The sequence below is a fragment of the Giraffa tippelskirchi genome, chromosome 1, assembly GCF_054371585.1.
Source record: "Giraffa tippelskirchi isolate mGirTip1 chromosome 1, T2T-mGirTip1v1.2.pri, whole genome shotgun sequence".
Lineage (NCBI taxonomy): Eukaryota > Metazoa > Chordata > Mammalia > Artiodactyla > Giraffidae > Giraffa > Giraffa tippelskirchi.
This window is the reverse complement of record NC_137275.1, coordinates 164233938-164495283: the sequence shown is the minus strand read 5'-3', so window position 1 is coordinate 164495283 and position 261346 is coordinate 164233938. Positions and strand designations below refer to the sequence as shown.

Genomic DNA, 261346 nt, shown 5'->3' with positions numbered 1-261346 from the left:
AAACAGGATTGCTGTTTAACATGTTTTTAATCAGTCTTATCATTTGGGGATTTACCTGAATGTAACAGATGAAAGAAAAGCATTCTTTTATGTGCAGGTACTATAATTTTATATCAAACCAAGAGTGACTTTTAAGACGACTAACACTGATCCCTAATTATTGCCATAACAGAATTACTATAAATGAATTGTTCTGAAACAAAATTCATAATTATGGAAGTCTTCCCCAGTACTCAACAAATTTAAAATAATAATCCCACACAGTTAACTTTCCAGGTACGTAGAGGTATGTTATGCACGTTTACCTTGAATAGTGCTCCTAGAAGTAACATAACTTTAAGAATTTATTCTGTTTTTTAAGTGATCCATGATTTTTAATATATCTGTGTCATGCCTAAAGCAGGCATCTGGTTTTACTGCCTTAAATATATTCAGACTAAAAATATCATACCCATGATATAATAAACAAAACCTGGCACCAAAGGCCACCCTTTTATACCTATGTTAGAGGGGGTCCAAAGCTCTTTGTAAGGAAAAGCTTGACCCTGCCTCTGGTGACCCTCCCTTGCTCATTTCTATCAGGCAGGCAGGGCATTTTATTTACAGCTCTAGAACTTTTTCAGCTCCTTTGTTTCCATAAGATAATATAGGTCTGTCCTCAGTTGAACTGTCTGTTATGGAAGACGTGTTTCTGTTTAGCTGTGAATATAAAATAACAAGTCTAGGAACTCATTACAGAATGCAAATTCATTGTTGCCCAACATTAATAAAATTCCAGCTGAGAAACACAGTATTGATGGAGATTTCAGAAAGCTACAAAGATCCATGTACTTTTAAAACCTGTACTCCAAGCTAGAAGAATATCAGAAAGCCAGGTACTCCTGGAGCAAGTGTGGTAGTAAAGAGCATATGCTTTGACTTTGAACTTTGCTTTATCACTTAATTAGCCATGAGAACATGGGCAAGTCACTTAACCTCTCTCTGGCCTAGCCTATGTATCATTTTCCATTTTGAATTTTTGCTATCCTATTATATTTCACGTACTCTTAAAAGCAGCCTTCAATCTACTGAGATAAAGTGGAGGAAATGATTTCTTATAGATAAACATATATAACTGATAATACATTATAATATAGAAGAGAAGCTTACATATCTTAGGAACTTAAAGTCTGTTTAATATTTTTTAATATATTACTATATAACATTAGTAGCCCAACTAAGGAAGAAAAAAAAAACCTAGATTATTTTAATTGATGCTGAAAGGCACAAAATAAAATTAAGATTAACCATGTTTTTTTAAAAAAATGTTCTTAATAACCCAGGACTTAAAGACTATTATTTTAATGTCTAAAAAATCTACCACCACAATATTGTAAAGTAATTAGCCTCCAATTAAAATAAATTAATTAAAAAAAAAAGACAATGACAACATGCAGTGTTGGTTCAGACACAGTCATTTCCCTTTCCTGCTGGTGGTGGAGCGCACACATCGTTGGGACAGCAATTTAACAAGACTCAGAGACCTTTAAAACTTTGACTCAACATCTCCATTTCAAATAATTTATTCTAATGATGAATGTGGTCAGGTATTCTAACATATGCATGCTGCTGCTGCTGCTGCTGCTAAGTCGCTTCAGTCGTGTCCAACTCTGTGCGACCCCATAGACGGCAGCCCACCAGGCTCCTCCGTCCCTGGGATTCTCCAGGCAAGAACACTGGAGTGGGTTGCCATGTCTTTCTCCAACGCGTTAAAGTGAAAAGTGAAAGTGAAGTCGCTCAGTCGTGTCCGACTCTTTGCGACCCCATGGACTGCAACCTACCAGGCTCCTCCGTCCATGGGATTTTCCAGGCAAGAGTACTGGAGTGGGGTACCATTGCCTTCTCCGAATGTATGCATGAAGCTATTTAAAGAAATGTTTTCCAGCTAAAATTTGTAAACAGTTTAAATATTTAATAGAAGAGAATGTTTAGAAAGCTACGTGATAATTCCTAAGGAGTTGTCACGAATACTGATATCTGGAGACACTCATATTAAATAACATGGAAACATATTAGCTGTATGTTTTTTAAGTCGTAAAACAGGTTATAAACTATGTATACTACATCCTCACTTTTATAAAATGTATATTTGTTTATTTGCATTAGCATGCTCAGAACAAGACCTGAAGAGTGAAATGCCTAAGTGTTAGTGGTGGTTTTGCTGTTAATGATTTCTTTTCATCTTTTTCTTCTTGCTTATTTGTACTTCCAATTTTTTTCCTGATGGACATGTATTATTTTCATAATAAAGAAATATTCTAAGGTTAAAAAAAATAGGTTAATATAATTCACCAAAAAAAAAAATCCATCTGAAACCAAAAGCCACATAATTCTTCACAGAAATATATTCATTAAAATTAGAAACAAAATTCAGGTATATAACTTCTACCATTATTGTTTAATACTGAGTTGGAATTATGCCAGTTGTAAACCATACATGGCACAGAAATGAGATCTAAATTTTGGAAAAGAGGAAACATAATTATCATTACTTATGAATGGTATTATATACTAGAAAAGCCATGATAAAAAATGAAATTTCTAGATTCAAAGCTCAATAAGGTGCTAGATATAAAATAAGTATGCAATTGGTTCCTTGTTATTGGAAGACGTTTTTGCTATTTCTCAACACAGCAGCAGAAATCAGTTATCAAACATAATAAAATATGGAAAAAGATTCTATTCACCATGTATTCTAACAGACTAAGAAATATGAATGACCTATATGAAGAAACTCACAAAACTCCTAAAAGATAAAAAAGGAAAAAAAAAAAAAAAAAGATAAAAAAGGAGAGAGATCACATTCTTTGATGGAGAAAACACATTTTGTAAATTTGTTTATCATATTTTATACATCTAACTGAATGCCAGTTAAACTCACAATTTTATTTATAAAATGACCATAAAGTTTGGAAAAATAAATATGACTGTTCAGTGGAAGAATAGCCATATCTAAAGCTATAGTAATTTAACACATATATAGACATAGGAGTAGGCAGACACACCTATAAAACAGGCTCTATTGTTGATGAGAATTTAATATGTGATCATTGAGCATTGTAAACCAGTAACAACAGGAAAAATTATTCAATAAATTGCTTGGGAAACACTCATTAAATATTTTGGAAAAAATCAATTCATATACTCATATTTTTAGATATACATAAAAACATAAATGTAAAATAAGTCAAACTATTTAAAAGGTCTTGACGTTTGAAAATAGAAGTGAATATTGAATTTTTCAAATGGGGAAAATTATTTATCTTAGAAATGATTAAATAATTTGGATAAAGAACCCAGTAACAAACCCATATGCATATGGTCAATTAATCAAAGGAGTACAGTAGAAATATACAATGGTGAAAAGACTGTCTCTTCAATAACTGGTGTTGGGAAAAATGGATAGCTACATATAAAAGAATAAAATTAGAACATTTTCTGACGCCATATACAAAAATAAACGAAAAATGGATTAAAGACATAAATGCAAAGACCAAAAATCCACAAAACTCCTAGAAGAAAAACTAGGCAGGACATTCTTTGACATAAGTCTCAGCAATATTTTTTTGAATCTATCTCCTCAGGCAAGGGGGAAAAAAGCAAAAATAAACATATGGGACAGAATTCAACTTACAAGCTTTTGACAGCAAAGAAAACCATTAACAAATAAAAAAAATAACCTACTAAATGGAAGAAGATATTTGTAAATTATATGTCTGATAAGGGGTTAATATCCAAAATATATAAAGAGCTCTACAACTCATTATCAAAAGAAATTTTTTAATGGGTAGAAAACCTGAGTAGACATTACCCCAAGAACACATATGGATGACCAACAGACATGTGAAAAGATGTTCAACATTGCTAATCATAAGGGACAAGCAAATCAAAACCACAATGAAATATCACTTCATAATTGTCATAATGGATGTCATCAAAAAGACAAGAAATAGTAAATGTTGGCAAAAATGTGGAGAAAAGGGAACTCAGTACACTGTTGGTAAGAATGTAAATTGGTACAGCCTCTATAGAAAACAGTAGGGACTTCCCTCAAAAACTTACAATTAGAACTACTGTATGATCTAGCAAGTCCACCACTGGGAATATATCTGAAGAAAATGAAAACACTAATTTGAAAAGATATATGTACCCAGTGTTTGTGGCAGCACTATTTATAATAACCAAGATATGTAAGTAGCCTAAGTGTCCATCAACAGAGGGATGGATAAAGATGTGGTACATATCTACAGTGGATTACTACTCAGCCATTAAAAAGAATGAAACTTTGCAACATGCAATAACATGGATGGACCTGGAGGTTATTATGCTTACTGAAATAAGTCAGAGAAAAACAAATACTCTATGTTTTTACCTGTATGTGTAATCTAAAAAATAAAACAAATAAATGAATATAACAGAAACTGACAGAAACAAAGAACAAACTAGTGGTTACCAGTGGGGCGAGGGGAAGGGCAAGATAGGGGAAGTGTATTAAGAGGTACAAACTACTAGATATAAATTAAATAAGATATAAGGATGTAATCGGAGAAGGCAATGGCACCCCACTCCAGTACTCTTGCCTGGAAAATCCCATGGACGGAGAAGCCTGGTAGGCTACAGTCCATGGGGTCGCTAAGAGTCGGACACGACTAAGCAACTTCACTTTCACTTTTCCCTTTCATGCACTGGAGAAGGAAATGGCAACCCACTCCAGTATTCTTGCCTGGAGAATCCTAGGGACGGCAGAGCCTGGTGAGCTGCCATCCATGGGGTCGCACAGAGTCGGACACGACTGAAGCGACTTAGCAGCAGCAGCAGCAAGGATGTAATGTACAGCATAGGGAATATAGTCAATATTTTATAATAATTTTAAATGAAGTATAATCTATAAAAATACCAAATTACTATATTGTACACCTAAAACTAATATTGTAAATTAACTATATTTCAATTAGAAAAAGAATTGACCAATCCCCAAAAATACCCAGTAAATTCAAATTTTAAATCTAAAAACAAAATCCTAACAATGGAAAGATAAACCATGAACTTGAGGTAATACTTGCAAGAATGCCAAAAATGAATTTTGCTCTTTACACTCTATTTGCAACTTTTTTGTAAGCTTAGGATTATTTTAAAAAATTATAAACACCCTTGATATAAGAATTCCTGCAATTTGATAAGAAAAACATTAAAAGTCCAGTAGATGAATGGGTGGAGAAGGCAAAGGCAACCCACTCCAGTACTCTTGCCTGGAAAATCCCATGGACGGAGGAGCCTGGTAGGCTACAGTCCATGGGGTCGCGAAGAGTCGGTCACGACTGAGCGACTTCACTTGCACTTTTCCCTTTCATGCACTGGAGAAGGAAATGGCAGCCCACTCCAGTGTTCTTGCCTGGAGAATCCCAGGGACAGCGGAGCCTGGTGGGCTGCCGTCTATGGGATCGCACAGAGTCGGACACGACTGAAGCGACTTAGCAGCAGCAGCAGCAGCAGCAGATGAATGGGTAAAGAGTATAAACAGACAGTACATACATCCACAAACACACACACACTCACAAAAGACAAAAAGGTAGTTAACAGATAAAGCAGAAAAATAATGTTTTTGTAGCAAAGAAATGCAGATTAAAATAGACTTCAATATCTATCAAATAAGCAAAGTTTTTGGTTTCATTTGTTTTTAGTAATAACATCAGATGTTTGCAAGAGTATAAGAAAAGGTGCATCCTCTCTCTTTACTGCTGGGAGTGTAAATAAGAATAATAAATTTAGTCATTTGTATGAGGAATCTTAACATCCTTGAATACAGATATTCCACTTCTAGGAATCACCCTAAAGAGAAATCGTGAACAAAAGAATAAGCTTTATATATAAAAATGTTCACTAAGAATTATTTATATTAATGAAAATTTGAAAAAAACTTAAATGTCAAGCTGTATAGGGAATTATTAGATAAATAGTAAAATATCATATAGCCATATAAATGTTTACAAAAGAACTTTTAAAATAATGTGACAAAATGTGCTAAGTGAGGAAAGATGCAGAATTGTTTATACGATATGTTCACATACTTGTAAAAAAGAAGACTGGGGAAAAATGATTTTAAAAAGTAGATGCTAACTGTAGTAGCTTTGAGTGGAGAAGCTGTAACGAATTTTGTTCTTTCAATTCTTGTATTTACCACATTCTCTATGAGAAGAATATACTGGGTTTCTCGGGTGGCTCAGATGGTAAAGAATCTGCCTGCCAATGCAGGAGACACAGGAGACAAGGTTTTGATCTCTGGGTTGGGAAGACTCCCTGGAGAAAGGAATGGCTGCCCACTCCAGTATTCTTGCCTGGAGAATTCCATGGACGTAGGAGCCTGGTGGGCTACAGTCCATGGGGTCACATTTTCTATGAGAAGAATATATTAGCTTATATTTTATAATATATAATAGGACTCATAAACAACCACTGTTATGTCTGGGACAGCAGGGAAATCTCAGTATGTGCTTATTATAGATTTCCAGGTTTCTGAGTTTAATGAAATTCAATATGAACTTTTGAGCCAATTGCAATGGTTTTGCCAGTTCCTTCTAGAACTATTAATAAGAGCCATCAGAAGTCGAGTATATAAAAAAAGTTTGGCCAGAAATTCTCTTGCTTGGTGCTTCAGTGCTATAAGACATCTGATGATTAGTTGGGGCTGAGGAGGAAAAAGCATCTTTTGGAAAAACTAAAACTCTATGAAAATTTCCTAATGGTAATTTTTTGCTTGTTTGTTTTCTAAACTACTTGTTCTGAATATAAGAATAATAAATCCTTGTTATAAACATTTCAAGTGTTATAGGTATTTATGATAGAGTAACTAACTCGACTATAGTTTGGTGTATGTTACTCCAGATTTTTATGAATATCTAACACTTAAAAAATAATAATGGGACCATTCTAAACATACTATTTTGCAACTTTGTTAACCATATATTGCAGACAATTCCCCTTGAAAGAATTCATGGGCCCCCTCCTTTTTTTTAATGATTTAAAATGTTCCATTTTTGGTATACTGTAAATTATTTAACCAGTTCCCGTTTGAGAATCATTTTGGTTCAGTTCAGTTCAGTTCAGTCGCTCAGTCGTGTCTGACTCTTTGCGACCCCCTGAATTGCAGCAAGCCAGGCCTCTCTGTCCATCACCAACTCCCGGAGTCTACCCAAACCCATGTCCATCGAGTCGGTGATGCCATCCAACCATCTCATCCTCTGTCGTCCCCTTCTCCTCTTGCCCCCAATCCTACCCAGCATTAGGGTCTCTTCCAATGAGTCAACCCTTCGCATGAGGTGCCCAAAGTATTGGAGTTTCAGCTTCAACATCAGACCTTCCAATGAACACCCAGGATTGATCTCTTTTAGGATGGATTGATTGGATCTCCTTGCAGTCCAAGGTACTCTCAAGAGTCTTCTCCAACACCACACTTCAAAAGCATCAATTCTTCAGCGCTCAGCTTTCTTCACTGTCCAACTCTCACATCCATACATGACCACTGGAAAAACCATAGCCTTGGCTAGACGTACTTTTGTTGGCAAAGTAATGTCTCTGCTTTTAAATATGCTATCTAGGTTGGCCATAACCTTCCTTCCAAGGAGTAAGCGTCTTTTAATTTCATGGCTGCAATCACCATCTGCAGTGATTTTGGAGCCCAAAAAAATAGTCTGACACTGTTTCCACTGTTTCCCCATCTATTTGCCATGAAGTGATGGGACCAGATGCCATGATCTTAGTTTTCTGAACATTGAGCTTTAAGCCAACTTTTTCACTCTCCTCTTTCACCTTCATCAAGAGGCTCTTTAGTTCTTCTTCACTTTCTGCCATAAGGGTGGTGTCATCCTCATATCTGAGGTTATTGATATTTCTCCCGGCAATCTTGATTCCAGCTTGTGTTTCTTCCAGCCCAGCGTATCTCATGATGTACTCTGCATGTAAGTTAAATAAGCAGGGTGACAATATACAGCCTTGACGTACTCCTTTTGGTTACCAAATCATTATTATAAATAATGCTACACTGAATATGTACATGTCTTTGTACACTTGTACAATTAAAAAATATCTGAATTGTATGACTATTTTACAATAAGTATCCATGACAAGTATTTCTGTGTGATAAATTCCCAGGAATGGAATTTAAGGGTCAAAGCTTATTAGCTAAGCAGGCATTTACAAATATTGTTTATACTCATATTATACAGTAATACTGTATAATGAAAATATCTGTTTTCTTACATTTTTAATAATGTAGTTTATTATCAAGTTTTGTTTTAGCCAATCTAATAGGTGTGAAATATTGTCATCTTTTGTATTTCTTTATTACAGAAGTTGAACACCTTTTCACCAATCTGTTGGTCACTTATTTTTCTTCTAAGAATTGGCCATTATTGTCCTTTGTATTTCTATTTGTTTATCTTTTCTTATTGATTTGTGAAAGCTGGTTTTATATCAGGCAAAGTAGACCTTCATTATGTTATTTGCATAATTTTCTAAGGTTTTCTTTTGATGCTTTGTTTTCAATTTTTGGTGCAGAAATTCTTTAATTTTAATGTAGTTATATTTATTGGAATGTTCTAATTCTGGGTTTGTGACATGCTTAGGTCCTTTCCACTCCAAGATTGTAAATAATATCCACCGTGTTTTCTTCAAGTATTTTAATCTTTTCATGTTTATTTTTTAAATATGTAGAATTTATTTTGACATGGGGTTTCCCTGGTGGCTCAGATGGTAAAGCATCTGCTTGCAATGTGGGAGACCTGGGTTCGATCCCTGAGTCAGGAAGATCCCCTGGAGAAGGCAACGGCAACTCATTCCAGTACTCTTGCCTGGAAAATACCATGGACGGAGGAGCCTGGTAGGCTACAGTCCATGGGGTAGCAAAGAGTCAGACACGACTGAGTGAATCATTTTCACTTTATTTTGATACAAAGAGTGGGATAAGGACTTCCCTGCTGGTCCAGTGGTTAAGACTCCACACTTCTACTGCAGGGGAATGCCTTTGGATTCCTGGTCCAGAAACTATGATCCTACAGGCCAAGTGGTGCAAACAGTAGGATGGAGATGCAGTTTATTTTGTCACAAATGGCTATCTGACCTAATAACAGTTATTAAATAATCCATCGTTCTGCATTAACTTGAAATGCCACGTTTATGATGTACTAAATTCTCACATAGACCTTGTGTATCTCTGGGATCCATTTACCTTTGCTCCTGAGCCAGAAAGGGGCAATTTATCTTTGAGTAAACACACTTTTAATAGAAAAACAAAATACTGTTTGTTCTGGAGTTGAACATCTTTAGACTGTATAAAAAATTCCCTCTTACTAATTTATCTTTCAAGATAAATCATCAGTCTTGGGCAATATGGTCAACATGGCTAAAAAGGTCAAATTTGGTATGATGCCCAAGTCACCTTGGGCCTCACCCACAGTTTCTTACCCCTACTTTGTCAAGTAAGGATCAATACAGTTCATTTATCATCTCTAAACAGACAGTTCACTGTGGCTAAATAATAGAACCACAAATTGAAAGCACTGTATATAGTAAAGGTTGGTGATGTAAATTTAAGCTATGGAACTTGAGTATGACCAATGGGGCTGTTTATATTCATATGCATAGGTGAGAAACTAAGAATCTCCTTTTCCAGCTATTGTACCTAACCCTGTGTGGATTTACACTGGAACATATAAAAACAGATACAGTATTTCAGTTTAAGGGAACACTTCTGAATAGGTAGAGTTCACAAAGAATCAATGAGAGAGATTCGCCACAGTCTCGCCATAGTGTGTCTCCTTTTGTTTCTTCAGTTCCCATAACATGAAGGAAAGGAATGACCCTGTGACCCACCATCTTAGTACCTCAGGCTGAATGCCATGTTATGCCTCTCAATTCCATTGTGTGGGTTTTGTGCAGTGATTCACTCCTCCTATGTAGCACCTGTCTCTATTGCCAACTTACCTGTTAGAGCAGGTACAATGCCTAAGGTCCATAATATTTTAAGGAACCCATAAAGTTGTCTTAATTTCTTTTAAAATCGGAGATGAAAAAGAACTTTTAAGTCCAAGAAAATGTTTTGTTATATAATATTAATATACTCATCTTTGTACAAATATAGTTATAAAATGTATCCTTTACTATTTTTTATGAAGGAAGGGGCCAGGGAAAGTCATAAGATAGCCTTGTCTGTCTCTTAAAAGATGTCCTACAAAGGGAATACCAAATATTTTAGATCTTTCATCTCTACTCTCCTGGAAATTCACAATTAAAGGCTTGTAGAAGTCCTGTAATAAACTAAAAAACAAAGCAACAACAAACTGTAAATTTTACTTTAGGTTCTTCAGATTTATGCGATCCTGGAACTTTTTTACTCCCACATAATAACTACTATTTTTCACTTCCACTGTATAATTGTAAGGGATTTGATTTAGGTCATCCCTGAATGGTCTAGTGGTTTTCCCTACTTTCTTCAATTTAAGTCTGAATTTGGCAATAAGGAGTTCATGATCTGAGCCACAGTCAGCTCCCAGTCTTGTTTTTGCTGACTGTATAGAGCTTCTCCATCTTTGGCTGCAAAGAATATAATCAATCTGATTTCAGTGTTGACCATCTGGTGATGTCCATGTGTAGAGTCTTCTCTTGTGTAGTCATGTATAGATGTGAGAGTTGGACCATAAAGAAAGCTGAGCGCCTAAGAATTGATGCTTTTGAACCACGGTGTTGGAGAAGACTCTTGAGAGTCCCTTGAACTGCAAGGAGATCCGACCAGTCCATCCTAAAGGAAATCAATCCTGAATATTCATTGGAAGGACTGATGCTGAAGCTGAAACACCAATACTTTGGCCATCTAATGCGAAGAACTGACTCATTGGAAAAGACCCTGATGCTGAGAAAGATTGAAGGTGGGAGGAGAAGGGGACAACAGAGGATGAGATGGTTGGATGGCATCACCAACTCTATGGACATGAGTAAACTTGGGGAGTTGATGATGGACAGGGAGGCCTGGCATGCTGCAGTCCATGGGGTTGCAAAGAGTTGGACACGACTGAGCGACTGAACTGAACTGAACTGAATAACTCCTATCTTCCGGCAGAATTAGTGATCCATAGAAGAATTTGGGAAATACTTAGCTTTCTATTACATTAAGATTCAACATTGATCAAGACAGTCTGTAAATGAAATCTCTCAACTGTATATATTTAGAAGACTATACAGACACCTAAAGGATTACTCTATATTCTATACAAACAGAATTAAAATGTATACCTGATTCTCTTTGAGAGCATGCTAGCAATACAGCCTACCTATTCACTTGGCAAGAGAATTTTATTGTTGGATGTTTTAGATTTATGCTACACAGCTCACTGAGACCCATTTCAATTCAGTTTTCTTGATAGGCTTGCAGAAGCGTGAGGATGAAAATAATTCCCAAATGGCAAGGAAGGGTGAAAAGCTGCTTTCCTAAATTCCAGAACATGTTATTCCTTAACCCATCAGACCTTATTAAGAGTGACTTAAAATCTGTCAGCTCTCAAAAGGTTTCTCCAGTAACATATTTCTTGGTTCCATCTCAGTTCCTGCAGTTCCCATAACCACAGCCTATTCAATTTAGCAGTGCTCGGCTGCATGAATGCTGAAATTAAAATGTGCTTTCAAAATCCAATCCATAGCAAAACTGACCTAACTTAGAAGCATCTCCACAGTTAGATTTAATAGAAAGATATGAGATTGAGATGGAAGGCAGAAAAAGGATAAATGTCTCTGAGAAATAAAAGTAGAAAGTGGGTTTTTTTTTTTTTTTAATGTTGACTAATGTCCTTTTTTAAGAGTTGGTTTCCTGTTTGACAGAAAAAGTCAGAGACTTTAAGTCGTTTTTTTCAGCTTTCAGAAGGTTTGTTCATTAGGAAGATGATCTCAATTATTTTTCTGGAAGCAGACACATTGGTCTGCCCATAGGTGCTTTAAAAATACATGTATTTCTCATCTTGGAGAGACTCACAAGGCTTCGGGTTTAAAGGATATCAGATACAGGTGATTATAGTATTTTTTTTAAATTAGGAAACAAAATTTCTTTTAAGGAAAAAATGTCCTGCTCATTTAATGACAGACCTGACTTCTAGACAATTTATTTAATTCCCTAAACACATAGTATTTAGCAAACCAAACAGGTAATAACAACAAAAATTTGCCAGGTTTTCCTTTGTACCTCTTTTTATCACAGCCAGTACAACCCCTGAAATGATTTGTTTATAGATCTGTCTACCTTTTTTAAGGTACAAAAGTCCTCAAGGGTAGAGAGATTGTGGTATTTGACTTGGTCTCACAAATGCCTACCACAGTGACTAGCAGAGGCAGCTTGAGGAATGAAAATGCTATATTTAGTGACTTTTTGATAGTATAACCTACTGAAAATTGTCAGTATGGCCACAATTGTTAGTTATAGTGTTATTTGTTGTTTAGTCGCTCAGTTATGTCTGACTATTTTGTCACTCCATGGGCTGTATCCTGTCAGGCTCCTCTGTCCATGAGGTTTTCTGGGCAAGAGATTACTGGAGCGGTTTGCCATTTCCTCCTCCAGGGGATGTTCCTGACCCAGGGATAGCATCTCCTGCATCTCCTACACTGCAGGCAGATTCTTTACCGCTGAGCCACCAGGGAAGCCCTTAAATTGTTAACTACTCATCCTGAATATGAGGGGGAGGAGGGAGTGGGAGGGAGAGAGAAGGGGACAAAACATTACCCCTCTTGGCTGGCAAAGGGCATGAAGTTCTGATAAAATTGCTGACACTGGTTTTGTCTACTATTAAAGCCTTACCTGAGCTCTTTATTTTTGAGTCAATAGAGAGACCTACAGCCACATTTTTAGTAACCTTATTTTTTCAAATTGTTAAGGCCATATGAATTCTAATAAAAATAGTTAACAAAGGAAAAGGAAATTATTTTAAAGGCAAATCAATTCAGTAGTCTTCTTGAACCCAACTGTAGTCACTGGAATAAGAGTGAATCAAGCAACCAGCCAACAAATATTTGATGAGTACTTCCTAGATACTTTATTAATATGCTAAGTGTTTGGTAGAAGGAATACAAAGGGAATATAACTGACATTTAGTCACTAATCTTTAAGTGTTCAGGAACTAATTGGGGAGGTGATACATCAAACCCAGAACAAAATACCTAACAGAAAATAGGACTAGAACGGTGATTTTTAAATTACACTTTTGTTGTCAGTGTTATTGTAAAAGCAGTACTGAGGGGATCTCCTGTCTGAAATGAATAATGGTTGCCTAGTTCTTAAACTGATAAAAGAAAAGAACTGGTTATCAGAATTTTCTCAATCTTATTATTAAAATTAGTAAAGTGGCAAGAAGATATAAATCTATAGCAAACACATATTAAGAGAAAATTTTTCTGAAATTGCTGAGCACTTAATTTCCCAACTTCTTATTTTTAAGTAAATACACTCCTGGTTGCAATGTTATATTTTATCTAGAACACATGGTCATATTTTCTTCCAGTAAAATTGTTCCCAGTGTGTATGATGAATTAAATATATCAATATTTTATGCTGATCCAACCAGATGACCATAATATTCAGCTGTCATACTACTGAAATAACATGGGAAACAACCAAGTGCATAAGCAGATGTTAAACAGAATGAGCAAACAATTTGATCAGTTTTTGTCTACTTACATCCTGACATTTCAAAGATGCTGTAAGGCTCCCAGTGCTTCAAACAAACGCTCAGACAGTAAGGTACATCAATGATAGCAACACAGCCTGAAAACATTTTCTTCAAGTATGTGGTATTTGAAATAAGCCTGAAGGATAAATCAAATTTGGAAAAATGCTTTAGAAATGCAAAGTGACCCAACAGTTATTTGGGGACGTCACTAGGCATCTGGTGGTAATGTTAATTTTTACAAGCACATTTTTCATAACCTTATTTTTTCAAATTGTTAAGGTCATGTGTATAGTGTAAAATTTTTTTAAACTACTACAACATAGAAAGAAGAAAAGAACAGTACTACTCAAGAGGACTACTACCAACATTTTGATGTACCTTTTTTTTTCTGTGCACTTTTTAAAAGTTGTGATCAACTCTCTACCTGTTTTATCCCGATTTTTAAAAACTATGATGACAACATAAGCTTGTATTTCTTCCACATTATTAAAAAATCTATGGATATAACATTTTTAATGGCTCATTATATAACACTGTAAAGACATATTCACCTATGTACTAATTCCCTTATTATTGTACAGTTGGGTTAAATTTTCTCGTTTTTCTCTAGTATAAGCCTGAGATGAACAAGATAGTCGTTTTCCTTTGCCTCTGTCCATTTCTCCCTCTTTGTAGTGGTTATTTAGGTCTTTTTCTATCATTAACCACGTGGTTTGGAGAGAACTGACCCAGCTACAGGGGTGGGATCCTTGCTGCTAGCCATAAACAAGACAATATGATCCCATGACACTCCTCATTCAGAAACTTCATTTTCAGTGGTAAAATTACTATGTGTGGAACCAAATATCTTCCAGTGCGTCAGATACACATAGCTACAGTACAAAATTCTGGTAGGAACCATTAAAGGGCACAGTGGATGTGATTCAAGGAAGAGAGAGAGGGAACCTGACCTATTTGAGGAATAGAGAAGACAAGGATCTGGCTGAAGCCAGGACAGAATGTATACCTAGAGGAAAAGCTGATGAAATAGGAATCGACATGTAAAAGTAGATTCATGGAAGTTTAGGAGGTACACATGTCATAATTGTTTATTTTGTCCATATACTTAAAATTCTGTGACAAAACTAACTATACAGTAGATTGGAAAGGTTGCTAGATTATCAAATGCTAACAAAGCTCAAATCCTTAAGAAAAACTTCACTACCCGAAGGTTGCTGATTATTTGTTCTACGCACAGACTCAGCTCATAAGACTTAAACTCAAGGCCTGAGATAGAATGCAATTGATAAGGACTTGAAATCCAGGAAAAGAATCTACCATTACCAAAGTAAATGTTGCTTGAGTCTTGCAAGAAAAGCTATGACAAACCTAGACAGCATATTAAACAGCGGAGACATCACTTTGCCGACAAGGGTCTGTATGATGAAAGCTATGGTTTTTCCAGTAGCCATATACGGATGTGAGAGCTGGACCATAAAGAAGCCTGAGAGCTGAAGAATTGATGTTTTCAAATTGTAGTGCTAGATAAGACTCTTGAGAGTCCCTAGGACTACAAGGAGATCAAACCAGTCAATCCTAAAGAAAATCAACCCTGGTACTCACTGGAAGGACTGATGCTGAAGCTGAAGCTCCAATACTTTGGCCACCTGATGGGAAGAGCTGACTCTGTAAAAGACCTGATGCTGCGAAAGGGCAGGAGAAAAGGGGGCAACAGAGGATGAGATGGTTGGATGGCATCACCAAGTCAATGGACATGAGTTTGAGCAAACTCTGAGAGATAGTGAAGGACAGGGAAGCCTGGTGTGCTGCAGTCCATGGGGTCACAAAGAGTCGGACAGGACTTAGCGAGTGAACAACAACAACAAATTAGCCAAAGAGACATGTCCAGTTTGGACTGTCCAGAATCATAACAGAGGATGAAAGACATGGTCACACTCTATTAAAATGTGAATGAATTTAGTGAATCCTAGAATCTTCAGGTCTTTGCTGACAAAAAGAAACCTAAATGAGTAACAGTTCATTACTGGATCCCTGCCCTCTTACCAGTGACAAACAGTGTTTGTGCCACTAAGATATACTTGTAAGTACAGAGCAGGGTGATGGAGTTTGGGAACATGGAGATCACACTAAAGAAAATTATGAAATTATCCATAAGCCAGTGGGAGACAAATTTGGCTTGCTTATAACAGGAGGCTCTAGACTGGCATGCACAGAGACTTCATAGCCACATGCAATCCTGGACAAGGCCTAATTTAAACCCAAGTCACTTGGCACAGTGTCTATAGTATTGTACCTGCTACAATGGCTGGCAGGGTGCCAGTGTTTTATATACTGGCTTCTGAAACCTTGAAGTATAGTTCTGACCCTTGTTAAAATTAGGTGGGTACAAACATTTGAAATGGCTTATAAGAATACCTATAAAAAAATAGAAAATACCAATAAAGCAGGCACAGGAAAACTATAGATAGAATAGAAAAACAAGACCAAAGGAAGAGCTATGACATAGATAAGAATGCCATATGAATTTACCCATTTCCTACAATGACCTGCAAATTAGGCTTGAGTTTCCTGTCAGCCAAGGCACAAAAAGTAACTTGAGCACTTCAGACAACGTTTTTGCTCACCAAAAGAAAACAGGCATCTCTGGTTTTTTTTGTGAAAGGTTCACGGGAGGAGGAGGGAGGGAGTTTCCAAGATGTGACTATTTAGTAAGCAGTTAGTTTGGAAGTCTCTAAGCTGCCATTACAACAATGATTACTTTCTTTTATATGGCACTTAATACTTTGCAGAGTCATTTCACACACTTTCGTTAATCTGCACAAAAATCCTGTGATGCAAGATTGAGGAAAAGATATTACATCATTAAAGCAATAATGTATCTCTTATTCATGCATCAAGGAATTTTGCCTCAATGTAAGCACAACAGAAAAGTAGAAAATACGCATAACAAACCAAATGACACCAAGTGTATGCACAGAAAAAGCCTCTTACTCAACCTGAAATTCTAACAAGATTAGTTCATTTCTTTCCTAAAACACAGCAGATTAAAAGTAACAAAGTAGGCACTACTACAGAATGACCCCAAAACTAGTATGAATGGAAGCAGAGGCAATAACTAAAAACAGAAGAACAGTCAGTGTAAAAACTGAAAACCCTAAATCCTTACCAAATATATAGGCATGGATGTCTCGACCTTCCATGAAACACTTCTTCACATAGTTCCCTCACCCATTTTTAAGGAACTAAAATATGACCATGATCACTCACTCCCAACTCTTACAGTCTTGCAGTGACCTTCCAAGGCACACAGAATAAAATCCTTATTCAAAAAAGCCCCCAAGGTTCTGGCTGCAACTGCCCATCTCTCATTCCTTCTCACTTCAGGCGCACCTGGGTGGGCTTCTGCACATTTCCTTCTGTCTATCTGTAAGTGCCTCTCCTGGGCAACCTGAAAGGTCATTTCCCCGTAGAGCCTTACCCAATCTTGTAGTTCATATTAGGTTTCCTTGTAAACCCTTAGCACCTTTGCATTTGAGAACTGATCACAGTTGCACTTATTCATCTGATTGTTTTAATACCTGTTTCCTCCATTGTTCTGTAGGCTCTGGGAGAACAAGGACCTTGTCTGGCATAAATATCCAATAGTTGCTGGGGCAAAAAATAAATATGTAAGATTACAGGACGAATAGATACATCTTCTTGTATGTGCTGTGCAGTGCCAAGTGGCTTCAGTCTTATCCGACTCTGTGAGACTCTATGTGCTGAAGCCTCCCTGGTTCCTCTGTCCATAGGATTCTCCAGGCAAGAATACTGGAGTGGGTTGCCATGCCCTTCTTCCAGGGTTCTTCCCAACCCAGGGATCGAACCCAGGTCTCCTGCATTGCAGGCGGATTCTTCACCACTTAACCACCAGGGAAGCCCCCTTCCTAGTATATAATATTTCAATTTTACTAAAAGATCTTTTTTGGGGGGGAAGAAGCTATTTTTTAATTTTATTAAAGCAAAAAAGAGATTTATGGAATAGAATGGAAACGTGAATTTTAAAGCTAATACACAAGACTTTGATAATGCGTTTCTGGAGGCATTCGGCTTAATATGGAAACACAATGTGATAAAAGAACCCTTCCCCAAGAAATATGGATAACCAAAGCTTATCTTCATTTTACCAGATAAGAACATATGTATGAAGATGGCTTTGCAAAACTATAAGGCTTTGTGCAAATATCATTTCTTATTATTACTGAGTATTCTGTGAAAAAGGAAATGATTTCACTCATATTACACTGCCAATTACAGGTGAGGCCGGCGCCAGAACCCAGGTCTCCTGAGGCCTGTTCATCCCACTGCTTTTCATTAACGCACAGCACCTGCCACCTGGTCCCTGCTGCCAAGGTCCCCGCCTTACTCCTTCCCAGGCATATCTGGGGCTGATGCCCTAAGCCAGGCTCAACTACACTCCCGGCATCATAATCCAGAGGCTTTCTTTTCTTCCCGCAGGACTGGGCAGTTCCCCTCAAAGGTTGCAAACGCCGTCAGCGCCGCTCCGGCCCGAACCCGAGTGGCTCACTCCCTAGCGGCGAAAACGCAGGCCTGCAGCCCGCTCCAGACGTACCGGCAACCCCCTTTTCTTAGGGGGCCTTGTGTGTCTGCCAGGCAGTGCAGTACAGGCATCATTTTAGGGGCCGGAGGAGCGGGAAAGCTCGGCAGTAACTCAGTAAAGGGAACACCCCTCAGGATCCGACGCGGCGGCCGGGATTCAAAGTCCGGCAGCGCAGCCTATTTCTGGGCGCAGACACTGGCCGCAGCTGCTGCTGAGGAAACCGGGGACCATCTGGGCTTCCACCGAAGAGGGTGGAGATCCCTGTCAGTCCCCTCGGGGAGGCAGCCGCATTGCCCACTCCGTGCGGCGACCCAAGAGCCGGAGGGATGTCCCGGGAGCTCCGACGGAGCCCGCGTACGCCAGGACGCGCCTGCCGGAGCTGAGGCGCGACAGGCATCGAAAGGCTGTAGAGTCCCTCACGCCCACCAGCCCTTGGGCTGGGGCACTTCAGAGGCTGCGCGTGGAGGACGCCGCCCGGCTGCTTCTTGCTCGCGCGCGGCGCGTGCGCGCGGGTGGGCGTGGGAGGCAAGGGCGCTTCTAGCTCGCGGCGTGCGCGCGCGCTCCCCCCGGCGCCCTCCCTCGCCAGCCGGCCGGCTCGGCCCCGGCGCGCGTCACGAGGGGCGGGCAGGCGGGAGGGTGGGGAGAAGGGGGTGGGGCCGCAGGACTGGAGGGGCCTGAGCGGCTGCTGCGAAGCCCCAGCCAGAGCTGGGCGAGGGCGGCTGCGGTCGCGGCGGCGGCGGCGGCGGCGGGAGAAGATGGTGGCGCTGGAGGTAGGAGCGGCTGGAGAGGAGCTTTATTCCCAGACTTGGCACCAACGCTGTCGTTAGCTTCGCCTGCTCCTGCGGGCCCGCGGACCCAGCTGTCAGGCAAGGTACCACCTCGAGGGAGGGTTGGGTGAATGGGGTGTCCCCGGCGCTGATGCTGCCCCCGACGGGGCCCCCGTCCTCGCCGAAGGGCGCCCCCGGGCGCCTGCAAGGAACAATAGTGCGGATGAGAGGGGACAGCCGGCGACATCCAGGGAGGCAGTGCCTAGAGCCATCGAGCTAACGGGGCGGGGGAAGGGGGCGTTGAGGATACGGACGCCTGGTGTCCTGTGCGCGCTGACATGCCGTGCTTTCGGGGTAGCGGTGAGTCTGATGACAGTCATGGCAGTGTGTGTGTGTGTGTGTGTGTGTGTGTGTGTGTGTAAAAGGTAGTGTCGAAGGGATGGGGGTGGCGGACCAAAGGTGTTGGGGGATGACATTTCCAGGAATCCCCGCTAGGATCCCTCAGCTCTCGGCTGACTCTCCGGGTGAAAGAGTGTGGTGATGACAACGGTGAAGTGAGCAGGATGCACTTGGTGTGTGAGTGTGGAGGGAGGCAGGGGCGTGGGTGCGGATTTGTAAAATCCCATGTGTGTGAGTCTATGTGTGTATGTGTGTGTGTGTACTCGTGTGACTGCAAACTGCTCTCCAAACCCAGAGATCTGCGGGTGCCCTGACTTGCTGTCACCCGCTGACTGTGGGACAGTGTTATTTCTTCCCTGGAACTCTGTTCACAGTCTCTGTTCTGCTCCTGCCTGGGGACGGCCGGCTGTAGGGGTTCTCACTTCCCTTCGTTTCCCCCCATTTCCCCTTTTTTTTCACATGTCATTTGAGATGGGGATGTGGAAGTGTGCATGTGGCTTTGGGCACATGGCAGGGAAACAGTATAATGGTTACCGTTCCTGGGCTTGCTGGCATTCAGGTTTTGAAGGGAGCTTCCATCCTGTGACACTTCTTTCGTCAGCTCCTAGTCTGTAAGGGTCTTAGATGCCCTGACTCTGCAGTTTCTATTGTTTTTCTCTTGTCTGACCTGAAGGAGAAGGGTCTTTAATGGTCACATCCTTCTCTCTGACCCCACAACTTTGAATGTCAACTAAACCGTCTCCGTCCACATTTAAACACTGGAAATCTTATGGTTGAAGAATATGGTCTTTATGTTGGATCTTGTCGAATGAACTCTGAAGGTGTGTATGAGAGATGAGGGGGTAGTATTTTAAAAGAAAAAAAAGATCATTGAGAAATTGGTCCCCCGCCCACCCCTTGGTCAGCATCACAAGCAGGGCGTTTTCCTTAGGAAAAGGGATACTTTATTTCTAATGCCAGTGGCATCCACTCTTCCAGCTTTCACAATGGCTAGGTGGTACCATGTATTATTGAGGAACTGAAATACCCCAAGGTTCACAGTGATGGGGTCCCAGGTTAGTGAGTCTGCTTTCCTAGCCAATGTAGCCTACAAGTAGAAAATTTGGAAAATGTCAGGCTGGCAATAAGTCACCCAGAGGGAGCCAGGACACGGAATTGCATCCAGGGTCTATAGCTGTTTAATTGTCTCTGCGTGATAAAGATCCGCTTATGTGGGGTTGGGTAGAGCGAGACAGGAAGGGAGATATTGTATTCATATGTGCATCCACTGCAGTTTGACTCCCCAGCTCCTGTTTTTCTCTTGCAGTATTTATAAGAATGATGCACCTTTACACTTTATATCTTGATACTTCTTTATTAAAATGTTGTGGAACTGGATAAACCTGCTTAGAACATATTTGAATCATAACACCTTAAATTCTACTGCATTGCTGTCAGAATCCAAACTGGCTGCCCCAGTCCTCTTGAAAAGCCTATAGCAGTCATAGCTGCACAAGTAAGTATACAACATGTTGGCATCAGATGTTTCTTTCTCTTTTAAAAAATTTTTGTTTTGTTTTGCTGAGGTTGCATTGAAAATAATAGAACCAGGACTGTCCACATATGCTTTTTGTCTTCCCATTTGTCTTCTCTTAATTAATGATGATCTGTAGACCAGGTTTTCTTGGAGCTGTGAACATTAAAATAAATTTCCTCATGTCCTTCAAGTCAAGCCTTCTAAAATTTTAATGTGAGGTTGTTGGATCTCATCCAAAGTTTTATGATAGATTTATAAAAATGAATTTGGAATCTTAGTTCTTAACTCTCTTATTAGTTCTGCCAATTTCTTTCTGAGAAAAATACTTTGGAACATAAAAGGCATTCTAAGAGGTTTTTGCTATTTTTTTAAGGAAAAGTTTACATGTGCAAGTAAAACCCAGAGATATAAATGTCTTACCATAAAGTTTAAGAATATTAGGAATTATCAAGGTAAATAAACTGTTTAGAAAAAGAATAATTACACAACAGGACAATTGATGACTCAGGAATTAGTGATTTCCTTTCTAACCTGTGATAATTTTTAAAATGCAATGCCTGGCTTTCTAATGATTGCACTATTAAGGTTAATGATACAGCTTGAATCCTGTAATTCAGTCTGTAAACAGTTGTACCTTTTGCTGTAGCCTGAAGCAAGTCATTTGTTTTGCATGGATGCGTTTTCTTTCTTAAAGGAGCATTAATTCTTTTCTTTTCCATTATTGGGTCTCTTAAAGAAGTTTGTTTTTTAGAAGATTTGGGAATAAAAGACATCTGAAAATTGACCTGTGGGGACAAAAGGAATAAACTGTGGTACCGTGGCTAAGGTTGGACTTACATCCTATAAAGAAAAAGTAATTGTTGTTAAAATTAAGAGACTTTCAAGCACTAAAATCCAGAGTTAACCCTTTAGGTTACAATCATTAATTTACAAATACTTATTAGTTACCTACAACATCTTAGGCAGTGTATACCTTTGGATAGAGTTTGGGAAATGTTATGACGGCTGGAGATTTGAAAAATAAGGAGACCTAGATCCTGCCCAGAGGAAGTTCATGGTCAGGAAGGAGAGACAGGTCATGCATGTAAGAATGGTGGAAAGTGGTGAAGTGCTGAAAAAGCTATATGCCTGCAGAGCTGTAGGAGTTCATGTGATACAACAATGACTTCAAAAGGAATAATCAAGAAAGATTTGGAAGAATGAGCTTTTGGGCTGAGATTTACGTAGGTGGGTTTTGGGCTGACAGGGAAGGAAGGGCATATTTGGGGGAGGAACAGCATAGCAAAGGCCTGGTGGTGGGAAGTGTATGCCCATTCAGGGAACAGAATGATGTGCTTAAAATTCTTTCTTAATTAAACTAGGGGAAAAAAAAGAATGGCTTGTGCTGGAGCATAGGAGATGCCGAGAGATGAAGTGAGAGATAAGAAAGAGACAGTCATTCAAGGCTGTGGAGCAACTTTTATGTGGATTTTATTCAGTTACTGCCAGGGAGCCTTGGAAGGTTTTTGAGGAGGAAGGTTGACAGAACGATAACTGTGCTTCACGGTGACAGTCTTGAATTGTATTGGATGTAATGAAATGAGGCAAGAACGGCAGTAGGGAGACAAGATAAGCTCTGTTGTTAAATTAAGGGTCAGAGGAAATGAGAGAGGGGGAGTGAAAGGAGAGAGCAAACTCGAGAGACAGGGTACAAGAATAATCTGAACACTGATCAGGGAGATCAAAGGTCATTGTCAGGCTCAGCTGTGAGAATGATTGGGTCATTGTCAAGAAAGCTTCAGAGGAGGATGAGGAAGAGGGGATATAAAGAAGTTTCATTTTGAGCCTGACAGGTTTGTCCAAATGAAGGGACTCCAGTACAGGTATAGGTTTTGGAGAGAGGTTAGAGCGATAAAGAGATTTTTAAGTCATTTATTTAGGAGCAGTTTTAATGTCTCAGGGGGGCTTCCCTGGTGGCTCAGAGGTTAAAATGTCTGTCTGCAATGCGGGAGACCTGGTCTGGATCCCTGGGTCGGGAAGATCCCCTGGAGAAGGAAATGGCAGCCCACTCCAGTACTCTTGCCTGGAGAGTCCCATGGACAGAGGAGCCTGGTAGGCTACAGTCCACGGGGTTGCAAAGAGTCGGGCACGACTGAGCGACTTCACGCACTCACTTAATGTCTCAGGAATGACCGGTAAAGAGAGTGGAGCTGCTGCTGCTGCTAAGTCGCTTCAGTCGCGTCCGACTCTGTGCGACCCCATAGACGGCAGCCCACCAGGCTCCGCCGTCCCTGGGATTCTCCAGGCAAGAATACTGGAGTGGGTTGCCATTTCCTTCTCCAGTGCATGAAAGGGAATAGTGAAAGCGAAGTCGCTCAGTCGTGTCCGACTCTTAGCGACCCCATGGACTGCAGCCTACCAGGCTCCTCCATCCATGGGATTTTCCAGGCAAGAGTACTGGAGTGGGGTGCCATTGCCTTCTCCAAAAGAGAGTGGAGCAAGAAGAGGCAAAGGCTAAGGGTAGGATCCTTGGAGGACCTCTGGGTTGTAGGGGAAAGGAGAAAAAAGAGGTTATGAGCATTAAACAAGGGGCGGTTGGAGGAATGCGGTGGCAGTAGTGTGGTGCCCTGGAAGCTGGGGAAGGTGAGGGAGTACCACCCTTCCTACCTCATGCCCCAAGGGGGTGGAGGTGCGGGAAGGAAGAGCCGTTGGTTTGACTTGTTTTTTCCTTGATTATCCTGAGGCAGGTGGAAGTGCATTGAGGCTGTGAGGGATTGAATAGGGGAGGGTGATGCACATGGAAAGCAGCAAGGACAGACTTCGTTTTTAATAAGTAGGATGAAGGAGAGAGAGAGAGAGTTTGCTACATCAAAGGTAGGGCATGGTATAGGGAAAGAAATGTCTTAGTATAGGGACACCTGAGCCTACTTTATAAGTGGAGGAGAAGAAACCAGTGAAGGATAGAGAGAGATCGAAAATGTAAGGGAGAGGCTAAACTGATGGGAAAATAATCTTTAAGATAGGACTCTTCAAAGGAAGGGCTCTTTTGAGACAGAAGCATGGGAAGTTTGAGACGAAAAGAAAGGAATTTGGCCATGGTCTTCTAAGTCAAGTCAGAGAGCTGGGCAGGGTTGAGGCCATGGGTAGAATAATAAAGACTTGGACCAAGTGTCGTGGGAATGAGGTGGTGAGGTAGTTAGGGGTAAATAAAAGATTATCACCTGACTGTGAGGGCCTCCTGTGTCTGGAGAGCATAAATTTGTGGTAGAACCAATTAGTCCTATATAATTAAAGTTTGACAACCACTTATATAATTTTTGTTATTAAAGTTAGTAACATTAAATGTTGTTAAATACAGTAGTTCCTCCTTCCCGTAAACTCAATGAAAAGAGAAAAATGTTTGCCTTTAAAATTAGCTGAATAAAAGACCCCACCTGAAGTATTTCCTGTGAAGATTTTCTCTCAAGGATTTCTGACTTCAGTAAGTAATGGAGGAAAATATAATTGTTTTTGAAAAGATGAGCTTCCCCTATCTGCAATGCCAACATATGGCAAAAGAAAAATCAAATATAGCTCTTCACCCAACACCATGCCTATTGTAAGTGCTCAGTAATTTTTTTACGTGAATAAATTAATATTTTAGTAAAGATATGTATAGTATCTAAGATCTAAAATTTCAGGATTTCTTTCCTATTTGTATCATGGACATTGAATAAGTTGCATTCCATGGCCTGTTCAAATTCATGACAGCATTAAAACTTTTATTTATTCATACCTGCTACATACATTGAAGCTTTACAAAATTTGTTTTCACAAAATAATTCTGTATGCTTTAGACCCTCAAAGGGAGTCTACAGGGTCATGTGTGATTCCAGACCAATTTATAGAAATCTGACTGTGGTGAGTGGCGATTTTGAGGTTCTAATGTTGAAATCATTTATTCATTCCTTCAACAAATGTTTTCTGAGCGTCTTCTCTCTGCCACTCAGTATTCTTGGTGCAAAGGATAGAACGGGGGCAAGAAGGTCCCTACGACCACCGACCTTTTAGAGGAAGAGATTGAAAAATAAATAAGCACATATATTTCAGGTGGCAGTAAATGCTATGAAGAAGAAAGCAAGGAAGGAATAGAGTGTGGAGTGTAGGGGTGGCTGTTACTTTATACTGGGTGGTCAGGAAATGCCTTGAGCTCAGAGCTTAAAGCGTTGAAATAGTGAGCCATGCAAGTATTTGGTTGACCAAAAAGTTCATTTGAATTTTTCTGACTGATGGGGCAGTAAGACCCGAACAAACTTTTTGGCCAACCCAATATATGAGGGCAGGGCCTTCTAGGTAGAGAATGTCAAACGGCCTGAGACAGGAACATGCTTGGCACAGTCAAGTAAACCTTGCTGGTTTCCTTGCTTCACCTGGCCATATAGTGTCACACATATACATGGAGTAGTCACGTAGGGACCCTGCAATGTTATGCTTTGCCTTTCAGTATTGAATCAGTCACCTGTAAGGCTATATCACACTACCATGTTCGAACTGACCTGTGGGTGAGTCGGTGCTGGGTTTTTACAAAGAGAATATGTCCTGAATCACACATTTGAGTTAGAGAACTTGGAGAGTGGCTGTGTCTGAGTAGTGCTGAAATACTAGTCAGTTGGAAGTGGTCGCTTTCTTGAAACTGCACATCACTCTTCTCTGGCCTGAACCGTCTTCAGCAATAGGGCTCCTTTTCTTCTATATTTCATATCTCATTCTTAGGTCTAAGGTCTTTGAAACTAGAGCTCTGTTTTGTTCATCTGGGCATAGAAAACCCTACAACCCATAAAAAACTCTTTGCCTTAGTAAGGGATCATCAAATACTCATTGCAAGGAATGGATGAGACATTTCAGGTATAAAGAATGGGGCTAAAGCTCTTTGACCTTGATCCCTGCAGACAGCTGTTTTTAAAAGGAGACAAAATTTCCCCTTGGTGCTAAGTAGTTTATGCACTCATGGCCTGAGATGAGGACTTGGGTACAAATAGTCTGTTTGGGAGGTGATCTCAAGAAGCACAAATGAGGAATGGGAAAAAATGAGGCAGAGAAAGAAGGAAAACAGGGAAGTAAGAAAAGAGGCAAGTTAGTGAGCAGATTACATTGTGGGCAGTGGAGGCGCTGTTCTTTATGATTGTCTACCAAGCAGTGGGAAAGGTGGGAATTTTATCCCCCATTTAATCCTGGGGGCATCAAATCCCAAGCACTTTAATGCTGCAAACTTTGTAGGCAGTGGAGAAAGCCCTTGTGGGTAGCTAAGCAGAGAGGCTGAGAGGGTGGAGGTAGGAAGCCGTCAGTGTGTGGGGAGCTGTCCATCAGAGCCACCCGTGACCTCACAGGTGGGCTAAAAAGAGGCGTGGGGGCAGTGCAACAACAACTTCTTATGCACATTGGCACAGGGATAGCACAGGGAATTTTTAATAGTAAGAATTTGTGGGATAGCAGTTACTGCTATTTTATTTTAGGGGTTTTAATATATTGCATCAGCTTCCTACTGTTCAAGTTTACTCACAAGCCAACTGTTGACAATCCTCAGTTATCTGGGATGCACATTACCATGTATGCCCATGTATAAGGTACCCTGGACTATAAGGTAGTCCCCAGTTTTCCAGCGAGGTAGTTTTTAAAAAGTCTTTACATCAGCTTGAATATGCACATTGTAGTGATATAGGTAAAGGCTATTTTTTATACTTAATAAATAATGTTTTATTGTTATACTTAATTTACTATAAATGTTTATACTATATTTAATAATAATCTATATTTATTAATTTACTTGCATATATTTTAAATCAACTTATATAAAATTAGTCATTTTAAAATATGACATTCTTCTGCATTCACATTTTACAAAATCATTTATTCAAATGTTTCACGCGCTGCTTTGACCAGCATCTTTTTCATCATTAAACACCACTTTTGGCATACTCACATCTATCTAACTTGTATGTCATAGAGTACTTTTGAATTTGCATGTGATGCTGCCTTCCATGTGATGCCGCCCTTAATTCTAAGCCCTGTGTGCCTATTCACACAGCGTAAAAACAGTTGTTTTTTTGCTGTCTTCCTATAGGTATATGGGGCTTCCCTGATAGCTCAGGTGGTAAAGAATCCACCTGCAGTGCAGGACACCCTGGTTCGATTCCTGGGTTGGGAAGATCTGCTGGAGAAGGGATAGGCTACCAACTCCAGTATTCTTGGGCTGGGCTTCCCTGGTGGTTGAGACGGTAAAATCGTCTGCTTGCAATGCTGGAGACTGGGGTTCAACCCTTGGGTTAGAAAGATCCCCTGGAGAAGGAAATGGCAACCCACTCCAGTATTCTTGCCTGGGAAATTCCATGGACGGAGGGTCCCCGGGATCACAAAGAGTTGGACACGACTGAGCGACTTCACTCACTTTCTATAGGTATATATTCATGCCCTCCACAACCCAGCACTTCTGCATGATTTGTATAAAGTCATCCAATACAGGCAATTGTGAAGGAGTATATACTTAAATTGGTGTTAAAATCTTGACTCCCTTCATTCATTCACCTATTCTATTTCAATCCTATGACCTCTATAGTCATCCCTATCTAGTTTTGACTGTAGTTGTTTCTGGCTGTCTTCAAACAGTTCTCAGGTGACCTATGAAACCTACATCTCCTTTTCATAAAACCTTCAGTCTTACCAAATAAATTTTTTGACATGGCTTTTCCCTTTAAAATCAGTGGCCATCACATCCATCATTAATAAATTGCTTGATTTTAGTTCCTGTTATCTTGGAGATAATAGGTTTTTTGGCATTCAGAAGAGACTAACTGAGAGAATGGCTCTTAGTAAGGGAGACTTTATATGGAGTTAAACAAAAGATGACTTTCTCTTTTCTGAAATCTCATTTTTTGGGGGGGATTGGGAATCTCATTTTGTATATGCCATGTCATCATCGGAGGTTGTTGAGGTGTGGTGATCCTTGCCTAGTAAGTTTCCTCTCCAACCTTCTCCTCTTCTGCTCCATGGTGGATTAATTAGTGTGAAAAATACGGTAATGATTTCATCTCACTGGGCAAGCGATTAACCGTTGTTCTGAACAATGTGACCATGTACGTTTCTGACTTTTGATAAATTTTGTATCTCACGTTCAATTCCGTATTGATTGACAGATACACTTTATTTTAGAGAAGAGGTGTACTTGACAAGATGTGCATAAATCCTTTTTCTTGTAAATGGTAGCATATCTTAAATTCAGAGGAAGAGCTTTTCATTGAAAGAAATTCCTCTTATCAGCAATAATTACCCTCTTATGTGGCTAGTCAATGAATTAGGATTTTTATACTGGACTTACTATGTGGATCACACTCTATTTCAGTGCCTTTAAATTTGTTCGACCAAGACCCCTCGTGAGAATATAGTTTATATCATAGCATAGCAATATAGATGAGTGTATAGATGTGTGTATAAACACACACACACACACACACACACACACACACACATAAACATATCACTGAAACAAAAATTTCACTTGACAATACTGGTCCTTTATTATGTGTGAAGCACTTGAGTATTTGCTGTTCTATTCCATTCTATTCTATATGATTGTCAATTCACTAAACTTATTTCAGTTCTAATGGTTCCTGACATGCAATTGAAGAAACACTGTTCTATTGCATTACATCCATCAGAAGAGTGCTTGTTTCCTTATAGCATGAAATAATTTCACATCAGAGGATTTTAAAAATTTGTTTCAAATTATTAACATATCTGTATATTTGGTAGTATGAGTGTAGGAGGTCACAAGAATACTAAAGGGAAATTTATTTTTGAGTAGATGTTTTATTTCCAAAAGAAGAAACTATTAGTGTGGAAAGTGGAGTCAGACAAGTGGATTGGTTCTTAGGTCTAGTGGCTTCCCGAGCTGTGTGAACCGTCCCCAGCTCCTGGGTCCTGACTGCATGGCTGCACTGGCCGGCGTTCCCAGTCTGGCTCATCTCTCTTCACAGTTCTTTCCTGCCCCCTCCTTTCCTGCTTCTTTCCCAAGCCACCACCCCCAAACCTCAGGAGTGCTAGATATTCAGTTCAATTACTTCCTTCTCAATTTCAACCTAATATATTTCTTCCTAGATGGGAAACTACTTTTTATACCTACTTCTCTTCCAAATAACTTGAAAGTACAGGAACCTTTTTTTCCTGAGCTCATACCTGACATGTGTTGGGGAGGGGGGCAGCGTGGGGAGGGGGTCCTAAAGAAGCGAGAATTTGTTCCACAGGTGGAATGTTTCCATAGTGTTAGGTGGTATGAAAGTCTAATCTAGTCTGGTGTTGAGGTGTGATTACACTCTTTATGGCTCTCCTGTTGTCTAGTAGAAGGACATGTCAGTTCCTATTTTCAAAGCCTAGTAGGAAGGAATAGAGATGCAGACATAGAGAACAGACTTCTGTACATGGGGAGCAGGAAGGGAAGGGGAGTGTGGGACCAACTGAGAGAGTAGCATTGACATATATACACTACCCCATGTAAAATAGATAGCAGGTGGGAAGCTACTGTACAGCACAGGGAGCTCAGCTCAGTGCTCTGTGAAGACCTAGAGCAGTGGATGGGAGAGTGCGGTGGGAGGGAGGCTTAAGAGGGACAGGATGTATGTATACTTACAGCTGATTCACGTTGTTGTATGGCAGAAACTAACACAACATTATGAAGCATTTTTACTGCAATAATGAAGAAAAAAACCTCAATAGATTCCCCATCCAGTAAATGAAAGCAAGTTAACATCATAGCTACAGAGTGCCAGGTGTTGTGCTGAGCACTATACACAGTTAACTCATTTGATTCTCATACTGACCTCACCTACTCTTCATAACCATATCAGGAGAAGACTTAAATTACAGATGGGACTTGAGGCTCTCAGAGGTTCTATCAGTGACTAAAGGACAGGGCAAGAGGGCCTCACCTTGGGTCCAGGGATGGGAGCAGGCCCTGACGGCTCCTGTCCCCTTTGTCCTGGCGCTCAGCAAAAGCCCCCCACCCCACCTGCTCTGCTGGATGCCCTTGTTTGTGATGCCCTGTCCTACTTGGGATGTCTGTGTGTGGGCAGCTGTTGCACAGCATCTCTCCAGTCTCTACCTGCTGTGATGGAAAGGCTCAAGATGGATGGAGTGTGGTGCCGCCATTCATTAGCTGCCAACATTGATCAAGTCTCTCTCGACTGAGCTGAGCCTCAGCTTCCCTAGCAGTGAAAGGAGGGATGATGAAACCTACCCTTCCCTTCTCTTCCCACACGGGGCCACTGCGCTTTCAAGGGCTCTAGGAAAGTAAGGGAGATGTGTCACGCCCCTCATGATGACCTTGGGCAGAAGTGACATCTCCCCACTCTAAGCCAGGGGTCAGCACATTCTTGCTGCAAAGGGCCACATAGTAAAAAGTTTCCACGGGGCCACACAGTCTCTGTCGCCTGTCACAATTTCGCAGCTCTGCTGTGGTGATACAAATGCCGTGGGCAACATGTAAGGCAGCGAGCAGGGCAGTGCTCCAATAAAACTTTATTTCTGGATGCTGAAATTTGAATTTCGTATCACTTTCACTTGTCACAAAATTTTGATTCCTCCCTTGATTTTTTTCCAGCCATCTAAAAATGTAAAACCATTCCCAACTCCCAGGCACTGGGCCAGATATGTTTCCTGGAACTGAGCTCGCTGACTCCTGGTGTAAATGCTCACAGCCCTGGGTACCACTGGTTAGAGAGCAACTGCAGTTCACTTTGAACTGCAGCACTGTGTGCTTACTTTATTCATCCCTCTCTTGTCCTTCCACAATATATACCCATATACCCACCCACTGACCTTTTTCTCATCTTCTTTAGCACTGGGAGAGCTAACAGCGTGTGGATACTCTGCACACACATATATGCATATATAGTATGTGCTGAATACATATTTGTTGAATATATGGTATATATGATAAGAAAATATGTTGCTTTTCTGTGTGTCTTATTTTTCCATCTTTAAAAGGAATTCTGTCTATTCTCTAGTGAACCTTTAGAAATGGTTGAGTTAACATTTTGTAATTAAATTTAAGGGCTTTAGCAATCGTGTTTCCCCCTCCCCCACTATTAACCAAAAAAGGAAAAGAATGTCAGGGAAGAAAGAAGAGAAAAGCAAACAGACAAAACAAAGCCAACATTTCAACATGAAAAGGGCTTATTAGAGAATAACTGAAGTGGCTAAACGTTTAGCTTTGGTCCCTGAGGCTTTCTGTCACTGTCAGAGCTCTGGAGGCTGACGTGCTTTGAGCCTCAGCTGCCAGCAGCCCGGCTTTTTGCTGTGCTTTACCCAAAATTTAACTCAGGGGTCAGAACTCTGCATTAGGCATAAATAAAGATAGAATAATAGAATGTACTGTGTCTTTTCATCTGTATTTTCTCAACACATATCAAGGAGTCACGTCTCTGTAAGAGCAAAGCCTTGAACACAACTCCCATTTTATTTCTTAGTAGGTATATAGGCTCAGGAGTGGAAGCATTAGGAAATATATAAATCTAGAATTTTCTTCTCAAAATGAGATGGACAAAAACTGGATGGTGAAATTACAGTGTGCATGTGTGTTATTTTTCCAAATAGTCTGTTATTCTGTGTTCTGTCATGAAGAAACTATGTATGTGTGTGTATGTATGTGTTTAAGGGGTGAAAAGAAAGGAATGTGCTAGAAAGTTGTAACGAAAATCATTAATAGTCATATCCCTTATTAAAATTTGTTAAGGAAAAGAACAGTTAGGTTAGCTTTCAAATAAGCCCTTATCTTTTTTAGTCTGCCAAAATGTGTTAACCTGGAGAAAAGATCCATGGCTGGTGTAAAAGAAATTATTAAGTGTGCTTTCAGCTTGGTATAAATTGGTACTGCTCTGGTAGATGCTGTCTAGCCTTGAAGACAGAGTGTTAAGCCAGTGTTAGAAGTGCATATTACATTTAAGTTGTGTGAGGTATTCGAAGTCTGCTTGGGGAAGAATGGAGGCTGAGGGGCTCAGGATGTTGTTTGCTATTATGTCTGAGCTGCTCCTGGTGAGACACAACATACCACTTACTGGCAGTGCAAAGACTGATTTCAAAATTGTTCTCAGTGGATGAAGGCACAGGGGTCGGGGTGGGGGGTGGGCAGGCTTACCTGAGAACTGCAAGGTGTGGAGGGGGTGTAATTAACCATCTGTCTACAGTTTCTTGTATGGAATGAGGCTCCCCTTGACGAAGTAAAGAGACTGTACTTATGAAGGTGGATGATTAAGGTTTTGTTCATTATATTATCTGCACAGTGAGTCTTACTTTTTCTTTTCCTGAGTTTGATTTTTTCCTCTCTTACCACCCCCTCCTCCTTCTTTTTTCCCTTCGGGGAATTACAGTGGGCTTGTTTATATCTCGTGGCTTATTTGGATAGCTCCCTTCCATGCCAGAGGTTTTCAGCTAATGTCTGGTCATCATGGATTGTCCATTCATATTAGGGCTGTGACATGGGAGATGGCCAGGCGTCTGTATTAGTTGGCAGGGTTTGTAAAGGTCTTAGGTTGGGGCCCCCAGAGCAGAAACTAAGAAGAGGGTTGGTATGTTCAGGCACTGCTTTATTAAGGAGATGTTCCAGGAAGAGAAGCAGGGTACGGGGTTGGGGAGGGTGTCAGTCAGACAAGGGCATGATCTCAAAGACTTGAGGGTGGGGAAGCTCTGATATGATGTGGTCTCAGGACTGTCCCTACAAGAGTCAGTGGCTTTGGTGGTACATACTGCATACCTGTAAGTCACTGGGTAAGGGTCTTGGGCATTAAGAGGGGCCTGTGGGGAGGGGAATATACATCCTCAGGTATTTCTGGTTCTCTATATGAAAAGGCAAAGCTGGTCAATGAGTCGTGGATGCTAGCTATTGACCGGGTGAGGATTTGGATGTGATACCAACATTGTCCACCACCAGACCAGTAGCTGCTCTTTACAGTGGTCAACCAAGGAGCCAGTTCAGCGCTTCCCTGGGAATCCCCATATGCCACTCTTTTTCCTGAGAAGTGGCTGCTGGTTTCTGGTGATATGTGTGTGTTACATGGAGCAGAGGTGTGGGATCCAACTGTCTGGTTACAGGGGATCGCCTGTTTCCAGAGCCTTCTATACCTCCATCCCTTGCCAGGATTGTGTGCCTGGCCAGGGATTCTACAGTCCAGTCACTTTCAAAGAAATGTGTTAAAAATCTCTTGTTTGTGGCTATTCTCTCTGTTTCTCTTAATAAAAATGTATGTGGTCAAGTTGCCACCTTTAACCAGAGCTACTCAAAATAAAAGCTAAAGCAGAATTGTGGACTGAAAAAGTGTATCTGTTTTCTCAGTGGATCTATTTTCTCTTCCCCATTGGAATACAATCCTGCACAGGTCCTTTAGATTTCCCTCTCTTGAGTGGTGAAAAGTCAAAACCAGTCTATTAATCACATAATACCGTCCAGTGTAATAATAAAAATTCCAAACTCCTGGCTCGTTCCTGACTTTTAAAAATTGCAGTGGAACCTGAACACAGTACAGAAATCTCAAGTGTGCAGTTTGTTGAATTTTTGTGTATCTGAAAACCCATATAATTAGCACCTAGATGAGATACAGAACACATCCTGCCCCTCCTCCACTTCCCCCAAGCTCCTTCATGGCCCTTTCTAGTTAATATCACCTGCAGCCCAAAGGTAACCACTGCTCTGTCTGACCTCTATCACCATGGAGTATTTTACTTGCTTTTAACTTCATACACATGGAATCCTTGAGTATGTAACCTTTTGTGTCTGACTTTTTTGTTCAATATTTTTTAGAGATTCATCCATGTTGTTGTATGTATCAGTAGTTCATTCCTTTCTGTTGTGGTTTGATAATCCATTGTGTGGGGTTTCCCCAGTTATTCAGCAGTAAAGAATCCTCCTGCAGTATGGGAGATGCAGTTCGATCCCTGGGTTGCAAAGATCCCTTGGAGGAGGGCATGGCAACCCACTCCTGTATCCTTGTCGGGAAAATCGCATGGACCAAGGAGCCTGGTGGGCTGCAGTCCATGGGTCACGAAGAGTCAGACATGACTGAGCATGAGCATGAATCTGTTGTGTGAATATACTTAGTTTATTCTCTGTTCTTCTGTTGGACAGTTAGGTTTGTCTCACTGAAGATTCTTGAACATTTTGGTGCACATAAGCACTCATTTCTGTAGGAGTGAAATGGCTGAGTCATGGAATAGGTATATGTTTTGGTTTTGAGATATGGCCCAAAGGTTTTACAAAGTGGTGGACCAATTAACTCCCCCAACAGCAGCTTATGAGAGCTATGGTTGGTCCCCATCCTTGTCAGCACCTGGTCTCATATCATTCATTTAGCTCTAGCCGTCTGGTAGGTGTGTTGTTGTTGTGGTTGAGTTTCTAAGTCGTGTCTGACTCTTTGCAACCCCATGGATTATAGCATGCCAGGCCTCCCTGTCCCTCACTGTCTCCCAGTTTGCCCAGGTTTCTGTCCCTTGAGTTGGTGATGCTATCCAACCATCTCATCCTCTGCCACCCTCTTCTCCTTTTGCCTTCAATCTTTCCCAGCATCAGGGTCTTTCCCAATGAGTCAGCTCTTCTCATCAGGTGGTCAAAGTATCAGAGCTTCAGCTTCAGCATCTTTTCTGGAATTCCCTTGCTTTCTCTACAATCCAGCAAATGTTGGTTCCTCTGCCTTTTCTAACCCCAGCTTGTACATCTGGAAGTTCTCAATTCAAGTACTGCTGAAGCCTACCTTGAAGGATTTTGAGCTTAACCTTACTAGCATGAGTACAATTGTCTGGTAGTTAGAACATTCTTTAGCACCGCCCTTCTTTGGGATTGGAATGAAAACTGACCTTTCAGGTGTGTAGTGGTGTTAAATAGTGTTAAACTTCTCCAGGTCAAGCAGGCTGCTTCCATGGAGCCCACAGGAAGCACACACCCCTGTTCCAGTGGCAGTTGATGTGCCTTTTGCTGCAAAGAGAGCCCCCTCTCTCTTTGCCCTGCTGGTTTTGACTACCTTCTTGATTTCTCACAGCAAGAATCAGACAACAACATCCTGGGTCCCACAAACTCCAGAGAGCCCATATCAAGCTCCCAGAGTTTTTCTTGAAGCCTCTTTACTTGGTGTGTTAGTCTACTAGGGCTGTCATAACAGACTACGATAGACTGAGTGGCTTGGCCAACAGAAATTCAGTTTCTCACAGTTCTAGAGGCTCAAAGTTGAAGATCAAGGTGTCAGCAGGCCTTTCTCCTCAGCTTGCAGACAGCCACCTAGTTGCCATGTCCTCACATGGATTTTTCTCATGTGGGCACATACTTGATATCACTTCCTCTTCTTAAAAGGACCTCAGTCATGTTCTATTATGTCCCCAGCCTTATGATCATATTTAACTTTAATTACCTCTTTAACGGTCCTACCCAAATACAGTCACGCTGGGGGTTGGAGCATCAACACGTGAAGGGCGAGGGGCACACAATTCACTCTGTAACACTCAGTTTGGTGTGCACGTGGAAAGAGCTGTCTGCAAACTCTGCAACAATGTGTGAAGAACTCAAATGGCGGTCAGTTTTCTTAAATCAGTGTACCATTGGTCATGATTTAAACTATTAGGAAGATTTTTTTTTTTAATAATAGGAGTAAAACACATACAGCGAAGTACATAAAGTACATACATCTTAAGCGTACAGTTTGAGGAATTTTCCATATGTATAAACCTGAGTAACCACCCCCCAAATCAGGATGTAGAACACTGCCAGCACCCCAGATTCCCACCAGTCTATACCTGTTCCCGTCTCCCCAGAGGTAAACACTGTTGTGACTTCTATCATCATTTATCAGATTTGACAACTCTTGAACTTCATCTAAAAAGAATCACTTATGTACTTCTTTTTTGTACAGATTCTTTTACTTGACATAATATCTATGAGATACATGCATGTTATTATGTGTAACAGTGGTCATTCTTCTCATTGCTATATGGTATTCAGTTGTATAAATACATAATGACTTGTTAATCTCTGCCTTCTAATGGACATTTGAGTTTTCAGTTTTTTGACTATATGAACAATGCTACTATGAACATTCTTGTGTATATCTTTCTGCCTTTTTTCCTATTTTTTGAGTATGTATTTAGGAACAGAATTCATTGATCATAAGGAATGTGTGTCTAATTAGAAACATTTTAATCAATTATTTTGGTGAATACCTTTCTGTTTGATGTAATCTTAACATATCCTCTTCACAACTCAAGGATAGATATAGGTATACATACTCTGCTTTAAGGCAGAGATGTGTTCTGTTGATTCTTTTCTGATTAATTTTATTGTCTACCTCAGTTAACAGAATGTGATTTTGTTATTTTATATATCAAAGTTAAATTAAGCATATGCTTGTGAATTCACTGGATACTGAACAGGTTATTCATGCATATTTGAAGAGTGTTTTTGTCACACTCTGTAGAAGTCAACAACTATCCACTAACACATTTTGTTTGCTTTATCTGAATCAAGTTTATATATTCAGAATACTTTCACTAAAAATAGTTTTATGTACAACAGAACAAGCCAGTTCATATTTTAGTTTTAGCATCTTAGCTTTAAACATTAATTGAGCCCCATTCTAATCAAAGTATATTTATTTTCACTAGAATACTGTAAAATAGCTTTAAAAAAACAGTAATAATAAAAGGGAAAACATTTATATATTAAGTCATATAATACTCTGTTAAGTAACCTAAAACACTGCTCAAAGCACTTGATGTATATTAATTCATTTAATTCTCACAACAACACTATGCTATTATTATGTACATTTTATAGATGAGGACTCTGAAGCACAGAGAGGTCAAGTGACTTGTGCAAGATCACACAGCTAGCAGGTAGCCAGGACCCAGAGTATGTACATATATAATCACTATACAACACTGCCTTTTAACTCATTTTTTCATCTTTCTGTTTATACATGGTGGAGGGGGCTGTGGGAGACAGCATTCCTGCTTTCTTAGTTCTTAGAAGTTTTCTCAGTTTGGATTAAAGCTGTTGCAGTTAAAATCTTTATTATTGAACAGATTCCATTAATCAGATGCCTAAAGGATGCCAACCTGCTCTCACTGTCTTGGAAAAAAATCACATTAAAAGAATACTAACAGAAATAGAGTTATGCATGCATGCTCAGTCACTTCAGTCGTGTCCTACTCTTTGTGACCATATGGACTGTAGCCCTTCAGGCTCCTCAGTCCGTGGGATTCTCCAGGCAAGAATACTGGAATGGGTTGCCATGACCTTCTCTAGGGGATCTTCTGACCCAGAGATCAAACCCGAATCTCCTGCATCTCCTACATTGCAGGCAGATTCTTTACCGCTGAGCAACCGGGGAAGCCCAGAAATAGAGTTGCAGGTATAGAAAGCAAACCTATGGTTACTAGGGTATAAGTGGGGGAGGGATAAATTGGGAGACTGGAACTGACACATCCAAACTACTATATTTAAAACAGATAACTAATAAGGACCTATAGCACAGAGAACTCTACTTAGTACTCTGTAATGGTCTATATGAGAAAAGAACCTAAAAAAGAGTGTGGGGGGGAAATATATATATATATATATATATATATATATATATATATATACACACACACATACCTGGAACTGACGTGACACTGTAAATCAACTTTACTCCAATAAAAATTTTAAAAAAAGAATACCTCTCTCCCTCCTTCCCACACTTTAAGCCCTTGGGTTATATTGGGGGAATCTGTTAAGGGAAGAGCCTGAATGTTCCTGCAGATCCTCTGCAGCCCTGAAAAACTGATCTCCATATGGCTGGAGAATGATGCTCAACAAGAGAGGTCTTAAGCCCCGTGATCTGAGCACTAACTCCTTTCTCATGTTCACTCTTCATCACATTCATCCTACACATATTTGGTGGGCACGGACAGTATGCCAACCCTATGCAGTTTCCAGGGGTTTATTGGAGCTCCCTGTTCTTTAGGGAGCTAATTTAAAGTTGAGCACAGGAGACAGGTACTTACACAAACCATAGAAATGTCATTGCTGTTCTTGCACCTGATGTGTGCTGTGAAGGACAGGTAAGAGTGCTTGTGTGTGACAGGGAGCCAGCCCTGCTGGGGTCTCTCATGAAGGGCTTCTCTATGTGCAGAAGTAACTGAGGTGGAGTAGGGGAAGTAATCCCAGGCAGAAGGGAGAGGGTGCACCAGAGTCCTGGGACAGGGAGGGGACAGCTGCCTGGACACTGAGGACAATAGGGAGTCGTCTAAATGTTTCAAATAAAGGAAAGCCATGGTCAGATGTGTGCTTTTCTGAGACAGTAGATTGGGAAGAGGGCTCAAGGGAAAGCCCATTTGTAAACATTTTGCAAAAGGGAAGGTGATTCCCATTAGAGCCCATCACAGACTCTAAAGGGGGAGGTGGTGGTTTGGGAAATGCTGGCAGAAGAGCTGGGAGATGGACAGACAGGAAAGGTATTGAGCAGGTAAAGTCATCAGGACCTGGGGATGGAGGCAAGGGCATCACAGCCTGCTCCTTGGTTCTGTTTTGTGCTTCTAGAGGGATGGGGTCTCTAGTTACTGAAATAAGAGATGGAAAAATGGAAAGTGACTCATTGGGAGAGTGGGCAGGGAGCCATGAGGACACTGACTGTAAGGTGTCTGTGAGGTCTGCAAGGACAGGCGAAAGGTGGGTGCTTGGACGTGGATGTCTAGAACCTAACAAGAGATCCAGACTAGAGATCATGCTAATCAAGCTTTAGAAATGAGATTCTTATCCATAGGGATGCCTTGAGTTTGGGGAGATCAAGTGCTATTTTAAAAAAAAGTGTGGATGAGGGCTAGAGCAGAGAACCAGGAGTTAGGCTAGTTGAATTTCCCTCTCTCAAAGCTTCACTCCTCTAAACTGCATATGGAGTCCTAAAACCATGGCACTCTATCAGAGCATGAGTGGTACAAGCTTTTCAATTGCTCTTCAACTGAAAATTTGTTAAAGTATTTGATTGATTTGTTTTTAAAATAGGTGCATGGTTTGTGTGAATGTTTATAAACATGTTTACATGTAAACTTGCTGATAGTAAAGTTTATAGCATCGATTGCTGATTAATTGGAAAGATTACTTCTACGTCCTGGACTCTAGGTAATTTAGAACTGCTTATTCAAGTGCTCCTTGTAACTTTGTTGTGAAGTTAAACCCATCTATGTTTTCTGATGCAGACTCTGGTGTAGTTTTGTTCCTAATTCTGTTCTCATCTTCAAACTGTGGTGCTGTAGAAGACTCTTGAGAGTCCCTTGGACAGCAAGGAGATCAAACAGGTTAATCCTAAAGAAAATCAACCCTGAATATTCATTGAAAGGACTGATGCTGAAACTGAAGCTCCAATACTTTGGCCACCTGATGCAAAGAACTGACTCATTGGAAAAAACCCTGATACTGGGAAAGATTGAGGGCAGGAGGAGAAGGAAGTGTCAGAGGATGAGATGGTTGGATGGTGTCACCGACTCAATGGACATGAGTTTGTGCAAACTCTGGGAGATGGTAAAGGACAGGGAAGCCTGATGTCCTTCAGTCCATGCAGTCACAAAGAGTCGGACATGGCAGTGACTGAACAACAACAACCCTTTAGACTTGACCCAAGGGCATCACTCCAGGTGAGAAATGGTGAGGCCAAGGGTCTTGTGGCCAGACTGTGGGAAGCCAGCACAGACAACTTTTACCTGTGGTCTGATCTTCCTGTCAGGTTACTAGCCCTTCACCCATCAAGACACTGTAAATAAGGACATCTAAGTGCCTTCGAGCTCTGACCCAGACTCACAGAGGGCTGGGGCAGGATTCAGGCCCAAGCAGTGTGGCCCAGCCTTCAAGCCCTACCTTGGTCATCCCCACGTTCCTACTTCCAGAGAAGCCAGCACCAACACCCTGCTCAACAGTGTGCTCTTGTTATTAAAAATAACCTTATCATGAGCTTCATTGGTCATTTGGCACCTTTTGCTTGATTTCCTAGAAAACAATGCTGTCAGAAACATTTTATCTAAAGATTTTTAGATATTCAGTAGTATTATTTCATTTCTGTGTATTTTTGTGTGTATGAGTCTTAATATGTTAATAGTGTACATTCTGGTGCATTAAGGAAGCAACTTTTAAAGCCTAAGTGTTTTGAGGTTTGTTTTTCTATTTAATGACATGCATATCTTAAACTGTTGCTTTCATGACCTCGAGTTATAACTGAAGAATAAATTTGAGAAAAATATTGTCAGGAAACCTGAGAAAGAAGTTATTGTCTACCCTGAAAGCTGTCAGATAGAGATTACATGTAATATTTGGAATTTGTCTGGCTCCTTTACTGTGGCTTTTAAAGCACTTGCCACATCCAGCTACTTTGCAAAATACTGATAAACTCTTGGGAAGATGGGTGTGTTTTATATGGCTTGATTTTAAGGGTAATGATTTATGAAACTTAGATGTTTTATCTGAGGGAGGAGAGGAACAATAAAATAGCCAGGGTAGAACAGCAGATTTGAGATTCTATAATTTGCTTCCTTTTCATATACTTTGTAAAGGAAAAGGTTAAGATCAATGGATAAGCTTTATAGGCTTGAACAGTGCTTTCTGAACAAAAAGAGCTATAATCCATTTAAAATGTCTGGCTGCTAATGAAACCTCAGGGCCTGGCTTCAGATATTTTGATAGCACAGGTTATGTATTGCTGTAGCTAGGCCTTGAGTCCTATTTGGGAGAGGGTGGTTTCTGAATATTAAGTAATGATATATTTCCCCATGAAGCACCAGGAGAGAGGCTGGCCAGATCGACAGTGCATCTGGGCTGCCTGTCTTCTCCCCAGTGACAGGGGATTCAGTGGAACTGTCCACCACCCTGTGTTCCCTGGGTCCCGGGACTTACGCATGGAGGGCACCAAAAAGCCTAGAGAAATAAACAGTGCTCATCACAGGTCCCTGGGTGCCTGGAACCACTTAATCACATCCCATAATTCCCCTCCTAACTGAAATCAGATAAGAACAAAAGGCCAAAGACAAATGGAGCTCTGTAACTGACAAAGCCAGTTGGAAACTGTGCCTTAGGTGTGCGGCCACCTAGGACTGACTGAAGCCCACATTCATAGCCTCTACCCTGCCACAGCAGGTAAACTCACTAAGGACAGAGAGCAGACAGCAGTGTACCCCACTGTAGGCAGGCAGAGGTGAGACAGAGGAAAAGTTGAAGCTGGGCGCGCTCAAGACTTTCTCCCAACTCTCCCACCTCCCACGGGACACACCCTTTCTTGTGTAGGGGAATGAATGTTGAAGAGTAGGGTGGGGCCAGAGAGGCAGAGGAGGATTACTCCCTCAAAAATCCCTTGTGGGAATATCAGACCACAGGAAGGCAGTTGCTCTTAAAATGAAGAAAAGTCATGATTGGCATACCTGCAGAAAAAAATCAGGCATGTTTCTAGGTGTTCTACAGTGCCCATTTATCATATGAGAGTTACACACACAAGGTAGAAAATGTATAAACTGTGTATAAGCAAAATGAAGGAAATCAGCATCACCCTTTATCCCACTAGCCCAAGGCAATGACTGTTCACATTATGGTGTAATCTCTTCCTGTGTGTGTAACAAAAATACAGCATGTATGCTGTTTTGTATCCTGCCTCTTTGCACTTAACAATATTATAAATTTTAATAAATCTAGAAGATGATGCCTAGGAGCTTATCAAGCTAAAATGTTTCCTATTTTCAGCTTGTTTACATGTTGGAGGAAGTGCTTTAACTGGTTGTAAGATTAGTGAATGAATATATACATGTAGGGTTTATAGCAAAATATGTGACATGTATAGTGTTAATGTTTGTCAGTCAGGGTTCTTAGACATGAGAAATAGACAGTGATTGGCTGATGAAGCAGGAAAGTTACAGCTTGCAAAATTGTTGGGTGACCTACAGGGGTGGGATGAAGGTTGAGTTTCCTGAACAGCCCTCACTATCAAGCCTCAGAACTGGTCTGACGAGAAAATGCTACCACTTCTGAGTTCTTCATGACACATGACTTCTTTGCCAGGACCTTAACTTTGTCTTTTTCTTTTAGTCTTTGGGTTTTTTTTTTTTTTTTCCTTTTTTTCACTATAATTGACCTACAGCACTATGCTAGTTCCAGGTGTATCAGAAAATGATCACGCAGGACTGTAACTTTCTCATGACAACTGGGCCCACAATCACTGAAGCTATCTTTGTGTCAGGTACTCAGCCAAGTGGCCACGACCTCTGTTGCCACCACTGAAGAGAAAATGAGCTCCCTTCTTCCCCTTTTATATCACCAGTTCTGAGTCTGCCTCTGTGCCTGTTTGCCTGGTTGACAGAGCCCGGGTCATATGCCTTTTCTTGAGCTACAAGAGAAACTGGGCAAGCCAGTATCTAGTTTTTTTCTCTCATGTTCTTCGCTTAATCTGGTCTCATAAAGTAGTGAACTCACCAAATACAGAATGAAATCCAGGCAGGGACAGCCCAATGAAAGAAAAATCTTTTACATGAGTCACATTGTTTTGTCCTTACTTAACTGATGTTTTCAAATAACTGACTGAATTTCTCTCTTGATTAGAGAAATTGACTTCAGTTCTTTTGGCTCATGTGGCTTAGACAAGTTAGTCTTTCTTACCTGCCTATCTCAAAAATAAGGTGAAAAATGCTTTGGAAACAGTAAAGAAATAAGTTATAATTATTCAACCCTTCAACCAATTTCTTTATATCTCCTTTGCAATCTAATCTCCATCTGAAACTGTTAACTTTGATGATTACCGTGCATCTCTTAATAGACAATCCAGTGACTTCTGACTTCACTCTTTGGCAGCAGTCTGACACCTCTCCCATCTCACACACACTTCTAGTCACTTTCCAGTCTAGATGTATTCTTCCCCCACTGTTGTTTTCTAGAGTTCCATTTCCACGTCCCTGTTCAGGCCCTACTCGGAATAAAGTCAGCTTCCAAGGGACTTCACCATTAGGACCCGGACTCTCCAGCTAGAATTCTTTCACAGTATAAACAGTATCCCCAACTTCCTCTACTCAGACTGATTACTTGTCATCTCCCAAATATGCCCACCTCCAGGTTTTGCTCACATCACGTCCTACGCCTGGAGTCTCCTCCCTCATCTCCTTCTGTTAAGAAATTCTCCACTCTTTTATTTCTGAACCTCAGTCATGTCTATTCTCATTTCTCCTTTCGTATTCTATTTTATTTGAATCTTCACTCCTTTTTTCTTGGCAGTCTTGGCAGATGTCTATCTTATCAAACCTTTTTAAATAACTATCTTTTGGTATTACTAATTTTTAAATTTTATTTTTGTAGTTTTCTAAGTTATTGATTTCTACCTTAAATATTTCCTTCTTTTTGTTACTTTGGGTTTGCTCTCGGGTTTTTTCCTCCAACTTTTTTTGAGTGCTTAGTTCATTTATATAAAAACTTTCCTTTTTTCCTGATTCTTATATTTAAAACTATAAACTTTCCTCTGAGTACTGTTTTAGCCACAACTCCATATTTTTCACATGTAATGTTTATCTGCCTTTTAATTCAGTTCTAAATATTTCTCTTCTCCATTCTCGAAGGTTTTTTACATGCTTCCTCCTTTCTAACACCTCCCCCATCACACATCCGGAATCTGTTTTACTCTACTCTCCTTGACTTTGAGCTTTTTTCCCCTCTCAGTACCCCCCTTATAATCTACCTTATTAGTTATTTATATGGATGTTTTAATTTCTGCACTGAACAGTCTGTCCCTTGGCAGTGTCTAAGGACTGTGTATTGTTCATTTCTTCTGGCTCCAGCCCCCACTACAATGCAACAATAATATGTGCTCACTATTATTAAATTGTCTAGAACAAAGGTTTTTTATTTTTAGTTCTTGTGTACTGAATGATCAATCAGTAACTCTCAGTCTACGAGCACTTGCTAAGCATATTTTGTTTATAAGTTACTGTGCAAAGTCCTATGGGTAAGTCTAAAAAAGCTTCAGTTCTTGAGGTCCCATCTAAGACATGGCCAAGTTGGAAAGAAGAAAAGGGTTGCTGGACCTATGGAAACAGAACTCCCTAGTGAGAGCATTTGAGTCTTACAGATAAAGCCAAACTGAAGCTGCCAGGATGTGATGAAATGGTAAAGAGGAATTGATTTACACCTCTTATTGAGAACTAACAGCAGGCTTTGGGGGAATGGACAAGAACTAGATCAATATTGAAAGAGTAGAAAATATTGGCATAGACACAGTAGGAAGTACCCCACCCACCATGGGAGATTATCAGTGGGGATAAACGGACTGTGATGGTGGTCACTGAATTAAACTGGGTATGTAAAAATGAATTAATACTTTGTCAAACATATTTATAAAATGTTTACTCTGTGCCTGATGCCAAGAGTTATATTGATACAGCAGGGAACATAACAGTTCTCACTCTTGTGAAGCTTACATTCTAATGGAGAAAAAATAGATTAACGTGTGCGTGTGTGTGTGTGTGGTTTATACAGTGCTCTGAGGACAGATAAATCAGAGTAATGGCGAAGAATTTGGCATACAGGTTATTGTTTTAGATATTAGATGTGGCAGCCAGGGAAAACTTGAACATTTGAGCAGAGAGGTCTGATGAAATGAGAGAGTCACCTTTGGGAATATCTGTGGGAAGAGCCTTCTACACAAAGAGACAGTAAATGCGAAGACACTGAGGCCAGGAGCATGATGGGAGTCCTTGGGAATAACAAGAGGCTAAAGAACAATGGTATGAAAAATGGTGGTCAGCATGAGCTCAAGTAGGACCTCACAAATCAGAAAGTTGACCCCTTTCCGCAAGAGTTGTCTCCTAGGCCAGCTCCTGCTCACTGAACATTGGAACTTGGAATATGAGCTCTGTATCCTTAGCTGAATAGAACTCCAGATGAATCAACTCAGTTCTTTCTCCTGAGAATCTGGATGTGAAACTATGTAAAGTGATAGGAGACCAGAAAGGATCAGGCTGGCCATGTTTGGCTCCTGTTTCTGAAACAAGAAAGAAGAAGAATGAGGTGGATATGACTGGGGAGAAACAGATATGAGAGAACCCTGGGTCTTGAGGAGAGATGTGCCAGTTCCTGGTCTCAAACCTCCCTGTACTTTCTGCATCCAAATTCCATAAAATATCCATGTCCTCATTAGTAAATTCACATATACTTAAGCTAGCTTGAGTCAGATACTATTTCTTTCAACTCAGTGGGCATTAAGGCAGACACCATTCTATGGTGCATGTGAGGTATGGAAAGGGGGCTGTTGACATTGAGGAGGGCAAGGTCATCAGGTCTGGGCAGATGAAGAAAGACCTCATGGACCTCAAAAACTGAAATATTATAGGCACTTTTGGAAGTACTTTCAGTGTTTATGATGCTTACTGCACAGCTGACTTAGGCTTATTATAAAAACTGAGGTATAGTCTGCATACAAATAAAATTCATATTTGTAAAGTGTACAGTTTGATGAGTTTTAACTAGTATATGCAGTTTTATAACCTCCACCACAATCAAGATACAGAACATTTATGCCACCTGAAAAAGTTTTCTTGTACCCCTTTGTAGTCAATCACCTCCCCTCCCTCTCAGCCCCTGGCAACCACAATCTGTTTTCTGTCCCTATTGTTTTGCTATTTTAAAGAATGTCATATAAATGGAATATTATATTAATAGTATATAACCTTTTATGTCTTCTTTCACTTAACATAATACATTTGGGATTAATCAGTGTTGTTGCATGGATTAGTAGTTCTTTTTTGGTCATCTTATTTTTGTCCTATTATTTAGACATATCAATTTGTTTATCAGTTTACCACTTTATGTGCATTTTAGCTTTTTCCCATTTTTTACTATTATGAATAAAACTATTAAGAATATTCACATATAAGGTCTTTGTGTAGATATTTGGGTTTTTTAGAAGGGTAAATCCTTAGGAATAGGATTGCTGGATCATATGTAAGTATATGCGTAATTTGATAAGAAACTTTTATACTAGAGTTCTCCAGAGAAATGGAACCAACAGGATATGTATATATAGAGAGTGACAGAGATTTATTTTAAAGACTTCATTCATATGACTGTGGAGTCTTAGTAAATCTAAAATCTGCAGGGTAGGCAAGCAGTCTGGAGAACTGGGGAAGAGTTTGAGTGAAAAGGCAGTCTGCTGGTAAAACTTTTTCTTGCTCAGGGGAGGTCAGTTTTTGTTCTATTAAAGGCTTTGATTGTTTGGAAAAGGCTCACCCATGTTATGGAGAGTGATCTGCTTTACTTCAAAAAAAAACTGAACACTAATATAAGTGTTAATCTCATCTGAAAAACATCTCTACAGAAACATTGAGAATAATATTTAACCAAATATCTGGATACTGTGGCCTAGCCAGTTTGACACATAAAATTAACCATTATACTGCCAAACTGTTTACCAAAATGGCTATACCATAGTAATTTTTCCATCAGCAACAGATGAGAGTTCCAGTTGCTTTGCATCCTTCCCTGCCAACACTTGGAATTTCAGGCTTTTTTTTTTTGCTACAAATGGCAATATTTCATTTATGGCCAAGTGATATTCCATTATATATATGTATATACACACACACACGTTGTTGTTGAGTTGCTAAGTAGTGTCTAACTTTTTGTGACCCCATGGACTGCAGCACGCCAGACTTCTGTGTCCTCCACTGTCTCCTGGAGTTTGCTCAGATTCATGTCCATTGAGTCAGTGATGCTATCTAACCATCTCATCCTCTGCCGCCCCCTTCTCCTTTTTCTATATATATATATATACACATACATACATATATATATATACAACCACATCTTCTTAAACCAATCATCTGTTGATGGGCATTTGTAAATAGCACTCCTGTGAGCATTCTTGGTCTTGGTTATTGTAAATAGTACAGCTATGAGCATTGGGGTGCATGTATCTTTAGAATTAAGGTTTTTTACCTTTTTAGTTATATGCCTAGGAGTGGTATTGCTGGATCATATGGTAGCTCTGTTTTTAGTTTTTTAAGGAACCTCCCTACTGTTTTCCACAGTGGCTGCACCAATTTACACTCCCACCAACAATGTAGAAAGGCTCCCTTTTTCCATTGTAGACTTATTGATGATAGCCATTTTGATCAATGTGAGGTGATACATCACTGTAGTTTTGACGTGCATTTCTCTAATAGCTACTGATGTGGAGCACCTTTTCATTTGCCTATTGGCTTCCCAGGTGGTGCTAGTGGTAAAGAACCTACCCGGTGGGTAGATGTAAGAGATGTAAGGGACACAAGTTCGATCCCTGGGTCAGAAAAATACCCTGAAGGAGGGCACAGTAACCCACTCCAGTATTCTTGCCTGGAGAATCCCATGGACAGAGGAGCCTGGCAGGCTGCAGTTCATAGGGTCACACAGAGTTGGACATGACTGAAGCAACTTAGCACGCATGCATCTGTATATATTCTTTGGAGAAATGTCTATTCAGGTCTTCTGCCCATTTTTTTATCGGGTTGTTTGATTTTTTTGTTGTTGAGCTGTATGAACTGTTTGTATATTTTGGAAATTAATCCCTGTTGATCACATCATTTGCAAATATTTTCTCCTAGACTGTAGTTTGTCTTTTCATTTTGTTTATGGTTTCCTTTGCTGTACAGAAGATTATAAGTTTGATTAGGTCCCATTTGCTTATTTTTGCTTTTATTTGTTTTGTCTTGGGAGACTGATGAAAGAAAATATTGCTGTTGTTTATGTCAGAGAATGTTTTGCTATGTCCTCTTCTAGGAATTTTATGATGTCATGTCTTATATGTAGGTCTTTAAACCATTTTGAGTTTGTTTTAGTATATAGTATGAAGGAATACCCTAACTTCATTGATTTCCATGAGGCTGTCCAGCTTTCCCAGTACCAGTTGCTAAAGAGACTATCTTTTCTCCATTGTCCTCCTTTGTCAAAGATTAATTGATTGAAAAAAAAGATTAATTGACTATAGATGTCTGAATTTATTTCTAGGCTCTCTGTTCTTTTCCACTGATCTATATGATGTCTGTTTTTGTGCCAATATCATACTTTTTTTTAATCACACAGTTTTGATTACTATAGCTTTGTAGTATTGTCTGAAGTTTGGTTTATAGAGGGCTGTGCCTCCGTCTTTGTACTTTTTCCTCAGGTTTGATTTTAGCAGTTCTGACTTAGAGAGATTGGTCTGCTCAAATTATCTGTTTCTTCTTGACTCAGTTTCAGCAGGCTGTATGTCTAGAAACTTGGATTTTTCTTTTAGGTTGTCCAATTTGTTGTCATATAACTGTTAATAGTCTTTTCTTATGATTTTTTATATTTCTGGTGTATCAGTTGTTATTCTATTGCTCTTTTTAAAGAACCAATGTTTGGTTTAGTGGATTTTTCTGTATTCTGTTAGGCTTTAAGATACTGTTTCCTCATCTCAAATTCTGTGCCGTAATATGATCAATATAAAATCTCATGTTCCCTATGAGATTCCCAGAATGTTTCTGAAGGATTTTTTTCATCCATCAGATACTCTACATCAAATCCTGGTTAAAAGCCACATGTGTTCCACATATATCTAGAATCCAAGATGAGTTGATCCAGCTTTTCTTGAAGCAGAATGGCGAGGTGGTAAAACAAAATCACAAAATTTCTGGAATCATGTACTGGATTCATCACTTACTAGCTATATAGCATTGGGGAAATTACTCCCTTTCTTGTGAGAAATAGAGATAATAATGCTTGTTCCTATGGTTGTTATGGAATATATAAAAAATATTCAGCATAGAACCTGGCATTTGGTAAGAAATCAATAAATGCTGACTCTTCATAATAGTATTATATACATTAAATATTTTTCAATTTTCCAAGTATAAAAATATTTTAATATAATCTGCAAACTTTTGAAAATTATATAACTCCCAACCATCCTAAACTTCCCCTAAAGCGTGCTGTGCCTTATTTGAGGATAAGTGTCATAAGTTTTCCTAATTTTCTTTATTTCCCAAGTGTGAGGGCTCACAGTATGTTCTATGATTTCCCAGTCAAAAATATGATATTCCAAAATTGTAATAACTTTGGGTAATTTTAAAGCAATTTTTGGCTTACGTATGCATATAGGACATCTTTGTTTCTCTGTGTGTGTGTGTGTGTGTGTGTGTGTGTAATGGATTTAAGTTGTACATATACATACTGTGCAACAATAGACTATACATATATGTACTATGTACATATGCATTGTACATATACATATACACACTGTGTTGTACATATACATACTGTGCCAAAGTTGTACGTATATATACTGTGCAACAATAGACTGGTATGAAACCTGAATAAATCTTGTTCTTGTTCACATTTTCTGTTCTCTTTTTTCCCTTTATGATTTATTTGTTGAAAAAACCAACAGGTTGATTCTCCTGTAAGTAGTCCCAGAGTTTGTATTTTGTTGACCATCGCCTGTGATGTCATCTAACATGCTCTCTGGTCTCTGCATTTTATATAAATTGGTAGCTTCATCAGATTTAGTTTTGATTTTGTTTGGAACACCATTTCATAAATGGTTTTTCTACATCTGTTAATTTATTGGGCATTACAAAATGATGACATTCTAATTTTATAATTCTCTCATTAATAGATGCATGTCTTCTATAAAGAGAAATTTTCCCTGTCAGCTATGTGGTTACTATGAAGCACAGTTCACACTGACAAGGCAGGCTAATTGCTTGTTTCTTTTTGTTTATCAGTTTTCAAAGTAAGGAGTTGGTTTGCTTACACCCTCCAGAGGTAGCCAGAGGAGAAATTTGTGTTGCTGTTGTTGATTTTGTGTGGTGCGTGTGTGCTCAGTCATATCCAACTCTTCGCAACCCCATGGACTATAGCCTGCCAAATTCCTCTGTCCATGGAATTTTCCAGGCAAGAATGCTGGAGGGGGTTGTCATTTCATACTCCAGAGGATCTTCCCAACCCAGGGATCAAACCCACATCTCCTGCGTCTTCTGCATTAGCAGGTGGATTCTTTACCACTGTGCCACCTGGGAAGCCCATTGTTGACTTTAGTGCCATGAATTTAAACACATTTGTTGTGTTTTCATTCACTACAGTTTGGCCTGTATTCTTTGGACATAGTCTTACTAGTCTTTGATGGCTCCCTTTCTTCTGTTGTGATAACATATCCAAGATTCATCTCTCTCACATTTCCTGCTCCATACCAGGATTCAACCGTTTCTCCTAAGAACGCTGGTTCCTTTTAGTGAGAAATGCTGAAGACCGCAGTCTTCTGGGGCTACTCATTGCTACTGGGTTGCTCATTATTTCCAGGCCAGTATAATTGGCAGAGTTGGGAAGTGCATATTTTTTTTAAAAGATAAAACATGTCATAAGTTCATGCTGATCTTTCCCATTCAGATTTAACACTACAGGATTATAATACCTTTTAAAAGAGAAAAATTTGCATAGAACCATATAGCTTCTATGAGCTTTGGGCCTCAGTTAAGAATAGATGAAAATAATATTATAAAAATGTCTTTTAATTACAAACTGACCCTACAAACGAGAGAGTGTTTTGGTTTTTTTTTTTGCGTTTATAAATAATAAGATGATTTAGTGCAAGTGGTGGGAGCAGAAGATTGGATTATTATAGAAATGAAAACCTTTGTAAATCTATAGTTCTAGCACAGAGCATGGACTCGCCTGTTTGAGAAGCCCTGTCCTAGGCTAAATCTCTACCTTAGTCTCTTGTGACTTCATTAAAGGTTAAACGTTTTATCTTTTTGTGTGTGTGTGTGAACTTTCTAAACGGGCCCGGATGCATCTGAAGTATAAAAGATTTTCCGTATCTTTGCTTAGACTGACTCTAGCACACGTGTTCTCAGATGCTCAGTCATGTCCGACTCTGTGCAATCCTATGGACTGTAGCCCTCCAGGCTCCTCTATCCATGGGATTCTCCAGGCAGGAATACTGGAGTGGGTTGCCATACCCTCTTCCAGGGGATCTTCCCGATGCAGGGATCCACCCTGTGTCTCTTATGTCTCCTGAATTGGCAGGTGGATTCTTTACCACTAGCACCACCTGGGAAGCCCAAGCTGACTCCAAGATGGTCTTTTTTTAGTAAACATCAGATGTGATTTTTAACCACTTCAGAGTCTTTTGCTGACCTGAACCAGCTATTCTTTACACTGTTTAACCCATATTCACGCATACCCACATGCATCCCCACACAAACCAACTGCTTAATCTCATAAACATAAGTGAAGAGAGGGCTTGGGGCAAGGGCTTTATTATTCTCTTTACAGAGTATTCACTTGAGTGTTTTGTCCATGAAGCTGGATCCCCTAGTGCATTTGAAATATGATTCTCTGTACAAAAATATGATTTGTATGCAGCTCTTCAGTAGCATCTCTCTTGAGTCAATAAAATTATAGCTCATCAGTTGTGCTGTGTTTTGGAAGAAACGACACAATTTTCAGAGGCTGCTAATGCTACTCAGTTGTGGATTTTGCAAAAAGGGATTCGTGGTAACCTGATGATTTGTAAAACATGGGCCAGTCTTGGACATGTTTTTGACAGTGCAGCCAGACTGATTTTCCTGAATTTTCTTTATCTCATGTGTCCTGGCTCTCTTTTTCTTATGTTAAATACTTCTTCTTTAGCTCCATTCTTAGACCCGTTATCCATTTTTCCTAATCAGATGTCATTTCAGTATTATTGTTCATTAATCATAATTTTTAATACAATGTCAATATTGAAGATCTTAATATTTTATATCACCTTTGCTCTTAGGTCTATATTAAATGGATACAAAGTGTTATACACAACAAACAGCTTCTCTGCATGAGAAATTCTCCATGTTAGAACTGCCTTTGCTGCTCCAGGGTATTGAAATGTACTTTACCCATTTTATTTACTTGGGCCAATGGTTTATCACTAAGCAGCCCACAAACTTTTATTGAGTCATTTTCTCCTATAGAGTACGACCTAAAGATGCAACTAATGATTAATTCATATAGTGAAGCTGGTAACTGCTGCTGGTGTCACCTTCTAAAATTAAGCTCCTGGTTATAATTAAGAGCTGTGGCCTCAGGGCATTCAGTATTACTGCTGCCTTGATTGTTAATAGGGAGAGCTCCAGGAAGTATCTTTCAACTCCTGTTTTTCAAGGCCATCATGGAAAAGGTGAGTTGGTGTTAGAGAAACTTGCATTTGAACTTGTTCTTAACGACATGGTAGCAAATGCCTTGGTGGATTGTATGCAGATGGAGAGGAAACTTGAATCATTTGAGAGATGGTGTATCAACAAGTCCTCTTATCCTGCAGCTTGTCAGAGGGAATAACGTTTATGTGATTATAACCCTGTGTTACCTCCTTCCTGGGCTTTTCAGGTGGTGCTAATGGTAAAGAACCCGCCTGCCAGTGCAGGAGACATAAGAGATGTGGGGTTTAATCCCTAGGTCAGGAAGATCCCCTGGAGAAGGGAACAGCTACCCACTCCAATATTCTTGCCTGGAGAATCCCATGGACAGAGGAGCCTGGTGGGCTATAGTCCATAGGTTCGCAAAAGTCGAATATGACTGAAGCGACAGTGTGCACACACCTCCTTCATAGCACATTTCCTCTTCAGGTCTGTTCAGAAGCCATCATCTTATTGGTGCCCACTCTGACTGCCCCAATTAGAATTGTGACCCACTGCCCCTCAACATACACACTTCTAATTACCTTTATCTTATTCTTTCTCTCTCTTTAACATAGCACATATCACCTCTTAACACAGTGCCTAAATTACCTGTGTTTTTCTTTCTCTCCCCTGATAGAGTGTGATCTCCACGAGGGTAGAAATCTATGTTTTGTTCACTGATGCATCTCTAGTGGTGGAGCACTGCCTGGCAAGAAATTGGACCTCCCTAATATATGTTCACTTGAATTAACTTTCCACTGTATGAAATTCGATCAGTTGTTGGCCTGCTTGTTTATTATTTGTCCCACAACTGAAATGCAAGCAGAACCTTGTCAGTCTTACTTTTTCTGTAACCTCAGCACTAGAACTGTGCCAGTATATAGCAGGTGCTCAATAAATATTTGTTGAGTGATTGATGGTTACATTGCCTAAACTGATTGAACTCCTAGACTTGACTTTTGATTTGCCTTAAGTATCTGAATCGAGATTCTCAACCTGGACTCTCATTTGCCATGCTGTGTCCCTCTGGAAATTTCTGGAACTTCAACATCTGCAGTAACACAGAATATAAATTCTGGCTCCATTTAATGGAACTTGTTGTCATCATTATATGGATGATATTATATCTGTTTTTACTTCTTAATACCTATATATGCTGAATAAATATGACTCAGAAAGTAAAATTAATCATGAACTATTAGCACTCGAATTATTCTTAGAAGTTATCTAAATCAATATCATGTATAATGATTAATATCAGGAATTGGGTTGACATTAGCATCAGCTGTCTAATTAAAATGTGTAGTAAAAACTCAACTAAGAATTAAATATTCCAGATGTTATATAACCTTGTCATTAACCAGATACTTGACACTGACATTAAATAAGTGAAGGAGAAAAATCTTGCTAGAATTCTGAACATATAATGGATATATTTAAGAGTTATAATTGGTTTCAATTCAGACTTTAGTTGTCGTTTTTGCATTTATGCTCCGCTTATTACACAGGCTACATATTCTAAAGTTACCTTTTGTATAGTTTCATATAAGCAATCTTATGTGATTAATTTTTAAAGTTGCCATCCTATAAAAAAGGTATAAAAAATTATTGAAAGTTTAAGAAATGTAATTAAGATTTTATATAGATAGAGATTAACACATGATGTTTTACATCCCTGTAAAAACACCTTCAAAGCAGAAGGCCACATTAGGTGTTCTTTTTTTTTGTATATAGAATTCACTTTTATTCCAGAACTATGATGCAAACTCACAGGTATAGAAATTTAATGGAAACTTATTTGCAAAACCTTGAGGTATAGGCAGATGAAGAAAAACCGGTTGTCTCACTGTTGTGCATTTCCAGGAATTTTAAGTAAAGCTACTTAGAAGTTCCCTGTATAGTATAATAAGATTTTAGAACATGTCACTATGCCCATTATTTTTTATTGTCTGCTTAAGAAGCTCCTCTCTGGTTAATAAGCTTTCCACCGTGGGACCCAGAATATCTAAGAAGCTAATAGGCATCCTTTGGAAAGGTTGGCACAGTACTCAGCTGGCTCTGTCCAGCTCTGTCTGAATGTTTCTTCCTGGGATTATCTGTACAGGAGGGGGTTAGCAAACAGCTGTGTAGCCAGACTTAGAACGACCTCAATTCCTTTTCAGGGTGGGCACAGAGGGACTTGTTTCATTTCTTCTCTCAGCGAATTAGATTTCTGTTTCTGCCAAACTGATTACCACAAACTTGGCAGCTTGAAACAACATATATTTCTTATCTCACAGTTTCCATGGGTCAAGAGTTGAGCAAAATTTTGTTCAGTCCTCTGTTCAGAGACTCACAAGACTTCACTCAAGGTGACCACCAGCCTAGGTTTGCATCTGGAGGGTCCACTTCCATGCTCACTCAGGTCATTGGTAGAATTTATATCCTTGGGGCTATATGACTGAGGGCCCAGCCTTTGCTAGCCTTGAACAGGAGTCCACCTACAGCTCTTTACCATGTGGACTTCTCAACATTGGAGCTGACTCCATCAGGCCAGCAAAGAAAATCTCTCACTATATGATGGTCATAGGCGTGACATCCTATCACCCTTGCTGTGTTCTGTTGGTTAGGAGCAAGTCAACAGGTCATGCTTGCATTCATGGGGAGAGGATCACACAAAAGTATGAACAGGAGGAGGCAGCATCACTGGGCTCACGTTAGGATCCGTCTACCATGCTCTGATACCTCATTCCCACACTGATGCTTTTGCCTCAGTGAGTCATGGCTTTTGCTAAAGTCAGTGGTCGCATAAAATGGAGGAATTTGGATCTTAATTTTTTTCTTATTGTTAGGCTAATTCATGTTGTTTCCCAAGCTTCTTTCTGTGTTCTGGAGTCTCTCTTGGTTATTTTGGGGGTCAGAAAGAGTCCTTGAGGGTGAAAGTGAAAGTGGAAGTCACTCAGTCATATCCAACTCTTTGCCACCCCATGGACTGTACAGTTCATGGAATTCTCCAGGCCAGACTACTGCAGTGGATAGCCATTCCCTTTCCAGGGGATCTTCCCAACCCAGGAATTGAACCTGGGTCTCCCACATTGCAGGCAGATTTTTTACCAGCTGAACCACCAGGGAAGCCCCCTTGAGGGTAATGGAAGAAAATCAAGACTTTGTTCTTCAGGAAGGAGCAGTTTGGCTCCAGAGAGTTGGGGTAGCTGTCGTCTGTGTTTCATGTGGCATTAACACAGTTTCCACTGGTTTCTCATTACGTCACTGAGGAAAGAAGTCCTCTGGGTTACGACAGTGAGTTGACACCCAGATGGCACACATACTGTCAAAGGAATTCTGCAGTCTGGGTGAGAGCCAGTTCAAATGAACTCAACGAGCACATCCCACCCACAGATATTCTCCATTTGCCGTAAAATTGGAACGTCTGCCCTCCCATGCAGGCCAGTTAAAGAAGGATATATTCCCCAGAGATCTAGTTAACGGAAGAGCTGTTTTTTCAGACTGACAGAGAGAAGGAAAAATAAAAACCCTAGGGTGACTGTTAACTGCACTGAACTATAATGAAGCTAAAAACAGTGTTATTTGATAACCAAAAAAACCTAAACCAAACCAACACAAAAAGGGACCCTTCACAGTTTAAAAACATAGTAATGAGACATTTTAAAAATTCTGTCACATTGAAAACATTCATATTTGTGGTAAATATGATGAAGTGTATTTGTGTTTACATTCTTACTAATGACTTGCTTTTGGAGTGCTTTAAGAAATGCCTGCAGAGTGCTTTAGCTTTATTCAGAATAAAGAATAGATCAGCTGTGTGCACCATTGTATGGAGGGTTTTGAATAGTGACTGGAAGGCACTTTCAAGCACTGACAACCAGAATTAGTGAGGTAGAAATCTGCAAAAGAAGCCTTATTGAAAATAATACTTCTGAATTTATCCAAGTTTTATTTCTTTTTTTCCCCTCATAAGTGCTGCTTTTCTCCCATTGGCCTCAGGATTATAATCTTTGCAGACTTAATGGCTGGCATTGATAGGTAAATAAATAAGAGAAGAGATGCCATTGGCTTTTATGGATATTGGTGTGCCTTAGGACATAAACAGAAAATCATATTTCTTTCTTTTCTTAGGCTTTGAAAGCTTATGTTCCTATTCCATTCTCTCAAGGAGGTTTGGCTAAGTCTTAAAGAGAATTTATATCAACAGCCAAAGGTCTCAGAAATCAGTTGATAGAGCAGCACATCTCATTTTTCCTATTCCATGTTTGAGGAGATGCTGATTTATCCAGTGTAGCTTACAGCACTTTCTTACTTTCTTGTGCATTATCATAAAATTTGTGATTCCTAGTCCTTAATGGGAAGCATGATAACATATTAATATAGAGAAATATGGATTTGAATTTGATTCATTGGATTACCACTGTTGGCTTTTATATTATCCTTTTAAAGTACTAACAGCTCCTAATATATGTTTGTCAAAAAAGAGTTTATTCCTGTGCAGTAGGAAGACCCCTGTGGCCAAGATCTGAGCCAGTACAGATGCTCTTCACGTTTTGGTAGATGCTTATGGCTGAAGCTCAGTTTGTCATCAGCATAGCTGCACAATCACTAATATGTGTGTTGCCCTTTACTGACCTTATAATCTTGTGAACAACATTTACAATCTACCAATTGGTCCTGGAAAAATAGCAACTTCATTTAAAGGCTTGAATGGAAATTTGACATAACCTGTACTTGACAAATTGCTTTTTCTAGACCTAGAATGATATTTAAATGGTAGTTAATGTTTGAGTTTCCCCCAGTATCCAAGTTAATCCCCTTACCAAATAACTCAGATAAAACCTTTTCAGATGATCAGGGTAGCACTGGATATACTGCCCATATAATGTGCTTAAGAATTAAGCTGCTGAATTTATTCCGAGAGTAATTTAGGCAGTGATGAAACTCAAGCCCAGTAACATATGTTGCTCTCTTATATATTCAACTTCATGGCCGTGCATTGAGTCAGAACCTCTTATAGTTGTTGGGTATGTTTCAGACTTTAGTAGCACTTCTCTAATAATGATATGCTTAATGTTAAATTTTACAAAGAACAAACAAAAAGTTCGAATTATGTTTTAACTAAATTAGCCCCAGCAGAGGACAGCAATTTAAACTGATTGGTCTATGGGTGACATATCTCTTAAGTCCAGTTAATATAGCCTCCTTGTTTCCCCCATTCCCATGTCCAGTAAATATTGGTGGGTCGACTGTGCCAAGGATGGTTCCAGGTACCCGGCGTACTGCAATGGTCAATTGAGAAAAGATCCCTGGTCTTATGGAGATTACATTCCCTCTGAGGAAGAAGACAACAAGCAAAAATAGAAATGTTCAAGAGAAGTATCAGCCAGAGTTAAGTCCTATGCAGAGAATTAAATAAGGCCTCATGATAAAGAGTAATCAGGCAGCTACTTCAGATAGGGTGGAAAGGGAAGGTCTCAGTGAGAAATACAGACTTTAAATGGAGAGCTCAGTGTCACAAAGGAGCAGTCCTGGGAAAGATGAGGGGAGAAAGCATTCCAGGTGGGAGGGACAGCTAGTGCAAGCCCAGGGTGTTTAAGGCCGGGGAGAAGGCCTTTGTGGGCTGTATGCACTAGGAAGGGAAAGGTGGCCCAGAGTCAGGGCCAGATTGTACAGAGCCGTGTGTGGTAGGGGAAGGAGCTTGCATTTATATTAAACACAGAGAGAGCCCAAAGATCCCTGGAATGGAAGCTCCATGAAGGCAGTGTGGAGGCAAGGGACCTCCATGCTCCTCCTCAGACTATTGCTGTGCTTTGGTTGTCAGCAATTATATATTTCTAACAAAGGCTGGCCATGACCTATTTTTTGCTTTGCAAGACAAAAAGAAAAACCTGGAAAAACACGCCCTGCTTTGACAATGGAGAAAGAATTTAAGACATTTTAAATTTATTGTTGACATCTACTTAAACTCAATTTCACATCTGGATTTCTCTGCATTTATGAAATCTTAAACTGTAAACCATGCTTTGTTTTAAAACCCTCGCTCATGAACAGAGTTGTAGGCACACCCTTTTAATTTTGTTGTGAAGACTGATGTAATTTCTTGGAAATTTGACTTCGGTGGGTTGTCTTCTAGAATTAAGAACATGTTTCACCTTCCACTGAAGGAGGAAGGTCTGGCTTAGGCGAGAGTACAAACCAGGTCTTTAACCTGCTAGTCACCTCACCTGAGCTCTGCAGGTCGGAATGGGGTGGTCCTATTCAACTTCCAAGAGGCCAGCAGCAGGAACTGAACATGGACCCTCCTATTCTCAAAGAAGAATACCATTTTGTGGGTACTGTCATTAACAGTTAATCAGAGAAGAGAATTAAAGAAATTATTAGAACTATTAAAATTGTTTCAAAATTCAGTGTTTTCATTTGGGTTCTTCCTCAGTCTGAGAACATTGTTTGGTACAGTAAGAATAAGCATTATTTGTCTGTAAGTGTGTAGGATGTTTTCATCTGAAGTGTACCTCATCCATCTTTATGTTGATCTTACGCAGTATGGTTACTCTTTTAAAATTCACTTCATCATAAATTCATGTTGCTCTTTATTAAATTTAGAAGCTGTTTGATTTTCACCAGAAACTGGCTCAGACTATACAGTATCCTAGTTTGGGCTCCCAGAACTTTATGTTTCAGATCCACAATCCCTCAGAAGCAGTTTGCCAGCATGTTCTAAATACAGGTTACAAATGAGTAAATGAAAAAAAAAAAGTATTATGATAATTTATGTTTTACATTTTATGTTGCTTTACATTCCTAAAACTACATTCACACCTACTTTATATAATTCTCAAGATACCCACATGAGAGGGGTATTAGAAGGGAGACGCAGACGCGTTAAGGTGATCTGCTCAAGGTCACAAAGCCCAAAACAACAGAACTGCCCACAAGTTATGTTTCTCACATTGTGAAGGGAGTTGGGCTATGTTCCCCAGTGTCAGGGTCAACCACGTGCATTCAGATGGACATGGAGCCTGTCAGAATGCAGGTTTGGGGCCCCACATCAAACCTGAATCACTTTCTCTAGTGATTGGGGTTTGGAGCTAGAATCTGTATTTTTCAAGAACCATGGCCCAGCTCACTTTTGTATGTGGTGAAATTGAGAACAGTTAACAGGTCTAGTCAGTCAGCCCTTGGCAAAATCATGAACTTGGGGATGATTTTCTGTGACCCATCCACTTCCTACTCCAAATGTTGTACTTCCCTTTGAGCCATTAATCTTACTCACCACTTTCTCTTATCAGACCCCATCTGAGAGGAGGATGTGCAAGAGCTAAAAGTACCACTCCTCCGTAGGATTTCTGCCTTGTAACACAGAAACCTTGACCTAAGTTTAAAAAAAAAAGGAAAAGAAAGAAAGAAGAAAATCTTTTGGAGAAGTGGAGAAAGCATGTAGAAATAAAGGAGAATGAGGTCCTCCCTGAACCTCTAGCATCACCCTCATGTCACCTATTCCATTGCCATCTCCAGTCAGTTCTGGGTGCAGCACTCACCCACAAGATGCACATTTCCAAACAACAGCAGATTGATAATGTAGGTTTTGGGGATAGGGTGCCTATGAGCCTATCTTGAACTTGCTGGTTCCCAGACTTTTCAAGTGGACTTCCCTGGTGGCACAGATGATAAAGAATCTGCCTGCAATGCAGGAGACCTGGGTTTGATCCCTGAGTTGGGAAGATGCCCTGGAAAAGGGAATGGCTACCCACTCCAGTATTCTTGCCTAGAAACTTCCATGAAATTCTAATTTGACTTTGCAAATAAAGCTTGGCTGATTGAGCCAAAGATCATGTCAGACACTGGCCCTTTCATAACAAAGCCTGATTCTTCTCTTTCTAGTGGGACCCCCTTAGAAACCCCCTTTGGGACTCTCCAAAGACTTAGAGAGTCTTTGGAGATGACCCCTGGCTATGCCATGGGTGTGGACACTTGAGTCATGAGATCATTGTTGCAGATTCTGTAGCTGCCTGTGTTAATCACAAAGACAATACATGCTGTTTCTGTGGGCTGTGATTGCCAAAACCACAGCTGACCATGAACTGCTCTGCAAACATTAGAGGAGTTTGTCGTGAGTGGTTGGAAAATTGTATTCCCCATCGTTACTGACACCTCCAGGGAGATATCTTTAGCATGAGCAGGAATTAAGTTCCTGAGCTCCGAATAGGCTGTTGTAGGACATACAGAAGAATATGTAATTGCAAGAAGATCCCCAAAGGCTGCTTGGTATGAAGAGGTATAAAAACAGGCCTTGGTTTCATCACACTGGTCTTAAATGCTATTGGTACTGAATGACTTCACAGGCCAGAAACATTTGTCAACGGCACTTCTCTATGCAAATGAAAGAACCCACGAAACCTAGCCAGAACCTCCCTCTTCTTGTAATGAACTTGACACAGATGTACTCGTGTCTAATCACCTTTGGAGATTAAGCCTCCAGTGTATGATTCATTTCTTTGTTTCACTTTCTAGAGATGAGTTTGTTGGAGGAGACATCTGTGACATGTGTGAGCCTTGGTCTGTCTTTTACTGACTCTAAATCTTGGGGGAGGTGGACTAATTCTGCTCAGTCTTAGTTTCATCATCTTTGACAGAAAGAGAATGGAGTGAATCAGCAGATCCCAAACATGGAAGATACCCCAGATTCCGGGAACCCATCCCAGACCTCCTGAAACAGAATTGCAGAGTCTGGGCCCTGGGAATTCACACTCTGTGGGTGTTTTGGGTGCTCTTCAGGCTGGGTGGTCACTGCATCAGGTGATCTTTCAGAACGCTCTGGCTCAGATGGACTAGGCAACACCTATCCTGTTTATTGGGTTGCCATTTGGGACAGGAGGACATGGTTTGTTGCTTATCACAGCCAACATAGGGTTCCAATTAATTGCTTTGTTTCTGCCAAATGCTGTGGTTTATTTGCTAGTAGAAATCTGGTTAAAGATCACAAAACATTTGCCTACAAAGCGTGCTGAGCCTGACTCACTCCTATTTTCCTATCATATTCATAAAGCATAATTGTAGTGACGGCCAGTACCCAGTGTTAGGGGCCGGGTGTTCTTCTAAGAATTTGAGATACATACAAATACTTGAGATACTACAAGTACTCATTTGATCCTCATAACCACTCTATGTTGTTGTTCAGTTGCCTAATCTTATCCAATGCTTTGCAACCCCACGAACTGCAGCATGCCAGGCCTCCCTGTCCCTGACCATCTCCCAGAGTTTGATGAACTCATGTCATCGGTGCATCAGTATTTCTCATGATGTGCTCAGTGTGTAAGTTAAACAAACAGGGTGACAACAGACAGCCCTGTTGTACCGCTTTCTCAATCCTAAACCAATCAGTTGTTCCATGCAGGGTTCTAACTGTTGTTTCTTGATCTGCATACAGGTTTCTCAGGAGGCAGGTAAGATAGTCTGGTATTCCCATCTCTTTAAGTGCTTTCCACAGTTGTTATGATCCTCACAGTCAAAGGCTTTAGTGTAGTCAATGAAACAGAGGTAGATGTTTTTCTGGAATTCCCTTGCTTTCTCTATGATCCAGTGAATGTTGGCAATTTGATCTCTGATTCCTCTGCCTTTTCTAAATGCAGCTTAGACATCTGGAAGTTCTTGGTTCACATAATGCTGAAGCCTAGCGTGCAAGATTTTGAGCATAACCTTACTAGCATGGGAGATGAGTGCAATTGTCTGATTCTTTAGTACTGCTCCTTGGGAATTGGGATGAAGATTGACCTTTTCCAGTCCTGTGGCCACTGCTGGGTCTTCCAGATTTGCTAACATAGAGTGTCACACATCTTTTATTGTTTTGGATAGCTCTACTGGAATTCCATCGCATCCACTAGCTTTATTGAAAACAGTGCTTCCTAAGGCCCACCTGACTTCACACACCATAATGTCTGGCTCTGAGTGACTGATTATGCCATCATGGTTATCCAGTTCACTAAGACCTTTTTTGTACAGTTCTTCTGTGTATTCTTTCCGTCTCCTCTTGATCTCTTCAGTTTCTACTAGGTCTCTACCATTTCTGTCCTTTCTGTGCCCATCTTTGGGAAAAATGTCCCCTTGATATTTCCAATTTCCCTGAAGAGATCTCTAGTCTTTCCTCTTCTGTGGTTTTCCTCTATTTTTAAATTCTTCATCTTCATTGAAGAAGGCCCTCTTGTCTCTCCTTGCTATTCTTTGGAACTCTGAATTTAGTTAGGTGTACCTTTCCCTTTCTCCCTTTCTTTTCACTTCTTTCTTCATCTATTTGTAATGCCTCCTCAGATAACCACTTTGCCTTCTTGCTTTTCTTTCTCTTTGGGCTGGTTTTGTTCATAGCCTCCTGTACAGTATTATGGACCTTCATCCCTAGTTCTTCAGGCACTCTGTTTACTAGATCTAATCCCTTGAGTCTATTTGTCACCTCCACTGTATATTCATATTCCACTCTATATTGTGGGACTTATTATGGTACCTATTTTACAGATGTGGAAACTGAGACACAGAATATATAACTTCCTCTAGCTAATTAGTAGTGATGCCTGGAGTTGCACATCCCCTGGAGAAGGGAACGGCTACCCACTCCAGTATTCTGGCTTGGAGAATTTCATGGACTGTATAGTCCATGGTGTCGCAAAGAGTCGGACACGACTGAGCGACTTTCACTTGAACTTGAACTTGCACCTGAGCAGCCTACTTAAGAGTGATACACGGAGCTGCTGTGCTGGTACAGTTTCTCTGTGGGTAAGGGTTCGTCTCTGGCTTGTCTGCTTTTACTGCAGACTACCAGGCTGGCTAAGTAGAATAGAAGGATGCTCAGGTACAACTCAAGACAAGGCGGTGGAGGGGCCATGGGTTTGCCAGGTAAAGATCCACTTGGCAAGTAGAGTTTGGGATGTATCATGGAACCTGGGAAAAGTTGACTGAAGTGAAGCCATGGGTAGAAGAACAGAATGGGGGCCATACTAGAACGGACATGGGTGATGGGGGTGAGGAGAAGGAGACAGAGTGCTGGGAGAACCAAAGAGAACCACCACCATGAGGATTGCCTCCCTTCTGTCCCTGATGGACAAGGAGCTGGCCAAGGGCAAAGGAACAAAGACGAAACAGGAGAACCATGGGGCTGCAGATTGAGAAAACCAAGAGAACACAGATTTTCTCAAATTAAGGAGAGAGAAACAGTGTCGGATGGAGCAGTGTCAAACAAATAGAAAACTAGGACTTCACTGGTAACTTTTTAGAAGGGAATTTAGGGTGTTGAAGTACCAGACAGCAAGGAACCATGTTGATATGCTGTGTTTAACTTAATTACTCTACAAAGTAATACCTTCAGAGTTAGTACTTGAAGAAAATCCCACCTGCATCATGATGACCAGCTCATCGGGCAGACAGCACCTTTTGTTTCAGCATCTGTAGTTAAGCTCGCCTCGTTTGTGATAATAACTGTCATTTGGTGAATGCTTACCCCAAGCCAAGCACTGATCTTAGCAAAAATCCTACCCATCCCCATTTTACAGGTCAGGAGATTTTACATAACTTGCCCTGCATCTCAGTTAGAAGATGGCAGGGCTCAGACTCAAGCCCAGCTCACACGTTCACCTCCAGCACCACCACCTCCTTCTGCTGCCTTTGCCTTGTGCTGGTCCAGCTGCCTCCTCCTTTCTGGAGCACTGTTGTTCACCTGTGCACAACACAGGTGTGGCCAGACTGGCCTGGCCTTCACCCTCTCACCTGGGCCTTTCCATGCAGAGATGGAGTGAGTGGGTGTAAAGAACGAGGGCAGGGCTCTGCAGCCACTCTCTGACCTGTGGGGTTTCTCCTGATGTGTCACAGGATGAAGAGGTAGTGTATCACCTCCCAACAGTCTAGGGACAGACTCATCGTCTCACCCATTTCCTCAGCTTAGCATGTCCCCTACAGCCTCTCCTGTCCTTCCTGAGGACTTTGCAGGGGAAAAGGGGACTAGCATTTATGCCAGGCTTTGCCCTGGCTTATAGAATAATTTTTTTAGACGCCCTAGACTATCCTCAGGAGAAGTTGCAAGACACCATACTAACTGCCAGATCTAATTCGGGCAGAGAGAGGAAGAGGCAATGCTGGTCACTGGGACCTAGTTTTCCAGAAGACAGACAGAGATTTGAGACCAAGACATCAAGGGAAGACTGTTTTCAGTTCAGTATTTAATTGCCTGTTTTTGAGTGTGTTGGGAAACTTTTTATTTTTCCCAGTGTTTGAGAGATTTCAGGCAACTTTTTGCAGAGAAAGCCAGAATAAGAATTTATATTTTTACCAGGGAATTTTGTTGGCCCTTCAAACAAGGAATGGAAAATTTGCTGTTTATGTCATCAAGCATATGTCATTAGGTCAGGACACATCTATTAAAACCCCGAATTTAAGATATGAGTGTGCGTCAGACTCAAGCTTCCTCATAAAGCAGGTTTTATTTTGCCAGCAGGTAAAATTTCATCTTGGCTTTTCTGTTTGTCCTAATCTAAGCACAGGGAGGGGCCTGTATTTTAATAACTGAGAGATTTTGGTGTGCCCCTCAAGGTGATGGTAATAATGATGATGATGACTTGTCTTTATATGCTCTTGGCTGTTGGCAGGGCCTGTCCCCACACATTATTTTGAGTCTCACAACACCGATGTGAGATAGGAGAGAATGCAATCTGCTTTCCTGTCCCCACACATTATTTTGAATCTCACAACACCGATGTGAGATAGGAGAGAATGCAATTTGCTTTTCATGGTTGAAGGAGGAGAGCTTCAGAGAGGTTAAGCAATTTATGTAAGGTCACACAGCTAGTAAACAGAGGGACTATTCCCTCTGTTTACTAGCTGTGAAATAGTGAATATGTTTGTGGTATTTATGACTGTCCTGTTATGAGTCTCATATTTCCTTCCCTGATCTCGAGAGATTTTTCCTTCCCTGATCTATAAAGATTTTCCTTCCCTAATCTACAGAGATCTCTCCAGTTGCTTCACTGGTCCTCTCAGCCTTCACAAATGACTATTGGGCAATCACTCAGAGAGTATGTTTCTAAAGTAATGTTCATATTATGAGTTGCTTTCCATGAATGTAATTTCTTTTCTGATGGTTCTTGAAGATATATATTTCTTTTTCTGCACCACTGGATGAATTCCTTGAGAGTGGGACCTAAGACTTCAATCCCTTTTGAATTGCCTCAGAGCAACAAATCCTGTGCTTATTTCAATAAATGTTGACTCATGTAGTGCTGTGATCCAGTGCAGGCCTCAGAAGTCCCTTGGATAAAGGGGAACTGAAGTGTTTATTAAGTACTTGCCATGTGCTGAATACTTCGCTAGCTGCTGTACAAATTGCATCATCTCAATTAACTTTCACACAGCCCATCAAGGTAGACATTATTGTCCCTTTGTAGGTCTGACATTCAGAGAAGTTGGGAGACTTACCTGAGGTCCCCCAAGTAAGTCTAATAGGTGGCAGCTTAGGATTTGAACCCAGATTTTTCTGGGTCCAACATATTTGTACCTTTCCTCTATATATCTTTAAAAACAGCGTGTACATGTACACATAGCTATATTTGAAATGGATAACCAACAAAAACGTATTGTATAGTGCATGGAATTCAATTCAATGTTATATACCAGCCCGGATGAGAAGAGGGTTTAGGGCAGAATGGATACATGTATATGTATGGGTGAGTCCCTTCGCTGTTCATCTGAAACTGTCACAACATTGTTAATTGGCTATAGCCCAATACAAAATGTTTTTGGTGTTAAGATATAAATAAATAAAAATAAAATTTAAGAAAATAAAAACAAAGGCTAAAAATATTTGCTAAGAATTTCTTGTGACACTTGAGCCCTCACCTCTCTCTGTTAGTGAATCTGACTTCAGCCTAAGCCCTGAGATCATACTTCTCTTTCTACCTGGGTCCACCCCACCTCTCACCTTTGCCTGATCCTCCCAAGGTTACAACCCTCTGATTTTGTTTAGCCCAAATTGATCTCAGTTGAATGTAACAGGTGATATTGACTTGCTTTATACCTCCATTTTTTGTTTGTCTCTTTCCATAGAAAGTCCCATATCTTTCCAAACATAATAGTTATCCTAGTACTTGCCTTAACCTCCCTCCACTTTGTAATCTTTAGGGGACTAGAACTTATCCTGCTTTTCATTGCAGCATCTGGAGCAGTGTCTCTTGCACAGAGCAAGAATACACTAAATGTTGGGCAAATTAAATTGAATCAAAAGAAGCTGAGTGATTCCTAGAAAAGAATTGGTGCCATCACAGCTGCTTATATCTGCAGTCATCGAGGAGGCTGAGAAGTGGTGGGGGTGCTGCACAAAGCTATTGTCTGTGGCTGTGTGCTTGTCAGAGACTGAGCTCTGTTCCATTTTTCTGAACCTGTATTAAAATGACTAGTCCAAGGATGACAAATACAGAGCATCCATGCTGCCATTCCACCTCCCACACAGCATTCCAGCAAGTATTACCAAGCAATTAAAGTTGACATTTAAGAAAATGTAGTTGCTGCCCCTGTTTTGGTCTACCTAGGGTGTGTATGTGTGTGTCTGAATTTTATAGTAAAACATTGAGAGGCTAGAACTTTAACATGCCTGTTTTAAGTATGTCAGTAAACACTCAGATTTGATCTTCTCATTGACAAGAAAGCAGGATTTAAAAGGAAATATTTGTTGTTGTTGTTTAGTCACTAACCCATGTCTGACTCTTTTGTGACCCATGGATGTAGCCCGCCAGGCTCCTCTGTCCATGGGATTTCCCAGGCAAGAATACTGGAGTAGGTTGCTATTTCCTTCTCCAAAAGAAACTATAGTTTCACAATACTGTGAATGTACTTAATGCTACTGAATTCTAAACACCCAAAATGGTTAAAATGATAAATTGTATGTTGTGTCTATTTTACCACAGTTCAAAAAAAGAGGTACAAGTTCCAGATATTTAGTGTTGACAGTTGCATGTCTGAGCTCCAGGGGTGAATAAAGTTTAGGGGGGCATAGGGGGTATAATCCCTATTTCTTCTCGATCAGACTCCCAGTTCTCAACAGTTTTCTAAGCCTACAACAGACATCATGATCTGGGGTACATTCATTATTAAACCATATATCTGGCTCTTAAAGTGGGGTTGTGTGTATATAGAATAGTTAATAAATATTAAGTATAATAATAAATAATAAATATTAACTATATTAAAACGATAATGACCACATGTAGGTGGAATACATGCATACTCACTAGACTAGATTCTGTCACTGGTTATCCAGTATGAATACAATTGCTCAGTCAGTTTCTGCACTGTGCTGTCTTGGTACTATGTAAGTCTTCTCCATCTGGCTTTAGGTTCTCTGCAGATGGGAAATAAGTCAACCACTGGAAGATGAACCTTCCAAGAACTGAATTGTCATTACTGTTATTTAATATCATTTCTCTTTCCCACTCCCCAGGATAGTACTCAGAAGGAAATAAGTGTGAGCGTTTAAAAAAATGTTGAATGAAGGAATTGAATTGACATCTGTATGACATCTGGTTTGTTTTTATGTTCATTTCAATGCCTAGCATAGTCTGTCACACATGCAGCATTTTACTTGTGTTATAGGTTAAACTGCTATTTTAAATGGAAAGCCGATCCCATACCACAGTGGGTATCACCTACTAGCACATAAGAAGGGCTAACTAAATATTAGTGGTTGTTATTAGATTATGTCTAGAAAATATTAAAGCTAACAAAGTGGCACAGGATGGAAAAAGTCATATCTTTAGAGGAGGAACAGAGGATGATGGAAACATCACATAATTAGGAATCAAAGGTGGTATACTTGATGGGAGTATCACCAAAACCTAGGTTCTCAACATGGTGGTGGTGGTTTAGTTGCTAAGTTGTGTCTGACTCTTGCTACTCAATGGACTAGGTTCTCAGCATGGATACTCTTTAATTCTGTTTGCTTTAAGTAATTGCAGGCAATTACTACTGGGTCTGTATCACTGCTTTTAAGGAGGAGAAAAATCAAAGAGGACCTCTTGAAGATAATGGTATTTGAACTTTACTTTGTGACCTCTTTTCCCCACGTATGTTGAAGTAGTATGTTGGAAACACTGTCTCTATGAGGGCCAGTGCCTTAAAGAAGACCTGTGCATGTAATGGTCTGTCTTCCCTTCCCAAAGTGTCACTATTCTTTACCTGTGAGGTTTTTTTTTAGCCCTTTTGATATTTTGAAGTTAACTGTGAGTATTGTTTATAATTCCACTCTCTGATCCACCTACCTTCCCCCACTTCCTTTTGAGTAATTGGATGATGGTGTAGAGATTTTATAAAAATCCTTTCAGTTAAAAAATAAAAGAGGAAATAGGATGGATTAAGATGTACCTGATCTTGTGTGTGGGTGCGTTAATTCATCACTGTAGCAGTTTCCACCTTGGTAAAAACATTTCTATTTTTTACTACTGAGTTTGCAGCCAACAGTTTTCATCATTATAATTAAAAAGATTTTGTGATTTCTTTTCCAAATATGATACTAAGTGTTCTTCAGGGACTACCACTGCATATAAAAAGGGTGAATTGTAGGGTAGTTTACAGTATGATGTACTTCCAATTAAGCGATGATCTGTGGTCAGAGGAATCTGAAAATAGATGTGACTTGTTTCTACCCTGTGCTACCTTGTTAGCACTAATATTTTCCAGGCATAATCTAATAATAATAACTGATATTTATTTAGCTGTTATTATGTTGGGCTTCCCTGGTGGCTCAGACGATAAAGAATTTGCCTGCAATGCGGGTTCGATCCCTGGGTTGGGAAGATCCCCTGGAAAAGGGAATGGCTACCCACTCCAGTATTCTGGCCTGGAGAATTCCATGGACTGTACATTCCATGGAGTCGCAAAGAGTCAGACACGACTGAGCAACTTTCACTTTTCTTATGTTACATGCAAGGCTTCTTGCAAGACTTATGTTACATGCATGGCTTTATGTTATAATGTTACATGCACGACTTCACAAAGATCTTATGAAAGAGCCAATAGTAATATCTCCATTTTACAGATAGAGAAATTAAGGACTAACCGACTTAAAAATATTTATTCAAGGTCAGTCAATAAGAGACAGCACCGAAATTCTAACCCACTCAGTCTGAATCTGGAGGCACAGGTCTCATCACTGGTTAGTACTGCCTTTCATGCTCCATTGGTTGGCACAACCTGACCAGTTTTGGTCCGATTAATGCTTTATTTAATAAGTCAAAAGTTAACACAGAATACTTTGGGGAAACATACGAAAAATATGTGCTTTTATTAGAGATAAGTACTACAGTGTATTATTCAAAGTACAAATGATAAAGCTTAGCTTTGAAGGTCAGAGGAAGCTTGAAGTAAAAACTAAAAATGTACCCATTCACTGGTTCTAGAGGTAAGTGTGGATGCTGCTGCTGCTGCTTTCCTTTTTTCACTCCAAGGGAGGTGATCACAGAGTCAACTAAAGGCAGAACTCCTCATTTTTGAAGCAAATTAAATTCTGGTTGAGACTGTGAGGGTTTCTTTTAAAGAGCTTCTACTGTCTTTCTTAGAAATAATTGTGGCAGTATCATTTTATTTTTAATCTATTCATTTGCCTTCATCCACATTTTTTACCTCTTGCTTTCTTGCCCCATTATTGCCATGAATCATTTCTTTTTTTAAAGATTTTTTTTAATATGGACTATTTAAAAAAATTTTTTAATTGAATTTGTTACAATATTGCTTCTGTTTTAAGTTTTAGGTTTTTGACCCCAAAGCATGTGGGACCTAGCTTCTGACCAGGTATCGAACCCACACCCTCTGTGTTGGGAGGTGAAGTCTTAACCCCTGGACCACCAGGGAAGTTCCCATGTGTCACTTCTTTTAGGAAGCAACGTGGCCTGAAAATAGAGAAAGGACCATAACTGGACAGACTTGGATTCAAAACCAACTTCCCACTCACTTGCTGTGTGAACTTTGTTTGACTTCTGTGATAACAAAGCCTAACGGGTAGAGTTCTTATGAAGTTTATAGTAAGTGAAGGATAGTAAGTGCCTATTACAGGGCCTGCTGGCCTGTAGTGGGTACTGATATAGCACACTTCAGGTCCTGCCTCTCCCTCTTCTCTCCCTGCTCCTTTGCACCACCATTTGCCAGTGCTGGGCTTTGTTAACCAAAAGCAATATCTGCTAATGGATAGAGGGCAAGGAGCTCTCTTTGCTGCACTAATGCTCTAGAGGAAGACCAATCCATTTGCTTGCACACCAGTGCTTTTTATCAAGGTGTAGCTATAAACTCTAGTACATATATGTGTGAATTCTTCTGTGTATATTTACAGTTGTGAAGTCTGTTGGTGGGACCCTTTGCCTGTATTCTTCCTTCAGATTCCAGGAGACTGAGGACCATGGATATTTCCTATGGTTATATGAGTTCTTTTTGAGAATTTTCCATTCATTCACTCAATCATTCATTGAATAAGTATATATTGAGTGCTAGCTATGTACTAGAGTATTCTTCTTTTTAATTTTTTAAAAATTGAATTATAGTTGATTTACAATGTTAAGTTCTGCTGTACAGCCATGCGATTCACTTGTACATATCTAAACACTCTTTTTAAAAATATTATTTTCCATCATGGTTTATCACAGGATACTGAATACAGTTCCCTCTGATTTACAGTAGGACCTTATTTGTTGCATCTGATAACCCCAAACTCCCACTTCATCTCTCCCTCAACACCCTCCTTTGCAATCACAATTCTCTTCTCTATGTCTATGAGTCTGTTTCTGTTTCAAAGATAAGTTCGTTTGTGTTGTATTTTAGATTCCACGTGTCAGTGATATCATATGGTATTTATTTTTCTCTTTCTGACTTCATTTAGTATGATAATCTCTAGTTGTAACCATGTTGCTGCAAATGGCATTATTTCATTCTTTTTATGGCTGAGGAGTATTCCACTGTGTATTGTATCACATCTTTATCCGTTCCTCTGTCCGTGGTCTTTTAGATTGTTTCCATGTCTTGGCTATTCTGAATAGTGCTTCTGTGAATATCGTGGGCATGTGTCTTTCTGAATTATTGTTTTGCCTGGATATATGCCCAGGAGTGGAACTGCTGGGTCATATGGCAACTCTGTTTTTAGCTTTTTAAGGAACCTCCATACTGTTTGTCATAGTGGCTGTACCAAGTCACATTCCCACCAACAGTGTAGGAGAGTCCTCTTTTCTTCACATCCTTTCTAGCATTTGTAATTTGTAGACCTTTTTAATGATGGTCATTCTGACTTGTGTGAAGTGACACCCCATTGTTGTTTTGATTTGCATTTCTCTAATAGTTTGTGCTAGGCATTCTACTAAGTGCTAGAACACCCACAGTCAATAAAGCAGACCCAAATCCCTGAGCTCATGGAGCTTATGAGGATAATGAAATTCATTTTGATGATAATTTAAAAACACATTTAATGGCAGCGTGTCCCAGACTCAGTGGATAACCACCTTGAAACTAAATGCTGCTGCAAGATCTCAGTGTTCACAGTGATGTATGGTCCTAATGCTCTGGCATCAAGTGGTTTTTCTTTAATAGTGGCTCAAGGGGCAGAGGTGAATATGATCACAAATGATGCCTTCCAACTAAGGCGAGGCCAGATGACAATATGAGGCAGTGTTTGTGACAATGGAAGCTGCACATGGAGCCTCAACAGGAGAAAGTGGTTGGCGCATTGAGTTATCACATCATATACAATAGAAAAAGAGGTCAAACTTGAAAGAATCAGGCCACAGTGTGGAAATCTAATTTCAACAGTATTTTACATATCAGATTAATTAATGTGATTCATTTGGATTTTATTGGCCTTGTGGGTTTGTTTGTACTATCAGTTATAAATTTTTTCTGATTGTATAGCTATATAAGGACTTAAAACATAAGGAATTTACAGCTTTATAATTTTTTTAGTTAGCCCAAGGATGGGGGTTGCTGAGATATTGTAAAGGAAGCCAGTACCATTATTTAAGTGTAGAAATGTTCCAGAGAAAGTGTCTCTCCAGGTAAAAGTCTTTGGAAATATGGACAGTTTAGCAAGAACTAGTTATATCCTTGCGTTCGCAGAAAAGTAAGAAAAGGGCCATGTGGAAAGGTTGTGCCTATTGTTTGTACCCCCATACCCTGCAGGCTATTGTTTTTATGTTAGTCATGACTGAGTTGTCATGATTGTAAGTATTTCTCATTAATTCTTTTAGAAGAGAAAATATTTACAACAACTTCTTTCTTTCTTGCCATGCCTGTCCACTTATTCACATGTGTACACGTGTTTGTACTCGCGTGAATACACACTCACATGAATGTCAACCTTCTGACTGAATTAAACTCATCACTTGTTTATTCTGGACCTGTCCTCATTATGAACTCCTTGTGCAAGGCTATAAGACTTGTTTCCAAAGTATTGGTATTCAGGATGACTTGAGCCTGTCCAAGAAGCATTGAAGAGCAATCATGAGATTATATTCATAGTAATTAGCATTTTCTGCTATGTAATATAGAGTATCTGATCTCCCCTTCCAGGTTCTAGGCTCCAGGGTAGGACTGGGAGGTAGTTCTGCTATGATTTGGTGTGATGCCCATACACAGGGTGATGTGTCCCCCCATTTGTCTGCCACTGTCCAGACTTATGTCTGCTGTCTCAGCTTATTAAAGGTGTCCGCTTTCACTCTCAGAAATATCTTATTTGGATAATAAACTGCAAGGTATTCAAGTTACACAAGACAATTTGGCTTTATGGTCTTACTATATCCAAATAAAGAAACTGCCTCACAGACTCAATTTAATCACTAATTCTCTTTCTTCACTTGCTCCTAAATATAGATCTACGTTTGGGTTTTCACAGTTGGGAAGTGTTTATGAAGAAAGATATGGCGATATACGTGTACTGGTTGGTAGCAAATCTCTTAAGGATAACAAGTTTTTCATAGAAATGGCGGGGGTTGTTAAGTTTGGAATAGTGATTGTCTGAGCTTCAGCAAAACTTTGTGAAATGTGAACTGATCAGGACTTTTCACATGCAGGAAGTCAAATCCTGCAAATCCTATTATAGTGAACTTCTAAGATCTAAACACACTCCTCAAAAATTAAAAGTGAAATTGTTTCATTATGTCCTGCCTTTAAAAAAGCATCTCATTGCCTGGATCGGGCTCAGAAATTAAGGTTGGAACCTGCTATTTTGGATGATAATCTTACCTTTGTCAGAAGGTTTTAAGGTCTGAAGCCGGTTTGGGGGTTCAGTTGGTGGTTTGTGGTGTAGGGCACATGGACACAAGATGAGGGAAGACCTCTGGGTGTTCTGGAGCCAACTGTCCCATCTGACCATGGTTCAGAATGTGCTTCACCTCCTGCTTCTTGCTCTTGAGCTGTTTAGTTTGATTCTTGCAACCCTCTCAGAGGACCAGGAGGAACAAAGAAGGGGAAATTTCTACACATAGTTTTCTCAAAAAGGTCATTGATAGAAAAAATGTTTGAATCTGTTTTGCATATTTTCATGGTATGCATGTGTGTATATGTGTGTTTGGGTTCTCTTTTTTATCAAACTGAGAATATACTATTTTCTTGCCTGTATTTCCTTCTCACTAATATATATTGCTTTTAATTTGGTGAAATGCATGTAGTCACTAAAAGAAAAGCTCCGTTTAGAGGAAGCCTGTGGCCTGTTTTATTCACCAGTCTGTCCCCCTTTGCCTAAAACAGCACCAAGTACTGAGAAAGTGCTCAAAAATAGTAACAAATAACCAACACAATACTTTAAAGCGAGTATCCTTCAATTAAAAATAAATAAAATTTCACAAATAGTAATGAATGAACGAATGAATCATAGACAGAAGTTAGATTAACTTGTGTCAGGGGCTGAGGTAGGGAGAGAGAAATGAGAATGATTGCTAATGAATATATGGTTTTTTTGGAGAGTGATAAAAAATTGCTGGAATTAGATAGTGGTGATGGTTATACAACCTTGTGAATGTACTAAAAACCACTGAATTGTGCATTTTTTAGAGATTTAATTTATGGAATGTTAACTATATTTCAGGGCTTCCCTGGTGGCTCAGTGGTAAAGAATCCACCTGCCAATGCAGGAGATGCAGATTTGATCCCTGGGTTGGGAAGATCCCCTGGAGAAGGAAATGGCAACCCACTCAAGTATTCTTGTATGGGAAAGCCCATGGACAGAGGAACCTGGTAGGCTACAATCCATGCGGTCACAAAAGAGTTTGACATGACTTAGTGACTAAACAGCAATTATATCTAAGTTTTTTTAATTTCAAAGAAAAGAGTGAATGAATGTATGAATTGTATGCTTTACTCATAGCTGGTACTTAATAAATGTATGTTTTGGATGAATGAATGGCTGCTTTTCTCTACCAACATAGGCTATGTAAATGTTTCTCTCTAAGCATAGTGTGTGTCACTTGTCACGTGGCTTGGTAGTTATCTGGCTAAAAACATTTGGGTTTAGGGCTTACTCTGGTGCCTGAGCATCATCTGGGATTAGAGGGAGTTTGGAAAATGTAGGAGAGTCTCTATGGGAAAGTGGTTTTGTTTGTGAGTCTGAGATAAGAGAACTGCCTGTCTGCAGAGACTCTTTGATTCTAGCACTACCAAAGAGCACTTCAGTGTGATGCTTTCTGAATATTTTTTAATATTGGAGGAGAGAGACTTCTGTCTGAGGCAGTTGCAGTTCAAATCTTTCCAACTCTTTTATTCTATGCTCTTGTTAAGTCAGTTTAAAGTGCCTATGAATCTGTTACTCTTCAGAGAGCAAAATCTGTCAAAACAGATTAATGTCATCACCCAAAACATTTGGCTATATGGTGACAACTAACCTGGAAGGATTTATCAGAATTCATGTAATTTAGCCACTTACTGGAGAAGGCAATGGCACCCCACTCCAGTACTCTTGCCTGGAAAATCCCATGAACGGAGGAGCCTGGTGGGCTGCAGTCCATGGGGTCACTGAGTCGGACACGACTGAGCGACTCCACTTTCACTTTTCACTTTCATGCCCTGGAGAAGGAAATGGCAACCCACTCCAGTACTCTTGCCTGGAGAATCCCAGGGACGGGGGAGCCTGGTGGGCTGCCGTCTATGGGGTCGCACAGAGTCGGACACGACTGACGCGACTTAGCAGTTGCCAACAGGTAGTTATATAGTCATCAAGTCAGCAGATGCAGTTTGTAGAGATGAGAATGGTTTTATATCTTCTTTAGCACAACGTCATGTAGAATTCTTTAAAAAAAAGAAAAAACACTTTCCTGTACTTCAGCTGATTTTCTTGTATTATCTTTTCTCTGAGATATTAGATATGAAATTGTTTAAGAGAGTGTTTACTGGTATAAGAATATTAAATAGTATCATTTTTATTCTGTCTAAAGAGCAATGTTCAGAGAAACTGACCTGCTGATAAAAACAGGAGTTTAAGACTCTTTGGGTTTGGAATATATTAACTTTTGTGTTTAAAAATTTTTATGCAAGGTAAATATTCTATCTCGTTCATATTAAATCAATGAGCGTAATAGCTTGCATCTCTTCCATTGTTAAAATACCTGACTCTGTTGTACATATTGTTATGTTATCAATTTTTCTTTTCTCTTTTTATGCTCTGAAATTATACTAAGGATACCTATACACTATAAGCTTTACTCCTACTGCTACTATTACTCTTACTAAACATTTATCATTTTTTACCATGTCTAGGAAGTGTGCTATGCCCTTTATTTATACTACCTCATTTAATCCTCACAACAACACTCTGAGATGGAAGATGGATTTATATCCCTATTTTTTTCATTTATTAAAAAATTGTTTTCTGTTTAGGTTCTGTACTTTGTTATATTTACTTCTAGTTATCAATTTTTATGACTGTTTTATGACTGTTTGTTTACTTATTTGGCTGCACTGTTTGACCCTTGGCAGTGAGAGCATGAAATTCTAACCACTGTAGTCCACTCCAAGGAATTCCTGACACCCCTGTTTTGAAGTCATGCATAGCTGATATGTGGTAGAACTGGGACTGCTTTCTCATAAGGGGCTTTCACTTACATCTTCTTGAACTCCTAAAGAACCCTGCCACAGCCATGTTACAGATGAGAAAGTGAAGGCTCAGGGTCATGTGGTTAGTAAGAGAGAAGCAGACTTAAACTGAGGTCTTCCAGCCCTGAAATCTGGTGCTTTCTGTATGGAATCACCTTAACCATAGTCAATGGAAGCTGTATGTAACCACAGCCTGCCCTCTTCATATCCTTCTCTGAGCTTCTGTGAGGCTTCAGTGGGGGGTTGACAGAGGTCCTGATCTCTGTGATAGCCACAGTGGTGAAATATTCTCTTTTCCTGTTCCTTACCAGAAAGTCAGCAGGGGATCACTCCATTCCTGCTGCTCCCCTGACACAAACAGGAGGATCAGTGTGGAGAGCTTCAGTCTTGTTTCCTGGGGGACATGAGGCTATAATCTGATGAGACGTTTGCAGAAATATAGAGTGAACCTTTGACCTGTATTGGGGCAGTCTTATGAAAAAGCTTCTGAAGCCCCAGAAAAGAAACATGTTGACCTTCTGACTGTGTTCACCCTTCTAGTGACCATGCTGGTTTTCAACACTTTGGAGGTCATAGACCCTTTAAAGCAGTAAGTCTCAAACTTCACCATGCTTCACAATCCTCTAGAGACTTAAGAAAATAGAGACCTAGGTGAACCTTGCTCCTAGTTCTTACAAGAACCTGGTCATCTTGAAGGTCCCAAAGCTGAGCTGAATCTTGGGCCCCCAACCTCATCCATCCATTTATGAATTCGGCAGACACTTATTCAGCACACTCTAAGTGCCAGGCCCTGTTCGAGGTGCAGGGACCTGGAGGGGAGCTGGATTCCCTATACTTCCTTAGGCCTCTCTCTACCCCTAAAGCTTCCATTGAAGCCTGGGACACTCAGAGAGTGAGAAACGCTGCATCAGGTAGATTTACTAGGTACTGGAGCGCTTGACTTTAAATGTCATTCAAAACTTTTAACTATGATGGGAATCTTTCCATAGTATATCTGTCCTTCCACGTTTTAAGCAGAATGTGCCAAACAATTTAACCTTCCCTCTATAACCAGGTCTGTGTTTCACTGTACAGTAATTATTGGTTTGTTCCCCCACTAAATGGCTGTGAGCTGCTACATTTAACTCAGCAGTCACTGCAGTTTCAGCTCTCATTTTTCAAAGTATCTTCATAGCCCCTTCTAATTTGCCAGTTCTAGGAAGACCTAAAGGGAAAATCAGATATTTCAAACTTGAACCATCTAACTGAAAGTAGATTGTGTCAGAAGAGAGATTTTTTTCCCTTCAATCCCTCTTTCAACTGCAGATGTATAGAATTCCCAATATTTAGTTAGACGTGGGACCACTAAGGGCTTCCCAGGTGACTCAGTGGGTAAAGAATCCTCCTGCAATGCAGGAGACCCAGGCAGCCGCGAGTTCAATCCCTGGGTCAGGAAGATCCCCTGGAGGAGGGTATGGCAACCCACTCCAATATTCTTGCCGGGAGAATCCCATGGACAGAGGAGCTGGTGGGCCACAGTTCATAGGGTTGCACAGAGTTGGACACAGCTGAAGCGACTGAGCATGTATTCACGTGGCCACTAAAACAGGGCAGGCCACGTTTTCCAGCCTCACTCATGCAGCCAACATGGCAGTGCTAGCCAACGAGATGGAGACAGAATTCATCTTCTATAGAATGTTGTTAACCAATGGCGTGTAACCTTCTTCTAACATGCTTAGTACGTGGATGTGATGGCTGGAACTCAAGCTTGAGCCATGAGGATCAGGAAAACACATTTGCAAAGTGGCACATGGTCCCACATAACTGGTGCTGTTGTGCCAGCCATAATCTGGATTTTTATGTGAAAGAAATAAACTTATACCTTGTTCCTTCACTATTACTTGGTGCCTCAGCTACTTGTAGCTAAACCTAACTAATACATAGATAAATTTGATGAAAAAATTTAGATGTCTGGAAAATAAAAATTTCTGCATCAATAGTTTAAAAAATGCAGCAGAACCCCAACATGTAAATAGATAAAAAGGAAGCAGTTCTGATTGAGTGGAGGTATCCAGAGTCCCCTTGGCTCCACTTTCTTTCCTCTCTGCTGGGACTCTGAGGCAGTTCCAGTGATGAACTGCTGCGGTGAGACATAGTTTAAAAATGGCATGTGTGACCTTCAGATCTCTTCCTAAGCTTAGAGGTAAATAGAGCCATCCCTCAGACCACTCTAACTGTTGAGCTCACCTTAAGATAGCTCCTTAGGTATCCAGTTTTTATCCAGTTTTTTTTTTTATTAGAGTTTAGTTGCTTTACAATGTTGTGTTAGTTTCTGCTGTATGGCAGATTGAATCATCCACATGTATACATATATCCCTTCTTTGTCACTGCAGAGCATTGAGTAGAGTTACCTATGCTATATAGTAGGTTGGTGTTAATGTAAATTGATACAGCCCTCTGGAGAACAATATGAAAATTTCTTAGAAAACTGAAAATAGAACTGCCATATGAACAAGCAATCCCACTCTTAAGCATAAACCCAAAGAAAACCATAATTACAAAAGCTACATGCACCCCAATGTTCATTGCGGCACTATTTACAACAGCCAGGACATGGAAGCAGCCTAAGTGTCTATCAACAGGAGAATGGCTAAGAAGATGTGACACATATGTGCAATTGAATATTGCTCAGCCATAAAAAAGAACCAAATTGTGTCCTTTGCAGCGATGTGGATGAATCTAGAAACTATCATACAGAAAGAAGTAAGTCAGAAAGGCATCTTGTTATTATCATCATGTAACACCAGCCCAGAGCATCTGGAGTGTCTAACCTCAGTATAAATATGGCTAGATTTAGCCATAAGCTAGTGAACTTTTAGCAATTTAGCCATCTGTAAATAATCTAGGAACCTATGAATAAACAAAACTACACTTGATAATAAAAGGAAATTGTTATCATCCAGCCCATATCCTTTATTGCATGGGAAACATGAGGCTACCTTCAGACTGCCACCAGTGGACATAAAATGGCATATGAGTTAGAGGCCCCCTTATATATTTCCTGAAAGAGTGACATAGCCCCAAGCACCAGAAAACAGGTTGGACTAGGTAATATCAGAGGTTTTTGCCATTCTAACAAACTATGATTCTATTAGTAAGCAGGAAGGCGGAGGTTGGGAACTAAGTGGATTTTCTTTAGTACATAAATACACCCACCAATGCAGGAGACCATGGGTTCAATCCCTGGTCGGGGAGGATTCCACATGCTGAGGGGCAATTAAACCTGTGAGCCACAACTACCGAGCCTGTGTGCTGCAACTGTTGAAGCTCATGTGCCTAGAGTCCATGCTTCCTCATAAGTACAGATTTACATGGAAATCATAGTAGGAGAGAAAAGAAAGGAGATTTGAAATATTAAATATTTAGTTATTTAAGTACTTATTGAAAATATTTAATATGTATTAAAAAATTTAAAAAAGTATTTCTTTGACTTACTGCCTGCATGATATTTAGTATTACAAAGGAAAGTGTTAGTCACTCAGTCGTGTCCAACTGTTAATGACTCCATGGACTGTAGCCCATCAGGCTCCTTTATCCATGGAATTCTCCAGGCAGATTTGATCCCTGGGTCAGGATGATCCCCTGGAGAAGGTAATGGCTACCCACCCCAGTATTCTTGCCTAGAGAATTCCGTGGACAGAGGAGTCTGATGGGCTACAGTCCATGGGGCTGCAAAGAGTTGGACAGGACTGAGCAACTAATACTTTAGTATTAGACTTCAGGCCAAAAGGCAACATCGCAGACATTACCTGGATACTCAGTGGCAGCTTTTGTACAAGGTTTATTTGAGGTTCAGTTTTTTATCTCATTTAGATCATCACCTCAAGGGTGAACTCTAACAATACGTGGTTGTAGAACCTAGATTGTATCATTAATAATGTTTATAATAGTTGTTATGAGTTGAGTACTTATTCTGTGTCAGGCTTTATGTTAAGTATATCATACCACATTTCTCATTTAATTCTTACAGTTAAATTGTAGTTATTAATATCCCTTTTGACAGATGAGAAAATTTATGCCCAGAAAGGTAACTTGTTTAACTAATAAGAACAGAGTGTAATTCTGGCCTCTTGTCAGCCTCTGAAGCAGTGTTCTCTTTCCCCACCAGAAACTATTTTATGATTGTTTTGTATAATGTCTGTTCATTAGAAAAGAGCTAAAAACTGTTAGGTTGGAAAGCATTTCAGATCTCTTTGGGGACTTCCCTGGTGGTCCAGCGGTTAAGAATCCGCCCGCCAATGCAGGAGACCATGGATTCAATCCCTGGTCAGGAAGGATTCCACATGCTGAGGGGCAACTAAACCTGTGAGCCGCAACTACTGAGCCTGCATGCTGCAACTGTTGAAGCTCATGTGCCTAGAGTCCATGCTCCTAAACAAGGGAAGCCACCACAAGGAGAAGCCCTTTGTTGTTTAGTCGCCCAGTCCTGCCCAACTCTTTGTGACCCCATGGACTGCAGCACCCCAGGGCTCCCTGCCCCTCTCCATCTCCCAGATTTTACTCAAGTACACATCCATTGAATTGGTGATGCCATCTAACCATCTCATTCTCTGTTGCCCTCTTCACCTCTGCCTTCAATCTTTCCTGGCATCAGGGTCTTTTCTAATGAGTCAGCTCTTCGAATCAGGTGACCACAGTGTTGAAGCTTCACCTTCAGCATCAGTCCTTCCAATGAATGTTCATGGTTGATTTCCTTTAGGATTGACTGGTTTGATCTTCTTGCAGTCTAAGGGACTCTCCAGAGACTTCTCTTGAGAAGCCTGTACACCACAACGAATCAGTCTTTTAAAGAACACTCCCTACCCACCCCCACTCCTGGTAATTTTAGGCACCTTAAAATGTGAGAGTCACTACTGTTGTCTATTGCTGCAGTCATGACACAGCACAGCTAATCCCAAAAGCTGTTTACAAGCAGAAGGGATGGGCAGAACCAACAGGGAGAAGACCCAGAGCCTGTGACCCAGCTCAGGGGAATGATAAACCAAGAGGAGGAGAGACTTCTTCTAAATAAATAAAGAACATTATGGAATCTAACAGCAAAAGAAACAACACCTCTATTTTGCACAAATACAGTTAAAACACAGTCAGCCCAAGTTAAGAACTACAGAGAGTTAGATAAGAGTTGGGCAATCAAGGGCATGAAAGTCATTTAAGGGAATTCATTTAAAAGAGCTTCACTAAACAAAATCTCTTTTCATAAGTAGTGAATCCTTCAGGGATGAAAAGAGCCAATGAAACAAAAAGTTTCCCTTTTTCAACAGTAGATTTTTATTTTGTTTATTTGCTAAATATCATGGTTTTTTTTTAAGTCCTAACCCTCTTTTCTACTTTGGCTTTCATTGAGGCCAATAGGAGTGTGAAGGAATTGACCTCATTTGAAATTTCCTTTCAGCAAATGGTCAAACCTTTGTTTTCTGCTCCATTGTTTTCTAAACTGGTTTATAAAAATAATGCTTCTGCTTCAGGCATGTGCTTGCTATGTTAACCTCACATAATTCCCTGAAACACATATTATATCTATTCTTTGATTACACATGAAACTCTGCTTCTCCCTCTCTTAGGGTCTCCTTTGTGTGCTTTCTCTTCTCCCACTAATGATTGATAATCCCTTGAAATTTTTTTTTTATGGTAATTGGATGAGATCTGAGCAAGTGAGATACCACACACTGCATTTTTCCTACCAAAGCAACCTTATACCATATATGCATGATAGTGTGGTTGCTGATTTAAAAACCAGCTCTAGAAGAAGAAATATCGTGCTTCCCAGAGATTATAAATGACTAGACAAAGGTAAGTAAAGGTAAAACTATAGTTTGCTATCTGACTTCAATGAATAATTTTTTAAAATGTAATAGAAATGCAGACTCTTGGCTTTGTATTTTAAATGCATTATCTCCAGAAAATACTTTCTTGTGTGAGATAGACACTGCAGTGCCAACAGTTAGGGTCTTATAACAGTGATCATAAATGCAGTATTTGAATGACTAGTAAATTTCTTATATGGCTTTGTATAACCCTTCTTCATTGCAGAAGCCTTTATCATTTTACTTAATTCAATATGGTAAACTGATCTACCATTCCTATGTATGTAGAAGACTTCAGGCCCTAGTAATGGACTGTAGTCATATTTGCAGTTCAGTTTCAGGACAGTGTTAGTCTTGACAAATGAAGAAAAACTTATATGAGAAACCATGTTCTTTGGCACAAAAATGATATATGCTTTGTGGATCCATAAGAATGAAGCTATCATGAAATATTGTGACTATAGGATGTGGAGGAACTTTAGTTTTTTGTTCAGCATTCTAAAAGGGGTAATTTGGGTAAGTGGCTTTGTAATTATTGAAAATGATAAATGTATCTACAGAAAAGGAAACCAAGCAAAAAGATGTAACTTAGTCAGAACACAGTCTGTGAAATTTCTATCAGCAATGGAAATTAAGGTGAGGACTGGTCATTATCATTAAAAACACCTATCCCATCAAAGACAGTCAGGAAGCATGAGCATGGCCTGGGGACTGGCTTACTGAAAGCCACGGGTCTTTCTATTGCTGATGGCTTGTGTGTTAGGCATTCAAAGGTGGCATACTCGCCTTTGGCTTTCAGGGGTACACTTAATTGAAGAGACTGGACATTTTATACATTAAGACACTTAAGAATATGTGTCAGCCACCTGTATTTGAAAATATAAAATGTTATTCTGCTGGGAAGTTTTTGTATTAACTGGATTCAGGAATCCATAGGAGGAAAAAATAATTAAAAGACACAGAATTAAGAGAAGGAAAGAAATGATTGGGAATGTAGTATTGGGAAACATCAGGACTTCAAATCTGAAGCTCTGTCTTGAAAGCATTTAGGAAAATGGAGTCGAGTAGGCAGTGCATTCTGTCTGCCCGGAGCCATCCTCGGCCTCACTGAGGAAGCATCACATGCAATTTTTCATCTCTCACAGTTTGGAAGAGGGATCCAGGGGCCCTCCTGGAGTCATGGCAACAGTGGGAAAGGTTTTCTTCTTGGATCTGTTCAGATTTGATCTTGGCCAAAATCTTTCTGCTGAAAGCCCCCAGTGTTCCCTTAGGACTTTGGTCTTAATATTGAGCTTGGAACCAGATCTAGGGATTAAAATATGCAGAATATTCTCCATGCTGTTCAGCTGTGTGCAGTGCATGCCAGAGAGCAGGAGGCTGCTTGCACTGGATATCCGGGCGTGTCTGCTGCCCGTCATCACTCTGGAGAGTCAGGGGGTGTGGCTCTGGGATGGGGAGAAGCCAGGAGAAGTGCCTGAAAGAGACTGACACGATTAATAGACATTAGAACATGACTCTCTGTGTGGAAATTGAGGGTGATTATTTCTCCTTCATTGTGTGCGACATCCTTTAGGGATCATTTGGGGAGGGATTTTGTCAGACTGGAGAACTGTGATTAATGGTGAGAGCCAGCCTGCATGAATGCATTATCCTCAGTTGTTTTCCCATCTGTACACTCAGTTCACTCAGTGCCAGAGCATTGGGGCCTTCAGGGCTGAGCTGGTCCAGCCCCATTATTTTGGCTGATGAACAAACAGGCCCAGAGAGAGTAAGGGGCTTACTCCACAGCACACAGAGAGTTGGCCCAAGGCCAGGACTTGCACCAGAGTCTCCTGTGTTCCCAGATTCCCATTCCCCTGACAATACAATGCCAGACTATGCGCCATTCAGTTCAACAGCTAGTTCCCGAACCTCACTGTATCTCACTGAACTGGGGTTTATAGGATCAGTAAGACGTGGTTCATGAGGAACTTCTAGTCTGGGAGAGAGAGTGAGATTGATAGCATATCTTATCATTTTTCAGGAATTAAAACAAGAATGAGTACACGCATAGGAACACAGTGGGAGAGCCATCCTAGGTGTGCTTCAGGGGATGCCACTAGAGCTGAGGCTGCAGGACTGGCGAGGGTGAGTCTGGTGAGGAAAGGTGAGAGGGCCATCCAGGAGACAGACAGCATCAGCCTGTCTGTAAGGTTTTCCTGCCAGACCGCTCCCTGTGATCCTCTACTGAGAAGCAGTATGGATTTCACTGTGGATTCAGTAACCTCATATCTCTTAAAGTTGTAGGTGGAGGGTATATTAATTGTATTAAATTATTTGTTTCCTATTTCATCAAGTCAAAGATTGACCTAAAGTGTTTGGCCAAGCAGAAATAAAAAAGCAATCCTACTTTGAATTACTTGAATCTGGTTCAGTCAGGATTGCAGATCTTCCTGCTTGTGATTTCAGCTTTTTTGGAAGCTACCTGAGTTTACAGAGCAGTACAGAGTGAGTTTTGGCTTTAATGTACTAAAGACAGCCCCAATAACTTGAGAGGCTTGCTTGAAAACTGTGGGTTGTGTGAGGTACTGAATGGAAGCTGTGTGCTAAGCGACTCCTGCCAGCCCATGTTTGTGGTGACTTCATGCTCCAAATTTCATCATGAAGTACTATACACACCCCTCCATGGAGTGTTCTAAATATTTATGAAAGAGGAAGAGGGCCAGTGGGTCAGAAGCCTGTTACAGGGAGGTCAAGGAGAAGAAAAGAGAGAACTAGAGGGGAAACGTTCTTGTTTGGGCCTTGCCTGATGCCATTCGGTCTTTTCCCATGAGTGATGGAAGTGAGCAACAAGTATTGATTGAGCATCTCGTTAAGGACAAAGTACTTTGGGAAAGTAAAGAATGAAAAAATTGTCCTTCCCCACGCACCTTATATTCTAGTTCAGGAGATACAGCACACTTTGTGACAAGGTCTCAGGCCACCTAAGGTAGAACTCTACTCCTGGTTTAATTGGTAGCCATGTCACTATTGACAAGGTGTCTTACCAAGTCTGAGCTTCAGGTCCCTAAACTGTAAAATGGAAATGTTAGCTTAGAGGGATGTGGTGAGATAATAAGAGATAGTCTATGTATCAGTTCAGTTCAGTTCAGTCGCTCAGTCATGTCCAACTCTTTGCGACCCCATGGACTGCAGCACACCAGGCCTCCCTGTCCATCACCAGCTCCCGGAGTTGACTCAAACTCATGTCCATTGAGTCGGTGATGCCATCCAACCATTTCATCTTCTGTCGTCCCCTTCTCCTCCTGCTTTCAATCTTCCCCAGCATCAGGGTCTTTTCAAATGAGTCAGCTCTTCACATCAGGTGGCCAAAGTATTGGAGTTTCAGCTTCAACATCAGTCCTTCCAATGAACACTCAGGACTGATCTCCTTTAGGATGGACTGGTTGGATCTCCTTGCAGTCCAAGGGACTCTCAAGAGTCTTCTCCAACACCACACTTCAAAAGCATCAATTCTTCGGCACTCAGATTTTTTTATAGTCCAACTCTCACATCCATACATGACTACTGGAAGAACCATAGCCTTGACTAGACAGACCTTTGTTGGCAAAGTAATGACTCTGGTTTTTAACTTGCTGTCTAGATTGGTCATAACTTTCCTTCCAAGGAGTAAGCATCTTTTAATTTCATGGCTGCAATCACCATCTGCAGTGATTTTGGAGCCCAGAAAAATAAAGTCAGCCACTGTTTCCCCATCTATTTCCCATGAAGTGATGGGACTGGATGCCATGATCTTAGTTTTCTGAATGTCAAGTTTTAAGCCAACTTTTTCACTCTCCTCTTTCACTTTCATCAAGAAGCTCTTTAGTTCTTCTTCACTTTCTGCCATAAAGGTGGTGTCATCTGCATATCTGAGGTTATTGATATTTCCCCTGACAATCTTGATTCCAGCTTGTGCTTCTTCCAGCCCAGCGTTTCTCATGATGTACTCTGCATATAAGTTAAATAAGCAGGGTGACAATATACAGCCTTGATGTACTCCTTTTCCTATTTGGAACCAGTCTGTTGTTCCATGTCCAATTCTAACTGTTGCTTCCTGACCTGCATACAAATTTCTCAAGAGGCATGTCAGGTGGTCTGGTATTCCCACCTCTTGAAGACTTTTCCACAGATTGTTGTAGTCCACACAGTCAAAGGCTTTGGCATAGTAAATAAAGCAGAAATAGATGTTTTTCTGGAACTCTCTTGCTTTTTTGATGATCCAGCAGATCTGGGCAATTTGATCTCTGGTTCCTTTGCCTTTTCTAAAACCAGCTTGAACATCTGAAAGTTCACAGTTCATGTACTGTTGAAGCCTTGCTTGGAGAATTTTGAGCATTACTTTACTAGCATGTGAGATGAGTGCAAGTGTGCAGTAGTGTGAGCATTCTTGGAGAAGGAAATGGCAACCCACTCCAGTATTCTTGCCTGAAAAATCCCATGGACAGAGGAGCCTGGCAGGCCATGGTCCATAGGGTCGCAGAGAGTTGGACACGACTGAAGTGACTAAGCACGTTGAGCATTCTTTGGCATTGCCTTTCTTTGGGATAAGAATGAAAACAGACCTTTTCCAGTCCTGTGGCCACTGCTGAGTTTTCCAAATTTGCTGACATATTAAGTGCAGCACTTTCACAGCATCATCTTTTAGGATTTGAAATAGCTCAACTGGAATTCCATCACCTCCACTAGCTTTGTTCATAGCGATGCTTCCTAAGGCCCACTTGACTTCACATTCCAAGATGTCTGGCTCTAGGTGAGTGAGCACACCATCATGATTATCTGGGTTGTGAAGATCTTTTTTGTATAGTTCTTCTATGTATTCTTGCCACCTCTTCTTAATATCTTTTGCTTCTGTTAGGTCCGTAGCATTTCTGTCCTTTATTGAGCCCATCTTTGCTTGAAATGTTTCCTTGGTATCTCTAATTTTCTTGGAGAGATCTCTAGACTTTCCCATTCTAGCGTTTTCCTCTATTTCTTTGCATTGATCGCTGAGGAAGGCTTTCTTATCTCTCCTTGCTATTCTTTGGAACTCTGCATTCAAACGGGTATATCTTTCCTTTTCTCCTTTGCTTTTCACTTCTCTTCTTTTCACAGCTATTTCTAAGGCCTCCTCAGACAGCCATTTTACTTTTTTGCATTTCTTTTTCTTGGGGATGGTCTTGATCCCTGTATCCTGTACAATATCATGAATCTCTGTCCATAGTTCGTCAGGCATTCTGTCTATCAGATCTAGTCCCTTAAATCTTTTTGTTAAATCTTAAGTCTTAAGTCTATGTATAGCACCTCACATAATGTCTGCATGTAAGCATATAGTATATGCTTAGTAAATAGTAGCCATCACCATCATCATCATCAGAAGAGGACAACAGAGGATGAGATGATTGGATGGCATCCCCAACTCAATGGACACGAGTTTGAGGGGAGATGGTGAAGGACAGGGAAGCCTGGCATGCTGCAGTCCATGGGATTACAGAGTCAGACATGACTTTTAGAGACTGAACAACAGCATCAAAGCTCTGACATCTAAGCTCTGATGTCTACATTAGTATCTTTACATGACTCTTTAATAGGAAGGTTAAACTAAGCAGGTCCAAAAATGGAAATCCTAATTACTTATGTCCCAAAATAGTACTTTTCTCATCTTACCATCTGACTAAATGACATCACCATCTAATCAGTTGCACAAATCAAAGACTTAGGAGACCTCCCTTTTTCTGGTCCTTAATTTCCAACTACCCAGAAAGTTTTGTTTATGTTGCTCTCAAAAATTATCACGAATTTGCCCACTTCTTTTATTGTCTCCATTGCTACTGCTCTGGTCCAAGGCCCCATCATCTCTTGCCTCAATCACCAGGTCCTGCCTACCCAACCTAGACTCTTGGACGCTTTCATTCTCCTGCTGTCACTAAGCTCCATAACACTAATCACTTTTCTGTTCCTCCAGTATAGCAAGCCCTTTGTTACCTCAGAGCCTTGGCACTAGCTGTTTTACTGGGAATGTTCTTTCTTCCTCTCTTCTCCCCAATACTAGCTTCATTGCTTGCTTATATTTGCATATCAGGTCTCTGTTCAAATATCATTCCCACAAAGAAGTCTTCCCTGGCCCTGCCTCCCCACTTATTCCTCATCCAGTTTTGTATATCACAGTGCTTTGTTTTGTACTTCCTGGAACATCTCTACTACAGAATGGGAAGAAGTATTGAAGGATCTCATAGGGTTTGGGGGAAAGGGCTTGGAAAAGGCTTATTTCAGTTCTATACATGTTTCTTTAACCAGAATCCAGTCTCATAAACCCAACCTCCCAGTAAGGGAGGCTGAGAAATGTAGCTTTCTTGTGTCCTCAGGAAAGGGAAATAGTATGGGAACACACATGGTTGACAGCCACAGCTCAGCAACTGAGGGTCCAAGTGTGTAGTTTTGTCAAGATACAAGTGACACCAGGATCCTTTTGTCCTGTCTTCATCTCTGAACTCTCTTTTACTTTGCCTTCTTTCTCAGATAGGCTTTCCTCTCACTGAAGTAAGGTGGGTGCAGAAGCTCCACATCTTGCCACCAACAATGATAAAGAGTAAGACCCTTTCCTAGAAACCTCAGCAGAAGTCTCACTGATTCTGAATGAATTACCTTCCCATCACATAACTAATTACTATGACCAAGGGAATGCGATCTTAGATCAATATTATGTTCTCCATCCCTGAATTTGGGAGATGGGAGTGCAGCTGAACCACAGTGGATCAAGATTTGGGAAGAGGTGGAATTGAAACGGTTATTAAGGGTATAAGATAAAGAAATGCCAAAGGCACAAAAAAAATCAAACATTCACTACAGCCACTCATAGCATTTATCAACCTACACAGTGCAATTCTAAATACTTCCCAAATTAACCTATCTCAGGATCAATAGACCACGTCATTAGAAAGGTTTTTCTTCTTAAATTACCTCTGACAGCAGTGTTCTCTACCAGAAGCTATATTGTTCATGGCCACAACTATTTGTGAAAGTATGTGGAAACTCTTAGTTCTTTGATTGGTCTCACTTTAGCCTGAATTTCTCATTGACCAAGGATAAACCTCAGTGGCTTCATTACACTTAAAAAATAAGTATTTTGAGTTGTAGGTTACCATGAGCAGTGAGGATCTGCCTTTATGACCCCACCTCTGCTGAGGTTACAGAGGATGTAGTTATAACTCTTGGTAAGGTTGAGGGTAAGACTGAGTGGCTGAAGGTGAGACTAAGATCATCAGAAGAGAAAAATTGGAGTCATGGTATTAGTAGGATCATTTGCCTGTATACTGAAATCACCGAGGACTGTGATGGCAAGGACATCACAGAATCCAAGGAATGAAGCTCAGGGACTCAGACTTTTGAATGACTGAGTTGTAGTGAGTTGTAGTGACTAATTTATTGATAGGGTGAGTTTCGAAGCTGAGGAAGTTTTAGGAAGTAAGGAGAGAATTATCTGGAAGCAGCAATGATTGAGGAAGATATCAGCTGCTCCTCCTAGCCCAAGAAAACAAGGGTTGTGGTAAAGAAAGCTACCTACCATTTGAGAACCTTAGAGGGGAAGCTGTGCCTTTATAAGATCACCAGGTTGTACTTAGAAAAATAATGTTCAGCAAAAAGATTGACTTTAAGATCCTTTTCCCAGAAGCCAGTTTATCATGATTTCAGCTCACAATAGGCTGAATCAAGGGACAGTGTTGTCTGTCGATCAGAGACCACTTCTCTTGGTGTGCCAAGAGAACTGATAAGTTCAGCAGGTACAGTGTGAGCAAAGCAGATGCAGCCTCTGCCCCCATGGGGTTTGCAGTCGAGTAGAGGAGGTAGGCATTAGTCAGATAATTAGAAAAATATTTAAATTGAAACTTTGATAATAGAGGTGTGTAGACATTCAGAGCCTAATATGGAGAGTTCTGATTCTGGGCTGATTCTATGCAGGAGAGAGCAGGAAGACTCGAGGTGTCAATCTGGATACAACTACATGGTGCTTGGAGTTACTAGTGCGTGGCCAAGTCCAACCACTACACTTGTCTTTGTAGTGGTTATGATGTATGTGTTGGGGGGAGATGAGGGCCGTGTTGCAAGATGGCCCAAAATGCTTGCCCCAGCAGAAATCCTGGTGAGCAGCCACAATAAGGGTTCAGAAGCTCCAAGGGAACAGAGCCAAATTCATGGGCCAATCAGTCACTGTGGCAGGGTTCCATTATAAAGTGACAAGGCAGGCATAGATACCAGTGGATGGTTCAGAAACAGGTCCAACTTGAAAATGCTGGGAAAGCACGCCCCCCCCCCGCCCAGGGCTTTATGAGAGATGTGTGATGAACAGAAGAAGATGCAGAGACTCCAGTCCAAGGAGTTCTGGAGTGCCCCGTAGGTGGCCAGAATGGGCTTTGGTACAAAACCAGCAATCCTGTCACCAGAAGTGAGTCATTGGTTGCGAACCAAGGCTCACGAAGAGGGAGGAAGACCACTTTTCAGAGCATGAGTACAGATCAGAAATGGTCGAGGGGATCTGGATACTGGCCCCTGGATGTCAGACCAGAGCTCCAGCAGTCCCACCACCAGCCAGTCAGGAATAAGATGTGCGGACATGGTTGGGCTGAGCCTGTAGCTGGAGGTAAGATGGTATCCCTAGGACCTGGGGAGAGACGCAGAAGCTGGGAAGCAAAGTCAAGGCTGGCCTAGTCCCTGCAGTACTCCCCTTATCTCCAAGGAGCTTTTACCTTGGCCAGCCTCCCACTCATCTAGGGGTGGAGGAAGCCAGCACACACCCCTTCCCCCAATGGCCCAGGTTCTTCTCTTCATCTCTTTTTCATTCATTCAGAAGATCCCAGCAGAGGTTTGGAGTCAAATAGCTGAGCTAGTGACCTAACAGATTATTATGGTTTAGAAATTATTTTAGTCTTTAAATCTTTCCTCTCTGTTTCAAGTATTTTAAGAGACAGATAATTTTGCAAGTGCAAATGTAATATACTAATTAGACATGATATCATCACTCCTTACATGTTATTATGTGCTTAACCTGTTTGCTGTCTACCTCACCTAAAAGAGTGCCAGCTCCTTGAGGGCAAGGATTTTGTTTTGTTCACTCCTGGGCCCCTCAGTGCCTAGATCAATGTCTGTCACAGTGTAGATGGTCAACATGATTTCTGAGTGAATGAATGAAGAAAGAACATTCCATTCTAATAGGTATGCTGCTGCTGCTGCTGCTGCTAAGTCGCTTCAGTCATGTCCGACTCTGTGCAACCCCATAGACGGCAGCCCACCAGGCCCCCCGTCCCTGGGATTCTCCAAGCGAGAACGATGGAGTGGGTTACCATTTCCTTCTCCAATGCATGAAAGTGAAAAGTGAAAGTGAAGTCACTCAGTCGTGTCCGACTCTTAACGACCCGATGGACTGCAGCCTACCAGGCTCCTCTGTCCATGGGATTCTCCAGGCAAGAGTACTGGAGTGGGGTGCCATTGCCTTCTCCTCTAATAGGTATAGATAGCTCTATTCTCTCCCTAGACACATTATACCTGAAGGAGATAATTTACAGGTTCAAGCTTGTTATCAGAAGGTTCCTCTGGATGTTGTAGGCAAATGATGACTATTTCATCCTGGACAATAAATGAACATTCCTTTGTTTTCTTGACTACTCTGAGCATAATCCCAGTCTTTATGTTAACTCAATCTTTGACCCTTTTTTCTCATTTTCCTGCATGAGAAGAAAGGTGAGCTTTTCTTGTTTGTATTTATAATCATCGAGACGGATATTACTGTATAGGAGGATATTATTTCCTCTTTCGGATGGACCTATGGTAAAGTTTGCTAAAATTTACTGAACGATTACTGTGTGTCTGGCACTAATCTAAGTCCTGTACTTCATTCTTTATCAGCAGATCTTTATAACAGTTGCATGTGTAATTATTACTGTTATTCTTGTTTTATATTAGAGAAATTGAGGTACAGTGAGGTTAAGTAACTTGCCTGAAGTCATACAGCTAGGGGAGCCGGGAGCATTCTTAACTAGTAGACAGTACAGCCTACAGTGGTACATTGGTAACCATCACCTTAGTCTTCATTAACTGAGTGAATAGAGACTGAATAACACATATTGACCACTTCATAGGCTTCTTGTGAAGATCAAATAAGTTAATACATGCAAAGCAATTAAAACAGTGTTTATCCTATGATAAGCACTCAATAAATGTTACTCATTTTCATTCACCATCACCCTGCAAAAGCTTACACTATGTAGAGGTGACAAACATGGATATCTGTGCTTTATAAATATCTATATATGGGTATATATAGATATTTATAAGTATCTACAGATTTTATATTTTTATACACCTATGGATATATATACCTGTATATATTTTATTAGATTTTTATCTGGGCTTGGTCAATATTTCAGTGGCAGAAGGCAGGGGGAAAGAGCCAGTGATATTAAATGAAGTTTATTTAGCAAACACACAGGAAGGGAATGTGAAACACTGCTGGGGAGATTGCAAATCTTAGCCATTCTTCAACTAACCTGATAAAAAGCATTTTACAAGCAGAAAGAAAATGGCTGACATTTATTCAATGTTCACTGTGGGCTGGACACTGTGCTAAGTACTTTACATGGATTATACCCTTGAATCCTCACTACATGCCTTCAGATTAAATACTGTTATCCACATTTGGGAGATGAAGAGATGAATGCCTGGAGAGGCTAAGTACTTGCCTGGGGTTCCCCAGCTGACTAGCATACACGACAGAGCCAGTGCTTTTAGTGATTCTGCAAAACCACCCAATACAGCATTCACTGGGTGAGAGGAGGTTGGGCACGAAAACTGCCACTGTCTGAGACGTTTTATAAAATGTGGAGTGTAGTCAGAATGGAAACCCTGGTTATTTTTTAAAAACTGTGTGATTAGAAATCTCTTTTATGGTGATATTTTCCTTTAAATCCATTCATTTGCTGGATATTTTCTTGAGCTAGCTCTAGCAACACCACTTTAGTGTAATTACTCGAGATATAGAAGCTTAAGATAGGATTCTTAAGAACAGTGTCTGATTGATAACAGGTAATTTTGTAGTAATAGATTTAAAATAAATCCCAGTTGTCAAAACCATTAACAGCCAGGATTTCTATATAGGCTGGTTGTATATGTCTTCATTCATTTGCTTCATTCATTCATTTATCCAGCAAATCTGTATTGTGAGCCTACACAGGATCTGTTCTAAGTGAACATGACAGATTCCAGCTTGCCTGTATCTTAACTCACTTTCATAGCTGAAGGAGCCAGGAAAGTGAGTGAAGGCAGGAAATCAGAGGAATGGAGGCAGGTTAAGTCCCCAATTAGAAGGAGCCCCTTGTGGTGGGGCTAGTGAAGTGAAGCCAAGATAGGAACAGCCTAAATGGGAAGAAAAAGCCAGTAGGGTAGAAGCCGAGAGGATTCTTAAGGAGACAGCAGAATACATCAGTAGTATTTCCCTCATTTTATCAGGGAGGAGAGGAGATTTGAGAGGTGGGATGGGAAGCAACATAAGCCAGAGAGAGTAACAGGCATTGTGCCTAAAATCTGTGAAAATGCCCAGTTTACTTATTCCTTTATCTAAAAGTCTGTGGTTTAGCCTGATGAGCTGTTGTATCACCATCTCTGATTATTGACGGTGGGGAGCAACTGGTCCTGACAGCAGGAGAGCTGTTTGAGCTATACTAGAAGTAGGTTGGAAAATGCAAGATTTCACTTCTATAATGTACACCGATAAACTCATGTTAAATACTCTTACCACACACACACTCACAAAAAGATTTCACTTCTTTGTTTGGACTCCTGCAGTATCTAAAAAGGAGAGCTTAGCTATTAAAGAGCCTTGCACTATTGGTTTATCTGACTTTCTATCTGATCATTTAAATCAGAAAACAGATTGTGCTGTTCTGTGATGGGTTGAGTGCTAGCTTAGATGCCCAGGGGCACTTAGAATAGGCATATCTGGTGGCTAAAAATGTAACTTCTCCTTTCTCTCCTGTGGAAATAAGGAGGTCACTAAAGAAAGGGCCTCAGACCTTTTATAAGAGTCACAGAACAGCAGCACATGTTTTTTTTCTGCTGTGTAAAGCTGTCTCTGTCCCATGAGGACAGTTAACACATTGTCTTCAAGCCAGGACTCCATTTATCCACTCACTAGACCCTACTAAGCACAGTCCCTGTTTCACAGATGACCTTCACTTTTCCCAGCTTGCCCTCGCTTCACTTCTGAGAGAGACGCCAGCCCTGTCCTTATCCTCAAATTACCCTCAAGAAAACTCAGGCTCAGTCAGTGAGGTGACTTGACCCAGTCACGTGTCTGGGAAGTGAGACATAGGACTTCCTCCGATCTGCTGCTCCTCCGGACAGCCGTCACCCTGCACCCTGCTCGTTCCCTCGGCCATTGTCAGAAGGAGTAATCTTGCTGCGGAGGCTTTCTTCCACTCATTAAATATTTGAGTACCTACTGTGTTCTGGGACTGTTCTAGCCTGGTCACGCCTCTGTCTTCTTGTTCTAAAACCAAATTGCAAAAAGCTAAATATGAGAGTCTTTGAAATGTGAAAGTCCTATGCAGTCAAGCCCCGCTCTCTGGTCAAGCACATGTACCTGCAGACTGTATATTTTCTTAACCCCTTATATCAGGGGTCCCCAACCTCCTGGATCTAATGCCTGAAGATCTGAGGTGGAGTTGATGTGATAATAATGGAAATAAAATTCACAATAAATGTAAGGAACTTGAGTCATCCCCAGACCAACCCCTCTCCCAGTCTGTGAGAAAATTATCTTTTATTAAATGGGTCCCTGATGCCAAGGAGGTTGGAGACCACTGCCTTATATCATTGAAGGAGTCAGAATTCTTGTTTTTGTTTTTTTTTCTGACCCCAGAGAACTGTAATGAGTTAAGCTTTTGGATCCTCTAAGGGAAATGTCAGGGATGTTTTCTCAGTGACTCTTACTGGCAGATCTTATTTTTGCTTGCAGCAGGAATAATAACTGTGGCCATGCTAACATATTATCCCAAGGTGAGGAAACTGTGGGCAGGGTGAGGGGAAAATGCATTTTGACACTCTTCCTTTGACTGATACTATTTATGTGGCCTGTTGCAAACCTGAATTTGATTTCGGTCAGATGGCTTAGGAAATTCCAACTCCAGGAAAGGGCACCTGGAGATGACGCCATCTGCAGGGCACTTCAGTGGTGTCTCTGATCGGGGCCATCTTTGATCTCTGTCACCTGCTGCTAGGAAATGAGTAACTATCAATTACATAAGCTATCAGAAGCTCAGAGGCTTGTCAAAGATGGATCCAGGTCAAGATACCCATTAGGAATCTGGAAAAGCAATTCAAGTGTTCAGTTTAGGGACAACTATTCAGCTCCTAATGGGGGCTTCATTTTATTTAACTGCTTGACAACAACCCCATGAAGCTGCCAAGGTGACATGAAGAGAAATCTATGAAGTTTGTGTGGTGGGGAGCCAAAGGTACTTTATATAGCCCACAGGATTCTGTAGGCTCAGCCAGTATGTGTCATGTGGAATACCCATTCAGTGGACTAAAAAGCATTTCATGCTTCTGGTTTTTCAAAGGACTCCTGTCAGCAGGTTTCCTAGGGCAAAAAATAACTATGCCATAGTTGAACTTCACTAAGAGTCCTATCCAATCAGATAATGTCATACCACTAGGAGGAGGAATTTAGGGCTTTTCTGGGATAATAGGATTCTAATCACTGCCAACAGGATTTGTTAACTCAGGCCAGGAGGGTTGTCCATGAACACTGGCATCTGGATTTTTACCCTTCACACAAAGTTCATCTTCCTTTCTCAATGCCTGTTCTCTGTCCTGAAATCAGACTGGGTGCAGAAGAGGTTGTGCTCTGGTGCTCTGGTCAATATGAAGGGCTTAATTTGAAGTAAAAGACACATTATATGTTGAGTATAGCTTCAATGTAGGCATTGTGCTAGAAGCTTCCCCACTACATGCCCTTGGTAGATATTGCTAATTGATGACAATACTCGCCCATTCAGCCTGGATTCAGGCTCATAATCCTTAGCAAATCTCCTGGCTGCCACAATCAATCAATGGGGGTTGGCAGGAAAAATAGCAGCTGGGTGCCATCTGGGTAATTAAAGTGATTTCCTCAAGGATAGAGACCACGGTTTCCTATCTCTTCATTTATGTTTGGCTGCATTCACTGCCCGGTAAAGGTATGATGTTAAATTAGGAAGTGCATTTTAATGGTACCCACGGGCAGGTGTGACTGTTTTTTTTAAGAAAGTGGAGGGGAAAAAAGCCTCCATATGGAGCTACAGATAGCCACAACTCTGGGTCAAAGTCTGGCTGACGCAGTCGAGTGTGCACACTCATAAAAACCACTCTGCAGCTAATTGGCCTTTGAAAATGGGATAGAATGAGCAAGTATCAGATCAGATCTACTCCCAAATTGGCTTTTCTCTGTTCTCTCTCCTTTCCTTCCTCCTCTTCTACCCACTCATTTACCTCTCCCTTTCCCTCTTATTTCATTTATATTTATGGGAATCAGGTAATATCCATTAATTGAAATCTACAACTTTTCTGTGAGCGCCTCAATAGATTTGACAAGATGCTTACAAGCTTTGGGTTAAAAGTCGAACCGTCTCTATTTGCTTCCCTCACCCTCTCCCTTTACTAGCTGTAAGACCTCAGCCAAATTAACTTCTCAAAACCTCAGTATCTCTGTTGGTAGCAGAGCTGACACCAGCATCACTTTATTGTGAGGCCAGTAGATGATTTTACTGTCACAAAGATGAAGATAAAACATCAGTTCAGTTCAGTTCAGTCACTCAGTCGTGTCCGACTCCCTGCGACCTCATGAATCGCAGCACGCCAGGCCTCCCTGTCCATCACCAACTCCCGGAGTTTACCCAAACTCATGTTGGAGAAGGCAATAGCACCCTACTCCAGTACTCTTGCCTGGAAAATCCCATGGATGGAGGAGCCTGGTGGGCTGCAGTCCATGGGGTCGCTAACAGTCGGACACCACTGAGCAACTTCACTTTCACTTTTCACTTTCATGAATTGGAGAAGGAAATGGCAACCCACTCCAGTGTTCTTGCCTGGAGAATCCCAGGGACGGGGAGCCTGGTGGGCTGCTGTCTATGGGGTCGCACAGAGTCGGACATGACTGAAGTGACTTAGCAGCATGCCCGTCGAGTCGGTGATGCCATCCAGCCATCTCATCCTCTGTTGTCCCCTTCTCCTCCTGCCCCCAATCCTTCCCAGCATCAGGGTCTTTTCCAATGAGTCAACTCTTCGCATCAGGTGACTAAAGTATTGGAGTTTCAGCTTCAACATCAGTCCTTCCAATGAACACCCAGGACTGGTCTCCTTTAGGATGGACTGATTGGATCTCCTTGCAGTCCGAGGGACTCTCAAGAGTCTTCTCCAACACCACAGTTCAAAAGCATCAATTCTTCGGTGCTCAGCTTTCTTCACAGTCCAACTCTCACATCCATACATGACTACTGGAAAAACCATAGCCTTGACTAGACGGACCTTTGTTGGCAAAGTAATGTCTCTGTTTTTTAATGTCACAAAGATGAAGATAAAACATAGCCCCTGTTTATGTGCTAGTTGAGGAATTAGATTGGCAAAATATAAATAAAACAAAAATACAGACATTCCTTTTATGGTTGATGTTCCCATAAAGCAAGCTGATACACAAGTGTCCATAATCTGGGGTGCATCATGTCCATCATGTGGCCTTTGTCAATGATGACCTAGTCTTGATCGGGAATTAGTACCATCCCTAGAAGATAAAATAAATGCCACTCCAAGTGCAACCCAGTGGCACTCTTTGTGTAGCTTTGTATATTATCAATCCAGTGTGTAGATAATGCTGTGCTGACTTTGGTCCCATTATGATGGGTGGGTGATAAGGGAAACCCTTAACATTGAGCTGCATATTAACAAACACTGAGTTTTCTTAGTAACGCTTTGTTTTTTTTTTTTGGTTTACCCTTTCATGTACAAAATGCTTATTGAAATTTCTATAGGAAAGAGAGCTCAGTTATTTCTAGAACTCTGGTCACTGATCCCATTTTACCCACTGAAAGAATGATATTCTATAAGGTAGTTTTTGATAGCCCAAGGTTTCTCATTGATTCATCCATCCTCTTCCATCCATGTATCCATTTATGTATTCATCCAAGATTTTAATCATCTTTTGAGGATTCAATTCACAGACCATTCCCTGTCTTCTCACCTTCACTGATTTCTCCTTTCCCTAAATTCTACCCAGAATTTCTGGATGGAAGGGGCTTTGAGGTGACAATCAGGTTGAAAGTAAGTACATTGTTTTACTTAGTTTATATGCTTTAAATTGAAAAAAACCCGAAGGTTTCTAAAAATCCTCTTATTCCTACTTTTAAAGATTGAGAAATCAATTGTCTATAACTGGAAATATAATATTTAAAAATCTTAAAATCTTGACCCTAGTTGCCCTAGGCTTCCATGCACAATCAGCACAGGATCACAGAGAAAGCCGCCGGGTACCCAGGCATGTCCTGGCTTGGAGCAGTATCATCTGTGAGGACCTAGTGGTTGGATTCTGTGTGCCAGGCTATAGGGCTTCCTCTCTGCTTCTCGTGCTGTGTTGGGCCTTGCCAAGGGCTCCCTTGACTCTGCCATTGGATGCTCTAATTTTACTTGGTTGATTTAATTCCTCACTCTAGAGGAAGAAAGTACAATTGATGTTTTCTAATTTGCCTCTAGACTCCTTTAACAGTTACCTTCAGCACAGCAGATCTGAAGCACTTCACTTTAGATCAGCTTAGAGGCTCAGAGGAGAGTATTTACAGAGTCACTTGGGACACAAGGATTTCTCCAGCTGGGCCAGTTCTGGCGGCTGCCTGAGTTGCTGCTATACCAGGGCTATCATAGTGGAGAAGTCCAAAGACATGGATTCCAACTGTGTGAACTGGGTCAAGTCACTGCACCTCTCTAGACAGTATTTTTCTCGTCTGAAATATAAGGAGCCTAAATTAAAATTTCCTCAACTGTGATGAGTCACATCATTTCAAGTTTGGCTAAAGGATAAGCATTTTTTATTAACTAGCCATATATTTTCATGGTCCATTCCACTTATGTTTAGTGATACTAGATTTTCATAATAATGATAATCATTTCTTTAAAATAATTTTATTTATTTTCCTCATGTGATTTCACACACAAGCGGACCACAACTCCTTATTTGCCCTGGGCCTCTGGCCCTGAATTGTAAATCCTCCAATGTCCTTTCCAAAGTCTTCTTCCTGCCCATTCATTTTGTGATGGTTTTGAGAGAAACTGTTTACTTGTGTGTTGAGTGCTGGACGGGCCCTTATTAGAAAGTCAGACAACCACTTGGGTCTCACATGATGTGGGGTTGGTCATCCAGGGCTTCTCAACCACCATTCAGTTCCATCTAACTTTCACAGCTGTTGCCGTGTCTGTGTGCCATATCTACTAACAACGATTTGATATTTTCTTCAGATGGGCCGGATTTACTTCTTACTCAGAATTATTTGTAAGGTTCTTATAGATGTTTTTCACATATACCTGAAATAAGAGTAAAACCAGCATACCAACCCAAAGAATGATCATGACCCTTTATACTTTTAAACTTTAGTTCCCTAGAAATTTCCCTAGTTCCCTAGGATCTCTTTTGCCAGAGTTTCAATATGAGATCAATAAATTCATTTGCTTTGTGGATGGTTATCTATATAGACAGAGGCTTTAAATTTTTTTAAAATTTTGTAAACTGGACCTATTCTCCTGGATCCAAAATTTTCAACTCAACTGAAACAAGTGAAGTTGTCAGTGAAGAAAAGATGCATAGAAGAAAATGGGTTCCTTGAAAATTGAAGAAAGGGAAAGTTTGAGGTTGGGGAGACAGTCACTGTATCATAGTTATAACAAAATAAGCTCCAATGTAATGATTTACACACTTTGGCAAGCTCAGAATTTTTCTATGACTTAGCATAGAAGAAATCCAGTTAAAAATGAGCAAAAGACTTGAATAGACATTTTTCTAAATATATACAGATAGCCAACAAGTACATGAAATTGTATTGAACATCACTAATCATCAGAAAAATGCAACTCAGAACCACAATATCGCCTCCCACCTGGCTATTATTAAAAAACAAAAAAAAAAATAAGAGATGGTGGAGAAAAGGGAATGCATATATACTGTTGATAAGAAATGTAAATTGGTGGCTGCTGCTGCTGCTGCTTAGTCACGTCAGTCTTGTCCGACTCTGTACAATCCCATAGACGGCAGTCCAACAGGCTTTTCTGTCCCTGGAATTCTCCAGGCAAGAGTACTTGAGTGGGTTGCCATTGCCTTCTCCGGTAAATTGGTGGAGCCACTATGAAAACCAGTATGAGGGTCCTCAAAAAATTAAAGATAGAGCTACCATATTATCTCCCAGTCCATATCCAGCAATATATCTGGAGGAAATGAAATCACTTTCTCAGAGATATCTGCACCACCCCCATGTTCATTCAAGCATTATTCACAGTAGCCAAGACATGGAGACAACATAAATGTCTATCAATAAAGACTATGCTGTATATCTATATTTATGCTGGAATATTATTCAGCCATAAAAAAAAAAGGAACTCCTGCCATTTGCAACAACATGGCTGGACCTTGAAGGCATCATACTAAGTGAAATAAATCAAACAGTGAAAAACTACTACTTTATGATCTCACTTTTATTTGAGATCATTAAAAAAAAAGCTGAACTCACAGAAACAGAGTAGAATGTGATTTCCATGGGCTAAAGGGTAAGGGAAATGGGGAGATGTTGCTGAAAGGATACAAACTTCCAGTTACAAGATGAACAAGCTCCAGGAAGCTCATGTTCAGCATGGGGATAGTCGCTGACGTTACTGAATTATGTCCTCGAAACTTGGCATGTGAATAGAGTCCTAATGTTCTCACCATAACAAAAAAATTATAATTATGTGATGTGATGAAATGTAAACATTTTGCAGTAGATACACATATTAAGCCATCAGATTGTATACCTTAAATTTACACATGTTATATAAGTCAGTTATATCCCAATAAAATTGGGAAGGAAAAAGAGCTTTTCTGGGGGCATTTTAAATAAAGATCCCTGTGCCCACTCAACAGGTAGGTGTGGCCCCAGGTGATCCTTACACAGGTCCAGGGCCTGGACCACACTTTAAAGTTCTCTACCTGGGTATAAAAGTTTACCATTTTAAAGATATTTGGTGGGGGAGATTTTTGTTTTTATCAATAAAACATTTATTTGGAGATACATTAAATACACACACACATATATACAGAAATTGCTATTTGTTCAGGATAAAACTGTTTGAAGATCACCAGTTTCATATTGCCTGATGAAATAAAGTTCGAAAGAAAGTGTCATCACTGGGTCAGGGGAGAGGAGATACCACTGAACATGAAGGCAGTGAAATCAAAGTGTTGTTTTCTAAGCCTCTGAACTGAGTTGCAGGAACTCCAGCTTTCGTCACTTCTGTGGCCTCTGCAGGCAGAAAACTGAAGGAAACCAAGCAGCTCCTTCCCCTTACCCAGGCCTGGTGGCTGAGAGTGCCCTTCTGGGTGGAATGTGTGTGTCATCAGGGCCCCAGGTTCTGCATCTGGGAAATCAAGGAAACCCTGAGGTTCTTCAGCAGGAAGGCCAGTTTACAGGGCAAGAAGTCAGTACAAGCAGTTGAGTCGATTCATTGAAAGTTGAGCAGCCATAAATATAGGACGGAGAAACGAAGCATGTGTGCTCAGTCGTGTCCAACTCTTTGGGCCCCACAGACTATCCACAGAATTCTCCAGGCAAGAATACTGGAATGTGTTGTCATTTCCTCCTCCAGGGTCAGGGATTGAACCCGCATCTCTTGTATCTCCTGCATTGCAGGTGGATTCTTTTCCGATGAGCCACGGGGGAGACTTTTAGGATGGACATTGGAATCTAAAGATACAAATCTCTCCATTTTGGCAATGTGTAGTCGAAGACTCACAGTGTTGCAAGTCAACAATTCTTTACCTTAAATCTTACTCTTTTTTAAAGGATAGGATTTATATATTAGGATGTTCCCTGTAATTGTATATTTACGATACGCCCCCATCCTCCCACCTGCCTCCCCGACCAGAAGAGGACTATAATGGAAAGAGAATGGTTAAATAGATTGTAAAGCCTATAGCACAATTAAATATTATGTAACCACTAAAGTCATATTTTTAAAGATGAGTGACATGGCAAAAAGCCATTGAAGCAGTCACCATCTTGTGGATCTGCTGTGTGTCAAACCCTGTGCTAAAGGCTTGGAGTGGAATCCGCAGCTCTGACCTGAAGGAGAGAGAGGAATAAACAGGCAAGCGTAGTGTGCATGCTGTGCTCAGATGGGAGTGCTTGCTAGGGACTCTGGGACACCTCCCCAAAGAGGGGCAACTAACCCAGACAAGGAATCCCAGCAGGATGACAAAAGGATGGATACTCGAACTTGGTGGACATGAGTTAGCCCCAGTAGAGATAAAGTGGAGAAGCTTTCTGGAACACAAGTAATACACACAAAGGCAGCAGAAGCTCAAAAGGGGGTGTTATTCAGGCAAGCTGGAATGATTCATTCTAGCTGGAGCTTCAGGTGACTGAGGAAGGGCTGGGCATGGGGAGAGAGAACCACAGTAGCAGTAACCGTCTCTGAGTACCCTCCATGTTCCAGGAACTATGTATCCATGTAGGGTAACATATTGTTTCATTCCATGAACATGCTATGAAGAAGTGCCAAGGCAAAGTTTGGACCAGCACATTGAACTCCAATGCCTGTGTTCTTAACTCTGCCCTGAGGCTGAGCAGCTGACCAAGGTCAAATTATCGAGGCCTTATTTTCCATGTAAAGCAGCTTGGATGTGGAGTCAGGGAGAAATTCAAAACATGATCTGTAATAGCCTCCGTTTCCCCACAAAGAAGAATTCAGCAAAAAAGTTATGTGCATTCAGTGGAATAGTGTGCAAGCATTAAAATGATAGTTGTCAACACCAGAAATATGGACAATGCTTAATCTAATATTTAGAACTTTTTCTAGTATAAAATTGATAAAGGTTCATTGTAGAAAGTGAAAAATTCAGAAAAACTGTAATAAAAAAGTAAGACTACCTTCCAAAAATAACCACTTTTCTTCTACATGTTTGTGTATATATGTGTGCATACACACAAAACATTAGGTTTGTAAGTTGTATAGTTTTATATCTTGTCCCATTATATTAAAAGCATTTTCCCATGCTTATCATTAAGTATTCTCAGAAAACATACATTTTAATGCATGAATAATCCATTTTATAGACAAATAATTATTTAAATGGATAAAAGACAAGAATTCAAAGTTGTATGACTTTGTGATTGCAGCTATGTAAAATTGGCTTAAGTAACAAATTAATAATGCTGGGGTTATGAATTTCTTCTCCATCTATTTTCTCTAATGTGGTTATTTTCATGACTTAATTTTTAAAAAACTTTCAGCCCTTGGCATTAACTCATTCAACACTGAAAAATTTTTCATCATTTTACAGTTGCCAAAATCACCAATTAATAATAAAATTGTACTTCAGTTTGACATCCCATTCTGGATTTGGGTTTGGAGGAAATGCACTTTGAGAGAGAAAGGAGGGAAGGAGATAGAAAAATTCTCCACAATGCCCTTTCAATGTCGCTGCTGTTGAAAACACAGTGTGACTATGACAGTGTGGCTGCAAAACAGTGGGGAATTATGCTTTCCAGTAGAAATCCCAGTGTGGAGGTGAAAGACTGCCTTACAGCACCCACTCCCACCTGGGAGATGGAGAATTACTTTGTCAATATAAAAAGTGACAAAAACCAGAAGAGACTTGTTTTATTAGGCTGATATTGTTCATGCTGATTTATTGTCTGATTTTTTTTTTTTTCCTTCTGAACATAGTCACAAACAAACCAAAGGGAAAATTGAGGATTCTAATCAGAGGCTTTGGTGATCCATGGCTCTGAGAGTGAAATGTAATTCAGTTTATAGCCTGCTCATTTTGGCATCTACAACATTTCGTAGGGAGAGAAATATAGAATCTGGCCTGTAACAGTGAGGATATAATTTGTTAACTGGGTGAGAGGTGAGGGGAAAACGTGACAGAGAACTACTCTATCGAAACATCTCCAAAAGTTCCTTGAACTACAGAACTGTTAGGAGGTAGGTCTTTTCTATTACAAAGAATTTATTTACCCCTCTTTTAGGAAGGCAGTTCAGTTCAGTTGCTCAGCCGTGTCCAACTCTTTGCGACCTCATGGACTGCAGCACGCCAGGTCTCCCTGTCCATAACAAACTCCTGGACACTATTCAAACTCATGTCCATTGAGTCGATGATGCCATCCAATCATCTCATCCTCTGTCGTCCCTTTCTCCTCCCACCTTCAATCTTTCCCAGCATTAGGGTCTTTTCAAATGAGTCAGTTCTTCCCATCAGGTGGCCAAAGGATTAGAGTTTCTGCTTCAGCATCAGTCCTTCCAATGAATATTCGGGACTGATTTCCTTTAGGATGGATTGGTCGGATCTCCTTGCAGTCCAAGGGACTCTCAAGAGTCTTCTCCAACACCACAGTTCAAAAGCATCAATTCTTTGGCACTCAGCTTTCTTTATAGTCCAACTCTCACATCCATACATGACTACCGGAAAAACCATAGCTTTGACTAGACAGACCTTTGTTGGCAAAGTAATGTCTCTGCTTTTTAATACACTGTCTAGATTGGTCCTAACTTTCCTTCCAAGGAGCAAGCGTCTTTTAATTTCATGGCTGCAGTCACCTTTTGCAGTGATTTTGGAGCCCCCAAAAATAAAGTCTGTCACTGTTTCCACTGTTTCCCCATCTATCTCCCATGAAGTGATGGGACCAGATGCCATGATCTTAGTTTTCTGAATGTTGAGCTCTAAGCCAACTTTTTCACTCTCCTCTTTCACTTTCATCAAGAGGCTCTTGAGTTCCTCTTCACTTTCTGCCAAAAGGGTGGTGTCATCTGCATATCCGAGGCCAGTGATATTTCTCCTGGCAATCTTGATTCCATCTTGTGCTTCACCCAGCCCAGCGTTTCTCATGATGTACTCATGTAAGTTAAATAATCGGGGTGACAATATACAGCCTTGACGTACTCCTTTCCCGATTTGGAACCAGTCTGTTGTTCCATGTCCAGTTCTAACTGTTGCTTCCTGACCCTCATACAGATTTCTCAAGGGACAGGTCAGGTGGTCTGGTATTCCATCTCTTTAAGAATTTTCCACAGTTTGTTGTGGTCCACATAGTCAAAGGCTTTGGCACAGTCAATAAAGCAGAAGTAGATGTTTTTTCTAGAACTCTGTTGCTTTTTTGATGATCCAGTGGATGTTGGCAATTTGATCTCTGGTTCCTCTGCCTTTTCTAAATCCAGCTTGAACATCTGGAAGTTCACTGTTCACGTACTGTTGAAGCCTGGCATGGAGAGTTTTGAGCATTACTTTACTAGTGTGTGAAATGAGTGCAATTGTGTGGCAGCTTGAGCATATATACTTATATATCTCTAAATGTAAAAAACAAAAACGAATGCTTAAAGGGGGCCACAATATCTTTGGGAAGTCACTTTGCATTTAAGATGAAAGATAGATTATAACATTATAAACTCAGTAATCCTATATGACAATGAGAAAACTTAACTTTATACCATCAAAAATGTATTTGTTTGCTGGGCCCCATCCATCTTTCCAAGGAGATCCAACCAGTCAATCTTAAAGGAAATCAGTCCTGAATATTCATTTGAAAGACTGATGCTGAAGCTGAAACTCCAATCCTTTGGCCACCTGATGTGAAGAATCAACTCATTGGAAAAGACCCTGCTGCTGGGAAAGATTGAAGATGGGAGGAGAAGGGGATGACAGAGGATGAGATGGTTGGATGGCATCACCAGCACAATGGACATGAGTTTGAGTAGGCTCCGGGAGTTGATGATGGACAGGGAAGCGTGGTGTGCTGCAGTCCATGGGGTTGCAAAGAGTCAGACATGACTGAGCGACTGAACTGAACTGATCCATCTTTCCAGCTTCATCCCTTGGAGTCTTCTTCCCTCACACCAGGACACTCTTTCAGCTCCAGAAACCCAGTGTATTGAGCTTCCTGAATCTGCTGTGCCATTTGACACCTCAGTGCCTCTTCACAGCCACCCCGCCCCAGTCCATTGAATCCATCTGGAAAATACTCTTCATCCTTCGGAACCCAAGGAAGATATGCCCTGTTCCAGCCTGCCTTCCTTGAACTACCCCCACACCATGACTCCTCTGCATTTTCTCTGGGATCCTGTGAACGTTGAACTCTAGGTGTTGTGATACAACTCCATCGTTGTTTTGTTGTGAGCCTCTCCACCATGAGGTTAGGGGATGGGTCTCACCTCCATTTATGTCCTCACTACCTGTCACACAGTAGGCACTTAATACATTTTATGTTGAATTTAAAGCTTCCATTTCAGAAAACAGGTGACTCATTAAATTGTGCTAAGGAGACTTTAGGTCCTAGAATCTGGGCAAGTTCCCAGATCTGAGTGACACCCACACCAGCCCCCTCTTTGCTAGAAGGAGGGGTAGTGAGTTAAGTACTTTCTCAAGCTTCTCAAAACCCCGATTAATATTTTCTGATTCTCTGTCTTAGAATACACTCGAACTTCTCCCTTAGTTCCAACCTACCTGGCAGGGGAACAAGAATTTATAGCGTCACTCACTCACAGTGAAGATTACATGCTTGGCAATTTGATTTAATTATTTCTGGAGCTTGATTCAAACTGTTCTTGTGTGCTTAGGAAGAAAAATGACTCTAGTAAGTTTCTTGTCCACTTTAGAATTAGTACTATCCCAGAGGAAAGTTGGGATAATTGTTTTTCCTTTTTAAGCCTGGCATTCACCTCCATAGTAGAGTTTTATTTCACATGAAGAATGTTAAGTCTAGTGGACAAACATTTTTTTTTCCTGATAATAGCAATCTCTACTGTTACCCAGGCTTCCCAGCTGGCGCTAGTGGTAAAGAACCTGCCTGCTAATGCAGGAGACGTGGATTTGATCCCTAGGTGAGAAAGACTCCCTGGAGGAGGGCATGGAAACCCACTCCAGTATTCTTGCCTGGAGAATCCCCATGGACAGAGGAGTTGGTGGGCTATAGTCCATAGGGTTGCAAAGAGTTGGACACAACTGAGGCAACTTTGCGTGCACTGTTATCCAGTCATCTTCAATAATAACAGGAATGTATGTGAATATATTTTTTTCAGGCTTTCTCAACCTTGGCATTGTTGTCATGTAAGACTGGCTAATTTTTTGTGGGGGAGATGCTTGTGCATTGTGGGGTATTTAGTAGCACCCCTGGATTCTGCCCACTAGATGCCAGTACCACCTCCCCCGCCTCCTCGCAACACACACACTTGTGACGATCAAAAATGTCTCGAGATACAGACAAACATCACAAGGAGAGGGGCCAGGACAAACTTGTCTCCAGTTGAGACCCGTGGATACACATACACACACACTAATATATAGAAATTTGTACATAAACACACCTGCTCACAATCTCATACAGCCTTGGCACTTGGCAAATCCCATTTGGCTTTCATTTCTTACATAAAAATCACTTCTTTTAGAAATATGTGCCCAGTTTAGGGGTGTGACCTGGTGTGGGGTAGTGTATGTATGTGTCTGTGTGTGTATGAAGCCACACCCGAGTGAAAAACTTAGTCTCCATAGAAAGGTGACCAAATTAACTTTCCTTTCGGGGGAAAGCACCGCAGGAGGTAAATGGACACACTGCAGGATGCCCCTTCCATGACTAAGTGACACAACAAGGGGTTCAGTATTTGCTCTTTCCTGTTTCCCCTCTCTTGGCTTTGAGCATTCTTTTCCATAGCTGGATTTGGGGAATTTACTGGATTGTAGAGATTGAACCTTCCTGAAACATCCAAGTCTTACTCACTGGCTCACATTTACATCTGACGTACTTAGCTGGAAGGTGCAGAGCTGTTTTTGCATTGTTTACTGCATGCCAGACTCTATCCTAAGTGCTTTACCTATATTATTTCTTTCGGTTGTTGTTCAGTCGCTCAATCATGTCCGACTCTTTGTGACCCCATGGACTGCAGCACGCCAGGCTTCCCTGTCCTTCACCATCTCCTAGAGCTTGCTCAAACTCATGTCCATTGAGTTGATGGTGCCATCCAGCCATCTCATCCTCTGTCATCGCCTTCTCCTCCTGCCTTCAGTCTTTCCCAGCATCTGGTCAGTACTTGAACCAAAAACTCCCAGATGTACAGGCTGGATTTAGAAAAGGCAGAGGAACCAGAGATCAAATTGCCAGCATCTGTTGGTTCATAGAAAAAGCCAGAGAATTATTTCTTTTAGTCTTCACAATAGTTTCATAATGTAGGCGCTGTGACTATCCCAGTTAGACATGTGAGGAGACAAGCATAGAACACTGAACACAGCTAACTCTTGACCGCTGCACTGTTACCTTCCAAAAGATCAGTAGATTTGCTGCTCAAGAACCTCAAATGACTACGTCAAAAGCTACTCCAATAGATGGCTTTTACATTTTTGTGTGATCTTTTCTGTTGTTGGTTGAAATAAGAGAAGGCTGGAAGAGGTGAAGATCTACTTAAAATTCTGGTAGAGGAGACCAGAAATGTGGTTGGAGAGGCAGATTCTCTTTCTGTTGGCTACATGTGATATTATACATGCTTTCCAGCTATACTTTTGTATTAATTAAATGAAAGTTATAAATTGAAAGTGTTAGTCGCTCAGTGGTGTACAACTCTGCAAGCCCTTGGCCTATAGCCTGCCAGACTCCTCTGTCCATGGAATTCTCCAGGCAAGAATACTGGAGTGGGTAGCTATTCCCTTCTCCAGTAGATCTTCCTGACCCAGGGATTGAACTTTAGTCTCCTGCGTTGCAGGCAGATTCTTTACCGTCTGAGCCACCAGGAAAAGATGTAAATGGTGGTTATGTTGGTTCAGTCGCTAAGTCGTGTCTGACTCTTGTGATCCCATGGACTGTAGCCCACCAGGCTTCTCTGTCCATGAAATTCTCCAGGCAAGAATACTGGAGTGGTTTGCCATTTCCTTCTCCAGGCGATCTTCCCAACCCAGGGATCGAACCCTGGTATCCTGCATTGCAGGGAGATTCTTTACTGACTGGGCTACCAGGGAAGCCCAAAGATGTAAATAGTTTTCTTCTAAATGAATAACATATTAAAGCCCTAAAATGCAGAGTACAGGCAGAACATTTCTCCCCAAATTTAAATTTTCAAACAAGAGAGTAATTCACCTAAGAACAAAGAGAAAGCTCTGGTTCAACCATAAGGCTTAACCTCCACCTCCATATCCCGCTTTGTTGAAGTGTTATCACCAGCTGACTCTGATTAAGAGCTTTTGAGAAATGAGAACTTTCGCTTAGGGCATGTGAGACCTTCTCAGGAAATCCCAGTGACTTCTGTTGCTCTTCTGTAAGCGGAAAACCTTAGACAGTTTGGTTGCTCATCCAGGGCAGGCCACCCTTACCAGAATTCTCAGCACAAGCCCAAGGTCTCCATTATTTCTCCTGCCTCCTTCTAGCTGGGGCATGCAGCACTCCCCCAACCCAGGGACACAGGTCAGAGAAGCTCAGCATGCAGGGCCCACCAATACACAGGATGTCCAAGACCCTCCTTGTCTAAAGCAACTGTGCTTCCTCTAGCGCCCTCTCATTTTCAGTCAGCAACCTGGGATTCCAAGTTAATGAAAAGTGTTGAACACTCAAAGTTTAACAATTCGAGTTAAGCTGGGTAGGGGTGAGGGTGGCAGGAATATTTTAGTGTTGAAAGAAGCTTTCATACCCCTTGACCTCCCTGTGCAAGTACAATTTTCTCTGTAGCTTTTCCTTCCCTGTCTGGGAGATATCTTCTGTGTGGAAATGGTTGAGCTCTTCTCTATGCTTTACTGCCAGGTGCAGAATCCAGAAATGTTTATCAAGTAAATGGATTCTTCCACACTAGAATCTATACCTTTAAAAAATTTTTTGGAAATATAATTGATTTACAATGTTGTGTTAGTTTCTGCTGTACAATGAAGTGAATCAGCTATATGTATACATATATCCCCTCCTTCTAAGGACTTCCCTCCCCCCACCCATCCCACTCATCAGGTCATCACAGAGCACCAAGCTGACTTCCCTGTACTATGCAGCAGCTTCTCACTAGTGATCTGTTTTTCACACAGTAGTACTATTATAATAAATGATCTTTGTAAAAAATATTCAAGAAGTACTGATGTGTATACACCATTCGGTTTTGAGCATTTATCCATCCACTATTCATTCATCAAATATTTCCTTCACACCTACTGGGTGACAGGCATTGTTCCAACATCTGGGAAAACAGGTGGGAGCAATATGGACAAAATCTCAGCCCCCTCAAACTTGACATTCAAGGACAATGAGGCAGATGGTAAACAAAGCAAATATATGTTAGATAATAATGCCCCATGAAGAAATACAAAGCAGGGCAGGAGAGTCCTGAGTGATGGGGAGTGAGATGGACCTAGTGCTCTTCAAGTCAGACTGGGCAGGGAGACATCTAAGCAGAGGCCTGAATGCAGCCGTGAAGCCAGCCATAGGGATCTGTGTGGAAACATGGTTCCATGTGGAGGGAGCAGCATGTTCGAAGGCCCTGATGAGGGCTTTAGAAGATGAGGTCAGATAAGTAGCCAAGGGCAAATCATGCGGAGCTTGATTGGCCATGAAACGGACATTGAATTTTATTCTAACTGAGATGCAAAGCCATTGAGCAGCAAAGTGTCAGGCAGAGACTTGTATTTGTAAGCATCACTTTCAGAGCATTTTCATGACCTTTCCTTCATCCAGCAATTATCAAGCAGCACTAGTGCCAGGTGCTGCCCAAGATACTAGGCAGTGACAGATAAAAGACACAGTGTGTGCTTTCAAGAAACGTGCAGTCTGGTGTGTAAATCACTAGGCAAATGGACAGCTCCACACTGGGTTATTGTCGTGGTCATCATGGTGGAGGGCTGTGGAGCTAGGTTGAAGAAACCCAGGGCAAGGGCCTAGGAGTAGCTTCTCCAGATGAGGTCATTGTCAATGATGTCCCTAATCTGTGTCAGAAAAGCAGGAGCATCTGTTGCTATGGGGATACGTTGCTATGGGGATACGTAAGAGGATGGCCTACCTCAGTCTGGGGAAGGAAAGGGGAGAATCTTTGAGGAAAGGATTTTTAGGCTTGGTTCTGAAGGATGAGCAGTAGCTGGTCAAGCCAAGAGGGAGAGTTCAGATAAATGCCCAGCACAGGGCAGGGAGACCCGGATGGCAGCAGGAGCAGGAGAGATGTAGCCGGGCTGATTGGGGTGGTCTGAGTATGGAGGCCTTGAGACCATGGTCAGGACTTGAGTCATTACTCAGAGAGCAGTGTGGGGGGGAAGCATTTTAAAGAAAAAAGGGGCATGATTAGAGGTGCATTTCAGAAAGATCAGTCTGGCTGCATGGTAGAGAATGTTCTAGAAAAGAGCAGGGACAGGGAAGAGAACAGTGAGGGACTAACCTGTGGCCTAGATGACAGTGGACATTGTGGGAATGGGGCAGAGTGCTGGATTTGAACAGCGTGTAGGAGATGAAGCTAGAGGACTGGACAAATTATTGGATGCTTAGGGCGAGGAAGAAAGATGAACCATCAAAACTGCCAGGTGCTGCTCTGAAAGTGGTGGGCGTTGGAACTGTTGATTGAGATAAATGATATGATACAGAGAAGAAATGTGATGGGAGATAAAGACAATCAGTTACTCTTTGGTCTTTTTAAGACAGCTGCAGGGATGTTCTGGTAGGAGACTCCACAGAGCATCCTTGGGAGAATTAGCATGCAGGTAGTCAGAGTCATGGGAATGGACCGCTCAGGGAGAGTGTTACAGTGTGTGTGTGTGTGTGTGTGTGTGTGTGTGTGTGTAATTCATGAACACCCATATTTGAGACCACCTAAGGACTCTCATCAGATGACTATTTAAGTCTTAGACCCATCACAGCTCTCACAGTAGCACCGGCGATGGGCACAGCGGAGGCTGTGCAGCAGTGTGCATTCTGAGACTGGGGAGCAGGGCAGGCACCTGGCAATAGGAGGGTCCTGGTAAAGGTTGCCTCAGGATGATAAATGAGCTCAGGTCTCCACCTGACAAGTGCCTCCCATCACCTTTTCATTTCAGCTGTTTGGAGGCTTTTGTGGGCGAATAATCAGTTTTGTTTTCTGTTTCTTACTTCAGGATTAGAAAGAGTATTTTAGAATGTTTTCTTTTCTTGGACACATGCCCATCCTGTATGAGGAATAACAAAGGAAGATGTGCATTTTTTTTCTTTCTTAGAGACTTGAGCTGTGGCTTTTCACTGAATTCACATTAGCAAGATTTCAGGATGGCTGAAGGTGGTCCAAGGATACTGACTTCCAGTTATAAAATGAATAGATTCTGGGGATGTGAGGCACAGCATAGTGACTCTAGTTAACAATAGTGTATATCTGAAAGCTGCTAAAAGAGTAGTTCTTAAAAGTTCCCACCACACACATATACACACACACATACACACAGATTGTAATTTTGTGAGGTGATGGGTATGCTGACCTTATTGTGGTCTAATCATTTCACAATACATGCATTTATCAAATCAGTATGTTGGTACACCTTAAACTTATACAATATTATTTATCTATTATATCCCGATAAAGCTGGAGAAAAATATTTCGTACAACTTCAAAAAGGGTTACTAAGTGTAACAGAGAGTTGAAATTTCAGAGGTATGGCCATGAAAAAGCAAACATCTAGTGAACCATATTTGGCCAAAGCAGAACTGATCATTCTTGGTAAGACTTGATTGTGGGGATATTTTTTATTTTGATTGCTCAGAATGAGAATTGGTTCATTCCTTATTTCCACCCATAATAAAGTCGATGTGGACTTTCATGCTATTTGGTTCCAATACCAGACACATTAATATATAGTAAGTCCTCACAAATCCTCATTCATCATTATTATTGTTGTTTTGTTTATTGTTACATTTCTTTGTGTTGAATGCTTGTCTGTTGCCCCCACACAGGGACTAAGGAAAGGTTCTAGATGATCTTGTTATGCCCTTGGGACTAGCAGAGTCCTTGGCACAGGGTAGAAATAAAGTATTTTATATTGTATGCTGATTACTCATGTTAGTAATATTTTCCCAATTTGAGGATAAGCTCCTTAAAGACAGCAATGATGTCTCCTACTTTTTACTTCCAGAAATTCTATCCTTGTTTTGAATAATATATGGGAGTTACTTACTTGTATCTATCTAAAAACTGACAGATTGAATATTGAGTTGGCTTTTGCCAGTTAAAGAAGAGCATGAAGATTATAGAAACACTTTGTGACCTCTCACCCTAGCAGCAAAAGCAGTGTCAAGTCCACCTTGTTGAAATGCACATCCATTACCTGTAAAAATAAGGGGTACAACTTTTACAACTTAAGAGTTGCAGCAGTCAAAAGTGAGGACATACCTTTTGTTTTTAAATATTCCTCTTTGATCAGGGTATTAATATTCATAAAACTCTCGAAAGGAGATTGTCATTAGGTGTTAGAGCCATTAAGGTCATCACCAGGTTTCGGAGGATTGCCATGGAGATGAAATTGGCCCTGTCCCTTCACTGCTCTTCAGAGTAACTGCATTTGGTTTGAGTTCCTTTGTTCATTTGCAGGCCTGTGCTTCTGGAATTGGGAGGTGTGATTAGAAGTGCAGAAATCAGGAGAGAATACTTGCAAAGAGCGTCTGGAATTTGGTTTGTGGAATTGCATTTTTTGTGTGCATTTTATGGGGATAGTGTCACTGGTAATAGAACACCACCACGAGAAGACTCTTGCTGTCACATGAATGCAGCTGTACATACTTGATTGGGAATCCCCATTGAGGATAGGCTGCACTGTGTGTTTTCAAAGACTGTAGCTTGTATTTCTTGACATTTTATCCTGGTGACTTTTACATTAACAAAAGCCAGCGGGTGCTATGGAAATAATCAGTCTTTGGCAAAGCTAGTGACCTCCTGTTGTCACAGGCATCTTGGAGAAACCTGTCTTTCTGAGGGACAGGAACCCCAGGATCCAAAGCAGGTCATCTATAAGGATCTGGTTTCTTCAGCGTGATCTGAATCTTGATGGCTGGATGGACAGACAGGTCTCTCTAGCAACTTTTTATAAATTAAAACCAAGTAAGCAGTAAACTTAGAATACTATGAGCCAACAAATTCACTATTGCAAGGCAGAAAAGGTTAATTTAGGGAGTTGCTTGGTGGCTTATTTGGTAGCCACACAACCATGTACTAATTGGTATATTTACCTTTGCTGCTTTTGTACTTAAGAATTTTTTTTTTAATTTCAGAAAATACAATGTAGGTCTTTAAGTTGGATCTTGATGAAAATTGTGCTAATCCTGGGACAGCTTTTCCCTTGTAAGCATTTAAGAAGAGAGGTTTTGTTGATATCTCCTTTGCTAGTGGAAGTGGAAGAGAAATTTAACATGTAAGTCTTTTTAATTTCAAAGTCCACTTTTGAGTGGATAGAGAAAACAGTTTAAACTGGAACTTGAAAAGTTGGATAGATATATACTTTCTCTTAAATTTATTAAAAATGATGTATAACCAAAAATATAAGAGTATGTAATTCAGATTTTAAGAATTTTTCCAAATTTCAGTGACATTATGTTATACAGTAAGATAGACTTGAGACTTGTTGGGGGGTGGGATTCAATTTACAGATGGACTGGCCCAGCCCAGAAGATGTCACCCAGAGCAAAGATTAGCTGAAGGCTTTCATATATCATAAGATGACTTTAAACTCTGTCCAAGATTTAGAAAACAATCATCTACAAAGTAAGCAGGTAAATTTTGTGAACCATACTTCTTGGAATTGATAGTGAATTTTTGAATAATTTTCTATGGCATTCAAGTCTACCAAGTATTGTTTTATCAGATTGTCTCTAACTTCATTATTTTAATAAATATTTTAAAAGATCACATATTTTATTTTAAAGCCCATAATTAAAATTTTCTATTTGGCAGATCTAGAATATTCTCTTTACAATAGGCCAGGCACACACAACATGTTGTAGGTTTTGTTTTCTTCTTTTTTAGTCCATAAATTTGATCTTTAAATGTTTTGAGTAAGCAAAAATTCAAATAGAATCAACAAAATCTGCCATACTTTGAGAGTGTCAGTAATACTTACATGATAGGTTTTAATTATCTTGTGTTCTGATTATAAGACTTAAAAATATTGCTTCTGAATTGGATTTCATGTGTGATTTGACTTACAGCAGCGATCCAATACCTTTTGAATGTACATGGAAAATATTATTAGATCTGCTTTGGAAGTACAACAAGTCATTCCAGCTGATGCTTTTTTATTGGAAATTAAAGAAAAATGAGAAAAATTATCACCTTCTACCAAAAAACCCAAAAACTTGTTAGATGGCAAATAGCAGAAATGAGTGCTGTGGTAATCATAGTCCCCTTAAAAGGACCCCTAGACCCACAAGTGATAAATTGTAGGGTTGGCAAATCTGTATAGGTCCCAAAATCAATTCCAGCTAAGACTCCAGTGGACCCCTGGACTCTATAGCAGACATTGATTTGTTTACTAAACACCAAATAGTGAACTTTCTTTGAATACGTAGCATAATTAATTTTGTTCTCCATCTGAGGTTATCGCTTAACTCAGATCCCAAACATCCTTTCCTGAGAAAGGGCACCTTTCTTCCTATATAACAATAATAACACTCTTTACAGTGGTGCTAACGTGGGCTTCCCAGGTGGTAATAGTGGTAAAGAATCCACGTTCTAGTGAAGCAGCTGCAAGAAATGCAGGTTCAGTTCCTGGATCTGGAAGATGCCCTGGAGTAGGAAATGGCAACCCACTCCAGTATTCTTGCCTGGGAAATCCCGTGGGCAGAGGAGCCCAGTGGGCTACAGCCTATAGGGCCCCAAAGAGTCTGACAACTGAGCACACATGTCCCTAAAGCCATGCTGTTCAAAGTGTGATCCTTATACCCAGTCAGTGAACTCCTTGTTACTGCTCTGTAGGGAGTTAAAGGAGCTCACACTCCCATGGAAACGCACTCCATCACTAAGCACACTGGTGAGTTCATCTTGCATTATGGCGACTTCCTCAGTGAAGGAAGCAAGTGCAGTGACTTGCATCCTGGGAAGCAAAGTGCCAGTGTTCTCTCATATAATGTTCTCTCTCTGACTTTCAAGGGTTTTCTCCAAACTTGGAAAGTTCAACTCAGAATGTATAAACTATGAGAACATGAGATTTTTACAGGGCAGTATTTATAAAGAGCAACATTCTGTATCCAACATATACAGAGTCTATATTAGCATGTTTAGTTATTATTCAGTTTATTTCTGTTTCATAAAAGATACATTTCTGTTTCTATATAGCATCAACTTGTACATAACTTGACTCCTAAGTAGACAAATCAATTAATCAAATAATATTATGTGATGTTTCATAATATTAATAGTTATTGAGTGCTTACTAAGGAACTCTGCCAAGTACTTTACATGCGTTAGCGTATTTTATCTCACAACAACTCTTTGCAGTAAGATTTTGATCATCTTCTTTTTGGAGATGAGAAAACTAAGGCTTAGAGAAGTTAAAGAAAGTTACCCAGTGTCAAATAGCTCATCAGTCATTAGAGCAGTGATTCAAAATCAGATCTACTTGGCTTCAGGGCCCTTGCTCTTAGTTACTCAGAAGTCCATATGCGCCAGCTGGATAAATGATAAATGAGTGAATCAGATTCAGATTCTGGCAACGTGGTGGACAAACCTCATGCAAAACAAATGGAAAAGTTGCTTAAGATATACTTTCTAAAATTATTGTAACATTTGAGATTGAAAGAAAGTCACCAGGCTTAAGAAAGGAAGTGAGGCTCAGAGGAGCCCGATGAGAAAGCTGCCGTTAGGGCCCTAGGAGTTGAGGCCCCTTGGATCTGGAAATAGACCCTTGTGTTAACTTCCATGCATGCAGCAACTGGCCCTCTGCAAGCAGGGAGCTACAACTTAAACTCCATGTGAAGATGAACTCCTCAAGGGTCCACCTTTTTTCAAGAAGGGAACTTGAAAAATTCCATCCATCAAACTCATTCCACATACAGATGTGGAGTCCAAATCTACCCCAGTGAGGCATAAATTTGGAGAGATTGTTTATACCTGAAGAGTCATAAACCTTTAGATTTAGGAAGCAGATTGATTTCTGTCCATTCGTCTAGCGTTACCAAAAGCAGATTATCATTCTGACATAATGTGTGGAAATCTCAGAACAACAAGGATGAAAGGGGCTTTTTAAATATGCTGCTGCTGCTAACTCGCTTCAGTCGTGTCCGACTCTGTGCAACCCCACAGACGGTAGTCCACCAGGCTCCCCCATCCCTGGGATTCTCCAGGCAAGAATACTGGAGTGGGTTGCCATTTCCTTCTCCAGTGTATGAAAGGGAAAAGTGAAAGTGAAGTCGCTCAGTTGTGGCTGACTCTAACCGACCCCGTGGACTGTAGCCTACCAGGCTCCTCTGTCCATGGGATTTTCCAGGCAAGAGTACTGGAGTGGGGTGCCATTGCCTTCTCCCTTTTTAAATATAAACATAACCAAAAGAAAGAAAAGCAAATAGGAAAGAAAGATAAAGTTACTATTAGAGGAAAAACAATTCAACTGGCAGTAATACTTCTTTTCAGCAACAATAGAGACTAAAAGACATTGAAATAACATCTAATAAAAAAAAATTGCTATCAACCTGGAATTCTCTTCCTGGAAACTGATCGTTTAAGAGTGATAATGACATGGACTACACAGTGATATGAAAAACTGATAAAAACAATAATCTCACAACCATTATGTTGAATGTTTGTTAGAAGCCAGACACAGAAGAGTACCTACTGGATGATCCCATCTATATGAAATTCAAAAAATAAACTAAATAATCAGTAGGGGAAAATGTCTGGATAGTGGGGACGAGTATTGACAGAGAAGGGCCAGGAGAGTACCCCCTGGTGTGATGAAAATATTATAAATCTTGATCTGGGTGGGATTTGCTTGGGTGTGTACACATGCAAAAATTGAGATAAGCCCTTTACATGCATGTGTATTATGTACCTCACTGTATATATTTTGACCCTCTCCAAAAAGAATATTATCTTTTAAAACAGGGAGGACATCAGTTCAGTTCAGTCGCTCAGTCGTGTCCGATTCTTTGTGACCCCATGAACCGCAGCACGCCAGGCCTCCCTGTCCATCACCAACTGCCAGAGTCCACCCAAACCCATGTTCACTGAGTCAGTGATGCCATCCAACCATCTCATCCTCGGTCGTCCCCTTCTCCTCCTGCCCTCAATCTTTCCCAGCATCAGGGTCTTTTCAAATGAGTCAGCTCTTCGCATCAGGTGGCCAAAGTATTGGAGTTTTAGCTTCAACATCAGTCCTTCCAATGAACACCCAGGACTGATCTCCTTTAGGATGGACTGGTTGGGTCTCCTTGCAGTCCAAGGGACTCTCAAGAGTCTTCTCCAACACCACACTTCAAAAACATCAATTCTTCGATGCTCAGCTTTCTTTATAGTCCAACTCTCACATCCATACATGACCACTGGAAAAACCATAGCTTTGACTAGACGGGCCTTTGTTGACAAAGTAATATCTCTGCTTTTTAATATGCTGTCTAGGTTGGTCATAACTTTCCTTCCAAGGAGTAAGTGTCTTTTAATTTCATGGCTGCAATCACCATCTGCAGTGATTTTGGAGCCCCCAAAAATAAAGTCAGCCACTGTTTCCACTGTTTCCCCATCTATTTACAGGGAGGACATAATAAAGACTTTTTAAGTTTGCTTCTTATAAATGTCACTAGAGAATTGCTAAAGATGTATTTCTGTGAGAATGACATAGAAGCCAGAGGATCAGAGTGGGTTGTAATAATGAAGTAAGAAAAGAAAGTGGTAAATAAGAGGTTTCTTTTAAACAAACATTGACTCACAACAATAATAATGACTTTGAAGAGTGGGGACTAAAAAGCAAGATGGAATTAAACCCTATATAACAACCAGTGAATGTGGTATTTGGCAGTTGGAGTTAAAGCCTTGTAAGATTCTTGCTTTTTTCTGGAGGAGGGTAGAAATGTAATTAACTTTGAGTCAATGTTAGAAGTTTAAGGTAGTAACAAAAATAGTACAGACAGAATATTTAACTCTCATGTTAATTGATTGTAAAATAAGAAGTTATTCAATTGTTAATAGTCACTCCTCAGATAAACCTCATGGCTAAAATATTGACATATATACACTGCTATGTATAAAATAGATAACTGATGAGAACCTACTGTATAGCACAGGGAACTCTGCTCAGGCTCTGTGCTAACAAAGAGGGGATATATGTATACACGTAGCTGATTCTGGCTTCCCAGGTGGCACTAGTGATAAAGAAAAGTGAAAAGTGAAAGTTGCTCAATCGTGTCTGACTCTTTACGACCCCATGGGCTATCCATGGAATTCTCCAGGCCAGAATACTGGAGCCTTTCTCTTCTCCAGGGGATCTTCCCAACCCAGGGATCAAACCCAGGTCTCCTGCATTGCAGGCAGATTCTTTACCAGCTGAGCCACAAGGGAAGCCCAAGAATACTGGAGTGGGTAGCCTATCCCTTCTCCAGCAGATCTTCCTAACCCAGGAATCAAACCGGGGTCTCCTGCATTACAGGCAGATTCTTTTACCAACTGAGCTATCCCACCTGCCAGTGCAGGTGATACAGGAAACTGGGGTTCAGTCCCTGGGTCGGGAAGATCCCCAGGAAGAGGGCATGGCAACTCACTCCAGTATTCTTGCCCGTAGAGCTCAAAGAGTTAGTCATGACTGAAGTGACTTAGCATGCATGCATAGCCGATACTTCGCTGTACGGCAGAAACTAATACAACATTGTAAAGCTGCTATGCTGCTGTTTAGTCACTAAGTCATGTCCAACTCTTTGCAACCCCATGCACCGTAGCCCGCCAGGCTCCTTTGTCCATAGAATTTCCCAGGCAAGAATACCTGAGTGGGTTGCCATTTTCTTCTTCAGGGGATCTTCCCTACTCAAGGGTCAAACCCACATCTCCTGTTTGGCAGGGGGATTCTTTACCACTCAGACCCCTGGGAAGCCCCAATAAAATGTTTTTTAATAAAAAAAGAACTTATTCAATCTAATAGTAAGCAAGAAAAGAGAAAAATAGAGGCAAAGTAAACGCCTAGTAATAGGAAAAAATTATAGAAGAAATAGATCCAATTAAGTTAGTAATTATAAATATAATTTATTAACAGATATAATTTTTTAACATGTGAGAAGATAGAGAATCTACCATAGTATTTATAAGTCAGATTCCCAAACAAAATTATGCAAATCCACAGGGATAGAATGTGATATAAATTGAGAAGACTTTTTTAAATGAAAGTTGATATAGCTACATTAATATCTTGCAAAATAAGCTTTAAGGGAGAATATATCTTTAGGAATAATTCATCAGGAAGATATAAAAATCCTAATCTTGAACCCTGAAAGTAAATCAAGCATTATTTGATAGAATGACAAGGAGAAATAGACAAATTCTTAATCATAGTAGAAGATTTTAACACACATCTCACAGGAAATGACACCTTAAGCAGAGAGAAATGACCAAATATGTGAAAGAGTTGAACAATACTGTTAATATGCTTAATCTTTTGAATATATAAAAATCCCTGCCCCAGGATTTGGGCAATATACATTCCAAGGGACATACATCATTTATAAATCTGGGCATGTATTATTGATACGAAAGAAATATCCATAAAGGTAAATCAGACAAAGTTTAAAACAACAGGGAGTGTTGAGGCTTGTTGCAAACGAAAGTGTGTGCCTTCTTAACAATAAAAAAAAAAAAAAAAAACAAGAATACTCTTCAGAATATAGCCTCGGTTAGACACTTCTAAGTGATTGCACTATTCTGGACTCATCCAAGCACAGACCTTTGCTGCTGCCTTTCCATCTTGTTGCCTATGCTGATCTTTTGACAATTCATACAGCTGTATTCATAAAAGGGAAAGGTGCTATCAGTGAATAAGGCCCCCCTCCCCCACAATCAGTCATCAGAAGTCAACACTTATGATGTGGGGTGACAGGGCATGGGGGCTGAAGAGGCTATTGTCTCAAATTAGGTTTAAAGATTCTGTGATGAATTTTGGATTATTCATTGTCCCTGGTCCTCAGAAGGTCACCTCTATAAGAGGCTGTGTGAAATATTTCTCTGAAGATGTTGAAGAATTATCAAATGATTTTCTTCTTGGATTCAGATAAGACTTTATTTATGTATTGTACACATCAAGTAAGGGCCTGCTCTTTGTCATGGCTGAAAGAATTTTGTGACCCTGAGGAATTCTGGACATAGATTCTCTGTGAGCTGGGTGAGTGCAGAATTTGTCAGAAACTGTGGGACTTCACTTAGACATCTAATTGTCTCACCTCCTCTTCTGTGGTTTATGAATAATGTTCAATATTGTTCCGTATCATGGCTGTAATTCTCTAGAATTGGTGTGTATCCTTTTAATTTGTTAATCTATAGCAGTCTTACTGCTGCTACTGCTGCTAAGTCGCTTTAGTCGTGTCCGACTCTGTGCGACCCCATAGACGGCAGCCCACCAGGCTCTGCCGTCCCTGGGATTCTCCAGGCAAGAATACTGGAGTGGGTTGCCATTTCCTTCTCCAGTACATGAAACGGAAAAGTGACAGTGAAGTCGCTCAGTCGTGTCCGACTCTCAGCGACCCCATGGACTGTAGCCTACCAGGCTCCTCCGTCCATGGGATTTTCCAGGCAAGAGTACTGGAGTGGGGCGCCATTGCCTTCTCCAATAGCAGTCTTAACCTCTTATAAATGATTCATGATAGCTTCTCATTTTGTTAGATTTCTATGTCTCTTTTTGCTGACCTAGAAATTCTACAGGCAGCTCCATTTTTAGGCTGATGAAATGCAGTGATCCCTGAAGCGATCTGAACAGTCTCCCGCAGGTAACCTCCTTCAAGCTTGAAATGATTCCATTTATTACCGTGAATCCCTGCCCTTGAGAACATATTAGCTGAATGTTTGCTAATTTCCTTCTCTGTTCTGCCTTTGCATACTAGATATCAATCTGTTTCCTAAAATCTTTCTTAACTTTTAAAGTTAAGGCTTTGATCACCAAATTATGTTTCCCATGAGTGTTTTTGGTTGACAAAAGAGAAATAAAACAACTCATCATAGTTAATTTTACAGTGTAATTGAAGAGCTAAAGCAACCGTTAACGGTTAGCATCACACCTAGCTCTAAGGAATAAAGAATGCTCAGGTTTGTATGTTTTTCTAAGAGTGCTAACCATTGATCCCTTTGCAAAGAGTAATAAACTACAACTGTACTTGGTCACAAGCTCACATTAGGCATCAGAATTCTTGCCACAGAGGAAGTTGTCGTTGACTGCACCTGTGTAAAATCTAACAGTCTGTCAGCTCAGTTGTGTTCACAAACTTGCAGTCTTGGTGTCTGCATCCAGCATCTTTCCAGTTACCCATAACTACCCCTAAGATTCTAACGAGTGCACCAGAGATGTAAATACTTTGGTTTACCCTTGCTCAACACCAGACCAAAGGAGAGCTGGTGTTGTTGCAGACCTGGATATATTTGAACTGATTCAATATTTTCCACTTGATATAAAGTGGGGGACACTTCAGTGTGATACTGACAGATTTCTCTGGATCATGTTTGTGTAATTGCTGTGCCTTAAGATCTATGAAAGACTTCATTCACCACATGTGAGTCCCTAGTTGACGAATTACTTAAATACTTTTCTGATTTAGGTTCAAATAGCAATTCATGTTGAGCTATAAATATGAAAGTGATTTGGTTTTGATGTTTTCTTTTTTCTCTCTCTCTTTTTTACCACTTAACTGCTTTCCTCATTTCAGGTTCATCAGTTTTAAGCTTAGATTAAAACAGGCACCTGAGTCATAAAATTTAACAGTTAAATGGACAGTATCCTTATTACATAAATAGCTTATATAATTTTTATGAATAACACTAAGGCCACAACAGTTAAGTGAGTGGAGGACATGAACAATTCCCTAAAGTGAAAAACCAGATGGCCAGTATGCATTTGAAAAACTGTTCAACTCACTAATAAGCATAGAAATGTCAGTTAAAACAACCACAAAGTATCCTTTCTCATCTTTAAAATTCTACTTTGGTAGGTTACTCAAGTTTTTCTGAAACTTTTAATTATAATGAGGTATTAAAGATTTTTATGTACCTTGTTGAATTAATAGATTTTAATGTATGTTGCTAAAGTGTTTGCTAAAGTATTGTACCAAGTATACTCCCAAGTATGCCAGTACAGGGAGGACATGCCTGTCTCTACACTCTCGTGTACATTGAGATGATCCATTTTTAAAGTGCTGCTGATGCTTTGCTGTACAGCAAAAACTAACACATTGTAAAGCAATTATACTCCAATTGAAAAATAAGTTAAAAATGCTGCCAATGAGAAAAGAAATTATTGTATAACTATATAATACTTTCATAAATAAATGAGTATTTATGAAGATTTTAAGTAACACAAAGGAGATGCTTACGAAAAGGACAAATGACACTTTGCATAGCCCCATCCACACATCTTACATAGTCAAGTAGGATCTGTTGCTGCTGCTGCTGTTTAACTGCTCAGTCGCGTCTGACTCTTTTGTGACCCCATGGACTGTAGCCCACCAGGCTCCTCTGTCCATGGGATTTCCCAGGCAAGAATACTGGAGAGAGTTTCCACTTCCTTCTCCAGGGGGCCTTCCTTGCCCAGGGATCAAATCCACATCTCCTACTTGGCAGATGGATTCTTTAACCCTGAGCCACCTGGCTGCAAATAGGGTCTAAGGGAGGATAAAAGGTGTGTGGCATCGAGCGCCCGCTAATCACCAGGGCGGTCAACCATCCCTTTTATTCCCACTTCATATAGCCTAAGGAATGTTTAACACCTGGATGAAACGGCCTGGTGGTATAGCCCTCTTCCCCTCATGCACTGGAAAATGGTTGTACAAATACTAAAACTCATTTCCACGGTGAAATCATCATTAACTACTGTTTGGAAGAGACCTAGATTATCTTCAAGCAAAATGAGTTTCTGATGTTGAGACATTCTTGCCTGCACTGCCTCGCTTAGTTTTGAATACTTAAGTTATGGAGATATTTGCACATTTGCAGGACATCAGAGGGCTTCCCAGATGGTGCTAGTGGTAAAGAACTCACCTGCCAATGCAGGAGACATAAGAGACTCAGGTTCGATCCCTGGGTCTGGAAAACCTCTTGGAGGAGGGCATGGAAACCCACTCTAGCATTCTTGCCTGGAGAATCCCATGGACAGAGGAGCCTGGCAGGGTACATTCCATAGGGTCACAAAGAGTCGGATGCAACTGAAGTGACTTAGCATGCACGCACACAAGATATCAGAATCATTAGTCGTTCTTCAGCTCCCTTAGCTTATCTCTGTCCTGTCATCTGTTTATGTCTGTGACAAATTCTTTAGAAACCACCCTGTGAAGACAGCCCACCTTTCTGCAGGTGTCCTTACAGCTAAAACAACATGAATAGAGACAGCTCTCAGAGAAAGGCTTACCTTTGGAATCTGAGATACTGCCATGTGTGTTTCTTTCAACCTAAAAATATCTGCTATTCTTTGCTATTTCTAAAGGGTGTGCCTCATTTGAGAGGCAGCAGCAAAACCTCACAATCAACATAATTTTATTTTTAAGGTAGAAAAAATTTAGAGATGATGAACTGTTTTGACTGGCACGTCACTGAAGCTCCAATGAAAGCTGTTCTCGTAAGCACATCAGATAAGTCTTTGTTGTATAATATTTAAGCTCCCTGTGAGTGTTTGATGCTGATGCAAACTTTGAGCTCTGTTTGCATGCTGACTCTTTGGGCATGGAGATGTTAGAGGTTTGGATTCCTCTTCATCAAAAAGCTGTGAGTGGGTCTCACATGAGCCAGTTGCATCTGTGTCTCACTCCTCAAGGATGGAATTTATGGTGCCCACAGATTTTATAAAGATGTCTTAGAGTAAAGAGGTTGGGTGGACTTTGGACTGTGTCACCCAGGGGTCAAATTCTAGCTCTGCTAGAAACTAGCTACTTAACCTTAATTTCCTTACCACAACCTTGCATCAGGTGAAGTTTGATTCTTCACCTGACATGTGCGGAATAACAACACTCACTTGGCAAAGTTGTGATGATAATGATTATATATGTGATGTGTGAGAATCAACATGTTAATTAATTAATACTTCCTTAGCATTTTATTAATATTGTATGAGGAAGTACATGAATAAGCTGATTTTTTTAATGAGTTTATGATTCACCTAAATTAACCCAATGCATTTTGGGTTCAATTTCTAGTCTAGATGTGGGATTTTTCCAGGTGGCTCACAAGACCCTTTCCACCGGCTTTGTGCCCCACGGCATGCATTGGTGAGATGGTTGGGGGAGGGGGGGTCCCTACTGTTTTCTGAGACCCAGGGGTGGAGCTCTTCTCACCAGAAAAGCCAACAAGCTCATATAGGATACAGTCCACAATTGTGTATTCATTAGCACCATGCTGAACCAAATATATTTAATTGCATGCTTAATAATTCTGATTCAGACACTTTACAGAGTGTGAGAAAGATATATTCTATTTCTGCCAGGAACTTGTAATATAAAGTATCCAGAACAATCTGTTAAAAAAAAAGTCTGTGCTTATAGCTTAGGTCATTTCTTATACCTCTCTAACCCATTCTTAAACTCATGAAGATCTGTCAAAAACAGTGTTCACACTAGAAACAACCCAAATACCCATCAGTAAGTGAATAGATGAACTAATTGTATATTCATATGATGGAATATTACTCAATGGTTAAAAAAATCTGCATTGTGAAGACATGCAGTAACATGGGTGAATCTTAAATACATTACATTGAGTCCAAGAAGCCAGGCACAAAAGAGCATATACTGAAGCTTTCATTTTTATGAAGTTTGTGAAGAGGCAAATCCAGTCTGTGAGGACAGAGGTCAGAATGGCAGTTCTCTGGGGATGAAGCAATTATCTCTGGGACAGTGACTAGGAAGAGGCAAAAAGAGATTTTCTAGGGTGATGGAAATGTTCTGTAGCTTATAGATAACAAGGTATGTATGCACTGCTGCTGCTGCTGCTAAGTCGCGTCAGTCATGTCCGACTCTGTGCGACCCCATAGATGGCAGCCCACCAGGCTCCCCCGTCCGTGGGATTCTCCAGGCAAGAACACTGGAGTGGGTTGCCATTTCCTTCTCCAATGCATGAAAGTGAAAAGTGAAAGTGAAGTCGCTCAGTCGTGTCCGACTCTTCGCGACCCCATGGACTGTAGCCCTCCAGGCTCCTCCATCCATGGGATTTTCCAGGCAAGAGTGCTGGAGTGGGGTGCCATTTCCTTCTCCAGTATGTATGCGCACACACACACATATACATGTTTGTCAAGCTGCGCACTTAAAATCTGTCCATATACAATATGTAAGTTATACTTCCATTAAAACAGATTGTCCAAGATAGAGCGCCATTTTGTTTGGAGAAAGTAAGGTGAGGTAAGAAAGAAATCAACTCTTAAAATAACAAACTTTCTAGGGTTTACATTTTTATAAGCTCTGTCTCTGTAAAAATGAATCTATCCTCGAATTCTGATTTTAAAACTAAATAAAACTTGTCAGGGTAGCTCCCAGTAGATGAATATATTGGATCCCTTTACTTTTCAGGTAAAGTTTTAGCTGAGACTGAATAAACAGTAGCAACAGTACTCAACTTTCCCAGTAAGTTCCAGCCCTAAAATGTCAGAAGTTTGACTTTAGAAGGAATATTGATTTTAAATGTCTCTTTGGATAAATTGACAGTTCAGTTCAAAGAGAAGAGCAAGTGATGTTGTAGATTCATCTTCCCATCTTGGGTGTGTTAAACTCCATGGGAGAAGCAGGAGGATAAATTACTCACAGTTGCATGTGAGAGTTTTTGAACTCAAATTGATTTTCATACAGGACACCTTCATTTTATGCAGAAAGTGAGCCATTAGCTGATTACTCCCCTTTTGCTCTGTAGTGTGCTTTTTTCTGAGGCTGAAGAGAGAAACACATGAATGAATGAATCAAGCAAGGGGTGGTGGGGGGACATATCCAGGTGTCACCTATATAAATACCCAGCTCATGAAGATCATTGGAAGGCAAGCGTCAGCTCGTCACTTCACTTTTTTCCTTAAAGACATTGATTGAAAGATCTGTAAATGACTTCTTCTGTTGTAGTGTTCAAAGGCTTTCATGATCTTTTTCCTCAATCTTTCTAGACATCTCCCCCCACTTTTCTGAAGGAATCCCTACCCCTAGCTTTCTATCCGCAATGAACTACAGTGATATTTCTTTAAAACTCTCCCAACAATTATGTTCTGGCCTCTTCCACATGCTTCCCACCTCTGAATTAATCACAAACACCATGCTTTACACAGAACAGGCATTGAAAGTTTACAGAATTAAGTGGAGAGAAAGCCTTCATCTATCTGAACAGTGAAGATGAAAAGAAACGATGAAATGTTTCAGATTTACCATTTCATGGTACACAGGTTTTGCACTAAAAAGGATTTCACGGAACCTTTCAAAAGCCTTGTCTTTCCCTGACTTCAGAACTTCATAATACCGAGTAATTAAGATTTTTGTTCCAGAAACGTGAAAGATCACCCAGACTTCTTGTAACAAAATAGTTTAACAGTTGCAGGGGGAAAAATAAAAGAGAATGATTCTTAAACTCAGTATGCTAAAATGTAAACAGTAAGCAGATTAAATTTAAAATATTAATTATTATTTTAAAATATTAATGTTAAGTTTTAAAGCCCCACACTCTGTGAGCCACAGTGTGTGGCAGCATTATGAGCTGCTGTGACCTTGTCATCTGTAATCTATCACCAAGGCCTAATAGCTGGTGAGAGAGCCAAAAGATGTCCATTGAATTATTTTTCCAGACATTTTTCTTTTCACAAAAATGTGTGTTTAATGAACATTATTTAAAGGTTGAATATGTCAACACTACTTTTCCTCATAGCCAACGATTTAACATAACTTCTGTTAAAGTTTTGTTATTCATATATGTATTATATATATATGTATGCATGCCTGCTAAGTCACTTCAGTCGGGTCTGACTCTTTACGACCCTTTGAACCAACGCCTGCCAGGCTCCTCTGTCCACGGGATTCTCCAGGCAAGAATACTGGAATGAGTTGCCATGCCCTCTTTCAGGGATCTTCCTGACCCAGGGGTCAAACTTGAGCTTCTTATGTCTCCTGCATTGGCAGGTGGGTTCTTTACCACTAGCACCACCTAAGAAGCCCATTTTACTTATGTACATATATAATATCTGTATTATGTATATTATACGTACTTACATATACACCTAGTGTGTACCTACACATCTGTGAGATGACCAATAAATTACTTACTCATGATGGGGGAGCAGTATAATGCTCATCTTTGCTGCTGCCTCAGGGCCTTTGAACTTGCTGTTGACTCTGTCTGGAATGCTTTCCTCCCAGGTGACTGTGTGCTCCCTCTCTCATCTGTATCTTCATCCTTGTTTGCTCCGTTTACAGTCCTTCTCAGAACTCACAGTATATGTATTTGGTTACTTGTAATCTTCTCAGTGTGGGATCCACAAGGGCTAGGATCTTGTCTGTTCTATTCATTTTGTATCCCTTGTACTTAGCACACACATACAGGTGCTCATTAAATATTTGCAAAATGAATGTTGAATGAATGATTTATAAATCATCAGCCAACCTTCTACCACACACATGAATTCCCTCTGTATCATTCCCAGTAAGAACCTACAATCACATATTAATCAAAATGCACTTAGGAAACAATATGGAAACAGAGTCCAGAGAGGTAAAAATAAAATAAGTAACCATCCAAGTTGCGAAAGAGGAGGAGGAAAATTTCCAGAGCATTTAAAAGGGAGGAAGAAGAAATCAATCTGACCCATTATTTTATCTATATTATATATAGAAAGATGGCTGGTGGATATAAACTGCATCATTTGTCCCAGTGTTTATTATTTTTACTCCTTAATCCCTGAGAAAATAACATCTGTGTATTACAAATACAGTTTATGACATTATTTATAACTGAGTGGCTAAATAAAAGCCAGTCATGTGAGGAGTAATGATGAGAGTATATTATGTGCTGAAGAGCATAAGGTCCAATATAGCAAACAATGCATGATCTCATAACAACCAAATCGATGAGACAGGTATACTTATTATTCCCATTTTTCAGATGTGGAGAGTCAGTCTCAGAGACTTTAAATGACATTCATCTTACATCTAATGCATACCAGATTCCAAATTAGATGCCAGGCTTTTAGAATCTAAGGGCTTCCCAGGTGGCTCAGTGGTTAAGAATCTGCCTGCCAATACAGGAGACTTGGGTTCAATCCCTGGGTCGGGAAGATCCCCTGGAGAAGGAAATGGCTACCCACTCCAGCATTCTTGCCTGGAGAAGTCCATGGACAGAGGAGCCTGGAGGGCTACAGTCCACAGGATCACAAAGAGTCGAACACTGAGCGACTTGCACTTCACTTCACTTCCCAGAGGGTACTTAACTCTGCAATTACTCCCCTTTACCACAAGAGGGAACTTACAGGCCGGTGAGGCCAAGACCACTTGAGGGGTTTATGAGAAGTGGTAAAAGAATTGGAAAACTTAGAGACCATGTCATGACTCCTGGTGTGAAGCTGATGACTCATTGGATCAAGGTGGCAAGAACTGAAATATCGGTGGGTTTTGGATACCCTTGGATGAGAGAGTAGCAGAATGCTGCTGCTGCTAAGTCGCTTCAGTCGTGTCTGACTCTGTGCGACCCCATAGACGGCAGCCCACCAGGCTCCGCCGTCCCTGGGATCCTCCAGGCAAGAACACTGGAGTGGGTTGCCATTTCCTTCTCCAGTGCATGAAAGGGAAAAGTGAAAGTGAAGTCGCTCAGTCGTGTCCAACTCTTAGTGACCCCATGGGCTGTAGCCTACCAGGCTCCTCCGTCCATGGGATTTTCCAGGCAAGAGTACTGGAGTGGGGTGCCATTGCCTTCTCCAGAGTAGCAGAATACAAGAGGACAAATAGTGCAGAGGACTCAGCTGGCAACAATTAACCTTGACATAATTGATGTCTCAAGCAAACACTGCTCTGATCACCTACAGTGTTTCAGGCACTGTGCTGGATGTTTGAACAATGACAGCAAGGACACAGCCCCTTCTTCCCCCAGACTCACTGTCTAGCAAGGTGACTCACAGCCTGTGCCCACTAATCTCTGTGTTTTGCTTTAGAGATGAGATTGCAAGCAGAAAACCTGCAATGGCCTGGCGCTGGCTGTGTCTGGTGTTGGCCCACATGCTGCCCCATACCTGTTATATTTTGCTTTATTATAAATCTAGTTGGTTCCACTCACTTTACATTAACTGCCTGGCTCCTGTAGACATTTGAGTTTTGTCCCTGTGATTTCCCTATCTGTCCTCCTTCACCTCGCCCACTGTGAAGACAAGCCCTGTCTACCTCTAGGCTTTGTGTGTGTGTGTGTGAGTGAGAGAGAGAGAGAGAGAGAGGTTTGGTTACCACTGCCCTGGGCATTTCAGGGCTTCAGCTGCTTTGCTGCCTCAGCAGCTGCTGTAACAAAGGAGGTGTCAGCTACTTCTTCTCCAGATGAGATCTGAGGTTAAATGACCTTGTTTGCCTCAAAGAGAAGAACCAAGGGCTTTGTGGGGAGGAGGGGGCCAATGATGAGCAGGATGATCTAACTGGAGCATCTTGAACGTGGCTAGCCCTGAGGGCACCAGTGGCCAAATATTGGTGGCACCAGGCAGCCTCCAGTAGCATATGTGACCCTGTCCTTTTTCTTCCCAAGTTTTATTTCTTTTTATCTTTTCCTTCTTCTTATTTCTTACCTTATTTCATTATCTTTCCCGTTTTACCTCTTTCATTCCATGTTACCTTCTCATTGCTTTCTGCTCCCTCTGGTGGCTCTAATAGAAACTAATGGGGATACAGGGGTGGTGGCTCAGATGCTAAAGAATCTGCCCGCAATGCAGGAGGCCTGGGTTTGATCCCTGGGTCAGGAAGATCCCCTGGAGAAGGGAATGGCAACCCACTCCAGTATTCTTGCCTAGAGAATTCCATGGGCAAAGGAGCCTGGCAGGCTACAGTCCATGGAGTTGCAAGAGTCAGACACAAATGAGTGACTAACACTAACACAGGGGTTGAATTTGGTGCTTAAGTGGATATTATTTGGCTGGTGGTATGTTTTAACTCAATTGCATTTGAAGGTCTTTGAACGTTGCATGCTGTTCAGTTCATGCCACAGTCCCTACCACTCAGTCACATACCTACAGCTGCATTCATTTAATTTACCTGCCTAGCCCCAGCTCTGATCCCAACTTGTGCTCCAGAGGTTACTTAAGTGAAACAATGCGTGTGATGCCTGTATTACTACTAAGATGGGGCTCTTCTAATACTTGGGAATTCAGGTATCACCACCTCTTTTTACCCTTTAATGCTTTCCATCTGTTAATTTGTCAGGAGCTGTTCCTGTGCAAGTAAGGAGACATTTATAAGCTTGTTCACAAATATGAAAGGTATTATAGACAAGCTTGCAGCCTCTGTCTGAAAGCTGTCAACCCACTTGTGTTACGTTCCTGTTGTGCTGTAACATTATCACAAACTTATCAACTTAAAACAACAAAAATTATCTTGTAGTTCTGTAAATCAGAAACAGACATGAGCCCCACGGAGCTGAAATCAGGGTGTCTTTAGGGCTCTGTTCCTTGCTGGAGGTGCTTGGGGAGGATCTGTTTCCTTGCTCATTCAGACTGTCAGCAGATTCAGTTCTTTGAGGTTGTCGGACTGATGTCTACATTTCCATGCTGGCCAGCAGCTAACAGCCCTTCCAGCTTCTAGAAGCCACTTTCATTCCTTGGCTCAAGCCTGCCCCCCTTCACCATCCTCCAAGTCAGCAATGAGGCTCCAGTCCCTCCAGTTTCCAATCCCTCCTCCTTCTTATATCTCATCTCTGTGACACAGTTGGAAAAGATTCCATGCTTTTAAGAACTCAAGTGATTAGGTTGGGCCCACCCAGATAATCCAGGATGATCTCCCCCATCTCAAGGTCCCTCCCTTTAATCACAACTACAAGTCCTTTTATCACATAAGGTAACATCTGCACAAATTCCAGGGATCAAGGCATGGATGTCTTTGGGAGCTGTTATTCTACTGACCGTTCTGCTGATCCTGGCTCTTACATTGGTAGGAACCTCACCTGGTAATTGTATTTGAAACCAGATGTGGGGTGGACTGCTTAGTAAAGCACTTGACCAGGGATGGGGAAAGCTTAGATTTCATCCCAGTCCTGTGGTCATGACCCCAGCCAAGGCTCTGAAGCTTTGTTTCTTTTAGGATGCTGCCAAGATGACTAGTTTTAAATTGTCTTAGAAATTGAAGATGAATAGAATTAACATTCTAGTAGCCAGAATTTTCTATTATTGGTGTGACAGAGACCTACTGATTCTTCCTTTCTTAATTGCTCAGAGAAACCAGGTTTTATTTGAGGTAGCAAGACGTACAGCCAAAAACCAAACAACAAAATCTGTGACTTAGCACTTTCCTCGCAGCTAGAGGTGGTCAGTGTGACACATTTTTGGTTGAGAAATAAATAGAAATTACTGAATAGGAATTCCAGGAAAGCTCTATAGCAGGAACTAACTTAGCTGGTACACACCCCTTCTTGCCCTGTGCCCTACCCCATCTACCTGCCCGGATGCAGACATGGCAACAAGCACTCAGGCTCCCATCCTGGAAGCTGTGGGTGAGAGACAAGCCCTGAGAACGGCAAACTGGAAAGAGCCAAGTCCCCAACAAGACTGCTGAACTCCCATCCAGCCCTGGACTGCCCACTTCTAGATTTCTTTTCTATGAGAGAAAAAGATGCCAATGACAGAGCTAGAGGAGAGAGGAAGTAAGAGGTCGTTTGTTTCTAAGCAGCTGGATCCAGTTCCTCGCTGTCTCTCACTGTGTTCTCACAATCAGTTATTACTCTAAGAGCTATCACCAGACTGGGAAGCGTCCCCTGCCAATAGGAAATGAGCTATGAAAAATAACCATTTCTTAATATATTTAACTCTATCAAATGATTTCAAAACAAAAGTAAGTATATACGTATGTGTAAATACACAGTTATGTTATGAGAATATTTTTCTCATATTCTTTTCCATTATGGTTTATTACAGGATATTGAATATAGTTCCCTGTGCTGTATAGTAGAACCTTGGTGCTTATCTATTTTATGTATAGAATTTGTATCTGTTATTTCCAAACTCCTAATTTATCCTTCCCCCATGCTCTTCCCCCTTCAGTAATCATAAATTTGTTTTCTATGCCTATGATTCTGTTTCTGTTTTGTAAATTAATTCATTTGTATCATTTTTTTAGATTCCACATGTAAGTGATATATGGTATTTGTCTTTCTCTGACTTCATTCAGTATGAGTCTCAAGGTCCATTCAAGTTGCTACAGATGGTATTATTTCCTTCTTTCTATGTCTGAGTATTCCACTGTGTGTATGTATATGTGTGTGTGTGTATATATATATACATACATATATGTATATATATGCCACATCTTTATACATCTGTCGATGGACATTTAGATTGCCTTTGTGTCTTGACTATTGTAAACAGTGCTTATATGAACATTGTGGTGCATGTATTTTTTTGTATTATTTTCTCTGGATATGTGGTCCAGGAGTAGGTTTGCAGGATCATATGACAACGCCATTTTTAGGTTTTAAAGGGACCTCTGTACTGTTTTCCATAGTGGCTGCACCAATTTACATTCCCACCAACAATGTGGGAAGGTTCCATTTTCTCCACACCCTATCCAGATTTGTTATTTGTAGATTTGTTAATGATGGCCATTTTGACCCGTATGATTCTGACCCATATGAGGTGATACCTCATTTTAGTTTTGATTTGCATTTCTGTGATAATTAGTGATGTTGAACATCTTTTCATATGCTTCTTGGCCATCTGCATGTCAAGAATATGTAGCTTCTTATGGATCCCAATAACAGGTAGCCTGACCGCAGAAGGGACTGGAAAACTAGCAAGAATCCAGGCAGGTGTTTGTTTTGTTTTTTTTTTCTCACTTATCCACCATTTCTCAGTTTCAGTCTGTGACAGTTAATACATCTTTTACCAAGCTCCTTTTGTCCACAATGACTAAGTTGGTTTTTTTTTTTTTCTTCCATTCATGCAACCAGCCCAGAGGAGAACTGAAAACTCTTGGTCCCACTTCTGAGTTTCTACTGAAAGAACTCTAACTTGTCATGGGTAAGGGACTCACCCCTGGTCACTTGGCTAAGTTCCAGTGAAATTAACGAGACTAACCATGGCTAACCCCTAGGAACATGTGGATGATGTAAACGCAGTTCTAGAGAAGGTAGGGTTGTAATAAGCTGTCTTCTAGTTTGACTGAAGAACAAAACATTGGTTTCTAACCAGTGGGCCAAGATCCTGGGTGGGCAATGCAGGTGGGAGTGTAGAGTCTCATATTTATTAATGGATCGTTCCTTGAAACCTGGGCATATGGGTATCAGTTCAGTTCAGTTCAGTTCAGTCGCTCAGTTGTGTCCGACTCTCTGCAACCCCATGAATTGCAGCACGCCAGGCCTCTCTGTCCATCACCAACTGCCGGAGTCTACCTAAACCCATGTTCATCGAGTCGGTGATGCCATCCAACCATCTCATCCTCTGTCGTCCCCTTCTCCTCCCGCCCCCAATCCTACCCAGCATTAGAGTCTTTTCCAATGAGTCAACCCTTCGCATGAGGTGGCCAAAGTATTGGAGCTTCAGCTTCAACATCAGACCTTCCAATGAACACCCAGGATTGATCTCTTTTAGGATGGATTGATTGGATCTCCTTGCAGTCCAAGGGACTCTCAAGAGTCTTCTCCAACACCACAGTTCAAAAGCATCAATTCTTCGGTGCTCAGCTTTCTTCACCGTCCAACTCTCACATCCATACATGACCACTGGAAAAACCATAGCCTTGACTAGACGGACCTTTGTTGGCAAAGTAATGTCTCTGCTTTTAAACATGCTATCTAGGTTGGCCATAACCTTCCTTCCAAGGAGTAAGCGTCTTTTAATTTCATGGCTGCAGTCACCATCAGCAGTGATTCTGGAGCCCAAAAAAGTAAAGTCTGACACTGTTTCCACTGTTTCCCCATCTATTTCCCATGGAGTGATGGGACCAGATGCCATAATCTTAGTTTTCTGAACGTTGAGCTTTAAGCCAACTTTTTCACTCTCCTCCTTCACCTTCATCAAGAGGCTCTTTAGTTCTTCACTTTCTGCCATAAGGGTGGTGTCATCTGCATATCTGAGGTTATTGATATTTCTCCCGGCAATCTTGATTCCAGCTTGTGTTTCTTCCAGCCCAGCGTTTCTCATGATGTACTCTGCATATAAGTTAAATAAGCAGGGTGACAATATACAGCCTTGACGTACTCCTTTTCCTATTTGGAACCAGTCTGTTGTTCCATGTCCAGTTCTAACTGTTGCTTCCTGACCTGCATACAGGTTTCTCAAGAGACAGGTCAGATGGGTATAGTTGGTATTTAATTGTGTGTAGATGCTCTTACAATTAATACAATTTAAATTCTTTTACATGTGTTAGTGAAGTCATCCTGTATCTTTTTCAATCACTGGACACTGGTAGTAAGGCTCTTCTTTGTGAGAGTCCCTTTTAGGGAAAATAGTTGAGGACCCCTGTATATAAGGTTAGGTACAGACTGAGAAAGGTATATACATAGGTACAGACTATGTCCATAATTGTAGGTGTTGGCTGTGATGATCACAGCTTATTTACAGGAAGCTTGACACATGAATTTTATTTTATTCGTCCTTCCTTTATTTCTTGTACTGTCATGAATTTGTCTATAACCACCTTACTGGACAGAAGTGCTTCATATCCATGATATAGTAAGTTGGTAAAAAAGCCCATTCTGATTAATAAGGAATATTTAAATTGACTTTATGTTACTTTCAACTCTGTTTAGTGACAGGAACTTGGCCAACAAAAGGGTTAATAAGAGAGGGCCTTTGTAATGTGCCATGAGCAATATTTAAGCCCGGCATGTAATTGCATGGTGATTGTTGACACAGGAGCAAATGCTTTTAAAGTGTTTTAAAATGTCCCTTATAGGTACCTTAAATACTGAAAGTACGATTTGCAGCATTTTATTAGAAACTCTCTTACTAGATATTGCAAAGGGAAAGTTCCCATTTCAGCCTAAAAATAACCGTAATAATAAAATAATAGTAGAAGCTAATATTACTTTGGCAGTTTCTTGATAAAAGAACTCCACACTTTATAAGCATGTTTTCATCTTATTTTTGCAACAAACGTCAATACTGTATCTACCCCTATTTTATAAGGAAGGAAGTTGAGTTTGAGAAGCCTGCAATTTATGTCAAATTACTTGGATCCAAATGTGCTTTTACTGTTTGTAAAATACTCCCTTGAATGGAAGAAATGTTGACAGAGAGATCCAATTAACCCATTAGATTAACTGGGGAAAATTCAGACATTGCTGGGACCTTGAAGAAACGCATAGCTTCATCATTAAGACTGGATCCTGGAACAAACTAGACTGTGCACATTCAAATCCCAGCCCCACTGCTTACTTGCTTTGGGACCCTGGAAGAGTTACTCGACCTGTCTGTTCCTTGGTTTCCTTTCTTTTAAATGAAGATGACTAGTAACTTTCATTGAGTTGCTATGACAGTTAAATCATATTTAAGTGCATAGAAGAGTTCCTGGAACACAGGAACTACCATCTGGGTGCTTCTGATTGGCCTGGAGGTGCTGTGCTCTTGAGGTGTTAGCATAGCCAAGGGATCTTCCTGGGGCTACTTCTGTCAGCCCAGTAGCCAGATTAATGGGGCCCTCTGGAAAGGCAGTGGGGTACAACAGCAGGTACTTCTTCAGGCTCGTGATTCTCCACGTACTAATGGTTTCCAGACCTCTTTGCACCATCACATTAGTGAGGAGCCCAGGCACGGCGTGGACTGTGGAGGACTGGCCAGGCAGAGCAGTCCCAGGGTGGCCCACAGTCTAGGCTCTGAGACCTGTCAGGGGCCTCCCTCCAATTAGCAGCCACTGCCCCTTTCAGAGCGGCCACACTTCCATTTTGAATCCATCGAGTGCCATCCTTAGAAACTAAGGAACCCTAACTAATTGGACAATAAAAGAAGATTTTGGTCTAGAGACGACAGCGCGCTTAATGGAGTTTGCAGAGATCCTGATTGCACTCCTGCTCTGCAGCCAGCTGGCTGGGGCTGCAAAAGCCTCTTAACCTCATTGTGCTGATTTTCCCTGCAAGGGAAATGAGAGCCCACTCACTTGCCCTCTCTCCTCTCCCCAGTCGTCCACGGATTAATAGCTACTTGGAATTCATTTTGACTTGGCTCAAAAAAATACAGCTATAGAGATACTAGAGTTGGGTGAAATACTATTTTTCTATAATTCATGAGAGATTAGCTGTCTTAAATAGAAATGACCATTCAATTTAAATTGGATAAAACTTGGACACTTGGGAATAAAAGGAGGCACTAAGCATAATTAAAATTATATAGATTTTCTTGGAAGACAATTTAGCAGTTTCTTGATGAAACTAAACACACTCTTACCATATATATGATCCAACAATCATGCTCCTTGGTATTTACTCAAAGGAGTCTAAAACTTATGTCCACAAAAACATGAACATGGATATTTATGGCAGCTTTATTCATAATTGCCCAAACTTAGAAGCAACCAATGGAGAAGGCAATGGCAACACACTCCAGTACTCTTGCCTGGACAATCCCATGGACAGAGGAGCCTGGTAGGCTGCAGTCCATGGAGTCGCTGAGAGTCGGACACGACTGAGCGTCTTCACTTTCACTTTTCACTTTCATGTATTGGAGAAGGAAATGGCAACCCACTCCAGTGTTCTTGCCTGGAGAATCCCAGGGACAGGGGAACCTGGTGGGCTGCCATCTGCGGGGTCGCACAGAGTCGGACACGACTGAAGCGACTTAGCAGCAGCAGCAGCAGCAGCAGAAGCAACCAAGGTGTCCTTCAGTCAGTGAATAGATAAAGAAACTGTGATATATCCAGACAATGGAATATTCAGCATTAAAAAGAAATGAGCTATCAAGCCATGAAAAGATATGGAAGAACCTTAAATGCATATTGCTTAAGTGAAAGACGGAGACGACAATGGCACCCCATTCCAGTACTCTTGCCTGGAAAATCCCACGGATGGAGGAGCCTGGTAGGCTACAGCCCATGGGGTCGCTAAGAGTTGGACACGACTGAGCGACTTCACTTTCACTTTTCCCTTGCATGCACTGGAGAGGGAAATGGCAACCCACTCCAGTATTCTTGCCTGGAGAATCCTAGGGACAGCGGAGCCCGGTGAGCTGCCGTCTGTGGGGTCGCACAGAGTCGGACACGACTGAAGCGACTTAGCAGTAGCAGTAGCAGCAGTAAGTGGAAGAAGCCAATCTGTGGAGGTTACTTACTGAATGTTTCCAATTGTATAATATTATGGAAAAGGCAAAACTATGGAGACAATAAAAAGATCAGTGGTTGCCAGGAGTTAAGGGGAAGGAAAAGATGAGAGGTGGGATACAGGGGATTTTTAGGGCAGTGAAACTATTCTGTTTGATACTATAATGGTGGATGTCATTATACATTTATTGAAACATGTAGTGTGAACAACACAAAAAATAAACCCTAATGTTAACTATGTACGTTGGATAATAATAACATCTCAGTGTGGATTCTTTGGTTGTAACAAATATTCCACACTAATGGGAGATATTAGGCTGGGGCCGATGAGTAGGAGGGAGATATGTAGGAACTCTACAATTTCTGCTCAATTTTGTTTGGAAACTAAAACTCTAAAAAAATAAAGTCTATTATTTGTTAATTATGTAATTTTTGGATATATGTATTAATCAGTTTTATTACAGATAGCTATATTTTTAAACTATTTTCAAATAAAATTATTTTTACAAAAGTAAAATTCTTCTTTAAAAAAAAAAAGATATCAACTGGGATTATCCCAAAGAGCAGAGATGTGTGGTCATCTTTCTCAAGCAACCTTCTCTGATTTGGAACTAAAAAGAAAATAAAAGCATGTTTATTGATAAATTGCTTTTCTATAGTGTATTAACCTTTCTTTTGGAAACATGCTGTCAAACTTTTCTCCTTTTTTCCCAGATTTTCATTACTAATTTATTGAGCAACTCACACTGTGCCCATACTCTATTAAATGCTTTACATACATTACTTTAGTCCTTACTAAAGAGAAGCTTGTTCATTCATTCACTCAAAAATGTACTGGGCACTTGTTAATTATCACCCTCTGTTCCAGAAAATGGGAACAGAGCAGTGGAAGGGAAGAAGGACAATAAACAAACAAATGTGTACTATGTCAGGTGAAAAGTGCTATGAAGAAATGAGAATACAGTAATAAAAGTAAGAAACACAGTATAATATTAAATAATAATAAAGGTAAGAGAAAGAAACAAGAAAGTAAGGTAACATAGTGATGGGGGAACTGCTATTTTAGACAGATAGTTGGGGAGAACTGCTCTTAACAGGTGACATTTGAGCAGGAACATGAGGAAGTGACAGGAATGAGCTATGTAACTATCGGCGGAAGATCCTGCTAGACAGAGGAGACAGAGAGTGCAAAGGAACATGTTGGCATTTCATGAAATATCATGGAAGCTAGGATGGCTGAGCAAACATCTAGCTGAGGGGAGCTTGGAAATGGAGACCAGATTGGCAGTGGGGACCAGATTGGATAAGGTAAGTCATTGTGAAGATTTGAGGGTTTACTTGGTAGAACACAGGAAATCACTGGAGGAGATACACGATCTAGCTTATGTTTCGGCAGGATTCAGGAAGCCTGACACCCATTATGAAGCTGTTGAAATTGTCCGGGTAAGATTGGTGGTGGTGGCAGTGGAGGGATGAAAGTGCTTGGCTGGTTCTTGATATGTTTTGAAGAGAGGGAGGACATGCGTTGCTGACAGATTTGATACAGAATATGAGAAAAAGGATTTAAGGATGATGCCAAGGTTTTACCTGAGCAACTGCAAGAAGGGCATCGAGGAAGACAGTAGAAGGAACAGGTTTAGAAGGAGAAATGGGAAGTTTGTTTATAGACATAATTTTGAGGTGGCTGTCAGAAATCTATGGTGAGTTGTTGAGGAGGTAGATGGTGTCAGGCGGAGTCCAGGGGTGTCAACCTGAGCTGGAAATATCAATTTGAGAATTGTCATTGTATAGATGGTTTATGGCTGTGAGCCTGCATGAGATCCTCTGAGGGGATGGTGTATGTAGATGGTGAAGAACAGGATCCAAGGACTGACCTCTCTAGTGTAGAGAGCCCTGGGAGATGACCCAATCAATGTGATGGTGAAGAACAGTCAGGGAGGGGAACCAGGAGAAAATGGTGCCTGGAAGCCAGGAGAGGAGAGGAGATTGCTTAGAGAGAGAGGGGCCACGATCTGCTTTATCAAGTGCTGCCCAACAGTCAAGCCCAGTGATGGCCAGATTGTGCAGCATGAAGCTTGTAGATGACCTGGACAAAAGCTGATTCAGTGGAGGAGTAGGGAGGAGAGCCTGACTGGAGCTGGCTTACGACAGAATTAAAAAAGAGAAAGAAGAAACCAAGAGATGATCTCAGACGGATTAATAAGTGGCAGAGCCAGGATTCTAACTCACATCTTTCTTACTCCAAAGTCTGGAGACTTTACAGCAGGGGAAGAGAGCCTGAACCAGAAACCAGGGGGGCTTTTACACTTGCTGTGTAATCTTGAGAAACTCATTCAACAAACTTCTTTGAGGTCCTAATATGTGTTAGGCACAGTGTAAGGTACAAGGGCTACAGAGATGAATATCAGACTCCTGACCCAGACTAGGGAATTAGAAACAGCCATTTTAGCTCTTCTTCTCATTGTTTCTTAAACAAATGAGGAGGTTGGCCCAAGAAAGCTTTAAGAGCCTTTCTTATCCTTAAATTTGGGATATAAGCAAATCCTTTCACCTACAAATGAGGAAGGGAAAATCAGTACAAATTTCCCACCCCTTCCAGGGTGTATCACCAAGATATTTTAAAGATATCAACCCTTAATTAGAATTTTAAATTGGGAGAAATGTGTGCAGGCACTTTAGGTGCAATTAGTGCAGTAGATTAAAATCATTTTGAAGTGACCTCATTCACTTCCCAAACTGTTTAAATTGATTTTACAATTTTCTGCCCATGTAAGTGGCCAGATGATATATAGATAGCTGGGGAACTACTAGAATATTTTAATGAGATTACCCTTGTCAATCGAGAAAAAAAAGATAAAAACTATTATAGCTTGTCTTTTTACTGCATCAATAAAAAAAGGAGAAGGGGGCTTCATACTTTTTCAATGGGCTTTTACAGTATTTTCAATAAACCTGGAATGCCGAAATTCTGTTGTATTTCATCACAACAAAGCAGCCCTCATCTCTGCTGAGTGGCACCACTAAATAAAAATTTTGTTTCTCTCTAGAAAGAGAAACTATAAATCCAGTCAAAAGACAAATAATACATTGGGAGAAGATGTTTGTGACAGTATGACAGTCAAAAGGTTAATATTCTTCACTCTTTTTAAAAAATCCTCTTCCAAGTGGGTAAAAAAAGGACTTGATAGAAAAGCAGGCAGTTCACAGAAAAGGAAATGCAATGGCCAATAAGCCTGTGGAAGAAGCCACTCTGTTAGTTGTGAGGGAAACTCAAGGTAAAACAGGACATATCAGATTTGCAAAAGTGAAATATGTTAGTAACAACTGTTGTTGCTTTGTTATTCAGTCACTAAGTCGTGTCCAACCCTTTACAACGCCATGAACTTCAGCATGCCAGTCTCCTCTGTCCTTTACTATCTCTCAGAGTTTGCTCAAACTCATGTCCATTGAGTCAGTGATGCCATCCAACCATCTCATCCTCTTTTGCCCCCTTCTCCTCTAGCCCTCAATCTCTCGAAGCTTCAGGATCCTTTCCAATGAATCAGCTCTTCGCATCAGGTGGCCAAAGTATTGGAGCTTCAGCTTCAGCATCAGTCCTTCCAATGAATATTCAGGACTGATTTCCTTTAGGATGGACTGGTTTGATCTCTTTGCTGTCCAAGGGACTCTCAAGAGTCTTCTCCAGCACCACAACTAGAAAACATCAATTCTTCAGTGCTCAGCCTTCTTTACTCTCCCATCCATACATGACTATTGGAAAAACCATAGCTTTCACTATATGGACCTTTGTTGGCTGTATAAAGTGACGTCTCTGCTTTTAATGTGCTGTCTAGGTTTGTCATAGCTTTTCTTCCAAGGAACAAGTGCCTTTTAATTTCATGGCTGCAATCACCATCTGAAGTGATTTTGGAGCCCAAGAAGAGAACATTTGTCACTGCTTCCACTTTTCCCCCATCTATTTGCTGTGAAATGATGGGACCAGATGCTTTTCCCCCATCTATTTGCTGTGAAATGATGGGACCAGATGCCATGATCTTAGTTTTTTGAATATTGAATTTTAAGCCAGCTTCTTCATTCTTCTCTTTCACATTCATCAAGAGGCTCTTTAGTTCTTTTTCGCTTTCTACCATAAGGGTGGTGTCATCTGCATATCTGAGGTTGTTGATATTTTTCCCAGAAATCTTGATTCCAGCTTGTGAGTCATCCAGCCTGCCATTTCCCATGATGTACTCTGCATTAAGTTAAATAAGCAAGGTGACAATATACAGCCTTGACGTACTCCTTTCCCAATTTTGAACCAGTCCGTTGTTCCATGTCTGATTCTAACTGTTGCTACTTGTCCTGCAAACAGGTTTCTCAGGAGACAGGTAAGGTAGTCTGGTATTCCCATCTCTTTAAGAATTTTCCACAGTTTGTTGTGATCCACACAATGGCTTTAGCATAGTCAATGAAGCAGAAGTAAATGTTTTTTTAGGAATCCCTTGCTTTTTCTATCATCTGGTGGATGTTGGCAATTTGATCTCTAGTTCCGCTGTCCTCCAGCTTGTACATCTAGAAGTTCTTGGTTCATGTACTGCTGAAGCCTAGCTTAAAGGATTTTGAACATAATCTTGCTAGCATATGAAATGAGTGCAGTTATATAGTAATTTGAACATTCTTTGACATTGCCTTTCTTTGGGATTAGAATGAAAACTGACTTTTACCAGTCCTGTGGCCACTACTGAGTTTTCCAAATTTCCTGGCATATTGAGTGCAGGACTTTAACAGCATCCTCTTTTAGGATTTGAAATAGCTCAGCTGAGATTCCATCACCTCCACTAGCTTTGCTTATAGTAATGCTTCCTAAGGCCCACTTGACTTCACACTCCAGGATGTCTGGCTTTCAACATCTGTTGAGGTAACAATATTTCTCTGTTTCAAGATCCATTGTGGAATAACACTGGTGGCCCCTCTCCTTGGCCCCCATTCCCTTCTGCCTAGAAGAGGAGGACTGTGTCGTGAATTTGAGAAAGGAAGCTGTGTTGGATTGGTGCTATCTCCGTCTCTTTTCCAGTACTGCCTGCCTGCAGTGTTAGTGTATTCTGACGTGCTCCAACCATATGGTAAGCTTCCCCAGACAAGCACAGCACCTGTGAGGGACACCTGTGGTTGACTTATATCCCAGTGACTTGGTGGGGTACATTTATTTAATGCAGGGGTGAAGTGTAAGACAATTTGGCTAAAACTATACAGACAAATCATCCAATCCAGCTTTTCAGATGATGTTTTAAAATCTCTATTTGTGTGGCTCCTATATCTCTTTGCTGGCTCAGAACTTGAAAAGAAAATAGAAAAATGTTTATTGATTCCTGTATGTCCCTCCTCCCAGAAAAAAAAGAATACATATATCCATGACCACACATGGGAAGATTGAGATCCTTGGAGTTGGAAGGGAATAACTAAAATTTAGGGGGAAACACCTAGCACTGTTATCAAACCTAACTTGTATCTACTCGCCCAAGCACAGTAAAGCCAATCTACTGATACTGGATTGTGGTGAAGGAAAGTTCAACATTTATTGCAGGTGTCAAACAAGAAGCATGAGCAAGCAGCTCATGCTCAAAAATTCTGAGCTTCTCAAAGACTTTAAGGGTAAGGTTTTTAAAGACAAAGTGAGAGAAAGAGTTGCAGGGTATGTGATCAGCTCTTAGACATTCTTCTGATTGGTCAGTGGTGAGGTGACCAGAAGTCAGTATCATCAGCCTTCTGGTTCCAATCAGTCTGGGGTCTACATGCTTGTGGTCAGCACACAGTTAGCTTATTCCACCCAGTAGGGGTTTCAGTATCTGCAAAACAGCTCAGAGGACATGGCTCAGATTACTGTCTACAACCTTTGAAGAGAAACTAAAGTTACTTGACTTCGTTTAATGGCCACAGTATTATTATTTTGTCTTGCTTGACTGTTTTCCTTTGTTTCTGCATTTTCTCACTCCTCTGATTAAGTTTATTCTTTGGACTTTAGGGAAAGCCTAGGAGGGTAGGGTTTTTCTACAAACAAGAAGCAGGGCGAGGGTGAGGGGCAGGGTGTCTATCAATGGAAGGCCCCATAGGGTCCTGCTTGGTTACAGCAGTTTCTGTTAATTGAACATGTATACGTTTGAATGTGCTTCCCTGGTGACTCAGAGGGTAAAGTGTCTGCCTGCAATTCAGGAGACTCAGGTTCGATCCCTGGTTCAGGAAGATCCCCTGGAGAAGGAAATGGCAACCTACTCCAGCATTCTTGCCTGGAGAATCCCATGGATGGAGGAGCCTGGTAGGCTTCAGTCCACAGGGTCGCAAAGAGTTGGACACGACTGAGTGACTTCACTTTAACTTTCACGTTTGAATGATGTGATTTGGTCTCTTCCATTTTCTTCAACATAATCCAAGAGGAGGGCACAAGTGGGTAGAGGTATGGAAGCATCAAAACTGTCCTTTTTCATGTCTGCACGTTTTTACATCTTCTCAATCAAATTAAGAGAATACTTATACTATTCTCTCTAGCTTTCTATGTGTTTTACATTTTCCATAGTAAAAAATTGTTTTAGAATGTGTATTACTTTCAACTAGCATTCTCACTTTTAGGAATATTTTTCTTAGAAATAACTGTAGCAGCCCATATGGATATATATCTATGAGGATGTTTATTAAGACACTGTATAAGAAAAATATGGAAATAAGCTAATAATCATTAATAAGAAAATGGTTATGTAAACGACATGTATGTTGACCTAATTATTAAACAGAGTAGATTAGGGGAAACAATCTTGTGTAGCATCAAGCAAAATTCACACCATCTACTTAATCCTTTATTCTTAAGTATGAACAGACAGGAACCATCAAATACATAGGGGAAAAAAATAGCAGCATGAAAGAGAAAGGGCTAAGATAAACAGAAAAGTGGACCCCCAGAGGAAGCAAAGACAATCCAGGAAACTTCAAACAGCTCCATTAGTATGTTCAGAGTGATCCAAGAATTCATAATATCCATCTTAAAATGACATGAAATCAGATAATATAAAAAGAAAGAGCTTTTAGAGATTAAAGATAGGCTGTCCAGAAATCTGATAGAAGACCTTGGGAAAAATAAGTGAAGCAAAAAAGAGAAAGAGATGAAGTTAGTGGAGAAAAGAGAACTATCTTGGAGTGATCTCTGCACTCCCATGTTCATTGCAGCATTATTCACTTGCCAAGATATGGAAAAAAGCTACATGTCCATCCGATGATGAATGGATAAAGAAAGTGTGATATAGATAAAGATCTCTCTCTATATATATGTATCTCTATATATAGATATGAATTTTTATATATCCATATATATAATATATATCCATATTTATATATACCCATATATACATATATATATATTATTGTTGTTTCTCCTAAGAAACCTGGTTTGATCTCTTTGCAGTCCAAGGAACTCTCAAGAGTCTTCTCTGACACCAGTTTCAATTCTTCGACACAGCCTTTATGATCTAACTCTCACATCTATACATGACTCACATCCATACATGATATTGGAAGTGTTAGCTGATACTATAGCAGTAATCATCTTGCAGTATAGATATGTGTAACAAATCAACATGCTGCACACCTTAAACTTATACAATGTCATATGTCAATTACACCTCAGCTTTAAATGCTGGAAGCTCACTATTTGGACAAGGGCCTCAGACCAGCAGCAAGATCAGCACCTGGGGGCTTACTAGAAATGCAGGTCTCAGGCCCATCCCAGACCCACCAATCAGGAGCTGCATTTTAAGAAGATCCCCAGGTGATTCATATGCTCATGGACAGGCTAGAACACACAGGATCATGACTTCATGGTAAGAAAAAAAATTATTAACTTATAATTCTATCCCCAGTGATCAGTCAAGTATAAGGGCAGAATCAAAGCACTTTAAGGCAAAACGCGTGCATGCATACATGCTCAGTCGTGTCTGACTCTTTTGCAACCCCATAGACTGTAGCTTGCCAGGCTTCTCTGTCCATGGAATTTTCCAGGCAAGAATACTGGAGTGGGTTATCATTTTCTTCTCCAGGGGATCTTCCTGATTCAGAAATCTAACCCGTGTCTCCTGCATTGGAAGGTGGATTCTTTACCACTGAGCCACCTGGGAAGCCCACTTTAAGGCAAAAGAAAAAAATACAAGAAATTTGCCCTTCTGGTTAGTGATGTAGATAATGTGGGAGGCTGTGCATGTGTGGGTGCAGGGGGTAAATGGTAAATCTCTGTACCTCCCTCTCAATTTTCTTATAGAGCTAAAACTACTCTAAAAATACTCTTCCTTTTTTTTTTTTTAAAAAAGATAGTATTTAAAATTATAAATGCAACCAATAAAATATAATTATTAAACATTGGGAAACTAAAGGAAAAGGAGATTAAGTGAACTGAATTCTCATTTTTCATCATCTTTCATGCCAAGAAGTCAATAGATAGTGCCTAAATTAAGTCAGTGAATTGTGATACATATTAATATTATATAGAGCTAAGGAGGTAACCTGTAGAAGAACTAAAAATACTAACAGGATATTTTTCCTCCTGTTACTCAATGATTCTTTTTTAAAGCTAAGAGGTAATGACCTTTTTTGAGGCCTCTCTGAAATGGACCTGTGCATGGCTTGATTAGAATAATAGAAACAAACTCCAAAATTTTACTGTTGTAACACGTTAAAAGTTCATTTACTAACAGTTGCAGTCCAATGTAGGTTATTTTTGGTCTGTAGGCAGTTTTCCTCCATGTGGTCAATTCAGGGATCCAGGCTGCTTCCTTCTTGTGATTCTGATATCCTCCAGGCCTGAGACTCTTCTGCATGTATCCATGGATGGGAAAGGAGAGCATGGAAAGGGCAAACTCGCTTCCTAAATGACCTGGCCCGAAATGACATCCTCACTTCCACTTTCATTCCCTTGGGGAGAACCCACATGGCCCCACCTAGATGTCAGGAGGGCTTGTAAATGTAGTTCTTGGTGATGAACTCCAAGTTTTGGTGGGAAGCAGAAACAAACCATTTCAGCCACATTCTATATCCTCATAGCTAAGTATAAATGGCCTGTGCCCCTTGCACCTCCTCAGAAGGGCATGTGGATTCTGGACACTGCAGAATCAAGGGTCCTGCAGGTAGAAAGGCTGGTGTGTTGATCAGATTTGCTCTGAGTTGTTTGAAAATTTTTAATTCCTTTCCTTTGCTCTGATATCATATAACCAAGCACGTTTCTATAATAATTTCCCTTAACTTAGTAGATATGTATCTTTTAACTGGAGAGTATGTCCTCTTTGTAAATTAATAAATCAGTGTTATTAACATAATGGTACAGGGCTGCAGTTCATGGGGTCATAATAACTCAGACTTGGCTTGGCAACTGAACAGTGAAAGGAGAGACTGGGCAATATGCTGCCCCCTAGTGGCAGCTTCATTAACAGCTTCATTAACACGAGTGTGACTTTGTACTGGTCAAGTAATCTCTCCACTCCTTGGTGTCCTTATCTGTAAAATAAGGGACTTGGGTTTTGCCAATCCTGTCTGTTCTTACTGTTTATTCCTTTATAATTCTCTCCATCAGTGAACTGATAATACTGAGTTTCTGGAGTGCAGACAGAGTGACCACAATCTGGACTAGAAGTATAACAACTCTTGAAGTCTTCTTCGCCCCACCCACCCCTGCAACCCATCACAGAGACTTCACTCTTGAATACTGAGGCTCAAAGAAAAACAAGGTTGAGAAACAGCATGGTAGCAAGGAAGCAGACTCATAGTGAGAAATCTCCATCAGTGCGTGTTTGCGTGCTAAGTCGCTTCAGTCATGTCCGACTCTGCAACCCCATGGACTGTAGCCCACCAGGCTCCTCTGTCCATGGAATTCTGCAGGCAAGAATACTGGAGTGGGTTGATTCCAGAAAAGAAAGGGATTCAGCTCATTAGCCCCACCACAAACCCTCCTCAACAAGACAGGGTGATCAATTTTTCCAGGCACTTTACAGTTCATAAAGCCGTCACCATCTCTATAGGGTAAGCAGGGCAGGTATTATTTTCATTACAGATTTAATAGTTTCATGGTTCAAACATTAAAAAGTATAGAAAGTCATGTCATGAAAAGTCCCCCATTTGCCCAGTTCTCATTCTTCATCCTCCCACCTCCCAAAAGAAATAAGTCCTTGTATTATTTTTTTGTCATTTTAGAGATTGTCATGCATATATATTCTTTTCCCTCCTCTATGTATAGCACAATATTCATTAGACCCTGTTCTGACCTTGCTTTAATTTAATATATCAGGGAGTTCTTTCTATTATCTGTACATAAAAACCACTCTGTGTTTTATATCATTCTATCTAAAATTTATTTGTTTTGTTTCTAGCCTTTTGTGAACACAGATTATGCTTTAGTAATTTAAATAGAGTTGTACATAAGTCATTTCGTACACTTGCCAATGAATATATACATAAATGCCTCAGAGTGGTAATATTGATAGATACTTTCAAATTACCCTTCATTGACCCATTTTATAGATGAGGAATGGTGGTAAGAATTTATAAGTGCAAATCATAGGCTATATACAGCTTGCCTGCTCACAGGTGTAATTTTCCTGAGTCGGAACTGGATGGATGTGATGGGTCTGCTATTGTGAGTTGAGGGGGGCTGCTGTGAGGTGGGCGAGCAGAACAGCTCACCAGAGTGCAAGCTGGAAGAATGAGGCTTGGTCACAGTGGAGCACTGGGAAGTCACAAAGCAAACGTGAGCCAAGCACTACCAATGTCAGAGCAGGCGATTTGTGAGCCAGAGCCCAGGGTTTGGACACTGGCTTGTAGAGGCTCCAGAAATAGCAGTTACACTCATCACAGGGTGGTCTTTGAGCCAGGTGGCCAGGAGGTGATTCTTTGCGCCAGTCAGTTCCCCGCTACCCAGGTTTACTGGGCCTTAGACTTGGGACATGGATACCATATCACTTAAGCTTAGTGAGGGATAGTGGGGTAGTTTTGTTAAAATGGAGCAGCCTTGCTTGCATATTTTAAATAATAAAATATGTGTATATATATATGTGTGTGTGTGTATTTATTTATATATTCCTATATAATATGATGGCAGCCACTCATTATAGCTCAGATGGTAAAAAATCTGCCTACAATGCAGGAGACCCCGGTTTGATCCTGGGTCGGGATAATATGATGTTTATGTTAGGTATATTTAAATATTTTGTATATTTATGTTATTTATACAGAAGTCACATATAATATATAATTATACATCTATATTTTTACTTATATAATATATATAACATATAATATGAAGTGTATTTTAATATGTATGCAAATATATATCCAAATAAACATATAGAAATTTTTTTTATTTGTTCAGTCACTCAGTTGTGTCTGACTCTGTGACCCCATGGACTACAGCATGCCAGTGTCCTCTGTCGTTCATTAACTCCTGGAGTTTGCTCAAATTCATATCTGTTGAGTCAGTGATGCTATCTAACCATCTCATCCTCTGCCGCCCCTTTCTCCTCCTGCCCTCAATCTTTCCCAGCATCAGTGTCTTTTCCAATGAGTCGGCTCCTCCGAGCAGCTGGCCAAAGTATTGGAGCTTCAGCTTCAGCATCGGTCCTTCCAATGAATATTTAGGACTGATTTCCTTTAGGATTGACTGGTTGGACCTCCTTTCAGTCCAAGGGACTCTCAAGAGCCTTCTCCAACACCACAGTTCGAAAGTATAAGATTCTTCGGTGCTCAGCCTTCTTTATAGTCCAACTCTCATATCCGTACATGACTACTGGAAAAACCATAGCTTTAACTATATGGACCTTTGTTGGCAAAGTGATGTCTCTGCTTTTTAATATGCTGTCTAGGTTTGTCATAGCTTTCCTTCCAAGGAGCAAGCATCTTTTAATTTTATGGCTGCAGTCACCATTCACAGTGATTTTGGAGCCCAACAAAATAAAACCTGTCACTGCTTCCACTTTTTCCCCTTCTATTTCCTATGAAGTGATGGGCCCAGATGCCTCCCAGGTGGTGCAGTGGTAAAGAATCCATATGTCAATGCAGGAGACGCAAGAGACATGGGTTTGATCCCTGAGTCAGGTAGATCCCCTGGAGCAGGTAATGGCAACCCACTCCAGTATTCTTGCCTGGAAAATTCCATGGACAGAGGAACCTGGAGGGCTACAGTTCATGGGGTCACAAAGAGTAGGACATGACTGAGCATGCACAATAGAAATTATACATACATATAAATTAGATATTTTTATATAAATTACATTTTAAATACATATTTAATAAATATTTAAGTAATGGAATTTTTCACATACTTTATTTTTTAGAACAGTTTTAAGTTCTCAGAAAAATTAAGTGGGAAGTACAGAGAGTTCCCATATATTCTCTCACACATATGCATAATCTCCCCTACTAACAACCTCCCACAGCAGAGCAGTACATTTATTAAAATTCATGAACCTACACTGACACGTCATTATCACCCAAAGTCCACAGTTCACCTTAAGACTCACTTTTGGTGTTGTACGTTCTGTCGGTCAACAAGTATATTTTTTATTCTTGTTCTTAGTGCTACATTAACACGCCACCAGCAATCCTGTGAGGTAGGTGCTATTATTACACCCATTTAGAGAAGAGGAAACTAAGGCACATAAAGTTAAGTGATTTGGTCAGGGTCACATAGCTAGTGGGTGTTGGAACTGAAGTTGAACCTAGCAATGTGACTTCAGGTATGTTCTTAACTGCTGTGCTGTCTACCTCTGATTTGGTTCCTGATCCCTGGGGTTCTCTTTACTCTTCCCACTCCTCCTCCAGGTGAGCAAAAAGGGCTCTCTCTGTTTTTACTTACCTGGCTCTCCCAGAGACTTGCTGTCTGTTTGAGGAATCTTTGAGCAGCTTCTGTTATTCTCTGCAGCAGGAGCCCTGGGTGCTGAAGAGCAGGGAGCTGTGGGTTAGCTGTGGCTAGAGCCTAACGGTTATCAGTGAGGAGGACAGAAGGGGAAAGGGAGGGTGGTGCTGGACGTGATGGAGAGAGGAGAGGAGCAGTACAGCAACACTGGCCTCAGGGACACGGAGGTCTAAGATTAAAGGACAGCAGTGAGAATTAGGGGAGGAAAGAACATGGGACCAGTTCCTTTGAGAGACCAAAAACCAGACAGTATGGGACACTTGGTTCCAGGTTACAACAATCAGGCTTTTCACTCATTCATTTATTTGTTCATAATCTCCTATAATTTGGAGGGAAAATTCTGGTAACTGAAAGGTCTTTTGTTTGTTGAACAGGGTGGTGTTATATACTTCTGGAAGAGCTTGAACACAGTTAGATTTCCAACAAAAGAAAAGGAGAGAGTTTAGGAAGCCTAAAAAGAAGATCTAGAATTCCACTGTGTAGTATAGTGGGCACACATCGCTATTGAGATGTGTGTAAGTATAAAATTAACATTGAATTTTGGTGACTTAGGGAAAAAAGAATGCAGATTGTCTCAGTAATAATTGTTTATATTGGACATGTATTGAGATGATAACATTTTGGATATATTTTAAAGATTAAATATATTATTAAAATTAATGGTACATTCTATACTTTTTTTAAAAAAAAAATGTGACTACTGGAATTTTAAAAATTATCCATGTGATTTGCAATATGTTTCTACTGAACTGTGATGGTCCAGAGGAAAGGGATAAGTACCACAAAGACTCAAGACTATTAGGGGAAAATTCATGAGAGAGGGAAGCCCTATAGCTAACAACAGAAAAGGAAAATGTGGGAAAAATTAATCGATGAGGTTTTGGAAGGGTAATGGGTGTGCTGTGCAGTGTAGAATCTCACCTCAGTCTTCCCTATGAAATCTTCAGTAAAATCTACATTATTTTAAAATTTATTTATCTATTTATTTTTAGTTGTGCTGGATCCTTGTTACTGCTCAGGCTTTCTGGTGCACAGGCTTCTCATTGCAGTGGCTTCTCTTGTGAGCACAGGCTGTAGGTGTGCAGGCTTCAATAGTTGCAGTTCACCAGCTCAGTAGTTGCAGCTCCCAGGACCTAGAGCGAAGTGGTTGTGGTGCATGGGCTTAGCTGCCCGATGGCATGTGGGATCTTCCTGAACCAGGGGCTGAACCCATGTCCACTACATTAGCAGGCAGATTCTTATCCACTGGACCACCAGGGAAGTCTCAATTTGTAAATAAATTAAAAATAATTCCTTTTGGAGAAACTCATGAATTCTCTTGAGGTGACTAAAAGCCTCTGGATCCTAAAAAAACTGTTTGAATTTCACTGGTCTATATTTGGGACCTAAATGAAATCAGTAAATTAGAAATTCTGAGAGTTAGATGCTCTACCTCTTTACATTCTAGTCAGCACATCCAAGGAACTCTTAAGAGTTTCCAGATTATCCGTGAATCATTTTTAAGAGAACGTGGTTTTCTTCTTTCCCCACTTTATGGTTTTTTCCCTGTTAACTTGTGCTAATGTGACTAGTTGAGAGAATTGAGACAGTTGATTGTCCAGGGAGGCTTTGAATCAATATGAGATTTCTGGCTCATCAAATTCAAATTCAAGTCATCACCAATGTTGCCACCTAATAGTTGCTTAATGGATTTTTATTCTTTGGGTGTTGTGAAGCTGAATTTCAGGCAGCGATCCTTCCTGGATACAGCTGTTTTTAATCATCTATTGTAACCCTTGCATATCAGATATGAGGCATAACAGAAAAAAATGTCTGAGGACAGTGGCCAGCATACCTGATGCTGTCTTCTTGTGAATAAAAAGAACGTCAGAGACAAGAATTTGATTTGAAGCTTCATAATTCGGACTGTGGCTGACATTCTGGCATTAATTTGGGGGAAGGAAAATGTTAGAGGAAGTTACAGAAAACTTGAGGGAATAGAGAGAAGCAAGTTAACTGACTTCCTAGTGAGCCAAATAATTTGTAAAAGTAATAGTAGTGGTAAATTTGAGATGATATCGTCTCAAAGGAAGGACTATATTTTAATGAGTTACAGTTCAATTCATCCTGAGCCTGGTATTTCCCGTTTCCAGGATGAAGTAATGAGCCTCTGAAAACTAACATGGCTGAACAGATTTTAGAGATTTACTGTCTTTAACATGAAAGTGTGATGTGTCCATGGCTTTCTGTATAATAACAGAAAAGAAATACCAGGAAAATGGTTCAAGTTAATTGTAACTGGTAATCAGTACCCCAGAAGTGAATGTTGTGTACCACAGAGATAGTAAATGCAGTGGAGGGTAAGGAAAGGAAGTTATATATGGGGCATGAAAAAGAGGGATTATAATGAGGGAAAAATGCCAATTTTGTGTAACCCGCAGTAAATATGGATTATGTGGCTATGTCTGATTTTATATCAGGGTCATTTCACAAAAATTCAGATAGACTTTTAATCGGCTTTGATTTCCAGACAATGTCTCTTGAGTTTTCTATAAAATTTACAAGATTTTCCCTCTGAGTTTGCATGATTGTCTTAAGCTTATTTCATGCATTTTACTGAAATCAAAATGATAAATGAATGATTTGATTGTTAGAGTGTTAGACAAAGAGCCAGGCAATCAGGTAATCTCTTTGATCAAAGGCTAGGTTGTGATCAGAGCTTTGAGGTCAGAGTGACTAAATTCGTCCAAGTGAATGAATTAATTTTCCTGCCTGTTTAGTATTAGCCACAATTATACAGATTTCAAGGTGGATGAAAATAATGAACCTGATTTTGTAGCCATCACACAAGAATGTATTGCTTCAAATGGCCTCAGTTCCTCTGTTTACTCTGCAAGGATAAAAGCGGATGTGAAAAATGTGGCCATTGGCCAAAACAATATTTAAAGCCCTCTATTGGAGTTGATTTCAGAGCCCAAACAGAGTCTTTTTAATAATCTTGGCTGTCGCATATCTTCATTCTTTAGGGATGGATTTGTATTTGGAGAACATCAAACAGCATTCATAGCCAAATTTTGTAAATAAAGTGGAAGATAAATTTGGATGACACCCTCTGAGGTCAAACATCAGATGTGACTAGATATGACTATAGAATATTGAAAACAGTTTGCTGGTAGCTTCAAATACCTCAAATTAACTTTGAAATCCGTTCCAATAAAGGAGTGGCTAAAGTATTTTGAGCAAAGACAGTGCCCTTGGAACATGTAAGTATAGAGTCTGCCAAGGTGACTATTTCAAAAGGGATTACACCAATTTAGATGTTTGTTTAAAAAAATCAATCGCATCACTTTATGAGTGCAGTGAAATGTAATAGGAAGTACAGCAAAAAGCCAGAGGGATCTACCTTCACTTCTTCTGGCTCTGAGTGACCTTGGACAAGTTATTTAAGCTGTCTTAGCTCCTGCTTCAAAATTACCAATTGGAGATAATAATTACCACTGAGGCTGTTGTGAGGGTTAGAAATATAGTATGTAAAACACCACATGTATTGGCCTACATGTAGTACAGCATTTGTGATTATTTGATGGATTTATTTATACCCAGCCTGTTTCAAAATTGATTAAAAGTAGCTTCACTGTACATTTTCCACCCCTACATAGCTTTATTTAGGAAAGGGTAATATTAATAAATATAAGTAAACCATGTGCCCTAGTCATTTATATTAACTTATTTTGCTTTTTAAAAATGCTGTATTATCTGCTCAATGCTAACTATAGTGTGTAAGAAAATGCAGTAATGGATGCTAAATAACCCTTACAATATATCAGACATTGTTCTAAGTATTATATATATTAATTTGTATCACCCAATAACCATGAGTGGCTCAGATGGTAAAGAATATGCCTACAATGCAGGAGACCCAGGTTCGATCCTTGGGTTGAGAAGATCCCCTGGAGAAGGGAATGGTAACCCATCCCAGTATTCATGCCTGGAGAATCCCCATGGACAGAGGAGCCTGGTGGGCTACAGTATATGAGGTCACAAAGGGTCAGACACAACTGAGAGACTAAGCACACATACTGGTTTTAGAAACGGTAAAATGGAAGCATTTTCTGTGATTAAGTCATTCAAAGTCAAAGAACTAGTAAGTTGAAAGATGAAACTAGAATGCAAATTAAGGCAGTATTTCACCCACACCTGTATCCTTAACTACTACCTGCCAGCCTGCCTGCTAAGTCACTTTAGTCCTGTCTGACTCTTTGCTGTCCTATAGACTGTAGCCTGCCAAGCTTCTCTGTCCATGGGATTCTCCAGGCAAGAGTACTGGAGTGGGTTGCCATGCCCTCCTCCAGGGGATCTTCCCAACCCAGGGATCGAACTCGCATCTCTTGTGTCTCCTGCATTGGCAGGCAGGTTCTTTACCACTAGTGCCACCTAGGAAGCCCCTTAACCACTACAATATCTCATTAAATATAGTGAGTGACAGGAAGATCTATTAGGGATAAACTTTGTATTTGAAAACTAATAAGCACCATTTATAGCCAACTCTTGTAAATAAGGTGGGGGATAATCCTTTAAAGTCAAAAGTCAATATGACTAAATATTAGAATAGAATATTGAGAACAATTTTCTGGTAACCTCAAACCCCATAAATTAACTTCAAAAGCTGTTCCTGTGAAGGAGTGGCCAAAGTGGTTTGAGCAATGGCAGTGGCCTTGAAACATGCAAGTATCGAGTGTACCATGGCTTGTTGAGAAGGCCCAGGACCCACTAACCTGTGCTGGGCAGGTGCTAGAAGGCAAATTCAGCTACAGTATGGTCAAACATGTAATCCAGCAGGCAGTCCACTATCTCTAATGGATCAATGAGTGGCCATCCAGATAAGTCATTGGCACTCTTAATCCAAAAAATGAGTATCTAACGTGGTGAAGCAGCCAACATTGGAGCAGTCTGTCCACAGAGAAAGAACACAAGTCCCTGAATGGAAGATCAGGAAATGGGAAGATCCACCAGAGCTTTCCTTTGGCCAAACCCAAATAGAAGCCAGAGGGATAGGGAGCTGTTGATGCAGCCCAAAGAGGCCAGCCTTGCAGGGAACAGAGTAGGGAAGGGAAGGTGCAGAGTGAATCTGGAGAGAGAAATGGAAGATGTCCAACCTCTGTGTCTTCATCAAAGCTGCACAGGGCCAAGGATACAGCCCTGAGTTCCAACCACAGAGACCTCACCCTGGTTGACATCTGGTACTCAGCTCACTCTGAAACCATTACCAGTACTATCTGCCAAGCCACAGTTCACAATTTCAGGCACAAGTATATCAGAGAAAACAAGCTAACAGTTTTCTGAGGCAAGATAACTCTGTGTGAGGAGGCTTTTTCTGACCATGTGAGCTTGTTTAAACTGACAATGATTTTAGGAGGGTGAAATGTGTATTCCATATCCATCTTGGCTCCCAGTATCATTAAATTTAATTTCTGAATGATTCAAAGGAAATTAAACTTTAATAAATTCTAGTCTTTTATATTTCTGCCTCTTGTGTTACTCGTATAAATAGATGTGTTTTGTTTAGAAAAGCTGATGATTTGAGTGGGGTTCTTGATATCCTTTGGATTCCATAGTAAACGTTTCATGACTGATTTCACTCATGGAAGGGAAACCCATTTATACAGTAGGGAAGGTAGATAAGAATACCTGGGTATTCCTATTCTCTCATCCTTTTTTTTTTCCTTGAATGAGAACCGTTAATCTCCCAACCTATGCCGATTGTGTACGTGTGTGTGTGTATGTGTGTGTGTCTATACTACATATAGGACATAATCTTGTCTGGCAAGCTGTTTCTATGGAAATTATCAATAATAGTCTCAGTGTCATCGATGGCCCCTCCAATGGCTTGATGTCAGACATCATGTTGACTGCAACAGTATGTGTGCAGGTGGATTAGGACAGGCTGCCTGGAGAATCCCACGGACAGAGGAGCCTGACAGGCTACAGTCCATAGGGTCACAAAGAATCGGATACGACTGAGCGACTGAGCACTCATGCATGCATGCATGCATGCAGTCCCAAGATATAGGACTTCCCTTCCAACTCCAGCAGGGGAAGGCAAGCAACACTCATTAAGTCCATGAGGAGCAGTTGTACTCTTATACTTTAAATACATGCAAAAGTATAAAAACTTATATAAACGGAATCGTTTTGTTCATTCTAGCTTTTTCAAAGGAAAGAATGGCCAGTACAGACTTTCTTCTTCTTCTCCCACTCTTCTCCCCTCCACCTTCCTGTGTCTTCCCTGCATCACTGCTCCACCCCTCCCCCCTACACACAACACTCTCCAGATTAACAAGCTTGTATCATTCCTTTTGTTACTGTTCACATTTCATTTTGTCTTCAGTCTGACTGCTGCTGCTGCTGCTGCTAAGTCGCTTCAGTCGTGTCCGACTCTGTGCGACCCCATAGATGGCAGCCCACCAGGCTCCGCCATCCCTGGGGTTCTCCAGGCAAGAATACTGGAGTGGGTTGCCATTGCCTTCTCCAGTGCATGAAAGGGAAAAGTGTGAAAGTGAAGTCGCTCAGTCGTGTCCAACTCTTAGCGACCCCACGGACTGCAGCCTACCAGGCTCCTCCATCCATGGGATTTTCCAGGCAAGAGTACTGGAGTGGGGTGCCATTGCTGAACTACTAAAACTACTTCTGAATGTGTTAAAAGGGAGAGTCTATTGGAAAGTCTTCTTAACAACTACTTAAGGACAGATCAACCGAAGTAATTTATAGCCTCCCCTTCTATTCATCCCAAACCAACATGAGCCTCGGCTAACATTATGAGCTACCTGGGTTCAACTGCTGAATCATGAAATGCTTCATTTCTAAATGGTGCACTGCAATGGATTCCCTCCCTTTATTCACTTTTTCCAACTCAGCTATAGAACATTCTAGAACCAGGAGCCAGAAAACCACCAGTGCTTCACTATAACCTGGATTCCCTGACTCCTGCAGCCAAGATGCCACAGCACCTCCTTTTCATGTTACATGGTCATGCCTGCAGAGGGGTCTGCCTTGCCTGTGTCTTGCAGGTCATCCAGCCTTTTTGTAGAAGGGGAGGGATTTTCTTCAACCAGCTGTAACTCCTCCCTTCTACTCTCCCAGCCTCCGGAGGCACATGGGGCATAATCAAGGACTCTGGCTAGATAATGGCAGTCATCGCCTAGGCCTTAGTTCCTAGGACCTTACGAGCTGTGAAATCCAGAACCTGTAAGAACAGCAGCGCTTACATGATTCACAAAGGTGATGCAGTGGTTGTTGTTTTAACTCTAGCTTCCTTCTGTAGCTTGGAGCTGTTTCTGCTTTGCATTCATCACCAGGTATTACAGTTACTGAAGCTTGTCTGCCTTTGAAGGCTGGGACCATGGTTTAGAAACTTGCATCCCCCTCACCTTGCACAGTGCCTGCTACTGGATCAATGCCCTCAAACGCAGGCAAATATTGAATCATTAGAGTTCTTTGGGCACTTAAAGCATCAAAAGAAGGTAGAGAAGGTTGCAGGGGTGGATGAGGGCAGCAAAGATTCAAGATGGAAAGAAGAAATGAGTTCTCAAAAGGCTGGGCATGCCAGTGTCCAAAAGGCCCCTGATATTGAAAAGTGGGAAGATAATTATTTTCTTTTTAATCACTAAAACTTTATTGACTACCTACTATGTTTCCTCTGTGCTTGGCACTGGGGAATCAAAGATAATGACCTGTGCACTTTTCTCAAGGATTTCATATTTATAAAGAATTGCTACTCAGAACAACAGGTGTTATGATATTTAGATAGTTAGAGTTCAGTGAGGATGATGGGAAAGGTTAATCAGATTTTATTATTCCCCTGCTTAAACCCTCCCCAGTACCATGCCCATGGACTATAGCCCACCAGGTTCCTCTGTCCATGGAATTCTCCAGGCAAGAATACTACAGTGGGTAGCCATTCCCTTCTCCAGGGGATCTTCCTGACACAAGGATCGAACCTAAGTCAAACCCTGCATTGCAGGCAGATTCTTTACCATCTGAGCCACCAGAGAAGCCCAGTAGTGTGCCAGTGCACTTGAAATGGCTTTACCATGATGTACCAGGCCCTGCCCTCCTGGCCCTTCCCATCTCTCCATCCTCATCTCCTACCACATCATCTCTTACTCAGTTCACAAACATTATTTCTGTCTTTGAACACAGCAAGTCCTTTCTCACCTCAAGGCCCTGCCCTCAGATCTTTACTTGGCTCTTTCTTGATCATTCAGGCCTCAGCTCCAAAATCCCTTCCTTTGGCCACTATATAACCCTCTTTCCTCCGTCAGTTTCTCTGCCATTATGCTGTTTCATTTTCTTCATAAGACTTTTTGTTCTCTGATGTTATCTGATTTGTTTATTAACATAATCATCGTCTCTTCCCCCTCTCCTTCCCTTTCTCTCCCATGCATTAGAATGGGGGCTTCCCAAGAACAGAGCAGCCCTTCTGGCTTGGCCACTGCTCTGCCTTTATGCCCAGAATATTGCCTGGAGTCTGGCACGTAATAGACACTCATTAGGTAGGGACTTGCTTTGGGGAAGATAAGACAGATACACCAGCAAAAAATTATAAGTGAAAAAATATGCTAGGATAGGGAAGGCAGTTAGGGCCAGTGTCAGGACTCTGGGTATTAGACTGCAGCATGCAGGTGAAGCATGAAGATGAGGCTGGAGGAGAGATATGGCTTCATTTGTTTGATGAAGCATCAGGAGTAGGACTCCAGCGCCCAGAGCCTAGAGCCAGAGAGTATGGATCAGATACCAGTTCTGCCTGGTGCATGACTGGGCAATCACCTAATAGCACTTGCCTCCATTGCCTCATTTTTTAAAGAGCTGACAATAATCTCTATAAAGACAATAGGAGAGTATGTTCTTCATAGGCTAGTGGGAGGATTAAATAAGTCATTATGTGGAAAATGCCTAGTAATGTCTGGTAGATAGCTAAGTGCTTTCACCATGTACTACACAGAGGAGGGTCACTGAAGAGTTTAAGAAATAGGGTTATGGGATTCAGATTTGTATTTAGAAAGATGAGCAGGTTGGCAGTGGTGAGGACGGATCAGAGGAGACTGAGAAATTAGTTAAGGAAATAATTTTGTAGGCGAGAGGGACCAAGACAATGTAGCGGCACTGAAGATGATGCAAGAGTTAAGACAATGGACTTGGTCATCAGTTTGGGGAAGGAGGTGAGGGAAAGAGACAAGTCAATAATAATTCCTGGATTGGGGACTTGGTGGTGCCTTTCACCTGTACAGGAAATATGGGGGTGGGGGTGGGGTGCCAGGTTTGGGAGCTGGGATGGGGAGGAAGGATGAGGAGGCATGTTTTGTTCGGCTGTGGCAGGTAGAGGTTGGGTGCCATGGGAACTCCAGGTGGAGCTACCCAGCCAGAAGATCCCCCTACACCTTCCTGGATTGCATACGCTAAAGTGCTTATTAGCTCTGTACTTATTGATACTTAATGCTAGTGCTTAATATTTAATGTTTATCTTTGCTTTTTTTTTTTTTAATTTAATTTTATTTTATTTTATTTTATAAATTTATTTATTTTAGTTGGGGGCCAATCACTTCACAACATTGCAATAGTTTTTGCCATACATTGACATGAATCAGCCATGGGTTTACATGTGTTCCCCCTCCTGGACCCCCCACCCACCTCCCTCCCCATCCCATCCTTCTGGATCATCCCATTGCCCCGGCCCTGAGCCCTTGTCTCATGCATTGAACATGGAATGGTGTTCTGTTTCACATATGATAATATACATGTTTCAATGCTATTCTCCCAGAACGTCCCACCCTCACCTTCTCCCTCAGAGTCCATAAAATTGTTCCATGCATCTGTGTCTCTTATTCTGTCTCGCATATAGGGTTATTGTTACCATCTTTCAAATTCCATATATATGCATTAGTATACTGTATTGTTGTTTTTCTTTCTGGCTTACTTCACTCTGTATAATGGGCTCCAGTTTCATCCATCTCAGTAGAACCGATTCAAATGTATTTTTTTTAATGGCTGAGTAATATTCCATTGTGTATATGTACCACAGCTTCCTTATCCATTCGTCTGCTGATGGACATCTAGGTTGCTTCCATGTCCTGGCTATTGTAAACAGTGCTGCGATGAACATTGGGGTACACGCGTCTCTTTCAATTCTGGTTTCCTCGGTGTATATGCCCAGCAGTGGGATTGCTGGGTCATATGGCAGTTCTATTCCCAGTTTTTTAAGGAATCTCCACACTGTTCTCCATAGTGGCTGTACTAGTTTGCATTCCCACCAACAGTGTAAGAGGGTTCCCTTTTCTCCACACCCTCTCCAGCATTTATTGCTTGTAGACTTTTGGATAGCAGCCATTCTGACTGGTGTGAAATGATACCTCATTGTGGTTTTGATTTGCATTTCTCTAATAATGAGTGATGTTGAGCATCTTTTCATGTGTTTGTTAGCCATCTGTATGTCTTCTTTGGAGAAATGTCTGTTTAGTTCTTTGGCCCATTTTTTGATCGGGTCGTTTATTTTTCGGGATTTCAGCTGCAGAAGTTGCTTGTATATTTTTGATATTAATTGTTTGTCTGTTGCTTCATTTGCTATTATTTTCTCCCATTCTGAAGGCTGTCTTTTCACCTTGTTTATAGTTTCCTTTGTTGTGCAAAAGCTTTTAATTTTAATTAGGTCCCATTTGTTTATTTTTGCTTTTATTTCCAATATTCTAGGAGGTGGGTCATGGAGGATCCTGCTGTGATTTATGTCGGAGAGTGTTTTGCCTATGTTTTCCTCTAGGAGTTTTATTGTTTCTGGTCTTACATTTAGATCTTTAATCCATTTTGAGTTTATTTTTGTGTACGGTGTTAGGAAATGTTCTAGTTTCATTCTTTTACAAGTGGTTGACCAGTTTTCCCAGCACCACTTGTTAAAGAGATTGTCTTTTCTCCATTGAATATTCTTGCCTCCTTTGTCGAAGATAAGGTGTCCATAGGTGCGTGGGTTTATCTCTGGGCTTTCTATTTTGTTCCATTGATCTATATTTCTATCTTTGTGCCAGTACCATACTGTCTTGATGACTGTGGCTTTGTAGTAGAGCCTGAAGTAGCAAATAGCATGAGAAATATCTTTGTCCATATCTGCATTTTTCCTTTGAGATTTCTGTAAGTAGAATTACTGGGGCAAAGGTATATTACCTTTTGAAGATTTTAATTCATCTTGCCAAATTTCTTTTCAAAAAGGTGGTACCAATATATAATCCCACAATAACCTGGGATTCTTAACAAGAAAAAGAAAACAGCTTGAGTGAGGTTTTTTAAATAAGCAAAGTTGCCAAGGTATAGGGAACAGTTCTCTTGTGTGCTACCAATGGACCTGACCATCAGTGTCAACTCCATCTTTAAAAGTTGGTAGTTGCCTTTGTTCTAGGGAATCCCTCAAATTGATGCCTGTTATTAATTAACATGCTGCTAACACTACAACCCAAACTATATTCTTGAAACCAGGATGGTTCACTCTGTGTGTGAACATTCCCCTGAAGCTGGGGAAGGGGTATAAGGACCACACACCCAGTTAAAGGAAAGCTTCAGTGTATCAAAACTACCTTATTTTAACATATTTTCCCCCAAAGAACTGTTTTTGTGTCACTCTCTTTACATGACTCAGTGTATGGACATGCATAGAAATCGCATTGCCTATGGATCAATCAGTGCTCTATAAGATAGCACGATTTCCTGGTCAGACATGATTTTAGCCCAGAATAAACTAAAATCTCTTTTTGACATATCAATAGATTTCACCAGGCTAGAAAGGAAAGTGCCATTTTCACTGAAAATGGGATTTTGGTCGGTTCTGCACATGGTTATCAGGAATTGCTGGCCCGCTCAGGTGTTTTGGATGGTGGTCGTTGCATCTCTAACTGATTACACACAGCTGACCCGTTGCAGGGCAACAGTCCCCAGGGAAGTATCTGGCGTGTTTCGTATCTCTCCCTTATGAATGCTTGCTTTGTGCTCAGCAAACTTAGATGTGAACGTGAGTGTGGTTTTTATCTGTTGTCTTTTCCAGAGAGTCCTTATAAAGGAAACTTGGATAGACTGTTCTTGTCCATGCCTTGTATGGAAATGAATATTTCTTTTGTATATTTCATGTACCCCTGGAGGCCATCTAACTTGGAGGCCGTCAGCACCAATATTTGCCTCTTCTATTACATGCATTAACCATCCATCTGGTCTGAACAGAAACACATACTTAGACAACTTTCTTACACCTGTCCACAGTCACTCTTCTCAGGGGTTAAATAAGAGGAAGCCACAATTTTTCAAAGAAGACTGGGTCTAATTTGTATGAAGTGGGATTCTTGTCAAGGAAGGAAGCAGTAAGGATTGATCATCTCTGCTAAACCATAACTGTTTTCTAGTGAGTGTTAGTCAGGGGTGGATCCATCAAAGAAGGGGGGAAAGATGGTAACTTCTGCTTTAAGATGAACTTGGCAGCTCCAAAATGGCCTCCTTTACTACCGGGACTATCACAGTGCTTGAAGGAAATTGCTATTGTTATGGTGGGAGCTGAGTAGAATATAATGCATCCTAATATTAGAGTCCATTAGATGTCCCTGGTCCTCCTGGAGCTTTCTGCTCTTACATTAAAGAGTTCATTTCCCAGTCTTGTCCATTTGTAAAATAAGCCCCCCTAAAGGACACTAAGGAAAGTTCACACACATTGAACCCATTTACCACAACTGCCTTAAAATCATACGGATCCTGCCTGTTTTTGTTGTTCTTAACATCCCCTGCAATTATTTCCATACACTGTACGCAGATTATGCTATAAAGCTATTTTGGATAAGAAGAAACCAAAATACTAAATTTACCAAATACCAAAATACCAAATTTGAGAGTGGTTGAAACCAAAGCCATCTTTGTAGTCACAAGTCCCTCTGGAAATAGGGAAAGAGACATACCCGTATTTTAAAGAAGTTAGCATGTTATACAGTATCAGCTATAATGCTAATTTACAGAATCAAAGAATTTTAGATTCAGGGTGTATGAGGGGAGCGAATATTAGAAATTAACTAGTCAGTGTTTTAAGTGCAGTTGCCAGAACGCTGGCCTCTAGGAAAAAGGTGTTTCCCAGTCAGACAAGTTGGGTAACCCCTGCGTCCTGTATCTTCCTCCCCTTGCATATTCACAAGGAAAGTCCACTTAAGTCAGCATCTCCCAAACTTACTTGAGCAGGGAGCCTTTTTACTCTGCATAATAGCTGTTAACATCCTGCTGCAGGAAATGAGTCCAGTCTCATGGTGGAGGTTCAGAAAATTAAACCACTTAACGGTAGGTGACAGAGCCAGGACGAGAACCCATTCATTGATGGCTGGAGCCTCCCTCAGAATGGCTGCATATTTGTACTGACAGCAATGGATTCAAAACATCCCAAGGCTTTTTTTCCTCCTTGAAATACCCCTTCTCGCTGGCCCCGCAGCATGTAGGATCCTACATCCCCTACCAGGGATTGAACCCTCTACCCCTGCGGTGGAAGCACGGAGTCCTAGCCACGGGATTACCAGGAAAGTCCTTTTTCCCCTTGAAATTTATTTTAAAAATCGTTTCTGAAGTATCTAGGATCCTTGTTTAATTTAGAGAGATTTATCCCTTAGCAGATGGAAAATGTGTCAATTGGCTCATTCAATTTGGTAGTACTCTCTATTCATATGCATCAGAAACAGAACCTGAATAGTAAGCGCGGTGGGGAACTCAAAGGCTCAGAAGGCTGTTGGTCTGAGGGGTGGGGAAGAGAGAAAGCCAGTAAGCAATTAAACAAGGAGATATGTAATTACAAATTACACCACGTGCTACGAAGATGATGAACTATGTGCTGTCAGCTTGAGCTTAAATTTGCAATCACTTTTTAATTGACCGCGATTCAGACGAGATCAATAACAGCTGTTTTTATGATTATCTTGGTACTCGGCTTCTGCCTACAGTCTGAACCACGTAATAGCCCCTCCTCCTTCTTGTTTTTCCAGCCGGGTGGAGCAAAATGAGAGCGCAGTGAGCCGGCCCAGCCTCTCTCCCAGCCGTCCCCGACGCCCACCATGAACCACTTGGAGGGGGCCGCGGAGGTGGAGGTGACGGACGAGGCGGCAGGCGGGGAGGTGAACGAGTCGGTGGAGGCCGACCTGGAGCACCCCGAAGTGGAGGAGGAGCAGCAGCAGCAGCAGCACTATGCGGGTCGCCCCCGGCGCGGGCGCGCCGTCGAGGACCCTCGCGCCCAGCCTGGGCAGCAGCAGCAGGAAGAGGAGGAGCGTGGGGAGTGCCTGGCGCGCTCTGCCAGCACGGAGAGCGGCTTCCACAACCACACGGACACGGCCGAGGGCGACGTGATCGCCGCGGCCCGCGACGGCTACGACGCCGAGCGCGCGCAGGACCCCGACGACGAGAGCGCGTACGCTGTGCAGTACCGGCCCGAGGCCGAGGAGTATACGGAGCAGGCGGAGGCAGAGCACGCCGAGGCCTCGCACCGCCGTGCGCTGCCCAACCACCTGCACTTCCAGTCGCTGGAGCACGAGGAGGCCATGAACGCGGCCTACTCGGGCTATGTCTACACGCACCGGCTCTTCCACCGCGGCGAGGACGAGCCCTACGCCGAGCCCTACGCCGACTACGGGGGCCTCCAGGAGCACGTGTACGAGGAGATTGGGGACGCGCCCGAGCTGGACGCGCGCGACGGTCTGCGGCTGTACGAGCAGGAGCGCGACGAGGCGGCCGCCTACCGCCAGGAGGCTCTGGGCGCGCGGCTGCACCACTATGACGAGCGCTCTGACGGCGAGTCTGACAGCCCGGAGAAGGAGGCCGAGTTCGCGCCCTACCCCCGCATGGACAGCTACGAGCAGGAGGAGGACATCGACCAGATCGTGGCCGAGGTCAAGCAAAGCATGAGTTCGCAAAGCCTCGACAAGGCGGCCGAGGACATGCCCGAGGCCGAGCAGGACCTGGAGCGCGCCCCCACCCCGGGTGGGGGCCGCCCCGACAGCCCCGGGCTGCAAGCGCCAGCGGGGCCGCAGCGAGCGTCCGGCGGCGAGGCGGTGCAGCGGTACAGCAAGGAGAAGAGGGATGCTATCTCGCTGGCCATCAAGGACATCAAGGAGGCCATCGAGGAGGTGAAAACCAGGACCATCCGTTCGCCTTACACCCCCGACGAGCCCAAAGAGCCCATTTGGGTCATGCGCCAGGACATTAGTCCCACCAGGGATTGTGACGACCAGAGGCCGGTGGATGGCGATGTAAGTGTGTGCGGGTTCGGGCTCGCTCAACTCCACGCGCGGCCAGGAGGGGAGACGGGCGCTGGGTGGCGTCATTTGTCGTTAGGAATGACTTGATGACAGAAATGATCTGTGGGCATGCTCAGAAACAGCTTGCGCTTAAGAGCCGGCAAGCGAAAACCAGGTGGGAAGGAGTTAAGTGTTGAGAGATTGCGATAAATCAGTGGTTCTCAAACTGTTACTGGAGCACTTTTTCAGAAATTGGTTTCCAGGTGCACCTCTTTCCATCCCCTAGTTTCACACTTAGATTTGGGGCAGGGCCTAAGAATTTGTATTTCTAACGTTAAATAAAAAACAAGTCTGGATTGAGTAAAGAGGGACTTCATTGGGAAGGTACCGTTGTAACAGGAACTCTTGCAGCAGCAGAATTGTGGGATCTGCAAGGGTCTCTAGGGTTAGGCAAAAGGGGATTCTTTCGTAGGTAGGAATAAGCAAGGCCTGAAAGGACAATATGTGAGGAAGTGGGATGAAGCATGGCTTGAACGTACTGCTCTTGATAGTGTCTTCATCTGAGAAAAACCTTTTCCCAGGAGGGGCTGGTGAGAAGGGGTGGTAAGCTGGCAAAAGTTCCAGGGACCTGGAAGGGTGAGAAGCATAATCAAAGGTTGGTTAATAAGCATTTTGTTTTGACTAATCAGCTCAGCTAATCATTTCTCAGGCAAAGAATGGGAATTTGAGGGGTCTGTGTCTGCCCTTGTCATAGGTAAACAAAGGGGCACCTGTACTCAAGTCTTACAGGAAAGAGGTTCTTTACATAAGCCATATTCACAGCACGAAATGGGAGGATAGGGGTCTTGAACCTTTTGCTGTTTTCTGGGATCTCAGGGCTCAGGCTAAGTTCAGTGTTGTCACTTATAAGTTCCTAGGTGATGCTGATGGCTGCTAGTCCCAGGACCACAATTTGAGAACCACTGTCTTAAATCAACCCCTTACAGGTTTAGGATGAATAGTGGCCTTTTTAGAGGAAATCAGGGAAATTCTTCTGGGCCCTTTCCAGCCAAGGGTGTCTACAGTTTGTTTGCTTTTTTTTTTTTCTTTGTGACTTACAAGAAGGGCTTAGTTTTCATTTCTGGTGGTACCAGAGGGAGCTTCTCACCTCACAAAAGACATGCTTTTGAACTGAAATATACTTTCTTGTGAAGAGCTACCGAAAGCTGTCGCTGCCTCGTCGGCCTTTCACTTTCCATTTTTGAAATATCCAAGAAATTTGATAATTGGCAAGCTTGGGTGTCACAGTCTATTCAGAAATAAATCAAGAAGGCTGACCTTTGACCCCACTACCTGACTCTAAAGATTCTCTTTCTCCTCTGACTCTCACTTTTGCATTCTCTTGAATAATTTTTAAGCACTTTCATTTAAAATGGTAGCTTGGAGTAAAAGGGTCAAGAGATTAAATTTGGTTTCATTTAATTCTGCATTTTATGATTGCACCTGTCTATTTCTGAGTATATCTTTTGGAGTGAGAAACCATTATTGGAAGCTGTTTGTTCATTTTACTTATAGGTAAAAAGCTGTGCAGGTCAGAGATGTCATTTGCCTCTTTTAGTAACAGTCAACATTGGCTGTTAGCTGATTAAATCATAGGCATCTTTAAATCATGGGCTTCCCTGGTGGCTCAGATGGTAAAGAATGTGCCTGCCATGCATGAGACCCAGGTTTGATTCCCAGATCAGGAATATCCCCACTTTGGTATTCTTGCCTGGAGAATTCCATGGACATAGGAGTCCGTGGGGTTGCAAAGAGGCGGACATGACTGAGCAACTAACACTAAAGTGAAATTTCAGCAATGGCTATTATCTGATTCAGTCACCTTTCAGGCAGGGTTGGAACAGGCTGGAAAAGGATCTGCCTCCTCCTCAGCCAGGGGGTGGCATTGGGTCAGTTCAGCCTCCTCGGTGTCTCCCCTCTGTAGTCAAGGCTTCACATTCAAACAGTTTAAAATAGATGTGCTCCTATGCAGGATTCTCAGTGACCTCCAGCTCTCTACTGGTTTCTCGTGGCTTGGAGGGATGGAGTACAGCTAGCATTTTTGAAAATGTAGTAGAAATAGAGAAGGCTTTTAAAAGTAGGGAGCTGGCAGGAGACCAGATTCTAAATCCTTTTAGAAACTTGGAAAGCCATTGGAAAAAAGCCACAGGAGCATTCGGTACAGATGCTGGCCTCTTCCTTCAGCTTTCTCACCTGTACCAGCTCCGTGAAACAACCGGCTTCACTACCTGGTCGCTGCAACCTGGTGATGAACCCACCACACAGCCTCCACTAGGGCTGGGGGCTTGCTTTTATCCATTTAAACTAATAAAACAACCCTCTTACAAGGTGTTTCATTCAGAACGTAGAATTGATTTTAGAATAGTTGGTGATGCTTTAGAACCCCATCTTGTCAGAAATTCAACTTAACACTGAAAAATTGGTGAATAGGGCTTTCTGAGTTAAAAATAGTTAATACAAAGCAAACCCAAAACCCTGTGCCTTAAAGTAATCCACCAGTTGTCTTTAAACCATCTGAATTTGTGGGTTACATTTCATCTGTCATGCCATATTTATAGGAAAGCCCTTCATTTGCTACCTCTTTGATGTTTTTATGGGGGAAAATACAAGTGTATACATTCTGTTAGTTTCCACCTCAGCATCAAAAAATATTTACTGAGTGCTCATTTCATGTATGCTGTTGTAGGAAATGGAAAAGCACTATTAAAAGCACTGTGGCCTGAAGTCTTTCTGGAAGGTACTTGTTAAAAATGGCATTACTACCTTTCCTTTCCAAACCGGAATACCTAAGGTGGGGTCCAGTGATCTGTTCTTTGGGTTTGTTTTCCTTGCTTTGTTTTGTTTTGTAAATTTTCCCTGTGATTCTTGAGTATGTTTAAAAAAAAAAAAGAACCACTGATTTAAAAGACAAGTATCATGTGGGTAGTTTTTCCATGTAAGCCCCTGTGGGTTAGCTGCTGCTACTGCTAAGTCGCTTCAGTCGTGTCCGACTCTGTGCGACCCCATAGACGGCAGACCACCAGGCTCCGCCATCCCTGGGATTCTCCAGGCAAGAATACTGGAGTGGGTTGCCATTTCCTTCTCCAGTGCATGAAAGGGAAAAGTGAAAGTGAAGTCGCTCAGTCGTGTCTGACTCTTAGCAACCCCATGGACTGCAGCCTACCAGGCTCCTCCATCCATGGGATTTTCCAGGCAAGAGTACTGGAGTCGGGTGCCATTGCCTTCTCCGCCTGTGGGTTAGAGACCTAGCTAAATCTCCTGTTTCCATGGGTATGGTTTCCTGGAAGGGTCTCTCCCACTCTGGTTATGGTCAACAGGCCTGGGGAAGGGGCGCTGGAATTCTTGTTACAGAAGCAGTTCATTCTCAAAATAGCAACATCAGAAACTGCAGTGATGCAAATAGACAGAAATAAAAGCCACCTGTACTACTACCTGCCAGAGATACCTGCTGATAGCTAAATTTGTTCTTCACACTATTTTTAATTCCCTCGGAACTTTAGCATTTTTCTCTTACTTGGAAGAAACTGACATCTGCTTGCTACTGAATCCTACAGAATGTGAAAATAGCACTGCTCATTAGCAAGGACTTACTGAATGCAGACTAGATGCTCAGCAGTGAGTGGAAATAATTGTTTTCTGAAAAAAGTACTTGATAAATGCTTTGCTTCTAGTAAAGGCTCTTTTCCAGGTATATGTTTGAGAACTACCTTCCAGTCTCCTTGAAAATATTGTTGATGAATGACTAGTTCTGAAAGTCCCACAGTCTTCCCATCTCTCTCTTTTAAAAAAAAATTATTTTTAATTAGAGTATAATTGCTTTACAACGAAGCGAGTCAGCTATACGTATACTTATATCCCTTCCTCTTAAGCCTCCCTCCCACCCCCAACCCCTTCCCACCCTTCTAGGTCATCACAGAGCACCAAGCTGAGCCCCTCTCTCTTTAGGCAGCAAATTCACTCTGAGTCAAGAACAGAGTCGTGGTAGAATCAGAGACATGGATGAGAGCAAGCACACATCATAAATGGGAGCGTTTTGGCTACTTGGAATGATATGTTGTGTGGCTTGAATTGGTGTTTAGCTCTACTTGCTCTTTAAGCTACACTAAAGTGACAGTAAAAATATGTAAAAATATGTAAACCCGTAAGTGCCAGGAGACAGGAAGGAGCAGCAGGTGAGAACAAAATTTTGGAACACCAAAGTGGTGGTTGGCTATGGTAGACATTTGTGCCTCCAACCCTGTATTGCCAGTGGTTCTCTGCTTTCAAGCCCAGGGAGGACTGTCCTGCCCCTCCTGATCCCCTCAGAGCGAGATGCGGCAGTGAAATGGGAGCACCGCTATGTGATGCTGCTTCTAGGTGGGAGCAGCTCTGAGCACCGTCTTCCACCGAAACCTCAGGCAAAAGTGCTGGTGTCACAGGATGACAGAGCCTCTGTCCACATGGGTCCCGAGTGACTGATGAGCAGGGCTCCCTGCTGCCCCTGCAAACATGTAGTGTGAGAGAAGACTCAGCCTTTGTTGCTTTAAACCTTGGGGATTTGGGGTGGTTCGTTGCCACAGCATGGCCTCATAGCCTGATGGGTTCTCACTAATACACTGATAAGGTTTCTGTGTTCCCTGCTCTGCCTGGTGTCTGCAAGGATTTGTATTGTAGGCCCCTTAAAAGGCTAAGGAATGAGACACTGGATATCTCAGATGGCAGGAGTATGGCTGAAAAGAAAAGAGGATTGTTTGAAGTTGTGTCATGGGAGAAATTAGACTCCAAATCCCTTCTCCAGCCCATGCCACCAGATTACCATTCATTCCTCCCTTGCCTCCACAGAAGGTGGGAGGCTTACTATAAAGAAATCATGGACCAGAGAAGTGCTGGAACTGGGGACACTAGCCACGGCTGAAAGTGGGTGTTAGGGGTGCCTTGTGGAACACAGGGCCCACTAACCATTGGGCCCTGAGAAGGTCTTGCAATTCTTCGCCATCAGGCTTAGAACTCCCCCCCTCCCACCCCCAGCCAGAGATTAGAATATTCCTCTCTGAGGAAACAAAAAGGCCCAAGAATAGACACCTTCAGTTACTAATGTTTGGGGGCTTTCCAGCAAAACTCTGGTTCCCCACCTGATCACCCCACAATGAAGTTTACTGCCACTTATGGATCTTCAGTAGGCTTTTTGGGGACCCTCTTAAATATGAGTGGATATCCAAGGACCACTGGACATTTAAAGAACATCTCTAACATGAAAGACACACAAAGAGCAAATGGAAGAGGAACTTGAAGAAATAAAGGCAGTGCTTAGAGCAGGGAAAAACTGTGAAACATTCACTAACATCCTCAGAAAGAGAAGATCAGTTCATTTCAGTCACTCAGTCTTGTCCAACTCTTTGCGACCCCATGGACTGCAGCACGCCAGGCCTCCCTGTCCATCACCAACTCCCGGAGTTGACTCAAACTCATGTCCATCGAGTCAGTGATGCCATCCAACCATCTCATCCTCTGTCGTCCCCTCCTCCTCCTGCCCTCAAATCTTTCCCAGCATCAGAGTCTTTTCCAATGAGTCATTTCTTCACATCAGGTGGCCAAAGTATTGGACTTTCAGCTTCAACATCAGTCCTTCCAATGAATATTTGGGACTGATTTCCTTTAGGATGGATTGGTTGGATCTCCTTGCAGTCCAAGGGACTCTCAAGAGTCTTCTCCAACACCACACTTCAAAAGCATCAATTCTTCGGTGCTCAGCTGTCTTTATAGTCCAGCTCTCACATCCATAGGTGACTACTGGAAAAACCATAGGCTTGACTAGACGGACCTTTGTTGGCAAAGTAATGTCTCTGCTTTTTAATATGCTATCTAGGTTGGTCATAACTTTTCTTCCAAAGAGTAAGCATCTTTTAATTTCGTGGCTGCAGTCACCATCTCCAGTGATTTTGGAGCCCCCAAAAATAGTCTGTCACTGTTTCCACTGTTTCCCCATCTATTTGCTATGAAGTGATGGGACCGGATGAGAAGAAATTAAAATAAGATACCATTTTAAAAGAGAACATTCCAAACAAAATTTAACTTAAAAAATGGTAGGAATTTTTAAAATCCTTCAGTGGGATGATTAGAAGACAAAGTAGAAAAAAATCTTCAAGGAAGTAGAATAGTTAAGTCACTAGAGGGAAAGAATTAGGAACATAGATAAAATGGAGAAATTATGAAAAACTATTTCTTCAAGACAAAGGACATGTGAGTTTCCTGATTGAAAAATTCCATTAGATACCTAGAACAATAAAGACCCACAGAAATTTCAAAACAGAGGCGAGAAGGAGGATATCCTCCAGGCTTTCAGAGAGGGAGAAACAGGTTACAAATTAGGAATCACAACAATGGTAGACTCTTCAAAAGCAACACTGGAAGCACTCAGTCTCAGTGTGAGATTGGCCAATTAATTGGCCAACACCCAATTAAGTGTGAAGGTGGAGTAAAGACTTTTTCAGTTTTGCAGAACCCCAGAAAATTTACCTCCCTGTCACCTTTTCTTAGGAAGCTGTTCAAGAATTGCTCCCCACAAATGGGAGTATAAATCAAACTCAAGAAAGAAGATGGGATTGGGAAACAGAATCTCACACAGGAAAGAGACCAGGCATTGCCTGTGATGCTAGGGGAAGAGATGATAGCTGTGTAGAAAGACAAGGCAGCAGCCAAGCCAATCCAGGGCGAACTGGAGCTTGGGAGGGGTCCAGGTGGGAGGTTTCCAGAAAGCATGGAAATGAGAGATTTTCTAATATATTTAAAATATTTTGAATCTGTATTTCATTAGAACTTTTTATCTTTGAAGGATATCTTACTTTAAAATTTTTTTTATTTTATATTGGAGTATAGTTGATTAACAGTGTTGTTTATTTTCAGGTGTATGACAAAGTGGTTCAGTTATACATATACATGTGTCTATTCTTTCTGAAATTCTTTTCCTGTTTAGGTTATTGCAGAATATTGAGCAGAGTTCCCTGTGCAATACAGTAGATCCTTGTCAGTCCCAAACTCCCAATTTATCCTTTCCCTGAAACTTCCCCCATTCACCTACCCTGGTAAACCATAAGTTAGTTCTCTAAGTCTGTGAGTCTGGTTCTGTTTTGTAAATAAGCTCATTTGTATCATTTTTTTAAGATTCTGCATATAAGTGATATCAAATGATACTTGTCTTTCTCTGTCTGACTTCACCTAGTGTGATAATCTCCAGGTCCATCCATGTTGCTTCAAATGGCATTATTTCATTCTTTTTAATGGTTGAGTAATATTCCATTATATGTATATGTATGTGTGTGTATGTATATGTATATATATACATACACACACCACATCTGCCTTATCCATCCATCTGTCCATGGACATTTAGGTTGCTTCCATGTCTTGGAATGTCATGTATTGTAAACAGTGCTGCAATGAAAAAGGGGGTGCATATCCATTCAAACCATGGTTCTCTCCAGATATATGCCTAGGAGTGGAATTGCTGAGTCATATGATAGTTCTGTTTTTAGTTTTTTAAAGAATCTCTATACTGTTCTCCATTAGAGGCTGTGCCAGTTTATACTCCCATCTGTAGGAGGGTTCCTTTTTCTTCACACCCTCTCTAGCATTTATTATTTATAGACTTTTTGATGATGGACATTCTGACCAATCTGAGGTGATAGCTCATTGCAGTTTTGATTTGCATTTCTCTAATAATTAGCGATATTGAGCATCTTTTTAAATGCCTCGTGGCAATCTGTATGTCTTCTTTGGAGAGATGTGTATTTAGATCTTCTGCTCATTTTTTGACTGGGTTATTTGTCTTTTTGGTATTGAGTTTCATGAGCTCTTTGTAAATTTTGGAGATGGATCCTTGGTCAGTTAGCATCCTTTGCAAATATTTTCTCCCATTCTGTGGATTGTCTTTTCATTTTGTTTGTGGTTTCTTTTGCTGTGGAAAATATTTTGAGGTTAATTAGGTCTAATGTATTTATTTTTGTTATTATTTCTATTACTCTAGTAAATGGATCAAATAAGATATTGCTGAAATTTATGTCAGAGTGTTATACCTATGTTTTCCTCTTAAGAGTTTATACTGTCCCATCTTACATTTAGATCTTTAATCCATTTTAAGTTTATCTTTGCATATGGTGTTAAAGAATGTTCTAATTTTTCTTACATGTAGCTGTCCGGTTTTTCCATCACCATTTATTGAAGAGACTGTCTTTTCTCCATTGTATACTCGTGCCTCCTTTGTCGTAGATTGGCCATAGGTGAGTGGGTTATTTCTGCACTTTCTGTCCTGTTCCGTTCATCTATATTTCTGTCACTACGATACTGTTTTTTGATGAGAGTAACTTTGTAGTATAGTCTGAAGTCAAGGTACCTGACTCCTCCAGCTCCTATTTTTCTTTCTCAAGATTGCTTTGGTTATTTGAGGTCTTTTATGTCTCCATACAAATTAAAAAATTTTTTGTTCTAGCTCTAGAAAAATGCCATTGGTAATTTGAAAGGACTTGCATTGAATCTGTAGATTGCCTTGGGTAGTATAGTCATTCTGATAATATTGATTCTTCTAATCCAGGAACAGGGTATATCTGTCCATCTATTTGTGTCGTCTTCGATTTCTTTCATCAGTGCCTTACAGTTATCAGAGTACATGTCTTTTGTCTCCTTAGGTAGGTTTTTATTCATAGGAATTTTATTATTATTGTTGTGATGGTAAATAGGATTGTTTGCATAATTTCTCTTTCTGATCTTGCATTGTCATATAGAAATGCAAGAGATTTCCATGAATTAATTTTTTATCTTGCAACTTTACCAGATTCATTGATGAGTTCTAGTAGTTTTCTGGTAGCATCTTTAGGATTTTATATGTATAGTATCATATCATGTGCAAACAGTGACAGTTTTACTCCTTTTCCAAATTGGATTCCTTTTATTTCTTTTTCTTCTCTGCTCTGGTTAAGACTTCCAAAATTATGTTGAATAAAGTGTAAGAGTGGGCATCCATGCCTTGTTCTTGATCTTAGAGGAAATGCTTTTAGCTTTTCACCATTGAGTGTGATATCAGCTGTAGGTTTGTCATATATGGCTTATGTTGAGGTGTTAGTGACTGAACAACATGTTGAGGTGCTTTCTAGAGAGTTTTTATTGTAATTCAGTGGTGAATTTTGTCAAAAGCTTTTTTTTGCATCTATTGAAATGATCATATGGTTTTCATTTTTCAGTTTGTTGGTGTAGTGTATCACACTGATTGATCTGCATATATTGAAAAATCCTTGCATCCATGGGATAAATCCTACTTGATCATGGTGTATGATTCCTTTAATCATACACCATGTCTGTTTATGTGTCTCTCTTCATCAGTGATATTGACCTATAATTTTCTTTTTTGGTGGTATCTTTTTCTGGTTTTGATATCAGGGTAATAGTGACCTCATAGAATGGGTGTGGAAGTATTCCTTCCTCTGCAGTTTTTTGGAAAAGTTTCAGAAGATAGGTGTTATATCTTCTCTAAATGTTGAGTAGAATTTTCCTGTGAAGCCATCCGGTCCTGGACTTTTGTTTCTTTTAAGTTTTTTTAATCACAGTTTCAGTTTAGTACTTGTGATTGATGTTCATATTTTCTGTTTCTTCCTGGTTCAGTCTTAGAAGATTGTATCTTTCTAAAAATTTGTCCATTTCTTCTAAGTTGTCTATTTTATTGGCATATAGTTGCCTTTAGTAGTCTCTTACGGTCGTTTGCATTTCAGTGGTGTCCCTGAAACTTCTCCCTTTTTCATTTCTAAGTTTATTGATTTGCACCCTCGCCCTTTTCTTCTTGGTGAGTCTGGCTAAAAGATTTATCTATTTCATTTATCTTTTCAAAGAATCAACTTTTAGTTTCATTGATTTTTTTTCTATTGTTTTCTTTGTCTCTATTTTTGCTTTGATCTTTATGATTTCTTTCCTTCTAACTTTGGGTTTTGTTTGTTCTTTCTCTGGTTACATAAGGTTAGGTTGTTTATTTGAGATTTTTCTTGTTTCATGAGGTAATATTATATTGCTATAAACTTCCCTCTTAGAACTGCTCTTGCTGTGTCCCACAGGTTTTAGATCATCATGCTTTTGTTTTCATTTGTCTCTAGGGATTTTTTTTTGTTATTTCTTCTTCAATTTCTTCAGTGATCCATTGGTTGTTTAGTAGCTTATTATTTAGCCTCCATGTGTTTGTGCTTGTGTTTTTTACAGTCGTTTTCTTGTAGTTGATTTCTTATTTCATAGCATTGTAGTGGGAAAACATGGTTGATATGATTTCAGTTTTTTTAAATTTACCACCACTTATTTTATGGTCCAGGATGTGATCAGTTGTGGGACATGTTCCATGTGCACTTGGAAAATGTGTATCCTGCTGCTTTGGGATGGAATGCTGTGTAAATATCAATTAAATTCATCTGGTCTAATGTATCTTTTAAAGCCTGTGTTTCCTTATTGATTTTCTGTCTGGATGATCTGTCCATTGATGAAAGTGAGGTGTTAAAGTCGTCTACTACTATTGTATTACTGTTGATGTCTGTTTATGGCTGTTAGTATTTGCCTTACATATTGAGGTGCTGTTGCATTGGGTGCATTTATATTTACAATCGTTACATCTTCTTCTTGGCTTGATCCCTTGATCATTATGTTGTGTCCTTCTTTGTCTCGCGTAACTTTCTTTAAAGTCTATTTTGTTTGAGTATTGCTCCTCCAGTTTTCTTTTGATTTCCATTTTCATTGACTACCTTTTCCCATCTCCTTACTTTCAGCCTGTATGTTTCCCTAGATTGTGAGTCTTTTGTAGACAACATATATATGAGTCTTGTTTTTGTATCCACTCAGCCAGTCTGTGTCTTTTGGTTGGAGCATTTAAAGTATTTTCAATATGTATGTTCTTTTTTTTTCTTTTATGATTGTTATTTTATATTCTCAAGGCATAATTGATATAAGACATAATGATGTGATATTTGTATATATTGTGAAATGATCACCACGATAAGTCTAGATAAATAACATCTGTCGCCATATAGAGTTACAGAAATTTTTCTTGGGATGAGAACTTTTACAACCTGTTCCCTCAGCAACTTCCAAATATGCAACACAATATTTTTAATAATTATTAATTAATAGTTAGGGCTCAATGGCAAAGAATCCACCTGTTAATACAGGAGACACAGGAGACATGGGTTCAATCCCTGGGTCGGGAAGATTCCCTAGAAAAGGAAATGACAATCCACTCCAGTATTCTTGCCTGGAAAATTCTGTGGACAGAGGAGCCTGGCAGGCTGCAGTCCATGGGGTCACAAAAGAGTTGGATACCACTGAACGACTAACACTTCACTTCACTTCATACCATCGGTATAGAGACATTATGATGTGAAAAAAATGTGCACTTTAAAATCAAAATAGAAAATACACGCCCAGATCACTCATCTCCCCAAAAACACTCATCCTGTTTACAGACCTTAAGGGCCTCTTTTAATGTTGTTTTATTCTGTTGTTGCTTCTTTCTCTTACTTCCCTCCCTGGTAGATTTTTGGCCTGAGGTGACCCAGCCCACAGGTCTAAGGGCTTTATGGTGGGTTAATGATGACCTCCAAGAGAGTTTATGCCAAGGGGGACCTTCCCAGAGTGCTGCAGACAGTGCCCCCATCCCTGTGGTAAGCCCCTGCCAACCATGCCTCCAAAGGAGACCTTCGCACACTAGCGGGTAGTTTTGGTTCAGTCTCCTATGGCATCACTGCTCCTTTCCTCAGTGTCTTCGTGCACCCAAGGTTTTGTCTGTGCCCTCCAGGACTGGAGTCTCTGTTTCCCCTAGTCCTGTGGAAGTCTTGTAATCAAATCCCACTGGCCTTCAAGGTCAGATTCCCTGGGGATTCCCAGTCCGTTTGTCAGGCCCCCAGGCTGGGAGGCCTGACGTGGGTTCAGAACCTTCAAAACAGCAAGAGAACTTCTTTGGTATTATTGTTACCCAGTTTATGGGTCACCCACCGGGTGAGTATGGAATTTGATTTTCTCATGATTGTGCCCCTCCTACTGTCTTGCTATGGCTTCTTCTTTCTCTTTGGAAATGGGGTATCTTCTTTTGGTAGGTTCCAGCATCCTCCTGTTGACGGTTGTTCAACAGCTTGTTGTGATTTTGGTGCTCTCACAGCAGGAGATGAACACACATCCTTCTACTCTGCCGTCTTGAACTGGAAGCTTGATATCTATATTCTTACTGCCATTTTGTTGATTGTTTTCGATTTATTTGTGTAGGTCTTTTTTTTTTCTGTTCTCTTGTAATTTGATTACTAACTTTAGTGTTGTGTTAGGGTTCCTTTAACTTTTTTTTTGTGTGTGTATCTGTTGTAGATATTTGGCTTGCGATTACCATGAGGTTTAGTCATGTCCCACTCTTTGGGACCGCATGGACTGTAGCCTACCAGTCTCCTCTGTCCTTGGAATTATCCTGGCAAGAATATACTGGAGTGGGTTGCCATTCCCTTCTCCAGGGGATCTTCCCAATCCAGGGATCAAACCTGACTCTTCTGCATTGCAGGCAGATTCTTGACCATCAGAGCCACCAGGGAAGCCCTTTTGATATAGCAGTCTATACATAAATAAGATTGTTTTAAGTTGCAGGAGTTTTAATTTCAAATGCATTTCCGATATCCTGCATTTGTGCCCTCCTCTTCTCACAATTGCTAGTTTTGATATCATGATAGTCAGTCGTTCAGTCATGTCCAACTCTGTGACCCCATGGACTGCAGCAACCAGGCTTCTCTGTCCTTCGTTATCTCCCAGATACTGCTCAAACTCATGTCCATTGAGTTGATGATCCATTCAGCCATCTCATCTTCTGTCTCCCCCTTCTCCTCATGCCCTCAATCTTTCCCAGAATCGTGATTCTTTCCACTGAGTTGGCTCTTTGCCTGAGGTAGCCAAAGTATTGGAGCTTCAGCATCAGTCCTTGCAATGAATATTCAGGACTGATTTCCTTTAGGATTGATTGGTTTGATGTCCTTGCAGCCCAGGAGACTCTCAAGAGTCTTCTCCAGCACCACAGTTTGAAAGCATCAATTCTTCAGTGCTCAGCCTTCTTTAAATTCCAACTCTCCCATCCATACATCAGAGAAGTCAATGGCAACCCACTCCAATACTCTTGCCTGGAAAATCCCATGGATGGAGGAGCCTGGTAGGCTGCAGTCCATGGGGTCGCTAAGAGTTGGACACAACTGAAGCAACTTAGCAGCAGCAGCATCCATACATGACTACTGGAAAAACCATAGCTTTGCCTATAAGGACCTTTGTCTGCAAAGTGATGTCTCTACTTTTTAATATGCTCTCTAGGTTTTTCATAGCTTTTCTTCCAAGGAGTAAGTGCCTTTTAATTTCATGGCTGCAGTCACCATCTGCAGTGATTTTGGAGCCCAAGAAAATAAAGTCTGTCACTGTTTCCATTTTTTTCTGCATCATTTGCCATGAAGTGATGAAACCAGATCCCATGATCTTAGTTTTTTGAATGTTTGCGTTTTAAGCCAACTTCTTCACTGTGCTCTTTCATGTTTATCAAGAGGGTCTTTAGTTCCTCTTTTCTTTCTGCCATTAGGATGGTTTCATCTGTATATCAGAGATCATGACTATTTCTCCCAGCAATCTTGAGTCCAGCTTGTGATTCATCCAGCCTGGCATTTCACTGCATAGAAGTTAAATAAGCAGGGTGGCAATATACAGCCTCTACATTCTCCTTTCCCAATTTTGAACCAGTCCATTGTTCCATGTCTGGTTCTAACTGTTGCTTCTTGACCTGCAGACAGGTTTCTCAGGAGGCAGATGAGGTGGTCTAGTATTCCCATCTCTTTAAGAATTTTCCACAGTTTGTTGTCATCCACAGAGTCAAAGGCTTTAGCAATGAAGCAGTAGAAGATATTTTTCTGGAATTCTCTTGCTTTTTCTGTGATCCAGTGAATGTTGGCAATTTGCTTTCTGGTTCCTCTGCCTTTTCTAAATCTAGCTTGAACATTTAGAAGTTCTCGGTTCACACGCTGTTCAAGCCTGACTTGAAGGATTTTGAGCATTACCTTGCTAGCATGTGAAATGGGCACAATTTTGCAGTAGTTTGAACATTCTTTGGCATTGCCTTTCTTTGGGATTAGGATGAAAATTGACTTTTTCCAGTCCTTTGGCCACTGCTGAGTTTTCCAAATTTGCTGGCATATTGAGTGCAGGACTTGGACAGCATCATCTTTTAGAATGTGAAATAGCTCAGCTGGAATTCCATCACCTCCACTAGCTTTGTTGTAGTAATGCTTCCTGAGGCCCACTTGACTTCACACCATAGGATGTCTGGCTCTAGGTGGGTGACAGCACCATGGTGGTTATCAGGGTATTTAAATGTAGGTTATTTCCTACCTTTACTATATGTTTGCCTCTACCAGTGAGCTTTTCCATCCATAATATTCTTGTTTCTAGTTGTGATCTTTTCTGCTTAGAGAAGTTTCTTTAGCATTTGTTGCAAAGCTGATCTGTTAGTGCTGAAATCTCTTAGTTTTGCTTATCTGTAAAACCTTGATTTCTCTGTCAAGACTGAGACAGAGCTTCTGCTGATAAATCAGCTGATGATATTATGGGGGTTCCCTTGGATGTTATTTGTTCCTTTTGTCTTGTTACTCTTGAATTTTTTCTTTGATTTTTGTCATTTTGATTACTATGTGTCTTGGTGTGTTCCTCCTTGGATTTATCCTGCCTGGGATTCTGTGCTTCCTGTACTCAAGTGACTGCTTCCTTTCCCATGGGAAAATTTTCAACTATCTCTTAAAATATTTTCTCAAGCCTTTCCTCTCTCTGTTCTCCTCTGGGACCCCTGTAATGTGAATGTTCTTGCATTTAATGTTCTCCCAGAGATCTCTAAGACTGTCCTCATTTCTTTATTCTGTTACATGATTTTCACCATTCTGTCTTCAGGCTTACTTATCCATTCTTTTGCCTCAGTTATTGTGCTATTGATTCCTGCTAGTGTATTTTTAATTTAAGTTGTTGTATTGTTCATCACTGTTCTTTAGTTCTTCCAGGTCTTTGTTAAACATCTCATGTAACTTCTCAGTGTGTGCCTCCGTTCTTTTCCTGAGATTCTGAATTGTCTTTACTGTCATGTCTCTGATTTCTTTTTCAGGTAGGTTGCCTGTTTCCATTTCATTTAGTTGTTCTTCTAGGGTCTTATTTTGTTCTTTCATCCTGAAGATACTCATCTCTGCTCTCTCATTTCATTTGACTTTCTGTGATTATGGTTTTCATTCTGCAGGCTCTAAGGTTGTAGTTCTTACTTCCGCTGTCTGCCCCCTGGTGGATGAGGCTGTCTAAGACACTTGTGCAGGCTTCCTGGTGGGAGGGACTGGTTCCTGCCCTCTGGCGAATGGGACTGGGTTTGTCCCTCTGGTGGGCAAGGCTCTGTCAAGGAGTGTGTTTAGTGGGCAGCTGTGTGCTCAGGATGGCTTTAAGCAGCTTGTCTTCTGATGGGAAGAGCTGTATTCCTAGCTTGCTGGTTGTTTAGCCTGAGGTGTCCCAGCACTGGAGCTACAGGCTGTTGGGTGGGGCCAGGTCTTGGTGAGAAAATAACAACTTTCAGGAGAGCTCCCGCTAGTGAATATTCCACAGAACTGCTGCCACCAGTGTCTTTGTCTGCAGTGAGCTGCAGCCACCCCCTGCCTGTGCAGGAGACCCTCCAATACTAGCAGATAGGTCTGTCCCAGTGTCTTATGAGGTCACTGCTTTTTTTCCCTAGTTCCTGGTGTGCACAAGACCTTGTGTGCCTTCCAAGAGTAGAGTTTGTTTCCCCAAGTCCCATGAAATTCCTGCGATCAAGCCAGATTCTCTGGGGGCTCCTCCTCCTGTTGCCAGACTCCCAGGCTGGGGAGCCTGATGTGGGGTTCAGAACTTTCATTCCTGTGGGATAGCTTCTGTGATACAATTATTTTCCAGTTTGTGGGTCATCCACCCATCGGATATGGGATTTGATTTTATCGTAACTGTGCCCCTCCTACCGTCTCACTGTGGTATCTTGCCTTTAGATGTGTGGGGTATCTTTTATTGGTACATTTCAGCATTTTTAGTTGATAGTTTTTCAGCAGTTAGTTGTGATTTTTGCTGTTTTCATAAGAAGAGATGAGCTCATGTCCTTCTACTCCACCATCTTGTCTCTGCCCTGGATTTCCTAACACATTTGTACTAAGAGGAATCTTAGATGGCCTTTGAGTTTGGCATAAGTTATTGTTCAGTACATAGAAAACTTAGCAAATGGAAAAACAATTCAGCTACTTACCTCACTAAAAACATTTGTTATACAAGAAATGCAATAATACATTGTGTGTGTCTCAGAGAAGAGCGTGTGTGTAGTCTTCAGAATGCAAATACCCAATATTGATTAACCAAAAACGGTAACATTGAGTGGATGAGGGAAGGTATAGTATAAAGGAGATAAATCCTAGTCTTTTATAGTAGAAACCAAGAAATAATATCTGCAATTGAAAAATCAAGGTGAAAGTGTTAGTCAGTCAGTCGTGTCTGACTCTTTGCAACCCCTTGGACTGTAGCCCACCAGGCTCCTCTGTCCATGGAATTCTCCAGGCAAGAATACAGGAGTGGGTTGCCATTCTCTTGTGCAAGGGATCTTCCTGACCCAGGGATCAAACCCAGGTCTCCTGATTGCAGACAGATTATTTACCAGGGGAGCCCTGAGAAATAATGTATGCAGTTGAAAATCAAGATGAGGCAATGTAAACACAGTCTTTACACCTATGGAAGTAAATATAGGAAGAAATGCTGAAAGGAAACCATGGAGTGGGGAGGAGTACGGAAAAGGACTTTGGTTTTTGCCATAAACTTTATAGTACCATTTGACTTTCAAAACTGTGTTTCTGTATTTCTTTGCCTTATGTTTTAAAAATAAGAGTTGTAATCATTATTCAGAGACCAGTCACTGTACAAAGGGATTATTTCCACATTACTGTCCACTTTCTTGAAAAAAAATAAAGGCAAACACTTCTGTATATTATGTGCACAGTTTGTAGAAAATGACTACTGTAGTATCTGTTATATGATGAGTTAAGTGTGCTGAGTTTTTCATTTAATTTCATGCTGTGTTTGTGTATGCACTGAGCACACACACTTACATTTGGCGTATATTACACACATAAGAGTAAAGAGGTAAAAAGTAGGTCAAGGAGTGGGCTGTACTACTTCAGGTGAAGAACCGTAATTGGTAAGTGGATTTGCATCTTGACAGTGAAAACCCTGAAGAGTTCAGGATCTGTGGGTTTGATAATGGGCTTAGAGTGTGGAAACTGCTGAACATATGTGGGAAGGATGGCAGCCAAAATATAAATAGCCGCAGTGAGAATGATGTTTGCTGAGGTCAAAGTGATATGCATTGATATCTCCTCAGGTTTATATACTTACTTAGGTTAATGGTCCATACTTTTAAAATGAAATGTTTTCAAGGTCCCTACCTTTACCAGAGCACATATAACGGCCCATTCTGCAACTTAGGGTGAGCAATAAATTGCCATATCCCTGCCGATGGCAAGTAGTGCTCTTAAATAACAGAACCTCGTTGTCAGTAACAACAACAACAACAACAACAAAAACACTTTTCTATGAACTGTGAGGACCTGATGTGACTGGTGTAATGTTTTTAAACGTGTCATGATCTTGCTATTACAACTTGGAAATGAAAAGGTTTTACCTGGAAGTCCCTATCAGAGAGCAAATACATAGTTTATTTCAATCACGAAAAAGCAAAAGGAGCTAGAAGAATGTGTGCTTTTGCATTCTCCTCCTGGATTTGAAGTTTTCCTGATTAATTTATCTCACCTTTTGAGTTTTACCTGTCAGTTCAGCTCCAGGCCTGCCCTGTCTACAGAACCAAGCAGTTGTCTCCCCACTGTCATCAGATCGATCATCACTGTATTGGAATGATCGGAGCAAACTGGTCTGATGATCTGCACAGCAGAAGGCAAGGTCTCCAGCTACCCTGTGCTCAATGGAATGAAGATAAGGGATGGGAAAGATTGATTTTTTTAACCCCAGGCTCCAATTTTTTCTCCTGATCTGATCCCACTCCCAAGAGGAACCTTTCTCAACTTTTTAATGAATTGTCTCACTAGTCAGTGTGTATGTGAAACTACTGTGAGGGGAAATATGGGGAAAGCAACAGGGAAGGAAGTGGATGATTTCACCAGAGAGCAATTTGTTATCACTTTCCAGATAGAATCACAGCACATGGGACCACAATTTTGGGTGTCTTGACATGCTTACTTAATAAGTTGGGACTCCATAGACTTCCCAGGAGTCTTTAGAAAAATTGTGTCAGCTCTCCCAACCACGCACCCTCGGTATTTTCTGTAAGTGAACTGGGGCTGTATAGGGGACGAAGAGAAGGTACAGGGAGAGGAGCAGATAGATCATAGATAATTGAATTCCATATGTAACCCAATTAAATCCTGGACCTATGTCATCCTGGGGAATTATGAAATGCACTTTATCTATAAACTTGATCATCTTTTAAATGGGAAGTGATCCCATTACAGGTGTAACTGATGTGTTCTTAATACAGAGATGTAGCTTGTCAGTCCACTTTCTTTGAAACACGGATTTTCACTGACCATTTTGTTGAGAGCAGCCATAGAGAGGATGTTATTTTATTTTGACAAAAGCTACCTTGCTGTCCCAGAGTCCCACTGGTCTTTGACATATTTCACAGCTTTAGAAGACAGATCATCCTGGATGTCTATGCCCTTTGTCTTGGGCAAAGACAGACATTCCTCTAGCAAGTAATTTCCTCATGTAAATTTCAGGTGTGATTAGGTAGACCCCACTGAACAGAGACGACATGACTCCTTTGGTTTGTACCACCACCCCACCCTGCATTGGCTTATTCATTGGACTAGTAATTACAAATCCTAAATCTGCTCCTGTTTATACAGACTTAGTCTGTACTCCACTTCTTAAACTGGCTCTCACCTCTGTCCAGATTGCATTCCTATTTAGTGCAGTCAGGGCCCTACTCTTTGAATAGATAGATTCCAGGATTCTTGATTAGAATCTCGGGAGATTTGGTCTTACCATCAGTATTTCTAAGGCCCAATCAAAATTTGTTTTTCTTGTTTAGTTGGTGAGTCGTGTCTGACTCTTTTGTGACCCCACGAACCCACGAGGCTCCTCTGTCCATGGGATTTCCCAGGCAAGAATACTGGCGTGGGTTGCCGTTTCCTTCTCCAAGAATCAAACCTGTGTCTCCTGCCTGGCAGGCGAATTCTTTACCTCTGAACCACCTGGGAAGCCCCCAAACTGGTAACCACCAGCTTAAACTGTAAACCGCAGTTTAACACTTGATTCTTTGCTATCTTACTTTCTACTTGTCTCACATGCATTAGCCTCTAATAGTCACTGTCAGTCTATTGAAGGTGTAGTGTTTTCTCCTCCTTTTGTAACTCAGAGCAAATTGCACAGTGTTGATGATGCTCAGTAAGCACTCATTATATGTAAATCTTAGCCCTGTTGTTGACCTGCTGCAGCTCAACTGAGTTGGTCACCTGCTTTCTTCCTCGACTTCAGTTTCTTCATCAGTAAAATAAGTTATCAGACTTTTTTCCCCAGAATTACTGGGCAAAATGGTTTTGCAGATCCTAAGTCATCCATGGAAGTGTGAAGTCAGAATTACAACTTTGGGGTATTTTGTTGCCTTGAAAGTGAAAGTCACTCAGTCATGTCTGACTCTTTGCAACCCCATGGACTGCATAGTCCACCGAATTCTCCAGGTCAGAATACTGGAGTGGGTAGCCTTTCCCTTCTCCAGGGGATCTTCCCAGCCCAGGGATTGAACCTAGGTCTCCTGCACTGCAGGCAGATTCTTTACCAGCTGAGCCACAGTGGAAGCCCTTAGTAGGTTGAAATTCATTTAACATTTAGGACTGGTCAGTGGCAGACTGTGAATTAGAGAAGTTGGCCATTAGCACGCTTTCTCCACTTTCTCTGTTTTCTGTGCGCACTCACGTCCCTCATGGTGCTGCCCATCCGCTCAGGCGCTCTGAATGGCTCCGGGTCTCCACTTCCACCTTCAGCAGCCCTATGTTGTCATATTGTAAGCGCTTCCCCTCCCCCCTCTCCCCTCCCCCACTGGTCTGATTGATTAAGTCAAACTAAACTGCTAATTAGTGATAATGGCACTTTACACCACTCTCTTCAGATAACATTTAGCTTTTATTGATGCCCCCAATTCCAGAGACTAATTGGTGAAAATCTTTTGAGGCAGGAAACGATTTTGACACTAACACTTCTTAGTCAGAAACCAGCCACTCTCCTGCTGAGAGAGAGGTATTGCCAAAATCCTGGGAAGTGAGGGCTTGATGTTAACACCTGCCGCGATCACGTGCACTTTTGTGCCTACAGTTTTTCTTTCTTTCTTTCTTTCTTTTTTTTTTGAGAAAGATGATGTGATGAGGGTGGAGAAGCATCCTGGCTTTATCTCGGCCTTGGTTTCCTTGGCATCACCTGCTCCCTGTCCTCTCTCCAATTCCCTCTGCCCTGAATTCAGCATCAACCTGCATGGACTTGATTGTTGTTCTTGTTGCTAGGAAACTGTTGACCAACGTCAAGTGTACATGCTAATTCATTAAGGCTTGTTAGCAACATCTTATCCTGTTGTGATTGTGTTGTCAAGTGTATGTGAGTGAGTGAAAAGAACTGTTTTTGCTGCTGAAGGATTGTTTTCATGAAGGATTCCTGTAAAAGTATCTTTCTCTGAGAGGTCCTTTTTGCCAGTTCACATCTCCTCAGGGAGCTCTGGCCAGCCATAGATTTTCCAAGATCAGATTAGCAAAGGATGGGGTTGAAATGGGATCTGTAGTCAGGTAGACAGACTTCAGAACGAATTATGTGTTCTGATGGGGCCTGATTTCCCTAAGTGGATAAATTCTGAGCTAGAATGTGAGATATTCTTAGCAGGTAGAAGTCAGGAAGGAGAGTTTTCACTTTTTTGTCCTTTTGTGGCCTGAAAAGGACTAGACCCCAAGCATCCTTAACTCAGAGTGTTCTCCTGGCCTGCTGCAGAAAAATATGCATCCCAGTATTGGTTCTAAAACCAACTTCGTTCTACTATATGGTTCATACTGTTTAGAAAAGGGGGGCTGGCAGACCCTCTAGGTTAACATCCCAGAAGCCTATCCAAAAGCACAATTTTAGAACCAAAGGATCTGCTGTCAGGACAGCAAAAATGGGCCGCAGTGTAGTTTGCCAAATAGACCTCAGAAACCAATAAAAAACTTCTTGTTAGGTGAATGATAGCAGAGGAGTAAATGTGCTTTCAACCATCTGCCATGCAAACTGCCATGAAATGATTGGGTTGAGCTGGTACTTCCCTTGCTGACATTTTTGGGTTAAATAGAGCACAGGCTACGTGTAAGACACTGTCTGTGAGTAAGAAATAGAGCCTGGCCACAAAGCCACACTATTCTTTGCTTTGTCAGTGAACCAGAGGGAGTGGCAACTACTGTATCTCATCAGAAATTGAAAGTCTCTCTCAACTTATCATCTCTATGTTTAACAAATATTTTCCAGTTCCTCCTATATCTCAGACAGTGTACAAGATGCCAGGGATATAGCGGGCATGGAGATGCAGGCGCAAACACAGACCCTGCCTGTGCAGAGTTTATGATCTGTTCTAGGCTAGTTCTTTGCTGAGCCCTCAGTCCGACCTCCAGGCCTCCCCTGCTCTTCAGGCTTTCCTCTGAAGCCACCTTTAGTGTCTTAGCTACTTACAGCTGTGTAACAAATTGCCCCAGAACTTAGTGGCATGAACCATGCCATGGTGATTATCTCACAGTTTCTGTGGTCAAGATTCTGGCGTTACTTCGCTGCTCCTTTGCTTTGGGGCCTCTCTGAGACTGCAGTCAAGGTGTCAGTGGTCTGCAGTTATCTTAAGGCTCACCTGGGGAAAGCCCTGCTCCCGATGAGCTTGTTGGCAGGATACAGCTCCTCGCGGGCCTTTGGACTGAGGACTTTGGTTCCTAGCTGACTGTTGCCCACAGGCCTCCTCGTTCTGTGCCACGTGGATACTCTCCTCCTTGGCTGCTTGTGTTAATCAGGTGTGCCAGCTGAGTCTGTTAGCAAGCTGGGGTATAAAAGACTATGACTTCTAATGACGGAATGACATCCCATCACCTTTGCCGTATTTAGAGTAAATCACTAGCCCACGCTCCCTCCCCAGGAAGAGAATTACTCAAATGTCTGTATACCAAGAGTTGGGGATCACAGGGCCCATTCGAGAAGTCCATCTACTCCATTTGATGTCTTGTCATCACCTTGTGCTGGCAAAGAGCTGCTGGGCCTAAAACCTGAGGACACAGCAGCTGCTGGCCTCGTCCTCCCCAGTTGACCTCATCACCCATTCCCAACTCCTAGGCTGTATTGATTTTGTCATCTGGCCAGGAATGGGCAGATCCTGCTGGCCAGCAAAGAATGAAGCCAAAGTGGTACAAAAGAGAATAGGGGTGAGAGGCAGGTGGCTACATCAGAGACAGTTGGGATTCAGAAGAACCTGTGGAAATGGAGAGGAAGAAGGATTGTCCTGAAGGAAAACGCACAACCACATGCATTCTTAAGTAGAAGCATTTTAACTTTATTATCAAGGGACTTCCAGGGCCAAAAGAATTTGCCATAAAGAGTGCTTCTTAAGCTAAGGCAGAGCTTTCAACTACTGTTCTGCTGGTCACCCTGGACTTTGGGGATGGGGGAGGCCTGGACCAATGGGTATGTTGCCTTCAACTCCGGCAGTGTCAATTGGGGCTCCAGACCCTCTGGGTGACCCAGAATGTTGTCTGAATGCTACCGTCTCCCCACATATCATGACACAAAAAGAGGTGGAGAGGTGCCTAGTATGAGGGGTCTTGCTGGTGCTGAGAGAACAGCCTTGGAGGCCGGCTGGCATCCTGGTGCCCTGAGTCCTCCTCAGATGTGGATGTGGCTCCCATTCTTTGTGTTCCCATCTCAACTGTCGTCTTGTTGTGGGGGCTGTCTTCCATTGCAGGTGTTATCCATTATGGATGAGGCATGGAGAAGGCCGTGGTGAATAATTCAGCAGGTTTCAGGTGCAGATTGAACATTAAAGGGAAGGAAAGACTGAAAAGAAGAGAGCCAGGGGGAGCATTCTGGATTCTGTTGCAACAAGAGGATGCTATGTGAAGGTGCTTTCTGTAACTTTCCAGAAGATCTGCTTTTCTGTGTAGTCTCTCTAGTGATTTTTAAGTCTTAGGTGTGATGGTGGTTCTCTGGTTAATAACTGAAAAAAATTCCAACCTTTCCACAGCAACAGTGAAGAGTCTGATGGCTTCAGCCTGTTCTGAGTGGTTCATGAGTTCAAATCAGAGCAGATTTTAAAGTGATAATGGCAGAATGGTTCCACCCTTGAGCAGGGGGAGTTCAGTGGTAAGAGTTATTCAATCTGGACACTTGAGAATCAACACCCAAAGGTTTTCTGACTTTTAAATAATTGATGGAAAGAAGACAGTATCCAGAGAAATGCCCAGTTCTATAAATTCAGAAGAAATACCTCCTGCATTGCTCACCATTTAGAAAAAGCCTCCTTGAATGGGGCTGACAGCCACAAGTTTTGCAGCAGACTGACTCAGATTATAGTAGGTACAATCTGACTGTGAGCAGAGCGGTCAGAAACACAAGAACAAGCGAGGAGGGGCAGAGAAGTGCCCGAGGACCTCGTCTCTCTGGCCTGGCTTACAGAGTTGTCCACAGCACAGTAAACTGTCACCTAACATGGGTGGATTTTCCAGTTGTGGATCATTCAGGTCCTTTGCTTCTCTCTTTTCTACCTTTTGACTCTTACAGTTCATCAGGTAAACTAGAGAGAGACACCTGTCATCCTGTCTCACAAAGGAATTGGTGAGAAAGAAGGCTGAAGCCATCTGTTACAGTGAATGTCTTGAATGTTCTGTACCTTTCATTTTTTGTGCATCCAAAACCTCCCCCATTGCCACGGCTAGTTAAGAGGTAGATTGACTCTGGGAGTTCTATCTGTCTTCAGCCTTCAGAACCACCCTGCCCAACTCTGTTTCCGTTAGTTCCTTCCAGCTCAGTTCCACCTGTATTAGTCTTGTCTTTCCTGAGAATAAGTGGACACAGTCCAGCTCTCAAAGCTAGTTTGGGTTTACCTATTGTTGTTCAGTTGCTCAGGAGTGTCTGACTCCTTGTGACCTCATGGATGGCAGCACTCCAGACTTCCCCATCCTTCACTATCTCCCAGAGGTTGCTCAAACTCATGTCCATTGAGTCAGTGATGCCATCCAACCATCTCATCCTCTGTCACCTGCTTCTTCTCCTGCCCTCAATCTTTCCCAGCATCAGGGTCTTTTCCAATGAGTCAACCCTTTGCATCAGGTGACCAAGGTATTGGAGCTTCAGCATCAGTATCAGTCCTTCCGATGAATATTCAGGGTTGATTTCCTTTAGTACTGACTGTTTGATCTTGCAGTCCAAGGGACTCTCAAGAGTCTTCTCCAGCACCACAGTTCGAAATTATCCATTCTTTGGTGCTCAGCCTTCTTTATGGTCCACCTGTCACATTTGTACACAACTACTGGAAAAACCATAGCTTTGACTACCCGGGCCTTTGTTGGCAGAGTCTGCTTTTTAATACGCTGTCTAGGTTGGTCATAGCTTTCCTTCCAAGGAGCAACCATCTTTTAATTTCATGGCTGCAGTCATCATCTGCAGTGATTTTGGAGCCCAAGAAGATAAAGTTTGTCACTGTTTTCATTTCTTCCCCATCTATTGGCCATGAAGTGTTGGGACTGGATGCATGAACTTAATTTTTTGAATGTTGGGTTTTAAGCCAGCTTTTTCACTCTCCTCTTTCACTTTCATTAAGAGGCTCTTGAGTTCTTCTTCACTTTCTGCCATTAGGGTGGTGTCATCTACATATCTGATGTTATTGATATTTCTCCTGGCAATCTTGATTCCAGCTTGTGCTTCATCCAGCCCAGCGTTTCGCATGATACTCTGCATATGAGTTAAGTACGCAGGGTGACAATATACAGCCTTGACATTCTCCTTTCCCAATTTTGAACCAGTCCATTGATCCCTGTCTGGTTCTAACTGTTACTTCTTGACCTGCATACAGGTTTCTCAGGAGATAGGTAAGGTGGTCTGGTACTGCCATCTCTTTAAGAATTTTCCACAGTTTGTTGTGATCCACACAGTCAAAGGCTTTAGTATAGTCAATGAAGCAAAAGTAGATATTTTTCTGGCATTCTCTTACTTTTTCTGTGATCCAGTGGATGTTGGAAATTTGATCTCTGATTTCTCTGCCATTTCTAAATCCAGCTTTTACATCTGAAAGTTCTCGGTTCACATACTATTGAAGCCTAGCTTGGAGGATTTTGAGCATGACCTTGCTAGCATGTGAAATGAGTGCAATTGTGCGGTAGTTTGAACATTCTTTGCCATTGCCCTTCTTTGGGATTGAAATGAAAACTGACCTTTTCCAGTTCTGTGGCCACTGCTGAGTATTCCAAATTTGCTGGCATATTGAGTGCAGAACTTTAACAGTATCATTCTTTTAGGATTTGAAATAGCTCAGCGGAATTCTATCACCTCCGCTAGCTTTGTTTGTAGCAATGCTTCCTAAGGCCCACTTCACTTCACACTCCAGGATGTCTGGCTCTACGTGAGTGAGCACACTGTCATGGTTATCCAGGTCATTAAGACCTTTTTTGTGTGATTCTTCTGTGTATTCTTGTTGGTGTGTATCGAACCATGTTGACCCTGGGGGCAGCTTCTTTTTGTGTTTGTGTATCTGGCTTGCCCAGAGAAGGCAATGGCATCCCACTCCAGTACTCTTGCCTGGAAAATCCCATGGACGGAGAAGCCTAGTAGGCTGCAGTCTATGGGGTCGCTAAGAGTCGGACACGACTGAGCGACTTCACTTTCACTTTTCACTTTCATGCATTGGAGAAGGAAATGGCAGCCCACTCCAGTATTCTTGCCTGGAGAATCCCAGGGACGGGGGAGCCCGGTGGGCTGCCGTCTATGGGGTCGCACAGAGTCGGACACGACTGAAGCGACTTAGCAGCAGCAGCAGCAGCATCTGGCTTGCCATTTTTACTTATTCAGATTTCAGTGCGAGGGTGTTCAGCAAATGTGAAGAGGTGGGGAGGGTCCACTCTCAGCATCCTGTGCCCCCAGGCCCTGGCTGGCCCCATGCCCAGGTATGTTCTAACGCTGGCTCTGAGTGAGCCTCTTTTTCCCAACTCCCGCCCCTTCCTTCCACATGAACTGGATGCTCTTTTCACAGGTTCTATAAACATAGCAGAGTTACAGTGTGTGAAAGTTTCTGGTAGCACCTCAGAACCGAGTTTATTTTCCCCCAGAAATAGTAGGCATTACTGCCAGAAGAGGGAGGCCAGCCCCTCCTCAGAAACATCAGGTGATGATGCTCCAGCAGTGACGCACGACTGCTGGGACCACTGGGCACCGAGGGGTTAATGCAGCTGGGTCAGACACCCGGGGAGTCGGTCACATCTCCTGTTACAAGTTACATTATTGACTCCGCCATCTAACACCACTGGAAACAATCCACCAGACCCACACTGGGATCAGGAGTTAACCTCAGCTCACAAGTGGATGCTCAAGAGCTGGCCCTGCTACCCAGAGAGCACTCATAAAGATGGAGAATTTCTGGATGTACCAATTTGAGTGTCATGAAGATGAGGTAGGTGGATCCTCAGCATCGCAGCTATGTTTGCTGCTTTGCTCTTGGTTTTCTTCTAGTCCTGTCAGATTGTGCGTTTTCTGCATTTCCCTTGACAGTAGGAGTAAGTGAACAGAGCTTGAATAGGATGGGAAGAGATGTAATCAGGTTTGCCTGTTGTTGGTAAATCCAAGACGACCTGAAAAGAGAAAAGCCTGACCACTTAGATTGCACTTTGCTTCCTCTCCATCAGCGTCACATTGTTATTTGCTGTGTTCTGATAAATGAGTTCATTTAGGCACTATAGCCTCTTAATTCCAGGCTCTTTGTTGTGTCTTTTGCTTCCATGATGCTAATGAAAATGAATGGAGATTAGTGCCTTGCACATTAGGAACTGATTTGCTAATAAATGAGCTGATGGGCAAAGTGAACCCTGTATAGTACCTGGCACATAGTAAGCTGTCAACCAACAGTAGCTATTATTGTTTTTAGTAGATAACATGTTATTACAGCAAATGGTTTGCTCTTAGCTGCATCTCTTAATACAAACTAAAAGCCACTTTGGTTTTCCTCTCACCGAGCTCACGTTCAGTATGGCCTGAGGATGCTCGTGCAGGAGGACCATCAGGGAATATGGACCTAGATGGAAAATGAACATGATGGAGGCCTCCTCAAAAATGAGTCCATCACAAGTTGTAATGCATTTCAAATAAATACAGTGAGGCTGTTTCAAAGGGGGAGAGATAACATTGGTTTACAGATCAGTTTTATCAGATGATAAGTTATCAAATGTTTCAGGAATGACTTTAGTTAATAGTTAGCCAGTTTTTTTTTTCCTTTGAGAACATGGTTTCAGAAGCATAGAGCCCTTCAGGTGGTGATGAAATGAGTGATCTGTGTGGTCCCCTGAAGAGGAAATCAGCCTGTACCTAGGAGATCGCTGCTGCTGCTGCTAAGTCGCTTCAGTCGTGTCTGACTCTGTGCGACCCCATAGACGGCAGCCCACCAGGCTCCGCCGTCCCTAGGATTCTCCAGGCAAGAACACTGGAGTGGGTTGCCATTTCCTTCTCCAGCGCATGAAAGGGAAAAGTGCAAGTGAAGTCGCTCAGTCGTGTCCGACTCTTAGCGACCCCATGGACTGTAGCCCACCAGGCTCCTCCGTCCATGGGATTTTCCAGGCAAGAGTACTGGAGTGGGGTGCCATTGGAGATCGCTGCAGTGTAAGGCTTTCTCCAAGCTGCTAGATGGACTGGATCCTCACACTAGCAGCCTTGCTGAGGGTTTAGCAGACTTGGAACTGGGAATGTGAGCATTTTCCCTCTGGGAAAAGAAAATGGAAATGCTTAGAATATTCTAACTGACAGTTATCTCAAAATGTTCCGTTGGTATTAATTGAATCCATTATAAATGTGTATATAAAGCACTTCATTAGGCCCAGGCTATTATCATTTTAATGACATAATTATGCCCCTACATTGCCTATGCTAACTTTCCTGCTTCACCACATTAAAGAAATACAAATGTGCATTGATAATACAGTTTGAATGGAAAGTGAATAATTATGGGTTTCTTCAGCAGTTTTGATTTTTCAGAAGCACAAACGTATCTTGAAGCAAGAAAAAACTAATCATATATTTGGTAATTTTTTTTAATAATCATAACATAGGTTAATTTAAAATGCCTTATGTCGTGAGGAAAACTGTGCATTTACTTGAGGAAAAGGATAACACTGGTTAAACTGATATACGTACTGAAAAAGCTATCTGAGGACACCAGAGACACAGAAGTCGCCCCCCACACCCCACCCCACCTCCAAAGTGGAAGTTTCTCAGAAAGACTAGAGCCTATACTGTGACCTGCCCCAGGTAATCCCCTGCCTTTGAAAGTCCATATGCATTCTTTGACACTCAGCCTTCTTTATGGTCCAACTCTCACATCCATATGTGACTACTGAAAAAACCACTGTGGCTCTAGTGGTAAAGAACCCACCTGCCAATACAGGAGACATAAGAGACGCAGGTTCAATCTCTGGGTCAGGAAGATCCCCTGGAAGGGGAAATGGCAACCCACTCCAGTGTTCTTACCTGGAAAATTACATGGACGGGGAGCCTGGCAGACTGCAGGCCATATGGTCGCAAAGAGTTGGACATGACTGAGTGACTAACACTTCACTTATCACATCCACATGTGACTGGAAAAACCATAGCTTTGACTATATGGACCTTTATCAGCAAAGTGATGTTTCTTCTTTTTAATATGCCAAGTTTGTCATAGCTTTCTTTCCAAGAAGCAAGTGTCTTTTAATTTCATGGCTGCAGGCACCATCCACAGTGATTTTGGAGACCAAGAAAATAAAATAGAGTTGGACCATAAAGAAGACTGAGTGCTGAAGAATTGATGCTTTCGAACCGTGGTGCTGAAAGAGAAGACTTTAAAGTCCCTTGGACAGCAAGGAGATCAAATCAGTCAATCCTACAGGAAATCTACCCTGAATATTCATTGGAAGGGCTGATGCTGAAGCTCCAATACTTTGGCCACCTGATGTGAAGAGCCAACTCATTGGAAAAGACCCTGGTGCTGGGAAAGATTGAGGGCAGGAGGAGAAAGGGGTGACAAAGAACGAGATGGTTGGATGAAATCATTGACTCAGTGGACATAAGTTTTAGCAAACTCTGGGAGATAGTGAAGGACAGGGAAGCCTGGCACACTGCATTCCATGGGGTCACAAAAAGTTGGATACGACTGAGGGACTGAACAACAACAAAAATGAAATCTGTCACTGCTTCCACTTTTTCTATTTGCAATGAAGTGATGGGACCAGGTGCCATGATCTTAGTTTTCTGAATATTGAGTTTTAAGCCAGGTTTTCTGCTGTCCTCTTTCACCCTCTTCAGGAGGCTCTTGAGTTCCTCTTCACTTTCTGCCATTAGAGTGGTATCATCTGCATATCTGAGGTTGTTGATATTTTTCCCAGCAATCTTGATTCCAGCTTAGAGTCATCCAGCCTGACATTCCCCATTATGTACTCTGCATACATGTTAAATAAGCAGGGTGACAATATACAGCCTTGATGTACTCCTTTCCCGGTTTTGAACTAGTCCGTCGTTCCATGTCCAGTTCTAACTGTTGCTTCTTGACCTGCATATAGGTTTCTCAGGAGGCAGATAAGGTGGTCTGGTGCTCTCATCTCTTTAAGAGTTTTCCACAGTTTGTTGTGATCCACACAGTCAAAGGCTGTAGCATAGTCAATGAAGCAGATGTTTTTCTGGCATTCCCTTGCTTTATCTATGATCCAGCGGATGTTGGCGGTTTGATCTCTGGTTCCTTTGCCTTTTCTAAATCCAGCTAATACATTTGGAAGTTCTTGATTCACATACTGCTGGGGCCTAGCTTGAAGGATTTTGAGCATTAATTACCTTGCTGGCATGTGAAATGAGCACAACTTTGCAATAGTTTGAACATTCTTTGGCATTTCACTTCTTTGGGATTGGAATGAAAACTGACCTTTTCTGGGTCTCCTGTATTGCAGGCAGATTCTTTACCATCTAAGCCACCAGGGAAGCCCTGTATATTCAATATTCTGTGATAAACTGTAATGAAAAAGAATGTATATATATATGTATAACTAAATCACTGCTGTACAGCAGAAATTAGCACAACACTATAAATCAATAAAATAAATTAAAAATAAAGTAGTGACAAGAACCCTGAGCTACATGTACCCACAAACTTCCACATGAGCACATGAGTGCAATGCTACATGTGTCCAGAACATACTTTGTATGTAAACCTTTTTCTTTTTTGTGTTTCCTTTTTCCTCTGATACTAAAGAATTGGTGCCCATGCATCCTTCCATATATTTAACACTTTTCTGGAACTCCTTTTATATTTTTTATGGGGAATCCTGATTAAGCACTTGAAGAAGAAAGTGTAAGTTAATCATAAATTCTGCCTTCAAAGTGATTATTAAAATACTGTAACTAAAATATTATCTAATAGTATTATAATTTTATGAAATATAATGGAGGAAGTGATACACCATAAGAATGGCACAGGTGAAATACAAGCAACTCTCATAGGAGAGGGATTCATTTTGCCTAAGAGAATTGGAAAGACTTCATGAAAGAAGTAGTATTTGAAGTGGGCCTTTGTAGGGTCATGAACATGTGGAGTTCAGACAAGAGCATAAACAGAGTTTCACAGCAGAAACTCACAGGGAATAGAAAGGAGTTCAGTGGCTTGATCTTAGACAACAGGAACTGGAAGAGTGGAAAATGGTAAAGAAATTAAGGCCAAACCTTGGATGCCTTAAGTGCCAAGGTAAAGAGTCTAGGATTTATTCTTTAAGCAAAAAGGAACCACTGAAGTTTTTGAATTGAGGAATGAATTCCTCAGAGCTTGTTAAAATTGTATTTAAAATAATGAGAGTAAATAGGTGCTTCATGAGAGGTCTCAATGTCTTACCTAGTTTGGCCTGATGTAACAAGATACCATAGACCTGGTGGCTTAAACAACAGAAATTTATTTCTCACAGTTCTGGAGCCTAGGAGGTCTAAGATGAGGGTACAGGCATGGTCAGCTTCTGGTGAGTGTTTTCTTCCTGGTTTGTAGATGGCCATCTTCTTGCTGTGTTGGGGTGGAAGGCAGTGAAAGAGGAACCAAGTTCTCTTGTGTCTCTTATAAGGGCACTAATCCTGTTCACAAGGGCTCCATCCTCAAGACCTAATCACCTCCCGGAGGCCCCACCTCCTCATTTCATCCCGTTGGGGAAGGGGGACAGGCTGGGGTTTTAATATATATGTTTGAGAGGGACATTATTCATAACACTGGTGAAGAATGTCCATGAGGTCTTAGTGTTTGGGTTACATGTCATATGTCAGCTGTTTGGTGACTTAAAAAACAAAACCTTATTTTCAGGCTCTGTGAATTTCTCCATTTAGTTGAAATTGCTAAATAATTCATAGGCTTGGTAAAACTGTAATTTTAAAGAATTATTTCTCCTACCCTTGGTTTCAGTGAAATTTTTGCCACTGAGTAGAAATGGATCTTTGTGTATTGGGATTCATCAGACTTGGCTAGAGGCAGCTGGAATCTTTTATCAGGTGTCCTAAACAGTGGGGTGTAACAGTGTGTCATGGTCATATGTGAGCTGTCCTCATTTAACCCTAGAGTAATGAATACGAACATGGTTGTCTTTTGTAAATCAATCACCATAATAGCATCATGCTCAATCTTCATATTCCAACATGCTGTCTTGAATGGGAGATAGTGAACATGCCAGAAACTATATACAGTCATTGTGTGTACCCCCTAGCCATAGCCAGTAATGAGCTATTCTTGCCATTATACCAGTAAGAGTCTTGGGGCTTATAAAGTAATTTAAAATCTTTGTGGTATGATTTTTATAGAGCCTTCTGTGTGCTTTTTAATTTTATTCATGAATAAAATATTAAGGAAGGAAGCAAGATGAGATGAAGAAAATATCCCCATGGGTATGCATTGTCCTTGTGAACACTCTCCCATAGGGGCAAAATAACTTTTGTTATTATTGTAATCTTAAAAGATTCTCAAATATTGGTTAAGTGCTTTGTGCATTCCCAGGCACTGAGCTGATTCTGTGTGCATTGTTACCGATTAATCCTCATGTCATTCCCAAGAGGTGGGTTATTACTGTTTCCCCGATTTTCAGAAGAGTCAGAGAGGATGGGAACCTGGCAGTGAATGGTGAAGCCAGGATTCACATGCAGGTCTGCCAGATGCTGGTGTTTAAGCACTTAGCCCCTTCAGTATCCTAAAACCTGAGTTGCAATCTTACCTGTTCTGCCACACTAGAAAATTAAAACGTCAGTATTTTGCCAGAGTCCTGCTCCAGCTGGTCCAGGGGTTCCCTCAGGATGGACGGCGTCGGCGGAGAAAATGATGCAGTCTCTCACTCAAAGCACTGGGCTGCATGTTTATTTTAAGCATCAGGTTTTCTTTTACACTTTTACAAAAGCATTAGGTCAGAGGTATGACATCTTCAGTTTCCCCTCACCCATATTTACTGTCTCCATAAATCATTGTTGTCCTTCAGAGTTCCCTCTTAAGTGTCCTTGTGATAACATTGTAACTCAAGTTTGTCTCTGGGCTGTATATCACATTCCTCAGTTTATTTCTATCTCTTTAAATCCTGTTATCCCCTAGTAACTTAAGCTCATCATCTCCTAAAAAGGCTTTTAGCTATTAGTATCTCTAAAATTCCTAGTTTCTATAAGCTATAGTAAAATATGCCAACACTACAACATACCTTAAACTTTTAGCTTCTAACTATTCTTAATTATTCCTAACCCCTAAACTCAGCAAACTTCTTTTGCCATAAACATTCCCCTTACAGGCAGGTTTCAGATAACAGTGTTTCCCATGGTCTCAAGCTTCAGCCTATGTGCTCATCCTGGAGCATTCTTGGTAAAGATCCTTGAACAAATGTCAGTAGTTAACTTTATGGATTATAACATTCTTTCCAGCCAACTCAACCAGAGGAAGGAAAGGACAAGTCAGAATCACAAGACCTAACTCCTTCATCCCGGGACCGTGCCTGCGGGATGAGGAGAGGGGGTTGGGGCCGTGCCTCCATTTTGTCAGTAATGCCTATGGCGGCTCCCGACAGTATTTTTCAATTGTGCTCTCTATAATCACCTATGCTTTTGAAAATGGACTCTAATGTTGGAAAGCCAGATCATGGTAGCTTTGAAAACTTGACTAGTGTCTTAGGAATTCAGTGATTTATTTTTTAACTTCCCACCAACCAGGAGCCTTTCTCAGGGCCTTCTAAGTCCTGGGCACTGTGGCACAAAAGACTTGTGTCTTCTCCACTGGAAACTTTCTCTGATCCAGATGGTCTTTCCTCACCTGTTACGGCTGCTGTCATGTCATATTTTAACCAACCAGGGGAGACAAAGGGAGTGTCCCAAAGGATCCTTGTGTCAGTGTACCTTCAAAGGTCTGCTTAAAATTAAGTCACTTACAACAAATGCCAAGGTTTCCAAGTAAGTATGGGGAGAAAGGGATTTGATTAGAACTTTACCTTGAAAAACAATACTAAAAATTACAAACATAAACTTAGTTTATTTTTTGATTAACAACGTGTCAATTATAATTTCATCTATGTATGGATTCTTAGAGAAGTATTTTTTACAGTTTATCTCATTGAATTATAGTTGATTTACAATGTTGTGTTAATTTCTGCTGTGCTGAAAAGTGATTGTTATACATATATATGTTATTTTTCGTATTGTTCTCCATTATGGCTTATCACAGGGTATTGAATGCAGTTCCCTGTCCCTGTTCCCGGTAGGACCTTGTTGTTTATCTACCCTATATATAACATGTAATAGTTGGCATCTGCTAACCCCAAACTCCCAATCTATCCCTCCCTCCTTCTTCCCCCCCTCCCTCTTGGCAACCGTAAGTCTGTTCTCTATGTCTGTGAGTCTGTCTCTGTTTCACAGATAAGTTCATTTATGTCATATTTTAGATTCCATATAGTATTTTTCTTTGTCTTTCTGACTTCATATATGATATCCCATAGTATTTGTCTTTCTCTTTCTGACTTCTCTCAGTATGATCTCAGTCCATCCATGTTACTGCCGATGGCATTATTTCATTCTTATTTGTGGCAGAGTAGTATTCCATTGGATATATGTACCACATCTTCTTTATCCATCCCTTTGCTGACGGATTTAGGTTGTTTCCATGTCATGGCTACTGTGAATAGTGCTGCTCTGAACATACGGGTCAGTTCACTTCAGTCACTCAGTTTAGTTCAGTCGCTCAGTCGTGTCCGACTCTGCGACCCCATGAATCACAGCACGCCAGGCCTCCCTGTCCATCACCAACTCCCGGAGTTTACCCAAACTTATGTCCATCGAGTCGGTGATGCCATCCAGCCATCTCATCCTCTGTCATCCCCTTCTCCTCCTGCCCCCAATCCTTCCCAGCATCAGGGTCTTTTCCAATGAGTCAACTCTTCGCATGAGGTGGCCAAAGTATTGGAGTTTCAGCTTCAACATCAGTCCTTCCAATGAACACCCAGGACTGATCTCCTTTAGGATGGACTGGTTGGATCTCCTTGCAGTCCAAGGGACTCTCAAGAGTCTTCTCCAACACCACAGTTCAAAACCATCAATTCTTCGGTGCTCAGCTTTCTTCACCGTCCAACTCTCACATCCATACATGACTACTGGAAAAACCATAGCCTTGACTAGACGGACCTTTGTTGGCAAAGTAATGTCTCTGCTTTTAAATATGCTATGTAGGTTGGTCATAACTTTGCTTCCAAGGAGTAAGCATCTTTTACTTTCATGGCTTCAGTCACCATCTGCAGTGATTTTGGAGCCCCCAAAAATAAAGTCAGCCACTGTTTCCACTATCTCCCCATCTATTTGCCATGAAGTGATGGGACCAGATGCCATGATCTTAGTTTTCTGAATGTTGAGCTTTAAGCCAACTTTTTCACTCCTCTTTCACTTTCATCAAGAGGCTTTTTAGTTCTTCTTTACTTTCTGCCATAATGGTGGTGTCATCTGCATATCTGAGGTTGTTGATATTTCTCCCTGCAATCTTGATTCCAGATTGTGCTTCTTCCAGCCCAGCATTTCTCATGATGTACTCTGCATAAAAGTTAAATAAGCACAGTGACAATATACAGTCTTGATGTACTCCTTTTCCTATTTGGAACCAGTCTGTTGTTCCATGTCCAGTTCTAACTGTTGCTTCCTGACCTGCATACAGGTTTCTCAAGAGACAGGTCACGTGGTCTGGTATTCCCATCTCTTTTAGACTTTTCCACCGTTTATTGTGATCCACACAGTCAAAGGCTTTGACATAGTCAATAAAGCAGAAATAGATGTTTTTCTGGAACTCTCTTGCTTTTTTGATGATCCAGCAGATGTTGGCAATTTGATCTCTGGTTCCTCTCCCTTTTCTAAAACCAGCTTGAACATCTGGAAGTTCACAGTTCACTTGTTGCTGAAGCCTGGCTTGGAGAATTTTGAGCATTACTTTGCTAGCGTCTGAGATGAGTGCAATTGTGCGGTAGTTTGAGCATTCTTTGGCATTGCCTTTCTTTGGGATTGGGATGAAAACTGACCTTTTCCAGTCCTGTGGCCACTGCTGAGTTTTCCATATTTGCTGGCATATTGAGTGCAACACTTTCACAGCATCATCTTTTAGGATTTGAAATAGCTCAACTGGAATTCCATCACCTCTACTAGCTTTGTTCGTAGTGATGCTTTCTAAGGCCCACTTGACTTCACATTCCAGGATGTCTGGCTCTAGGTGAGTGATCACACCATCGTGATTATCTGGGTCATGAAGATCTTTTTTGTACAGTTCTTCTGTATATTCTTGCCACCTCTTCTTAATATCTTCTGCTTCTGTTAGGTCCATACAATTTCTGTCCTTTATTGTGCCCATCTTTGCATGAAATGTTCCCTTGGTATCTCTGATTTTCTCGAAGAGATCTTTAGTCTTTCCCATTCTGTTGTTTTCCTCTATTTCTTTGCATTGATCGCTGAGGAAGGCTTTCTTATCTCTCCTTGCTATTCTTTGAAACTCTGCATTCAAATGGGAATATCTTTCCTTTTCTCCTTTGCTTTTTTGCTTCTCTTCTTTTCACAGCTATTTGTAAGGCCTCCTGAGACAGTCATTTTGTTTTTTTGCATTTCTTTTCCATATGGATGGTCTTGATCCCTGTCTCCTGTACAGTGTCACGAACCTCTGTCCATAGTTCATCAGGCACTCTGTCTATCAAATCTAGTCCCTTAAATCTATTTCTCAGTTGTATCCAACTCTTTGCGACCCCATGGACTGCAGCACGCCAGGCTTCCCTGTCCATCACCAACTCCTGGCGCTTGCTCAAACTCATGTCCATCAAGTCAGTGATGCCATCCAAACATCTCATCCTCTCTGAACATAGGGGTACACTTATCTTTTTTTAATATAGTTTTGTTTGGATGTATGCCCAGAGTGGGATTGCTGGATCATACTCTATTTTTAGTTTTTACAGAACCTCCATACTGTTTTCTATGGTGACTGCACTGATTTACATTCCCATCAACAGTATAGGAGGGTTTCCTTTTCTTACACCCTCTCCAGCATTGTTCTTAGTGTGAGGTGATAGCCCACTGTAGTTTTATTTTCATTTCTCTAATAATTTGTGGTAATGAGCATCTTTTCATGTGCCTATTGGCCATTTGTATGAATTTTTTTGAGAAATGTCTACTTAGTTCTTCTGCCCACTTTTTTTTACTGGGTTGTTTGTTTTTTGTTATTGAGTTGTATGAGCTTAGAGAAGAAGTATTGACTTCAAGAGTCATAATTTTTCTCAGAAAAAAGTCATTGAACCATACACTAGAACAACTGCCTTCAATTCACACATGACTCCTGCAGCATGATCAGAAACAGTCCTTTCAATCATAGAGAGGACCACTGCACCAAAAATGTTCAAAGACTATTTTCCCAAGGGCCTCTATTATCAGATGTTCCAGTCATGCTTTTCTTGAAGCACCTCTAACATCATTATTGGTGATGGACAGGGAGGCCTGGCATGCTGCAGTCCTTGGGGTCGCAAAGATTCGGACACGACTGAGCGACTGAACTGAACTGAAAACATTATTATCCTTCCATTTTTCTCTTTTTAATTGTTAACTGGTATAACTCCACCAACTTTTCAGTGGCTCATAGTGGGTTTGAGCAGTTCTCCGGTTTTACCACCTTCAGTTTTGAGATTCTGCTTTTTATTTTTGCAGTATTTGCACTAATGCCCTGCAATGCAGTCACTGTTTTGTTCTGGTTTGGTTTTGTCTGGAAACACCAGATGGTCCCAGCAGTGAACAGAGATCAGCTGACAAAGATGTGGACCAGACAGATGCTAGTGTTTGGGAGGGAAGACTGTGAAGAAAGACACTAACCCTGCAAGTAGTTAGCTCCTTAGTGGTGGTTTTTATGTTAAGGTGACTTGTTTTCTCAGGGACTCGGCGACATTGCTTACAGAGGACATCTTGCATGTGTTCATGGGTCTGTCTGCCCTGCCAGACCAGGAGCTCCTTGGGCACAGGCAGGGACCTGGGCTTCTCCAGACACTATCAGCACTTCTGTGTTAGATAAGTGAATGAATGACCCAGGTCAAGCTCACTTTTTTGTGTCTTTTGACTAGCATTCCTCCAGAAGTCTTTCACAATCCCTGTACACCTCTCCACATCACAGCCTTGCTCTCAGTGCTGCCTCAGTCCTTAGGCTTTTCTGAAAACAGCACTGTCCATTTGCAGAGATCCAGGGGTTCTTTACCCCTGGCTTTGGGGTGTTCTCAGTGTCATTCTGTCAGCTTTTCTAGGTGATAATCTGTTCTTTTTTCAGATATCCAAGGATGAAAGAGGGTTAGGGGAAAGGGAAGACCAAAGTGGTAACTCAACCCCTCAGTCCTTTAGATATTCCAGTTCAATTCAGGGAACAGTTATTAAAGTGCCTAGACTGTGCTTCTAAAATGAGGACAACAGACCAAGGACTTATAAAGAAAATAGCCTCTGGGCAGAGAGTAGGCACAGTCTGTCACCAAGTAGGGCTCCAGTGACTGGTCCCAGCCCTGCTGTTCAGCCCATTTCTCCCCTCCCTGCAGAGCTGTGCTTCCCTCCCTGCCTCTGTTTCTAGTACCTTCAACCTCTTGCCAATCCCATCCTGCTGCATGAAGACCATCCAGTTTTCAGGGCTCAGCTGAAGCAGTGCCTTCCCAGTGTAGTAGCACTGCTGACACACACTCCTTCCCTCCTGCAGAAGTGGTCCCTCCTAACCCTGTGTCTCTGTGTATGAATGCGTGTCCCAGCCACCTGCCGTGGCGCTGACTTCATACATTTCCTCCTCCTACCTGGAAAGGGGTGGATGGAACAACCACAACCTCTCTTGCCTCTTTGTTTCTGGGTCCAGTGCTAGGAACACAAGGAGGCACTGAAATATCTGTTGGAGGAATAAGGAAGTAATAATTATTTGTGCACTGCTTTTCTCCCCTACAAGCATAGCCTGAAAGTGCCATGAACTGTTTGTCTGTCTCGCCCCCAACCGTCAACAGTTTGTGTGCCCCTAGGAGATGTCCAGTGAATGAAAATGACTGATTGGCTTTCCCTCCAGATGCTGTTGCATCCTTGGACCTAAGGACAGGATTATCCATCTCTTGTCCTGGCGTTGAAAAGCCTGTCTGAAGACTGGGAGCTCTGCTTTCGTCACCCCAGAGCTGTGGTGAATCAGCTAGAACATAATCTACAGAAAACAAATTGTTGAGTTTCAGGAGACCTCCTGTAATTCCAGAACAGGGAGGTGTCGAGTCATCTTTGAACAGTGCCTTCCTAGAGACACCTGATATGGCACTTACCTTTGTGAGTTTCCAAGCCCACCTTTGCTTCCCACCCTTGGTCTCATTTGCCTGAAATTGAATATCCATCCAGTAAACCAGAAAGCATGAGACTCCAGACAGAAATATGTAATGATAGTTTTTACTTTTTGCCTATTTCATTGGTTAAATTTTGCCTCCAATACATTCTTTGAAAGTAAAAACTATTTTCCAATTTCTAGTTTTCTCTCCACTCTTCAGCACATGAAGAGGCAGAAGTTGGGGTGAGGAGCAAAGAACTTTTAAAGCAGACATTTGAGATGAATTGACATTAACACCTTGGTTTGGGCTCCATGGAGTCTGTGTCTGCTCTGAAGGTGTTTGTCCACCTTGACTTTGTCGGCAGCAGTGTAGTGGGTAGTAGGCTTCCAGGTAGGGTAATCTCTTGGGGACAGTTTTCTGCTTTAAAGGAACTTTGCTGGAGCTAAGGTCGGAGTCTTCACAGGCAAAGGCTATTTCTCTAGTTTTCCAGTTCAAAACACAGATGTAGCAGTGTAGGGGTCCCATAACAGAAAGAGGCTTATCATGACCACTAAAAATAATACAAGAGAGTAGTTGTTGACTGCTTTTGGCACAAATTGGAAAACATGGTAAGGCTGAAAACCACATTGACATCATTTATTCAGTAAACATTTACTGAGTGAATGCCTGCTGTTCACGATACCCAGGGCGAGGCACTTGGATCACCAAGATGAATACAAGAGCTTTGCTAAGAGTTCTTGAGAAAAGGGGGGCACACAGAGAAACAGATAATTAAAAAACCTGGGACATGCCATCAGGGGAGAATAGTAGCTTGAACAGAGCCTGAGAAGGCTTCAACAAGATGAGCGCTTTCGAAGAAGAGAACAAGGGAGAACTCTCTAGATGGAGGTCAGTAATTGCATGTGCAAACAGAAGGAAGCTCAAGGGACCTCATTTGCATGTGGAAGGCTAGGGAAGGGAAGTGACTCCTAATCAGGCCTGGTGTGGGTCCCATGAGAGCCTTGATGAGACAGTGCCCACCAGAGTCACGTGTGTACCTCTTCTCTGGGGTCCCGTGGTGGGTGACCGGAGCTGGTCCCCAAGCCTTATTGTAGGGTCCGACTTGCCTCTTCTGTATCCCAGCCTGCTGTGCAGATAACCTGTTTTCTCACATCATCCAGAGATGACCTGGTGCTCACAGCACAGCAAAGACTCCATTTTTAGAAGCTTTGCAACAGAAACTAATTAGAGAAATAGGCACTATGGGATACTTTGGGAGCATTTTTTTTTAATGAAAGTGATACGTGGCCCTCAAACCAAGCAATTAAAGAAAAAGCAGCTATGCTAGCTTCCCCAGGGACTAGACCTTTAAAATCTTTGTGACAGAGAAAATTACTTGGGGAAAAATAGACATAAATATCTAAGAAGTGCTTCATATTTGAAAAACTAGGAAAATTTAAAGGCATTAAATTCTCATGAAAACTTTACTCCATTAATTTTGAGTAGGCCAGACATAGAGCTAACTCAGCAAGTCCCTACCACCTCTCTTGGGTGCCAAATGAAAAGTTCTGTCTGTTCTTTTCAGAGGCACACAGGGTACCTTTCTTGCATCCAGAGACCGAGGGGCTCAGGTACTTTGTACCTCATGTCACCCTGATGTGTGTCCTCTTGGCTTAACTATGGAGCAGCTGATTTCTGCACGTGAGTGATGAAGAGGCTCGCTGGTCATCACCTCTCTGCTCAGAACCAGGTACATCATCTCATGGGAAACACATCCAGGCCTTGCAGCAACAGGTCAAGACAGCACCGTGTCTGTGTGCGTAACTCTACGTCTCACCGCATCATCCTTCAGTTCATTGGGTATTTCCTGTAACTGAGACTTTTTGGAAAGAATTTATTGCTTTTGTGATTTCCCCCAGTGCTTGCTGGCCCTCCCCCTGCCATGTATGAACATGCCCCCTCCCCTCCTCTGCACCACTGCTCCATGGAACGTTCTCCCTCCCCCAGCAGAGATAACATTCCTGATGTCTCTGTACCCCCACTTCCCCTGGGGCTCAGTCTCCAGAGATCAGGAGCAGGCTCAAGCTGCTGCTCGTGTGATTTTGCTTTCTTTGCCCAGCATGTACCTCTTCTCGCTCATATCCATACACTTCCTCAGAGACTAGATCTTTACCTGGGCTGGGTTTTTTGCCTTCCATCAAACAAGCTGTGAAGCGGCGTGTTCTTGCTCTCAGAGGACCATGGCTATAGAATTCTTAAGCATCCGTGTGGCTCACCGGAAGATTTTCTTCATCCCCCAGATTTTGAGAGCATGCAGAACTCTTTGGGGATCAGCTGGGGAGGGTTTTAAGCACCTTCACTGGCCTGGAGCTTCAGATACATTAAAGCAGGGCCCGCACAGGGAGCCTGAGGCCATCACCTGGGGGCAGTAACATGCCTGATGGAACCCCTGCTTTCCAAACCTTTCTAAGTCTTATTTTTTTTTCTCTTTCTCTTTTATTATTAAGTAGATCAATGAGTATTTAAAAGTGTATTTAAGTGGGGAAAGGAGAGGGTGGGACAAATTGAGAAAGTAGCATTGAAGCATATCCATTACCATAGGTAAAATAGATAGCTACTGGGAAGTTGCTGTGTAACACAGGGAGCTCAACCTGGTGCTCTGTGACAACCTGGAGGGGTGGGATGGGGGAGGTCCAAGAGGGAGGGGAACGTATGTATACTTAGGGCTGATTCATGTTGTTGTGTGGAAGAAACGAACATAACACTGTAAAGCAATTATCCTCCAATTAAAAATAGATTTTAAAAGAGATGTGTGTATTATAACAAATAAAACAGTGTTCTCATCACCTAATTTGACAAATGGAAAATTACCAGTAATTCTGAAGGCTCCTTTCTTCTCTTCCTCAAGTCTATACCCTTCTCTTCCTTCTCCTTATATAATAAATTATTTCATTTTCCTTGTTTCTGAACTTTAATAAGAGGGATCAAACCATGCTTTTGCTTCTCTTTGCCTGTAACTTTTTCTTAGTATTCTTCAGATTTAGCCGTGTTGTATCTTTTATTGTAGTTTATTCATTTTAAGTGATAAGCCTTATTTTTAAACATATTGCTTAACAAAGAGTTTAATTCTTCTAAGAGTCACCAAGGTAATGTTGTTTGGATGCTGAAATATCTCTGTTTTCCATGGCTGCTAGATTAAATCAGACAAAATATTTTACAACTGGTTCGGTTTCCATTCATCAAAACCAGTCCCAGCTACCTCTTTAAAAATTTATGCTTTAATTTTTCCTTTTTCATTTAGGTCATCTTGGGCAGGTGATTTTTTAAGACATTTAGCATCCAAAGTCTTTGTATCCTTCAATAAGAAAAATGTTTTAAAAACAGAAATCACTCAAGTATCACTATTAGCTTTATTCATCTGTGCTTTAAGTTTGGTTGTCAACTTTTGCTATGTTTCAACACTTGGCCTGAGGTGGTGGATGAGAGAGAAGGGAAACTGTAAGGGCCTCTTGGAAAACAGGGCAGGAATTTAAAGAAAGCTTGACAAATCCAAGCCTTCCAGGTACCATTGGCAGCTCTTTTCCAGGAAGTTTTCTCACTGCTGAAATGTTCTTCAGTCGTGTACAGCTTTCTCCTCTCTCCCCAGGTCCCTAAGGCCAGGAGGTTCACCCCGTCCTTCCCTGTGCAGCTCTCACTGTGTTTTCCTTTGCTGTCTGTTTTCCAGTCCCCATCTCCGGGCAGTTCCTCACCCCTGGGTGCAGAGTCTTTGAGCACACCCCTTCATCCTGGTGACCCCACGGAAGCCTCCACAAATAAAGAGGTAGGATACCATTTTGTTTCAAAAGCCATCAGTCCATTATGTTTTATTCCAATTCTTGTTTGTGCTTTACCTGGCTTCCCATAGAGTTGCTGACCCAGATTACTGTAGGGAGAACAATCCTAATCTCTCCAGCATGGAATTTGGTGATTAAAGCTGTGCCATCCAGTTCGATAGCCACTAGCCACATGTGACTATTTTAATTTATAAATAAGATGAAAAAGTCACTTCCTCAGGCACACTAGCTACATTTTAGGTGCTCAGCAGCCACACATGACTAGTGGGTACTGTACTGGAAGCAGAATTTACAGAACATTTCCTTGATTGCAGAAAATTCTCTTGAACATGGAACATCAAAAACTATTGAGCAGTGAGGTTATGAGCCTCGATGCCATGGCATTACAGTTGCTATGTGGTGTGGGAAGTGGGCTGGTTTCTTAAATACTCATTTATTTCAGGCCCAAGTAAAATATCTTTTGGACAACAGGGCGACTGCTTGTCCTGTTTATCTGGGGTGGTTCTTGTTCATACTTGTCGTCCAAGCAGTACACCTGGTGAGCACCCCTTCTCACTCTAAAGTAGTGCTATCCAAGAGGACTCCCTGTGATGCTGGGAATGTTCTGCTTCTGGACTGTCCTGTATGGTAGACACTAGCCATGTGTGCCTCGCTAGCCCTTGAGATGTGGCCAGTGGCACTGAGAAACTGAATTTTTCATTTTATTGCATTTTAATTAAATAACTATGTGTGGCTAGGGGCTGCTGGAAAGTACAACTGTAAAGTGTCTCTTTGAACAGCAAATCATATGGTCACCCTACTGATGGAGGCCATGCTGAGCTCTGGCAGAAAATATTTAAGAGAGAAGATGCTGCTGGCTCCTACTAAGGTTTCTGAGGCTAGAAAAGGGCAGGTGTTTTTCCCTGAGGGGGAAACATTGCCTTCTTCAGCACCCGTTGTGCTTTTACACCTGGCTAACTGCTACTCCCACCTGTGTATGAACTAGCGTCAGGTAGATACTGACCTGCACTCTCATCTTACGTGTGGGCTAAGCTTGCTCTAAATATAGATAATGCCTAATCAGCACTGGGGATTTGCATGAAAGAGATAAATCACATAATGAATGATTGTCTCATTTTCCTTTCTTTTGCTGATAACTTTATGTTAAATTCAGTGGAGAAAGTGATCTCCATTTTAACCTGAGTGGCAGATCACTTCTAAAAAGGAGTCTTAGTTAAAATTTACCCTTGAAGTATCATTGAATACGCATCCGTTTGCCTTTAAATATTCATGCAGGGGAGAACTATTTTTTATTAATCTATTCATATTAAAGCAAACAAACACAGGGAGACAGTCTCAGAAATGACACCAACATTAGAATTTAGATTTGAAATATGCTTTGTCCTTCTCTGGTCTTGATCAGGCCTCAGGAACAGGACTAATGGGGTTACGGTTTCTTCTGGCCCTGCACCCCTTATATTTTATTCATAGCACACGAATAGGTGAGGACAAATGGCAAGAAGAAAAGCCACAGTGATGATAACAGTAATGAGAGTTACCATTTCTTGAGCATTTATAGCATTCAGGCACCAGGCCAAGCAAATTACATAGTATCTCATTTAAGCATTAAATGACTTCTATGAGGTAGGAATTATTGTCCTCATTTATTAATGGAGGAAGCTGAGAGGTTAAGTAACTTACCTTACGTCCCAGATGTCACAAGTGATAGGGCCAGATTTAAAATCCAGAGTTCTGGAGAGCCCAGGCTCTTAACATAACAGTCTGTTGTCCCTGGGGTAAAGAGTACTTGCAGGACATACACTGTATGAACAGGTAGCTTGTGTGTTATTATTCCAATGTTCAGGCCTCCAGGCTCTACACACGGTTTGTGTGACCTCTTGAACATCCCAAAGATTTGGCCTTTATCTACTTGAATGTGTCTCTGTTAATTCTTGAATGTTTAGGATCAACTAACGTTCATCTCTGTCCACATGTGAGAAAACAAAGGGCTCACCAGACGTCTGAATATTCAGCATTTGATTATTCATCAGATATAATAAGCAAGGCAAATTTGTTAGTTTCCCAGTTCCTACAGGACTTGGCACATGTTTCTGCATATCTTTAGAAATAATGAAAATACTCTTTGTGTGCAATAATTAGAGATTCTTTCATTTCACAAAACTCTTAAAAAAAAAAAAAGTTTACTACCCCAGAGACTAAAAAAAGCCAGTCATGAGCCCATGAATAGAGAATAAACGAATGAAACAAATGCCCTGCATTGTGACTCTAAAGAAAATGGCAGCTTTTAGAGCTGTAGACTAAAGCAATTCTTTTGTAGCTTCTGCTCAAATCTGGGCACTGTCCTTGAGATTAGCATTCAGAAAAGTATCCAAATAGTCCAAGAAAATATAAATTGGCTTCTTAGCTGTACGTGGAAGGTAAACCATTTTGATTAGATGAAGTAAAGCCCTTACTGCCCCTAAATGCTGAGGGCAAGGAGAGGGAAATGGTTGGGGAATAATAATCTAAAAGTCTTAAGCCCTTGTGAAGAAGCTAGCTTTCATCTGCATACCATGAAGTTACAGATTTTTTTTTCTTTAAAGCAACAGAGTTTAAGCCAGCAGGCACTCAACTGGGCCTGTCTTCTCACTTGAGTAAATAGAAAGTAAAATTAACGTAAAGCATTTTTGAAATTGGAGTTCCCTTTTTCTCCTGTCCACATAATCTTGACGTTCACTAGGTGTACATTTTTCCATAAATGCTTTAGCAGCCAGTAACTTTTCATTCCTGGTGAACTGGGGTCCTTAGTGTCCTTAAAGGTGATTCTTTTCTGAAACCAGAAACCCACCTTCCTTGGGACGAGGAGCCTTTTCATCCTAGTTAGCACATCTCCAGCACGTTTACTGAGACTACCCTGCATTGTGTATTGTGTGATTAGTGTTGAATTCTTGTCCTTGTCCTGGGTTGAGTTTAAAGTCTTAAAATTGTTCCTTTTACTCCCTCCAGTTTTTCACATAACAGTTAACACTACTGTTTTGTTTTTTTTTTTTGAATGTTGTGCAAATTTAATTTATCATCCCTTTACCATTCCCATCTTCCGAATGAAGAGCACTGTATAAACTATATAAAGTGCTACGATGTGAAGTTGTTTCCCATGATATCCCAGCCATCATCCAGGGCCCTTCCCTCTTCCAGTCCTCTAGGCACCCCAGAGTATTTCATCAATTCAAGTCACCCTACTGAGCAGCTATGTTGTAGTAGATAGTCTTGTTCTGAAATCATGACCTAACACCTGGTAGATTCTTAGCAGTGAAAATCTTTAGGCTTTCTGAAGATAACCCTTGGCCATGCAGACTCTGATTTTGCCCATTTTAGAGACTCTTCTACACTAGCTCTTGACTTTCCTACAATGCTCACATCACCCTGCCCCAGACTGTCAGCTGCAAATTCTGTTACTGGTTGAAGTAGAAATAAATTACCAACTCTGAGAATTATCTCTGGGACATTTGCTTGCGAACGGAACCAAGGGCTAAGTGTTGGTCCTCTGAGAGCTGGCGTTTAAACTGTCATCCAGTCGGGTTCTATAAAGTTTCTAACTGATTATATCCACTTCAAGGATGCTGTTGGGAGACTAACCTTTGCTATGGAGTTTTACTTAATATAAAAAATTCCATTACATAAATCATTATTGTGACAGATTTTTTAACTGCTTCTTAAACTTCTTTGTTTACTGGGCTCTTATTTTAAGAATAATAAATAATACATAGTAACATATAATAATGACTTATGTAATGGAATTTTTAAACTAAAATACACCAGTAAGAGATGAAAGGAAGAGATAAAAAACCCTAGCAACCATTTTTAGCACAGTGAGAGATCAGACCTAAAGTACAAATAAAATTTGCCTGGCAAAGACCTAAAGTGGAATAAAATTCTCAAAGGGAATTCTTAATTTTAACATATAATCATATTATTGGTGCCTTTACTAATCAACAGTTTCTCACTTATGCACCTAGATTCTTATAAATTGAGCCTTTTATTGTTACTGCTGATTACGAATTTTGGTCCATGGATTATTTTTTAAGATAACAAACATTTCTCTGATTGTGGAATGTAGGGTTTTTAGATTACCTAAAATATGAATGGATGGTTCTGGGCTTCAGGTAGCTTTTAATGATAAATGCATATATTTATTCACACTTCATTTTCTGTAGCCAAAAATGGTTGACAGCTGGTTAATATCTGCCATTGGTGATGTATTTATTTTTCATTTTGCATGGGTGGTTGTGTTAATACATTTTTAATGATGCTTTGCCCTTTTTGAAACCTTTTTGTCTTAATTACAGTCAAGAAAAAGCTTGGCTTCATTCCCAACCTACGTTGAAGGTAAGAGCTGAAAAGGAAATACTAAACACTGAGTCATTCATGAATCTTTTAGCATTTTGGGTATTGGAAGAACTGGACTGTAAGATACTAGTGGGAAAGAAAGGCCACAAAGTCACTTATTCACAGTCTTCAGTCTTAGAATCTTAGACTAAAACAGCAATAGCCATAAACGTCTCAAAGACCCTCCTCCCTGCCCTTGCTGATTCTGCCCAGGAGACGGTGAGGCTGGGGGGTGGCTGGGGGTTTTGCCTAGACGAGAACTGGCCATATTGGATTCAAAACCCATGTCTCCAATCCAGTATACCTCTTGCATTCATCAGGAACCATTCAGTTAGGAACGATGTGTAACTAAGGGAGAAGTTTTGGTCCTTTTCATTTAAAAAAAAATTCCCAGTAATTCCTGTCTCTTGCTGGGGTGAGCTAGTAATAGTAACACTTATCAAGCTCTCTTACTCTGCCAGGTACTGATAACTAATTGAATCCTAAGATTGATCTTGTGAAGTGGATTTTATCATTATCCCCATGTTATGCATGAGAACTAAGGCATGGAGTGAGGGTGAGCAGCCTTCCCAAGATCGTGCAGTGAGAGTCACAGACACAAGCTGGAAACCGGCAGTCTTAACTTCACCATTCTCCATGGAATCGATAATCTATGCAGGACAGCCCCACGTGGTTGCGCAGGTTATTCACTGCCCAAGTGAACTCCATCAACAGGCCTGGTAGGGCCAAAACTCAGTGCAGACTAGGCCCCGAAACTTGAGGTTGGACCACACAAATGACACAGCTACTGATCCTCTACCAGGGAGGATGGCAGATGATTTAAGGGAGCACGGGGATTGTCATATCCTTGAAGGAGGGCATGGGGATTGTCATATCCTTGAAGGAGGGTTTTCTGGGGGCCAGAGGATACCCATACATCGTGTCTGACCTGTAGGTTCTATGTATGTTCCACTTCCCAAGAATAAAATTACCTGAATTCATAAACCTTCCTCTGAACCCTTGGGCCTGAAGCCCAGGACAAGCTCGTTTCTTTCTTGAGTAACCTGGAAATTATATGCACTGTTTTTGCAAAGATCCAGAACTCCACGAGAGCATTTGGGGGAGTTTTCAGAAATTTAGAAACTATTCTTATTCAAGATTTCCAAGCTCAGCATCAACATGAATGTGAAGATATAATGTGTGTGCTTGTTCACCTATAGAGCAACACAAAGGCATTGCTGAAAAGAAAAGTCTGCAATTCTTTGACTTAGGAGAAATATAACTTTAATGTTTTTAACTTTAAAAAAGTTACACTAGCACTAAGCATAAAATGAAATTATGAAATTAGGATTATTTTTTGTGAGTGTAATACAGTGACATTTGATTCTAGTCAGTTTCCCCAGAAAATAATTGACATAAAATCGTATCTCAAATATGTATTTGTTTAGGTCCAATATTTCTCTCTCTCAGCTTCTTGACATCTATATAGTCACTTAAATATCACCTGGATTACTCTTAAACACATCTGCTTATTCATACTTATTATGGTTGAAAAGGGACCCTTTTCAGTAAAGAGAGCTAAACCCACCGATGAATATATGATGGTGGAAGTCCCATAGAGAAGATGTTGCATTTTTTTTTTCTTTTAACATTCATTATTTTCATAAAATAAATGGAAGTTTTTTAAAAGTTGCTATGAGGTCTTTTTTTCTTTTGGTTGTCAAAAATGATTATGTAACATTATAAATCTGTCACTGGGATTTATGATGATATTTTACTTTTTACAAGGCATAGTATAGATCCAAACTTGTCTATGTATTATTTTACTTTAACAGTGCTTCCCTGCTATATAACTAATGTTATACATTGTAAATAGCCTGAATTCTGCTCGTATCTGTAAAACCTTCAGGGTAGGAAGCATGTGGCTTTCAAGAAGCACATAAATGACTGGTATGTGGTAGAGGCAGGTTTGGCTGTACCCCTAAGTGTCTGTCCAGAAACCTTTCTCAGAAAGATGGAGAATCAGAAAACTTAACAGCTTTCCTAATTTAATTTCTACACAGATGCTTTGTGAAGACCTTTCCTAAAACATTGTTCATTTCTTTTTTTCCACCAGCACCATGGTTTTAGGAAAACGAATAGATTACGTTGTCTGTACCCTGATAAGTAGCTTATCATGGGAACCAGCTGTTTAAACTCAAGATGAGCTTGATGTGTAAGGATAAAAATAAAAATCATTCCAGATTAGCTCTTCAACAGGAAAAAGCAAATTGTTTCCATTTCGAGTTGTCTAATTTAAGACCCTGAGTTTTTAACAGTAGGTTAAAAAGTATATTTTAGTCTTTCCAAATATGGCATTCATGCCAAAGAAAATACATATGTTTTCACTGCAGAATTAAAATGCCTTTCTTATCACATCTGTTGTAAAGTTATGTATTAGTCCCAAACATGTTTTAATTTCCAGTGGGGTTTATAGGTGATCATGGTTAGAATCAAACTTCCCAGGTGACTCAGTGGTAAAGACTATGCCTGCCAATGCAGGAGACATGGGTTCTGTCCCTGGATCGGAAAGATCCCCTGGAGAGGGAAATGGCAATCCACTCCAGTATTCTTGCCATAGTCAGAGGAGCCTGATGGACTACTGTCCATGGGGTCGCAAAAGAGTCAGACACAACTGAGCAACTAAATAACAACAATGGTTAGAATCAGATGCCTCCATTTTAAATATTTAAAATTAAAGGTTTGATTTAAAAGACTGGTGAATGAGAACAGAAAATTCCAAATTTCCTTGGAATTCGTATGTATGTGGATGCAGGCTGGGCACGTTATAGCGGGTAAGTCAACAAGGTTATTAGCACGATACCACGACTCTGGGGTCATGTTACCCCTCTTGCAGACTTCAGGTTAGAGGCTTTTTGGGGGAATCCAGACATTCTGCAGCAAATACTCATTTTTCTGATTTATAATATTTATTTCCCCCATTATGGATAAAATGGAGGGGGTAGGTGATATGAATCAGTGGCAGGCAAAGGAACTGCTGTATGATAAGGCTGTCTAACAAGATGGCCTTCTGCTCATCTAACCATTTGTCCAGCAAACATATATTTGATACCCACTGTATGACAGATGCTGACCAGACACAGGAGAGCCAGAGGTGATGGTATTGTGCTCCTTGTCCCAAAAAACAACATCATTTATCAATGAATTTTATATTTCATGTTTAAATAAATATTCACATTGTTTCTCATACTAAATGGTCTGGGTGAAGTAAATTCCTCTAAGGAAGAATTTTCCCTTCTGTTTGAAAATGAGGGCCAAGTGAAGGGAGATCAGAGATGCCTTAGACTCTCAGGTAGATGCACCTGCTCAGGGCTGTTGGGAGCTGATCACCTGTGTCGGAGGCATGTAGCAGAGGGGAGGGGGCATTATGGGGGCACACGTGGCCATACTCACCACCACGGTCTGTGTGTTACAGTTCCTGGACCTTGTGACCCTGAGGACTTGATTGATGGAATCATTTTTGCTGCTAATTACCTTGGCTCCACCCAGCTGCTCTCAGACAAAACTCCCTCCAAAAACGTGCGCATGATGCAGGCCCAGGAAGCAGTAAGCAGGATCAAGGTGAGGGGGTGCTGTGTGCTCTGGGGGGGGTGGGGGGGGCCGATGTGGGCAGCTGAGCCGTCCATAGTGATCATCCTGCACCACATGTCCCAAGTTTAGCGGAGAGGATTGAGGTGACATGACAGGCAGGGCTTACACCTGTACCTGCCAAAGTTCTCAACAGAAAAAAAGATTTCCAAAGAGTGTTGGAGTCTTGATGCATAAATGCTATATAATTTGGTTGTTCTTAATGGCCAGCCTTGAGGAAGAAGTACATATGATGATAAGCTTTGGAAAGTTGGAAAGATGAGGAAGGACAGCATTTTAAATATTATCTTTCCAATATGTGAGTACTGTATCACTGTATTTCTGCTGACAGAGATCAATGCCTTAAACATTCATGCTACAGTGTGGTTCAAACTAGGTGTCATTGCTTTTGAACCTGTCGATCCTGTTCAAGCTAGATTAAACTGGCTTCAGTTCAATTCAGTCATTCAGTCATGTCCGACTCTTTGCGACCCCATGGACTGCAGCAGACCAGGCCACCCTGTCCATCACCAACTCCCAGAGCTTACTCAAACTCATGTCCATTGAGTCAGTGACGCCATCCAACCATCTCATCTCTGTCGTCCCTTTCTCCTCCTGCCTTCAGTCTTTCCAAGCATCAGGGTCTTTTCCAGTGAGTCAGTTCTTCACATCAAGTGACCAAAGTATTGGCGCTTCAGCTTCAGTCCTTCTAATGAATATTTAGGACTGATTTCCTTTAGGATTGACTGGTTGGATCTCTTTGCAGTCCAAGGGACTCTCAAGAGCCTTCTCCAATATCACAGTTCAAAAGCATCAATTCTTTAGCACTCAGCTTTCTTTCTGGTCCAACTCTCACATCCATACATGACTACTGGAAAAACCATAGCTTTGACTAGATGGACCTTGGTCGACAAAGTAATGTCTCTGCTTTTTAGTATGCTGTCTAGGTTGGTCATAGCTTTTCTTCCAAGGAGCAAGCGTCTTTTAATTTCGTGACTGCAGTCACCATCTGTAGTGAGTTTGGAGCCAAGAAAATAAAGTCTTATCACCCTTTCCACTGTTTCCCCATCTCTTTGCTGTGAAGTGATGGGACTGGATGCCATGATCTTTGTTTTTTGAATGTTGAGTTTTAAGCCAACTTTTTTCATTCTCCTCTTTCACTTTCATCAAGAGGCTCTTTAGTTCTTCTTTGCTTTCTGCCATAAGGGTGGTGTCATTTGAATATATGAGGTTATTGATACTTCTCCCAGCAATCTTGATTCCAGCTTTTGCTTCATCCAGCCCAGCATTTTGCTTGATGTACTCTGCGTGTTAAGTTAAATAAGCAGGGTGATGATATACAGCCTTGACGTACTCCTTTCCCAATTTTGAACCAGTCCTTTGTTCCATGTCTGGTTCTAACTGTTCCTTCTTGACCTGCATACAGATTTCTCAGGAGGCAGGTAAGGTGGTCTGGTATTCCCATCTCTTTCAGAATTTTCCACAGTTTGTTGTGATCTACACAGTCAAAGGCTTCGGTATAATCAATAAAGCAGAACTAGATGCTTTTCTGGAATTCTCTTGCTTTTTCTTTGATCTGATGGATGTTGGCAATTTGATTTCTGGTTCCTCTGCCTTTTCTAAATGTAGCTTAAACATCTGCAAGTTCTCAGTACACGTACTGTTAAAACCTGGCTTGGAGAATTTTGAGTATTACTTTGCTAGTGTGTGAGATGAGTGTAATTTTGCAGTATTTCGAACATTCTTCAGCATTGCCTTTCTTTGGGATTGGAATGAAAACTGACCTTTTCCAGTCCTGTGGCCACTGCTGAGTTTTCCAAGTTTGCTGGCATATTGAGTGCAGCACTTTCACAGCATCATCTTTTAGGATTTGAAATCGCTCAACTGGAATTCCATCACCTCCACTAGCTTTGTTTGTAGTGATGCTTCCTAAGGCCCACTTGACTTCACATTCCAGGATGTCTGGCTCTAGGTAAGTAATCACACCATTGTGATTATCTGGGTCGTGAAGATCTTTTTTGTACAGTTCTTCTGTGTATTCTTACCACCTCTTCTTAATATGTTCTGCTTCTGTTAGGTCCATACCATTTCTGTCCTTTATTGAGCCCATCTTTGCATGAAATGTTCCCTTGGTATGTCTAGTTTTCTTGAAGAGATCTCTAGTCTTTCCCATTCTATTGTTTTCCTCTATTTCTTTGCATTGATAACTGAGGAAGGCTTTCTTATCTCTCCTTGCTATCCTTTGAAACTCTGCATTCAGATGGGTATCTTTCCTTTGCCTTTCGCTTCTCTTCTTCACTCAGCCATTTGTAAGGCCTCCTCAGACAACCATTTTGCCTTTTGCATTTCTTTCCTTGGGGATGATTTTGATCACCGCCTCCTGTACAATGTTACAAACCCCTGTCCATAGTTTTTCAGGCACTCTATCAGATCTAATCCCTTGAATCTGTTTGTCACTTCCACTGTATAATCGTAAGGGATTTGTTTTAGGTCATACATGAATGGTCTAGAGGTTTTCCCTACTTTCTTCTATTTAAGTCAATTTAAATTGGAGTTCATGATCTGAGCCACAGTCAGCTGAAATGGCTTGCTTCACCAAAAAGAAAGCATTTGATCGGATCTACTCTGGCTAATCTGAACCAAGTCAGTGCAAGGCTAACTTGGTTCAAACCAGTCATAACCTTTTTGCGTCTGTTTTGTCAAGATTTAAAAGGAGCAAGCTTGTTTGATCCCTGAAACCACTTTTGTCTAGTTTAAGTCATTCACAGCTAGTTTGAACCAGCCAAACTAGCTTGAACTGGTTTGAACTGGTCTGACCCCATGGAAGTGCAGCCTCTAGAATACCCACCACGATGCTAGTGCCCCTAGAACCGTGGACAAGACAGTGGTGACAGGGACCCTGATGGTGTCATCGTGTCATTCAGGTGCTGCAAGCACCTAGGACCCCTGAGGCTGTTTTACCTAGAGCCACAGGCATTTCATCACCACTGAAATCAGAGCTGGGGACTTTGAGCGAGTTGAAATAGCTTAGAACTTGCCAGATTTGGTTCTGTCCAGTTTCCATTGGTCAGAATCAACTCCCTTCTCAAGAGACTGTTCCCTTTTCGTGTCTTCTCTCTCACACATCCCCAGGCTTCATCCTGGGCTTTGTATGGCAGTGTGGAATGAGAAGTAAGAGTTCTTAACTCTCTTCATCAAGGGAAGAATATTTGTTGAGCACTTATGTGTGCAAGGCTGTGCAGGGTCCTGGGAGGGAGGAAAACTAGTGATTTATAAAAGGTGAGATCCTTACCCTCAAGTTAAGCACCACAAATGAGAAGTGAATTAAGCCAGCAAATGTACAAGGTGGTGCCGGAGGAGGAGAGAGGGGTGTCAGGATCAAAAGGCCACAGGAGTGCGGGGAGCCCTTGTGAGGTGAGACACTGCCTGGAAGCCTGAGGGAGGAGAGAGCAGCACCCACGGAGGTCATGGAGGTCACACGGAGCAGGGGTGGTACTTCACGTGCTTCTACCTCCCCCCACCACCCCTCCTCCAGGGCTGATGCTAGTCTCACGAACTTGCCCAGGCTCTGCTGTGCCCTGAGTAGTAGACAAGGTCAGCGCTGGCCCTTCCCTTCATTCCCCATCACTGCACAGGAAGCACATGCTGCAACTTTTGATAGCATTATTGACAATTTATTGGCTTCCCTAGTGGCTTAAATGGTAAAGAATCTGCCTGCAATTGCAGGAGACCCAGGTTTGATCCCTGGGTCAGGAAGATCGCCTGGAGAAGTGAATGGCAACCCACTCCAGTATTCTTGCCTGGAGAATTCCATGGACAGAGGAGCCTTGTGGGCTATAGTCCATGGGATTATAAAGAGTCAGATACAACTGAGCGACCAACACTACTACTACTACTACTACTACTACTACTACTACTACTACTATTTCTTCTACTACTACTACTGACATTTTAGGATTTCGGATGTATGATCCAGAGAGTAATTTACAACTATATTAAGTCCCACCCCCTACCTCCAGAGGTGCATCTTACCCTGTGACTCCCAACTAGACCACTTCCTGACAGTGCATCAGACCGACCCTCCTACCCTCTGGGTCCTTCAGATGCAGTAATGCTGCTGGTAGAACCTCAGGTTTCTGTTGAGCTGTCTATCAGAGCTTGCTTGATCTCCTTTTACTCTCTCCCTGAACATAAAGAGGTGACGTTAATACCTGGAGATGTCCCCAGTGTTTTCCACGTTAATTTAGGATCTCCCAGGTGCAGAGTTCAAGAATGCACAAAACTCCCTGAGAACAAGCTGCTTTTCAGGCACTATCCTGCCTTATCTCATACAGGAGAACTTGAAAAGCACAATCTTTAGGGACAGAGTTCTGACTCCTCCTGTCCCCACGGTTACCAGATATGTTATGATTATAATTTTGTTACATCAGCATTTGTTAAGTAAACCCCGAGATAAGCAGAAGCCTACAAGAGAAATTGAGATGGAGAAGTTTAAGACTCCGAAGTCCTGGCGGAAGCCCCTGTGCACCTAGAGAGGCCACGTGGGGCGGTCAGGCAGGACCTGGGCACATGCCTTTACTGGGGTCCATGGGTGGAACGCTTTGAGGTTCCCAGATGAAGGCCAGATTGGTCAGTGCAAACCAAAATGGGGTTTTGGTGAGCTCAATGGAGGTATTAGCTAAGGGGTGCCTTGGGGAAGGCCCTGGGCAGCAGGGGGAGACAAGGGCTGATGAGTGGGGGTGGGGTCCCTTTAGGAGCTGACATGTGCATGTGACTCTGCGGGCTGCTTTCCACAGCATTTGCGTGCATGAAGGGGCTAATGTCAGTTTAAGGTTCAGGCAGGCTGCTTGGCCAACCAGAATGGATGCTGAGGCAGTAATACCATGGAGTAACTTAGCTGAATTCTTGACCCAGTGCTTAGTTTCCTGGTAAGAATAATGGTACCGTTAGCTCTCCCTGGATCAGTGGGAGTACAGAAACCCTGGATGATTCTCTGATAGACAGGGACTGCCACTAAAGGGGGTGTTTGGAAAACAGGCGGTGCTTTTTTGTCTGGGACATTTTTATTGGCATGAGTGGCTAGAACCAGAGATCCTTGCCACCCTGTTACGTCTAAGTCAGAGCCACGTGACAAAGATTTATCTCCTCCTGATTGCCAGAGCACCCGTCCCTGTCAAAGCACACTACCAGGGTCCATTCAGGTGAATCCTCCAGGACAAAGCGATAGTCCACCCCCGAAAGAGTACTGAGGAGCCCTGAGAACCAAGCATGTTGCTTTGAGATGACTTTTTCCTGGTTTCTGTTTATTGACTTCCTGATGGGTCGTCCTTGAGTCCCACAGCTAGAGTCTGTCTTTGCTGCCCTGAGACACGTGTGTGAGTGTTCAGTGACCTTAAGGGGACAACAGGCACAGACACATCATTTGAATGTAGGGCAGGTCTTGGGCAAGACCCCAGACTCCAGCATCCCCATGCCAGACCTCTCCAAGCACCAAGTGCTCTGCGTTACACTTTCTGATTTCCCCAGTGGTTTCTGAGAGTGTTCTTTTCCATTTTTAAAGTCCAGCTCCCTGATGAGAAACCAGAAAGTTTACTTTTGAATCTTCAAAAAGGATTGGTATCCAGAAGTTCCACAAATCATTTGAACAAAAAATTAGAAGGCTTTGTCGATCAGAACAGGCAAGACAGGCTCTCTGATTATAAATCCATTTTAGACCTGCCTAGAGCAGAGTAAGCAGCTGGAAAACGTATATTTATTTTTACAGCAAATTGCTCTAGTGTGAGGAATTCATTATAGAGTGGTGAGATTAAGCAGTCGCATTTCGTGTATAAGTATCGTTTCACAATGTGCTTCTTGCATCTGAAGGGAATGTTGCCTATCATTAAATATTTTCTGCCTCGTGTTCCTTTTACATCCATTTAAATGCCTGTCAGATTGTTTGCCTTTACACCCAGCCTGCCACTTTTTCAAATTGTAAGTGGAGAAGGCCGCGTTCAGAACCCATGGTTTATTTCCTCGCCCCCAAGAAAGTTACTGTGGGGATGGTGCACAGAGACCTCACCACGTGCACGGGGAACCAAGGGGCTGAGAGCAGGTCTCCAGATGAACTCGGGTGGTCCAGGGAAGCCTGCACTCGGGTGCCCACATGCGCTCCCTTCTCCAAGGAAGGTGCTGCACGCTTCTTCCTAAAGAGGCTGGCCTTTCAGGAATGAGTTACTCTGGGCCACCTCTAGAGAGATGCAGAGCAAGCAGAATGAGGCTACATCAATAATGTGGTGTTTGTCACTCACATAGCACCAACTGTGGGCTGACATTTAATAGTGATACTGGCTTTACACTTGGAGTCTGAAGAATTGCAATTTTCTTAAGTTACAAATAATGTACAGGCTTATTTGCCAAAATGGGGGAGGATTTGGAGTTGTGGTTTTTCTAGATGTGAATCTGGCTCAAAAAGCAAACTGTCCCTATGCAGGATCCCTGTGACAAGGCCTCTTAGCAGATAAAAATCAACCAAGTCCTTGACCCTGAGAAACTTGCAGTCTCGTGAGGGAGCCAAGAAGAGTGTTTAGATAACTGAAATACAAGGCAGGCTGAGGAATCTGTAATTAAGCCATTTCCATCTACCAAAATGTAAGATATAAGGTACATCTGAATGCAGCAGTAGAGTTAGAGGATGTCTGCCATTTTTTTGCAGGTTTTTTTTTTTTTTATCTTTGCACCCTCCCTAATCTATTCTTTCTGCCTTGGTTCATCTTTTTTTGAGAAGTAAGAATAACCTTCCAGAAAGCTTCCCATATGATTTAGAAATGCATTAGAGCAATGGTCCTCAGAGCGGGACCAGCAACAGCATCATCAGCTGGGAATTTGTTAGAAGTGCAGACTCTCAGGCCCCAACCCAGTCAGAAACTCCGGGAGGTAGAGCCCAGGAACCTGTTTTCATAGGCCCTCCGGGAGATGGTAATGTATGCTGCAGGTCGGGAACCACCGCCTGAGAGAAGTGTGGACGGTCCATCCAGTGTGAAGGAGCCTCTGTTCTCCAGCTGTGCTCTCACATTCTGGTCAAATGCAGCGCTTCTCGCTGATGGGGTTCCATTGGCAGATAAGCACAAGAAACGCCGCCAAATAGGTATTTTTGGTATCTGTCACATGTATTTTCCTATTAAAGGCTCTGAGAAGTCCTGTACTAAGAAGATTTAATTCAGTTTGTTTAACCAGAAGCTTCCACAATTACTTGAAAGCCGAATACATTATCCCTATGGTGATATCTGGTCATCTTGTTGGTGGGATTCTTTTAAATATGTTTTAGGAAAAACTTCTAGAGGCAGCTTTGCCCTGTACTCAGTCAGTATCTAAAGCAGGCAGAGACATCCCCTTCGGAGCCCTCCCACAGGTCGGAATCCTGCCTTGACCCTACCTAGAAAACCAGTGGAGAAGCCTGTGCAGCAAGCTCACTCGCCCCTTCCTCTCACTGCATCTCCATGCTTCGTTTCACCCTCATTCCCACTTCATTCTCTTCTCCTCCACCGAAGACGGGGTGAGGTGCTGAAACTGCTTGAGCTGTAGAAACTGCTTCATGTCCACACAATGTGGTGTGTTTGTCTCCATGGCCTTTTGGTATTTTTTTGATCCATACATTTTTGTAAGGCGTGTTCATTATCATATTCTTGTATCTGTCTTTACTAGCCTGCCCCAAAAGGTCAGATTTTTTTTGCATTCTTTTCTAGAGAGATTTTATTTAGGTGTTTAAAAATTATGATTTAATTGTAAAATGAGAATTTCTGTCAGTGTAACCTTGTCTAAGCCAGCTGATTTCCCGTCTGACCTGAAGATGTCTATATTGATAAAGAAGATATTGACATGGATAGCAGCCCCCTTACGTACATTATCTCATTTACTCCTCCAAATGGAGAGGGTGGGGAATCCTGTGAGGTAGGTATCATTAACCCCATTTTACAGACGGACTGAGAAGTTTATAGATGAGAAATGTGTCCAGCTGGCACTGTAGCAATTTGGAATATAGAGTTTGGTTTCCAGTTTGATTATTTCTTCTCCCACTTAATAGCTGTGTGACCTTGGGCAAGTTAATTAGCCTCTCTGTGCCTCAGTTTTCTCTTCTGAAAGATGAGGATAATGTAGTGCCTGCCTCACAGGGTTATTGAAAGCTTTTATACTGATACATGTGAAGTGCTTAGAAGGATATGGGCATGTGCTAAGTGCTCAGTCAGTGTTAGCTAGGGAAAGGAAAGCTAGAATAGTCGGAGGATTCCGGGCATAACTAGCCTTAAAGGGTCTTCGCAACAGCAGGTATTCAGTACACGTTGTGGGTGGAGTGATTGGATGGACAGGGCTGCATGTGTCCTTTGGTGATCACCAGCCTGCTGGTGATGAGCCACAAGTCTCATGAAAGCCAGGGCTTTAAATGGGTGTTGTCAGCCCCTGCTTCAAGATGCATGTGGGCCTTAAGGCTCTTAGACCTTTCTCTGCTGCTCCAGCTTCTCATTCTGGCCCTGACCCCATGGTGGTTTCCAAACTTATGCCTCAATTTTTAACTCTAATTTGTTTCAGGGCACTTGGACATCATAAGTGATTTAAAGGTGGTGGTACTCTAAGTATACAAAATATTTTTGACTTCATAAAAAATTCTCAAAATGCCTTTCATGGAACTCTGAAATTGCCTTTTGGATCCTCTTCCTCATCACCCATCCCAGTAAAAACAGAAAGTGGGCGTTTCATTTGTGGCAGGCTTTCTTTCCTTTGAGAGGGGCCCTTCCGATTAGATTTCTCATCCTGTAGGTGAAGAATTTTGACCAATAACCATTAAGTTTTGGTATCAAAAATAATGGAAATTCACATATTACTGCCGTATCATTTCAGAGGATGTAAGACAGAAGTTAGGCTCTTATAGCAGTTGTTCATCTTGAGGATTATAACTGGTACAGATCAGGAATCTGTGTGGCACAGCATCAGCCTGGAGCCGCTCCTCAGATGCACAGATATTTCCACTATCATTGCAGCAGTTAGGATAACGCTTGCAGCTGCTGCCTCCAGACTTTCCCAGAGTAGACTGTTCATCACGAAGTCTTGACCACCAGTATGAGCTGTGGGGCTGGGGCTGCCCTAGTCTCCTGGGTGCACCACATCAGCTGTTCAGTGTTTGGATGGCTGACTCATCTAGTTTCTCCACCATGAGGTAGCACAGACAACACAATTAGTTGCTTACGAGGTAGTGACGTGTTGCTGAGAGCAAGAGCTTTGGCGCCAGGTGAGTACCAAGGATGTGAGGGAGCTGCTCTTCCCACACCCCACCCCCATCATCACAGCAGTGCCCGTGGTTCGGCCACTGACTCACCGTCATTCGGGTAATGTCTGCGTGTATATAGCAGGCCTTACCAAAGCCAAGAAATTGCATCCCAACACAGGCAAATTATAATTGTCTAACATCATAATCTTGTAAGAGCAAACACAAATAGAGTACTTATAACACACCAGGCACTGTTCTGAGAGCATTGTGTATACAGCTGACCCTTGAACAACACAGGTCCACTTATACCTGGATATTTTTCAGGAGTAAATAGTACGGTATTATGTGGTCCAAGATCAGTTGACTCTGTGATTGGTAGACTCTACGGATGCAGAGCTGTGCGTGCAGAGGATCTGAGCTGTGTATACAGAGGCCAGCTGTAAGTTATACACGGATGACCCCGTGCTGGTTGGCACCCCTAGCCCCACATTGTTCAAGGGTCAGCTGTACTCATTTTATCCTCACAACAGCCCTATGAAGTAAATTCTGGTTTTACCTTCATTTTACATTTGAGGAAACTGAAGCACAGAGATGTTAAGTGTCTTGTCCCAAGTCACATGACTAGTAGGTAGCAGAGCCAGAATTCAGTTTTGGACAGTCTGGCCTCAGAGTTTCTACTAGAACTCTGCTATCTTGAATAAATCTTATATTCATTTCTAGTTAGAAATAGGCTTTACTGAAGCCCTGGTGGCTCAAATAGTAAAGAATCTGCCTGCAGTGCAGGAGATGAGAGTTTGATCCCTGGGTCAGGAAGGTCCCCTGGAGAAGGGAATGACTACCCACTCCAGTATTCCTGCCTGGAGAATTCCATGGACAGAGGACCCTGGCGGGCTACAGTCCATGGGATTGCAAAGAATTGGACACAACTGAGCGACTAACACACACACACACACACACACACACACACACACACACACACAGGTTCTATTAATATTATACAAATCTAAGGCAAGAAGTATTACTGGAGTCAATAAAGAGGAAGAACAGTTGATTCAGAAGTCAATAACAAAAAGATAACTGGGAAATCTTCAAGTGTGTTTAAGTTAAGAACACAAATAAGGTTCAAAGAAGAAATCACAGTGGAAATTAGAAAGTGTTTTAAATGAAACAATAATTGAATTGCAACATATTAAAATTTGTGGGATATAGCTAAAGTGGAGATTAAAGGGAGATTCATAGCTTTAAATATTATCAGGAAAGAAAAAAGTTTGAAAAATCCATAATTTAAGTTTTCATCTTAAGCTAGAAAAAAATTGGCAAATTAAACCCAAAGAAAGTAGAAAGAAAGATATAGGCTGAAATCCATGAAATAGAATATAGGCATACAATAAAGGAAATCAACAGAACCAAAAGTTGGTTCTTTGAAAGCATCAATTGCAGTTAAGTATAAGGCACCTCAGTACATGTCCTTCCTCCTACTGTACCCGCCAGCTACCAAATTCTGATTTAGGAAATCAATAGTAGAGTGGGATTTTTTTTAAAGCCAGTCCACCTCCCACAGAAATGCTTTATACCACTGTCGATATTAGTTTGCCAATTCCCTTTTCAGCTTTGAGTCTCTGCAAATTCTTTTCTAACTGTTCTCCTGTCTCTGTTTGTTCCATGCTAAGCAGATGGCCCAGAAATTAGCCAAAAGCAGGAAGAAGGTGCAGTACAAACAACTTCATCAGCTTGATGTTATGCCTGTTTTTTTTTTTTTTCATTTATTTATGTTTTGCCTTTTTTCTTATTTCGTGTTTTTGTTTTCTGCATCCAGCAAGTTTTTGTTCAGATTTCTTTTTGAACCGCCCCATAAGCCAACGTTTCTCAAAACTCAGTCACCCAAAGTGGCTGTTTTCTGTTGCTCATTAGTCATCTCACTCCAGAGGAAGGCCAGGGAGCAGACTGGGAATGCTGAAGGAATCCTGCAGTAGTGTGCAAGCGCCCACCATTCAGGAGCATTCATATGGCAGGGACCTGGATCTGCTCAATTCTAGTCATGTTTGATTTGTGGATTTGTCAGATTGCTGGATGCAAAAAAGAAAACTCGCTAATAACCACATGTGTGCAGAGTCAAGCCCTAAATGAACCAGATCGGTGTGCTTTTTTTTTGGTTGTGGAGCTTCCAGGTGCTTGAGAGCTACCCGTGAGACATTGAGGCATTGGGGCTCGCTCTTAATGGGGTGGCTTCCAAAGTGGGTACTGCTTCTGTGTTGCTGTGGTGTGTGGGAACATGAAGACCCTCTTACCAGAACTGCCTCCAGCTGCCTTGTTTGCACCTGCTGTAAACATCGACACCCCTGCCCCCCATCACTTGAGCAGGCGCAAACTCTGACTTCTCCAAGGTCCTGGGGATATGAGTCAGTCACCCTGATTCCTTCAATCTGTTGGGCTCTGAAACCCTTGCAGAAAGTGGCATTCACATCATTGTTCAGAGAGTTAGATCTGCTGCAGTGAGTTACTGCTTCCGTGGCAGAAGAAGCAAAGGGTGTCTGCATTTCTCCCTGTAACCTGGAGTTGCTCACTCCTCTCCCCATGTCCATCCTCTGTGTGGTCCCTTTGGCTTTGGCAGTCTAATTCTGGAGTCTGAATCGCTGTTCTGGTGACTGTGTCTCGAAGCCTCTGTGTGTGAGTTAACCTTGCTCCCACGCACCTGGGTCAGAGCAACATATTAAGCTTTCCCTTGGTGCGTTTTCCTTCTCAGGCTCCTGAAGGTGAATCTCAGCCAATGACCGAGGTGGATCTCTTCATTTCTACCCAGAGAATCAAAGTATTGAACGCCGACACACAGGTATTAACTCACCGGCTCCCACCTTCCTAGGGGGTGAAACTTAGCATGGCAACCAGGAGATTGTGCCCTTGTCTGTCAGGCAGCTGTGCCCAGATGCTGGCTGGCTTCCACACAAGCTCGGAGGCTGTGTCTGCAGTGCCTGCTGCTGTTGTGGGGGGTGCGGGTTAGGGAGGGAAGGAAGGTTGGGGCTGTTAAAGATCAAAGGGAAAAACAAGCCACGGATATTGTTTGTTAATAATTCTCACAAACTTCTGTCAGAAGATTCATGAATTTAAATAGATTAGCCTTTCAAGAAATTTTGTTTAAAATCACATGTACACACATAAACAAAACACAGTGATTGCATGCAGATTTTTTATTTTTTTAGCTTCCCCACCAGGGGTTTCCCAGGTGGCCCTAGTGGTAAAGAACCCACCTGCCAGTGAAGGAGACGCAAGAAATGCGGGTCCAATCCCTGGGTTAGGAAGACCCCCTGGAGGAGGGCTTGGCAACCCACTCCAGTATTCTTGCCTAGAAAATCCCGTGGACAGAGGATCCTGGTGGGCACTATAGTCCAAAGGGTCACGAAGAGTCAGGCATGACTGAAGCGACTTAGCACGCACCCACGGAGATTCTGCTGGTTGTAAAATGATTTAAATTCCTTTTCACGTACCATAGACCACTTCCTGCTCTGGGTTATCACTAGTCGAGGGAATTGCCCCGAGGCCTGGGTGGGTACATGTAAATCTGCCAACACAGTGCTTGCAGTGAGCCCCAGAGCACCGCCACCCATCCCCACACCGCAGTGTGTGTGGACTGCTGTGGGTGGCAGACTCTCTCTTGGGTTATTAGATGATGCTCTGGACTCACCAGCCTCTCCCGTCTCCCCTCCAGGAAACAATGATGGACCACCCTCTGAGGACCATTTCCTACATCGCAGATATCGGGAACATTGTTGTGCTGATGGCCCGCAGGCGGATGCCCCGCTCCAACTCCCAGGAGAACGTGGAAGCCTCCCACCCATCCCAGGATGGAAAAAGGCAGTACAAGATGATCTGCCATGTCTTCGAGTCTGAAGATGTAAGGGTGGCCTCCTCTCATCTCCCTCCCCGTGATCTGATCTGATCTGAGCTGCCCTTGGGTAAACAGGTTCCCTCTAGTTCTCAGAACCGTAATCATAGGGGAGACAAATACTTATTGAGCACTTACTATGTGTCAAGCACTGTTTTAGTGCTAGGGATATGAGGCTGAGTAAAACAGACAAGGTACTCCTTGTGAAGGTTGTAGAGAGACAGAAAATGAATAGATAAATATACTTAATATAAAGTTAGGCAGAGGAATGTTTAATCAGGAAAAACTAGGTCAAGGGATAGAGGGGCAGGGGCTGTTTCAGGTAGAGCAATGAACAGAGTCCTTTCTGAAGTCACGTGGGAGCCCAACCTGAGTAGGGTTGAGAGTGAGGGAAGAACAGGTGCAGAGGCCCTGAGACAGAGGCCTGCTGATGGAGTATGAGGAAAGGCAAGAGACAAGCCACTAGAGGGCTGTGCAGGACCGCCCTTTCCTAACAGGAAAGTTGGCGTCCCTGCCGCTACCCACCACATGGCATGAGCACCAGCCACCCATTCCTTCGCAAACCCAACTGCTCCTCCAGTCACAAAGCCGGGGATTCCTAACACCCATCTCTCCACATGATAAAGTCAGCAGAGGAAACTAAAACAGAGGTGGGGCTCCTTCTTCCCTTCAGCCTTCTTCTCCAGTGGTCCCTAGAATTGCTGGCGAGGCCACCGGGCTTCAAGCTATTTCAGCGCCATCCTTTTTCCCAAAGCTCAACAGGCCTTGGCAGCTCCCTCCAGGCCAGGGCCACAGCCCCGCCATGGTTTCAAACTGCAGAGCCTGCCCGGAGATGGCCAGGTCAGTGCCATTGACTGAGAGAAATTTTCCTCCTCCCACAGTGAAACAAGCTGTCTTTCTCATACTGAGCAGAGACCTTACCTGCTTAAAGAAAATTGCCTCCGGTAGCCTTGGCTCCTTCAAAGAGGCCGTTTTTCTGCCGGAGAGTATTCATTGAGCTGCAGTAAGTGGCCTGCCTCTGAGAAGTTAGGAGTCAGAGGCAAGTCTCCAGGGAAGCAGAGCCCTCATGGCTGTAGCATCAGACAGGAGGATACGCTTACATGTTTATACCAACTTTTACTTGTCTGGTTCTCAGCCCCAGAGACAGGTTGCTGAGAAGACAGCTTGAACCACCTGTCCTGGCCATTCTCTCCACTTTTCCTGTGAAACTGAGACCAAACTTGCAAACTGGGAGAAGGTTCTCGTAAAGCTCCAACAGAGTTACATTTAGAATATTGTTTCATGTGTCCTGCAGGCGTGTGAAAAGATGGCATTAGCTCTTCTTACCAGGCATGAGGTCCTGGTTCAACCCTCAGCCACTTCTCCCAGGCTTGGTGCTCCTACAGGAGGACTTTGTGTCCCTTGGGGCTCCTTTGGGTCTGTAGGGGAGACAATGAAGGGAAAGAAGGAAGAAGCAAGAGTGGACCTGGAAATCTTGCTGCTTTGCTTCCAAGGCCCAGGACAGAAGAGGAGAGCATGGCCTCCAGAGCTGGGAGACCTGGATGTGAATCCCACCTCCATGTATGGGCTGTGCAGCTGCTGAGTTTCTATAGAACAGTCTGCCATGTGGCTCAGATAGACCCGGCAGAGATGACAGTAGTCTGAGCTGTTGGCCCAGTACAGCCACTCACAATGGTCAGGAAGTCCACTGACTGTGTTCTCAGACACTTTTTTCAGTTTGTCTGTTCACACGAGCCTCTGATGCCCACAGCAATGCCTCGGCAGGAGCCACTTTGGTGGTCCTTTGCATGACATATGATATCACCAGACTCTCGGAGTGAGAAATGTTAAGCAACATTTCTTTCCCCCAAGCCAACCACACAAAGTTCTGATATCACTGTTGATTAACTGCTTTCAGCAAAAATGACTAAAGATAGGGAAAAGAGAAATGGAGATGAGAGTTGTGTATTTGAAACATTGCCCTAGAGCATGTTATTGTTTTGTGGGTTTTCTACCCACTGGAATTGGAGAGAGCAGCAGTACCAGGGGTGGGCAGGAGGTGGGCTCTGGAACTAAGCTGCTAGGATTCTCAGCCTCCAACCCCACTCCAACTTAAGCTCTCAACCTCCTTTTCCTCATCTCCCCAATGTGAACAAGGAAACAATATGTAAAACAGATCCACAGTTTTAAAGTCTAAGAGCTCTGAGAAACAAAAGAGATTTTTGTACTCATTTGGCTGATAAGCTTGCTCTGAGCTGTGATGAGACACTTTATAGGATTTGTCCAGCTTACTATGAATCTCACACATTTTGTTGCAGGAATATTACTGAGTGTGTTTAGGCACTTCTCCAAGCTCTAGTGGGGTTTTTACACAATGTATGATGTATGCACTCTGTTACCTTTCTAAAATTTGAACATTCCTAAATTCTGAAACACTGCCCTCAGAGCTTAGGATGAAGGCTTGTGGACCAGTCATACTTAGATCATAGACTTGACGTGAATTTTTTTTTTAATTTATTTATTTTAGTTGGGGGTTAATTACTGTACAATATTGTAGTGGTTTTTGCCATACATTGACATGAATCAGCCCTGGGTTTACATGTGTTCCCCATCCTGAACCCCCCTCCCACTTCCCTCCCCATCCCCTCCCTCTGGGTCATCCCATTGCCCCAGACCTGAGCATTTGTCTCATGCATTGAACCTGGAATGGTATTCTGTTTCACATATGATAATATACATGTTTCAATGCTATTCTCTCAGAACATCCCACCCTCACCTTCTCCCTCAGAGTCCATAAGACTGTTCTGTGCATCTGTGTCTCTTATTCTGACTTGACGTGAATTTATATGATGATGTTTATATGGGATGTGATGTGGCACAGGCTTGGTTGCTGCTGGCTCTCCCAAGTTGTGATGTTGATTAATTAATGCAGGGAAAAGTTATCAAATTCCAGTGCAGGAGAAAGATCAATGGAAGCAGAGTTCCCATCCTGTGAGCTATGTGACCTTGAACAGGTTCCTTTGTATCTCTGGGCCTCTTAGCCTCCTCACCTAGAAAATGCGAGGTTGGACTCGATCACGGTTCTCAGTTCTGTTGGACCCAACAATCCTTTCACATAGCAAATGTTTTATAATGTCCTGCTCATAGACAATATGAATGAAATTCATAGATCATACAATCTCCTTTTCTGAAAAAGTTTTCACAAAGTAACCAAAGTATTGCCATAAATGTACTACAAAGGAGAAATAAAGGAAAGCTAGAATAAGATTGTTGATAGCTAAAATAAAATAGCTGGTAGACACATTTGCGCGCGCTCACACACACGCACACATCCAGAACCTCCATAGCCAGTGTGCAGAATGACGGAGATAATTTATTGGCAACCCACATCTCACAAATAGCATTGATGCTGATGATTTCTAAAGTCATGAAGCTTACTCGTGGTAAAGTGCTGGATAAAACATCTTTTCTCAATTCACATAATAGTTATATTCTTGGAACATTCACTGTGTTTTAGAGCCATGCAATAAGTCTTGTGGTTTTATATAAATTAGAGTTGAGTCCTAGACACAGGTAATTGAGCACAGGTGTTATATGTACATGAGTGCCCCAGGGGATATCTTAAAATTGTGCAGGATCTAAAACAGCTCATCCTGGGCAAGACTGTCCTTTGCACAGCAGTAAGTCCAGCATCTCTGACTCCTGTCCACCCAATGCCAGGAGCTCCCTATGATCATTGTCATAGTAAAAAATGTTCCCGCTAATTTTGGAAATGCCTCTAGAAGGCACTGCTGCGCCATGGAGACCCACTGGGCTAGCCAGTGCCTAGGGCCCGGCAGTCTTCAGCGACCCAGGTCATCTACCGGCAGCACTACCCTGCTAACCCTGTCTCTCCCCTCCAGGCCCAGCTGATCGCACAGTCCATCGGGCAGGCCTTCAGTGTGGCATACCAGGAGTTCCTCAGGGCCAATGGGATTAACCCCGAAGATCTCAGCCAGAAGGAGTACAGTGACCTGCTCAACACCCAGGACATGTACAACGATGACCTCATCCACTTCTCCAAGTCGGAAAACTGCAAAGATGTAAGTACTTCCCTGAACCTGTTCCCCAGGCTGGGCCAATTGGGCCTGCCCACCGAGGAGGTGAAGACAGGGTGCTGGGGTGGAGCGTGGTGTTCACAGAACGTTGCTGAGAGCTCAGGCCCATCTCTGGCTCCCCTCATGTGTGGCCCAGGTTATTAAAGACTTCAGCTGAGAGCCGTGGCCAGCGAGGCAGGGTGTCCTCTGCCCCCTGTGATCCACAGCTGACTTTTGAGATGGGTTCCAGAAGCAGACAGGACCTAAACCCTGTCTTTACAAGCTCCCGGTCTAGGAAAGGGTACATTTATAAAAGGGAGGATCTTAAATGATGATGCTGGATGGGCACTATTCAGAGACAGCTGTGCCTGGTAGAGTGGAGCTGGTCTCGGTTCTCTGGGGTCAGATGAGGGGTGCTGGGCTCCCCCTGGGACCGAGCTCTGCGGGAACAGCTGGAGGAAAGCAGGGCCATCTGACCTGCTCTGGGGTCTGGGTATTCTCTGAAAAGTGGAGAGGAGTGTAGAGGGCTGGGCCCCAATAACAGAAGCATGAGGTTTCACACACTCAGGAATCATCTGGGGAGCCACAGATGAGGCATTGAGGCTGGACTGTGCATGTGAGAGGATGCAGGGCCTGGGTCAGAACTGGCAGGCTTGAGAGTCCAGCCAAGGTGAGGGGCTTGGACTTTATGCCCAAGATGTAGGCCAGTGATCTTTTAATTCACTCATGGATGCTAGGTGTCCTAGGTTCCCTGGAAGCAAAGCCTGAGATGGGAATTCTGGTTCAAGGGATCTGTGGGGAGGTGGGGGCAGGGTGCACTCAGGAAACAGTGAGTGTGGGCACGAGGGTGGTGGGAATGCCACGGAGGACTGTGGCTTCGCTGGGGGTGAGCATCCTCTGATCCAAATGGAAGCACCGGCTCACACATCACAGGACTGTCTTGTCTCACCTGGAGCCAAAAGAGCTGGCAGGCCTGTGCCCAGTGCTCATCAGTCGTTGGCAGTGAGGTCAGACGGAGGTAGGCGAGTGTGCTTGTGCTCTCAGAGTTCCCCAGACTGGGGGCTTCCACAGCAGAAGTGCATGGTCTTCCAGTTCTGGAGGCTGGAGGCCTGAGATCAAGGTGTCTGCAGGGTTGGCTCCTCCTAGGGACTGTGAGGGGGAAGACCCATCCCAGGCCTCTTGTTTGCTTGTAGATGGTCATCTTCTCACGGCTCTGTCTTCACTCTGTCCATGTCTCTGTGGCCACATTTCCCCTTTTTATAAAGATACTAATCATTGAGCTAGGACCCACCCTAATCATTTTTATTTTAACTTGATTGCCTATGAAAAGGCCCAATCTCCAAACAAGTTCATATTTGGAGGTACTAGGAATTAGGACTCCAACATATGAATTTGGGGGGTGGAGGGGTACACAATTCAACTCCTAGTAGGTGGTGCCTGCCATGTGGCTTAGGGCAGTTCTCCAGGAAAGGGGCCAGTTGTGAGCAGCAGCAGCAGGGGGGAGGAGGACACCAGCCCATGAAGGGACCTTGTCAGGCCCCAGCAGCCCCGACTCCAGTATGTGTTTGAGCATGTGTGGATCTGTAAATGTGAAGAAACAAATACACACATACTCTTTGTTGGTAGCTTCCAAGAAGCGTCTTACCTGTCTGTGGTGCGTCTGCCTTATCAAACTGAACATATCTGAAACCAGCTCCCGGCTTCTCTGCCCAGCTGGGGAAAGCCACAGTAATGACGCATATCTAGGGCCAGTGTTTTTGCACTTCCAACCTTTTTCTTTTTTCTTAACTTTCTTGTTGCAGAGAAGTGTTTCTATAATGCCTGTTTATTTTTAACTCAAAAATCCTAAATGTTGGAGGGAATTTATGAGGCACTGTGAAGCAGGGGATCTGTGGTAGAATCCAAAAGCTATTCTGGAAACCCTAAGAGCCCACCAAAGCCCCCAGCTGCAGTCTCTTTTTGCCCTTTGCTGGGGACTATAGGAAAAAGAAAACAAAATATGACACCCCTTGTGGTTGTAGTACCAAGGCAGGTAGAAATGCTGAGTCTGACTTGTACAAGTCCGACTCTTTGTGACCCTATGGACACTATCCTGCCAGGATCCTTTGTCCATAGGATTTTCCAGGCAAGAATACTGGAGTTGGTAGCCATTTCCTACTCCAGGGGATCTTCCTGACTCAAGGATGGAACCTGCATCTCTTGCATCTCCTGCATTGGCAGGCAGATTCTTTACCACTGAGCCACTGGGAAGCCCCAAGGCAGGATGGCTTTTATGGAATAAGAATTACAAAAAAGGAGTATGTGCCTGCATGATGTCATTTCTTACCAATCCCAGATGCCATGGAATACAGAGAGAATAGCATTCATCTGGGTTGGAGTAATCAGGGAAGTGTCTGTCATGTTTCATCAGGACAGGAACAGGGGAAATGCCTTGACTTCTCTCTCTACCCTGGATGGTTGCTGATTCAGCCTTTCTAAGTGTTAATGTTTCTCCTTTCAGGTCTTCATAGAGAAGCAGAAAGGGGAAATCCTAGGTGTGGTGATTGTGGAGTCTGGCTGGGGATCCATCTTGCCAACTGTGATCATAGCCAACATGATGCATGGAGGCCCAGCAGAGAAGTCAGGGAAGCTGAATATTGGGGACCAGATCATGTCCATCAACGGCACCAGCCTGGTGGGCCTGCCTCTGTCGACCTGCCAGAGCATCATTAAGGTAACCAGAGATGGGAAAAGGCCAATTCCATTGTAGACCCAAAATGACATGAAGTCATTGAACATATTCTGAGTACCAGACACTAAGGACACAAATACAAAAGGCATGGACTTGCACTTATGCTGCTTTTGCTCTGTACAGATTCCTCCCTGAAACTGTTTTTTCAGTGATGGTATATTTGGCTCACGTAACACCACTGACTAACACCATGCCCATTGCAGACATCAGTAGTCAATCACAGCACTCTCTCCCACTAAGACTTGGCCTCAACAGAATTTTCCTCAGCTCAGTAATCGAGACATTCACATAGAGTCAGCTAGGTATGCCTGAGGTGATTTGCCATCCCTATCACAAGTCAAGGAAATGCTTCAGATGCCAGAGCACTCCACTGTGGTCCAGGTGAGTGTATGCTCCCCAGAGCCTGCATAACATGATTCTCACATGCCAAGTGGCAGGAAGGAAACTGGTACCATCTGTGTACACCTGCTGCAACCTGAATGTAATTATTTCTTGTTCAACCTGAATTGATGCTGTTTCATAAGACTGAGAAGAGCTACTTAAAGGAAAATTGAATATGAGTATTTAAGGGGAAGAAATTAGATTTTCTTAGAAACGAAGCATGCAAGTGTAGTCTCTTGAGCACATTGAAATTTTATGATTGCATGGCCAATAGGAACAAGAATATTTTCCCTCCACTACATTATCTGGAGACCCTTCTAGCTCTGTAGCAAGCACTGTGGTACAGGCACTCTGGGATCCTATGACTTTCTTTGGTTCCTTGGGGTTTCCTGAAAGACTGTAAGCTAGAACATAGCTCTGTGTTTGAGGGAGAGAGAATAAATATGAGTTCATGTAATAGTTATTCTAACCAGGATAAAATCACAAGAGACAATATCCTTGGCCAAGGGGCCTCAGGTGGAGGAAAGGTCAAGGTAAGTGTATAGGACAGTTTGTTTTTTCCTTTTTTAATGTTACACAGGAATTTTTCTCTTTTTGCCTGTTGTTTAATCAATATTTTTATTGAAGTATAGTTGATTTACAATGTGTTAATGTCTGCTGTACAGTGAAGTGATTCAGTTATACGTATATATACATTCTTTATTGTATATTCTTTTCCATTATGGTTTATCATAGGATGCTGAATTATAGTTCTCTGTACTATTCAGTAAGACCTGCTGTTTGTCCATTGTATATCTAAAAGCTTACATCTACTAACCCCAGCCTCCCACTTCATCCCTCTCCCAACTCCCTCCACCTTGGCAACCACCAGTTTATTCTGTTTTCGTGTTTCTGTTTCATAGATGGGTTTATTTCTGTCATATTTTAGAGGTACATATAAGTGATACCATATGGTATTTGTTTCTCTCTTTGACTTACTTCACTTAGTATGATAATCTCTAGTTGCCTCCATGTTGCTGCAAATGGCATTATTTTGTTCTCTTTTATGGCTGAGTGGTATGCTGTTGTATATATGTACCACATCTTCTTTATCCATTCATCTGTGCATAGACAGTTAGGTTGTTTCCATGTCTTGTCTACTGTGAATAATGAACACAGGGGTGCACTTATCTTTTTGAATTATAGTTTTGTCTGGATATGTGCCCAGGAGTAGGATTGCTGGATCATATGGTAATTTTATTTTTAGTGTTCTGAGGAACTTCCATACTGTTTTCCATGGTGGCTGCACCAACTATATTTTCACCAGCAGTGTAGAAGGGTTCCGTTTTCTCTAAACCTTCTCAGCATTTGTTTTTTTACAGACTTCTTAATGAGGGTCATCCTGACTGGAGTGAGGCGGTACCTCATTGTAGTTTTGATTTGCGTTTCTCTAATAATCAGTGATGTTGAGCATCTTTACATGTGCCTCTTGACCATCTGTATTTCTTCTTTGGAGAAATATCTATTTAGGTTTACTGCCCGTTATTCAATTGGGGTTTTTGTTGTTGTTGTTCAGTTGTATGAGCTGTTTGTATAGTTTGGAAATTAAGCCCTTCTTGGTTGCCTTGACTGCAAATATCTTCTCCCAGTCTTTTCATTTTGTTTTGCCTGTTTGTTTTTAATGAAACAAACTCATAATCACACCCAGAAAGAAATAGCCCTCTTTGACCTCATTTCTTTTTGTTATATCTTACACTTAAATTTAAATTTTACCTCTTGCTTAACATAAATTAAAGATAAGATTAAAGAACCTACTTTAAAACATGCATATTCTTTCAAACATGTTTAACTGGGCTTCTGTTAGGCTGAGCTGAACTGTGGAGAAGCCAGAATGACAGTATGCATCTGGAGGATAATTATCATTGAAAGGCTTCAGTGGACCCTCATGGCAACATAGAGCTGAGATGCTAAAAGCATTTAGACTAGATTGGTGGTGGCGGGATCTTGGTGGATCTTGAAGGAGGGGTAAGACCCAGGTGGATACCAGAAGGAAAGTGGCCTTTGGGAGTTTTTTCTGGAATTGATGGACAGTGGACTAGGTTTGTGGTGGGGAGAGAGAGGTTTGAGCCAGCCTGGGGAGGCTGACCTGATGGTGTGATCACGTGGAAAAGCCAGGGAGGGCCAGGAATAGGAAGACAGGACCCACCTCTGGCTTCTCACTCACACGTGCCAAGGCTCACACATGCACTTTCACACCAGAAGCAAGTTACTTATTGAACACCTGTGCATGTGTGTGAACTGCTGAGGGGCCTCGAGAATCAGAGATGTGTTAGACACCGTCTGTATCCCAAGGAGCTTGGCCTCACTGGGGAGGAGTGAATGAAAGGACTGATACTAGCAGTGACTGAGTGCTATGCACCTAGACCATTCTAGAATGTGTATGTTCACTTGAAAAACTCTACAGTGGCCTCCTGGAGGGTAGGTACCATTGTGCAAGCTAGGAAACAGGCATAGAAGATGATATAATCATTCAAGGTCATACAGCATGTCGGTAGTGAAGCCAGGTTGCTTGGCCACCCTGATATCATTCCAGCAGCATCCATGGTCAGACCCTAAGGAAGTTGTTCTTAGCTTGGGGGATCTTGACCTCTGTGGGGGACATTGGGCAGTGTCTGAAGACCGTTTGGGTCATCACCGCTAGGGAGGAGAAGATACTGGCATCCAGTGGGTAGAGGTCAGTTGTTCAGTCGCTCAGTCGTGTCCAACTCTTTGCAACCTCATGGACTGTAGCACACCAGGCTTCCCTGTCCATCACCAACTCCCGGAGCTTGCTCAAACTCATGTCCATTGAGCCGGTGATGCCACCCAACCATCTCATCCTCTGTCATCCTGTTCTCCTGCCCTCAATCTATCCCAGCATCAGGGTCTTGTCGGATGAGTCAGCTCTTTGCATCAGGTGGTCAAAGTATTGGAGCTTCAGCATCAGTCCTTGCAATGAATATTCAGAGTTGACTTCCTTTAGGATGGACTGATTTGATCTCCTTGCTGTCCAAGGGACTCTCCTAAGGTCAGGGATGCTACCAAATATCCTGCAATACACAGGATGATCCACCCAACTAAGGAACACCCAGCCCAATGTTTGTAGGTTGAGAAAGCCTGCCTTAGGAGATAGTTCAGTGTGGGAGAGAAAGGGAGGTTGGTGAGGGAAGGTGGGGGTTGATCTCTACCTGGTTTGGGGAAAGGTTTGGGGAGGAGGAGCCAGAAGAGAGGATAACTTGAGTGCAGGTGGGGCCAGGGCCTGGGTGGCTATAAGCCGGGATTCCTAAAGACTACAGGGCTTTATACCTGAGCCCATTACACACCAGCCAGGCAGCACCCAGCCCTTGGCACTGGCCGTCTTCCTTCCTCTTCATAAAAAGTAGCCCACGAGGGAGGGCAATGGCAAACATCCAGTCCACAGATAAGTCATCAGATACTCAGAAGGTGCAGACATGTCCGGGACCCCTCCAGCCCTCCCTGCCTCTGCACGAAGGAGGCAGACAAGGTGAGGCTGTGAGACCCATGAGGCCAGCGCTGCCTTCCCATGGTGCCACCCGGGCACTGGCCTGCTGTCCAGTGCATCACACAGCAAGGTGGAGACAGACTAGCGCAGGATTCAGTCAGCACATTGAGCAGTTTCCTAAGGGGAAGAGGTTTGTTTGCACACGTAGCTGACCATTGATGTCTATAAATGGAGTCTCTCCGGAATTGGAAAATTAAAAGGCCATGTGGTAATGAAAGAGATATAACTGATGAAGATGGAAAGGAAGAAAGACAGCACGTTTGTGGCCACCCTTGGCAGAGAAGTGCTTAGCAGTCAGGCCCCAGCTAGGACGGCTCTGCGGGATGCATGACCTTGTTAAATGGAAAAATGTGATTGGCCCAACCACATCCCCCTCTCCCCATTCCCACCCTGAGAATTTCCCCACCGATTTCAGCTAGAATTACCAGTATGGGATGAAGATGTTTAATGGTTTAGCACTACAAACAAAGCTAGTGGAGGTGATGGAATTCCAGTTGAGCTATTTCAAATCCTGAAAGATGATGCTGTGAAAGTGCTACACTCAATATGCCAGCAAATTTGGAAAACTCAGCAGTGGCCACAGGACTGGAAAAGGTCAGTTTTCATCCCAATCACAAAGAAAGGCAATGCCAAAGAATGCTCAAACTACCACACACTTGCCCTCATCTCACACGCTAGTAGAGTAATGCTCAAAATTCTCCAAGCCAGGCTTCAGCAATACATGAACCGTGAACTTACAGATGTTCAAGCTGGTTTTAGAAAAGGCAGAGGAACCAGAGATCAAATTGCCAACATCCGCTGGATCATCGAAAAAGCAAGAGAGTTCCAGAAAAACATCTATTTCTGCTTTATTGACTATGCCAAAGCCTTTGACTGTGTGAATCACAATAAACTGTGGAAAATTCTGAAAGAGATGGGAATACCAGACCACCGACCTGCCCCTTGAGAAACCTGTATGCAGGTCAGGAAGCAACAGTTAGAACTGGACATGGAACAACAGACTGGTTCCAAATAGGAAAAGGGGTAGGTCAAGGCTGTATATTGTCACCCTGCTTATTTAACTTATATGCAGAGAACGTCATGAGAAACACTGGGCTGGAAGAAGCACAAGCTGGAATCAAGATTGCCAGGAGAAATATCAATAACCTCAGATATGCAGATGACACCACCCTTGTGGCAGAAAGTGAAAAAGAACTAGAGAGCCTCTTGATGAAAGTGAAAGAGGAGAGTGAAAAAGTTGGCTTAAAGCTCAGCATTCAGAAAACTAAGATCATAGCATCTGGTTCCATCACTTCATGGGAAATAGATGGGGAAACAGTGGAAACAGTGGCTGACTTTATTTTTTGGGGCTCCAAAATCACTGCAGGTGGTGATTGCAGCCATGAAATTAAAAGACGCTTACTCCTTGGAAGGAAAGTTATGACCAACCTAGATAGCATATTAAAAAGCAGAGACATTACTTTGCCAACAAAGGTCCATCTAGTCAAGGCTATGGTTTTTCCAGTGGTCATGTATGGATGTGAGAGTTGGACGGTGAAGAAAGCTGAGTGCTGAAGAATTGATGCTTTTGAAGTGTAGTGTTGGAGAAGACTCTTGAGAGTCCCTTGCACTGCAAGAAGATCCAACCAGTCCATCTTAAAGGAGATCATTCCTGGGTTTTCATTGGAAGGACTGATGTTGAAGCTGAAACTCCAGTACTTTGGCCACCTGATGCGAAGAGTTGACTCATTGGAAAAGACCCTGATGCTGGGAAGGATTGGGGGCAGGAGGAGAAGGGACGACAGAGGATGAGGTGGCTGGACGGCATCACCAACTCGATGGACATAAGTTTGTGTAAACTCTGGGAGTTGGTGATGGACAGGGAGACCTGGCGTGATGCGATTCATGGGGTCGCAAAGAGTCAGACACGACTGAGTGACTGAACTGAACTGATTCTTGTTTTTATCTAAAAACATCTATCTTGCCTGCACCTGAGCAGATGCTCACACTGCCCCACCCCACCCTCTAGGCCACTGCAGAGGACCATTCTGGGCTTCTTCAAGGCTTCGCGTTAGTATTATTTGTTTCAGCACTGTGCCTGTGTTCCTTGCGATGAATTTAATGAGAAGCTCTCATCCCGGTAAATCAGTGCTTTGCAAACTCTGATTTTAATCACTCGGGGATCTTGTTAAACTGCAGGTTCTGAACCAGCAGTCTGGGATAGGATTCTACATTTTTAGTAAACTCCTGGGTGATGACTTGGCCAGCCTTGGACTTTGAGAAACAAGAGTCTAAAGTCAAGTGTTCTGCATCTTATCACTGTAATGCATGTTGGCCTTTTCTCTCCCTGGTTACAGCAAACAGTACATTTCTAGAATAGATTACAGGTATTGAATTATTTTAATTACTTTCTTCCCCAGCTCTTATTTTTCCTGTCATAATTCCTAAAGCATAATTAGTGGTAGGCAAAGCGTGTTAGCAGACCACCTGTTCACACCCTTGCCTCCACGGTCCTGCCCTTCAGATTTGTTTTCTTTTTGAAAGTAGAGCATCGCTTTCTTACCTTCAACAGGATCATCACAGGTCTGCTTTCCTGTTGCTATGGAGACCATTCTGACTTCGCTCTTTTCCCGTCCCCTCTTCCCCACTCTTACCCTCCCACCATATTTCTTAATTTGCTGCACCGTTCCACTGTTGTCATGGGGATGAAATGACCATTTATTTAAATTGGCACCTCCAATGAAAGGGCAGCTGAGAAAGCCACGTTAGTGGAACCCAACTTGGAGCATAGATGAGAAACAGCAGAGCACGTGCGTGCGTGGTCTGCTTGTTTCAATTGCTGTCTCTCTGAGCTTCATCTTGCAGCAAGTATCCCAAGTCGAGATCAAGGGACACATCAGCATCTTAAAATCAATTCACAGAAAAGAAAAGAGCCTACTGGACCTACACGAACATTTTAGGTAACATGGAGAACCCAGAGTCCTTCTCTTGCTTTTCAGGAGCTCTCCAAGGTTTTCCTGTACCTCACAGGCACACCTGAACCACCCCAGTGATTCGTAGGGTTAAACACTTAAAGCAGGTAGCTTTGTCTGGAGGGTTGTTGCTGACAGTGTGCTCGTTTTCAGCATTTTTTTCTCTGGTCTCTGGGAGGTGTGACAAGGAGACAGAGGGAGAGGACCCTGGCTGCCCTGCCTGTGCCCACAGCCCTCCCCTGAGCTCCCCCAGGCCCAGCTCCACCAACTCCCAGCACCTCATTGTCTTGGCACATTGCAGGTGATCCGTAAGTATTTACTGATTGGGTGAGGAAGAAGCACTCAGTGGGGATAGAACACATGTACAAATGGTATCTGAGCAACACCCCCAGAAGAGAAGCTGGTTTGTAATGTTAGAAATAGCTGTTTCTAAGCACGATGGTTGAGATGTGGTGTTGTCAGCAGACGCATTTAGGAGAGAATAAAAATGCATGACAAGGGCCAAAATTGTCTCAACTAGAGATGGAAGAGCCCTCAGTGGGTGTCAGCCTTTGTTTTGAAGACATGGAGACTGAGATAGGAGGTGGAACACCTTTCTGGAACCAGAGAAGTCTCCTAGAGCTGTTGAGAAACCACAGAGAGATGCTGGTGACAGCTCCTGCGATGCACACCCACCACCGCAAGCCAAAGCCCAGCCATAGGGAGCTCCAGTCCCACAGAAAACAGCAACTCAGGACCCTGAGGAGGCAGCTGGAGGTGGGGAGTTAAGCTGAACCCCTCACAATGCACATGTTGAGAGGACAACCCGGAACCCCCAAAGGAAGTGGGCACCCAGGGAGCAGGAGCCCTAAGGAACTCTCACCCCCGGTAGGAAAGTAAAATCATGGCCCCACGCAAGGCTGGGGGCACAAGTTCATTCTTCAGTCACTCTCCCTGGTTTCGCTGTTGAGCGGGCCTTATTCATGAATAGCACACATCATCCAGTTGTCTATGTGGCGGATCATTGAGTAGAATATGCTCTGAGTTTAAATACAAACACACCTGGGATGTTGTCTTGCTGTGGGTGAACTTGGGTGAGTTGTGGCGCCTCAGTTTCCTCTTCTATAAAATGGGCATAATCAGAGCTGCTGGTTTGTCAAGGAGATTAAAGGAGACAGCTCCTGTGACTCTCCAGGTCAGTGCCTGGCAAGAGTCAGCGTGCAGTGACAGGTGGTTCGGCTGGTTTCGTCATCAGGATGGGTTTTGATGGTCAGTGACCTTGGGGTGCTCACACACATGGGGGTGGCTGCTGACTGGGCACCAGGCCAACCAGCTTTCACCCTCCTCCTGGCGCGGCTAGTCCATGCTCTTACGGAGCACACTGGCCACCGGTCTGAGTAGAAAACGGACATCTTAGATCATCCCTGAGTGCAGGTGAGTTTGTTATTCTGCAGTGGTGATTTATAGCCGTTGTTCTCGAAATTGAGTGTATCCTCAGGGAATGTATGTCACGTCACTGGGAAGACTTGTTAAGACATAGATTGTTGGGTCCCACCCCTGGAGTTTCTGATTCTATAGGTCTGGCTGGATGCCAGACTCGGCAGGCTTTTTTATTGAGGTAGGACTGATTTGTGATACTGTGTTAGTTTTAGGTGTACAGCATGGTGATGCAGTTGTCCAGGTATATTATTTATATACATATATATTCCTTTTTGTATTCTTTTCCCTTGTAGGTCATTAAAAAATATTGGGTTTGGTTCCCAGTGATACACAGTAAGCCCTTGTTGATTATCTGTTTTCTATATAGTAGTGTGTACATGTTAATCCCAACCTCCTTATTTATCCCTCCCCGAGCCTGCATTTCTAACAATAGTGGTTGATGATGCTGGGGCTGCTTTGTGGGGTCCCCACTTTGAGAACCTGTTGGCCAAGCATAAGAAAGCCAGACAACTAGAGGCCCAAAACCCCCTATCCATCCCTTAGTCTAAGGCATATCTTCATTACTTAGAAGCAAAAGGAGTGTGGGTCACTCCTGCCACTCAGAGGGGCAGGTCACACTCTTGCCACAAATTTTGTTGGCACTGAAGTCATCTAACACCAGTTTCACCTCTCAGCTTGGCAGGACGCTTGTGAGGAAGGCAGAGACCTGAGCAGAGGCTCCATCATCCCAATGCTGACCCCACTGAGCTTCGGACAAGGCAGGTGTAATGTCCATGTTTGTGTCCTCATCCATAAAAACCTGAAGTAGGAGTCCTGCCCTCCCACAGAGAGAGTGTCTGCAGACTGCTTGGAGAGTGACAGTGGCAATAGCCACTGTGCAATTTACAGATTTCTATTTATAGGTCACCGTTCAGGCTGAAACGAATTTGTCATTGTCCTCCGGGCCCTCTCTTTCTGCTTTGCCTGTAAGGGGCACACACTGGACCCATCTGTGAAATAATGGAGGTGGTGGTGGGATATGGGGAGGGGTGTCTCCAGGGGATGCTCCAGACTTGGTGGAACAGAGCCCACCTTTCCCTGGCCTTCCTCTGTTGGCTGCTCCTTCCTGGAGGACGGGATGTCCACTCACCCTGATCTCGGGTGCCCTTGGCCTGCAGCGCTCTGAGGCAGGGTTTCGGTTCCCAGCCAGATATCAAGGGCAGGCTCTGGCAGGGAGAGCAGTGAATCTCGGGCACTAGACCACCTGGGACCAGTGGCAAGATCCTAACCCATCAGCTGTACAGAAACAAATTTCCACGTATAGTCGGAAAGTAGTGAAACAAGTAAAGTGTTTATTAGGAAGAAAAAGAATACAGCGTGTGTGGATAGACTTACATGTGGGCTCAGAGTTGTGCCTTTCTGGTAGTTTGAATCACCTTTATGGGGCATTTATTCTGAGTTTCCTTTGGTCAGTCATCTTGCTTTGCCTAGTCCTGAGTGTGTTAGATATCTCAGGATCCTCCCATGTGTGCATGTATATCTCTTAGCCAAGATGGATTCTAGTGAAGAGGCCTGTGGGTAGGTTGCCATCACTTACTATGGGGTGACACCCTCTCTCTCTTGACCTCCAAGGAGACTTTCTGCACGGGTGTAGTCGGGGAGGTCTTCCTAACTTAAGGAATGAGGAATATGTGGTCTTCTTTTATCTGGACAGGGCCTAGCCTCCTACATCATCCTGCTTTTATGGAGTTTCTGTCCACAGGGGAGAAACTGTTCAACCTGGGGTCCATCCATCTCCTGCCTCAACCCTGCAGTACCACCTTTTAGGAAGAGCCTCTCCCCTTTGGAGGAGAGGAGCTGTGGCAGGCCTGCATCCTTTCATGAACAGCTGGCCTCCCTTGCTGGGAGTCCAGTGAGACAGGCATCTGACAGGCGTACTGACTTCTCCCCATCTTGCCTCTCAGAGCAGGGCCTCTGGCCACAAGCCAAGCAGTCTGTGTACCCCAGCCTTTCTTCCTGCATGCCGTGATTGAAGTGGGCTGAAAAGCACCTGCTGTAGCCATTTGGTCTGGACCAGAGGACAGGTAGGAGGTCCCTGAGGCAGAGCACACAGCCTTGCAGACATGGGAAAGGGAAGCTCATTTCAGGACTGAATGACTTTTGTCTGGCCCCTTCCTCTCGGGTGAGGCTCAGACGCTGGTGGTGGGACCAGCAGGGGCAGAATCTTCCCATTGCCTGAGTGAGGGAAAGAGGGGCTTTGTGGTGACTTTCTAGGGGTGCTCCTGCATAGACCCAGGCCCTGGTCCCTGCTGAGCAAATGTTCAGGGGGTGGGAAGACAGGCCTGAGCTCAGCTGAAGTCAGAACCAGGTGCAGGAGGCTCAGGCTCAGAAACCAGATGGAGTCCCTCTTTATCTTTAAAAAACCAACTTTGCTTCTACACTCCATTCCAATTTAGAGGGAGGGATGAGTTACCAAGGAGCATGAAATCAGAAGACGATTTCCAAGACCTTTTTCCTTCTACTTCCTGCTCTACCAGCGCTGGTCCTACCACCCTCTTCAGTCTCCCAAGGAGGTCTTCCCTGACTGCCGTCCTGCCCCTGTGCCCTTCTCCCCACATGCGCCTGGAAATGTTCATTAACTGTAAGATCCCTAACAGGCAGAGAGAGTGGGGAAGTAGGACCCTCAGGGGTGAGAGATGACAAGCCCAATGAGTTGAGCCATTGCTATGAGTTAGATGTCCTTTGTTAGAAGAGGAGGAATTGCTACGACTGTGACTTTCAGAGTAAAGTTCCTTTTGAAAGCCTGTCTCTCCCCTGTCTAGAGAGATTGTACATCCTTCAAGCCAGAAACCATACGTGGCAGTTTTTCTCTTAACTGTACAGATGACTGCTTTTTTCAGATGCCTTAAATGCAGCCCATTTCCCTGCTCACAGAAACTAGTCTCTTCACAGGCTGAGCGGGACAAAAAGGGCTCCAGGTCAGCCCAGCAGTTTTCTCCCCTAGGTTAACAGAGTTTCGCCTGGACTTTCCAGCTCGGGCGCTGTCCAGCTGGACGAGGGGCACTGCAAGAGCTCAGTGAGGCTCAGTGCAGCGTCTTCTGCCTTCGGTGCTGTCTGCACGTACCATGTGTCAGCCTCAAAGGTCATTGGTTTCCCTTTTATTCACCCTTCAGGGCTTGAAGAATCAGGCCCGGGTGAAGCTGAATATCGTGAGGTGTCCCCCAGTGACCACCGTGCTGATCAGGAGACCAGACCTTCGCTACCAGCTGGGGTTCAGCGTCCAGAACGGAATTGTAAGTTCAGCCCCATACCTGTTCCAGAAGTCTGACCCATGAAACCAAGGCCCAGGGTTTGGGGTCTTTGAGGGGTATTTTTTAAAGCTGGTCAGTTCCCAGAAAGAATCTGGCAAGAGAGGGACAGATGGGTGAAGGCAGACCCACTTCCTCCATGGGCGGAGAATGTGGTGTCTTTCCTGGGAGGAAAAGGGCCCTCCCAGAGCGGTGATCCCTGGAGACCAGTGTCTCTGTGACGCACAGGCTGGCCCTCCCAGCTGCCAACTTGAGATAGTTTGGGAGGTACCCCCACCTTCCCCACAGCCTTGGCTGAGAACCCAGCCCTGTGGGGGTTATGTGCGGATGATTTCCTCCTTGCCTTCTTAACCTGCAATTTTGGCACTTTGGGGATAAAGTGTATTTTCATCACTTGGATGTCTGCCGTCAAATACTGGATTAGCCAAAAAGTTCATTTGGGTTTTTCCACGAGATGTTATGGGATAAACCCAAACAAATTTTTGGTCAACTCAGTACTTCCCTTTTTCCCCTTAATTGTGATAAAACATACACAGTAGTAAGTTTGCCATTTAAACCATTTTTTAAACATACAACTCAGTGCCTTTACAGGACATTCATGAAGTAGTTGTAACCATCAACACTGTATTTCCAAAACTTTGTCTTTATCCCAAACAGAAACCCCATATTCAGTACTACTCCCTTTTCATCCTGGTTTGCCTTGTTCTAGACTTGTAGTAATTCTGGGCTTTGGTGACAAATCTGTAACCTTCTGGATATTATAGATTTTGGACATGCGCTCCCTCTCTTTGCAGACAGAAAAAACCTACACTTTTTCCTCCCTTAAATTTTAATTAACTTGTAGGTAATTAAAATTTTATTCCAAGTGTGTCTTAAGAAATACCTTTGAAGTTCCCAGTTGGAGTTGAAATACCTAACCCATTTTATCTATTTTTTGTACCCACGTAGCCTCATTTCCTTCTTAAGAGAAGAGCCAAGGTTACTCCTTACAGTTTTGGTCTGACAACCTGTTTTTATCTGTTTTAACTTCCTTGTGTGTGTTTTTCCAAAGTTGAATAATATTAGAAGTTGTTCAGCTGTTAACAGAGGATTGTCCTATAAGAGATGCAGAGCCCTCAGTTTTATCTCAAGTGTGGGAAGCGCCTAAGGGCCTGGCTCCCAGAGTACCTGACAGGCTGGAGGGTCCACACGCTCACAGACACAAAAAGCGCGTTGTCCCGAGATGTTGCGGTGTCGTCTCCGTAGGCTTTTAGCGAAAGGTGCACAGTCAGGAGTGAAAAGTCAGCTCTGTTAACTCAAAGCATGTTCTTCTGAGACAATTCCAGCTGCCTTATGGGTGAGGTGGGGGTGCCTGCAGTGTGCAGGCCAGAGCCCTCCACCAGCCTGCAGCCTCTGCCCACCACCGTGCCTAGTTGCACTGAGACAAAAAACAGCCACGTTATCATTTCCGCCAGGGGGGTAGTGGAACAAGGACCACTGAGTTGGGAAGGCCGAAGAGCTTCTGCCCTCCAGCTGGCCACCCTGTGGCACACACAGTGGGGTTCTAGCGGGTTCTACCCCCAGTGTAAGTTATGTAACTGACCCTAAAAAGCAAGCTGCTAGCATCACACAGCTCAGTGTTTGAGTCCCAGATAATACTAGCCTGCGTTACATAGACTGACAGAAAACACTGGCAGCTCTGTGACAGGCCCAGACAGCTCTTTTTGCCAAAGCTGAGCTGGGATGAAAAATAGTCTGAATTCACGGTGCCGTGAAATCCAGTGCTGTGCTGCGTTCCCTGTGCAGAGTGCGTGAACATGATGGGGCCGTCTGGGGGTCCAGAGTCCTCTTGCTTGTAGAGACAAAAATGTAGACGTCCAAAGCCTGACCATGGCAGCTTCTCAGAGAGGAGAGCATTGGGGGCGGAAAATTCCAGAAAAGACAGTTTCTTGCCCTAATGGGTTTCCTAGCAGGCGGTGCCCCCCGGGATGGGTCACTTGGCCTCTGACTAAATTTGGCCTTCGACTCTGACAGATCTGCAGCCTCATGCGAGGGGGAATAGCAGAGAGAGGAGGCGTCCGTGTGGGACATCGCATCATTGAAATCAACGGGCAGAGCGTGGTGGCCACCCCACACGAGAAGATCGTCCACATCCTCTCCAACGCTGTGGGGGAGGTAAGGGAGGAGCCCGGGTGGGAGTTCCCTGGCGCCCCTCATCCCAGCCAGGAAGCCCTCTTGAGAGTTCTTCCACATCCTGAACACATCTCCACAACCAAACTGTCTTGGACCAGAATTTAAACCCAGTAACAAGTGGTTGTCTGAGAGCTGCTCCTCAAAAACATCACATCACCTCAGCCTTCTCCTCCAGCAGCATCTACCCACCTCCTCTTCTAGTTCTCTAACCTGGGCATATTCTCTCATGGGCATTCTCTCATGGCTGCCCAAGTTTTCTCCATTTTTCCCAGCTCATCCCACCAAATGTGCCTGCCAGATTTAAGTCTCATCACCAGCTCCCTGGTACGGCCAGGCTGAACAGGGGCCTGAACAGCTATTCTCAGGGAGGGAGGGAGGCAGGAGCAGCCAAACCCCACAGTTGTCCTCCTCCTGTCTTAAGAGGTTTTCTCCTTAAAAAACAAAAACAACAGCAACAAAAAAACCCAACAAGCCAAAGCCTGGTGAGAGCCAGAGCTTTGGGGAAAGTAGAGCATACCTGCTTTTCATTCTTCACTCTCCACCACCCCTAATGTTTTAGAAAGCCCGTGGATTCTCCTCTTCCTGGAGGCTGCCTGGGTCAGATCCGTGTTAGAAATGGGGTGAGGGGGGACGAGGGGTGTACCTTGAAAGGCACCCCATCGTGAGAGGTGCCTCCACCCCCCGCCAGCCGTGCGGCGGCGCCCACACAGCTCCGGAGCCCCAGCCTACTGCTGACGTGTGTCTCTGCCTGCAGATCCACATGAAGACGATGCCGGCTGCCATGTACAGACTGCTGACAGCCCAGGAGCAGCCTGTCTACATCTGAGGCCGCGCCCCGCGGGTGGCATGCATGGAGGACTCTCCTCACTTGTGGTTGTGTTTCTCGTGCTGCATCTGTGTGCCCACTGAGACCTTCCCCTCTCACGCCCAGCACTCGGTTTGACACGGAGGAAAAGAATCCACAGCGACCTCCCTCTCTCTCTCCAGTTTGCTTGTTTTAAATGCTGAGGGAAGTTTTGTATGCACTCCCTTGAGGCTGGAGAGCAGGTCAAAGCCACCCAGAATCTGCCAGGGGCCTTCCTGAAGGGCCCTTGAGGGAGGGGGGCCTGAGGAGGGTTGTCACCACCCTGCACCCTCCCTTTCCAAGAGGTGCAGACCTCTTAGAAGGAGCCCCTAGGGACGGTGAAGAAACCGATTCCACAGTGCCTACGATCCAATGGCTGATCTCTGCTCTCCCAGTCAGTTCATGGGAATATGGTAGTAATGGTGGTGCCAGTCCACCGTGTACTTGGGGCATCATATGCTATTTCCTCCCAGAATTTCTGAGCCAACCTTATGCCTCTTCTATAGCCAGTTTTAGTTTCAACATAATTGCATTCTCTAATGTGAACCTTTTCACCCCGATAGAAGGGGAACTACTGGGACACGGATACCCATGCAGAGAACTAGGTGATTCCCGAGGTTACCAACCGTTAGATAAACACAGGCAGTACTTCTGCCTCCTTCTACACCACACGTACATACACACGTCTCATTTGCACATATTTCACCCTGCCCTCCTCCCCGGCACTAGTGAGGCACCCAGAGCCCCTGGAAAACCCACATGGCCTCTCTGTGAGGCCCCTTCCCCCACAGGTGAGGGCCACAGGGGCTGGTGAGCCTTGTCCGGAGAGAGACGGCCCTCTGAGGCTGAGGTCCAGCCCTGCCAGTAGCTCCTTGGCTCAGAGGGTTCTGGTGGACTCCCATGCACCCCACCCCAACACACACACACTCATACACACTGGGAGGCTGGACAGGATGGGCTGCTCCCCTTGAAGATGAGGAACCCGGTGTGATTGTGTTACACTTCCTGGTCCAAGGTGGGACCAGCCTCCTTCTCTTCTCAGGACCATGAGGCAGGATGTGACATTTGAGAGGCCAGCGCGGTACATAGCCCACAAAACTAAGGGGACAGTCATGACCTCAGGCAATGCCTAAGAATCCCCAGATGAATTCCAAAAACATCTTGCTGCCTCGGGGGCCTGAAAAAGCTTTTTCTTGGTGTGGAATGTTACGTGTTCTCATCAGGTGCCTCACGTCCATGGGTTGTTTGTCTCAGTTTGGTGCAGATGTTTTCGTAATACCATGATTCTGAGCCAGTTTTCACTTACTCTTGGTCCAAAGAGCACTTTTGTTTTCATGTGGGTGGGGTGTGGCTTCGTTTGATTTTTGTTTTGTTGCGTTCGTGACCTCCACAGAGACAGGGTAAGAGAAACTATTTTGTGATATTCTTATAGTCCCTGTTCTCAACATCTGGGCTATTTATGTTGTGTCTGTGGAAATAGCAACCTGGTGAGCACATGTTGGGTAGTGTGGATTTGTACCTCGAACAGAGGGATTTCAGGGAGGGGGAAAGTGAATGAGAAAAGACTGGGAACAAGACACTTCTGCCAGAAAGATTGTGCAGTCAGTGCCCCGGGATCTCTGCTGAGTTTTCTGCTTAGGCACGAAAGCCAGGTGCTTCAGTGGCGTTAGTGGCTGGACTCCCAGTGTGACCATAGGTCAGACACTGCCAAGAGGGGCTATGCTGCCCACACATCCCTCCTGGGAAGGGGCTGCCCCTTCCCCAAGGGTCCAGGGTGGGCAGTATGGGACCCCTGGACAACTTTTGACGACAATTAGCTGAATGTTGCTAAGTTGCTGCTAAGGAGGAGACCAGCCCCAAGGCTAACCCACTGCGAACATGAGGAGCCATGAACCTCAGTACCATTTACCAAACTGTAGTGTCTGATGACATACAATTAAATACTAAAGAGTCCCGAGTTCACTTTACCTTTGCCAGAGAGAGTGGGTAAAACAGGAATGCAGCATTCTGGGTGGCATTGGGAAATAACCAGAGAGAGGCTCGTGCCATCTGCTCCCAGGTGAGCTGTTGAGCCGCCTGCCCCTACGCTCATTCAGAGGCGTCGGTGTCGGCCACTGGACAGGAACCCCGCCAGCACATCCCTGTGCAGCCCCCCATGTAATTACAGTGAAGCGTCTTCACCCAAAGGAGAGGAGGAGGCAGGCTACACTTTCTGTTGCTACTGCACAAAAATCTTGGAAAGTTTGACAGGTGTTTTTGACAAGGCCAGTTTGGTAAATTCTCCTAGGAGACTAATAGTATAAGATTATCCCACCACATACCTTTGTGTCAATAACAGTGGCTCCTCACGCCCGGATAGCCAGATCACTAGCTTGGTGGAGGTTCAATCGGCTGCAGTGTATTCTTACCTGCCTGCTCCCTCTGGATGTATGGGAGTCAGCCCATATTCAGAAGTTAACCAGGAGGCAGGATCTTAACAGTAAGTCCGTTTGGGAAGTCTCATGGAAAGTGGTGGCCTGTTTCCCTCTGACATCCCCGTATGTATAGTTACATATGTAAATATCTGAAAACCCCATATAATGGCGAAAACTATGTACAGAGCAGCCTTCCCAAACGTGGCCCTGGGCAAAAAGCCACTCTTGCCACTTGGCTTGGACATGCTGGTGACTCAGCTTTGGGGATAGATTCCCAGATCTATCTCCTCCTTCTGGTCCAGCCAGGATGCACCAGAACCCAACCTGCCCCTGCCTTCTCAAATGTGACCATTTCAGGGAGCCACCCTCAGCCTTGGGTTCACGAGAGGATGAAGCCCCCAGAGACCAGTGCCTGGTGCCTACTCACCTCACGGGAGCAGCTGCTCCAGGCCTAGAGCCCGTCACGGGGCGCTGGGCTCTGAGTCCCTGCATCTGGGTCTGCTTTCCCAACATTGCCCATCAGCCCTGGCCTCAGAGAGTCCCGGAGTAACCTACTACCTCCCCATCGCTCCCGCTATCCCGGTCACACCCGCCACCCCGTCTGCACGCAGATGAGACCTGCCCACGAGCCCTTCTTGGGCCCCTGGGCCCAGCAGTGAGGCTGTTACCAATGTTTACAATTAGGGGCACCTCCTCTGAGGCGTGTTTACGCTCCCACTCCCCAGGCCACTTGCTGGTTTGAGTTTCATGTCCATCTGCCCCTTCCCTGGTTGAGGCCGACTTGAGCACACAACCCTGATCTTACGTCCCGACCCTCCATCAAGGCCATGGTGAGGACTGTGTGGGAAGGATATTCCTTGTACATACTCAGCACAGCCCCTAGAGTTTGAACTTGTACTATTGTTCTGTAAAGAGGGTGAAATAGAGCTTATTGTAAAGCGTTGGGAGAAGTATAGTATTGTATTTGTAACAATATGGTTCTTTGTATACACAAAACTCAATGATCTCTATATATAATTATAAATATATATAAATAAGATATATATACACGTGAGCCTGGAATGTTGATGCCGCACACCCACTGAATGTATTTCCCCTGACAGTCTGGTCACTGGGCTGGCCCGCCCTCCCCTCCTCCACACTGTTTTGGGGGTTGTGATGTATTTAATGTGTTCTCCTCCTTTATTTAACTGAACGCTAATGTCTGTAAGAGTTGCTGCAACAATAAACAAGAACGTCACCTCTTGGCCCCAGCTGAGCATCTATCTTCATGTTTCAGGGGAGGGACAAGACTGAAAGTGGGGGAAAGATGTCATCGTCCCAAAAGGCCACCTCCTACTCATCCCGTGGGGCCTGCTCAGTGCCCAGAACCCATTGCCTAAACGGACAGGTTCTGTGAAGGCAACTCAGCTAGGAAACACAAGCGGCTGTGTCAGCTGTTAGAAAGTCCACTGTCTCATCAACCTCCTGGGAGCGCAATGAATGGGACACAGGAACCCTTTGGGCGTCTCAGTGAGGGCAGGGAAGTAGAGGTGAATTACCTTCCCCAAGAAATCTCCAGGGAGGTAGCCCTGTTTAAGTGGACTGCAGAAGGAAAACGTTCCCTGTCTCATACCCCACCCCTATCACAGAGGACAGAGGAGCCTAGCAGGCTACAGTCCATGGGGTGGCAAGAGTCGGACACAACTTAGCGACAGAGCAATAACTGAATGAGCAAAAAGTAACACTAAATAAACTATAACAATAAAATAACAATCTGATTCATACAAATATAGAATGAATGTGTTATCAAATATAGAATGAACATGTATCAAAGATTTAACAACTCAGTAATTGATGAAACAGGTAAGATGGGAAGAGTATTTTGAAGAACTGAAAGTGAAAGTGAAGTCACTCAGTTGTGTCTGACTCTATGTGACTCCATGGACTGTAGCCTACCAGGCTTCTCCATCCATGGGATTTTCCAGGCAAGGGTACTGGAGTAGGTTGCCATTTCCTTCTCCAGGGGATCTTCCTGACCTAGGAATCAAACCCAGGTCTCCCTCATTTCAGGCAGATGCTTTACCCTCAGCCTTTATACGTTTTTTTAAAAGGACTTAGAATGAAACTGATAGGTTGTATATAATTGGTTAATGTCCTTTAAGGCCCTATAACTATCACCTTTGGAATTATCTTTTCTAAGCAGAAATCATTTGCATCTCTAGTTGGGGGTAGAGGGAGGACTGTTGGGTGATAATAAAAGCCATGCAGAAGAATAAAGCACGAAAAAAAGAAGCAGGGACTCCAACAGATACTTGTACAGCCATGTTCATAGCAACTTAATACCCAGTAGTCATACTGGAAGCAACCCAAATATCTATCAAGGGATGAATGAGTACCCAAGATGTATACATATAAAATGGACTATTATACAGCCTTAATAAGGAAGCAAATTCTGACACATGTTACGACATGGATGATGCTTGAAGACAATGCTAAGTAAAATAAGCTAGTCAAAAAGACAAATATTGTATGACTCAACTTACATGAGTCATCTGGAGTAGATAAATTCATAGACACAGGAAGAAGAATGGTGGTTGCTAAGGGCTGAGGGAGGGCAGAATGGGGAGCTATTGTTTAATGGACATAGTTTCCATTTAGGAAGATGGAGAATGTTCTGGACATGGGTGGTGGTTATAGTTGCACAACAATGAGAATGTACTTAATGCCTCAGAATTTTAACCTTAAAAATGCTTAAAAAGGTAAATTACATATTATGTATATTTTACCAAATTTTTCTAAATAACAGTGCACAAACATGGGATGAGTTTAAAAGTTCTATTTTACATGGGATAGTTAGAGAAGGCCTCACCGAGAGGAAGTAAGAGGGACCCTGCCTCTCTAGGGGATGAAAGTTCTAAGCTGCAGGGACAGCACACACAAGGCCCTGAGGGAGAGCGGAGGCCAGTGATGCTGGAGCAGAGAGAGGGAGGCAGCACGTGCTGGAGATGAAGGCAGCGGGGTGGGGTGTGATAGTGGTAAATGTAGGTGGTGCTAAGAACTCTGGTGATGCACACATGCATACACACACACACCCCTCTTGAGTGGTTTTGTTTCCATTCAAACCCACACACTCCATCACACTCAGCTCACTCCTCATCAGCTCCTCTGAGCTCTCATCACTAGCAAGAGCTAGGATTTGGCACCCTCTGGTGACGTAACTTTGGAAACACCAAATCCAGACAAGCTAGAATCTCAGATAGTGATTGAGGGAATGAGGAATCTTGGCCACCCTTCAGAGGCCCCTTGTTTTCCAAATAAGGAAACAAATATCCTAAACAAGAATAGGACTCACAGAAAGCCATACAGTGAGTAGTCAGCTAGAATCCCACTCCCTGGCTCCCAGGCTCCCGCTCCTTGGCCTAATCCCAGCTGCTGACCCATGGGGTGAGGGGAGTCCCCTCTCCCTACTGGCCAGGCTGGGGGCAGCCTGGACACAGGCTCAGCGCTGCTGTGACCTCAGCCTTGGGCCACCTCCAGAGCCTTTGTGAGAGCTAGACAGAAAAACACAGCAAACTGCTGGTTCGCCAACCCTTCTGCTAGGCTGGGACAAGCCACTCCTGGAGGGCTGAGAGTGCCATTGTGAGAAAGAGAGAAGGGAGAAGGCGAGAAGCACAGCCTCATCACTACTCTGCACCCTTTCCCTGAGCCCACTCCACACTCTGCTCCTATTGGCCATCTCATCAGCTGTCTAACTACATGACTGCTCTCTTCCCCTCCACTACATAGTTTCTTATGGGTAGGGACCTAATTTTTCTCAACTTTCTAGTCATGACAGGTTATAATTAGAAGAGTCACAGACATGATGTAAATTATAGCTCAGATGTTATATTAATTATATTCTCCCTGTGTGACCCTGGGCAAGTTAATTAACTACTCTGAGCTACTATGTCTTCATTTATAAAATAGGCACAGCTAGGCTCAGTTCTTAAGATTAGAGATTCTGTTCTTGAAGCTTTAGCAAGTGCAATATAGGCAGTCATCCTGTACAAAGTACAGATGGTCCTGGAGGGAAAGCATCAGAGAATTCTTCTTGGAGGAGGTGATATTTCTGCAGGGTTTTTAAGGGGCAATAGGAGTTTGCCAGGTGCCACGGTTGGGAAGAATATTCCATGAAGAGGCATAGAGGCCTGGAAGAATGTGGTAAGAGGATCCAAAAGTGCTTGGGGTTTTTCCCTGGTGGTCCAGTGGCTAAGACTCCATGCTCCCAATCTGGGGCTCAGGGTTTGATCCTAGGTCAGGGAATTAGATACCCACATGCCCCAATTAAGAGTTCACATGCTATAATTAAAAGAGTCCGCATGCCACAATTCAGACCGAGTACAGCCAAAGAAATAAACATATTTTTTTAAAAAATCAAAACCACTTGGTACTATGGAAGTGTGGTGATTGCCTTTACACTGAGTCAATTTAGCTAAGACTTAACTTAGTCTTGGTTTTCCAGGCTTCCCTTTCCTGTGTGATTCCAAGAGAAGTTGGTTGACCACAAGAGAAGTCAGAGTGAGATCTGGAGGGCAGATATGTAGCATCAGCCAAAATACCCTGAGAGTAGGCAGAGAGCTGAATGCTGCTACAGCGCACACTCAGGGTCACTGGGCTGCTGGTTCCACTGTCAGCTCAGGGTGGAGACCCTTCAACGGCTCCTCCAGACCCTCCTCCAGTCTGAGTCCTGAGCTAGGTCTATACAGTAAGTCCCCTACATATGAACTTTCAAAGATGCAAACGTACCTTTGCTTCCAGCAACGCTGAACCAGAACCTGTGCCATCAGGGCCAGCATTGGTGAAACTGCAGCTTGCCCTCCATCTCCTATCGCTGACAGTCCACCATCTCCCACCTTCTCTCCCTCCTCTAGTCAGTAACTCTTCTTGCCTGTTCACTCGATGTCAGCCCCTGTATGCCAGCTGTTGTACTGCACTACTGTAATTTTCAAGGTACTATACTGTAAGATTTTAAATGTCTATTTTTATGTTTGTTTTTTAATGTATTATTTCTGTGAAAAGTATTATAAACTTATTACGGTATAGGTTTTTCCAGTGGTCATGTATGGATGTGAGAGTTGGACTATAAAGAAAGCTGAGTGCCAACGAATTGATGCTTTTGAAGTGTGGTGTTGGAGAAGACTCTTGAGAGTCCCTTGGACTGCAAGGAGATCCAACCAGTCCATCCTAAAGGAAATCACTCCTGAATATTCATTAGAAGGACTGATCCTGAAGCTGAAACTCCAATACTTTGGCCACCTGATGCGAAGAACTGACTCATTTGAAAAGACCCTGATGCTGGGAAAGATTGAGGGCAGGAGGAGAACGGGATGACGGAGGATGAGATGGTTGGATGGCATCACTGACTCAATGGACATGGGTTTGGGTGGACTCCGGGAGTTGGTGATGGACAGGGAGGCCTGGCATGCTGTGGTTCATGGAGTCGCAAAGAGTCAGACATGACTGAGCGACTGAACTGAACTATATAGCTGATTCTGTTAGTTGGGTACATAGGCTAACTTCATTGGACTTATGAGCAAATTGGACTTATAAATGTGCTCTTGGAATTCATTTGTGCGTAGGGGACTTACTGTATTTACAATACATATGTGCACATATGTGTATATATGTGTGTGGTTATGCACACATTCATATGTTTCCACCAGAGAGCCAGTTGTTAAGCCCTTACCATCACACCTGTTCCAGTCCAGCTTCTCCAGTTGGCTTGGGCCATTTCCAAGCTTACTTGTGGAGAATTAGCCTGAAAATCTTTATTTGCAAAACAAAACACTCACCACCCACCAGGGTTTGATAAATTCCAACCAGCCCCGCTAACCAGTCACAATGAAAACTTGCATCCTTTGACCACCTCTAAGATGCAGGCAGAGGAGTTACATGTATGTTAGTTACATCATTTCATCACACAGCGGTATCCCAAAGCAGCTATGAGGAAAGATTTGAACTCAAGGAAATTGCCCAAAGTACCAGAGTGATGGCTTCATGTCAGTCCTGCTATGCATAACTGTCCACTCTTCCTGCAGGAGGGTGTGGTCAGGGGCATGGCCTCCATGTACACAGGTATGTGGACTGCCAAGCAGGATGCTCAAGCTTGGCAGCAGGGGGATTTGGTTGGGGATGAGGACAGAGGGCTGGGGAGATAGATGTGCAGCCACCTTAGAGGAAGGAGTTAGAATCAGAAAGTGTGGGGAACAGTCAAGTCACAGTGCATCAGGAAAGGTTGGCTAGACTCAAATTTTGAGGCCCACTCACTGCAGCTGGGAGCAAGGCCATCTGCAACTTCATGTGATTTCCCTCTTCACTACGGAAGAGCTCTAGGGGAGGGCACACAGAA

At 42.1% G+C, this 261346-nt stretch overlaps 1 protein-coding gene across 2 annotated transcripts; it reads left to right on the top strand.

The window, feature by feature from the left end:
• Window positions 1-18974: 18974 nt before the first annotated feature.
• APBA1 (amyloid beta precursor protein binding family A member 1) lies at window positions 18975-252691 on the top strand. Of its 2 annotated transcripts, XM_081504354.1 has the most exons (13): window positions 18975-19210; window positions 165857-167113; window positions 209981-210076; window positions 214415-214454; window positions 217909-218054; window positions 228975-229007; window positions 230045-230131; window positions 231005-231190; window positions 235063-235242; window positions 237737-237949; window positions 249412-249531; window positions 251560-251700; window positions 252473-252691. In XM_081504354.1, the coding sequence occupies exons 2-13, from the start codon at window positions 165926-165928 to the stop codon at window positions 252542-252544; spliced, it is 2502 nt and encodes an 833-aa protein (XP_081360480.1). In that variant the 5' UTR covers window positions 18975-19210; window positions 165857-165925; the 3' UTR covers window positions 252545-252691. The 2 variants fall into 2 exon arrangements, with proteins under 2 accessions (XP_081360480.1, XP_081360490.1); XM_081504364.1 differs by lacking the exons at window positions 18975-19210; window positions 228975-229007 and having other exon boundaries at window positions 165572-167113.
• Window positions 252692-261346: the final 8655 nt, after the last annotated feature.

What these genes read in the sequence shown, in the direction of transcription:
- APBA1 (XM_081504354.1), top strand. Translation starts at nt 165,926, where the DNA reads ATGAACCACTTGGAGGGGGCCGCGGAGGTGGAGGTGACGGACGAGGCG. An exon ending in ATGTCTTCGAGTCTGAAGAT is followed by an intron (nt 231,191 to 235,062) that starts GTAAGGGTGGCC and finishes TCTCCCCTCCAG; the next exon opens with GCCCAGCTGATCGCACAGTC. An exon ending in TCTCCAACGCTGTGGGGGAG is followed by an intron (nt 251,701 to 252,472) that starts GTAAGGGAGGAG and finishes CTCTGCCTGCAG; the next exon opens with ATCCACATGAAGACGATGCC.